Below are 207,682 nucleotides of genomic sequence, written 5' to 3' on the forward strand. Positions count from 1 at the left end.
TTCTATACATTGCGTTTTATTACAACAGTCTGCACTTAATTTCATATTCCTGGCTAAAATAAGTACCGCATTTGAAGATGACCGCCTCTGTAAAGCGCATTCACGAATTCACGCTACTTTCCTGTCAAAACGTATACCATAGCACCTGACCGATACGAGTCGCGAACGCCCGTGACGTGTCAGTACCGGTAAATAAAGAACAAAACATTCCCCTCTCACAAGGGAACCTCCCCATCGCACCCCCCTCAGATTTAGTTATAAGTTGGCACAGGGGATAGGCCTTGAAAAACTGAACACAGATCAATCGAGAAAACAGGAAGAAGTTGTGTGGAACTATAAAAAAACGGAAAATTTACAAACTGAGTAGTCCATGGGCAAGATAGGCAACATCAACGATAGTGTGAGCTCAGGAGCGCCGTGGTCCCGCGGTTAGTGTGATGAGCTGCAGAACGAGAGGTTCTTGGTTGAAGTCTTCCCTCGAGTGAAAAGTTTACTTTCTTTATTTTCGCAAAGTTATGATCTGTCCGTTCGTTCCTTGACGTCTCTGTTCACTGTAATAAGTTTAGTGTCTGTGTTTTGCGACCGCACCGCAAAACCGTGCGATTAGTAGACGAAAGGACGTGCCTCTCCAATGGGAACCCAAAACATTTGATGGCAAGGTCATAGGTCAACCGATTCTTCCACAGGAAAACACGTCTGATATATTCTATACGACACTGGTGACGGCATGTGCGTCACATGACAGGAATATGTTGTCGACCCACCTAACTTGTACACTTGGCGAATGGATAAAAAGATTCTTCTACCTTGCCCGATTTAGGTTTCCTTGTGGATGTGATAATCACTCCCAAAAAAGTGATGAAAACATAAGTGTTGTCACATAAACTGAAAATAAAAAATTAGACTTTACACTCGAGTAAAGACCACTCGTTCCGCAGCTGCTCACGCTAACCACGGGACCACGGCACTCGTGAGCTTACACTTTCCTTGATGTTGCCTATCTCGCACATGGACTACTCAGTTTGTATATTTTTCTTACTTTTTCATAGTTCCATACAACTTCTTCCTGTTTTCTCGATTGATCTGTGTTCAGTTTTTCAAGGCCTATCCACTGTGCCAACTTATATAACTAAATCTGAGGGGGGGGGAGGGGGGGGAGGGGGGTGCGATGGGGAAGTTCCCTTGTCAGATCCTCTAACTCCGCAGTGACAGCGCTACTTAACCATCCGCTGCTGAGGTAAGCGTTGAACTTTACTTAACACGTGGCTAATTCCACCAACGTCAACCAGAATTAAACAGCCGCCGGTGGGGTAAGGTGACGAAGTGGGCAAGATGACGAAGACGGCGTTTCTCTGACACATTCGTATATATAGCACCTCTGCAAGCAGTTTCTGAGACTCAGGTGATGAGTTACTAAGTTCGCTGAACGGGATTTCGGGACTGATTGTTTTGCGAGCGGTAGCAACAAAGTTGTGTTTTGTTTATGGACGTTTGTGATTTTTGGGCTTCCCAGCGTAAGGACTTACTCAGTTTGGTAAGCTGTCTGTGCTCTTCCATGAACTGTTTCAAAAATACAACTTGTAATTTAAAGGACAGTGTATGGTGTAGGTAGTCTAAGATAAACTAGGTTAATAACAATCAAGTTCAAAAGCGAAATGACGGCGGGGAGTAAGATGACGAATGGCAGCTTCGGTAAGATGCCGAGAAGTTAACTAGTTTGTCAGCTTACCCGACATATTTTGGAGAAGCAATTTTTTATCAGTAGCTTTTGTCGTTATTAAATAATTGATTTTCAAACTGAATTTTAGATGCAGTTGTTTATTAAATCCTAATGCATGGTTGTTCATCTGTTAATGTTCTAGTTTTATAAACATAATGCCAAGAAATTATACCAGGAAAAATGACAGAGTAAACTGTGATAAGAAGGCTATGGTGCTATTGATGAAGTAAAAAATAATACCGTACTTCCAAAGTAAATGTAGCAGCAAAGAAACATAATGTGCCAGAGCCAACACTAAGGAGATATAGTTGAAACAGAGATGTTGCCTCAATGGGGAAGTGGTAAGTGGGCTATTGCAGTGAAATTCTTTTAAAGAACTGCATAAAAAATAATAAGCCTTTAAATTTATGGATAAAACTTTTATTTGTTTTAGGAGCATCCTCGAAACTTAGGCAGATTTAAACACACGTTTACCGACCATCAAATAGAAGAGCTGAGACGATGTGTAATTGATTTGGACAGAAGGGCATTCGGGATACGTGCAGAAAAACTAGTATTGGGCCATCGGTTCAATAAGGATAACATTGCCGCTGGAAAATACTTCATAACGTATTTTCGAAACATGTGCACACTGACTGAGAAAGCCAGAGGCAACTTCAGTAGCTCGACTCATGGACTTCAGTCGAGTTAATGTAGGGAAATTTCATGAAACACTTATAGAATTCAGACTGAAGTATCTGTTCAGAGCCCAGAATATCTACAACATCGATGAAACGGAGTCTTACACAGTCTCAATGACTCACCCATCCAGATTAAATTTTCTTCTGTTGAAAGAGGTGTAACAATCGCCGCTTTATGCGGTATGAGGCTACTGGGTCTTACACTAAATCTTTCTTAGTTTTTCCCAGGGTAAGAATTAATCCTGATTTCTTAAATCCGGCACTCCCAGGCATCATCGGAGTGTTCTTAGAACACTTTGTCATGCTCATCCAAGCAAAACAAAATCGAATCCTAATTATAATGGACAATGACGCATCACATGTCATGCTGGAGTTCATTCACTTTTTTATGAATAATGAGATATGCCTACTAGCATTTCCAATTCATACAAGGTACAGGTTGCAGCCACTCGATGTGTCTTTCTACGATCCGCTGAAGACTGCCTAATGTCAAGGCTGCGAAGATTATCTAATGTCTAACCCGGGAGCCGTGATTGCAATCCGAGAGGTAGCCGGAATATTTGCCAGTGCATACCTCAGAGCAAGTACTATCCAGACTCCTGTGAAGTGGTTCAGAGTTACTGGCATTGAGCCTCTGGACAGCAACATTTTGACAGATGAAGACTTTCAAGCCTCATACATTGCTGATCTTGCTGTAGCTCATGTCTTCATCCCTTCCTCCAGATACCACGATGTCAGCAATCCCACCTCCACAGCCACCACTTCCTCAACTGTTCCTCCACAGCCATCAAATTCCTTGACACTTCCTCCGCAGCTCAGTTCTTTCTCCACTTTCGATAGCCAGCAAGATAACAACAAGGAAACCACGGAAGAAACTACTTCTTAGTCCGGTGAAACGGGTGCAATTATGGACGAAAATAGTTCTTTCGGTCCCCATGCCACTTTCTGTAACAGAACTCCTCCACCTACAATGAACTCTACCTTTTCGATGTCAGCTGGGTCTTTAAAGGCATCAGACAAGTTTAAAACACAGCTTTTTGAGTTGTCCATACTCCACATACCTACGTCGTCAAACATAGAGCATATGGCACCAACTCGTAATTAAAATAATACTGAACCCCGGCAAAAGCAGATGTTTCTAACAATGGTAGAGCAACAAAATACAGAGAACGAATGTACTGATCAGTGATTAGTAAATAAAAAAGAGTGAACATTGGAAGAAACCATTCAACTGAGAGTAAACAATTGATGTCGACCATTAACCATGTGATTTACATATAATTGAATAATGACGATATTTACTTATCTACAAGGCTTTTGTCACTTTCTTCGACTATTTAAAAACACAATTCGACGCTCTGTAGCTGATCTCCTAAACATGTTGGTCAAATTGGTCAGTTCTTAGCTGCTGCACGTCTTAAAGCCCGTTCCACACGCAACGATCTGTCTGCGCAGACATCAGCGCAGATGTATGTACATGCAAAAGATCGCTCGCTGCAAATGTGGTGTGTTCACACGACACAAACCCCAATCTACTACTCGCCCGCCATCTGTCGGTGTAGAAAAGAAATATCAGTGGCAAGCAACTACGCTTCCCGTAAACGTCAAAAATTTAATTCAGTTGTTTTGAAATATAGAAATGGAGGAAGTTCTGTTGTGGTCTGTGTTCGCAATTTGTGTTGCAAAAAACATTCAGACCAACCGCAGGAAACAGAGAAAGCGGTCAAAATGGAGTAGACAGTGGCTGCTAAAGCGAAAGCAGTTTTCTCACGTAAATTTACTGCGAAAGTTGCAGGGCGAACCTAACGACTGGCGAAATTAATTGCGGATGGATGTAGAAACTTATAATTATCTCTTAAAGCTTGTAACCCCTCATATTATGAAAAAAAAAATACTTGTATGAGAAGGGCAATTTCTACTCATGAACGGCTGGCGGTAACATTAAGATTCCTAGCAACAGGAAGGAGCTACAAGGATTTGAAATTTTCAACTGCAATATCGAAATAAGCGTTGAGTGAAATAATACCCAACACATGTGAAGCTATTTACGCTGTCCTGAAGGATGAGTTCATGAAGGCAAGTCAAGTAAATTAAGTCTGTCAAGTTACAGATATTTTTGGTGTTGTAGACGTGTCTGAAACACAGTAGGCCTATATTATTAGAGATTATATACCTACATAGCCAATGAGCTATGGTTTACTTTGTTTCTGGGTAGGCATTTTCAGTTCGCTACTGTGTAGAAGCAACCTGTTACAAACTTTTGTTCCAGGATACAAAACTCCACTCTGAATTCTAGACAGAGATTCGTTATCTACCTGAAAAGTTTTACTTGTAGTACTGTGGTTGTGAATACTATAGTTAATCTCTAAGTTACTATTGTATGCTGCTGTCTTTTTGTCTGTGTCGATATATTCTTTACTTTTTAATCTTCCACAAACATGGTTGGTTTCTATATATTTCAATGAATTCACTCACAAACTCTCGAGAACACTGACGAATATCAGCCATTTTAATGCCCTGTGCGCACAAATACAAACACCAGACTGAGCAAACAGCTGTTTCGCGCCAGATTTGCGGCGATCTCCTGTCCACACGCTCCAATTTGTCTGCGCAGATGTGGTTTGAACCCACAGATTTGAGAGGTTTCGCTCAAACATCCAACTCCAACTTCCAGGTTTGCACACACCTCAGGTTGGTGCAAATCTTCCGTCCACACGCAACAATCTGTCTGCGCAGATGTGATGTGCGCAGACATTTGGGCAGACAGATCGTTGCGTGTGGACGGGCCTTTATAGCGACAAAAGCCTGGTCCACACGCAACGATCTGTCTGCGCAGACATCGGCGCAGATGTCTGTACATGCAAAAGATCGCTGCAAATGTGGTGTGTTCACACGACGCAAACCCCAATCTACTACTCGCCCGCCATCTGTCGGAGCAGAAAAGAAATATCAGTGGCAAGCGACTACACTCCCCATAAACGTCACATATTTAATTCAGTTATTTTGAAATATAGAAATGGAGGAAGTTCTGTTGTGGTCTGTGTTCGCAACTTGTGTTGCAAAAAACATTCAGACCAACAGCAGGAAACAGAGAAATGGTGTAGACAGTGGCTGCTAAAGCGAAAGCAGTTTTCTCACGTAAATTTACTGCGAGAGTTGCAGGGCGAACCTAACGACTGGCGAAATTATTTGCGGATGGATGTCCAAACTTATAATTATCTCTTAAAGCTTGTAACCCCTCATATTATGAGAAAAAATACTTGTATAGAGAAGGGCAATTTCTCCTCATGAACGGTTGGCGGTAACATTAAGATTCCTAGCAACAGGAAGGAGCTACAACGATTTGGAATTTTCAACTGCATTATCGAAACAAGAGTTGAGTGAAATAATACCCGCAATTTTTCAATTAGAGCATTGTATGCTGCTGTACTTTTGTCTCGGTCACTATATTCTTTACCTTAATTTTGCACAAACATGGGTGGTTTCTATATATTTCAATGAATTCACTTACAAACTCTCGAGAACACTGACGAGTATCGGCCATTTTAATGCCCTGTGCGCACAAATACAAACACTAGACTGAGCAAACAGCTGTTTCGCGCCAGATTTGCGGCGATCTCCTGTCCACACGCTCCAATTTGTCTGCGCAGATGTGGTTTGAACCCACAGATTTGAGAGGTTTCGCTCAAACCGCCAACTCCAACTTCCAGGTTTGCACACACCTCAGGTTGGTGCAAATCTTCTGTCCAAACGCAACGATCTGTCGGCGCAGATGTGATGTGCGCAGACAGGAGCGTTTTACGAAAAGTGTGAAAAATTACCACTTTGAGGCGTAGCTTTTCTACGGGAAAATTTAATCAAATAACAAAATTTTTGTACTCAGTAGGAGCAGAATTTAACGCTCTATGGTTTTGGTGACCTTGGCTTTTTCGATTAAACGCTTAGTTTGGAAGGTGTGTGAAAAAAGGATCGAAATTTCTATGGTTTTCCTTTCGTCGCGGCTGAAGCTCCAATCAGAAATTGGGACAAACTCAGATTCTTCTTTTCAGAGGGCTACTTCAGGGGTTAAAACACTTTACCGAATTCCACTATTTTTTGGAAGGCAGAACCCTTATTTTCTTCATCTATAACTATCATTTCCCAGTATTAGTTAACAGCTGCCCTTGGCCTTAGGGCATTTTTAAACGTAACGGGGAAAATTCCAAATTTCTCGACATTTCGCAAAAATCCGCCCATTTCACGTTATTTTTCGACTTATCATTAACGTAAAGATTTCCTGGCTCTAGTTATCAAAGAGTTGCACAATCTGCTTTTTTTTTTTTTAGCACTAAGGTCAACAATGTGCCTACTTTCAAGTCTCCTTCCTCTCGCTTTCTTGTTCTTTTTTATCTTCTGTGGTCTCTCTGTACCAATGACTGGACCTTGATAAGAGGACGTGCTGCAAAGTAATCCCTCCGAATTTTTATGTGAAAACTCTTAAAACTTTTAAAGTAAAACAAACGTTATTCACATACTGGAAAAAGCTCTAGTAGTAACAATATTTATTTAGAAAGCACAATGCACAAGATAATAACAATATTTACAAACATAATCCTTTGCTGACATGACATCCACCACAGCACACCCCTGCTGTAAAAATAACCATTTGTAGGTTCATGTTAAGTAAGCTGGCTCATGCTCTGTCACATCTAGCCAAAGAAGAACTTTCAACAACCACTTGTGTCATACGCCAGTGTGTCACGCCCAATGCCATGTTATTCAATGTCATTAAATGTCAGTGCTTACTGCATGGCACACACTGACACTAAATCTATAAGGGAAAGCAGGTGGGAGTGCGGTGTGATGGAATGCATATTTTAGAAATATGCATGAGGTTAGAAATTCATCTACACAATTATTTATTTATGCACAATTAAAAACTATGTATAAAATTGTTAACAGTCTGTGGTTACTGCTGATATGCAGAGCGGTCGCGATCATCAAATAACACACCAACATACATTAGTACAACTTTAGAATGCGTGAATATTCACGTCGTCTTATACAGTCGGCAGCACAAAACAGAATGGAAAGTAATATGGCGGCGCGCTATAGGTCCACATGGGTCAGAGAGCCTGCTATGGCAGAGATATATCACTCGTAGAGTTGATAGTCACCACAGAGCCCCCCCATGCAGTGCGGAGCACGGTGGTGCGTCAAGTCCTGTGGGGTGGGACACTTGATGGTCACAAAAGCACTTGTCCATGGTGAAATCACATGCACAACACTTGGGAGTAGGTGTAGCAAGCTCGACTGAAGCTAGGACATAATCACTGAGCCAGTGGGGTGGAACCACCGGTCGTCCGGTCCGTGATGTAGGCTGCAAGGGGGGAGGAAGGAGGGGAGGGGTAGTGGGCCCATCCAAGTCATGATGGGATTCCTGGGAAGGAGGGCAGGTGTCGTGTACGTCGGGGTCACTTGCAGAGTGCTCCTGCAAGGTCCACGCATGTTTCACCCGGTGGAGTGAAGCAGTTACTGGTTTGCCGTTGTTAAGTATCGACAATGTGGAAGGGCCTCGGGACAGGACTTTAAACGGACCGGTGTAGGGACGCTGCAGGGTTGTCCGTACTGTGTTATCACGTAACATGATAAATTCACATATGGCCAGTTCCTTATGCATGAACACACGAGGCCTACACTTGGCAGAGGGCAAGGGAGGTTTGATGAGCGCGATGTGCCCTCGGAAGCTCTCGACGAGTGCTGGGAGCTCGGAAGAGCTCGGTAGCAGCATATCCTCAACAAATTCGCCTGGTAAAGCCAGAGGCTCCCCATAAAGGATCTCGGTGAGGGAGGCTTTCAAGTCCTCTTTGTATGCAGTGCAGAGGCCTGGCAAAACCCAGGGGAGAGCGTCAGACCACTGGCCGCCTTGGCACATAAGTGTGGCTTTAAGTGTGCGGTGCCAACACTCCACAAGTCCATTGGCCTGGGGGTGATAAGCGGTTGTGTGAAACTTTGTGACACCACAGTATGAACGGAGGGAGGCGAACAGCTGTGATTCAAACTGCCTACCTTGGTCGGTGGTCAGTGAGGTAGGGCTTCTGAATCGGAAAACCCAAGTGGCAACGAAGGCCCGAGCCACAGACTCAGCCGAAATATCTTCCAAAGGGACTGCCTCGACCCATCTAGTGACCCTATCAATAACGGACAGGATATATCGAAAGCCCTTGGTGGGAGGGAGGGGACCTACAATATCAATATGGGCATGTCGTAGACGCCCTTTAGATATGTCGAAAGTGCCTGGCGGAGGAAGTTCTTGGCGGCCCACTTTAGCTCTTTGACACGGTACGCAGGCGCGAGCCCACATCCTACAATTGTTTAACACCGGCCCAGACGTACCTTTCCATGACCAATATGGTGGAGGCTTTGATGCCTGGGTGAGCTAGGTTGTGGAGTGCATCAAAAACAGAGCGGCAGAGAGCTGCGGGTACGAAAGGGCGGGGGATACCAGTGGAAACATCGCACCAGACCGGTTCTGTGGTGCCGGGGAATGCACATTGTTCCAGTTGGAGGGAAGAGATTGTGTCTTGTTGCAAGGCACGAATATCGGGGTCTTCGGTTTGCCGGCGGGCCGGGTCGGTAAGGTTAAGTGGGGTAGTGATGATGTTGACGCGAGACAGGTAGTCAGCGACTACATTGTCAGCGCCTCAGATATATTGTGCATCAGTGGAACACTGGGATATGAAATCCATATGGCGGAAGTGTTGTGGGGGGAGATCGCGTGAGGGGTTACGGATTGCATCTGCCAAGGGTTTGAGATCTGTATAAATCGTGAATGGGCGACCCTCGACATCGGCTCTGAAATATTTGACCGCCTCGTACAGAGTGAGGAGTTCATGGTCGAAGGCAGACCATTTGGACTGGGATTTGGTTAATTTCTTGGAGAAGAAATGGAGGGGTTGGAGGACTGTGCCAATTGCAGTGTTGCTCGCATCAGCTGTAATAGAAATGTGTGCGTCAGGAGCAGGGTGAGCGAGTGTGACAGCTTTAGAGAGGGCGGTTTTGAGATTTTTTAATGAATTGGCCACCTCCAGTGTCCAAACGAGTTTGAGTTTGCCTTTAGTATCCTTACCAGCCAGAGCGTCGGTCAGAGGGATCTGGATAGACGCAGCATGGGGCAGGCGGCGCCTGTAGAAGTTCACCATGCCTAGAAAACGGCGAAGTTCAGTGAAGTCCTCTGGGGGAGGGAGGCTAAGTATGAGTTCAACCCGAGAGGAGGTAGGGCGGACGCCCTGGGCCGTGACTGTGTGACCTAAGAAGGTGACCTCAGGACTGCTAAGCTGAGACTTCTCGTGGTTGATCTCCACTCCATTAGCAGCAAGCAGTGCAAGCACTCTGGAGAGATGGAGAGTGTGTTCCTCAGGTGAGGGAGAGAAAATCAGTATATCATCTAAGTAGGCATAGGCGAAAGGGAGGTCTAACAACAGTGAGTTGATGAAGCGTTGCCATGTCTGTGTGGCGTTTTTGAGACCGTATGGCATGGAACAGTACTCAAAGAGGCCAAATGGAGTGATTATGACTGTCTTGGGGATGTCGTCAGAGAACATGGGAATCTGATAATATGCTTTGCTACAATCGAGAATGGAGAAGATCTGGGAACCATGCAACATCTGAGTGAAATCTTGAATGTGGGGGATAGGGTAGTTATCGATGGTAGTGCATGCGTTAAGAGCACTGTAGTCACCACAGAGGCGGAAAGTACCATCCTTCTTCGGCACGAGATGGACTGGCAATTACCAGTTACTATCAGATTGAGGAGAATGTTGGAATCCAAAAGATCTTTAACAATGTCTTTAGCACGGCGAAGTTTCTGTGCTTTTAGGCGGTGCGCCTTATGCCACACAGGGGGTCCTTCAGTCGTGTTTATTCTGTGGCACGTGCCATTGGCAATTGCACGCAAAAATGTGGGAGAAGCAGAGGGGGTAGTGGCAGGAGGGGTAGGGACAGGGGGGGGTAGTGGCAGGAGGGGTAGGGACAGGAGGGGTAGGGGAAGGGGGGTAGTGGCAGGGGGGTAGGGGTGGGAGGGGTAGGGGTAGGGGCAGAGGGGGTAGGGGCAGATGGGGGAGGGGCAGAGGCTGACCGAACCGTTAATGGGGTCACAGCTGCAGAACAATGCCCAGGCTGAGAAGGCGTGTCCACGATTGCAAGAGTGGGTGTGCAGAGTTGCAGAAGCTGCTGTTGTGTCTGCAACAGTTGTGTATAGACTTCGTCAATGCGAACACGCAGGTCAACATTCTGAGTGCGCAACGCATCGACGTCTGAACGCTCGCACAAGAAAGCTGAGAGAGCAGAAGAAAGGTTTGCAGCAAGTGACATACACTCTGAAAAGGCAGAGTGTGAACAGTCAGTAGAAACTTCAAGCTGAGAGGGGGAATGTTGTGACGCACCGGGAACACTCGAACCGGAGACGTGAGTCAGACAGCCAGGTTGCAGATTAGGGGAGAGGGCATAGTGATGAAGAAAATTGAGGCCCAGTACAGGTGCATCAACTTCCGCGACGTAAAATGTCCAGGGAAAAACGTGATCTGGGGCAAATTTCAGCAGGAGATGTGAGGAACCTAGCACCGGAATTGGGGAATTGTTAGCAGCTATCAGTGGCGGTGCGGATAAGGGATCTATGTTAGGGCGAGGGAGGGTGGGATGACACTAATGTCGGCTCCAGTGTCCACTAGAAAACGAAGTTTGGTGTTGGTGTCCTCGACAAAGAGGTGCGAAGCAGATGACAGTGCAGCAGGCGTCGGACAAGATGCTGGTAGGCGCCGTGAGGCAGCGGGGCGGGATGTGGCGCCTAGATGTGCCCGCCATAAGCATTTGGGAAAGCACAAGGGGGTTTGCAGTTGCGAGCCACGTCACCAAAGTCAGTGTGGAACCAGCAATAAGGAGAGCCAGCTTGCGGTGCAGGAGCATGGCTGGGCGGTGAGGCAGCCAGCTGCGTGACCGGAGTGTACTCAGGTGCTCGCTCGGCCGTCTCCGGTGACCTTTGGGGCGGCAACATAAAAGTAGGTAGTGCAGTCGGGTGACCACGGGGTGGTGGGGCCGCTGCTTGCGCTGACAGCGAGGCGCGTGTCTTGCCGCAGCCACGAGTAGGCTTGGCTTCTGTTACTGCATAATGCGTGGGGGCGGCGGATGCCGGACTCGAATGATGGAGGTACCGGTGTTGAATGATGCTATAGGCATGTTCGACAATGCGCAGGCGTGCTTCGAGGGGCTCAGAGACGTGGGACAATAGCTGCAGTTGTAGCTCAGAAGGAATTTTAAGTAGCCAAATTGTCCAAAGTGTGATGTCTGGTAGAAAGTCTGTGTCCACAAGGGCGCATAAGTGGCGCCACAGCTGTGACGGGGTACGGTCATCGATGTGTTCCTCATGGATAATGCGTTGGATTGACTCAGCAGGAGGACAGGATAAGCATTCAACAATACAAGCTTTAGCAAATTCATACTTATTCTGCACAGGAGGCGAAAGCAGTAGGTCACTAATAAGATCCGTGCGATCGTGCAGGTGACTAAGAAGGCACACAAATCAGGCTCTGTCACCTAGGACACCGTGAATGTCCAACATTTTATCCACTAATGCAAACCAGGTCTTAGAGTTCTCCGTTTGTAGGGCTGGCAGTTTTGGGAATCTGCTAGGTGCGAGGTACTGAGGAATGGTTGGTGCAACGAACACACTACTTGGTGGTGCAGACAGTGTAGAGTGGTGCCAAATCGGGATTGTAGTCACCAGGAGATTGGCGCACAGTAGCTGTACTAATCTGGTTATTAGGGACAAAACCACACGATTTACAAGCAGCAGGAGTGCAAGAAGAGAATTCAGTCTTGACGTGTGAGTTCAGTTGCATAGCGTAGGCAGGTACAGTTGCTGGGGCCCCGGCTGGTGGGGGCATGGTTGGGTGCGGAAGACTCTCCAGTACCATGGAAACACGTACCGGAGTTTGCCAAGTGAAAGACCCCGGTGCGGAAGTCGATGAAATGATGTGCACCGGTGCGGGTGGGGCGACTGGTGCCGCTGCGGGAGTGGGTGGTAGGCATGCGGCAGCTGGTAACACCGGGTGCGGGAGTGTAGCGGGCGTGGTTGAAACCAATGCAGCAAAGATGGATGAAACCGTCGGGAAAATGTGCAGAAGACGAACAGGACCCGGGATGGCACGCGGCACGGGAGGCGCGGCTGCATCATGTCTGCAGAGAGTTGCGTAGTCTGCGGCTGTAGAGCAGGCATCATGTGTGGGTGCAGCAGATGAGCAGGAGCGGCAGGCGCTGGCAGTGCTGGGGCATTGATAAGCAGAATGCACTCTGACGGTCATGAGGCAGCCGTAGGCGCGGGAACGTGCTGCGGCGGCCAAGCGGGACCGTTGAGGTTATCTCGGGGCCACACAGGTTAAAATATGGTTGACAGCGGAGTTCACTTTGGCGCTGAAACTGCGGCGTGATTTCCGGTATGGGTTCATTTTCCACTTTGAAAAACTGCGTCTGAGAAGTCGGATCACAGGGACTGAACGGTTGTTGAAACATTGTTCGTAGCACAATACAAATCACTGTTAATAGCACTCGCGAATTGAACTAAAACAGATCGGGGTCACCAATGTGGTTATTCCTGATACGCGGAGTGGCGGCGATCATTAAATAACACACCAACATGCATTAGTACAACTCTATTATGCGTGAATATTTACGTCTTATACAGTCGGCAGCACAAAACAGAATGGATAGCAATATGGTGGTACACAATAGGTCCGCATGGGTCAGAGAGCCTGCTATGGCAGAGATATATCACTCGTAGAGTCAATAGTCGCCACAAGTCTGTTTGTTACTGTTCATGTCCTTGGCTGCAGAGTTCTTAGTTTCTCCAGTCAGGGTACAACATTAAGTTACACACAGGTAAAGGTGTTAACCCTCAAGACTCAGATGTAAAACCTCTGTTAAATGCAAAAGGAAGGGAAGAAAGATGGCTGAAATACATCAAAAGCCTGTATGATTATGAGAAACTGTTTTCAAGTCTGAAAGAAGAGGATGATGATATTGAAGTGGAAAAATAGATGATTAGAATAGGGCTGCAAGAGTTAGTCAGAATCCTTTGGAGGGCTTCAGCAGGATACAATTTGATGTCTTTTGAACCTGAAGTCTGAATGTAGACATTACCTATGTTAATCAAGCCTACTTCAATGAGTATTCAAAAATTTGAGTGTAACAAACAGATTTATTGCAATATTTAAATATATAGATCTTTTCAACATAAAGGATCTCCAACAACTCATATCTAATATACAATTTACATTCCTTTTTTATACAACATTGTTAACATTTTTCCAAGGAAGGCCTCTGTTTGATATATTCTGTGGAGTGACATATGGCTACACATGTGCTGATGCCAAAGCATCTGTTGCTGCATCCACAACACTGCATGAAGACCAACAAATACTTCAAACAGAAATTATGACATGCAGATAGAAATGTAACCTAGTACATGTTACATAAATATTAGGTTGGTGCATAAATTCATAGCATTTTTCCATGACTTTAATAAACACAACAGATACACATAACAGAGACTTTAATTGTCAATACATTCTCCTTCACTATTTACAACAGTCTTTCAAAGTTGGGGTTACTTTTCAATTCCATGACTGTAGATATCAGATACTTTTGAGGCATAGAAAATTGGACCCTATCTGTCAATCCCTGAAATTCTGGGTAAGTACTATTGTCTCATCTTCTACTTACAATGAAGAAAAATGTTACTTCCTTGTAAGTGCCTAATATGTAGTTGAAAGCTTCAGTAGAAACTCCCTTGTCACAAATCTGAAATTATACCTGGTCACTAACTGAGTATCAGCTACACATCTGCAGCCAAAGGGAGCGCCTTGATATGAGATAGTGCATCAAAGTGATTTGTTGCTTTCCTCACAATAATGCATAGAGGCTTCATGTAACAATGTTTTGATATAAGGAACAAACTCTTCCTGTGTCCAAAATATACATTGTAAAAACAACTCACATCTGACAAGATCAAAGCTGAAGTAACTATTAATACGTGGATCATGTATAGCGGATCTCATATCCTTAAAGTTATATGATGAGGTTCCAATCTCAACTTGTACAGCAACAACATATGACGCCAGTAACAGTAACAAGTCATTAATTCCCAATTTTAATTTCTTAGTAATAAAAGAGCATAGCAATTTGTCAGTAGTGATAGCAGCCCAGTTATTTTCAGCAATAATGGACAAAGATAATAACTGAAAAAAGTAAATTCTTACTATCAGCTGTAGATTACATGTTCTCAGAAATAACAGATGATAGTAATATGGATAGAAAACTGACTTCAGAATTCCTGTGCCCTCTCACTTTCATGATCTGAGCTGAAATAAAAAGGCAAGAGTCCATGACATACCTTTGCAGTTATTGAAGTCTGTGGGAGGCACAAGAAATAAAAGATTATTTGAGTTGGTGTTAAAAATCTATGAAATAGGTGATTCAACATCCTTTCTGATCACCTTACCAAAGAAGACAAATGTGGATAAATGAACCACTTTTAAACCTTATCAAGACCTGAATGAATATTTATGAAGCTTCTTTTCAGGCAGTACTTCATTATAGATTACTGCATCATCTGCAAAAAGTCTAAAAATAGTTCAAATGGCTCTGAGCACTATGTGACTTAACATCTGAGGTCATCAGCCCCCTAGAACTTAGAACCACTTAAACCTAATGAACCTAAGGACATCACACACATCCGTGCCCGAGGCAGGATTTGAACCTGCGACCGTAGCAATCATGCGGTTCCGGACTGAAGCGCCTAGAGCCGCTTAGCCACAGTGGCCATTGCAAAAAGTCTGAAATTACTATTAATATTGTCTGTAAAGTCTTTAATATACAACATAAACAGCAAGGGTCCCAACACGCCTCCCTTGGACACCCCTGTAGCTACTTCTACATCTGACAAGGCCTCTCCATCCAAGAAAACATGCTGCATCCTCCGGCCCAAGCACATTTTATTGAGACACAAGTATGTGAAACAGTCTGGGTCACAGTAAAAGACTAGCATGCAACTATAGGAAGCAGTGGACATGTTTGCCACTCAGAATAGCACACCTACTGATCCTCACATTGAAAACAATTGGAAAAACAGACTACAAAATTTCTCAGACACAACAGAACATGTAATGGGATACACATGTAGACTATGTACACAGCAAGCTCAGCAATATATGTTTTATAATATGAATGCTTAGAAACTACATATCATACGATAATCTCAGGACCATATATTTTACTTACGCTCACTCAGAATTGAAATACGGTGTTGTATTGGGGCAACTGTGGAATCATTTAGATTACAGAAAAAGATTATTTGACTAATGGAAGGGGTAGACCAAAGATCATCATGCAAGCCACTATTTAGGATAAATAAAATACTGCCATTTCCATCCATTCAAATCCTAGAAAATGTAATAATTATGAAAGAAAAATTAAACAGATCAGTCCATGCATCACCCATAACGAATCTGTACACAGATACCACACAAGAAAAATAAGTGATGTACATGAACAACAGACAAATACACCATTATTATGGAAAAGTATACACGATTTCCGCATCAAGGTATAAAAAAGATACCCAAATCCACAAAAATAATTATGGACACAAACAATTTCACATCAACTGTGAAGGTTTACTTGGTCAAGCACTGCTTATATACAGCAACGGAACATCCAGAAAAACAGAACTGTAACACCAATTAAGGTTGCATTTGTAAATTGTATATATTGAGTAACCAACCAGTTAGCCACTGCTTTGCCTGTGTCCGTGTATGGCACATGTATTGGACACATGTCCTCTACCCTCTCTCTCTGTCCATTTCCTCCACCTCCTTCCCTCTTTCCGTTTCTTTCTTCCCCATCTCTGTCCGCCTTCTCCTTTCTCTTTCCATCTCCTTCCCCATCACTCTCTCTTTCGCCATTAGTTCCTCCCCTTCTCTCTGTCCATCTTTTCCTCCCCCTCTCCATTTCCATCTTCTCCTGCCCTCTCTCCCTTGTCCTCCTTTCCTTTTGTCCATCCCCTGCCGTCCCCACCCTGTCCATCTCCTCCTCATCATCTCTGTCTATCCCCTCATCCCCCTCTCTCTGTGCATCTACTCAGCCCCTTCTCACTGCACGTCTAATCTTCCCTCTCCCTATGTCTATCCCCTTCTGCCCCCTCTGCCTGTCCATTTCCTCTTCCTTCTTACTTCTGCCCATTCCCCCCCCCCCTCCCCCCCTCTCTCTATCCATCTGCTCCTCTACTCTCTCTCATTGTCCATATCCTTCTCCTCACATATCTATGCACCTCTTCCTCGCCCCTCTCTATGTCTTTCTCCTCCACCCCCTCTCTTTCTCCCCTCCTCCTCTTCTCCCCATTAGTTCTTCCCTCCTGCCCCCCCCCCTTTCTCTCTCTCTGTCCACCTCCTCCTTTATTCTCCTCAAACTTCCCTCGGCCGTGCCCATCTGTATGTGCTGCCATTGCAAAACATGTCAATAAGGCAAGCCAATACTATTCCCACAAAACATGCCTGTCGTACCGGGCAGCCTGCATAGCAGGGGATGAAAAAACTTTATCTCTGTCTCTGTGGTAGCTAGGAGATTATAAACTCCAGAGTGCTGATACTTGTTAAGTTTGCTGTAAGTTATCAGCCCTTCAACTTGTTTGATGTTGTCCTCTGTCTTATCCTACCTCTTGCTAATCTTTTCATCTGCATGGAACTACTACACTCAACATCCTTTATAATAACTTTTGAACATTCTAGACTCTGTCTACCCCAATTATTTTACCCTCCACTGCTCCTTGTAGAGTCATGTTTACTATTTTTAGATACTGTAGCAGTTCTACTAATCCAGAATTGGCCAACATCTGTGCTCCCGGGGCACACCATGCTCTGAAGGCACAGCCAAGTCTGATGAGCACTCCCACTTCCTCCACCTTTGGGCTGTTCTGATTCGGTGTGTGAGTGAGACAGTTATGGAAACTTACCAAGACATATTTGTGACACAATGTGACTACTTCTGAGACATGAATATTGCAGCAGGTTTTTATCAGTATTGAATTAAACTTTTTCCTTTTCCCAAAGCAATAACTTTCTTATTTCATTAAATAACTGCATCAATAGTTGTGATAGGCAAGCAGGAATACAAAAAACTTTACACAAAGGCGTTTAACATAAAGTTGTGTTGTTTATAAGTTTGTACACATTTTGATTTAGAATACGTAAATATCCGAAACTCTGACTCATAATACAGTAACACACATGCAGTTACGCAGATTAAAATCTGTTGAACCTGAACATTTGCAAGATTTTGTCAATTTCGTAAGTACATCATTTCATTTGTGGAGGTATGTACCATCTATGCAACTTATTGAAGGCAGTTTGTTTATTGTCGTATGCGTTTTGCTTCTTTTTTTTGCTGAAGCACCTTCAGAGGCCTGTAAAACATGTTTCTTTTTATATATACAAGAAATGTATTATGTGGTAGTTAACAATACATTGCCAAAAAAAGAAAACCTAGAGCAAACCAAGACCAATATAATGTAGCATTATTGCTAAACAATAAAAAAAAAAACTAAAGAAAAAAAAAATAAACGAGAGCAAACCATGACAAAATGTACGTATTGTAACTACCACATAATATATTTGTTATACGTATAAAATGAAACATGTATTACAGGCCACTGAAGGTGCTTCACAAACAAAGAAGTGAAACATGTATGGCAGTAAAGAAACTGCCTCCAATTAGTTGCATAGATGGAACATACCTCCACGAATTTTAAAGCAGTTTAAGAAAGACGGAAAACAGAAAAAATGATGACATAATTTCATCTTTGTAGCTGGTGTCGTATTGGCATAACAGGGAGCAATTTTCCAGCTCATAGTGTTGCGATGGCATATTGAGCAGATTGCACAGCCTTCAAACTATACGAATGAAAAGTAGTTCTCATTCTGCATTGAATGATGTGGCTTCTCCATTTTCCCGTTTCTGGCAAGTGCATAGATGCCACAGTATTCCTAATGCAGCATATACATATAATTTAATACAAGTGGTATTGCTAGCAAACTGCTTGTTGCATCACAAGATGACTGTCTTGCTATAGTGCTCTCTGGCTGCAGCCTTCGTTTTCCTTTCCCTCCTCGGCATTCAGCCACACTTGTCACTGTGCTTGAAGTGCTAGGTGAGAAAGCAGCCAGATTGCTCACAGAGTGCTGTTTGGTCAGAACAATACCAGCCTGTCCCTTCTTTCCGTAAGGGCCTTCCACAGACTTTACTGCTTACCTATTTTTCTTAGTACTTCTTCATTTCATATTTTATGTATCCACTAAGTTTTTAACATTCTTCAGATGCACCACATCTCAAATGGTCCCAGTTTTCTTTCTGTGGATTTCTTAAGTTCCCCATTTCACCTACATAAAATCCCATGTTCCAGACATACACTTTAGCAATATGGTCCTCATTTTTGTTTCAGTATCTGATTGCAGTAAAGCACTTGCCTGTGTTAATCTTCTTCTGAAATCTTCCTTACTCTAGCCATCTTGTATTACCTCACTCCCTAGACAGGAGAATTCTTTGACTTATTCCACTATTGTACCATTTTGGATTTTGATTTTAAGCAAGTCATTATCCTTATTTCTACTAATCTAGTCATTATCCTTATTTCTACTAATCTTCATCACCTTTATTTACCTTTAGGCCATATTTTGTGCTAAGTATACTGTCAATTGCTTTCAAGCGGTCTTCTAAGTGTTCCTTACATCAAGCCAGAAGAGACGTGGTGTCTTTGAACCTTATTATTGGTATCTGAGCTTTTTGCACTTTTATTTCTCTTTGAAAATGTTATTTTCCTTCCTTCATTGTTTCTTTCAAATGTAAGTAGAACACTAGTTTTGATACGCTGCAGCCTTGCCTTACACATTCACTAACACAAACTTGTCTTTCTTGACCTTTCATTATAACTACCCCCATTTGGGATTTGTAGATGTGGATTTTCATCTCTCTCTCTGTACATTAGCCCCAATCTTCTAAGGATGAAGAACATCTTATTCCAAACTGTCAAAGGCTTTTTCTTGGTCCACAAATGCAAGGAAGGTATCCTGAATTTTGATCGGCCTGGCTTTTGTAACCAAATGCAAAGTCAGATTTCTTTTTGTAGTACCTTTCCCTTTCCTGAAACAAAACTTATCTTTTTCTAATCTACGAGCAATTTTCATTTTTATTCTTTAATATACTGGTTTTAAATCTTCATAAATGCAAAACTGTGCACTCCACAAAATGAAAAAAACTTAGTCTCCTATGACTATAATATCAGTGAGTCACAGTTGGAATCGACAAACTCCTGTAAGTACCTTGGTGCAACACTTCGTAGGGATATGATATGGAATGATCACATAGGCTCAGTCTAGAGTAAAGCAGGTGGTGGGCTTTAATTTATTGGTAGAATACTGGGAAAATGCAATCAGTCTACAATGGAGATTGCGTACAAATCACTCATGTAACCCATTCTGGAATATTGTTCAAGTGTATGGGACCCATATCAAATAGCACTAACAGGGGATTTTTAACATATACAGAGAAGGACAGTGCAAATGGTCACGGGTTTGTTTGATCCATGGGAGAGTGTCACAGAGATTCTGAAAAACAGTACTGGCAAACCCTTGAAGATAGGCATAAACTATCCTGAGAAAGCCTACTTACTAAGTTTCAGGAAATGGCTTTAAATGATGACTTTAGGAGTATATAGCCAACCATCAACTACTTAAATAGGGATCATAAGGATAAGACTGGACTAAATACAGTTGGTAAAATAGGATGTACCCTCTGCCATGCACTTCACAGTGGTTTGCAGAGTATGGGTGCAGATGTAGATTCTCTGTTCCATTAAGAATCACATTAGTTCCCAAGAGCAAGGGTCCAGTAGTCAACAAATACCTGGTAGAGGACTTATCTTGCAATTCACAGGTGTTATTTTTATCTGGATTAGTATACAGGTTGCTGTGTTATATATTTATTCATAAGCAATGGCACTGAGTCAATGGGGTGGATATCCCTGATTAACAATCCTTTTTCTTTCAGGCTGTTTCCAGTTTACTTTGTCAAATTTAAATGCCTATGGAGAAGGCAATTTGGCCTGACGGTGTTAAAAAAAATACAGTTGTGGTTCACTGCCTGTGGCAGTGCTGAAAGACAGTTGGTGCTTTACAGTGTGGAAGACAGAGGTAATTACTATTTTTGTATGTAGCAAATATTATTTTGCAGTGAAGTCCTGGATGGAATGACAGAAGCATGAAACAAGATAGATTACTACTCACCTTATATAGCATGCACTGAACAGCAGACACAATTCAAAGTACATTTAAAAGTAGATTAAGCTATCACACAGTGCTCTTCTTCAGATACAGAAACACACACACACACACACACACACACACACACACACACACACACACACACACACACAAAAAATGGCCACACACACACACACACGCAAAATGGCCACAGTCATCTCTGGGTGGAAAGGGTCTTTGTGCCCAGATATGACATTGGCCATGTCTCTCTGTGTGTGTGTGTGTGTGTGTGTGTGTTTTCTTTCCTCCTCTTCTTCTTCTTCTTCATCTTCTTTAAAATGTATAAAACTGAAGAAGGACTCTGTCCAACAGCCTAGTCTACTTTTCAGTGAAATTTTAATAGCACCTGTCTGTTGCTCAGTGCATCCTCTATGTGGTGAGAAGCAAACATTATCTTGCCTTGAATACCTTACCTGTTTAGGCACTTCAGTTATTTATCATATACAACTGATAATTCTGTCATTTAGAGTACTGGGAGTACTTAAGTTGTTATTCAAGATGTAATTTAGAAAATTATCTGTTTATGATATACTTTTCATAAGATAATGACCACTATTTAAGAACACTCGCATAATAGCTAATGACTCCATCCAAAATGGCATCCAAATTATTCCTGCTGCTGTGCTCTGTGCTTGTAGCTGATGGTATGTCTAATATTGTTGTTATATTATGATTTATCTCCTGTGAACATAAAAAAACCTACATTCTATAGGAACATAATGTTAATACTTTCAGCTGGTTTGTTTTCCTGACTGTCTAGTTCATTCATCACTGGCTACTTTTATTTGAGTTTTTATTTATATTTAAAATTTGTATGGATTTACAATCATGTTCATATAATCTTGCCCTCTGAATCAGATTATTAGAAGAATATTCATGTATAGGATAGAAAAAGAGGACCTGTTTATTTCTGAAGGTGTAAGCATTCTAGCAAAGCCAACAAAAATTGAAACTCCATGAATCTCAATTTTACAGAACTGACAGCCAGTCCTGTGAAGGAAAGAGCAAATCAGAAGACTGAGAAAGGTTATGCAAAAGATAAAGGCCTTAGACTGATGCGAACTCACCCAAGATCCTGGGAGAAGGGGAGGGGGGAGGGGGGGGGGAAGCTGTCACTGAGCCTTTGGGTGCCAAATATTATGACCTGCAAAGTGAGATGTCTTGTAAGCAAAACTGAAACCAGTAATTATGATTTAAAATCAGTGTAGTTAATAATTTTTCTGTTTATCATTAAGATTGTATGTTCTGTTCCTAATTGCTCTAGCCAGGCATACAGGACGGCTATATGAATAATTCATTGCTGGACCAGAGCCCAGAACAATACAGAGTCAGTATGAAGATGTAGCAACAGCCTCCATCCTATAAGTAAATAAAGATCTAATAGAGAGACACAATGGCAGAACTGCTGTTCATGTTCACAAAAATATTGAATTACTGATGACTGTCTTTGGCCTGTTTTCGATGACTGTCTTTAGCCTGCTTCAACAGTGATGTTTCCGTTGACCCTTGCTCAAACCATTATTTCATTCATCAAAAATTCTTCTGTCAAATAGAAGCATTTCTTCCACAGAATCTGCTGCAGCTTTATTTTTAGAGTATCTAGCTTTATATTTAGCAATTTTCTGCCTATTACTTTACTATATTTTTTTATACCCATATAACTACTGTGGAGTATGTGCATATTCACCCCACCCCCTCCCTCCCAAAATAGTGTTTGATCCTCTGGTGGTGAATGAACCAATGAGTGTATGGAATTGTTGATTCTAATCAATATTTATTTTTTAAACAGCAGTTGATTTTCTACTTATCTGCTTTATTTATTTGTTCTGGCAATGAATCGAGTCTTGTGCCAAAAATTGTTTTGCCTTTCTTCTTTTACTGTAGCTTTTCCACCACTACTCTGAATGCTGCAGTTTCCTAAAAGCTGCTTTGTTACAATCACAGTGACAATTTCCTACAACTTTTACATTTTTGTTCTGTGTGCAATACTATATTGCATATAACACAAGTATAAATGGGTCAAATACTTATATATTAATTTAGCATTTAAATTTTAGAATATTTAGTTATTTAAATGAAATATATGCATTTCAGTGAGTGCTGTACATTGGAAGATTATCCCTGGTGGCGATGGAAAACTTTACCTCATTGATCTTGACTATGACAGCCCAGTAAAGTATGCTGTGAGTGACAGTGATGTCAGTTTCAGACTATATACTAAGTAAGTACTATTTTAATAAACAAAACATAAGACACGTTTATAAAAACAGTCAAGTGAAAATGAAAATTTTAAGCAACAGTAAGAGGGGATTGACAAATTCGGTGACTCATTGTTCAAAGTACTTGGAATCATTATAGGGACACTTGATATATACACTTATAGTTGGTGACTGAAAGTGAAATATTGTTTCAAGAGCATCCATTACCAGTAGCAGTACCAGTGCAGAACACGTATAAGTAGTTTACTTGTTCATATTCTTTACAGAACATTTATTGAATTTATTTTGTCAAAAGTTTCAGGTTTAACTGAGAACAGAACATTAATTATTATAGTAGAACCAAACTTACATTAATAGAGTACTTTAATGCTAATTTCTATGACAAAATACAAGCATTTCTAAAATTATAAACAAATTCTTCAGACAAATTGGTCACTCGCCATATCTGAGCTAATAGTAACTTTAGATGACTGCCCAGTTCATATGGAAATATGGAGGAGGTGGCAACTGCAGAGAGAGTATTCAGAGTACTCTCACAGATGTTAAAGTTCAATGTGGGTCAAATGGCTCTGAGCACTATGCGACTTAATTCTGAGGTCATCAGTCGCCTAGAACTTAGAACTAATTAACCCTAACTAACCTAAGGACATCACACACATCCATGCCCGAGGCAGGATTCGAACCTGCGACCGTAGCGGTCACGCGGTTTCAGACTGTAGCGCCTTTAACCGCACGGCCACACCGGCCGGCAGTTCAATGTGTGTAATAAGTGATGCAACACAGATGTGACAAAGTGGTAAACGGAGTTCACTGTCTACAGCAGACTGTTTCAGTTCATGTCCCAATCCAGAGACAGCCAGGTGGGCACAGCAGACTGTTTCAGCTCATGTGCCAACCCAGAGGCAGTCAGATGGGCATGGGCACAGGAAGGCAGGGGCAGATGGCAGACAGTCTTGCATGTGGACCTTAGCATACACGATCGTATTTCACTGGCCGAGTGCGCGTGGGTAGGGTTAACCAACTAGCTCACATAGGCACAGAACACATGCAACAGGGCTGTCTGCCAGGTAGCCTGCTCTCCCTGTGCCTGGCTGCAAGCGTGATGAGGAGCAGGCAGGGGTGACCTTACCTCGTAGGGAAGTGTCGGAACAGCATAATCTATAAACTTACCTGAAGCCAACCAGAGAAGTAAGCGAGCAATTTCACAGGTTTATTGCTGTATAATGTCCTTTGTGTTTACTAACAGTGGTAAAAATCCTGGTTTACAAGCAACTCACATCCAGGCTGTAACTGAAATATGGTCACAGTGTGTTAGTAAACGCAGCAGAAAGTTATGTACATTGCTCTTTGTGAGTGATGGATGGCAGGGTGTTAACTACAAAGCTCCTCGAGACATCCCACAGAACCCTTTAAAAGAGGCAGTGAATGTCGCATGATGTTCCATGGCTGTTTTAATTACAAGCAAATGGATTCATTGGTGACATGACTCTTGAAAAAGAGCAGACATTTTAAGGTGTTGAACATTCAGATTTCCTATGTTATTACTGAGGACTTAAGTATTAATACCCTAGTCTTCCAAGATGACAGTTCTTACATGTGGTTGTTGTGGTCTTCGGTCCTGAGACTGGTTTGATGCAGCTCTCCATGCTACTCTATCCTGTGCAAGCTTCTTCATCTCCCAGTACCTACTGCAACCTACATCCTTCTGAATCTGTTTAGTGTGTTCATCTCTTGGTCTCCCTCTACGATTTTTACCCTCCACGCTGCCCTCCAATACTAAATTGGTGATCCCTCGATGTCTCAGAACATGTCCTACCAACCGATCCCTTCTTCTTGTCAAGTTGTGCCACAAGCTCCTCTTCTCCCCAATTCTATTCAATACCTCCTCATTAGTTATGTGATCTACCCATCTAATCTTCAGCATTCTTCTGTAGCACCACATTTCGAAAGCTTCTATTCTCTTCTTGTCCAAACTATTTATCGTCCACATTACACTTCCATACATGGCTACACTCCATACAAATACTTTCAGAAACGACTTCCTGTCATTTAAATCTATACTCGATGTTAACAAATTTTTCTTCTTCAGAAATGCTTTCCTTGCCATTGCCAGTCTACATTTTATATCCTCTCTACTTCAACCATTATCAGTTATTTTGCTCCCCAAATACACTCCTGGAAATTGAAATAAGAACACCGTGAATTCATTATCCCTGGAAGGGGAAACTTTATTGACACATTCCTGGGGTCAGATACATCACATGATCACACTGACAGAACCACAGGCACATAGACACAGGCAACAGAGCATGCACAATGTCGGCACTAGTACAGTGTATATCCACCTTTCGCAGCAATGCAGGCTGCTATTCTCCCATGGAGACGATCGTAGAGATGCTGGATGTAGTCCTGTGGAACGGCTTGCCATGCCATTTCCACCTGGCGCCTCAGTTGGACCGGCGTTCGTGCTGGACGTGCAGACCGCGTGAGACGACGCTTCATCCAGTCCCAAACATGCTCAATGGGGGACAGATCCGGAGATCTTGCTGGTCAGGGTAGTTGACTTACACCCTCTAGAGCACGTTGGGTGGCACGGGATACATGCGGACGTGCATTGTCCTGTTGGAACAGCAAGTTCCTTGCCGGTCTAGGAATGGTAGAACGATGGGTTCGATGACGGTTTGGATGTACCGTACACTATTCAGTGTCCCCTCGACGATCACCAGTGGTGTACGGCCAGTGTAGGAGATCGCTCCCCACACCATGATGCCGGGTGTTGGGCCTGTATGCCTCAGTCGTATGCAGTCCTGATTGTGGCGCTCACCTGCATGGCGCCAAACACGCATACGACCATCATTGGCACCAAGGCAGAAGCGACTCTCATCGCTGAAGACGACATGTCTCCATTCGTCCCTCCATTCACGCCTGTCGCGACACCACTGGAGGCGGGCTGCACGATGTTGGGGCGTGAGCGGAAGACGGCCTAACGGTGTGCGGGACCGTAGCCGAGCTTCATGGAGACGGTTGCGAATGGTCCTCGCCGATACCCCAGGAGCAACAGTGTCCCTAATTTGCTGGGAAGTGGCGGTGCGGTCCCCTACGGCACTGCGTAGGATCCTACGGTCTTGGCGTGCATCCGTGCGTCGCTGCGGTCTGGTCCCAGGTCGACGGGCACGTGCACCTTCCGCCGACCACTGGCGACAACATCGATGTACTGTGGAGACCTCACGCCCCACGTGTTGAGCAATTCGGCGGTACGTCCACCCGGCCTCCCGCATGCCCACTATACGCCCTCGCTCAAAGTCCGTCAACTGCACATACGGTTCACGTCCACGCTGTCGCGGCATGCTACCAGTGTTAAAGACTGCGATGGAGCTCCGTATGCCACGGCAAACTGGCTGACACTGACGGCGGTGGTGCACAAATGCTGCGCAGCTATCGCCATTCGACGGCCAACACCGCGGTTCCTGGTGTGTCCTCTGTGCCGTGCATGTGATCATTGCTTGTACAGCCCTCTCGCAGTGTCCGGAGCAAGTATGGTGGGTCTGACACACCGGTGTCAATGTGTTCTTTTTTCCATTTCCAGGAGTGTAGCAAAACTCCTTTACTACTTTAAGTGTCTCATTTCCTAGTCTAATTTCCTCAGCATCACTAGGCTAAAATTGTGATGCCAATGTGGGCACAATACCAGTACCTCTGCAGTTCATAAGTGAATTGCTTCATATCTTCTCCATTATGCTGCAGTACTGATTTTGCTTAGCAGAATCAAAGTAGCCTCATCACTTTGCTGGTAACTTTCAACATTAGCTACTGAGATTCTTTTGCATATTATAAAAAATCTGCCCAAAGAATAAGATGAAAATTAATAACAACAGTTAATGTTACTGGCTATAATTGTCATCTGCAGAGTGATATGACAACAGAAAACAAATCAGAGAGTGTAACAAATCTCATTCTCTACTTGGTTGTTGCCATGGTAGCACTTCTATAAACAGCTAGCTTTCAATCAGTTGATACTATACCTGGGTATAAGAAGGATTCTCATGTAAGAATGGAGACTAGTAATGCAATTTGTCCAAAGTGTTTGTGTCTGGTTGCAGATATCTTTCACAGTCTTTATTTGGATAACATCCACTGAGTTCACAAAGATTCATCACAGGTAAAATAGCATATGGTTAGTTTGCTAAATGCACTACATAAAACTTATAATTTCCTTATGAATAACCATGATTCATATGTGCATTTTTCAATATGCTAAATTCTGTGTGGAAATAGCATATTGGGGATATTGCTTTTTAGCTTTGCCTACATTTTTTGTATGTGACTCATGGGAAATGCCTTCTAGCGATCAAAGAAAACAAAATCTAAGACATTATCAAATGTGCACCTCTGTTTCATTACTTCCAATGGTCTTGAAAGTGTTTAATACATAACAGCAGCATGCGGGCACTTGATACTTGCATATAATTTCTGTTTTTTTAGTCCTACTCTCATTGATTCACATCATTATAGATGACAATGCCTGCTACATTTATTTCTTATGCATTCTGATGATAATTTAGCTTAATTAGTTACATATTCTACAGGTCATTTGCACAAAAATGAGATAGTTCCAAAACTGTGGTGTTTGCTGCTGCCACTTGCATGCTAATCAGGAGCCCAAACATAACCTTACCAAACAGCTCAGGTGATTGGTGAACAGGCCTACAACTACTTCACAGCAAACAGTTTAAGTCCTGATATCAAAAAGACTCATTTTATGCAATTTCAAACAAGCAAAAATGATCTGCTAACACTATAAGTAGACACTAATTTTCATAAATTAAGTAAAGGAAGGATGATTAGTGTTTAATATCCTGCCAATAAGGAGAACACTAGAGACAGGGCACAACCTCAGTATAAGGAAAGATGGTGAAGAAAGTTGGCCAAGTCCTTATTAAAAGGGCCATCCCAACATTTGCCTTAAGCAAATAGAGAAGCCACAGGAAGATTAACCTAGATGGCCAGATGGTGAATTAAACTGCTCTCTTCCTGAGAGTGAGGCTAGCGTCTTGCTGCTATTCCACTTCATATACTATTCTTGAAGCCCTGTCTGTAAAGTTCCTTGGGGTCCAGCAGGATAACAAGACAAAATGGTGTCAACAGGTAGATAAACTAATCAAGCAGCTCAGTTCAGCAAGATTTTCTCTTAATATCATCTCTCACTCCATTGCCTTATTTTGTTCATTTTCACACCTTGTTGTCTTTTTGGACAAAGTGCCTAAAGTAAATAAAGTATTTATTTATCAGTAATGAGGAGCAAGGATATTGTGTTATGCACTCAACACGTATCTTACAGAGGTCTGTTTCAGGATCTTGGAATTCTTACAATGACTTCCCATACATTTATTCCATAATGGTATTGTTTGAACTAAAGAAACTGGTTTCAAATGAACTGGTATTTGCACAATCACAATACAAAAATGAAAAATAATTTTCATTTGCGTGTACTCTGGTACAAAGGTACTCAACCAAGAGCCACTCCTCCTAGAAATTATCCAGTTATATTGATCCAAGGTTTGAAAATTCATGTTAGATACATGGCAAGTAGCAGCGTCCACCTTAAAGCTGCACACATGCATAAATAGGCATCTATTGTTATAGAATTTTTTTGAAATATACCAGTGTAACCAAGTATTTACTAAGCTACCAACAGTGGGTAAACATCAGCTCCATAATGTAATTGAAGATGGAGCCGCTTTTTGCAAAATAGTGATCATCCTTCTAATTCACTGGGTTACATTTAGCTGTTGTAATCACAAATAGTATCAATCAGTATAGTAGTAGTTAATTATCAATATAATGTACATCCTATATTTCTACCCACATCTGTAACTGAGGTGAGTAATGCACGCTTGTGCAGTCATGCTCAACTCAGAGGTAAGCCAGTCTGAATCCTGGCAGTGAAAAATTTTACCTACCAGTATTTGGCTGGCAAGGGGAGGAAAGGTGGTTGGGTGAAGTTCCTGATCACTAGATCTTGTGCCAATGGCCTGAATTAAATTCCAGCCTTCTTTGCAGTGCCTCATGAAGTGAGGGCACATGACCTTGTTGACAGTGGTCTTCTGGAAGATCGGGGTGTTAAACTCTGTGGCTCCCTTGCTGCTATTTGAGAGGAGTGGGCTATGTGCTGGCACCAGGGTTCACCCTCTCCATTGCCTTCTCCACAACAACACAACAAAACACTACACTATATGAGCACTCATCAAAGTCACCCACACGACACAGTTGTACACTTGATACTTCGTAACAGGTCAGAGGAAGGCAATGGCAAACCACTCCCACTAGGACCTCACCTAGAATGGCAATGCAGGATTCCTGTCTCTGCTCCCTTACACTCATTCCATGAGTGCGGGACTATTTTTGATTGGTTCTGTGAGTTACTTGTCTTTCATTAAGGGGCATGTTGAATTGTTTTGCACTGCTGAAGGTTCACTGTCTTGAAGAAAATGATATATGAGGGAGTGAATGAGAATAATATATCATAAAGACATAAAAGGAGTCAGTATGCAGTCTATTTCACACTCTGTTAGTTTACTTTCAAATTCAGCTTTATTAGCTGTCAGATGTTTATACCATTAAGCAAGTAATGAAATAGTTTGCTAGCAACACTATGCATTCTTCACTGAACTCAAATTAGTTTTTATATAAATGAATGAAGGTGTTTTTTTTTCCTTTTTGCATCACCTCAATGGACATCACCATACTCTTTAAACTTGCATCAATTATTTACAGTAATTGTTATGAAAGAATGTATATAATGTAATGCTGTAGGCAAAAGATATGACTTGGTTGATCATCTGTCTACTAAAATGGTTGTGGGAGAACTCTCACTGCACACTATTTTTAAACTCCTCTTTTACCTCAGTTTCATTTTTAATCAAAATTAATAAACTATATGCTACATTACAGATCGAACCCCTCCTCTGCTCAGTATGTGACAATTGGAGATGCTTCAACACTGGGCTACTTCAGCAACAGCCGAGAAACAAGGTTTGCCATTCACGGATGGTTGTCAAATGAGGATCATCTAGTTGCACTTCGCAATGGTATGGAAATATAATTTGTAAATATGTAATGAATTAAGTTTTAGTAGATTAAAAAAGCTTCAGCAAAGTCGCTGAAAATTATGAGACATACTTTGCAACAAAACTTTCCAGTCACTAAAAAAAGCACACAAACCATTAAGAGACACAAATTCATGAGGTTTTCGAAATAATGCTTTCTTTTGAGAACCAAAATATAAAGTCAAATATCAAAACAATGGCTAGTCAAGGAATGGAAAAACTTTTGAAAAAATAAAAATTAGGAATCATTTAATGACTCATTCATTATGAATTGGAACATAAATATACAATATTGCAGTACATGCAAAAATTATTGAATTCAAAGTGAAACTATCCAAGAGATCTGATGTAGTTAATGAGCAACAATACTACAGATAAACTACCTGTATTTTTTGTAGTTTTTAGTTATCCACATCCAGAATAATAGAAAATGCTGATCAGGCCATACCAAACCATTTCTCACATTTATTTTGCCTTTGAAAAGAAATGAAAGTTAGATGAGCCAACTTGTAGACTGTCACTTGCCACAACTTATACTGCATTAACTGTTCTGGAGTGCAGCATGAGGATTCCATATTGCTATTCCATGCATGATTTCCGTAATTGAGTGCCAGCGTGTGAACTGTAGTGTACCAGATGTTGTTTTAACAGTGTAAATGAACCAAAGTCCACTGACCTGGCATCAGCAGATTTGGGAGGAATGTCATAACAGGAACTATTTCAAATTACTGTTGCCTGCAATATCCATAGTATCAGGAAAATGATCAGTTGATAATCAGTCCATGCAGAATCACATCTAATTCTTGCTATCTCCATACAAAGAAGAAATGTCAGTGAGATATATTTGGATGTTAATGGATTTCTGAAAGTATTCAGCATACATCCACTTTGTTTATGTCAACTGCATCTACCATCAATTCCCAAGTATATCCAAATATATGGACAACTATGAATTCCTGTAGAAAACCTTCTCAGCACTGGTGGGGAAAGTCTGTACACCTCTGCCAGTAGTTTAATCATACACAGTTGTGCAAATGCTACCATTATGCATAAGTCAGATTTGACGCCCAGTAATGTGACATTCATTTTGTATTTCAATTCGTTAAGTACTTATCGAACAGAAAGGAAGATGGCAGATATCTGAGAAGCATTATTTTACAGCCATAGATTTAAGACCAAATAACTGAAGAAAGAATGCTGTAAATAAAATATAAATTGAAAGGTAGTGATAAATGGATTTTATTAATACACTGGGTTTCCCAAAAAGATATTACCACTTATGTGGGATTGACTTTTTTTATATTTTACCACTTGTATAGGGTTGACCTTTATTTTGTTATTATTTTGTTTATTTTGATATAAAATACACACTGTGTACACAAGTCTAAATGTAGTTAGTACACTTCTTTGACCCATAGTCCCTGGTTCTAAATGCATGTGCAAAGTCTTCTCACCAAAAAGACCATAGCTCATTCACATATTTCCATAGGTGTAGAGTGGACATCTTCTGTTATGTATCCTTTAAGGTCATTAATGTCAGTAGGTCTTGTAGCATACTTGCATTCTTTCACCATTCCCCATAGTCACAAGTCAGATGGAGTCAAGTTGGGTGACTGTGGTGGTCAAGACAAATGCTACTCCAACATCTGCCACATCTTTCAATCAGGCAATGTTGAACCTTTAAGAAATAATGTGGTGGTGCACCATTTTGCTAGAAGTAACATGATGTTACTATACAGAGGGGAAGACAGTCAGCAGCAAAATCCTGCAACATATCTTGGTAAGAATCTCCCGTCTGATCATGAAAAAGATATGGACCCAGTACTCCAAATTTCAAAATACTGCAACATATGTTAACTTTTGGATTGGATTAAGTGTGCTATCTTAGTTCATTGACATTATCTACACTCCAAATGATGCGACTGTGAGTATTCATGTTGACACTCACATGAAATGTGGCTTGATCCAACATAAAGCACACAACATGAGGATCTATGTGCCTCATCTAATAACAATCCAGCATTTTACAGGGCCTGTATCATTTGAATGTGGTACAGTTTCATTCTCAGATTGAGGTGGGAAATTGTTACGACACTTGCTAATTTGTTCTTGTACTTGACTTCCCTGGGCTCCTAGTCATTGTGCCTTGAACATTTATGATGTTGCCTTCCATTTCAACACTTCTTGGATGTCCATTGTTTCCTTTGCAGTCATTGGTCACAGACTTGGTGCACAAAATTTCTCTGCAGTAGACAGATAGTTAACCTGTTTGGAGGATCCTTATGAAACCATTGCTGACTTTTCCCCCTTGCTGTTGAGGATGACCCAACCACTTCCATCCAAACTGCTACCTTCTGAATCTCTTCCACAGTATATTGGGTGGCCATCTCTAGCCTGCAACAAAATAAAATTTAAAATTATGTAGTATGACATGAGCGGTAACATCTTTTTGGACAACCCTGTATATAATCGAAGTGAATGTTGTAACTACTCGTGCTATTTTTTTTTTTCTTTCTTTTCTTTTCTTTTTTTTTTTTTTTTTTTTTTGAATCCTACTAAAATATTAGAATTCATGTATGATTTGTTCACAAATGCAGAATTTAAACCTTCACATATTGATTATGACCTTGTATTAACAGTGTGAATTTTTAGGAGGCTTCTTTTGGTTAACATTTTAAATCACTTCCAATAAAAAACACATTACTTTCACACATCAGTTACTACAGCTACCAGTTCTGATTATAAATACATTGTAACGCTGATACATGTGTGTAACAGACACTTCAATACTTGAAAAAGTACATATACTCAGGAGCTTAGTCTAAGTAGTCCCATAAATGCCCTGTATGCTTATTGTAAAAGTACAATTCAGACAGAGTGACTGTATGAGATTAGGGATATCCATTGTGTCACTGGAGAATGAACTTAAAATTTTTGCAGTAAAATAAAGTAACGTTTTTAAATTTTATTTTCTGTAATGTCATTATTTATTTTACTTGCTCTTAACTGTATCTACACTTTAATTGTAACAAGTACATAACCATCTTTTTAAAATTAATATTACCACATTTATCAAACAGAGAAGATTAAAACTGTCATCAAAGGCACTAAAAGTAGGGCTCTTTGTCATGAGCAACTAGCATGTATTTCTTAACTGTGACTGAAATGGATATTTCTCATATTCTAGAGAAATTAAAGCAGAACTATTACAGATAGCTGTTTTATACCTATACGTTTGTAATTTTCCTTTGTACAAATGGAAGAGTCTACTAGCCTTACTACCTTATGCTCTATTAAAAAATGAGCACAGAATCTAGGTGAAAAGACTTCAAGAGAAATGTTGAGGAACTGACACCCAAGTCAGCAATTAGTGCCAAACTTAAATTTTTGAAGTATTCCTCCATTTTTTTCACTAATTAATCCAATGTTTGGCATCCCACACAACCTGAGCAACAGTAGCAACTAAAGACAAATTCACAACAATGCTGATGGTGATGACTTTTCAAGATGAAAATTTTCACAGCAGCGTAGTTTCTGTAATTGAATACAATTGTGGGTTGTTAGAATAGAATCATGGTAACCTACCTGTATACTGTAAAACACGAAAGCTGTTTACAGTGCAAGAGAATATGCATCCAAGGTTTGTTGTTGACAGGTTCTGTGTGCCACACAAGGAAGAAGGATAAAATCTGAGATGAAGAAAAAAAGAATCATGTTATTAAGTCATAGTTGAACTTGACAGATACATGACAGCATATGAATGAATCTCTTTTTTGACAAATTATGCAATTTAAGATACCAAACAGAGCCTGTGGAATTGTGGGTCAGGATAAGAAGAGCTCAAGAATTTCATGCAAAATACAGAAGAGAGTGAGACTATGTAACATCAATAATGAGAGTTAAAAGAGACTAATATCTAAAAGGCAAAAAAATATCTTAATGCTCAGTATTTGAACAGTCCAAAGGACTGAATCACTGACAGGGGAGACACATTTGTCACTTCAAAGAAGTAGAATGAATGGATGAATGAATTGTTAAATGAATGATGATTGACTTGATTTGTAAGAACAGAGTATAAAGCTCTGACAGAGGATGGAAAAATCAAACTAATTAATAAAGAACTACAGGAAAGTAATTGTGAAAATAACTAAAGATGAAAGATGCCAACTTAGAGGGATGCACCCCTGAACTACTGATAATACAATCCTAGTCTGCTCAATCTTGGGAATGAGTGAATATTTAAAAAGGCATAACAAGATGTAATGTAACTTCACTGGCAGATATACAAGCCAAGCACCACTAGACCCCTCCAGCACATGACGTGACCACAATCTTACAGTACTATCATGAGATGGGTACGACATTATCATGTAGCAGCTAACAAGCCTGATACTGCTATGAGGTAAGCACAAAAATTATTTTATCTTATAATCGATGTGTGGGTCTCACTTGGTGTGAAAAATCAAAGATAAAGCTATTAAGAAGAAACTGAAGTACAGGAGCCGGTACTTAGAGGTCAATTATATGAGACTGAGGAAAACAGAATCAAACAATGGAAAGTCCAGGATGGAATGTAACACTATTATGGAGAGGAAAGTTGCTACTCGCCATATAGTGGAGATGTTGCAGGTGTGTGTGTGTGTGTGTGTGTGTGTGTGTGTGTGTGTGTGTGTGTGTGTGTGTTTTGAAGAAGGCCTTAACAGCCATAAGCTTTAATTGTGAGAGTCTTTTTGTTGTGCCTACCTCGAGGAAAACAGAAGACATCCCTGTCATGAATTGTGCTTTGAGATCAATGATGCAGAGCCTCAAGAGAGTTTTGTATTAAATTTCACAGCACAAGATACAGTAATGGCAGGGTGTTGTCCTATTTAAAATCACACATTTCCCAAAACAAGCATTTTGAAATTTTTAAAGTATATGGAACTACTGTTCAAGAATTGAAAGCAGTCTGAGGGTATATCAGATCCAATAAGTGAAATCGTATATTATGGAAAACAAGTTATGGAGAGTTGTGTTATTTGTTGACATGTTCTATCACAATTTATTATGTATATAATAAGTGAGCAAATAGAAAATGAAGTTCAGTACAGTGAATCATGCTGCACGTGATTCATTCTGACTTACAGGTTGGATTCAAGGAGGTGATTACAACATTATCATGGTGGACTGGCGTGGTCCTGCAAGCAATGTGCTTTATAAACCAGCAGCAGATGCTGTCCCAGAGGTGGGGGCAATTGTAGCACGCTTTATTGATTTCTTGGTGCAGCAGGGTGCTTCTGCTTCCAATATGGAAGTGGTAGGACACAGTCTGGGTGCACATGTTGCTGGTGTGGCTGGAAACAGAGCTTCTGCAACAGTTGGCAGGATAACAGGTAACATCTGAAACCAAAATTTTCTAGTTTTGCTGTTAGATGTTCTTACACTATGGAAAAATTATTGTCCCACAATTGTACTTTTTTCACCGTGCTTACAGATTATCCACATTTACATAGGTTATCATTGTTACACTAATGAAACTAAGATAAACACAAAGTCCATGATTATTAGTTATAAACTACTCCTGAAAATAGGCCTTTAAAAATGCTCATGTTACCATATTTACATGAATTTATAAGCAGGTGTGACTCTGTGAATGGGTGTAACTCCTAGTGACCAAGTTTCAATTCACAGATGATCTTACAATTTTGCTGGCAGTTAACATGATAGTCATCTCTGGCAAAGCTTTATGTTTGCATATAAAGAAAAAAAAAAAAAGTTGCATGTCATTTGGTTCCAAAAATAAACTGTGGGTGTCCATGCAACTGGCTCTGTATGCTCATCATGCTACCTTAGTAACACAGTGTCCATATTATCACCACGGCATTTAGGCCCACCTTTGTGTTAAGTTAGCTTTACTTTAATGATGACATTATACATAATCCATGCATGCAGCCTTCATATACAGTAAACTTAGGAGAAGAAATATCTAGAAAATAAGTACTTGCCTGTTAAAATGCTTATTTAAATTATTTTTATCACTGTCCCATAATTGTGGCCACAGATTATCTAAACACATGCAAGTATTCCATATTTCAGAAAATTAATGTAGTTTTTGAAGTATTGTAAACTACTATACAATATATAATCTGTCGTCAAAGGGCTATCTCGAAATTAAACTTGTGTGTCTGCAGCACTGGATCCAGCTGCTCCTCTCTTTGGAGGTAAAGATGCGGCCGACAGGGTGGATTCTTCAGATGCAAGTTTTGTTCAAGTCATACATACCTCAGTTCTTGGGTGGGTTGATTCTCTAGGACATGCTGATTTCTTCCCTAATGGTGGGCTACTCCAAGAGGGTTGTGGAGTTGATGTTGGTGGTGAGTACAAATTAAATTTGCTGTTGAAGAACTATACTGTAAAGATTTTATGAACAATGCCTAATGGTTGTAAGGACAATGACAGGAAGTGAATGATAAAGAATTAAGGTTTTGAAGAATTTATTAGCAGGCCCCCACAAACAAAAGCAAAACTTTATTCATTTACATCCTACCTCAAAATGAAATACAGCAGTCTTAATAGATTCAGTCTCTTCGCCTGTGGTCAAATGTGGCAATCTTTCTTAATATGAGACACAGATTAAAGAAACTCAAAGGTTTCAATAATATGCAAAAATTGTTGTTGTTGTGGTCTTCAGTCCTGAGACTGGTTTGATGCAGCTCTCCATGCTACTCTATCCTGTGCAAGCTTTTTCATCTCCCAGTACTTACTGCAACCTACATCCTTCTGAATCTGCTTAGTGTATTCATCTCTTGGTCTCCCTCTACGATTTTTACCCTCCACGCTGCCCTCCAATACTAAATTGGTGGTCCCTTGATGCCTCAGAATATGTCCTACCAACCGATCCCTTCTTCTGGTCAAGTTGTGCCACAAACTTCTCTTCTCCCCAATCCTATTCAATACCTCCTCATTAGTTACGTGATCTACCCACCTTATCTTCAGCATTCTTCTGTAGCACCACATTTCGAAAGCTTCTATTCTCTTCTTGTCCGAACTATTCATCGTCCACGTTTCACTTCCATACATGGCTACACTCCATACGAATACTTTCATAAATGACTTCCTGACACTTAAATCAATACTGGATGTTAACAAATTTCTCTTCTTCAGAAACGCTTTCCTTGCCATTGCCAGCCTCCATTTTATATCCTCTCTACTTCGACCATCATCAGTTATTTTGCTCCCCAAATAGCAAAACTCCTTTACTACTTTAAGTGTCTCATTTCCTAATCTAATTCCCTCAGCATCACCCGACTTAATTAGACTACATTCCATTATCCTTGTTTTGCTTTTGTTGATGTTCATCTTATATCCTCCTTTCAAGACACTGTCCATTCCATTCAACTGCTCTTCCAAGTCCTTTGCTGTCTCTGACAGAATTACAATGTCATCGGCAAACCTCAAAGTTTTTATTTCTTCTCCATGGATTTTAATACCTACTCCGAATTTTTCTTTTGTTTCCTTTACTGCTTGCTCAATATACAGATTGAACAACATCGGGGAGAGGCTACAACCCTGTCTTACTCCCTTCCCAACCACTGCTTCCCTTTCATGTCCCTCGACTCTTATAACTGCCATCTGGTTTCTGTACAAATTGTAAATAGCCTTTCGCTCCCTGTATTTTACCCCTGCCACCTTTAGAATTTGAAAGAGAGTATTCCAGTAAACATTGTCAAAAGCTTTCTCTAAGTCTACAAATGCTAGAAACGTAGGTTTGCCTTTCCTTAATCTTTCTTCTAAGATAAGTCGTAAGGTCAGTATTGCCTCACGTGTTCCAGTGTTTCTACGGAATCCAAACTGATCTTCCCCGAGGTTGGCTTCTACTAGTTTTTCCATTCGTCTGTAAAGAATACGTGTTAGTATTTTGCAGCTGTGACTTATTAAGCTGATAGTTCGGTAATTTTCACATCTGTCAACACCTGCTTTCTTTGGGATTGGAATTATTATATTCTTCTTGAAGTCTGAGGGTATTTCGCCTGTTTCATACATCTTGCTCACCAGATGGTAGAGTTTTGTCAGGACTGGCTCTCCCACGGCCGTCAGTAGTTCCAATGGAATATTGTCTACTCCGGGGGCCTTGTTTCGACTCAGGTCTTTCAGTGCTCTGTCAAACTCTTCACGCAGTATCATATCTCCCATTTTATCTTCATCTACATCCTCTTCCATTTCCATAATATTGTCCTCAAGTACATCGCCCTTGTATAGACCCTCTATATACTCCTTCCACCTTTCTGCTTTCCCTTCTTTGCTTAGAACTGGGTTTCCATCTGAGCTCTTGATATTCATACAAGTCGTTCTCTTATCTCCAAAGGTCTCTTTAATTTTCCTGTAGGTGGTATCTATCTTACCCCTAGTGAGATAGGCCTCTACATCCTTACATTTGTCCTCTAGCCATCCCTGCTTAGCCATTTTGCACTTCCTGTCGATCTCATTTTTGAGACGTTTGTATTCCTTTTTGCCTGTTTCACTTACTGCATTTTTATATTTTCTCCTTTCATCAATTAAATTCAATATTTCTTCTGTTACCCAAGGATTTCTACTAGCCCTCGTCTTTTTACCTACTTGATCCTCTGCTGCCTTCACTACTTCATCCCTCAAAGCTACCCATTCTTCTTCTACTGTATTTATTTCCCCCATTCCTGTCAATTGCTCCCTTATGCTCTCCCTGAGAACTGTAAATTTTTAAGTAATTTATGAATATCAGTCAAAACAAGCAGGAACAGAAAGTAAGAATTTAAGAAAATATATACTATGCACTGGAAAGGCAAGCAGGCTGCTTAAGAAAACTGTCACTGCTATAAAAGCAGAAATAAGTAAAGTATGTAAGAAACAATATATGTAAATGAAAGAATAATGGCAATCATAGTACCTAAAGACTGTGAAAAAATTATTATTGTTCAACAACATATTCTGTACAGGGTGTCCCTGGAGGAATGGTCCATATTCAGGGATATGACAGGAACAACCATTCAAAGCAAAAAAGTTCTTCAAACAGGGGCTCTAAAATGCATACCTTAAGAACTACGAGCACTTTGTCATCTTCAAGATGTGAAACAAATCTCTTCTAATGCATGTTCTTTGATTTCCATATTTTGAGGGGTGGTAGTATGCACCAAAACAAGAAAAAAATGTCCAGTAAACATTGGCTCTAAAGTGGATACCTTAAGAACTGTGAGCATTTGTCTTTGCTACTGTGAAACACATCTCTTCTACTGAACAAGAGCTCACAATTCTTAAAGTATTCATTTTAGAGCCAGTGTTTACTAGACAATTTGTTTCCTTGTTTTGGTCCACACTACCAAATATATGGGAAGCAAAGAGAAGCAAAGTAGAAGAGATTTGTTTCACAGTATTGAAGATGAACAAGTGTACATCTCTCTTAAGATATTCATTTTAAAGCCCATGTTTATTATACTTTTTTGCTTTGAATGAGAGAGAGAGAGAGAGAGAGAGAGAGAGAGGGTTGTCTTGCTGCTAGAAAAGGTCTAGCATGCTAACCAATGTGCCATCTCGCTCACATCACAGATTATACTTTTGTATCTCATCCAGTGATACAAAATGATTCAAAGAAAAAAATGCAAAGTAATGAATGCATTTAACTTAAGAAACTGCTTACTCACAATGCAGGTAAAGCTGGGGAAGAATATCAAAGCAAGTTACTGATGTGCAGACAGTAGCAACTGAAACCACAAGAGCAATAAACATTGCTGTTGTAGCTCTGAGCAACCGACATGTACTTAAGTTACAAAGATTAAAGTATTACCAAATAAGAGATTAATATCTCTTTAATATTTATTTAAATGCACTGTAATTGATGACAAGTTCTTGGTTAGCTAATTAATTGTGCTATCCTTTAACTTTTGCTGTATAAAGGTAACAATTTCTATAAACATTTAATAGTGTGGTAAAAACTATTTCTGTGTTCATTCAGGTACCTGCAGTCACAGTCGCTCCCATGACCTTTATGCTGAATCTATAACATCATCAGCTTTTGTCAGCTACCAGTGTGACAGCTACAACAACTATGAAAATGGAGCATGCTCAGGAAACACCAGGGTGTCTATGGGAGCGCCATGTCCTTCTAAGTGAGTATTTCCTCTAATTTCATACAACTTTTTAAATACTGCACACTAATCTTTATATCAAACATGCAATTCTAAGTATATCACATCCACAAACTATTGAAAAGTATGTGTGACCTAGTAGCGGGATAAGGAGTGTGGAGAGATAAGAGTATAAATGAGGTGCGATGTAGTGAAGATGCTCATTCAACATGTAACATCTGAAGATGATGACAAGATACACTGTCAAAATATCACGTTACTTAAATAACTGCATCTGACTGAACACCAGAAAACAATATAAACTATTGAAAAATATGTTATTTAAAGAAAGTTGCACGAATGAACCATCATTATCACCAGTTCCAATGGTTACATATCACCATCTAGTTCATAACTTAAGCAATAAGCAGAGTGTTCGGCCTTCTTTTAGAGTTACACAGGGTGCAGCAGAGGAAATGCATGTTCTCACTTCTGAATAACTGAAGCTTGGTTTTATTTTTAAAAATCTTGCTTTCAGTAATAGTACCTTAATTAGGTTCAGAAAATAATGTCAATGAGGTAATGTCCTTCTGGAAACAAATTTGGATCCTCTCCTGAAGGTGATGCATTGCTGCCTCCAACATTTCATTCAGCACAGCTTCAATTTCCTGATGAATGGAAATCTTGAGATCATCAATTGTGCAGGGCTTGTTCATGTACACTCTTGACTTCAGGTAGCCTCATAAAAAGAAGTGCTTCTAAATGCTGCGTGCCATACAGTGCTTCAATCTGAGACTGCATCTCAACATCTGACATAAACTTGTGATGAAGAAGACGTTGAACCATGACTACAGAATCATTGTTTCTAATGAACTACTCGAGCATGAGCATACGATGCTCTATGCTACGATGGTCCATAAAGTCTGAAGCTGCATTGTCTGAACTGTCTGCCAATGGTTGTTGAAGGTCAATACCCCCACTCGTCGTGGAGAACTATGGTTCAAAAACCAGGTGTATCCTCAGATTCACCATGTAGATGCAAATAAATTACGCACTAGATTGAGAGATGTTAGATTTCTCAAAAATAAATAAATAAATAAATAAATAAATAAATAAATAAAAATAATAATAATAAATGGAAAATCTAGGATAGAATAATGACAATATTTTGAATAGATTGCTTCTCACCATATAACGGAGATGCTGAGTCGCTGATAGGCACACCAAAGACCAACCAAGTAAGCTTTTGGCTAAAAAGGCCTTCATCAGAACTGGACAAAAAGGACAAAACACACATACATGCTTTTTATAGTGATCACACTGATTGTTGTTGAAATCGCTTTCTACCACAGTATTTACTTTTCAAAAGTTTCTTTGTTATACTGATATTAGATTTGACTCTCTACATTTTTGGTTCGTGTACAGATTTGTCCACATAATGAGATTCCTCACACATAACTGATACTCCACACAGACAGACCACCTCCATGCCAACCGGCATAATTTTTAATTTGTGTGTGTGTGTGTGTGTGTGTGTGTGTGTTGGCTGCTGAATATTTCATTTATGTTATGACTAGATACATTTACTACTTCCATTATTTGAAAGGTGTTTGTAACTCTCTTGAGGAATAAATACTGTATGGGATTTGCTCCAATACTCTGCAACAGAATTCAGGACAGAAAAGCTAATGTTCAATATGTGTGGAGGGATTACTGCATCATGACAGCCACATAAACCTATAAGTTTGGAGACATGTTATGGATGAGTCTCCATACAATCTAGTATGTGGAAGCCAATGGGACTATGTGAAAGAAAAGATTTTAGCTCTTGAGTAAAACTTAATTGGTACTTTGTTGGCTGCAAAAGCAATAAAATTTAGGATCTAGTTCTAGTCTGGAAAACAGTTTTACTGTGCCAAGCAGGTCAAAAAGATTCATTGGGTTTGATAAACGCTTTGGGGTGTGTACTTTTGAGTTCATAAATAGCTGCCTACACTTTCTGGCTGTTCATGAGCTACTGTAATATATCAACACTGATGTCAACATCAACATCTACATCTACATTTATACTCTGCAAAACCATGTGAGGTGCATGGTAGAGGGTACATCTCTTTGTACTAGTTATTAGGGTTTCTTTCTGTTCCATCCATGTATGGAGTGCAAGAATAATGACCGTTTGAATGCCTCTCTGTGTGTGCACAAACTATTCTAATCTTATCTTCGTGATTCCCATGAGAGCGATACATAGGGGTTGTAGTACATTCCTAGAGTAATCATTTGAAGCCGATTCTTGAAACTTTATTAATAGACTTTCTCTGGATATTTTATGTCTATCTTCAAGAGTTTTCCAGTTCAGTTCCTTCAGTATCTCTGTGAACTCTCCCACGGATTAAACAAACATTCAATACAGTCAATATCCCCTGTTAGTCCTATCTCCTAAGGAACCCACACACTTGAGCAATATTCTGGAACCAGCCGCATGAGTGATTTATAAGCAATCTCCTTTGTGGACTGATCGCACTTCCCCCGTATTCTACCAATAAACTGAAGTCTACCACCAGTCATTATCACCAAATATGACACGAGTTATTTCTGAGTATTCAGACAAAGAGTTCCTACTTTTTTACTTACTAATTCTAAATATTTTGCTGTAATATCACATGGAAATTTAAAAGATACCTTTTAATAGATGCATTTAATTTGAATAGGTAACCTATCATTATTGCTCCTTCAGAACTAGTACAAGCTAGCAGTAAAGGTGAAGTACAGCACGTAACTACCCAACACAAGTAGCCATAGTAAGATGTTTCCTCTACTGATTAATACCTTGCGTACAGAGGCTTCCAGCAGGTAATCATGCATTGTTAATGCACCGCACTGCCTTACCGGGAAAAATAAGTTATCTAGAAAACAGAAGTCCAATTTAAAAATAGCCTGTCGGCTTGAAGAGTCATTTGGTACTTTGCTTTTTGTTTGGCTGTATGCATGCTTAGTGTGCACCACTTAAGGCTATGAATCCGTTGCACAAGCAGTAAATAGTTAAGCTGGCAGCAGTAAGGTTGTATGGTATGAAGCACAATTACGTGGGAAGAACATGAAGCCCTGGTCATCAAGGAATGTGACAGGTTCCAGATATTAGAATCTCCATACTGGCAAGGTACACATTAATTTAGGTATGCAAAGGTACACTTCCTTATCAAAAATAGCTGGACACCTATTGTGGACATTAATATAGGTTGTGTTCACCCTTCTTCACCATTACGACAATTCGGAACTCTGCTGGGGATACTTCCATGAGGTGTTTGAGTGTCTGTAGAGGAATGACTGCCCATTCTTCTTCAAGAACCAAAACCATAGAAGGTAGGGATGTTGTGTGGTGGGATCTGGATTGAAGTCAACTTTCTAATCCACCTCAAAGGTGTTCCAGTGAGAATCTGGGCAGACCAGTCTATTTCAGAAATGTTATTGTCCACAAACCAATGTCTGACAGGTGCTGCTTTATTTCAGGACGCCTTGTCATGCGGATACAAACAATCATTGTCTCTGCACTGTCTCTCTACTGTATGCAGCAAACAGTGTTGTACAATGTGTCCATACACTTCAGCTTTTAGCAGTTTCTTAAGTGCAATACAGAGAAGACATCCTAACCACAAAAAACACTCCAATGCCATAACACCAGCTTCTCTGTAATTTACTACACATAAGGTAGGTTATGTTCTCCAGGCATTTGCCAAACTCAAACATTTCCATTGGATTGCCACAGGGTATAGGGTGATTCATCACTCCAAATCACTTTTCTAGTCATTAACTGTCCACTGGCATCACTCTTTACCACCTGAAGCATTGCTTAGCATTAATTAGAGAAATTTATGGCTTATGAGGAGTTTCTTGACTACTGAACCTCATTCTTTGTAACTTCTATGCACAGTCATTGCGCTAGCTAGAGTGCTGACAGCACTTTGGAACTTGCAGGTGATTACTTCCACTGATTTCATGTGAATTTTTACAACAATGCTCAACAGCCTCTGTCCACCAGTACACGAGGCATGCCTGGTCTTGGTTTAGCTGTCGTTGTTCCTTTGCATTATCAGTTTACAATCACATCACCAACGGTTGACCTAAACGGTTTTAGATATGTGGTGTCACCGCCAGACACCACACTTGCTAGGTGGTAGTTTTAAATCGGCCGCGGTCCATTAGTACATGTCGAACCCGCGTGTCGCCACTGTGTGATCGCAGACCGAGCGCCACCACAAGGCAGGTCTCGAGATACGGACTAGCACTCGCCCCAGTTGTACGGACGACTTTGCTAGCGACTACATGGACGAAGCATTGCTCATTAGCCGAGCCAATAGTTAGAATAGCCTTCAGCTAAGTCAATGGCTACGACCTAGCAAGGCACCATTAGTAACATTGCATGTATCTAAAGAGTCTCACTTGTATCGCCACAATCTCCAGATGTACCAAAAGGATGGATTAAAGTTAAGTATTCCAGAAGCTACGTACTTTTCTTTATAGCCTTCATTACGTATCCTGTTTCAGACCTCACACCATCCTGCTTTAACTTAGCGCGTGCCTTTCGGCTTCCTCTCATTGTGTCTAGGCTGTCTTGTCTAGACACAACACGATATGCTGAAATGTCCCTGATGGATCTGTTATTCAGGTGACACCCAATGACTAGTCCACTTTTGAAGTCACTGAGCTCTCCTGACCAACCCATTCTACTGTTACTGCTTCCCTACAGACAACAGACTACTGCCTGCCCCCTTTTAAGTTGGCGGGTCCGCCTATCGAGAAATCTAGTCGTTAGTTCTCTATTACATAGTGGCGTGCAGACGCTTTTGATCAGATAATGTGCTTAGACACTGTTGGTGGCATAAAGTGCTTTGTTAAAAAGTGACAGAGCCAGTTTCCCAAGTACATAATTTTTTTCAGGGAGAGGCAGAACCAGAAGCAGTGGCTCTATCTGATTTTTATCCCAGCATTATCAGTTACCAGGATGGGCACTAACTATGGTGCAGGTCAGAGACAGAGACAACTCTGGTAACATCATCACAAAGTATTCCTAATCCCTCTCCTGTCAGAACGCATTGTGCACCTGCTGTCTTACTTGCACACCACTATAGTAGATGATGAGAAACACAGAAGTAGGGCTCAATGATTCAGTAGTAAAGTTCTGTGGACTTGGCATCCGAAGGTCTTCCCAGACAGTTTGAGGACTATCTACTACTTATCACTCCTGTCAGCTCTGCCAATTTTTGTTAATGTGAATCATGCCGAGTTGCACTGTGCTTTGGGACCCACTTTAGGGTGTGTGTCCTCTTGTAATTGGCTGGATAGGTCGATTCAGAGTTTGGAGGAAGGTAACAGCACACCATCCCTAAATAACCATGCCTTGTGAAGAACTGTGGTGTTCAAACCAACCTTCAGGTTGATAACAGCTTTACTTACTTATATAGCACAAATCAAAGTAGTACCACCAGCATTGCAATGGTTTATTGGGATAATTTTGGGAAAACATTAGGAGACTGCTTGTAGGATGCTGGTGCAACCTATTCTTTAGCATTGCTTGAGTGATTTGGATCCACACCAGGTTGGATTAAAGGAAGACGTTGAAGCAACTAAGAGGTGGGCTGCTAGATTTGTTACCAGTGGGTTTAAGCAATGTGCAAGTGTTGCAGAAATGCTTTGGGAATTCAAATGGGAGACCCTGGAGGGAAGGTGACAGACTTTTTGAGGAACACTATCAAGAAAATCTGGAGAACTGGCATTTGAAGTTGACTGTAGAACAATTCTACTGCCACCACCAAACATTTTGCATAAGGACTATGAAGACAAGATTCGAGAAATTAGGGCTCATATGGAGGTATATAAACAGTCATTTTTCCCTAGCTCTGTTTGCGAGTGGAACAGGAAAGGGAATGGGTAGTAGTGGTGCAGGGTACCCTCTGCTACAAAGCGAATAGCGGCTTGCAGAGTATGTATGTAGATGTAGAGGCCTTAGATAGTAGTCATTAGCTGTTAGTAATGAATATCAGATGAACGAATGACGAAAGGAGTGCAGAGAACTAAGAGAGGTGAAAAAAATAATGAAAGGAAAACAATGTAGAGTTTGCAGAACAATAGCAGAATAAAATAGTTAAAAAATCCCACTAGGTAAGCCATACACTGTGAAAGAAGAATGGAGGAGTCTTAAGTGTACACTAGCAGAAAACGTAGAGGAGTATGTGAAAGAACTGGTAACAGAAGATACAAAGAGACACCCTGGTGAAATTTTAATGTACTAGCAAACAATAATGTGTTAAGAGTACGGCTTCAACAAAGGACATCAAAAGCAAGAGAACAATACAAAATGAGAAATGCATGAACTGTATTCGCAGTTGTAAATATGAAATAACCATCAGCTGTGTATGAGGGAATGACGACAATGAAAATTTGTCCCGAACTTCAAACCAAACCTGGATTTCCTGCTTTATACAAGTGGTTGCATTAACCGCGTCGGCTATCCATGCGTGACTCACAGCCAGACTCAAAATTCCATACACCATTATTCCTGCATCATAACCTGTATTCGTATGCACATTATGCAATTCCCATACAGGGGAGGACACTTTTAATTGAGTCACCGCATGGTATTGGCAGACAAATACAATATTGCAGTGCCTATGCTGTTAAGAAGAACGATGCTACGATCCTTTGGAGATGCATGCATGTCCGAAAGAACATTGCATCGTTCTTCTTAACAACACAAGCACTGCAATACCGTATTGTAAAGTGAGAAATGGGTAGTACAAAAAGTGATCATTGAGGAAACAAAAAAGTAGATGGAGAACAGGACTACAGTGATGAAACAGAATAACAAAGTAAATAAGCAAATACTGTATAAAATGATTGAAAACAAAAGGACAGGAATGGTGGAGAATGTAAATATGATTGATAAAGATGGGAATGAGGTGGAGGACCTCAAAGAGCTATGAAGGTCACGCATTTAAAAGAAACTGAATTAGAGATAGCACCTGTCTTAGGGAGCGATCACTCTGGTCACCACAGTGAATGGAATAACTCAATGTGTAACATGACAGATGTCGTTTGACCTACAAGGACTGCTTATTAAGTTTTTAAAAAAATTATGAAAGAAAAATGTGTTTTGGGCATAAATCATTTTCATTCATTTCATTGTTGCCCTTATGGACAGTGTTTGAACTCGAAAATCACATGATGACACAATTTTCACTTCTTTCCTTTCTTCCTCTTCTCTTCCCAAAATCTCTTCATCCTTTGGCTGTGCTCCTGTTTCCTTTGCTCTGTCCATAATGTTCCTTTCTTCTTTCTCTCCTTTACAATAAATTTTGCACTCCTAACTTTGTTTCTGAAGTATTTCCTGTCTCCTATCATTTGCCTGTTGATCCCTATCTGCCTTAAGTCTTCGTCTATTTCATGATACCAATTTGTTTTCTTGCTTGAGCTGTTTACTACATCAAAAATTTTCTTTGTAAGTCGGTTGTTGTCCATTCTCTGTATGTGCCCATAGAAAGTTAATCTGCGTTTTCTGATCGCGTCTGTTAGTCTGTCAGTGTGCTGGTACAGCTCTTTGGTAGGTCGCTTCATCCATATGCCATCTCCGTGAATTGGTCCAAATATTTTTCTGAGAATTTTGCGTTCTATTTTTTCTGTGTCTATGATGCCTGATGCTCCAATTGTGGTTGTTTCTGACGCGTACAATGCTTCTGGTAATACAACTGTTTTGTAGTGCCTAAGTTTGGCCTGCCTCGATATGCTTTTCTTATTATAATGTGACCATGTGAGTTTGTATGCCTTCTGGAGTTTCTTCGTTCGTTCCATGTTAGCCGCCTTGTTTGACCCTCCCATTTGTATGTACTCCCCTAAATACTTAAATTTTTCGACTCTTTCTACGGATCCATATACCGTATGCATGGTGTGTACATTGTTGGTCTGTCGTTCCATATATTGTGTCTTCTCGTAAGATACCTGCAGACCTGTTTTGGCAGCTATCTCATGCAAGCATTCCAGTGCTTCCTTTGCCTCCTGTGTATTATTGCTGAGTATGGCTATATCATCTGCAAATGCCAGACATTTTATGATTGTTTTGGTTTCACGTGTTCTTCCCAGCTGTATTCCTTTAATTTGTTCCTCCCACTGTTTGATAATTTTGTCTAACACCATGTTGAACAGGATTGGTGAGAGCCCGTCTCCTTGTCGGACACCTGTGTGTATGTGGAAGGGTTCCGAAATTTCTCCCATGAACTTAATCTTGGAGGTAGTGTCTGTAAGCGTCTGTTGTATAAGTGCCCTGGTTTTTCTGTTGATACCATATTCTTCCAGTACGTCAAAGAGTGTCTGTCTGTCTATGGAATCATATGCTTTTTTAAAGTCCACAAAGGTAACTACAGTGTCTCTTGCCTGTCTGACTTTCAAAAGTGTTCTCAAGTTCCAGATCTGTTCGATGCATGATCTCCCTTTTCTGAAGCCTGCCTGGTATTCCCCAATTTGCAGATCTGCTTGTGGTTCTAGTCTGTTTAATAGCACCTTAGAGAAAATTTTGTATGTAACTGGTACTAGCGAAATGCCTCTGTAATTGTTTGGATCTGACTTATCACCCTTTTTATGTAACGGATGGATCAATGCACATTTCCATTCCTCTGGCACTTTCTCTGTGATCCAAATTTCGGAGATAATCTTATGGATTTTTTTGGTGATGTTTTCATCTTGGAGTTTCCAGATCTCGGCGATAATACCATCTTCTCCGGCAGCTCTGTTATTTTTCATTTGTTTTATGATTTCCTCTATCTCTTCTATTGTGGGTGGATCAGAATCGGCATTAGATGTGGTCTCTTGGAATGTTAATTTTCCTGTAGGTTTTTTGCAATTAAGAAGTTTATCAAAGTAATGTTTGAGAATTTTACAGTTTTCTTTTGTGTTTGTTTCCAGGGATCCATCTGTTCTTCGGAAGCAGAGGCTAGGGGGTTGATAGCCCTTAATATTTTCTTTGAAAGTTCTGTAAAAATTTCTTGTGTTATTTCTTTTGAAATCTTCCTCAATTTCTTTTAGTCTGTTATTGTCATATGCTCGTTTTTCCCTTCTGATTTCCTTCGATGCTAGTTTCTGAACTTCGTGAAATTCTTTCCATGTTTCTGAATTTCTGTAGCTACTGAACTTGTCCCATGCTTGCTTTCTTCTCTCAATGGCTTCATCACACTTTGCGTTCCACCACCTATGTTTGCGTTTTCTAGGTGGTTGTCCCCAGCACATAGTCTTCTGAACTGCCTTCGCCAGATCTGTCCATGTGTCTATTGAGTGCCTATTAATTTCTTCAACGATTTTATCCCTGTTTATCTTCAAGTATTCCGGATCAGGTTTGACTATTTTGTTTTGCGCTGTCTGTTTCAGTCTTGGGATTGGCCTAATCTTAACTTGTAGCAAATAATGATCAGACTCGAAGACTCCTTTACGTGTTCTGACATTTAGAATTTCCCGCGAATTTTTCTTGGATATGGCCACATGATCAATCTGAAATTCTCCCCACACTGTGTTGGGTGCTTTCCATGTTGTAAGTTTTCGTCTTGGCTTTTGAAATTGTGTTGACATGATTTTGAGGTTAAAGTTTTGACAATATTTTATGAGGTGTTCCCCATTTCTGTTCGTGCGAATATGTGCTGAGTATGGGCCTGTTATTTCTCTGAATTTTCTCTCCTTACCAAGCTGCGCATTGAAATCACCCATTACAATTTTCACATGTCTTTCTGGTACGTTGTTAGTTACTTCCTCCATGTCTTCCCAGAAATCTTCAATTTCTTGCGGCTTCTTTGTGTTATGGTCATTTGTAGGTGCATGTGCGTTGATAATTGTGTATGCTTTATTACCTGATTTGAAGGACAGTGTCGAGATACGTTCTGATATTGAATTGAAGTCTATGATGTTATCCATGACTGATTTGTGTACTGCAAACCCTGTACCAAACAATAATGGTGTTCCTCTTCTGACAGCAGGTTTACCTTTGTAAATCCTGTAATGTTCTGTGTCGAAATGGTTTTCATCTACGAAGCGCGTCTCTTGGATGGCAAGAATTTTGATGTGAAATTTATCTAGCATGTCCGTCAGTTGTTTTAGTTTTCCAAGTTTGAACAGAGTGTTTGCATTGAGAGTGCCAAGGTAGTGCTTGCGAAGAGGTTTTGAGAAGCTCCGACTCTTCTCCTCATGATGTTCCTGGTCCCCCAGAATCCGATGACCAGGAAAGTCCAGTCCGTTGACTGGGGCCTGGGGTAGCGGATTTCTTTCCATTTGTTCCATCATGATTACTTCAAGTTGAAGTTGGTTGTGGTGGCCTTCAACAAGATCACGGTAATTGCAGACTTGATTGTTGAGATCAAGCCATATTTCACTGCCGCACCAACTAGGTAAACAGACGCAGACCACTAGTCGCTGGATACCAGAACAGACACTAATGGATTTCTTGATGTTGTGTGTTTGGTCCACAAGAGCTATTTTATTTCGCTCAAGTCCGCCGGCAAGCCGGTGAGGACCCCCCTATCCGCCACCTGGGACGCGCCACGTCGGAGTATCACCTCTCCGCCTGCTACGACACCGTAGTAGGTCATTTTATTGTATATGAAAATACTAGTTTTTAAAATTTTTATAGTGTCACATCCATTTCAACCATTTCTGGAAACACTTTTTTCCATTCTGGTGCCGGTATCTCAAAAGAATAGTTTTGGAAGGGTTCTTGAGGTGATGAAATCATTGTCCACATATTTCTTTTGTTTGACATAAGAAAAAGACAAGATCATCAGATTACCTTCCATTCAGAAGGCTGTTGCATGCAGCGACTGTTATATTGACTTGTAAATAATAGGTTTCAGCTATCAGTCGGCCTTTTTAAATTTTATTGGCAGATTTAGATTTCATCCAGAAACTAGCCATTCTCAATGCACTATCATTTTTGATCAATGCATGTCATGCCTGTTGGTTGGGCTTCATCCACAGTTCATTGAATACTCAATTTATTTGAACTGTGGATGAAGCCTGACCAACAGGCACTACATGCATTGATCAAAAATGATAGTGCATTGAGAATGACTAGTTTCTAGATGAAATCTAGATCTGCCAATAAAATTTAAAAAGGACAACTGATAGCTGAAATCTATTATTTACAAGTCAAAAAGAAAACATGTTAGGAATATAATAGAGGGAAACATTCCACGTGGGAAAAATATATCTAAAAACAAAGATGATGAGACTTACCAAACAAAAGCGCTGGCAGGTCGATAGACACACAAACAAACACAAACATACACACAAAATTCTAGCTTTCGCAACCAACGGTTGCTTCATCAGGAAAGAGGAAAGGAGAGGGAAAGACGAAAGGATGTGGGCTTTAAGGGAGAGGGTAAGGAGTCATTCCAATCCCGGGAGCGGAAAGACTTACCTTAGGGGGAAAAAAGGACGGGTATACACTCGCACACACACAGATATCCATCCGCACATACACAGACATCAAATGTGTATGTGCGGATGGATATGTGTGTGTGTGCGCGAGTGTATACCCGTCCTTTTTTCCCCCTAAGGTAAGTCTTTCTGCTCCCGGGATTGGAATGACTCCTTACCCTCTCCCTTAAAACCCACATTCTTTCGTCTTTCCCTCTTTCCTGACGAAGCAACCGTTGGTTGCGAAAGCTAGAATTTTGTGCGTATGTTTGTGTGTCTATCGACCTGCCAGCACTTTTGTTTGGTAAGTCTCATCATCTTTGTTTTTAGAAAACATGTTAGCTAATAAATGAGGTATATAGAGGCAAGGAGACATTAAATTGACTTTTTTTGTCAAGTAATAGGTAAATTGAAAAGAATAAATTGTTTGACATACTATGTGACAGCTGGCAGTCATGATGAAAAATGATGCAATGTTTTCAATGGTTTTTCCCTGATTTCACTGTCAACTTTTGGCAGGTAAATTGTTGTACACTGCTCAATATTACCTTTCTTTTGTCCTCAAACAATGGTCATGACCTGTCCAACATACCCAAAGAAAGAAGTCTTTTGGAAGTGATTCACTAGTAAACCACTTTTGTTAGTTTCAGATCACCTCACCTCAGAACACCCAAAAATTTGACTGCTGCATATTTCTTGCTTATATAGATGTGTCAAAGTTTACTTTTTCTGTCATGATGCTGTGAATGGATTTTGCATTTCCTCAGCCCAATTTTTTGAGCATTTCCTAACAACAACTAAAAATAGAATGTTTATGAACTTCACATTGTGTGGAATCCTTTGGGAACTGCTATTTAGCACAGCTAAATATCCGCATAAAACCAGTCTTTGACATGCCTAAAGTAGCCTCTAGCTCATGCTGCCATATGTCAATTCCCTTCAATCATGTTGCACACAGCATCATTTTTTTTAGTGCAACATTTTTAGGTCAATCTTCACTTAATTCATCGCTGATGCAAGCACAACCACGATGACATTCGTAAAACCAGTTGTAATCAGTCTTTTCTGAGAGGGAGGGTGACTGGTTGTTGGTGTTATTGTGGTGGTGGGCTTCAGTCCAGAGACTGGTTTGTTGCAGCTTTCCGTGTTCCTATATCCTGTGCAGGCCTCATCGTGTCCAAATAACATACTTTTGAATCTGCTTACTGCACCAGCTCTTGGAAAGTCTTTCCTTCTCATACCATCCGAAAAGTTCCCCTGACCTGGGGTTCTGAATAACTTTTCTAAACCATACCCCTTTCCCTTAATTTCTCTAGTCCTTTTCGTTCCCATTCAACTCTTCTGCCAGGCGAAGGAGCCACCGGCTCCAAAAGTTTGTAAAAGTTAAATCCTTTTGTGTGTGTCCTCCTTCCACCAGTTGGTGAGAAGATTTTTTTTTTTTTTTTTATCCATTTACATTATATTATCAAAGTTCGTAAACGGTCATATAACAATACTGCCATGGAGGATAATGGTAGTTGGTATATGGACACATTGAAGGATCAGATGATTGCCTAACTTTTCACCTTGTGCTGCGACAAGCCATGACAGTGTGAATTTGGGTGCATGTGAGATTCTGCATTTATGCTTTTACTGAAAAAGAGCAAAAGCTCAAAAGCTAGTAGTATTGTCTGATTTCTTTTTAAGTATGCCTTTGTGTCAGTCTGTCTTATATCTGCAGATGGCTGGTTAGTTGCCCTCAATTGTGTATGTTGTTTCCATCCGGGGATTTTTTTATTGCAATACAAATAATTACTTGCTATGTATCTGTTGCAGCACACGTGGAAATTTCTACCTGAAGACTGCTGGATCATCTCCCTATGCTCTTGGTTGATCTTCACAACTTTATTGTGTTCATTATCACTGTATCAAATGGGAATACTGCTCTGCAGATAGAGATTAGTATTTCAATAAAACAATGCAATACCAGTGTGTTTCATTTTTACTATTTGTTTTAGACTGTCTTTTCTGTAGACCTACAGAAAAAAACCAAATGTAATTTACTGCAAATCCTAGTTAACCTTTACAGAATTTTAGTATTCCACTAAAGATATAAAACCTGTGTTCAGCAACTTGTTAATGGTTATATCAATAGCCATTTGGATGCTTGTAGCAAAGTTAATGAAGGGAACACACTAAAAGTGTGTTGTTGCACCTGATCTTGATCATTGCTCCCTGATAAGAAGCTATTCTTGAAGCTACTACAATCTGCCAATGTGTGTAAAACTTCATACCTAATAATTTTTATGTTATGAGGACAAATTGACATTACTACAACTTTCAGAGGTCTAGAATGGCCAAAAATGGCTCAGTACAGTTCGCAGTTTTGGGGACAGACTTTTGGCTCTGTCTCTGGTGTAAGCAGTCCCTCCTCCTCCTTGTGTTTCTACATAATAATCTTTGTTTGCCCATAATAACTTATCAGCCTTGGACACCACTGTCCGTTGTATGTCAAAAATATAATAAGTAAATTCTGTGTTTATATGCACAAATCTCAATATCTGACAACTGTAATACATTTGCAAACATATCATTTGATATCCCAACACATTTTTTTTCTTTTTCTGATCATTCACACTCTTTATTTTGGTATTTGAACTTCCTACATATCAATTGAGAGAAATAGGAGGTACTGGGGCTAGTAGTGTTTTGCATTATTGTCAGGTTGAGCTGTCATACTTTGTGCAGTACCATCTTAAAAGCTATTACAAATGCTGTTTTGTATCTTCCAATATATAATTTTTTAGAAACAGTAAAGCTTTTTTTTTTTTTACCAGCCTCCAGCATGCTGAAGGTGAAGTAGAACTGCTACTTTTGCTTTGTTGGAATAAATGGTTGGAATTCCATTAGAAGTTGCATTAAGACATATCCCTTGTTATTGGTGATGACTAGTTTCAAACACTGTGTCCATCCTCAAACAATCTGTCTTCAATATATTCAAGGATACTTTTTAACGCATCTTACGATGGAATTCCAACCATTTATTTTAATCAAAGGTAAAGCTGTATCAAAAATGTAGGAAAAGATAGATTGTTACTTTCCGTAAAGATAACGTGCTACGTTGCAGACAGGCGTAATTAAAAGACATTTTACACATAAGCTTTCGGCCACAGACTTTGCCAGAAAAAGACACATACACACATCAGTCATTCACACAAGCAAGTACACCTCACACACACGATTATCAACTGTGGCAGTGGTCATGTGTGTTATCTTTACAGTAAGTTGCAATCTGTCTTTTTCTACATTGTGACATCCCTACCTGAGTTCCCATTGTTTGGAAGGTAAGGCTGTCATTAACCCAAGAGATGGTTTGAACACACTGCTTTTCCAGGCATGGCATTATCTTCCTGCTACCTTCAATCTGCCTTTTTTACATATAATTGTTTTGGTTTTCAGTGTGTAAGGTGATTCAGTTACAACTGAAATGACAAAAAGTATTTAAACACTCATCTACTGTGATATCAGTTTCACCTGTTTCTTTCACACTACATCTCCCCCCACTGCAGCCAATAAGTGGGATGGGACCTGGTTTCTACCCTACCCACATCATACTCCAAAATTGGCCAAGTTAACAAGGAGACAAATTAGAAAGCTCATTATTTTAAGATCCATACTAAATTAGGATTCACTGTCACCCCTTCCCCTGACCTAACTACAATATTTTAAATCAACCATTAGTTTTATCTACATACTACGTTACTTTTACCAATTCATTATGCTAAAAATAGCCAAGTGCAAACACCGAAAAGAACAGAGTGCCATGATTCTGGTCACTTTGTAAGCTTTCAGTATGTGGACGATTCACAGAGATATTTAACCAATTATTTCTGGTGAATAAAGTGATTATTAAACTACACTGAAGAGCTGTTGAGCTGCATGACATAAGGCTGGAAACTTTCTGCAAATATTAACTGGAAATTTAATGAAAGGGATGCTTCATTGTCTCAGTAGGTAACAAAAGTTATGAACACCAACAATTAAAAAATAACCGTTAACTTTGCTGTCACCTGTTGATGTTATTGGTTTCAATATCTTGAAGGAGTTATGAAATATTTGGGTTGTTCACCATACTTATGATACCCAGTTTGGGAAAAAAAAGGGGGGAGGGGAGAGGGGGGGGGGGGGTGGAGAGAGAGAGAGAGAGAGAGAGAGAGAGAGAGAGAGAGAGAGAGAGAGAGAGAGAGAGAGAGTTCAAGTACACGATGTAGAAGGAAGATTAAAGAAGTATAAGGTGCGAGGAACATTCCTAGTTACAGGGCCTACATTAAATCCAAGTTCACTTCCTACTGTGTACGAAGGTAAAATGACTTTTTGCTGTCTATATGACAAGCAAGATTTAAATGGAAGAGGGTTTTTCTTTCCCCCCATTTTCAGCTTTTTTGAGTCCCTTTTTCTATAAGTAGCTCAACTGTCACTTCTTAATTTACTTTTTTTTATTTTTCCCCCTTATTTTTCAAACCCTCACTCACTTTCTTCCATGGATAACATGTTTCCCGATCCTCGTTCTTCGAATAGCATTATCTTATTGACAACTGTTTTTTTGCAGTACGTCAGTATGACTTGAATCAATAGTTGAATGGTCTTTACTTTTCCATTTTAATTTATATATCTTACATTTACCAGTTTTCTATTATATTTTTGTTATTTCCTTCCAACAAATGCAGTATTTTTGGAGTTTCAAATGAGCTCAATACCTTACATCTCTTTATGGTCATTCATCAAGTGGTTCAATATTTGACACTTCCCGGCATATTAAAACTGTGTGCGGGGCCGAGACTCTGAACTTGGGACCTTTGCCTTTCTTGGACAGGAGAGCTTCTGTGAAGTTTGGAACGTAGAAGATGAGGTACTGGTGGAATTAACTTGTGGGGACGAGTTGTAAGTCGTGTTTTGGTATCTCAGATGGTGAAGCACTTGCCTGCAAGAGGCAAAGGTCCTGATGCTGAGTGAAAATTTCATTCAGGTTCAGTGTTCGTTACATAGTTGCTACTGGCTCTCATATTGTTGAACAGTTCATTTTGGTTATAACAACAGTCTGTTGTTGTTGATACATGACGGCTAGGTGTCTAAACCATGTCGTATTTTGAGCTTTAGTGCTATGTATACACACTGTGCCGCAAGATAATTTGATCCTAAAATTCACAAATAGTCTAAATGCTTGACCAGGGTGTATACGCGAACAAGGAAAAAAAAAAATTTCTGGATTTCCCGGTTAAAATAACACTTTCTCCCGGGTGAAAACACACTTTTTGCATGTTAAGTGACAGTATATTTTCCCTTGGAACTGCAGAACTTATCAATCCTTTGAATGATTATGGTTTTGTACATGGGCATACAATTTCCCGGCACTTTAGAAAACGAAACTCAGGGAAAAAGACACGTTTTGGAAATATCTTTGATGTGCAGCAACTGTATGCTGTGTATTTTCGTATTACAATAGTACACACTGGAATTCCATCAAACACCGCATGTTACTTTCTGAGTCATTGAAATTGAAATTGCGATGCACTTTTGTAAGCTAGTCATAGCTCATGTCATGTGATCTCGCCAGCCGATGACAGCGAATATCAGAGCATAAGACATGTGATGTAGTCAGCCAACAGGAACATCACTGTTAAGTAGCATGAACACATAAACAGGGAAAGTTAATAGTTTAAATTAATATACACAGTGTCGCTACAAGAAAAGCAAAGCTTTCACATATAATGTTGGTCTCTAAGGTAAACAAGCTGCAAGAGAAGCTAAGCTTTCGCATATAATGTTGATCTCTTTTGGGCGTGTTACACTTTAAGACATATCACAAAAATGTGCAAGTAAAATTTTTAATAATGACATAAATGTCTGATCTTCAGGGTTCCAAATTCTTCTAAGTGGCTCGTCATCAAAGAGTTGATTTTTAAATGAGAGTCAAACGCTCTGTGATTTAAGAAATTCATGGTACATTCTCGCACATAGTTCAACTTACGTAAAAGGATATTTACTTTGAAAGTAACACTTTTCAAACCACCATTTGTAATATTTTCCCCGCGACCTGTTAGAAATAGGTTTGTTTCATCAGTTGCGAGAGAGCGCAGATAACAGGCGACACCATGCTTGCGCAGCTACCATAATGTAGGAAGCCCATATGTTTGTATGTGTAAAACATTAAGAGATCTTACATTATGTCATAAAAGAAGCAAAACATTAGAGGATACTCCAAGAGCATTGGAATTTCGTGAACCATACTAATATGCATAATTTGGCTTAAAGTACACAGTCATATGTCCAGATTCCCAATGAAGTTTACCTCGACCTGATATTAAGCTTTTCAGGGTGGTTTTCGGGATGTAAATTTTCATGGAGCGCCAGTATTGTATTATATCATGTTTGGTCCTTTGTTGTTGTGGTCTTCAGTCCTGAGACTGGTTTGGTGCAGCTCTCCATGCTACTCTATCCTGTGCAAGCTTCATCATCTCCCAGTACCTACTGCAGCCTACATCCTTCTGAATCTGTTTAGTGTATTCACCTCTTGGTCTCCCTCTACAATTTTTACCCTCCACTCTGTCCTCCAATGCTAAATTTGTGATCCCCTGATGCCTCAGAACATGTCCTATCAACCGGTCATTTCTTCTTGTCAAGTTGTGCCACAAACTCCTCTTCTCCCCAATTCTATTCAATACCTCCTCATTAGTTATGTGATCTACCCATCTAATTTTCAACATTCTTCTGTAGCACCACATGTCGAAAGCTTCTATTCTCTTCTTGTCCAAACTATTTATCGTCCATGTTTCACTTCCATACATGGCTACACTCCATACAAATACTTTCTGAAACGACTTCCTGACACTTAAACCTATACTCGATGTTAACAAATTTCTCTTCTTCAGATATGCTTTCCTTGCCATTGCCAGTCTACATTTTATATCCTCTCTACTTTGACCATCATCAGTTATTTTGCTCCCCAAATAGCAAAACTCCTTTACTACTTTAAGTGTCTCATTTCCTAATCTAATTCCCTCGGCATCACCCGACTTGATTCGACTACATTCCTTGCTTTTGTTGATGTTCATCTTATACCCTCCTTTCAAGACACTCTCCATTCCGTTCAACTGCTCTTCCAAGTCCTTTGCTGTCTCTGATAGAATTACAATTTCATCGGCGAACCTCAAAAGTTTTTATTTCTTCTCCATGGATTTTAATACTTACTCCGAACTTTTCATTTGTTTCCTTTACTGCTTGCTCAATATACAGATTGAATAGCATCGGGGAGAGGCTACAACCCTGTGTCACTCCCTTCCCAATTACTGCTTCCCTTTCATGCCCATTGACTCTTATAGCTGCCATCTGGTTTCTGTACAAATTGGAAATAGACTTTCGTCCCTGTATTTTACCCCTGCCACCTTTGGAATTTGAAAGAGAGTATTCCAGTCAACATTGTCAAAAGCTTTCTCTAAGTTTACAAATGCTAGAAACGTAGGTTTGCCTTTCCTTAATCTTTCTTCTAAGGTAAGTCGTAAGGTCAGTATTGCCTCATGTGTTCCAACATTTCCATGGAATCCAAACTGATCTTCCCCAAGGTTGGCCTCTCCAAGTTTTTCTATTCGTCTGTAAAGAATTTGCGTTAATATTTTGCAGGTGTGACTTATTAAACTGATAGTTCGGTAATTTTCACATCTGTCAACACCTGCTTTCTTTGGCATTGGAATTATTATATTCTTCTTGAAGTCAGGGGTTTTTCGCCTGTCTCACACATCTTGCTCACCAGATGGTAGAGTTTTGTCAGGACTGGCTCTCCCACGGCTGTCAGTAGTTCTAATGGAATGTTCTCTACTCCCGGGGCCTTGTTTCGACTCAGGTCCTTCAGTGCTCTGTCAAACTCTTCACGCAGTATCGTATCTCCCATTTCGTCTTCATCTACATCCTCTTCCATTTCCATAATATTGTCCTCAAGTACATTGCCCTTGTATATACCCTCTATATACTCCTTCCACCTTTCTGCTTTCCCTTCTTTTTACCTACTTGATCCTCTGGTGCCTTCACTACTTCATCCCTCAGAGCTACCCAGTCTTCTTCTACTATATTTCTTTCCCCCATTCCTGTCAATTGTTTCCTTATGCTCTCCCTGAAACTCTGTACAGCCTCTGGTTTAGTCAGTTTATCCAGGTCCCATCTCCGTAAATTCCCACCTTTTTGCAGTTTCTTCAGTTTTAATCTACAGTTCATAACCAATAGATTGTGTTCAGAGTACACATCTGCCCCTGGAAATGTCTTACAATTTAAAACCTGGTTCCTAAATCTCTGTCTTACCATTATATAATCTATCTGATACCTTATAGTACCTCCAGGATTCTTCCATGTATACAACCTTCTTTTATGATTCTTGATTCAAGTGTTAGCTATGATTAAGTTATGCTCTGTGCAAAATTCTACCAGACGGCTTCCTCTTTAATTTTTTATCCCCAATCCATATTCACCTACTATGTTTCCTTCTCTCCCTTTTCCTACTCTCGAATTCCAGTCACCCATGACTATTAAAGTTTCGTCTCCCTTCACTACCTGAATAATTTATTTTACCTCATCATACATTTCATCAATTTCTTCATAATCTGCAGAGCTAGTTGGCATATAAACTTGTACTACTGTAGTAGGCATGGGCTTCGTGTCTATCTTGGCTACAATAATGCATTCACTATGCTGTTTGTAGTAGCTTACTCGCATTCCTATTTTTTATTCATTATTAAACCTACTCCTGCATTACCCCTATTTAATTTTGTATTTATAGCCCTGTATTCGCCTGACCAAAAGTCTTGTTCCTCCTGCCACCGAACTTCACTAATTCCCACTATATCTAACTTTAACCTATCCATTTCCCTTTTTAAATTTTCTAACCTACCTGCTCGATTAAGGGATCTGACATTCCATGTTCCGATCCGTAGAACGCCAGTTTTCTTTCTCCTGATAACAATGTCCTCTTGAGTAGTCCCCGCCCGGAGATCCGAATGGGGGGCTATTTTACCTCCAGAATATTTTACCCAAGAGGACGCCATCATCATTTAACCATACAGTAAAGCTGCACGCCCTCGGGAAAAATTACGGCTGTAGTTTCCCCTTGCTTTCAGCCATTCGCAATACCAGCACAGCAAGGCCGTTTTGGTTAGTGTTACAAGGCCAGACCAGTCCGTCATCCAGACTGTTGCCCCTGCAACTACTGAAAAGGCTGCTGCCCCTCTTCAGGAACCACACGTTTGTGTGGCCTCTCAACAGATACCCCTCCATTGTGGTTGCACCTACAGTATGGCCATCTGTATAGCTGAGGCACACAAGCCTCCCCACCAACAGCAAGGTCCACAGTTCTTTATTATGGCATAATGCCATATGTGCTAGAAGATGAAAATGTGCACTTAAAATGCAAAGAAGAGTTGAAGCTAGTCACTAGTGCGGAATTAAACACTTTGTTTTAAATACATTGACTGCCTCTGCAGAAAAGGTTAATAAAAGTAGAATTTCTTTAGCAGACAGACAAAGATAACCTCATTGTTCTGCAGGGTGATTAATGCTTGACTGTAAGAAAGGTGGAAATCAAATAAAATCTTAAACTAATAACATATTTTAGTCTTCCATAGATATGTGAATGTATTTTAATTCACTTGATAACTCTTGACCACAGATATCTGTTTTGTTTTCATTTGATGTGAGAGTAAACGAAGGGGAAACAGCAAAATCACTAAATGTGAACACGGGTCACATGGAGACTATCCACTATAACTCAGACTGCTCTGCGCATCAGCCCCGGATCTACGATGTTTGCGAACCGGGTCAATACTACAAAAACGTGTTTTCAAAAATATGTTGATTTTGTGCAATCTTTCTGAAAAGTCTGAAACATAAAAAACATGTGTTCGAGGAAACGTAAGACATGTTATTTGGTCTTAAGTGTGCCAAAGTGCAGTGCCATGTCTCTTCATACAGCATTCTTCTATAGCAAGTCACTGTATTTCGCTCTGTGGAATTGAAACATGTATATTTTGTAATGGATGCCATCAAACTATATTCAGGACAGTGGAAATTGAAATGTCCTATGGTGCCTCTCCTGCTCCCAGTTGGTCGGTTTGACAGCCTGCCTGCCTCCCCCCCCCCCTTTTTAAACCTTGCAATTAATAGCGGATGGGATTATTTGTAATCTGGAAAACAATAACTCTTCAGAAAATTTGCACTGTTTATTGAATATTAGCTAATAACTTGCTGTTTTGTGTGACAATATTAAATATAGGATACATAAAATCAATAAAGACAAGAGACAAGCAAGAAAGTACACATTTCTTCAATCCTTAGCTCCTAGCATTTTTTTCTCTCTAATCTTGCTACTGCTTTACATGGCGTGCTTTTCTTTCTGCAAAAGACTATTATACCTCATCAAACTTCGTCAAACGTTTTGCTACACGAAAAATCGAAATGTCGTTATCTAATACTGAAAAAGCTGTTAATACAAATAAAACCCAAGACTGGTGTGGTTTCTTGATCTGATTACGTCTATTTTGTCACTGTCTGCTAGATAAAACAAAATGGGCCTTTCTACATTTTTATAACACGACAGAATATAATTCACAAAGTACCAATATCAAATGCCTATTAGGCCTACTGCAAGCAAAAAGCTTTATGTTAGGAAATAGTTACACATTTCATTCATACACACCAGTTTCTCAAGCAAGAGATCAAAAAGTAGTATTACAAAATTTTTATATAAATTTGGAATCGTCTTATTCTTTGATAATTTGTGTGATGTCCATGTTTCTTCTCCTTCCTCATTCTAACAAACAATCTTGTCATCACCTATTCTGTAGCTGTTCTTGCCATTGTCAAAATTTGTTTGCTGATTAACTTCACTAACCATGCCAGAATCACCGGTTTAGTTATCCTGCAATTATTATCTGTTTAGGAGTTGTCACGTGTTTATACAACACGTTTTCCGCATTACTTCCAGAATAGAACTTAAGCGGCTGCTAGCCGGAGACTGTACAACTGGTCCTTAACTAGTGTAGTGATTTGACCAAAAATTTTCTGTCAAAATTTCATTTTCTTGGGTACACTGAGAAGATAATATGTAATCTTTCTCACCTGTTATTCCTGTTAGTCATTTATTTCCATTCTGGTAGTCTGAATCTATGGATTTCACTCAAAATAACAACGCTGATCATTCGCAGACCCAATTCATCCAGAAATCAACTTAAAATATGTTCAAAATTTTTCAAAAGCCAACAGGGATGCATTTCAAGAATCATATGAATAATCGATAGACCAATGTGTGCTGGATCCTAGGTGCTTTGTGAAACACGTTTTTTTTCCTCCTGCAACTGCTTGCACTGTTAACAGTCACATTCATGTAGCCAGAAGCAGGAGAATCTACTACTCAAACGCGACTCGACTGTGCATGCACATGAGCCCGTTCGTAAATGCTAAAACGAATCTAATGTAAACAATTGTGACTTTGCACTCATTGGAGGCAATTTGTTGATTTGTTGTTATGAAGCATTGCATAGTCTTCCTAAAGCCTTTGACACATTTTGCTGTTAGCAGACACTTGCATGAGCACTGTTGTCGTTGTTGTATATGGCTCATTTCCTTTGCAATTTAAGTTATTTTCGTTTTTTTCTCTTGATCATGTTTTATTGTTGAAGTATTATTCTGCAGTAGTGGGATACATTAATATTCTTTGTTAGAGTAATGGTTCTTACCAGTCAAAATTCCAAAAATTTAATTGAAAATTAAAACAATGAAAAATTCACAGAACTCTAAAAAATTCCAGGGTTTTTCCTGGTTTTCTCCCACATGAAAAAATTCCCGAGTTTTTCCTGGATATCTCGGTTGTCACGGGTCGTATACTCCCAGTTGACATATACACAAATGGCTCACTGCCCACTAGGGCGTTTTGATTGGCTACTGTATACCATTTCTTCAAGCTACCTTAAAATCTACTGCTGAGGGTGTAAGACTTTCATATGCAGAACACGAGATAAGGTGCACACATCAAATCTCCATGTAAAACCTGTACTGAAAGAACATTCTTATTCTGCATGGAAGAATTTCTTAAAATGAATCCCTCTTACTTTAAGTGCCAAATATTTCTACTAACAATGGAAGTAACCAGCAGCAAATAGGGGCTTCATATCATTTAGTTAAGTCAATGTTACAAGAAATAGTATTTATACTTTGCTAAGAGTGTGTTCAACAACTATTTACAGCTCTGGCTCAAAAATGGCTCTGAGCACTATGGGACTTAACATCTGTGGTCATCAGTCCCCTAGAACTTAGAACTACTTAAACCTAACTAACCTAAGGACATCACACACATCCACGCCCGAGGCAGGATTTGAACCTGCGGCCGTAGCAGTCGCGTGGTTCCGGACTGAGCGCCTAGAACCACTAGACCACCGCGGCCGGCTTTACAGCTCTGCATTTCAGTAATATTGTCCTACTGTAATGCTGATTTTATAACATTAAATGCACTGTCAGTCTACTTCATTCCAGCAACTGAATTGCCTACAAAAACCTAACCTGTATCAATTTCTGCAAAATATTGCACTATGAAAAATTTCAGGAGATATGTACCAGAAGTATTACAATTTACTAACTACATTTATTGCGAAAGAAAAACTGCATAGCCATCAAAAAATCACAAATATTCCATGATAAAAAAATTCTTTCATCCAAATTTTCTCTATCAATGGAAAGATAATTTCAATAGGCTTTCATACGAGGACTTCACTGGTGTCCCTGTTGTTGCATGCAAAGCTGGAATCCTGTGCCTTGTAGGCCCTTTCATAATTTTGATTGTATATGTTATTGGGGGATAATATCCCACTGTTCTAACTGGAATTTCACTGGCAGGAAGGCAACTATATCACAAAGAACTGGGTCAGTCAGGATGTTGGGGACAGTGGCAATATTATTCTTATGGCAATAGGTCCCTCACTGTTCTTCTACCTTCCACGGCACTTATCCTCAGTCTTATAAATATGTCACAATATACTTCCTATTACAGTCTGACCTATAGGAGAAAGTTAATACCAGGAACAACAAAAATAAAACTATTAGCAATGACTTAATTTTGATGCCAGTTTGTTGCGCATTGTTTGTTGAGTAGAATGTCATTTTCCATTCCAAACATTACTGACTTGCCTCAGAGTTACAACCATGTGCTTTTGATTAAGAATTGACTACATCTATTGAACATGAAGCTCAAATTTTTTTGGAACTGCTGATTACACACACCTAAACATGACAGATCTACTGATAAAAAGGAAGACAATGAGATTATTAGAGATGGAGCACAAGTTTGTATTAAAGTATGGGGAATGAAATATGCCATCTTTTAGAAAGGAACCATTTAAGCATTTGTCTTAATCGATTTAGGGAAACCATGGAATATCTACATCTGGATGGCTGGGTGTCCATACTGTTGAATGCGACTGCAGAGTCTTCCCACTGTGCCTCCGAGACAGTTAACTGAGATTTTCAGCTATTCTCAGAACAAAGATAAGCACAATCAGCAATTAATAATCAAGTATTAATAATGAGCATGGACTGAACTGGCAGGGCTATAATTTATGGCATTAATGACAAATTATTGAACAAAGGATATACAGGTTTTAATAATTTTAAAGACTATGGTGATAAATATATTAAAAGCATAAATACAAGACACAATTACAATTGACAGTAATATTGACTCCCTTCTTACAAAGCCAAGTTTGTATCTATAGTGTACGAAACACTCAATTTGCCCACACACAAGGAAAGAGAACAAGACATTTCGAAGCAAATTTCTCAATTTGGAATGTCACACTGACATAGGAGTCGTTATTTTTGTTTACTTAATTATACCTCAGACTGTAAAGACTAAAAATGTAAAGGTGTTCTAAACCTGAAGATTCATTATCCACCACTGGGTGGAGTCCTTACTGGAAGTGCTATGCTCTTACCTGTTCCCAACCAGATCACACAGTTTTTCAATTAGTTACAGAAGGACCTGTAGTTTAACATGAGATCCAAATGATGGAGCAACTTCATTATTTTATGTATACACTAATTACAAAGAAATTACAAATGGTGAATATTTATTTCACTAGTGATCTTTTCTTTTTACAACTTAGTAATCAGAAAAAGCATACAAGTGTTGTGAAATTGACAGAAAATACACAACACAGAATACTAAATTAATTTGAATCTGACATTTACATGGAAAACATTTTCTTACTGAGGAAAATGATAAGCTCACGTTACAATTATATCACAAATTATTGGAACACAAATGGACTTTTCAAAAATATACTCCAGAACATATAATGGCATAGATTAAAACACAGAAGAAAGGCTCCCATCATTCCAACAAAGTCTCTTCCACGAGTCCAACATATACATTACACAGTGATTAACATAGGCACAAACGTAGTTCCTATATTAACTCTTTGGTGCACCATATGCATCTGGCATCCTCTCAATGGTAAACCTACAACAGAAATAGGGACCATTTACTAAAGAAATTACTTTTTAACATACACTAGCAAAATCTGGTGATTAGAAACCTTGCTTCTGAGACAAGAGCGGAACATCTGCTCACCAACTCCTCCTGCAGGTGTGACAAACAAAAATAACAGATGAGGCATTGAAATTTCAGATTTTGGACGTACATGATATATATACGTCAAAAGATAGACAGATTAGAGGGGGGGGGGGGGGGCAAGGCTGGAAATTTACTGAACTATACCATACAAGGACACACAAGTAGCAGGAAATAAAGGACTACAACTGTATTTCAGATTCACAAACAAATTTCCATTTTCAACTCTGTCTCAAATAGCAAAGGGTATGTTTGTACATCTTGTTCTTCGTAGGTGATCAGTTAGTGGTGGCCAGTAAAGATGACATCTGCTTTATACCAAAAAAATTATTAGAAGAATATGAGAAGAGGGGACTGAAAGCAAATTTTCAAAAGACAGAATACCTATGCAATAGAGAAATTGTAGGAAACATAACCGTAGAGGACCAGCAAACCAAGGAAAGTAAAAAAATTAAATATTTGGGTGGCATCCTGTCGGAAGATGGAACAAGTAATTGGGAAATATAGCAATGAGTAGCCTACGAGAAAGCAAGAATCCAGAGAGCTAAGCCCTCCGTTATGGTCTTCTAAGACAAGTTGGAAAGTAAAGAAGATGCTCTACAGTAGTATCAATATTATGAAAAGGAAAGTTGCTACTCACCATGTAGTGGAGATGCTGCACAACAAAAAGACTGTCCCCCCCCCCCTACACACACACACACACACACACACACACACACACACACACACACACGCAAGCAAATGCAACTCTCACACACAACTCATGAAAAGCTTTCTTTGGAACAGTCTTTCTGTTGTGCCTCTCTATGACTCAGCATCTCAGCTATATTCTGAGTAGCAACTTTACGTTTCATGATATTGTTACATTCCAACCTGGATTTTCCACTGTTACATTCCAACATGGATTTTCCACTGTTTGGTTTTTGCTTTACAGTAGTACTGTAGAGGCTGTAACGACCTATGAATGTGAGTGGCGGGAGATTACTGGAACTAAATAAAAACAAATCACAGTTGGAGTAATGAGCTATCTCAGAAGATCATGTAGTATATCTCAGTGAGCTTTATGAGAAACTCGGTGATTAGGAAAATGACCCGTGGTCAAGGAGTCAAGGATACAGCGCAGATAAAATAGCAGAAATGCAGCTCGCCTGGTATGGACTTGCTATACCATCCTTAGGAAAGTAGCAGAGAAAGATCGAAGGCTGCCTTGTTACATGGCATAAAGGAGGTTATGAGAAGAAGAGAACTACAGCTGTTTGCAATTAAGACGGCAGGTAGTGAGATGATGGACACTGTCAAGGGACAGTGTACCGTGTGACACTCCAGCCAATAGCGTCATTCTGCCACTTCACTCTGTTTCATGCATTGTTATGTGTGCTTTAAACATGTAATAGTGATTTCTTTTGCAGTGTACGTGTGTGGATGATTATATTGTTTGTGAAGTTCATTAAGCCTGACAGATCAGAAAAGCACCAAGTGACACGTGAGCATAAGCTATAGAATTCCTAGTGTACAACTTCTTCAAAAGAGAAGACAAAGCAGATGACTCAATGCCATGTGTTTCTCACCCCCAATGTTGGCAACAGCCAGGCGAGAACAGCTGACATGTGCAGTGTGGGACTGAACTGACAGCATGTCTCCAGCGAAGCGAATGTGTCTGTCAGAGCCAGTGGGTCAGCTCCTTTTAAACTGCCAGGGAGGCGGTGAAATCATAAAAAGGAACTAGGCAAGCTGGGAGATTTCACAAAGAATGCTTTGTTGTACAATACTTGGTACATATTTGAGAGGCGAATACCCGTCTGCAGACAATTTAGTTTCCCAAATGAAAGGGAAATCGGATTTTAACAGCAGGTGATGGACAATGCTACGGATATTAAAGAAAATGGGTTTTTTACATTGTAATATTGATGACTGGAGAAAATTCCTTATGGAAAAAAGTGATATTGTAACCACAAGGAGAGTATTTTTAAGAAGAATGCAGGAGATTCGAGACAGTGGGACTCTCACATTTATTATATCGATGAAACCTATGTGAACCAAAATGATGCAAGGTCAGTGTACTAGAAAATGAGAGACAGATTTGGTGGTCTTAAGGTCACAGTAGGTAAAGCTAATTGACTTACTATCATACATGCAGGATCAATGGACACAGGCTTTATTTCTGGGAGTAAACTAATAATTAAGGCTTCATAGTCAAAGAGCTCGGAGGTTTACCATAGTGAGATAACATACAGTTTATTTAAACAATGGTTTACAAAATGATTATTGCCATACCTCCACCAAAATTCAGTTATTGTGGTGGACAACACCAGCGTCCACTCAGTGCAGCTCAACGAAGTCCTTGCTACCCATACCAGAAAGTCAGATATTATCGCTTGATTATCGAGTAATAACATTCCTCACAGTCCATCATGAACCATAGTGGAACTGGTGCTGCTTGTCAACGCAAATAAGCCAGCTTATCATGCCTGTGAGAGTGATGACATCGTTAAACAACATGGGCACCAAGTAATTAGATTACCACTGTCATTACAAACCCATCAAGACGATATGGGCACAGTTGCAAGCTTGCGTCACAGAAAAGAACAATAACTTTAAATTTGCAAATGTTGAGAGTCTTACAGTTGCAGCAATCGAGAGCATCACAATTTCTGCATGGGTGGAGTGTGTAAGGTATGGAGAAAAATTACAGCCTGACTATCAACAAGAAATCAGTATGAACTGTATTACGGAGCCTTTTGTAATAAACCTCAGCGAGTCAGACTCGTTGCAGTCTGACAGCAAAGAAGATGGTGTCAATTTATTGGTTTGAAGTTGTTAAGGATTAAATTCATTGCCCTGTCAATGTGGCAGTTTGATCTGTGGCAGCATTTGAAACTATGATTATGCAGTTTTATATTTTATATGTGTAGAGACAAATAGTGATCGCCATTAGCTATCGTACGTGTACATGGAAATAATTTCTTACATTTCACAAAATTGGTTGTTTTTTATCTTGTTATGATTTGACAAATGGGCAGTTACAAGATTAGTTACACAAATAGTTCATTCGGTTGACCTGAATATATAAAGCACAAGTTTATGATCAACAGTTAACAATATTTCAAAATAATTAATGTCACTGTTGAGTAACATATAGCACATTGTTCATAATTTCAATCAGACATATTTCAGCCTTATTACACACTGATCAAAAGGCTTCTCTTATTTAGTTCCACATATCTTCTCACATGACTGCCTGTCTTGGCTGGTCCAGGTATACTTTGCTAAAATGTGTCATCTTTAATTTCTGTAGCACCAAGTTGCTACTGAAATTCATTCTCATTGCTGTCATTTCTGCTTGAGCACATTATTTTCACTTCCACAGTTAGAGTCATTTCTACATTTACATCTATAGTCTGCAAACCATCGTGAGATGCGTGGCAGAGGGTACATCCCACCGAACCAGTTATTAGGGCTTCTTCCTGTTCCATTCACATATGGAGTGTGGAAAGAATGATTGTTTTAATGCTCTGTGTGTGCAGTAATTATTCTAATCTTATCCTCACAATCCCTATGTGGTACATTTGTAGAGAATCATTTACAACTGGTTCTTGCAAATTTGTAAATAGACTTTCTCGAGATAGACATGAACTATCTTCATGAGTCTTCCAGTTCAGTTCCTTCAATACCTCTGTGACACTCGCCCACAGATTAAACACACCTGTGAACATTCGTGCTACTCTTCCCTGTATACATTCAATATCCCCTGTTAGTACTATCTGGTAAGAGTCCCACACACTTGAGCAATATTCTAGAACTGGTTGCACTAGTGATTTGTAAGCAATCTCCTTCGTAGAATGGTTACACTTCCCCAGTACTCTACCAAAACACCAAAGTATATCACCTGCTTTACCCACAACTGAACCTATGTGATCATTCCACTTCATGCCCAACATTGTGTTAACCCAAGGTCATCGGTGCCATTGGATCATGGAAGGATGTAGAAGGAAGTCGGCCGTGCCTTTTCAAAGGAACCATCCCGGCATTTGCCTGAAGTGATTTAGGGAAATAATGGAAAAGCTAAATCAGAATAGCCAGACACGGGTTTCAAACCATCGTCCTCCCAAATGCAAGTCCATTGTGCTAACCACTGTACCAATTTGTTCGTACTCGTTGATACTATACCCATAGTATATTACGTTTTTTTGAAGAGCAACATCTCACATTTCTGAACATTTAAAGCAACTTGCCAATCTCTGTACCACTCTTAAATCTTATCAAGGACTGACCGAATACTTATGCAGCTTCTTTCAGATCGTACTTCATTATAGATAACTGCATCGTCTGCAAAAAGCATGATTTTACTATTATTATTGTCTGCAAGGTCATTAATACACAACATGAACAGCGAGGGTCCCAACACACTTCTCTGGGGCACACACAAAGTTACTTGTACATCTGAGAATGACTCTCCATCCAGGATAACACGCTGTGTCGTCCCTACCAAGAAGTCCTCAATCCAGTCACAAATTTCACTTGATATCCCATATGATCATACTTTTCACAATAAGCGTAGGTGTGGTACTGAGTCAAATGCTTTTCTGAAATTGAAATACAGCATCTACCTGACTGCCTCAATCCAAACTTCCACGTACGTCACATGAGAGGAGTGTGAGTTGCGTTTCACATGATCGATGTTTTCGAAATCCACGCTGGTTTGCATTCTGTTCAAGATACCACACTATGTTTGAGCTCGGAATATGTTCTAAGATTCTACAATGAATTGATGTCAAGGATACTGGACAGTAGTTTTGTGGATCAATCCTACTATCCTTCTTGCAGATGGGTGTGACCTGTGCCTTTTTCAAGAGCTGTGCAAGGTTTTTTGTTCAAGGAATCTACAATATATTATAGCTTGATGAGCAGCTAACTTAGCCATAAATTCAGTATAGAATCTGACGGATTCCACATATGATAAGAATGCCAGATCATTGGTGGCCAAAGAAGGTTTATGAATGGAAATGACCCGGCAGACATAAGCATGGAAGACCACGACGTTCTGAGACAGACAACATAAATGAAGTAATGGGACATCGCAGCATCGACAAGGAAGATGCGCTGGATCAAGAGGCTTGGCGGAGGATAATAGGAATAAAACAAGATGATGTTATTAATTAGTCTTTGTGCTGATTAATCCTGTAAATATATATAATCTGATGGATTCCATTGGGCCCTGGAGCTTTGTTTAATTTTAAAAAAAATTTCACCCATTTATCGACACTACTGAAACTAATACTTCTTTGATTCATCTTTTCAGAGGTATGATGATTAAATTGGGACAGTTCTCCCATCTTTTCCTTTGTAAAGGAACATTCGAAACTGTAGTTAAGCTTTTAGCTTTTGCTTTGCTACCCTAAATTTCAGTTCCTGTCTCATTCACTACGGCCTAGACACTATCTTTGGTGCCACTACCAGCCTTTACATACGACCAGAATTTCTTTGGGTTCTGTGAAAAATATTCTGCTACGGTAGCCATTGAAGGCATCATGCATTTCTCTCTTGATAGCCATACACGTATCATTAACCATTTCTCTCTCTATAACCCTACACTGTTTTACATCCATTATACAGTAATCTCTATTTATTTAGAAGTTTCTTTCCACTGACTGTACTGCGCGGAGGCTCCCTCCCATTATGAACTGTTCTACTAGGTGCATGGTATCTATCCTTTTAAACTTGAGCCAGAGTTCCTCCACGTGCTCCTGCCCTGTCCCGAATGTTTCAAGTTCCTCATTGAGATATGACACTACTGATTTTTTATGTATGTTGCTGAGCATATATACTTTTCTGCTTGTTTTAGTTGTACTTTGGTAATCATTGTTGCCACAACCATGTCATGGTCACTGATACTAGTTTCAAAGTGGCCAAAGAGGTCCGGTCTATTTGTTGCCATTAGATCCTATATATTTCCATCGTGAGTGGGGGTTCCTAAATACTTGTTCCAGGTTGTTTTCAGAGAAGGCATTTAGTAGTTTCACAGGATGAATTCCCACATCCACCACTAACAAAACTGTAATTTTCCCAATTAACTGTTGGACAGTCTCCATCACTGATTAGAGTATGATCAGGGAACTTACATACAAACGAACCAAGGTTTTCTCTAAAGTTTTCGGTTACATCCGGAGACGAGTCTGGTGAGCGACAGAAGGATGCAGTTTTCATTTCATGCCCACCCCTGATACTGAAACAATCTTACATGCAGCTTCAGTTTCTACCTTAGTGGATTTGAGTTTTTGCTTACTGTGACAAATTCATCACCTCCACTTTCCATTTGCCTATCCTTTTGATATACAAGGGCTATTCAGAAAGTAAGAAACATTTTGGCATTAAAAAACAACTAAATGCCAGAAATACATTTTACTACATACATCTAAAAGAGGAACTGACATACTACTTTTCCACATAATCACCAAACACATTGAGGCACTTATCATAGCGGTGGACAAGCTTTGAAAGACCGTCGTCGTAAAATTCTGCCGCTTGAGACTTAAGCCAGTGAGTCACACCCGCTTGGAGTTCCGCATCATCATGAAAGCGCTGTGTTGCAAACCAGTTCTTCATCTTGGGAAACAAGTGGAAGTAGCTTGGTGCAAGATCAGGGCTGTAGGGTGGACGAGGGAAAATTTCCCATTTGAATGAATTTAGGGGTTCTTTAGTGCAGTTTGCCATGTGAGGTTGTTCAAAAACAAAATTTTGGACATCAGCTTTCCTTGGCGTTTGTTTTGAACTGCTCTTCTAACTAAGGTTGTGCAAAGTTTGACAGTAACGGGCAGAATTTATGGTTGCTCCACGTTCAAGAAAGTCAATAAGCAGCACACCTTGCCTATCCCAAAACACTGTCGCCATCAAATTCCTTGCTGACAAGGTTTGGAAACATTTTTTTGGTTTTTGTGGGGACCTTGTGTGCCCCCACTCCACGGACTGTAATTTTGTCTCACAATTGACGTGTTTCACTCAAGTCTCGTCACCGGTTATGATTCGATCCAGTAATGAATCACCATGTTTGTGGTAGGCCTCCAGAAATGTCAACGTTGCCCACATTCGCTGTTCTTTACGGTGCTCTGTGAGCATTTTGGGCACCCATCACACACAAAATTTGTGGTAGCCTAGCTTTTGAGTGACAATTTAAAACAACAAAGTCCACAAAACTTGTGGAAAAGAAAGCAAAAGCTCCGTTATTGTGAAGTGATGGTTTTCAAGAATTGTTTCATCAACTTTAGTGACAAGATCGTCAGTCACAATGCTCGAGCGTCCACTCTTCTCTTCATCATGAATGTCGGTTCGGCCATTTTTACACAGCATGCACCATTTCTGGATGGAACATTCACTTATTACATTGTTTCTGTATACTTTGAACAGTTAACGATAAATTTCTATAGGTTTTTAGGTTTTTTTGCCAACAAAAACCTTATCACAGACCGCACTTCACAACTGGCAGGATTTTTGACTGCAGCACACATTTCAAATTTGAATATCGAAAAAACCAGACACACAGAGGGGCTGTCACGGATGGATGCCGAGTGAGCTGCCGAGCATGCACATACCAAAATATACACGATCGGGGTGCGCCTAGTGGCGTCAGACGGAAACATTCCCTAGTTTCTGAACAGCCCTCGTACATTTAAATTTTTCCCAAAAATGCTTGTCCATTTTCTTGCTGCCTGTGGTCATTCTGAAATAGTGGTTGACAATTGAATTGGCTACAAAATCAATAGTATACTATTCACTTACATGGCCTATGACGTTGTTTGTTACATACATTAATCTGTGCAACAACTGCATGTTCATGGCAATATAAATGAAAAATTTAAGGATATCTTGTCAACCATTGCCAATTGACCTCAGTCAGATGAAGCGAGTGCTTCTTCACTTGAGAAGTATCATCAATGCCATCATTTCACCTCAATAAAAAGAATCATATATAACAATAAAAAATCCATCACTTTGGCAGTTATATAGACTGTATCAAAATCAGTAGAACAGAAACAAATTGAAATCCATTGCTAGGTGCATGACAGCATAGTGGCCCTCTCAGCTGACACCTGACAGTGCCAACAGCACTGAAACGAGACTCTGGCCATATTGCAAGCATTCTCCCTCTCTCTTTGCGCAGAACACTTTGCTCAGCAGGTGTCTTACTTGCACCCCACTATTAAAGAAGATGAGGAAGCATAGGAAGATAGAAAATGAGGGCAAAAGATATGCGGGATGTGGTGATAGTTGTAGGAACCCCACGAGAGAGGGACCGGATGGTGGGGGATTTGACTTCACAACATAACTGTTGAAAGATAAAAAGATACAATTCTGGACATCATCTAAGCACCAAGAAATGTCACTGCCTAAGAACTGATAGCAGCAACATTCACAACAGCCTGTTTACCGTGAGATGAACGTCAAATTGGAAACCACAAAGAATTTATACCTTATACACTTCACAGTGATATAGAGATACATAATATGCCACACCTAAATACTGGTTTGGCAACCAAACATTTTAAGTGCAGCTCAGGGTGTTTAGAAGATGTCCTTTAGCAAATATTTACACTCTGAGAAGCACCAAGTAATCCTGATTCTGAGTTTATTAATGTAAAAGTGCCTTTGTTATTAAACAATATTACCCTGGCAGGTTAGCAACACATTTTGAGACAGTGGGAGAAGTAGGACAACCTCTCGTTTTATTAATGTAGGTATCAATTTCCATTTCATAGTTATCTTCGTTGGTTAATACTAAACTTCTTCTATCCGGTGGTTTCGTTCCAATTTTCTTTGGATTCTGACTGTTTCTGGGTGCACCTTTGATTGTTGTGCTGCAAACTGTTTGCATAAGGTTAAACTGTACTGTGCATCTAGCTCTGACTGAAGGCTATCTTTACAGTTTGGTAGCGACCTCTGCTGAAACTGGTTTAGAAGTGGCTGAAGGTTTAATAGCATGGGTATTGTTGAATATACATTTACATGAACATGTTCTAATTCTTATATCTGTTGTTGAGAGTGGTGACTATGATTATACCGAGCAAAAGAAGTTGAGAAAAAGAGGGGATTACAGCAGGGCCTTATATTCTTTTTTTCTTGTCTCAGTATATGAGGTTTCCTTAGCCACTTTAATTTCCTGAGTTTTCTTTTCTTCTAAAAACACTGGGCAATTTCTGTTCCAGCTAGGTTAACTACATAAGCATGTAATGGTACACCTTCCTTTAACTCCACCTTCTTTAATATAAATAATCGCTACCAGGATTAATATCAAATCTTGTATATGTGAACATTATCTCGGCTGTTTCACTAAAAGAATTTCTTATGATTTTGTGTACAATGTACTATACTTAATGTATAAAAAGAATTTAATTTGCTACAATCAATATGCACTTAGGTTAAAATTACTCTTCTTTTAGACATTTTTGAAATTATGAAGTTTCTGGCATACTTAAAATTCATATTATTAATTGCACAATCAAATGCAAATAATTAAATTTCTTTCTGGATTTATTTATAAATTAGTGATCAAACACTGGAAAATCCAAGATGGAATATAACAATATTATGAGAAGGAAATTTGACACTCACCATACAGCGGAGATGCTTAGTCGCAAATAGGCACAAACAAAAAGATTTTCACATTTAAAGCATTCGGCCAATGGCCTTTGTCACCAATAGACCCTAGACCCACAACCCACATGCGCGCGCGCGCGCACACACACACACACACACACACACACACACACACACACACACACAACTGCAGTCTCAGGCAACTGAAACCACACTGCGAGCAGCAGCACCAGTGCATGATGGGAGTGGCGACTGGGTGGGGGAAAGGAGGAGTTTGGGGCAGGGAAGGATAGTATGGTGGGATGGCCGACAGTGCAGTGCTGCAGGTTGGGCAGCGGGCAAATATAATTCGTGAAACACTAACTGGTACAATACATAAAATCAAATTTATGGGAGAAGTATCTCAGCCATTTGAAATAAAAACTGGTGTTAGACAAGGTGATGGTTATCACCTTTACTGTTTAATTGCATTCTAGAAAAAATTGTAAGGATCTGGAATTCAGAGCTAAGAAGACACAAAACTGAACCAATAACTCTTGGAAGAAAAAAAATGAAATTACGGTAAACTGCTTGGCTTTTGCGGATGATTTTGCAATACTTTCAGAAAACCTGACAGAAGCAGTTATGCAGTAAACCTTCTGCAAAAAACAGCAAACAGAACTGGTCTCAAAATTTCAGCTGAAAAAACAAAATGCATGACAAATATAAAAAATGCGCCAAAATTCATTGAAACAAAAATAAGTAAAATAGAGTGAGAAAATAAATTTAAGTATCTTGAAGAAACCATACAACAGAATGGAATATAAAAATCTGCAATAGATGTAAGAATTAACAAAATGGAAAGAGCACATGGTTTGTCCAAAAATATTTACAACAATAAATGTATATCCAGAAAAACAAAACTGAAACGCTACACCATAGTGGTATAGCCAGAATGTTTACATGGATCTGAATGTGTAACGATGAACTGTAAAACGAACAAACTAGATGTACTGGAAAGAAGGATTATTAGAAAAATAATGGGTGCAATAAAAATTGCAGATGATTGGAAAATAAGAAGTAATGAGATCTACAAAAATATAGAAAAAATACCTGAAGTAATGGCCAAACGAAGATTAACCTTTTCCAGACACCTCTACTGAATGGATGGAAATAGACTTACAAAACAAATACACCAATATTTCTGGAAGAAGAAATCGACAATAGCATGGATTACAGGAGTAAGGAAAGATTTAGAAAGAAGCAAAATCAAAGAATCAGAAATAACAGAAAGAAGCTGTTTTAAAAATAAAATACTAAATTTGGAAAGCTTTCAAAGCAGAAGAAATAAAAAATCGGGAACAACACGGACAGATAAAAGGAAGAGACTTCATGGGGAGAAAATGAGGGAATACTGGAAAAATAGGAAACAACAACAAAGGAAGAAGAGGAATTAAAGCTGTTAACGTGATACTAGTTGGTCAATACAATTGTAATAAATAAGCAGCAGAAAAAAATAAATAAATAAATAAATAAATAAATATGGATGTGGTGGTGGAATTGCGGCTGTGTAGTGCTGGAATGGGAGCAGGGAAGGGGTTGGATGGGTGAGGACAGTGACTAACGAAAGTTGAGGCCAGTTTGTGTGTGTGTGTGTGTGTGTGTGTGTGTGTGTGTGTGTGTGTGGTTTTAGGGCGCACAACTACAGTGGTCATTAGCGCCCAGACTAAGTTATGAATGCACTGCGAGGCACACGGTTAAAACAGCAACTAAAAAGGACAACACTATAGAAGGCACATTAACAGGCAAGGGATTAAAAGAAAACAGCATAACCAAATGTCCTTAGACAGGTTTGTCAAGTGGATAAAACGAAGAACGCGAGCAGCTGCTCCTGGGTCATCCGCTAAAATGGCATCCAGAGTACATGGCAGGCCAAGACCAATGCGCAGTGTATTAAAATTCGAACAAAACGTTAAAATGTGGCGTACCGTCAGCAATTGCCCACATGGGCAGAACGGCGCCGGTGCAGCCGTCACCAGATGGCGATGGCTGAACCGGCAGTGTCCAATTCGTAACCGGGCCAAAACAACCTCCTCCCGCCGAGAAGGAGGTCGTCCAAGCTGTGGGGAGAGGTTTCAAGGCCCAAAGCTTGTTTTCAGTAAGTGTAGCCCAATCGGCATGCCACAGTGATAAAATGCACTGACAAATGACACTGCTAAAATCAGATGAAGGCACACAAAAAGAAGCTGTCCGAGGCTGGAGGACTGCAGCCTTGGCCGCGGTATCTGCAGCTTCATTCCCAGGGATACCGACATGGCCAGGAACCCACATAAAGATAACCGGAGAACCATCATCCGCCAACTGCTGAAGAGAGTGTTGGATCCAGTGCACAAACGGGTGAACCGGATACGGATCACTGAGGCTCTGGATGGCGCTCAGGGAATCAGAGCAGATGACATAAGCAGAATGTCGGTGGCGGCGGATGTAAAGAACAACGTGATAAGAGGGCAAATAGCTCAGCTGTGAAGACTGAACAATGGCCATGGAGCCGGTATTTGAAACTGTGTGCCCCAACAATAAAAGAACACCCGACACCGCCATTGGTCTTTGAGCCATCTGTATAAATGAAGATCGTATTAGTGAACTTCGAATGAAGTTCGACAAACCGGCAGCGGTATACCGAAGCAGGGGTAATCTCCTTTGGGAGCGAGCTGAGGTCAAGGTGAACGCGAACCTGAGGCTGGAGCCAAGGTGGCGTTTGGCTCTCGCCCACTCGAAAGGTTGCGGGGAGTGAAAAATCAAGGTGCTGAAGGAAGCGATGAAAGCGAACTCCAGGGGGTAGCAGGGCAGATACATACAATCTGTATTGATGGTCAAGACAGTCGTCAAAAAAGGAACGATAAGACGGGTGGTCGGGCATTGACAATAGCCGACAGGCATACCGACAAAGCATTATATCGCGCTGGTAGGTTACTGGCGATTCACCGGCTTCAGCATGAAGACTCTTGCGGGATTAGTATAGAATGCTCCAATCGCAAGACTTAACCCCCGATGTTGTATAGAGTTGAGGCGGCGTAAGATAGAAGGCCGTGCAGAGGAGTATACAAAGCTCCCATAATCCAGCTTTGAGTGGATGATTGACCGATATAGGCGAAGTAGGACGCTGCAATAGATGGTAAAATTGTCCACAAAAAGGGAGCCTGATACATCAGCTGGGAGGCAATCCATTATTGGATTGATCGCTATGGCGAAGAGAGCGGCGCTCAAAACTGAGCCCTGTGCCACCCCATTCTCATAGCGAAAGGCGTCGGACAGGACGGAACCCACACGTACCCTGCACTGTCGATCCATTAAAAAGGCACAAATAAAAAGAGGGAGGTGACCAGTAAAGGCCCCATGTATGCATGGTGCGGAGAATGCCCGCCCTCCAACAGGTGTCATAAGCCTTCTCCAAAATCAAAGAACACAGCCACGGTCTGGTGCTTCCGCAAGAAGTTATTCATAATGGAGGTCGACAAGGTAACCAGATGGTCAACAGCAGCTCGGCGCCTACGAAATCCACATTGTACACTGGTAAGTAGGCGTTGAGATTCGAGCAGCCAAACCAAACGAGAGTTAACCATTCATTCCATCACCTTACAGACACAGCTTGTAAGGGAAATGGGTCGATAACTGGAAGGCAAGTGCTTGTCCTTCCCCGGCTTAGGAACCGGGACAACAATAGATACGCGCCAGCAAGTGAGAACATGACCCTCAACTCAGATGCGATTATAAGTATGAAGAAGAAAACCTTTACCCGCAGGAGAAAGGTTCAACATCTGAATATGAATAGAATCAGGCCCCGGAGCGGAGGACCGTGACCGGGCAAGTGCATTTTCATTTTCGAGTTCCCACATGGTGAATGGGGCATTATAACTTTCATGATTCGAGGAGCGGAAGTCAGGTGGCCTTGCCTCCTCTGCCTGTTTTCGGGGGAGGAAGGCTGGGTGATAATGAGCGGAGCTCGAAACCTCTGTAAAAAATCGGCCGAAGGCATTGGAGACATCTTCAGGGGCCACAAGGACGTCACTCATGACTGTCAAGCCAGAAACTGGTGAGTGGACCCTAGTGCCAGATAGCCGGCACAGGCTACCCCAGACAACAGAAGAAGGAGTAAAACTGTTGAAGGTACTTGTGAAAGCAGCCCAGCTGGCTTTCTAGCTTTCTTTAATAACACGACGACACTGCACACGTAATCGTTTATAATTAATACAATTCACCATCGTAGGGTGGCATTTAAAGGTGCGTAAAGCACATCGACGAACACGTAAAGAGTCTCTAAATGCTGCAGTCCACCAGGGCACCAGTACGCATTGTGGAGAAGAAGTAGTATGAGGAATGGAATATTCAGCAGCAGTGAGAATGACTTCCGTGAGGTGTGCGACCTGACTATCGCAGCTTGCGAAGGTTTGATCCTGAAAAGTTGCCCTGGAAGAGAAGAGCCCCCAGTCTGCTTTGGAGATGTTCCAACTAGTTGAGCATGGAGATGGGGTATGATGCAGGAGATGGATAACAAAAGGGAAGTGGTCGCTCGAATACGTATCAGAAAGGGCGTACCACTCAAACCGGCATGTAAGTTGGGTAGTACATATAGAGAGGTCTAATTGGGAATAGGTGTGAGTTGTGTCCGAAAGAAAAGTAAGGGCGCCAGTACTGAGGCAGACAAGATTGAGGTGGTTGAAAAGGTCTGCTAACAGGGAGCCTCTCGGGCAGGATACTGGAGAGCCCCAAAGGGGATGGTGGGCATTGAAGCCACCAGTCAACAAAAATGGTGCAGGTAGCTGAGCAATAATTCGCATCATGTCTGCCCTAGTAACAGCAGACGACAATGGAGTGTAAACGATACAAATGGAAAATGTAAAAGTCGGGAGAGTAATTTGGATGGCAACTGCCTGCAGGTCGGTGTGCTATGTGATGGGATCGTAGTAGATATCATCCCGGACCAGCAACATAACCCCTCCATGAGCTGGAATACCTGCCACAGGGGGTAGGGCAAAATGCACAGAGGCATAGCGTGCCAAGTCAATTTGATCGCATGGGCGTAGCTTCGTTTCCTGGAGAGCTACGACGAGCGGACAGTGCAAGTGTAGCAGCAACTTTAAGTCCTCTCGGTTGGAGCGAATGCCGCGAATATTCCAATGAAGAAGTGCCATCGTGAGAAGAAAAAGGAGAAGCAAAAAAGGGTTACCTCGAAGGCCGCTGAGGGCCTGGCTTCGAGCGAGCACTGCTGCCGCTATCAATAGGTGGAGAGTCATCGTCCATTTGTTCAATAGGTTCGTCGGCCATCTTGTTAAGATGGCCGGGAGGGGGAGCTTCCTCCACTGGTGAAAGGCCAGATGTTTGGCTACCAGCGGTACGGCCAGGCGAAACGGATGACGGCCTGGGTCGGCAACCTCTGGGTGGCGCAGGAGAAGAAACGCGCCGTGGCGGAGAAGGAGAACTTTGCTTCCTATGAGCCTTCTTGGAAGGTCGTTTAATCGAAGTACTGGTCGATGGCTGGGAGTTCGGGGTACATAGGAAGTCTTCACTGGACGGCTCCTTCTTGAAGGCCCGTGCATCTGACTTCTGGGTCTTAGTCTTGGCAGAAGCTGTTGAAGGTGCTTGTGTCTTATGGGTTACGAGAGGAAGAGGAGACGTTGACCGGGCGATCTTAGTACTGGCCGAACGGATGAGCATAGCGCAAAGGTCATATCGCATGTCTGCGTCGACACCTCCCTGGTAGTCCGAGGAGAGACGAGGACAGTACTGATTTCCCTGCTGGGAGCAGTGTGGGCTTCCTACTAGCAAATAGCTTGCGAGCAGCCGAGGTGGACACATTCTCTTTGACCCGAATTTCCTGTATACAGCGTTCATCCTTGTAGATGGGACAGTCGCGGGAGGACGCTGCATGGTCACCCTGACACTTCACGCAATGAGGAGACGGAGGTGGACAGTCACCCTCATGAGCGTCCCTGCCACAAGTGACGCAATTAGCCGCATTAGAACAAGACTGGCGGGTGTGATTAAAACACTGGCACTGGTAGCAGCGCATAGGTGTTGGGACTTAGGGGCAAACAGAGATAACCTCATAGCCCGCTTTGATGCGCGATGGCAGCTGAACACTATCGAAGGTCAAAAAAAGTGTCCGGGTCAGTACAAGGTGATTGTCGACCTTTTTCATGACCCTATGGACAGCTGTCACGCCCTGCTCAGCGAGGAAAGACTGAATCACCTCGTCAGTCAATCCGTCGAGTGATCTAGTATATACCACATCACATGATGAATTCAAAGTGCGGTGAGCCTGCACCCAGACAGGGAGCGTGTACATGAGTGTGGCCCGAAGGAGATTTTGTGCTTGAAAGGCGCTCTCAGTTTCCAACATCAAGGTACCTTTACACATCCTGGTACAAGACTTGACAGGTCCGGCTATGGCATCTACGCCCTTCTGAATAACAAAAGGGTTGACAGATGAAAAATCCTTTCCATTCTCAGATCTAGAAACTACTAGGAACTTTGGGGCAGGCGGTAGTACTTTTGTCACTGGTGGCTGGTCAAGTTTCAGTTTTTGGGCAGAGGTCGAGAGAGGAGGAGGAGAGAAATCCATTGTGGATGAATTCCCCATGATTTCCAGCGTCTCCAATGGCGCGCTCCTTCCTTGTGGGGACCCTCTCAGAGAGCGCTCCCGCCTTAGGTGAATGTTTACACCTCAGGTCACACCTCCCGAAAAAAGGACGGAGGGACCAATCGGCATGGTCGCAAGGTGTCAGCTCAGGCAATCACCCCTCCCTGGGCCTGGCCTTTACCAGGGGGTACGTGTGTGCCTTACTTGTCTACCCAGGGCAGGGAATTACGTGTTACCCTGTCATCGGCTACGCATGCGAACACATGGGTCGGCCTTCAGGCACGCACAGGGAGGAAAGGAGAATAGGGAAAAAAAGGGAGAGAAAGGACAGACTGTCTCAAACGCCGAGGTGGAGACCGGAGGGTGGGCAAGAATGCAAGGAGAAGAAGGCAAGGTAAAAAGTAAGGAAGACAGTAAGAGAGGGAGAAGGACAAACAAAGGAAACAAACAAAGGAAGGGAGAAACCAGAAGAAGTGAAAAACCAAAATGATCACAAATGTAAGTCGTTAAACCGTCCGTCTCCGGACACAGACGCAAACAACCCCCTTGAGGGGGAGGGACTCCTTTTAGTCGCCTCTTATGACAGGCAGGAATACCTCGGGCCTATTCTTACGCCGGACCCACAGGGGAGGGTTGAGGCCAGAAGGGTTATGGGAATGTAGGATGTATTGCAGGGAAAGTTCCCACATGCCCAAATCAGAAAAGCTCATGTTGGCGGGAAAGATCCATATGGCACAGGCTGTGAAGTAGTCATTGAAATGAAGGATATCATGTTTGGCAGCATGTTCAGCCCCTTCCCTGCTCCCATTCCAGCATTACACAGCCACCATTCCACCACCATATCCGGTCCTTTTTTTCTTTATTTTTTATTTGTCTCTATTCCTCTCCTATTCCGCTACTTCCCTCCCCCCTCTCCCTTGCCCGCTGCCCAACCTGCAGGAGAAGAACCATCCTCATCATACTATCCCTCCCTGCCCCAGCCTCCTGCTTTTCCCCACCCAGTCACCACTCCCATCATGCACTGGTGCTGCTCTCGCAGTGTTGTTTCAGTTGCTTGAGATTGCAGTCGTGTGTGTGCGTGTCTACTGGTGACAAAGGACACTGGCCGAAAGCTGTAAATGTGAAATCTTTTTGTTCTACCTATTTGCGACTCGGCATCTCTGCTATATGCTGAGTCACAACTTTCCTTCTCATAATATTATAAAGTAGTGATGTCTTTTGGCAAGGATTTTCCTTTTGTCACGTAAGTTTGTAATTTCTTTTGCTTTGTAAAATTTTTGGAATATTGTGAGTACCACAGAATATAAGTAGTAGTGGGTATGCCTCTGACGGAGGCAGACATTTTTTTTATGATCAACGCTAATAATGTAATTTGGAATATTAAGTGGAAATTGCAAAGACGGAGTTATACGTAATAATGTGACAAAGAATAAAATTCCAGAAATATACAGGCACATCTTCATCAGTTATTTAGTCATCATTATTTAAATCAAAATTTCAGCCACAAGAATGTACCCCTACAAAGCAAGACTTGGAGCCAACAACAAGAGAAAATGGATACAAGTAAAAAGTTTTCCCTTCACATATCTTACGCCTCTCTAAGCTTTTGAAACTAATGAAGACACTAAGTGAATTTTAACAGAGATGTGTGGGAGGGTAAGAGTACAAGCACTTTACGCAGATGTCAGGTGTACAATACAATGGTTCTGTTTCACAGGTGTCTTTGCACTATTTGCTGCATTTTGTCTTGACATTACACCCTACAATGGTGCGATCACATCTTTTGACCTTTATAGTGTCACTTTGGATCAGATGATGTCCCAGTCTTCTGTAGATCACCATCTACTCTCTTCTTCATGTTATCAACTTCTGTTATGCCTTCCATTTCCCATTCTGTTTGCAGTTTAACGGTGTCCATGTCTATTACATCTCTGCGACATCTACAACTTTACCAAAATTGAGATTGGTGTGTTTTCCTACTGCTTCAGCATTAGGACCAAAATATTTGAAGAGCCTGAAAGTGTGCTTGTTTGGTGAGACTTAACAGTTTCAACCAAAAGTCTTCCATAGCAAATTCATCCGATTTACTTTACTGTTCCAGCAATACTTTACAACAGTCTATTGACATAAAAGGGTCATCTCAGAAGCCCCTCTTCTCTCTTTCTCACAATAAAAAGATTGCTAAACAAGTAAGCTTTTAGTCTAAAAGCCTGGAGGAGGCTGAGGGGCAGGAGCTAGACGAAGGGTGTCCCACAACGGCCCACTGGTCGTTTTCATCTAGCCTGTCCTTACCCTGTCCTTTTTCTGCCATCTCAAATTATAATAAAGGGTAGGGGGGACTCTTAGGTGTAGGGAAGCCAGCTGCCATAGGGGAGTAAACCCTTAAAAGAAAATCGGGCAAGTCTGGAGGCTGTTAGGTGGCAGCCCCACCACCAGACTAGGGGGCTGTGGGCCAATGACACTCCCAAAAACAAATGATTAAAGAAACAGCAGAAAACAACAGCCAGACGGACTCAAATATGACGACCTTTGGCATGAAATGAACAACGAAAATAGGTTTCTAGAATATTAGAACATTGAGAGAAGCCAGCCGACTGAAAGAGGTTACAAAGGAGATGACGAGTTACAGGTTGGACATTCTCGGACTTAGTGAGGTGAGATGGCTAGAGTTTGGAGAAATCCAAACACAAGATGGACACACCTTTTTATACTCTGGACCTGCTGGAGAGGATGCAGAGCACAGAAATGGAGTTGGACTTTTGTTAACCAAAGGAGTGGAAAAGAGCTTTATGGAATGGAAACAAGTTTTAGAAAGACTACTGACAGCATGTTTTAAAGAAACATTCAAAATGTCACAGTTATCCAATGCTATGCTCCTACAGAAAACTCAGATTACTGAACAGGATAAAGAGTTTTATCTCTCCTTAAGTGACACCATAAACATACCAGTAAGAGGGACATCTTTATTATTATGGGAGACCTAAATGCAAAAGTTTGAAAGAACACTGAAGGCCTAGAGCATGTAAAGGGAGTCCATGGTATCACAGAAATGAATGAAAATGGAGATATGTTTACAAATTTCTGTGCTAGTCACGATTTGGTGATTGGAGGTACATTATTCCCACACAAGATTTGTCATAGGTTACATGGGTATCACAGAACAGAAAACCAAATTGATCATATAGTGCGAAGCAAAAAATTTAGAAGGTCGCTGATGAACGTGAGAAATAAATGTGGAGCTGATGTTAGCAATGATCAGCACCTTATTGTTGCAAATTTTAGACTAAAAACCATAGCTACAAATAGGAACTTTGAACAATGGAACAAAAAATATGATGTGGGAAAACTTAGAATAACAGCAAAACAAGAAGCTTTCTGTATTGAGCTAAGGAGTGCTACAAGGCACTCCAAGAAGCACAGGAAAATGATGAAAATAGTGTTGATGATACATGGACTCAGATTAAGGACTTCTATTGCAATGTGAGCAAACAGATCCTTGGCTTTAAAAACCATTTCAAGAAAGATTGGATGTCTGAGCGTTCATGGAATTTGAACAGCTGTACGAAGGAGATTAAGGAAAAATTAAATATGAGTAAAACAAGACAGCAGAAAACTCGAATGCAAGTTGAGTATGCACCTATTGACTCTCAAATCAAGAGAAGTGTGAGGAATGACAGGAGAAAGGGGATGGATGAGCAAGCTCAGAGCAGAGACAGCCGCAGCAAGGGGTGATGCAAAAGAACTGTACCGCATCACTACAGTGTTGTCCAACATGAACAGACCTGTGAAAAGCAAGCAGGGTCGACTGTTGACGACAACTTAAAAGATGGAAAGAACATTTTTTTGAAGTCTTAAACAGAGAGTAACCTGAAGAGAGGGAGAGGCATTGGAATTTTTCAGATGCCAGTGACAGAATCAATGTAAACACACCAACTAAGACTGGAATTAAAATAGCTCTCAAACAGATAAGGAACGGGCAGGCTCCAGGAATGGATAATATTGCATCTGAGGTGCTAAAAGCAGACACTGACACCACCATAAGTCTAGTGCATCTATTGTTTGAGAAGATGTGGTCAGAAGAGAGAGGATCGGAAAGAAGGGCTGATTATTAAGTTGCCAAAGAAAGGGGATACTACCAACTGCAATAACTAGCGAGGCATCACCCTCGTATCTGTACCAAGTAAAGTACTCAGTTGACTGATGCTAAATTGTTTGAAGGACTCAGTCGAGACACGACTGAGAAAAAAGCAAGCTGGGTTTAGAGCGCACAAAAGCTGTGTCGATCTCATCAACACACTGTGTATAATACTTGAACAGAGTGCAGACTGGCAGAACACACTCTACCTTACATTTATTGATTTTGAAAAGGCATTTGACTCTCTTAATAGGAGAGTTATGTGGCATACCTTGGAAGAATATGGAATACCATCAAAGATAATTAATATTATTAAAGCCATGTATGATGGATATGAATGTAGGGTGCTACACAATGGGAAACTTACTGAAACTATCCAAACAAATGCTAGGGTGAGGCAGGGATGTATTCTGTCACCTACCTTGTTCTTGTATGTACTGTAAGCGTAATGAAAAGAGTTGTTGATGGTAGGAGAAGAGGTATTCAGTGGGGAATTTTAAGACAGGCTTGAAGACCTTGACTTTGCTGACAATATCTGTCTGCTCTAGCAAAGATTGTGTGACATGGATGAAAAGTTGGAAAGACTGAAAGAGGAAGCAGAAATTGCAGGACATAATATAAATGTTCAGAAAAGTAAGGAAATGAAAACGCGATCTGAAAAACAAGTGAAGCTAACAATATGTGGTAGACTCATTTGTATATCTAGAAAGTACCACCTGTAAAGATGGAGGGGCCGAGGAGGATGTAGAGTCTGATACGAAAGGTAAATGGAGCCTTTGTACAACTGTACCCTGTCTTGTGGAAAAAAACATCTCGAGACTAACCAAGCTGTGTTTGTTCAATAGCAATGTGACATCAGCCCTCCTGTATAGTTGCGAAACATGGAAGGTAACAAACATGACTGTAAACCAGCTGCAAGTCTTCATAAACCGGTATCTTTGGCAAATTATAAATGTGAGGTGGGCAGATGTTATATCAAATGACGAATTGTGGGAGATGACAAACCAGCAACCAATCCATGAACAAATAAAGGAAAGAAAATGGAGGTGGATTGGTCACACAATACGCAAACAAAGAGCTGTTGAAAAGGTAACACTGGACTGGAACTCACAATGGAAATGTAGACGTGGCCACCCGAAAAAGACATGGAAAAGAACAGTGGAAGAAGACGCTCTGAAAGCTGGTAAAACATGGAGTGAAGTGAAATGTTTGGCTGCCAACAGAATCAGATGCTGCCCTACGGTCCAAAAAGGAAATAAGTCACTAAGTCAAGAAAGTTACTGCTAATGCTATACTGAAACAATATAAGCAGTTCCTTTCACCTTGTAAGCTTACGTTATTTATTTATGATTAAATATAGTGTTCATCACTTTTATCACCCAGCCCTGACACATCAATAAGTGCTTTCACCTTTAGTAAAATTATACAAACATGTTAGTATTTCATTATCATCCTGGCTAAATACATGTATAAAAATTACCTTCATTAAAAACTAAACTTCTCCAACTTATTTTTATCTGTCACTCTATCACCTGTTACTTCAGCACTATAAATCAGAAATGAAATATTGCATCCACAGAAATAAAAACTGTAAGTAATTCAGTGATTATATTTATTGTAGGAGGAGGCCAGTAACAAAGCATTAGGCCTGGTGTGAAGCATAAAACTTTAAATTTCTGCCTGCTGTCATCACATTAGGTAAGAGATACAAAACAATTATTACAGAGAGCAGTTAGCTTTGACAAAAATTTCATTTAAGCAAGAGGTAAGAACAGAAACAAAATATGAAGGCACAATGACAATTATATTATTATCAGTTGCAAATAAATTTTATAATGCTTTACCAGTTTTGACAAATTAGTTTGTTATCTTTTCGGAAGCTGACAAAATTAGGGATATTATAAATCTTTACACCTTGTATATAAAAAGTGAACTTTTTAGAAGAATTTTAAATATATAAACATTGAGGCTGATCTCACTGGGAGTAAGATAGATACTGCCTACAGGAAAATTAAAGAGGCCTTTGGAGAAAAGAGAACCACTTGTATGAAAATCAAGAGCTCAGATGGAAACCCAGTTCTAAGCAAAGAAGGGAAAGCAGAAAGGTGGGAGGAGTATATAGAGGGTCTATACAGGGGCAATGTACTTGAGGACAATATTATGGAAATGGAAGAGGACGTAGATGAAGATGAAATGGGAGATACGATACTGCATGAAGAGTTTGACAGAGCACTGAAAGACCTAAGTCGAAACAAGGCCACGGGAGTAGACAACATTCCCTTAGAACTACTGACAGCCTTTGGAGAGCCAGTCCTGACAAAACTCTACCATCTGGTCAGCAAGATGTATGAGACAGGCAAAACACCCTCAGACTTAAGGAGAATATAATAATTAGAATCCCAAAGAGAGCAGGTGTTGACAGATGTGAAAATTACCGAACAATCAGTCTAATAAGTCACGGATGCAAAATACTAACGTGAATTATTTACAGACAAATGAAAAAACTGGTAGAAGTCGACCTTTGGGAAGATCAGTTTGGATTCCGTAGAAATATTGGAACATGTGAGGCAATACTGACTCTACGACTTATCTTAGGAGCTAGATTAAGGAAAGGCAAACCTATGTTTCTAGCATTTGTAGACTTAGAGAAAGCTTTTGATAATGTTGAGTGGAATACTCTTTCAAATTCTGAAGGTGGCAGGGGTAAAATACAGGGAGCGAAAGGCTATTTACAATTTGTACAGAAACCAGACGGCAGTTGTAAGAGTTGAGGGACTTGAAAGGGAAGCAGTGGTTGGGAAGGGAGTGAGACGGGGTTGTAGCCTCTCCCCAGTGTCATTCAATCTGCATATTGAGCAAGCAGTGAAGGAAACAAAAGAAAAATTCAAAGTAGGAATAAAAATCCATGGAGAAGAAATAAAAACTTTGAGGTTCGCCAGTGACATTGTAATTTTGTCATAGACAGCAAAGGACTTGGAAGAGCAGTTGAACAGAATGAATAGTGTCTTGAAGGGAGGATATAAGATGAACATCAACAAAAGCAAACCAAGGATAATGGAACGTAGTCGAATCAAGTCGGGTGATGCTGAGGGAATTAGATTAGGAAATGAGACACTTAAAGTAGTAAATGAGTTTTGCTATTTCGGGAGCAAAATAACTGATGATGGTCGAAGTAGAGACGATATAAAATGTAGACTGGCAATGGCAAGGAAAGCGTTTCTGAAGAAGAGGAATTTGTTAACATTGAGTATAGATTTAAGTGTCAGGAAGTAGTTTCTGAAAGTATTTGTATGGAGCGTAGCCATGTATGGAAGTGAAACATCGATGATAAATAGTTTAGACAAGAAGAGAATAGAAGCTTTCGAAATGTGGTGCTACAGAAGAATGCTGAAGATTAGATGGGTAGATCACATAACTAATGAGGAGGTATTGAATGGAATTGGAGAAAAGCGAAATTTGTGGCACAACTTGACTAGAAAAAGGGATCGGTTGGTAAGACATGTTCTGAGGCATCACCAATTTAGTATTGGAGGGCAGCATGGAGGGTAAAAATTGTAGAGGGAGACCAAGAGATGAATACACCAAGCAGATTCAGAAGGATGTAGGCTGCAGTAGGTACTGGGAGATGAAGAAGCTTGCACAGGATAGAGTAGCATGGAGAGCTGCATCAAACCAGTCTAAGGACTGAAGATCACAACAACAACAACAAACATTGTCACCTAAATTCAAAAGATTTGGTGAATGACCAGTTAGCATTACAAAACATACACTATTTTGATTGCATGTCTTCTCTTATAAAATGTGAAAATTAGCCTATTCCTTTCATAAGTTATTAATTATTTAGGAATAAACGAGACGACTCACCGACAGACAGGAGGAGGAGATTAATGTTTAACATCCTGTCGACAATGAGGTCATTAGAGACGGAGCACTAGCTCGGATTAGGGAAGGAAATCAGCCATGCCCCTTCAAAGGAACCATCCTGGCATTTGCCTGAAACGAATTTAAGGAAATCACATAAAACCTAAATCAGGATGGCCGAAGGTGGGTTTGAACCGTAGTACTCCCGAATGTGAGTCCAGTGTGTTAACCACTGCACCACCTCGCTTGGTGACAGGCAGAAACACTGTATTGTCGATAGGTATACTAACAAAAGGTACAGAGGTTGAGTAGCTTTCAGAATGGACTTCTTTCTTCAAGCTTGAGGAAAAACGAGTGCAGTGTGACACATGTCTCACTACAGTGTGCTCAGTTAACCTGCTCAGTTAACCACCAGCTCTTTACTGGACTGTGGTGAGTAACTGGGGTGAGGTGGGACTGGGTGGGATAAGCGATGGAGAGAGGCGGAAGGCAGGAAGGGGGTTGGGGGGAAGCTTCTAGTGGCTTGGAGGGAAGGGGGAAGCCTTCTGTGGGCTAGCTAGTGGTGCAGGTGGCAGATGGTTGGGCATGTGATTTCATAGACTAGGACATGAGATAACAGCAACCACCTAGCTGATGTGGGGACACAGAGATGCTAGAAGTGCATTCCGAAAGCTAGCCAATCTCTCAACCTTTTGTTTGTGTACCTATCTATGATGTAGCGATCTGCCTTTCGGTGAGTCGTCTCCTTTATTCCTAAATAATTCGTAATTCTCAACTGAACTTTCCATACCTAGCGTATTGGCTTTCTTCCATCCAAACCTAATGTTATCTGTAGTTCCTACCCCCTCCTTGCCTCCCACCTCTCTCACCCCTCAGCCCCCACCCCACCGTGGGCCAGGAAAGGGAAAAGGGCTGGCAGTGGAATGAGCACAATGTAGGGAGACAGGTAGGTGTGTGTGTGTGTGTGTGTGTGTGTGTGTGTGTAGGCGGGGAGGGGGGGGGGGGGGGGCACCCGCCGGTTGCTTGAGGAGGAATTTCATTCCAGAAGCTAGCCAAGCAAAGCTCTTTACCTTTTGCTTGTGTATCTGTCGGCAATCTGTGCTTCTGCCTTTCAGTGAGTCGTCTCTTTATACCTCAATACAATACTTCGATATTGCCTCCTTTATTTAACTCGCCTCCATTGTTTGTTTGTTTCTCTCTTATATTTCTTCCCTCTCGCCTTTATGACGCACTCCATAATAGCTGTCCCAACTTTGTTACACTCTGTAGTACCGGTAGTACCGGCCACGTCCGTTACGAAAGTCGCGCACACAACTCCACGGACCAAGTGACTCCTGATAACAGCATAACACTTCTCGCTCACTGTGGGTCAGGAAAGAGCCGGTAGTTGACTGAGCACAATGTAGAGAGACAGAGTGTGTGTGTGTGTGTGTGTGTGTGTGTGTGTGTGTGTGTGTGCGCGCGCGCACGTTTTTTCTACAAGCTTGAAAAAGAAGTGCATTCTGAAATCCAGTCAATCTCTGTACCTTTTGTTTGTGTATCTATTGATGACACAGCACTTCTGCCTTTTGAGGAGTAGTCTCCTTTATTCCTAAATTACTCTTAATTCTCAACCAGAACTTTCCTTTCACATGTTAGAATTGTGTGTCACGTTTTTCCAAATGTACTACATTATACTTCTTTATATACCTTGGTTATATTTTTGTTTTTACATGCTTTTATGTATGTTCCTTGCTGTTAGTACTACAGATACAAAGATGTGATTCAGTTACTGTAAATTGCAAATCAGTGTTTAAAATAAACACTTACAATACATTCATTTCTGGACATATCATGGTATTTTTATTCTCGGAAGAAGATATTGACGTCTGCTAAACCAATACTAAGTAAGTAAGTAAGTAAGTAAGTCTTATACTCCACATAAATGTATAGCCAAGGTCTAAAGGTTTATAATATCCCAAATTTTGTAGGCTTCTGAAGAAGACAAATTAATCTGTCGAAAGTGGTAAAGCATGGTAAGATTTGCAACTGACGTTTGAATTTTATCCTGAAGGAAAAAACTGATAATTTTATAATAAATATATTAGCATTCCAGAAGAAATCTACATGAGATGACAAGATAAAATGAACTGTCAAAATTATACAGGAACTCCTGCAAGAAATATCTGTAGCAAGCAGAATGTCTCAGACCCGTGTGGTTTTATTTTAAATTCATATTCTCTGACTCATCTAATAGTCTTAATCAAAATAAACAATCAACAATAACCGAAAGACATCTGATCTTTGGAAGCACGATTCTCTTGGCTGCCAAAGTTATGTATTACTGAGAAATGTGAACTATTATTTCAGCACAATTATGAAACTACAATACACTCACCTGTGCTGGGCGACATACATAATGGGAATGCCAGGAATCTTTCGTATCCTCTTTTTCAAGTCCCGATCACACGTTGCCACTATGTAACATTTATGCTGAAACAAAAGACTTCACTGAAACATTTTAACTTCCTCTTCCTCTCTCTACCATGCATGCACCACGTACTCCCCCCCCCCCCCTTTCCCACAACACTCGGTAAGCTTATCAGTCATAAACGAATGTAAACAAATACTTTTCCCACCCCTTCCATCTCTTTTTGTCATTCTCAACTAGATGATAAAAAATACATAACCTAAGTTCATAATTTTGTGGAACATGTACAGCTGGCAAATATATGAAAATATAATGGTTTACATGACAATTTTGAAACTGTTCAGAATGAATTCCTCAGCATTATGTTGCAAATAATTGCTTCCCAGTATATTTTTTAAGGCTATGAATTATTGGTAATTTCCTTCAACTTGGCCTGTCAACCAATTTACTAACACTATTTAATAAAAATTTATATCCGCCTCTGAATTTTTTATTGACAGTTAGTGTTAATTTAGTTCTTTCCATTATGCACATGATTCACTTAGAAAGCTACTGAGAAACATTTTTAGGGGGAATTTTTGCAATCTCTCACAGAATTAGTTTCTAATGACATACATTTCAAAGATATACTAGCTCTAGAAAATGGCATTTGAAACTTTTTGGTGGGGGAAAAGAGGGGATTATACATAGCAAAATTTTATCAACTATCAGTACAAAGCAATATATGTTCAATTGATGTACTTTGCTTTTTCCTTCATAAAACTTCCAGCTCAGTATACACGTCAGGCCTTAATTTGTCAGCAGCTCATTGTAAACAGTCCGAGAGCAGTGGGCAGACAATGTTTTTCATAGCAATGAGAAGAGGCAATCGTATAACATCTGGGTGTCCAGATAAGGACAAAACGTACAGTTCATTCAAAAAGACAGTAGTTGTAACTACGAAAGCTAAGAAAGTAAAATTTTAAGAAGCCTTTAAGTAACCTGTGAATAACATTTAAATTTTGACCCCCAAAATACATTGCCGCTCATTCTACGCTTAAAAGTATCCTAATCTGCAAGCCACCGTGTACGATGTGTGGTGCAGGGTACCCTATACCACTACTTGTCGTTTCTCTTTCTGTTCCACTTGCAAATATAGCGAGAGAAAAATGACTGTCTATATGCCTCCGTATGAGCCCCAATTTTTCATATCTTATCTTCATGGTCCTTATGCGCAACGTACATTGGCGGCAGTAGAACCGTTCGGTAGTCACCTCTAAATGCCAGTTTTCTAAATTTTCTCAATAGTGTGTATAGTAGTGAAGGCAGCAGAGGATTAAGTAGGTAAAAAGACGAGGGCTAGTAGAAATCCTGGGGTAACAGAAGAAATACTGAATTTAATTGATGAAAGGAGAAAATATAAAAATGCAGTAAATGAAGCAGGCAAAAAGGAATATAAACGTCTCAAAAATGGAATCGATAGGAAGTGAAAAATAACTAAGCAGGGATGGCTAGAGGACAAATGTAAGAATGTAGAGGCTTATATCACTATGGGTAAGATAGATACTGCCTACAGGAAAATTAAAGAGACCTTTGGAGAAAAGAGAACCACTTGTACGAATATCAAGAGCTCAGATAGAAACCCAGTTCTAAGCAAAGAAGGGAAAGCAGAAAGGTGGAGGGAGTATATAGAGGGTCTATACAAGGGCGACGTACTTGAGGACAATATATGGAAATGGAAGAGGATGTAGAAGAAGATGAAATGGGAGATACGATACTGCATGAAGAGTTTGACAGAGCACTGAAAGACCTAAGTCGAAACAAGGCCCTGGGAGTAGACAACATTCCATTAGAACTACTGACGGCCTTGGGAGAGCCAGTCCTGACAAAACTCTACCATCTGGTCAGCAAGATGTATGAGACAGGCAAAACACCCTCAGACTTAAGGAGAATATAATAATTAGAATCCCAAAGAGAGCAGGTGTTGACAGATGTGAAAATTATCGAACAATCAGTTTAATAAGTCACGGATGCAAAATACTAACGCGAATTATTTACAGACAAATGAAAAAACTGGTAGAAGTCGACCTTTGGGAAGATCAGTTTGGATTCCGTAGAAATATTGGAACATGTGAGGCAATACTGACTCTACGACTTATCTTAGGAGCTAGATTAAGGAAAGGCAAACCTATGTTTCCAGCATTTGTAGACTTAGAGAAAGCTTTTGATAATGTTGAGTGGAATACTCTTTCAAATTCTGAAGGTGGCAGGGGTAAAATACAGGGAGCAAAAGGCTATTTACAATTTGTACAGAAACCAGACGGCAGTTGTAAGAGTTGAGGGACTTGAAAGGGAAGCAGTGGTTGGGAAGGGAGTGAGACGGGGTTGTAGCCTCTCCCCAGTGTCATTCAATCTGCATATTGAGCAAGCAGTGAAGGAAACAAAAGAAAAATTCAAAGTAGGAATAAAAATCCATGGAGAAGAAATAAAAACTTTGAGGTTCGCCAGTGACATTGTAATTTTGTCATAGACAGCAAAGGACTTGGAAGAGCAGTTGAACAGAATGAATAGTGTCTTGAAGGGAGGATATAAGATGAACATCAACAAAAGCAAACCAAGGATAATGGAACGTAGTCGAATCAAGTCGGGTGATGCTGAGGGAATTAGATTAGGAAATGAGACACTTAAAGTAGTAAATGAGTTTTGCTATTTGGGGAGCAAAATAATTGATGATGGTCGAAGTAGAGACGATATAAAATGTAGACTGGCAATGGCAAGGAAAGCGTTTCTGAAGAAGAGGAATTTGTTAACATTGAGTATAGATTTAAGTGTCAAGAAGTAGTTTATGAAAGTATTTGTATGGAGCGTAGCCATGTATGGAAGTGAAACATGGACGATAACTAATTTGGACAAGAAGAGAATAGAAACTTTCAAAATGTGGTGCTACAGAAGAATGCTGAAGATTAGATGGGTAGATCATATAACTAATGAGCAGGTATTCAATAGGATTGGGGAGAAGTGAAGTTTGTGGCACAACTTGACTAGAAGAAGGGATCTGTTGGTAGGACATGTTCTGAGGCATCAAGGGATCACAAATTTAGTATTGGAGGCAAGCACAGATGGTAAAAACCATAGAGGGAGACCAAGATATGAATACACTAAACAGATTCAGAAGGATGTAGGTTGCAGTAGGTACTGGGAGATGAAGAAGCTTGCACAGGATAGAGTAGCATGGAGAGCTACATCAAACCAGTCTCAGGACTGAAGATCACAACAACAGTGTGTATAGGAAAGAACATCCCCTTCCCTCCAGAGATTGCCATGTGAGTTTCCGAAGCATCTCCACAACACTTATGTGTTGTTCGAACTTACCCATAACAAATCTGACGGCCCACCTCTGAACTGGTTCGATGTCTTCCTTCAATCCAACCTGGTACGTATCCCAAGCACTTGAGAAGTACTCAAGAATAGGTCGCACCAGCGTCCCACATGCAGACACTTTTACAGGTGAACCACTCTCCCCTAAGAAATTCTCCCAATAAACCTTCTCTATCACAGTTCAAACACATACTCATTCCACCTCATATCGCTTTGCAATATTATGTCCAGATGTTTGAACAACTTTACTCTCCCCACTCCGCCCTTTGGCTACATGGAACTAACCCATGTGCCACATGGGAAAACTGCACTGGCTGCCATGAAACAGAATGTAATTAATTTTTGTCATAGTCTGGTGTGGCATTCGTCCAGTTTCGTAAACTGCCCATTGCTATATGTAATTTACCAAGGATAAAATTTTTCTGGTCAACCAAAGTGTCCAATACCACCCGCCTGCTTTGACCCATGACATATATGTGTTGTGGGACATCACGATGGTGCAGATTTTTTTAGAAGGGTCATGTTTGTAGATGGCATGTTGTAATAAGGTAATTGGTGGTGCACCCTTGTGTTAGGTATCTCTGTTTCAAAGTTGTCTGTTACATATGTTAATGAGTCTTTAGACATTGTTAGCTCACTGCGAGACATTTCACTGAAACATTGTGTGCCCATTCCATAGTGAGTTACTTTGATTCTGTGTATTGGGGGTTATGCATTCGTGTTTATGTTAGGTATTATTAGTGCCACGAGCTTATTAACGCCGGAAACTTAATAGTGGTCTTTTTTTGTTTTTTGTTTTAATTAGCAGAGGAGATGATGGAAAAGTTCATGGATCATTCATTGGTGGTTGGAGTGGGGGATGATATGTTGTGCACAGTCGTTTTTGCAGCTTTTTGCTTTGATTGCAAAATATGTTTGTTCCCATGTTGTCATCAATATATGTTCACCAAAACTTCCCACTTCTTGGACCAGGGACCTTTATATGTGGTGATCCATATGTAGCGGTACATAGTTTGAAAATTCTAAGTTGCAGCAGAGAGACTGTTCCAGTTATTTATTAGTTTTGTTGCCAGTCTTCCATTGATTTCTGTGCACATACGACTGGAGCAAGTGATCACTGTGTGGTTTTCATTTTGCAGAGAAGTGTGCTGTGAAATCATTAAGTAATAGTGGTCAGTTGAGGGGGGTAAGGGAGAGGAGAGAGCAGTGGTAGTGGAAATCAACAGGTCTCAGTTTCATAAAAACAAGTTAAGAGGGGTGGTTCTAGTATAGGTTTGATGGGATTTGGGGGGGGGGGGGGGGGAGAGGGGAATGATCATGTTGGTGTGTATTCAGGTAACATTTGTCAGGTGATCAAGAATAAAACTAAGTGGGTATTAGTGCATTTGATGGAGGAATACAATAAGGAGTATAGGACTGTTATTTCGGCTCTGCTACAGACCGCACACACTTTAATACTGAGCTCATGAAGGTAAGTAGTTAATTCTTTAAAAAATGTCAACTATGTTAATATTACACCTTAAGGAAATTAATTAGAGCCTATTCCGTCATCTACTTGAGATTTCACCTGTTTCGATATATTTCTTGGGGGGAAAAGATAAATTAATAAATATCCTAGGAGCCGGTTTCCAAGTGCTTTAGACGTAGGTTTTCATACAAATTTAAGATGTTTGTTTATGTATTAAGCAAATAATTCAGGTTGTTTTCTTTACACATACTCTTAGTAGTGCAGTATCTGCTCGGGAAATTAAAAAGTTTTACGTTCTACCTTTCATTTCTTTTCAAAATCCTGTATTGCGGATACGTGATCTTAGGCCTAATTTTTTGGGCATATGAGTTTTGAGTTTTAACATCATTTTAAAAGCATTATGATACGATACACATATATTAGTGTTTCACATAACCTTAGTGACTCTTGTGATTTGTAGTTAACAGAATATTACTATTATTGTCTAGGTAAATTTTATAAAGAGATTGTAAACAACCATTAGCGAGAAGTGCTTAAGGTGCTGTAGGAATGTTAGTTCTGGGGTTCTATGTTGTTGCTGTGATAGATGGTTATGGGGGGACGGGGGGTGATACCTTTGTGAGTATATTTGAAAACAGTTTCCCCAAGGAAACAGTGAAATATAATGTGCATTATGCCTGAGAGTAGCATCTCTGATAACAAAACTAAAACAATTTGGAATAGTGTTAAAAGCGAAACAGGCCACCTGAGAGCACAGGAAGACTTTTCTATCAAACTCAATGAAAAGTTGGTTAACAAAAAGTCAGGAGTAGAAAATATTTTTAATAATCATTTTTTTAACTGTTGCAGAGACAATACAGTCCAGATACTCATTAGAAAATGCAATGCTTTATATGGAAGAGGCAATACCTTTGCAGTTAGATAAAACTGAAATTCACTCAAAAGTAAAAGCTCGCATCGAATTGATGGACTTTCCAATAGAGTACTAGAAACTTGTTCCCAACGGATAAGTAGGACTGTCAGCCACATATGTTGTAGCTCACTGAAACATGAAAGTTTTCCGGACAGAGTCAAATCTGCTATTGTTGCATAAATAAGGGGATAGGTCTGATGCTAATCAACTACCGCTCAATGTCACTTCCGACAGCTTTATCGAAAATTCTTGAAAAAGTAAAAATCGAATAATGGAAAATCCAGAATGGACTGTAACAATATTATGAGAAGGAAAGGTGTAAGGGTCAATTCAAATGAAGTGGTCCAATAAAAATTAAGTTAGTTGCTTGACCATTTTTAAATATTTTTTTATATATTTTTGTTTAATTTTATCTTTCACCTTTACTGAATGGCGGCCATTTTCGTTTGTAAGCGGGCGACGATGTTTCAGTTTAGAGACGTCAGCAAAAAATATGAATATCTCTGCACTGTGTTAAGTTACAACATTGCAATTGACATGATTGTTTTTGGAAAAGTGTCCTCTACAACATTGTCCATTACACAAAATACCCTAAATTCAAAATAACCAGTCAAAATGATCTCTAAAGTTTGGTATCCAAATTTTCAAAAATCGTTTTTTAAGTCCATAAATAACAAACAAGGAGTGATTTATGAGAGTCTATTTTTTCCTGTAGTTAGATATCATATACTATTAGCCTCATATAGAGCAAGAACACTTACAAATGTTTCCTTAACTTTTTATAAATTTTTGAAATTTAAAAATTTTCATTTTTTGTAAAGTTTGGGGTTAATTATCTACGGTGGGACTGATTATAAAAATATGATTTTTGCACAGTTTGTACACCTATATGAGGGCAATGTACTGTAAAAATTTCAACACTGATATCTGACTGTGAACAAAGATATGAATTTTTGAAAATGAGGAGATAATTCACATTACTCGACAACTGATCTTATAGCTGTTGCCTATTCATGTGTGATATTGGCGGGATATACTCAAAAATGGTTCAAATGGCTCTGAGCACTATGAGACTTAACATCTGAGGTCATCAGTCCCCTAGAACTTAGAACTACTTAAACCTAACTAACCTAAGGACATCACACACATCCATGCCCGAGGCAGGATTCGAACCTGCGGCCGTAGCGGTCGCTCGGCTCCAGACTGTAGCGCCTAGAACCGCACGGCCACTCCAGCTGGCGGGATATACTCAATTTATTATTGAAGTAAGGTACTGGATTATCCACAAAAAGTGGAAACATCACTGAAATGAACATTTATATAATTTGGACATACTTAAAATAAATAAATAGTTTCAATTAACATCCTTCGAGATTCGACTGTTGTTAAACATGGTGGTGAATGTTAACAACACTTATTTCTTCAGACAGCTTCTGTGATATAGAGTAAGACCTCCCAGTTGCTGTGGTAAGTTCAAGCACTGAAAGTTTCCTTAAAACATTTTTCATTGGTATCAAACTTTGTCACTAGTAGATTTCTTGAATGATGTTCTTGGGGCAGCAGGGTGGTAAAAATGCACAAAAACATCATTGTATTCCAAACTTATTCTTTCAACCTCAGCAAGCCACATCATACACATATGCCACTCTGAATACGGAGTGCTATGCTACAGTGGCCATCCCTCTGAAGGACAAAAATCACGGATTCACAGATGAATCAACCACAAAATACCAGGTCAGTGATACAATACATCAGCAGGACAAAAGGGACGTTTTTTTTTTTAGGACAATAAAACTTTCCACCAGTGCAACACCAGATGCAAGTGTGTGTGATCCACATATGCCTCAAGCAGACCTCAGTTCAAACGAGTGCAATTTATCGTTTCTACATTATAACGTACAGGGTTTAGGAAACAAAATAGATGCGTTTGAATCATTCATCACAGAGAAGTGATGTAGTAATAGTCACAGACAGTAGTAATAGTCACAGACCACCAAAAAACAGTAGACAACATTCATCATTTCAAATTAGAAGACTATAACCTAGCAACATTCTACTGTAGAACACAAAATAAAGGAGGTGGTGTCGCCATTTACGTGAGAAAATGTAAGTTAATAACAGCCACAGAAAAAGTGTCATGGACAAAAAAATTCAATGCTGACAAAGATTTCGAAATTACAGCTCTTAAACTCACATTTTGTACTGTTTCGTTCATTGTTATAGGTGTATATATAGATCCCCGAGTGGAAACTTTTAACGCTTTCCTGGAATCACTTGACGGAGTTCTAAGTAAATCAATGTGAGGTTGCAGAAATGTAAATGTTATCATACTTGGAGATCTTAACATAAACACCTTACTCGACAACCAGGAAAGCAAGCGTTTTGCAGATTGTATCCTCTCCTATGGGGCTAAAGACATTCTTGGACTAGTACCCACTAGAATGACTAACACACCCATATCAACTTATCATATCATTACAAATTATGACCATATCATCTCAGCAGACATCATAAATGGTCACCTTTCAGATCATTTAGGCCAAACACTAGTACTAAAATGTAATACCAAGTTTAAACCAAGAAAAATGTATGAGCACAAGCGAATACTATCTGCAAACAACATTGCCAAGCTAAGACTTAGTTTAAGTCAGGAATAATGGGAATCAGTTGTTACTACCAATGGGGTAAACAATAAATGGAACGAATTTATAGAAATCCTGACTGGGCACCTAAGTAGGACCATGCCAATAACAAAAGTAAATATGCACAAAAACCAACCTTTAACATCAAAACCTGTGCCATTAGACCGTAAAACAAAAGATCTAAAAGACAAAATGGGAAATCTGTATCGCTTACACAGACTAACTGACTCAGAGGTACATAAAGAAACCTACAAGCAGTGCAAATACAAGTACCGCAAAGAAGTCAGAAAATTAAAAGCAGAAAGAATCAGCCAAGAGATACGAACCTCAGATAATGTCTCAAAGTCTTGCTGGTCACTTGTAAATAAAATAAGAAATAAGGAAACAGACACTAAAATTAATAATGTACAATTAACTGCGAACAATAATGTCATTTCCGATCCCTTTCTCTGGTCAGCAATACTTTCAATAATTGCTTCATAGACATTGTCGAAAATGATGTGTGTATGAAACAGGATAAACAGCACATATTCACGACTAGTGACAAACAGAACTGCAGTAGTACATTACCCACAGTAATGTGCTTATGGTATTTTGCAGCACATTGATAGCCTCAAAAACAAAAAATCAGAAGGAATAGATGAAATTTCTCCATATATAATGAAGAAATGCAAACATGAACTGTTGAAACCACTACTTCATCTTATAAACTGTACACTCAAAGAAGGTGTGTTCCCAGACAGGTTGAAACTTGCTGTAATTAAACCATTGCACAAAAAAGGGGAAAGAAAGCATGTACGGAACTACAGGCCCATAGCCCTCATCTCAACATTCAGCAAACTGATAGAAAAAATAATATTAAAAAGAATCCTGGAACACTACAATAACGCTGACTTACTAGGGGATTTCCAACATGGCTTCAGGAAGGGTCGAAGTACCATGTCAGCAGCTGTACAATTTGTTCACCACGTACTTGAAAACATAAATTCTAGGACCTCTCAAAAGCTTTTGAGAGTACATCATGATGTACTCTTGTCAAAAATTGCGAAGAGTGGTTTCATTGGAAAACTCATGCAATTGCTTGAAGCATATTTAAAAGGCAGGCAACAGTGCACAGAAACCCTATATTAAAACGGAGAAATACTAGAGCAGAAAAGGTCAAGTATAAGAAAAATACATTTTGGGGTTCCCCAGGGCTCCATTTTAGGTTCAGTCCTATTCATATGTTACGTAAACGATTTCACAAGTTCTCTGGGCAGTAAGCAATTGGTCACTATGTATGCCGATGATACTTCTGGTGTCTGTTGTGCAGACAGTGGAACCGGCCTAGTCGAAGAAATTCGTAGCTTTATCGAAAAGGCAAGAGCACACTTTGAAAAAGACAACTTGAAAGTAAACATGAAAAAAACAAATATCATTCATTTTAAACCCAGTGGTATAAACAGGCACAACACTGAGACTAAGGAAACTCTGTCAAATAGCCGTTCAGATTGTAAATTCTTGGGACTATACATAGACGACAGACTCTCTTAGAAGCAGCAAGTTGACCATGTCTGCAAAAAAATAACATCCAGTCTATATGTACTAAGAAGATTATCACCGTATCTCAATTCGGAAACTCTAAGGACTGCATATTATGGGTTAGTATGCCCCTTCTTGTCATATGGGGTAGTACTGTGGGGCAGCAAATGCCAAACAAATATGAAAAGAATCTTCATACTGCAAAAGCGAGCTTTAAGGATTGTAGCAAAAGTAAAACAAAGAACGTCTTGTAAAACACTGTTCACTAGACACAATATTCTCACATTTTATGCCATGTATGTACTAGAAACCATACGGCTAGTGAAAGAAGACACTTAAGATCACAAAAAGAAATATGGACAACCACCACTATGAAACAAGGCATAAAAAAGACTTTCATATGGTTACCAGAAGATTAACTCTAACAGCAAAAGTCCTTATATCCACAGAGCTGTCTTCCACAATTCATTATCGGATGAAATCAAAACAGTCCATACTTTTAAAAAGTTCATCAAGCAGTGCCTTATTAAAAATGCCCGTATAATATGGACCTAAATGAATTATGATGTAATAAGAAATAATGTAAAAAGAAAATTCTAATTGAAAAAATTAATTTTTATTCTTTTATATACTTTACATACATTTATAATGTAATAAGAAATAATGTAAAATGAAAACTCTAATTGTAAAAATTTCACTTTTATTCTTTATATACTTTGTTAAAAAAAGGCACATGCATGTAAAAATTACGTGTTACAAGCAAATTAAATAAATGTCATTCAACCTCAAAGACAGCGATGTAATTTTACTGACACAATGATCCCCATAAATTTCTGTGTCTGATGTTACATAGCATCGAACTAAGTTTTCTGCAATGCCAAGAAATTTGTGGAAATGCCTTGTTACTTTTAATGCTAAACAGTTTTCAATTCTGGTCTGAAGTGTTGTATTCATATGCAGAACCACTTCTTTCTTGATCAGAAAATAGGTAATGCCTTGCAAAAGACATACATGTCATGTACTGTGAGAATTTGGTCTGTGGTTGGTGTTTGTAAGCTGGCTTTCCTTACTTCATGTTTTGTTGTACCTCCTACTCCATCACATGCATTTTTACCATGGCAAGATGCAAAAAAGTGCAAATCAGCCTCCAACCCAAAGTCTACTTTGTCGTTGCACAGATTTGAAAAATTCCTTTTGTTTTTATACTGACTACCACTTCCATCTGAAAAGTCTATCAGCTTCTCAACCTTGGGAAAATTTTCTTTCATGTCATTAATTACATACTTTTGAAACACATGTACAGCCAAAGTTTTGTGCTCCAAGTAGTCACTTAGAATGCAAATTGAAGAACTGCAAACTTCATCTTTCTCATTTTTAAAGTAGAGAATAACTGGATGCACTGTTGCCTGGTCACTGACCCAGTGGTACCCTTGTATTGCATCTTGAATCACAAATGTAAAACTTTCTGCAAAATCAGCTGGCACTATGCACTCAGTTTCATGAAGTTGTGCTTTTTTGACCTTCAAAAACTTATTTTGGATTTTAGAAACATAGCGGTGACTTTTGAGTTTTTGTAAGTTACCAATTAAAGATTCCAAGTACTCTTCCTGAGACTTAACCACTGATATCATTTCTGCCCTGTCAGTTGTAATCCACTGTTTGAAGGTAATACTGTTTGGCATTTCCTAATCATAATCGTGAAACAATTCAATAATGGTTTCCTTACCAGGGCATTTATTACACAAACTTATCATGCAGTCATAACTGTTAGTGTCACATACCGTTAACTCAAGTAACTCTTTTTAGTTACGTTCACTGAGTTTTGCACCCACAATCATCAGTTTGACATTTTGATGATATAAACAAACACATCCGCCCCCGGTAGCTGAGTGGTCAGTGTGACAGAATGTCAATCCTAAGGGCCCGGGTTTGACTCCCAGCTGAGTGAGAGATTTTCTCTGCTCAGAAACTGTGTGTTGCATTGTCCTGATCATCATCATTTCATCCCCATCGACGTGCAAGTTGCTGAAATGGCATCAAATCGAAAGACTTGCACTCAGTGAACATTCTAGCAAATGGGAGACCCTAGTCACACGACATTTATTTAACAAACACACACAGTGTGTGTCCCTGACGATCCAGCCAAAATACACCACTTAGGGCAGAGGTCACAAAATTTTGACCTTCCAATTTTGCATTCAGGATGAGAATTTTTGAAAGCTACATAAAGTTCATTTGAATTTGACAGCACTAGTAGTTTCTGCTTTGTTACTTTAACTCCATTTATAACAACTCTTTTGCTATCTTTGAAATCTGGGCATATTCTACTGTTTTCATCAAGTTCAAAAATCTGCTGGATATTTTTAATTGTTTCTTCACTTATACCTACTCCTTTGTTCTTTCCTAAAACTGGAAAAATGCCTTGCTCTTTCACTAATTTTCAGATTAGTTTCACCAAACGATGAGAAACGTTGAATTCATGAACTATTTTTTCTCTTGACCATGAGTCAAGGAGCAAACTTATAATTTTAACTTTTTCCTCTTTAGATGTCAATGAACATTTAATTTTTAATTTCTCTATGAACCTCAAATATTCAGTGTCAGATGATGCATGTGGTAGGTTTTCTTCTTCTTTAGAAATAATGTTGGTATCTGTATTATTAAAGCATGATTCCAAGTCTCTTCTAATTTTGTCTGAAATTTGTTGTACCTTATTTTCAATAGCTGCTTTTCTATTTCTGCTACTTAATTTTATTATTTTCGCAGCAGGAGATACGTCTAACTTAGAACAAGCAAAATCCAATATGCTAACAGCTTCCTCATTAGGAATATAAATGTCATTAACAAGGTTACATGATTCTGTTTCTGGATTCACAACACATATTTTTGAGTAACAATTTGGGCAAAGGGAATATCCAGGACTCTCATTAAGTTTCACTTGGGAAGCCGTCTCACTCTCACATAACAAGGACAAATGTTCAAGTTTTATTTCCCTCAATCCTTTAGTAATAGGCTTTCTATGAACATTAAGTGGATCACAGGACTTTCTTCCAAAAATGTGGTTGTACTTCAGATTTTCAAGTTTTCTGAAACTGAACTGTAAACTGTTTTGTGACACACTTCACTTGCCATCTGTCCCACAGAACACTGTTCATCCATGTTATTGCATTCCAGTTAATCTCTCAAAATTAAGTACAAATTACACACAGAACAAAGTACATAACACATTCTACACTCCCAATGAAGTATTTACATCCACTCTAACAGAGGTTTCAGAACAGACTGACTACAACAATGCCACACCTAGCAATAATGTCTTCTTTTTTGACAATAAACCTAACCGTAAATGGGCATTTTTATTACCATAGAACAAAAGCAAAAGCTCATATTGTTTAATATTGCATTATTAAAAATAAACTAAATGAATATTGGGTTGTTAAATAAATATGACACAATTAAATTTTATTACAATGAAACAATAACCATTTAAATAGGCAACAGGCGAGATCAGTTGTAGAGTAATGTGAATTACCTCCTAATTTTCAAAAATTCGTATCTTTGTTCACAGTCAGATATCAATGTTGAAATTATCACAATACATTGCTCTCATATACGTGTAAAAATCATACTTTTATATTCAGTCCCACCTGGGATAACTAACCCCAAACTTTACAAAAAATGAAATTTTCAAATTTCAAAAATTCATAAAAAATTAAGGAGGCTTTTGTAAGCATTCTTGCTCTGTATGAGGCTAGTAGTGTATTACAACAACTATATGAAAAAAATAGACACTCACAAATCACTCCTTGTGTGTTATTTATGGGCCTAAAAACTGGATTTTTGAAAATTTGAATATCAAACTTTAGAGGTCATTTTGACTGGTTATTTTTAAATTTAGGGTATTTTGTGAATAGACAATGGTGTAGACGACACTTTTCTAACAACAATCATGTCAATTGGAATGTTGTAACTTAACCCAGTGCAGAGATATTCATATTTTGCTAACGTCTCTAAACTGAAACATCGTCAGACGCTTACAAACGAAAATGGTCACCAATCAGTAAAGGAGAAAGGTAAAAAAGCAAACTGTTTTGAACTTCTCAATTATAGGGTAATCACATATAAAAAAATATTTAAAAAAGGCCAAGCAACCACCACTCTGGACCACTTCATACGGATTGACCCGCTACTCACCATATAGCAGAGATGCTGAGCCACAGACAAGCACAACAGACAGACTCTCACAATAAAAGCTTTCGGCCATTAAGGTCTTGGTCAACACACACACACACACACACACACACACACACACACACTGCGAGCAGCAGTGGGAGTGGTGACTGGGTGGGGTTAAAGAGGAGGCTGGGGCAGGGAGGGATAGTATGAGGGGGGTGGCGGACAGTGAAGTGCTGCAAGTTAGCCTGAGGACAGGGGAGGTGTGGTGGAGAGTAGCGGAAAAGGAGAGAAATAAAAAGACCGAGTGTGGTGGTGAAATGACAGCTGTGTAGTGCTGAAATGGGAGCAGGGAAGGGGCTGTATGGGTGAAGATAGTGGCTACCAAAGGTTGAGGCCAGGAAGGTTAGGGAACATAGGACATATTGCAGGTTCCAACCTGTGCAATTCAGGAAAGCTGGTGTTGGTGGGAAGGATACATATGGCACAGGCTGTGTCACTGTCCACACCCATCCAGCCCCTTCCCTATTTCCATTCCAGCACTACACAGCCGTCATTCCACCAAAACACTCAGTCTTTTTATTTCTCTCCTTTTCCGCTACTTCTCCGACCCCTCCTCACCTCTCTCCTGCCCTCCATCTGACCTGCAGCACTTCACTTCACTGCCCCCCCCCCCCCCAGCACATCATCCCTCCCCTTCCCCGCTCCCTCCCCACCCTCACCCAGTCACCACTCCCATCATCATGCACTGGTGCTGCTGCTCGCAGTGTGGTTTCAGTTGCCTGAGACTGCAGTTGTGTGTGTGTGTGTGTGTGTGTGTGTGTGTGTGTGTGTGTGTGTGTGTGTTGTTGACAAAGGCCTTAATGGCAGAAAGCTTTAATTGTGAGTCTTTTTGTTGTGCCTATCTGCAACTCAGCATCTCCACTATATGGTGAGCAGCAACTTTACTTTTCATAATATTGTTACATTCTTGAAAAAGTAATGTATACAAGAGTAGCTTCACATATTTATAAAAATTAAGTACTAACAAAATGCCAATTTGGTTTTCAGGAAGGTTTTTCCAACAGAAAATTCTATGTATGCTTTCACTGACCAAATATTAAATGCTGTGAATAGCCGAGCATCACCCACCGGGATATTTTGCGATCTCTCTAAGGCTTTTGACTCTGTGAATCATGATATTCTCCTAGACAAGCTTAAGTATTGTTGTATGAGTGTAACAATGCACAAATGGTTTAATTCATATTTAACTGGAAGAATGCAGAAGGTTGAAATTAAAACAGGGTACGTACCAAGAATTGTCCTCCACAGGGTTTAATCTTGGTTCCCCCATTGTTCTTAAAACATATTGCCCCTCTATATCCATGAATATGCAAAGCCAGGCTACTCAGAAAATCAAACAAACATTAACAAAATCAAACCAATTAATTCTCACAACCCAATGGCACTTCTGTGTTCACCTTAATATGCATACTAACCTGTGTCACTCTCTGCACTATGCAGTCGTCAGCATATGTACCCTTGTGCATACAATGTATACGTTCAAATCGTGGGTCTTTGATTATTCTCAATGCAATTCTGTACTTCTGGCCAAGTTTTTCCAACTCTCCGACAACACAATCAGTTACATACGGGATACCTGAAATTGGAATGGCACACAATTTTTTTTTTACAAGAGAAAGTGTATACAAACATCTTTAATAATTACAAAAAAATAGCAAAGCTGAACAAACACTTAAGGAAAAGGGAGTAAGAAATTTTGATGGAAGTTTAGTATGTAATCTGGAAAATATAATTATTTTGTTGATGTTTGTTCTTCAAATATTGCATTAAGGATTGCTACTTGGAAATACAGTGTTTACAGTTCTGAGGGTCATTGTGAAATTTCTGGGCAATTATAGCATTCCAATATTTATGGAATGAGAAAACCATGACCCTCTATGGTGCTTACTAGTTATCTTTCTCTGTTAGGTCAGTGGCTTGCTGACACTCGTATTTGTTACTGCATGGGTATTTATCATTTGATAAAGAAATTGAAGTAAGGCATTGAAATAATGAATGAAATTTTCTTAATTGAAACAAAACAGTTATATTTATTCATCCAGAATGAGATACAGTGCACCAGTGGCTGTGAATCAAAGTAAGTAAGAAGGAATGAAGGCTGCAGCATGGCATCTTTATCCTCTGTTATTTTAACTATCAAGTCACCTTTCACCTAACCCATGCTAAGCCCCAGGTTACACTTCTTGTTCACATTATAAGCTGCTCATAGACTAAGGCAGTGATAATGCACCAGGCTCACATTTGGGTGGAGCAGGGTTCGTATTCCATCTGCCTATCCTGACTTAGGTTTTTCCAAGTTGCTAAGGTGAAAGCTAGCACAGTTCTTTTGATAACGGCATGGCTGACTTCCTGTCCTATCCTACTTGGGGTGTTATTGTACTGAATATTAAAGGTCAAATCAATAAAAATGTCCATATTTCACCACAACTAAGACTTTATATTCACGTTTGTTGGTTTTGCGTCATTGTTCTGTTCTGTTCTCTTCCTGTTTGTGCATGTATGATGTCATATGCCACATCATTGCATCATGTCACAGGATGAAGCCGATGTCCAGCATTTGTAGGTTCAGCTGAACCTAATATCTATCCCATAGGATACTGACGGATTTGCCCTGGGTTCAATTTCAGAACTCTCTGCAGTTTCTCATGGAACTCTGTTGGGTTGATCTGTCTACCGGAAGACAACATTGAGCTAAGTGGCTATAAATTAAGTGCCTGTAAGACAATCATAAAGGACAGTTAAGTCAAGACAGACAGGACGCATAGGCAATTCTGCTTTCAGCCAGCAGATCTGTCAACTAAAACGTGGTGTCGAGTTACTTATAATAAAAACAGTGATACTCTGCGATTGGGCGAACATCTTACGCAATAATAAATTTATGCATGAACAGAGAATTAGCACATTTGTATCAATAAAAACTGCAAGTACAGGTACTGCATCAACATCATTCCTCAAATAATTTTCTAGAACCTTCTGTAATTCATTCTTCATTCAGTTGTTTAAACATAAAAATATATTCAAGTTCAGACCTTTTTATACCACTTCTTGCTTTTTACATTACTGAACTAATATTCATACTATGAGCAATGTAGAACAAATCACAGTATTATTTCCATCCATACACAATACACTCAAACACTATACAAGAGCAGAGTCCTAACTTTTACTCACATTTTGCATACAAGCAGTCCATCATACTCTGAATTATGTCCAATTTGAATTTGATTGAATGATTTATAAAATTGGTGTCAACAAGAATATGATAGGGTGGTCCCAACTGTGTGTTGTACTGGAAGAACAAAGCCGACGATACCTGAGGGCTGAAAATCATGCAAACAACACATGTAATTACATGAAAATCTGTACAGATTATATATCTTAAATAAGGAAATTTTTCCTAATACTCACACTTCGCGGACTTTTATCTGATGTGGATCTTCAGGTTTTTTTTTCCTAGACGGCAAACGATCTTTTTCCTTTCTGAAAAAGAGAACGCAAACGTAAGATTTCAACATGAACACAAAGTAAGACGTTAATAAGTTATGAATGACAGTACTTACATTCTTGAGTCGCTTAAGCTTATCATTTTCTTCATTTGTGCAAATCTCTGTTGAACAATTTTTCGCGTCTTTTTCGTTTTACCCTGCACATAAGAATAAATTTGCTTCACAAAACTTACACACACGATCGCTGACGAGTTATAAACAATTTCAGTCATCGTCTTCAAAAATTAAACCATAGTGCCTGTGCAGTTCAGTCACTGAAACACCTTTTAAATTCGCCAAGCTACCGAGAACAACTTGAGTTGCATCTTTTACGTCATTATACAAATGTAAAAGATCCATACGTATTTTAAGTTCAGAGTCATCAACAGCATGTTCTGACAATATTTTCAATTCTCTATCCAATTCTAATTCTCGATTTCTCAACTTTATTATCCTTTCCACAAGATCGCTTTTGTAGTTTTCCGAAGTGTTAGAGTTCTTGGCTGGTTGTGACTGCATTATACAACAAATAATCACTGTTTCGAATAAATCCTATGTGTGAAATATTTAACAGTTGTGCTGCAAATAAAAAGAGTGCGATTCAGGTCTGCAGCCTACCTGAAAATCATCTCTGGATGTAATGACAATTACTCACCATGTTAAACGCAACTGACCTCTCGCAACAAACACGAATACACAACCTAACTTTCTCAACAACAAACAAGCACCCAAACCTCGTGTTCACCACAGCTGAACAAATCCTTTCAATTCAGACGCTACTACCAAAGATATGAGTATGTATGCAGCGCTTCGACCAACTTTCGCCCAAGCTTCGACCGTATGCAGTGCATGCACCAACACCCATCACCAACGACTCAAAGTTAATATATTTCTGGATATTCACCAAATTTTATATTCATAACAAACTAAGATAATAATTACAACAAAACGTTTGCTTCACGATTAATTTTTTTTGTTTAGTGGAACGTAGAACATAAAACTCTCACTCAAATCAGCTGTACGAGGTAACAGGACGTTCCACTTAATGCATCGCTGGTAAGTCCTCAAATTACTGTTTACGTTGGCTCGACACGTCGGTACTGGTATGTCAAGAGGGAGCGCTTGAATGACAGTTTGGGGAAATTGATTGTGCGCTTGGGTAAATTGCATTTATGTTGTAGGATTAAGCGTTTCTGTTTGCGCGCATTCTTTATTTTCAATGACTTTTTATTACAATGCCTTCAAGTTGATAGCACGCTTCTGTGAGTCTTTGTACATGTTCCAACAATTGTTTATTGTTGAACGTCTTACGGTCGTAGTTTATTCCTATTGCAGCATGCCAAAAGGACAGTATTACACCATCTTAATACATTATGAGAATTGTGCAGTTGCGGAAGAGCCGTGTGTTGCGAATTGTCGTTGTGGTGCTACTTTTCGTACCATTACTTTACCTGCTATTCGAACAGGCAGGTGGGCGACGAGATGGGACTCTCAATTTTTCCGGAATGGCAAGTGCTATGCGGAAAATCCGGTCTGATAAGGCTGTAAGTAACGCTTTCAGTTTCAGTAATCAGATAAAGTTCAGTATAATAATTATTTTGCTATTAGTTTACTTGCCCATGTTGTATAAAAGTAGTGTATTGTTCTTTTTAAGATACACAAGACATAGTTATATTCCAGAGAACAGTGTACTGCATAAGTCTGTTTAAAGCGCCACACTCTTACTATTATGCCAATGGTACGACATTCACATTGTAGACATCAATAATTTTTATTGTTTCCTTATCAGTTTCTCATCTTTCAGGCTTAACTATTGTCTTGTAGTTGCTGGAAATGGTTAAGATACTAATAATACAGGCACATAAAAATCTATTTGTAGACATTTTAATAGTTTGAAACTGGTTTTTAATATGGTAGATTAGGTTGTAAGGCCCCATTCTTTGTTTTATTAATTTCGTATGGAGAAATAGCAGAATTCATTGGGCAATTACAGCCATTTTATTCCCTGATGACAGGCAGACAAACTGCATGGTTTAATGATGATAGCGTCCTTTGGGGTAAAATAATCCAGAAGTAAAGTAGTCTCGCATTTGCTTCTCTAAGTAGGGACTACTCAGAAAAATATCGGAAGAAAACTCATACCTGCTGTTCTAAGGGTCAGATTGTGGATTATTGGATCCTGTAATCATGTTGACTGGTTATAGAATCTGGGAAAAAAAATCTGTGGCTTGAAGTCACATGAAGTGCAGTGGCAAGAACAACAGGATTTCAGGTCTGGTGGGTACAGTGTTTACAACTGAAATCAAATAGATGTGATACAAGTAAGCTTCTACGAATACAATGTGACCAGACTGATCTTCAGTGTGAAGACTGATTCAATGTAGCTCTCCGTATAAGTCTACCCTGTGCAAGTCTCTTCATCTCTGTATAACCAGTGCAACTTCAACCCATTTTGATTACTGTAATGAAGCATTGAGCTCCCTCTACAATTTTTACAGCCCCCTCCCACAGCGACTGATTGAGAGTTAACACAGGGTAAACCTACTTAATGGTAGATTGTTAACTTAGCAAATATAGGAGAGATCAGCAGACAGGCTCATTGAAATGGTACAAAAGCTCTTGATTTTTGAACAAAGTTCTCTCTCTCTCTCTCTCTCTCTCTCTCTCCCTCCCTCCCTCCCTCCCTCCCTCCCTCCCTCCCTCCCTCCCTCCCCCTCAGACACACACACACACACACACACACACACACACACACACAAAGAGCTACACATGACGCATTAAAGGCAAAGAAACACACTACAGTAGAAGACAAATTGATAGTTTGAGAGTTGAAATAGTGAGGGCAGCAGAGAAACAAACAAGCAAAAAGTCAATGCCGAGTAGAATTCCTTGAATGACACTGGAAATATTAAATTTGGTGAAGTAAATATCGTTGACATGGGAGGCTAGATGGTGGGCAGTTGGTTGAAGGTGTTGGTCAATGAGGGCCAAAATTGTATCGGCGGGGGCACAATAACTTGCCAGCCACAAAGGGACATCCAGGATTGTTGGGTTTGTGGAGTCTGGGGAGCATGTGGAAAGTGGATGTGCAAGATGTTGTAGGGGTGAGGATTTAAATGGATTTAGGGAAGAGGTCCTGGAGATGGCCTAAGCCTTTAAGCAGTGACTGAAAGTTACATTGGACTTCCGAGATGGAATCACTCGTGCGGAGTTTATAAGTGGAGGAATCAGATAATAGGCAGACACTTTTTGCCAGATAGTCACTGTGACTAATAACAAAGGTGGAACCTTCGTTTGCAGGTAGGATGATTTGTTTTGACGTTGTGTGTGGCTGTCCTTTCTTGTGCTATAAGTCTGATGTTCTGAGGAAGGGACCTGGGGAAGGATGGTGAGGCCAAGTTGAACGTAAGGAATTTGTTGAATGTGACCAGCAGGTGGTTAGGTGGGGGGGGTTCACAGCTGGATGGTGGTATGAACTGTGAGAGTCAGGGTTCAATATTGGGACTAGGTTGGTTTTGGTTGAAGAGATTTGTTGCAAAGAAGTGTTTTCATTGCAGAAACAGTGCAACTAAAAGTGAGGAGGCCTTTGGATGGGACTGCAGTTTCTGTGGGGCTGAAGGTTTTGGTCGAACGTTAACAATAGTGTCACAGGTATGTTTCGTTTCTGGGTTTGGTGGTGTCCTGGCAGGAGTTTTTGAAGATGTGGCAAGTTGAAAAGTAAGATGGTTGAATCTGGGTGCTATGTAGGGTTGACAAGGAGAAACACTATGGTAGCATAAATGGAGGTGGTGTCTAGAATGCTCCTCCAGGTGCTGGAGAGCAAGGGATTCAGTTTCAGAAATGTGATGTATGTAGCAGGGATTGCACAGTAGGGAGCAGAGGTGGTTCAAGGATGTCCGTGCCATTGAGGTGGGTTTTTGCAATACAAGGCTTGCGAGGGCCAGGGACTGGTGGAATCTGAAAAGGTGAAGGTCACTGTGAAAGGAGGGGTGGGACCCAGAGAAAGCAATTTTTTTGGTTAGGTCATTGGGAGGGAGGTGGGGGTGGGGCAGTCAATGGTTTATGCGACATTTAAGAAACAGGATATGGGACTGGGTTGTTAGTTAAGGGAAGGGGTACTTTTCTGAACTGGTGCAGAAAGATGGAGCAGGAGTCCATTGTGGCAGGGTTGGCATATGGGAAACTAGGATGAACAGACATTTAAAAATATGTAAAATCATAACAAATATGTATAAAAATGCACAAATACATAATACACAAAAACGTGCAAACCCATGTAAAAATACGCTCAAATATGTTAAAATGTACAGAAACATGGAAGAAAAGGAATGGATGATATATGGGAGTATTTTTGTGTTGGGATAAGGGAAGAAAACAAAGGGGTGTCGTTAGGTGGACAATCACAGGATCATGTGGCATGGGGAGGAAGTGGGATCAATAGGAACAAATTTCATTATTGATGGGAAGAATTTGGGGCATTAAATGCTGCATCAACAATCCAGGCAGTAATGTATCCGTGTACTGTACACTGACAAGATCGATATGAAACATTGTTGCGGGGGGAAGTGTGTGCAGTTTGGATGGTTAATACACACAGGAAAAAAGAGAGAGAGTAGACACTGGGAAGAATAATGTTGTAGAGAATAATGGCAAAGGAAAACATCACATGGCTGTGAGATGGAAGAAAAGCTGTTTGGCAAAATCAAACATTGGAAATTCCATGGCAGCATATCAGTAATATTACGAAAGAGATGGATTGATACTTACCATAAAGGTGACTCATTAAGTTGCGGGCAGTCACAATGAAAATAAACTAATACAGTAGCTTTTGGCCAAAGCTTTCATTGAACAAGGAACCACTCGTGCACTTGCAGGTGTCCCTGTGTGCCCCATGCCCTCCCCCCCTCCTCCGGTTCTCCCCCCTCCCCACACACACACACACACACACACACACACACACACACACACATACACACACAAAAGAAAGCAAGCACACCTTATGCACACATGACTGCCATCTTCAGCAGCTTGGACCAGAATACAACTGTCACATGAATGAAAGGCACAATTTGAAGGGGAAGGGGAAGGCTACAGGTGGGGGAGAGAAGACTGCCGTCTATCGGAACAGGCTAGGAGTAGACTGCCAACAAGCAGATTGTTTGAAGAGGGAGGAAGGGGAATGAGGAGGGGAAAAAGGAGAGGAGTGGGAAGAGGAAAGAGAAAGATGGGTTGATGTGTTGGGGCAGAGTAGATACATGAAGAAGGTGAGGGTATGAGGAGGTGATAGGAAGGGGAGGTGGAGTGGAAACTGTTGAGGGGAGGGTGTGGGGATAGTGGGTTACTGTAGGTTGAAGACAGAGATAATTTTGGGAGCTAAGAAAGTGTTGTAAGTACAACTCCCATCTGCGCAGTTCAGAAAAGCTAGGGAGGGAGAATCAAGATGGCTCTGATAGTGAAACAGCCATTGAAATCAAACATGTTATGTTCAGCTGCACGTTGTGCTGCAGAGTGGTCTATTTTGCTCTTGGCGACAGTTTGTCAGTGGCTGTTCATGCTGGTGGACGGCTGGTTGGTAGTCACAGCAATATAAACAGCTGTGCAGTGATTGCAACAGAGATGGTATATGATATGACTGCTTTCATGGGTGACCCAGCCTCTGATTGGTTAGGATAAGCCTGTGACAGGACCGCAATAGAAAGTGCAGCATGGGTGGAGAAATTTGAGGAGTTAATATTTAAATTCTTAAATTCATCACCTTGGGTTAGACAGCTCTTCTGTGGTGGCCTTAACATTAATTGGTAACACTTCTAATTTTTTTAATGTTTCTGATAAACAGCCTTCTTTGCTGAGGATAGTAAACAGCATGCAGTATAGACAACAATATATGCACTTGATAACACTTAAATAACTTCACTACGTTTTGGAATCACTGTACAAAACCAGTGAAATGTGTTTTTTTACAACTCTTCACAGAATAAATTACTTAGCGTAAAAAAAAATAAAAAAGCTCACGCCATTGTTATTTACAGCTCACCTAATCAGGCATACAGCTAACTGCACTGCACTTCCAACACGTGATCCATGAGCTAAGTGACATATTGATGAGCTGCTGTGTAGTTGCGTAGCCAACTACCTGGCCCCTGCACTGCAGAGCAGGACTGTGCTGTTGTCGTGCTGGTCAGCTGCTGCAGAGATCTCATTGGAGATCGCTGCTACTATTGTAGTCTCGGAATCACAACATGGACTTAGTTTGTGTTGTCGATGAAATTCTTCTCTACTCATGTGCCGAAGGTTACTTAAGGATGGGAATAACTTTTACTGTTGACCTCATTGCTATGGTCAAAACTCGTCTTAGCTTAACCAAATTACATATTGAATATTCAAATTAATTGAGGCAAGACCACTGTGGGCACCTGCTTATACAGTCTGTTATGAACTGGGGTTTCTCTGGGCAACATTGTATCTTCGTTTTTTATTTTCATTGAAATTATTGAAAACTCTTTTTGTTAGTATGAAAGCTCCCTTCTTTCAGCACCTCAATTTCGTGCCTTACATTAGGATGCCAAATGGAGTGCGACAGGTTGTGTCTGCAGAGGTATGTTTTGAGAGCTTCAAGCTACTAAAGCGATATAATCACTTTTACAATAACTCTTCTCTATTGTAAGCACTACATGGTCACTGTACAACTTAATTTACAATTGTGGGGGAAACAAATCTCTCTTAACTTGTAGCTCAAAATAGATCACGACATTAATTTTTTAATGATTTCACATTTTAAGTTGACAGCTCTCTAGTATAATTTTCAATTATTCTGTCATTGAGATTGCCATCAGCACCCATTTCTTCGTGACTTCAAAGGGGCCGATAAGTTACGACGCCAAATCGTAAGTGGCACTCCTCAGCAGGTGGACACACTTGCTGTAGTGCCTTGTCGATGTTCTGAACCACCTGTTACACCCACCTGCTCATATGGCAAATTGGAACACATGCTGTGGGATGTCCTTCATTTAACTACTACCACAACAACATTTCTGGTTTGAACGTACATCTTTCGCCAGCTTGAGGGATTGCTAGTGGAACATGTTATTCTGCAGAATTGATGTATTACAACGTATTTTGCTGTAAAGATTCATGTTGTTATCATCTTTTCTACTTTTTTGTGTACCGTGACATTGTATGATGTTTGATTTCACAGAGATATTGCCTGATTTGGAGCTTTCGATGTCCAGGAGTTCAACTGTTACTCAAGTCATTCATTGTTGAATGAAATCATCCATTTTAATTTACATTAATAAATTTAACAAACTTGGAACTTGGCGAACTGCATATAGGTAAGAATGTAAATCAGGATCCATACATTACTTACGTGTTTTCCAGAGCAATTTCAGCAGTACATGCTGTGATGTGTGGTGGGTGTCAGGCACAGTTGCAAGTACCCATTGAGACAGCAACACACATGTTTTTCACAGGATTGAAGTACACTCCCTGAATAAGAGTGAAAAACCCAGAAGACACGATTGGTCTGCAGTTGTGTAATGATTAGTGTGTTCCAAATCTCTGTGACCAGTAGAACAGCCACCAGAGTGTTTTAGTCTTGTTTGTGTTCGGTGTTGTTACCAGGTCTGCTGTTATATGTATGTAGCGTGAGCAGCATCAGATGTTGAGTGATAACCGTGAAGGACACGAAGATGCCGTATACTCGTGCGAGACAGCGTTATCGGCACCTGACAGAGTTTGAAAGGGGCCTCATTGTGGGTCTCCATTTGACCAGTTGGTTGACTCGTGCAGTACCTGGGTGTGACAGTGACCTGATATTGGACTCCATGGAAATGTGACGTCAAGTACACTGTGTGTTAAAGTTTTGGTCGACCACTTCTGATCGTCTTAAGGATGGGAGGATTGTCGCATTGTGCACCGTTCACATTGCTGCACCTCTCATTCGAGAACAAGTAATGGACCCCCTGCTGCTTTCTTTGTCATCCCACACCCTCAGTGGGAGACTAGCAGCAGCCGGACTGGGGAAATCACTGTGCCACCCGTAAACTGCTGCATTTGGATTGGTGCAGTTATCAGGAAGCATGGACATCTTACGTCCTCTTGTGTTATATTCATGCAGCAGTATTGTGATGCTGTTTTTCAAGAGGTCAGTGCTCATCCACACATGGTATGTGTATCTGTGAACTGTCCCCTTGGCCAGCAAGATCCCTTCATCTGTCTCCACTGGAATATTTGGGACCAGCTTGGATGTCAAATCCATCCCAGTGCCAGTATCCAGAATATCGAGAACCAGTTGTGGGCCAGCTTGCTTCAGGAGAGGATACAGCTGCTCTGACATCCTTCCCAACCAAATCAGTGGTTGCAATAGGTTAGGTGGACTCCATCATACTCGTAACTGGGTTCATAACTGCCAAGTTCTTTGTAAATGTGACTACTTGGTTTTGTGATGACTGGAATATCACCTGTGGAATTTAATTCCATTTCCTCCACCCCTTCTGGGTGCTTCACTTTTTTTTGTCACGCAGTATAATTGTGCCAGATCCTAGCACAAATTTAACAATAGATTGCTTAATGTATTTGGAAACGAGATATCACAATTGCAAAAATTTGCAGTGTATTTCTTTTAACAAAATTAATAATTATTTGGCCCACGATATACAGTCAGAATCTTAACTTGAGCAGTTTCGTAACAGTACTTGAGCTTTTTCTTAGACATCACTCTCACTTTCAAATGTATCCTAGAGCTGTGGCTGTGCTACACGTCAGCCTGTCGACGCAAGTCACGCGTTTTGATGTTCCTCCGTAACGTAATCGGATCAGACTGTGTAGTGGGAAGTTGAGCACTATTCTTGAAAGTCTTGAAATCATTTGAGGCATCACAGTTGTATTCCACATTAGAATGGACCAATGATCTTGTATAAAGGTAGGTAGCACAATGTTGAGAGATTGGATTTTATTCAGTAGGAGCAAAGTTTAAATATCTATCCATTGGTCAGATTTCCTATATACATTATTTCCCAACATTGCATGTGATGTGGTGCATTAATAAAGGGCGTAACCGACATCTGCCTACATCCTCGTCCTACTAAATTGGAATAAAAATGGTATTTACAGGATACTAACCACATTGCAGCCGATCAGAGAAAGCACTTGCTTGAGCTCTGTGTTTTTTCCAGAATTTGTGCTTCAAATGCTTGCTTCCATATTAGTTACAGGCAGCACTTGCAGCTGATAACCAAATTGTTGCAACTTGTTTTTATTGTTTCAATATGTGGCTTGCTTATTTATGCAATAGAATGCTTGAAACCAGCAGAGAATGTGTATGGAAAACTGATAAGTCTGTTATGGTTGGGAAAGCAAAGTCAGCAATGTAGAGTCACAGGGGAACACGGGAATGTATCCATAATAGAACCACATAAGTGTAACCGCCACATCCATATTCTGCACATGGATAACAGATACCACCCTGTTCAATGCTCAACTTTCTACGAGTTTATTACTCTGATATCTGGGTATAGTGGCACTGTATCTAATGACCTCGATCTGCACAAGATTTTAGATGGAACCTCCCTGTTGTTACCCGAGGTTAGTGCTGTAGTTTTGAGTACGCAGTGGTGTTCGGGCTTTTCTGCATGTGGCTTGACTTGTAGTTGATGGACTACAACTTTCTTATGTTGCAATAATGGTAACTCTAATTTACTCAGAGTTACAAGAATCATAATAATAAAAGCCTATATGGTGTCAGCCTTCTGGCATCTAGATAAAAGTGTTGACATCCACGTGTAATGTTTTGTTCGCATTTTTCAGGTCCCAACTCTAAGGGAGGAGAGACAGGGGCGTGGTAATTTTGAACCTGCTCCTGAATTGCCACGTGAAGGTGCAGGAGAGGGAGGTCATCCTCATTTTGTGCGGGACGATCGACAGAACGATGCACAGCAATCACTTTCGGAGTATGGAATGAATATGGCTTGTTCCGATGAAATCTCTCTTGATCGCACCATCCCTGACACCAGGTTACCAGAGTGAGTGTTTATAACCTTCCACTTTTGTTTTTGTCTTAAGTACAGTTTCTTGTCTGAAGTTACACAGCATTGGGTACTTATTTTTTTGTAGGGTTATCCCAATGAACAGTGTCCTACACTAAAAGATGTTGCCAGTCATTACAAATTTAGTGCTTGCGATTCAAGAGGTAGTCTTACTATTCTCACATGGATCTGTTTTGGAGATGGAATGACTGTCCAGTACTCACCAGTACCTTCAGAAAACAAAATTTAAAATACTGATTATAGATATATATAGATAAAGATTTTTTCTTTTTTTTTTTTTTTTTTTAAAAAAAATTTAGAATGGTTAGGTTTTTCCTCAGGGAAGAAAAAGGGGAAGTTGGAGAGGCAGATCACTCAAACCCTTGAAAGAAATTCACCTATTATGATAAGGGGAAACAAAACTGTAGGAGAGGTGTTTTGGGGGGGGGGGGGGGGGTGGAGACAGTGTGTTAACATAATTCAACTGGACAGGGATAGATCCCACTGCTCCCGAATATGAATCCTGTGTCTTACTCCCAGTCCCCCTTCGTGTATTGTTATAAAAGATCACTAATGATGGTCTTGTCACATCGTCAAGCATCCTGGAATCAAAATCCATGTACCAAGACAATAATTTTAAATGTTTGTGTATGTGAACAGTTCTTGTTGTGTAGCCTTTCATTAGTGCTTTTACAGGTGGATCCAGTCGCTTGATAAAATTACAGCTTGTCAACATAGATTTTGTTTGTGTAGATTTGGTGAGGTACACATAATTAAAAATTGTCTTGTTAAACGCCCACCAAAATGCCCACAATGGTAAAAGTTTAGATCAGTGCTAACGCTGTACTTGGATGTTTTGTGTGGTAATGTTGTGTGCGCTCACCGTGTGGTCTGACGGGAAGGAAAGAGGGTGTGTGTGCTGCTGGGTCTACGCAGCCAGTGAGACAGCAGTGGGCAGACAATGTGTTTCAAAGGAATATTATCACAATCTCCAAAATCGTGACACATTCAGAAGAAGTGGGCAAAAATTTTGACAGGCAAGATATATTAATTTAATTTAAAACATGTGATTAGGTCCCAGCCTAACCACAACCTCGTAATTCCTGACATATTTGGTGAAAAACAGTCAAATGATTGTAGCAACAGTGAAAAAGAGATTGGTTTCTGTTTCAGTGATAGAAATTCATTCTCTCTTTTCTCACCTCTCATGGGTTACATGGAAGTATCAACCCATTGACTACACATAACTGACACATTTCCAGCCTATGTGCAATAAAGAAACAGCACCCTAAGTGCCGCTCATACTGACCTAGACTTTAACCGCCCAAAACTAGTATACATTTTCATGTTATGATTCACTGGATTGCTTTTTTAGTGGCCTTTATGTTCATATGTATTTTTTTTATTTCAGATGTAAAAGGTGGGACTATCCAGAGGATCTTCCTCGCACTAGTGTAATTATAGTCTTCCACAATGAGGGATGGTCCACTCTGATGCGAACAGTTCACAGTGTTATCAATCGAACGCCTCCGCAATTTCTTGAGGAAATCCTGCTAGTTGATGATTTTAGTGATAAAGGTAATTAGATGCATTTAATGGGCTGCCTGCTAAAGAAAGTACAGTGTGTGCCAAAAGTGATTGAATTAATTAGGAAATACATCAATTTTTTGTGAGAGTTATATCCCTCTGCATTCTTAATGACTTAATGCCAGTTCATTGATGACTGAATAGATCTTTTAAACCATTTTGTTAAAAATCATTTTGAGGTTTGTATTTGAAGAAGAATGCAAGGAATGAAGGCATGATGTTTTGGCCCTGAGTCCAGGTGATGAAGATATCAATTAATCTGAACCAGACTGGTTGTTTGGCATTCTGGGAGACTATGAAGGTCTCCTCGAGATGACCTGTAAACAGGTTGGCACAGGAGTCTTCTATGTGGGTGCCCATAGCTGTACTGCGGATTATATACTCTCCACTCAAATGAGAAGTAATTGTGGGTTGGGATAAAGTTAATAATGTATATGAGGAATGAGGTAGTGGGTTTGGAGTCTGAAGGACATTGGGAAAGGTAATGTTCAGTAATGGTGAGACCATGGGCATGAGGGATGTTTGTGTAGTGGGAGGTGGCATCAACAGTTATGAGTAGGGATCCAGGTGGTAAAGGGGTGGGACGGAGGAGAGTCGGTGAAGTAAGCGGTTGGAATCTTTGACTTGGGATTCTAGATTAAGGGCAATTTGTTGCAGTTCTCTCTGCCAATTATCTGACTACAACACCTATAATCTCTGCCAGAGTGATCCAGTCCCATTACACCTAAATAACCTCCGATCCCGGCTTAAAGCCGTAGGCTCTTCACACAACTGCCCCCCTGAATCCATTTCCCTCCTTTTCCTATGACACCCCATACACCCACCTTATACATACTCCACAGAATCCACTAACCCAATAATTCTAGATGCGGAATTGTGGCTGATCATTGTGCCATCAATGAAAGAATTTTGGTCCACATTGACCAATGCCTCCGACCAATTGCCTGTAATCTTGCCTGCCCCATCAAAGGTACCAACCACTTCCTGCACTGACTCTCAACCATCCCCACCTCTTTACACAAACATCGCTCACACCCATGATCTTACCGCTATCAATGAAAGAATTTCAGCCCACATAGACCAACGCCTCCAACCAATTACCCATAATCTAGCCTGCCCCATCAAAGGTACCAACCACTTTCTACACTGACTCTCCACCATCACCACCTCTTTACACAATCATCCCTCACGCCCATGGCCTTACCGCTATTGAACATTACCTTTCCCAGCTTTCTTCAGACTCCTGTTTGTCATCATACACTCTACTAACTTTATCCTAACTCACAACTATAACACCTTTTTAAGGAAAGGTACACAAAAAAATCCATGGTACCCTCCTGTTTATGGGCCATCTACAGGAGACCTTCCCACCCTCCCAAATCACTAAACCCCAAGCCTTCTTCAGTTTCATCGATGATATCTCCATGATCTGAACTTGGGGCCAAGACGCTCTCTCTTCAGTTTCATCGATGATATCTCTATGATCTGAACTCAGCACCAAGACGCTCTCTCTTCATTTCTTCACAACCTCGACACCTTCTCTCCTATCCACTTCATGTGGTCCTCCTCAACACACCACACCACCTTCCTGAATCTTGACTACCTCATCTCTGATGGCTCCGTCCACACCTCTCTCCACATCAAACCCACCAGCCACCAACATTATCCGCATTTTGACAGCTGTCATTGCTTCCACGCGAAGAAATTACTTCCATACAGCCTGGCCACCAGGGGATGACGATCCACAGTGACAAGAACTCCCTTGCCCAGCACGCTGAGGGTCTCACAAAGGATCATATCCCTGTGGAAGACCCAGATGCAAGACCTGCTCAGTCCACCCACCTAGCACTTCTTATTCCAGTCCTGTCACAGGCATTACTCCATCAGAGGCTGGACCACCTGTGAAATCAGCCATGTCATATACCAGCTAAAGCAGCCATGTCATATACCAGCTCTGCTGTAATCAATGCACAGCTTTTTATATTGGTATGACTACCAACCAGCTGGCCACCAGGATGAGCGGTCACCACCGAACTGTGGTGAGGAGCAAAGTAGAATACAATATAACACAACATGCAGCTGAACATAACAAGCTTGGTTTCAGCGACTGCTTCAATACCCAAGCCACTTGGATGCTTCCTTCCATCACCACGTGGGTATTATCCTTACCACACATTCTTCACTCTTGAAATTCTTTTGGTCTCAAGCTGTGGTAACGTACTGTCCCCCGTGTCCCCATGCCCGACAGCTTCCTGTTGCCGTGCCTGGTAGCAGTCTAGTCCCTGCAACCCCCCCCCCCCCCCACGCCCCCTCCCCCCCTGCCATCCTCCTCTTCAGTCATACACTGCTATTCTTCCCCTTCCTTGCTGCTTCCAGATTTCCGTTTCCATTCCAGTTGCATTCCAGTCTGAGTTGCCAGAGATGGCAGTCATGTGGATTAGATGTGTCTGCTTGTGTGAATGAATATGCATATGTTTATGTGTGTTTCTTTTTCTGGTGAAGGCTTTGACCGAAAGCTAAGTTGTAAGTGTGTTTTAGTTGTGCCTCTCTGTGACGTAACTTGTCATCTTTCTGGTAAGTAGCAGTGTCTCTCTCTCTCTCTCTCTCTCTCTCTCTCTCTCTCTCTCTCTCTCTCTCTCTCTCTTCTCTCTTTCTCTTTCAATCTATTACTTTCATTTGGTTGTCAGGAATTAAGGAGGCCAGCTAGTTTGCCAAATACCAGATATCGTGCTAATTACAAAATTTAAGTCATTTCAGATTTCATGGTCATTGTTTGTTTATTAATATGAACCTGATTACTAACTTCCTGATGGAGTTGATGAAAAAGGCATGTAAATAACTATAGCTTTTATACAGCTAATGATGAAAATATACAGCTAATGACGAAAATGTGGTAAAACATTTGCACTCATTTAGTTTAAAAGCAATTGGCTTCTTTAATTAAAACATTACTGGAATAGAATCCCATATTTAGGCAAACTAACCAGTGTAATTCAATAGAAACTATTTTTTTATCTAAGAGTCCACACTCAAATGAATCTGGTTGTACTATTCAATTACTCAGAAATGTAAATACTCAGTTGTAATTTATGAAAATCTAGAAAATAAAAATAGGTAACCTTTGTTGTATTTATTGTAATTGTACAAAAGAGGCTGGTCCAAAGCCGTTTTAAGTCAGTCTGCGCAACATTATGAAATTAACAAGATCTGTGTCCAAAGATAAAGGATCATGTATGGCAGACAGTTTGGAACTGTTTACAAGTTGGTAATCTATATAAATTTCATGCCTAAGAATTCACTCCATCATTCAGTGGCTGTTTTTTAATAATTGACTATGAATTTTCATTGACAGTGTTAAAATTCAGTAATAGCTAATTCAATCTGTGACAATAGGTTGAATTGTGAACATGGGACAATAGTATTGAATTGTGAATAGCACTTTTTTTCTTTCTTAATAATTATTACTGTGCACGTTGTGTTCGTACTTATTTGACCGTTAGAACTGAAAGACAATATGTTAAGAGTACAATTCTGTGGCTGTTGTAATTATCTGTTTTTCACACAGGAACTTTTGTTTGTCACTTCAGTGTTAGATTACTGCTCTAGAACAGTCACCATATTCGATGTCAACCGAGTGTAGTATGTGGCTAACTGTGTACCTGTGCAGAATTTAAATGGTGAGATACATGATCTGGCCACAAACAGCGTGTATATCAATATCAAAGTGCAGTTAAAATCTATAAACTGTAAACTTGGTGTGTACCACATCATTTTAAAATAACGTGCTTTCAAAAACCATTTTTCAGCCAGACTTGACGGAAGCACAGCCACTGAAGGCATATGTGTACAGGTAGAAACAATTATGCTGCAAGTGTTTCCAGAATCTTTGTGGGTTGGCATGGAAGTCACTCTTTTGGTGAGATACTTCATGACATTTGAGCACAGGTTATATTCCTTAGATCGTACATCATATGGATGTAACTGATACTAGACAGTAATTTTGAGGATGAGTTGTACCTTGCACTTCCCAGTTGGTCTTCAGAGTTTAGATGTAAATGCAGATCAATTCTGCTACTTTTCTTGTAGACATGTGTGACCTTTGCTTTCTTCCAAGTACTGGGCATAGTTTTTCATTTGAGGGATCTAAAGGGTCCTGTCATCATCTACAGTTTACAGCCTCTGAAAGGGCCTGCTTAGGACATAAGCCTCTCCATCTTTTCGTGCCCTCCCACTATAATTCTTTCTCCACTCTGTCGCAGTCTTGTCCCCCATCCATCACTCATTTCTTCATTCAGGTGATCCATCAGTTTCTCGGTCCACCTCTCAGTTGCTTGCCTCATGTTGTCATTTCGTGGTCTTATCTCAGTATCTTGCGAACTCCCATTCTTTTCTAACTTGCTGATATAGTGTATTTTGGTTAATTGAGGAGCGAACCCAGCTTCAAATTCTGTGTAGAATGTGAAAGGGGGGCCTTGTTCAGCGTCAGCAATTTCAGCAGTTTCTCAAAATTGCTGACGCTAATGCCTACAAGATTCATATTTGTAGTGGTGTGAGAATACAACTGGAGCAGTAGTCTCACATTATTCTTTGTAAAGGAACATTTTAAGATGGAACCAAGTTCCTGTTCCATTTTTGGGTGTATGGAAACTAACTTTGCTTTCATTGACAGCCTTTATGTATTAACCAAACTTGTTTGAGTTTTGCGTGTGGTCTATCGATAAGATTTTGATGCAGTACTTGTTTGAAGGCTGCGTGCATACACCATCAGTACCCAAATACATTTCATTTTACATTTCAACAATGGAAAATCCAGGATGGAATGTAACAATAGTATGAAAAGGATAGTTGCTACTCACCATGTAGCGGAGATGGTGAGTCGCAGAAAGGCCTATCTGCGACTCACCATCTCTGCTGTATGGTGAGTAGCAACTGTCCTTTTCACAGTATCATTTTACGTTTCTTTGTCTGTAGTCCTACACTGTGTTTCACACCTATCATGCAATGTTGTTGTTGTTGGTGGTGGTGGTGGTGGTGGTGGTGGTGGTCTTCAGTCCTGAGACTGGTTTGATGCAGCTCTCCATGCTACTCTATCCTGTGCAAGACTCTTCATCTCCAAATAACTACTGCAACCTACATCCTTCTGAATCTGCTTAGTGTATTCATCTCTTGGTCTCCCTCTACTATTTTTACCCTCCACGCTGCCCTCCAATGCTAAATTTGTGACCCCCTGATGCCTCAGAACATGTCCTACCAACTGGTCCCTTCTTCTTGTCAAGTTGTGCCACAAACTCCTCTTCTCCCCAACTCTATTCAATACCTCCTCGTTAGTTATGTGATCTACCCATCTAATCTTCAGCATTCTTCTGTAGCACCACGTTTCGAAACCTTCTATTTTCTTCTTGTCCAAACTAGTTATCGTCCATGTTTCACTTCCATACATGGCTACACTCCATATAAATACGTTCAGAAATGACTTCCTGACACTTAAATCTATACTCGATGTTAACAAATTTCTCTTCTTCAGAAACGCTTTCCTTGCCATTGCCAGTCTGCATTTTATATCCTCTCTACTTTGACCATCATCAGTTATTTTGCTCCCCAAATGGCAAAACTCCTTTACTATGTTAAGTGCTTTATTTCCTAATCTAATTCCCTCAGCATCATCCGACTTAATTCGACTACATTCCATTATCCTTGTTTTGCTATTGTTGATGTTCATCTTATTCCTCCTTTCAAGACAGTATCCATTCCATTCAACTGCTCTTCCAAGTCCTTTGCTGTCTCTGACAGAATTACAATGTCATCGGCAAACCTCGAAAGTTTTTATTTCTTCTCCATGGATTTTAATACCTACTCCAAATTTTTCTTTTGTTTCCTTTACTGCTTGCTCAATATACAGATTGAATAACATCGGGAAGAGGCTACAACCCTGTCTCACTCCCTTCCCAACCACTGCTTCCCTTTCATGCCCCTCGACTCTTATAACTGTGATCTGGTTTCTGTACAAATTGTAAATAGCCCTTCGCTCCCTGTATTTTACCCCTGCCACCTTCAGAATTTGATAGAGAGTATTCCAGTCAACATTGTCAAAAGCTTTCTCTTAGTCTACAAATGCTAGGGACGTATGTTTGCCTTTCCTTAATCTTTCTTCTAAGATAAGTCGTAGCTTCAGTATTGCCTTACGTGTTCCAACATTTCTACGGAATCCAATCTGATTTTCCCCGAGGTCGGCTTCGACCACTTTTTCCAGTCGTCTGCAAAGATTTTGCGTTGGTATTTTGCAGCTGTGACTTATTAAACTGATAGTTCGGTAATTTTCACATCTTTCAACACCTGCTTTCTTTGGAATTGGAATTATTATATTCTTCTTGAAGTCTGAGGGTATTTCACCTGTCTCGTACATCTTGCTCACCAGATGGTAAAATTTTGTAAGGACTGGCTCTCCCAAGGCCGTCAGTAGTTCTAATGGAATGTTGTCTACCCCCTGGGCCTTGCTCGACTCAGGTCTTTCAGTGCTCTGTCAAACTCTTCACGCAGTATCGTATCTCCCATTTCATCTTCATCCACATCCTCTTCCATTTCCACAATATTTTCCTCAAGTACATCGCCCTTGTATAGACCCTCTATATACTCCTTCCACCTTTCTGCTTTCCCTTCTTTGCTTAGAACTGTTTTTCCATCTGAGCTCTTGATATTCATGCCAGTGGTCCTTTTTTTCTCCAAAGGTCTCTTTAATTATCCTGTAGGCAGTATCTATCTTTCCCCTCGTGAGATAAGCCTCTACATCCTTACATTTCTCCTCTAGCCAACCCTGCTTTGCCATTTTGCACTTCCTGTTGATCTCATTTTTGAGACGTTTGTATTCCTTTGTGCCTGCTTCATTTACTGTATTTTTATATTTTCTCCTTTCATCAATTAAAATCAATATCTCTTCTGTTACCCAAGGATTTCTATTAGCCCTCGCCTTTTTACCTACTTGATACTCTGCTGCTTTCACTATTTAATATCTCAAAGCTACCCATTCTTCTTCTACTGTATTTGTTTCCCCCATTCTTGTCAATTGTTCCCTAGTGCTCTCCCTGAAGCTCTCTACAACCTCTGGTTCTTTCAGTTTATACAGGTCCCATCACCTCAAATTCCCACCTTCTTGCAGTTTCTTCAGTTTTAATCTACAGTTCACAACCAGTAGATTATGGTCAGACTCCACATCTGCCCCTGGAAATGTCTTGTCAAACAATCATGCAATAGTCACTGCTTTAAAGAAGTTTATTAACAGTGACGGTATACCATGAAGAGTTCTCCCAGTCATGAACTGTTCTGCTAAGTACATATTTATCCAGTGCTTGGTCAAGTGTTTTTCCTAACGAGACTCAGTTCTTCAACGTGCTCCTGCCAAGAGCTTAATGTTTCAAGTTCCTCTTTGAGATTTTAAAGTAAATCTTTCTACTTGTTCAAGTAACTCTTTGTACTCATGGTCACTGATACCATTTACAATGAAGTAATCCTGAAAGAGTCCAGGTCGTGTCTGTTGCCGTTAGATCTAATATATTTTTGTCATTGTATGTTGGCTTCCAAACCATCTGTGGTAAGAAGTTTTCAGGGAAAGCATGCATTGTTTTTTGCAGCGTATCTTGTCATGCTTCCCACTTATGAAACTGTAAGGTGTAAGGCCTGAAGATGACAGCCAGGACTGTTGAAACTAGTTGTCTCGAATAAAAAATATTTTATCCGATCTTGACTTTTGAATGGTTTTTAACAAGTGTGTTTCACCTAATAGCATTAGGCATTTCCCAGGGTTCTGCAAAGAAATAAAGAGGTAATTTTAACTTTAAGTATTTGAAATATGTAGTGTTTCTCACAAGAGAATATATTTAGTTATACAAAAAATTATCTCTCATATTTCATTGCAAATCACTGCAGATGCATATTACAATAATACTATTAGATGAAATATGTTTGACAAAAGGAATAATAAAAATCTGTTGCAAAAAAGACAGACAATACCATATCAACAAGGTAAACAACACTGAAATAGCAGTTGAGGGAGATTAGATGCAAGTATTTACAATAAGAAGTGCTGCGGGAGATGACTGTGAAATAAATCATCTTAAGTCCACTCTGATATGCCCTGTAAAGATAAACAAACAGAAAATAAGGCCAAAATTAAAAACAGGATACCTTCATTGCCCACAACTTACAGGTGCGCAGCGATATGTAATTTCTTTTCATGAGTGTAACTACAAAAGGGGTTTAAGGCTTTGTGATTCATCTTTCCTAGCAGATTTTGTAGACAGTCGATAGATTCCGTCTCCCTTACCCTAAAAAAACTGTTACTTAATTGTGTGTTTCATTACAGAGCAAACATTTTTGTTGTCCTATGATGTGTTTTATTTATACCATTGCACAAATCTGAAAACATCACAGGTGGGCGATGAAAATTTGTGGCTTTTCATAATATTTTGCGCTCCTCTGCAAGGATACTTCATTTGCAAAATCCAGCTTGGAATGTAACAATATTATGAAATTATTATTATTTTTTTTTATATATATATAGTTGCTACTCACCGTATAGCGGAGATGCAATCGCAGATAGGAACAACAAGAAGCCTGTCACAAAATGAGCTTTTGACCAACAAGGCCTTTGTCGAAAACACACACACACACACACACACACACACACACACACACACACACACACACACACACGACCACAATCTCTGGCAGCTGAAGCCAGAACTCAACTGCCAGAGACTTTGGTCATGTGTGTACGAGTTGTGTGTGTGTATTGTCTTTTTGCAACAAAGGCCATGTTGTCCAAAAGCTTATTTTGTGACAGTCTTGTTTTTGTTGTGCATATCTGCGACAGCATCTCCGCTGTTTGGTGAGTAGCAACTACCCTTTTCATAATATTGTGACGCTCCATTTGCGTTTTCTGAGCATCTCATTTCCAACTCAGCTCATTGTGTTTGTACTAAGAGAAAAATACTTTACGTTGCATCTTGTGCAATAAAAGAAAGATTAAAAATATGAAATGATCTCTTCATTTTACCTGTATGCTCAGTCTTTCTGTGAAAGTAAGCAATAACTTTAATTTTTTTATGTAGAGGATCTGAAGACTAAACTGGAAGAGTACATAACAAAATTTGATGGGAAAGTTCGCCTTGTTCGCAACAAAGAGCGTGAAGGACTTATTAGAACACGGTCATTTGGAGCCCAGGAGGCACGCGGTGAAGTCATTCTCTTCTTGGATGCACACTGTGAAGTCAACACCAACTGGCTACCACCCCTACTTGCACCAATATACAGGGACAGGTAAGTTGGTAATCTGTCAGACAGTATGAAAGTAAGATACAGAATAGAATAGTTTGAAATAGTTGACAGCAATACATGCAGGGGAATCTTTCCGCAGCTAATGTGTACTTTGTAGTCTGCTGATGGTCTCATGGCTTAGAACACAGCTAATTTCAAGGTTTCAGGATTTCATCGTGTCATTACTTGTGATAATAAGAGCAACTATTAAGTGCTGGATTAAATGTGAAAAGTTGGTCATTTGGATTCTAGTTTAATCAACCAGACTTAATTGTGTGAGCAATTTTCATAATTTACCGTATTTACTCGAATCTAAGCCGCACTTTTTTTCTGGTTTTTGTAATCCAAAAAACCGCCTGCGGCTTAGAATCAAGTGCAAAGTAAGTGGAAGTTCTGAAATATGTTGGTAGGTATCACCACAACTAACCCCAGCCGTCGAATATCTGTAGCGCTACACAGGCATGCTTTGCAGGCACAAAGGTAAATACTGGCGCCAAAACCTCTGCGCCAGAAAATAAATTTAAAAAAAAGTTGTAAGACGAGCTTTTTTCTCCGTCCCGAATTTCGACCACTGCATTTTCATACATTACCCAACGAACAACGAAGTAAATACAAATTCCGTATTGTTCATCTTCGAATGTAGCAGCTTTTCAATGTACTACTAAAATCCGACTGGCAAGACTGTTTGCGATGTTTGTCAATATGGCCAATTCTACGTTCTGAATTTTTTCCTACCTATGAGAAGAGAGAGTTGCTAATGGGAACTTTTATGAATTGTGAATCACATGCAGTATTCTCTTCACCATAAGAATAATACGAATATAAACATTTTGCCATGTATTCTTTCATGTTTGCTGCTATATCATATAAATCCAGTCTGCCTAATAAACTGCGGAACTAGAGTAAGACAACAGCAAACGCGGAAGAATACACATATCATGTCATGTTTATATTCGTATTATTCTTATGCCTAATAGTGGTAGTCGGAAATGAAGCACGGCAATTGACTAGATTTTTAAATCTAAGATGACTCTAATTTCTGTGCAGAAAGTAATGTACTAAAGAGGCGTCTGCAAAGATTTTCAAACGGAGAAAATTTTTCGCTAAACTCTCGTTCAGAACATCTTCTATCATACACAGTTTATTATTTGGTTCTTGTTGATCATTATCAAAGAAAGCAGCAGTGTAAATAACAACAAATAGCAGTCTCTTGTCATTGTTTCACTAATGAGACAATTCCCCCCCCCCCCCCCCCTCTCTCTCTCTCTCTCTCTCTCTCTCTCTCTCTCTCTCTCTCTCTCTCTCTCTCTAAGCGGCGGCAGCGCGCACAAAAGCAAGCCATGCCGCGAGCAGCGACGGGTCGTGACCACTCATTATCAGAACGTGACAAACAATGCATAACGCAGTACAGTAATGCATTTTCAGCTTAGAGTGACGTAAACACCTATAACAAAGAGAACGACACTTATCAGATCAAAGAAAAATAAGCAATCAATTCAAACCAGACGAAGCACGTGAAAGACGAAGTGACGGAGCGCCTGACGCATAGCAATGGCTACCTTGTAAAGCTTAACTGCTAAGCTTACGACTCGAACCAAACTACTGTAGCTGTATCGTCATTCATTCAACCTAAATTGTGTCTCATATTACAATGGACCAACTTTGTTTCGATTTGGAGATGCGGCTTATAACTTTTCTCTCCCCTTGAATTTAGAGTCTCAAATTTCAGGTGCGGCTTAGATTCAGGAAATTTATTTTTCCTTGATTTCGAGTCTCATTTTTCAGGAGCGGCTTAGATTCGAGTGCAGCGTAGATTAGAGTAAATACGGCAGGTGAAAGCCCTCATTGTCAGTATGTGCCTCAAGACAGTGATAGGGTTTTGTGCAAAGCACTTTTTTCTGCTCAGTGTAGGATCACCACCATTGTATTCTTCACGGATGACAGACAAACCACATAGCATTTGGTATGGGCAAAAGTAGCGTTATAATAATTTTTGTGATAGCCAGACCTCTCGTATAGGTGTAAAAATCCATTCTAGGTCAGGAGAGTTGTGGCTCTCAGGTTGATGTTTGGCATCATAACATGCACAGTTCTTATCCTAGGCATCCGAGATCCATAAGCTGTTTGGTGTTATTGCCTTGATCATCTTGAGTTTAATCAGGTTGAAACTGAAATAAAGTCAATGTGAAACCTCTTGGTTTTGTTGTATGTGGAAGTCATGCCAGGCTGTATCATATCCTAGATGTTAGCATATGCCAAACGCAGATTTATTTGTCCGTTTATCTATTTATTTATCCATCCAGGGATCATCGTACAATAATCTTGAAATTGTCATCATAATACAATGAAAATAAATAGCATGAGAGTGTGTACAACCCCCCCCCCCCCCCTACACACACACACACACACACACACACACACACACACACACACACACACTGGGTGTCCACAATAGGTGAGTTAGGTGAGTTGGGGCATATCATAAGTATTGAGAATTGCATAACAACCTATGGCTGCAGACGTATGCTGCTGTAATGAGAATGCTGGAGGGGAACGCCAATAAGTGGTGCTCCACATGAGAGTACTGGAGGGCAATGTGAGGAATTCCTCATTCGAGCACTAGCCAGCATATGAGGAGCACAGAACTGTGTTTGAACAGTGGGCTTACAGACATGCACTTACTGTATGGAATAGCTGAATGAAATGGACAAGCCGCTAGATGTATTTATCGAAAACGCACCCCAGCCTGACCGCAGTCACAATGCAGTTTGTCTGCACATCTGGATCGAATTGTGTTGAATACGGTCATTAACAAGTGCCTGGACTAATGAGGACAGGATATGTTCAGCAGATTCGATCATTAGGGAAGAAAGTATGTTGGATGCTATGTAGACTAATTGGAGTACCAGTGTACATGCCATTGCCTCGCACTTAAAGAATGTCTCGGAGCAGTGTCTAGCGTATTTTGAGTGCCGAGTCTTACATGCTTTTCATCTCCAAAGGCTGCAGTTGCTACAGCCCGATGACCATGTGTAAGTCTCACTCCGAGAGTTCTGCAACAAAATGGCCAAGAATTGCATTTCCCAGCTTATGTGTTGTTCTGTGATGAGGCAATATTCACCAAGTATGGCGTATTTGGTCACCACAATGAGCATTTGTGGGCACCAGGAAACCCACCACGGTGTGCAGCACTATGCAGCCCATCATCGCCTCATAGTTAATGCGTAGAGACAGGTTTGGTCAGCGATTGCTTAGTCAGGCTGTACCTTTCACCATCCTGCTTGACTGCCACATATTACCATCTCTTTCTGGAACAGTCTCCTCCCAACTTGCTTGAAGATGTACACCAAACGTGAAGTGCACCGTGATGGGGTGCCTCCTCATTTTAGACTGCCCTTTTGTAGGCATTTGAACTGGCCATTCCTGCATCAATGGATTGACCATGGTGGACCAGTTCCTTCCTACCTACACTCACCAGATTTATCGAGCTGTGATTTATTTCTATGGGGAGACACGAAATCTCTATGTATCACGATCCTGTGGATCTGAAATGGATCTGGTCGCAAAAATGATCTGCCGAGCTGCTGCAATCAAAGCAACTCAAAGTGCGTCTGGCAGTCAGTGCACCGTCTGTGTCAAGCAACAGGGTTGTAGCCTATCCCCAATGTTATTCAATCTGTATATTGAGCAAGCAGTAAAGGAAACAAAAGAAAATTTTGGAATAGGAATTAAAATCCATGGAGGAGAAGAAATAAAAACTTTGAGGTTCGATATGACAATGTAATTCTGTCAGAGGCAGCAAAGGACCTGTAAGAGCAGTTGAATGGAATGGACAGTGTCTTGAAAGGAGGATATAAGATGAACATCAACAAAAGCAAAACGAGGATAATGGAATGTAGTCGAATTAAATCGGGTGATGCTGAGGTAATTAGATTAGGAAATGAGACACTTAAAGTAGTAGATGAGTTTTGCTATTTGGGTAGCAAAATAACTGATGATGGTCAAAGTAGAGAGGATATAAAATGTAGTCTGGCAATGGCAAGGAAAGCGTTTCTGAAGAAGAGAAATGTGTTAATATTGAGTATAGATTTAAGTGTCGGGAAGTCATTTCTGAAAGTATTTGTATGGAGTGTAGCCGTGTATGGAAGTGAAACATGGACGATAAATAGTTTAGGCAAGAAGAGAATAGAAGCTTTCGAAATGTTGTGCTACAGAGGAATGCTGAAGATGAGATGGGTCGATCACGTAACTAATGAGGAGATACTGAATAGATTTGGGGAGAAGAGAAATTTGTGGCAAACTTGACTAGAAGAAGGGATTGGTTGGTAGAACATGTTCTGAGGCATCAAGGGATCACCAATTTAGTATTGGAGGGCAGCATGGAGGGTAAAAATCGTAGAGGGAGACAAAGAGATGAATACACTAAGCAGATTCAGAAGGATGTATGTTGCAGTAGGTACTGAGAGATGAAGAAGATTGCACAGGATAGAGCAGCGTGGAGAGCTGCAGCAAACCAGTCTCTGGACTGAAGACCACAACAACGAGACTAATCTAATGTAATGGTGAAACTTACCTTTTGATGGTGATGTAGAAAATTTAACTCAAAGTTGCTGAAGTCAATGCAATCCAGAAAAGATTTTTTTTGCATCTCATTTGGCTCATTTATTTGAAACCCTAATGCAGATAATAGTGCTAGTTCAGACATATATAAATCAAAAATTTCTTTTCAATTTCAGGAAATCTCGATTGCAGTAAAGCTGCTTAGGATTTGCTTACATGTTTACAACACAAAATTCCTGCTCCAAGAAAAGAAGCAAAAACAATTTCAAACTCAAATATTGTAGCAAGCCACTCAGGTGATGGAAATGTTATCCCACCATTCAAAAGTACACTGATAAAGCCTTATTTTGCTGGTAACCTTACACTGACTTGACATTTTTCTTTTGTATCTCCTAATTGTCTCGGGTTTTGCAGTTGACTGTGATGATCCTCCTCGTTATATTAAAGCATTGTATCATCTTCACTGAATCTCAACGAATCATCGAAATCGCAGTTGCAAACCAAGTGGTCATCATTTGTAGTATTGTGACATGAAACATTAGTTACATCGCTGCACAAATTGCTCAAAATAAAATTTTTGAATTCTTTCATAGTTTTTTCTGCATAGTTTTCTGAGTCCGAATGTTGATCTCTATCCTGTGCAACTGAAGCATCAAGAAACAAGAGGTGTATCTTTTTATTGCCGGACAGCATTAGTATGTAAATTTCGTACTTCATTTTGAATTGAGTATAATTATTATGAAATACACAAAGAGAATAAAAACTAAAAAACAAATGCTCAAGGCAAATTTTATCAGACTGACAGTCAGGATGTACACTGATAAGCCTAAACATTATTATCACTGCCCACCGCGACGTTGGATGCCGCCTGGTGGTGTTGCGGGCACATGGCGCAGTTACAGAAGTATGTAAGTGCATGCAAGGGATCACCCTAGTTAAGATATGGGCTGCAAATAGTAAATCCATTGAGATGAGTGATTTTGACAAAGGGTAGATTGTTATTATGCAGAGCCTTTGAGGGAGTATTTTGAAAATGGCGAAGCTGGTCGAATGTTCACGTGCTGCATCTACAAAAATACTTAGGACAGTGAAAGTACCACTAGGTGCTAAATGGTTTGACATCCATGGATCTTCACAGAATATGGCGTTTGGAGGCTGGTCTGCCCTGTTAAGTAGGATAGATAGTGATCTGATGCATTTCTGCCAAAAGAGCACAATGCTGGTGCATGCAAAAGTGTTGAACATGGAGATACATGGCAGAACACTTCTACCTATTTACATGCTGATTCAATGACATTATCAATTAAGATTGCAGTGGACATGGGATCATTGGGGTCATCTCCACAGACACCGTGATTAAGACGAATGGTGGCTCAAAACGTGCAGCATGCCACAGACTTAGGCTGGTGGGAGCATTATTATGCTGTGGGAGACATTCTCCTGTGCTTACATGGGGCCATTGGTAGCAATCGAAGACAGCTGGAGCCATCTGCATCCCTTCATGCTTGATGTCTTACGTGACAGTGATGTCACCTTTCAACAGTGTAATTGTCTGTGTTCTGGAGACAAAACTGTGCTACAATGATGTGAGGAACATTGTAGTGAACTCGTGTTGATGTCTCAGTGACAAAATTCACCTGATGTAAACCCTATGGACTCCATCTGTGTCACTATTGGGCACCATCACTGCATATGCAAATCAGTGGCCCGTTATTTACACGAATTACATGACCTATGCATAGACATCTAATCCCACATGCCTCCACAAACCTACCAACAAACTGTCGGATCCCTAATATGCAGAACCAGTGATGTATTTCATTCCGGAAAGGGACAAACAAGCTATTAAGCAGATGGTTGTAATATTTTGGCTTGTCAGTGTAGGTTTGACCTGGCGCTTATCAGACCTGTAAAAGTCCAAAAATGAGTTTACCAAGTAAGAAAGGTTTTCTGAAACTGGAGGAGACAGTTTCTTCTCCATATTCACATATTCGTATAACTTCCAAAAATCTTTCAATAGAATTTTCTTGACTACTGAAGGTGCATACTCAATCACGTACAAGAGATGCTTTCTGGTACCTCAGATTTAACACGGATGAAGCTTCTATCACAATCTTTATGCAGAACGTATCTCACAGCGTGGCCAGTGCTACGAGGAAATGCTGTGCAGCTATTCAAACATTCTGGTGTGCATGACACTGACAGTGTTGTGAACTTTTGACATGTAATAAAAAGCTCACTTATCTGGTGCTGCAGAATATCTTCCTTTACAATCTTCATAAATATTGTAATGTCATGCCAGATGATTTCAGCAAATGCGGTATGTTTGGGTGAGGGGGATATACAGGATGTCCCAGGAGGAATGAGCAGTACTCATGGATATAATAGAAACACTCATTTGAACAAAAAATCTTTATGCGGGCTTATGTTCTATTCTGATTGGTTTTTGAGTTAGAACACATTAATGTATACGTAATTTTGGGCTAGTGGCTCCTGTGTGTGTGTGTGTGTGTGTGTGTGTGTGTGTGTGTGTGTGTGTGTGTCTTGCACAACCAACTAACCTTGTTGCTTTCAACTACCTTGTTCAGTATGTCTTTCTGCCATGAAAATAGCCCATTGTACGTTCAGCTGTCCGTGATGTGTTGTTAGTGAAGTAGTGGGTGGGACTGAAAGTGTATCAGAGAGAAGCAGTGGTTAACTGTGTTCGTAAATGCACTGAAATGGCACATATCTATGCTAATGAAGAATATGGAGATATGATGTATGTTCATGGACTCTGTGATGGTAGTGCTGCTGCTGCTGCTGCTGCTGCTGCTACTACTGAAGAATACTGTCTGTGCTTTCCAAAATGTCGAATTCCTTATCGTAGAATATTTACCAGAGTCTTCAGCAAATTGTGTTTATTCAGGGTGTATACGACCTGGGACAACCAGGAGATCCGGGAAAAACCCGGGAATTTTTTCATCTGGGAGAAAACCGGGAAATACCCAGGAATTTTTTAGAATTCTGGGATTTTTTTGTTTGTTTTAGTTTTCAGTTAAATTTTTGTCATTTTAACTGGTAACAAATAATATTCAAACAAAGGATATTACTGTATCCCGCTACTGTAGAATAATACTGCAGCAATAAACCATGAACAAGAGAAAAAAAACTAAAATAAAACCTAAGTTGCAAAGGAAATGTGTCATGTACCACAACAAAACACAGTGCTCATACAAGCATCTGCCAGCAGCAAAATGTGTCAGAGGCTTTAGAAAGACTATGCAATGCTTCATAACAACAAATTAACAAATTGCCCCCCCCCCCCCCACCCCCCCGATGAGCGTGATGTCGCAACTGTTTACATTAGATTCGTGTGAGCAGTTGCGTGCGGGCCCATGCGCATGTGCAGTTGTCGCGTGTATGTAGTACCTTCTCCCGCTTCTGGCTACTGAAGTGTGTCTGTTACCTATATATAATAGCAGCAAGATGCTATTCAGAAAAATTTTACTGTCGTGCGCAAGCTGCCATATTCACTAGGAGCGAACCGGGGTATCTGCCCTGGGCGGCAATTTCAGTCAAGTATTAATCGCCTTGCAGAACAATGAAGTTATTTTTGTCTGTTTGCTAAAGAAAAGTGGTTTTTATTAATCTTTTCCGCTGAGGCAGTCAATTTATTTGTAACGAAATGCTTAATTCCACACTATTGGCTAGTTTCAACTGTTCCCTGCATTTCAAAAGACCATGTTTACATTAAGCCATAATAAAGAACCAAAACTGAAATACTACAGTACTGGTATGCCAAGAAAATTTACAACTGAATCTGGACGTACGAATGTGCACTTTAAACCGAATTATGCACGTTATTATAGTTCACGAAATTCCGATGCTCTTGGAATATTCTCTGATGTCTTGTTCCTTTTATGACTTAAAGTAAGATCTTTTAATGTTTTACACGTACGAACATATGGGCTTCTTGCGTCATTGTAGCTGCACAAGCGGTGTGACGCCTGTAATTGGCGCTCTCTGGCAACTGCTGAAACGAACCTCTTTCTAACGGGTCACAGGTAAATATTGCGAATGATTGAGAAAAGCGTTACTTTCAAAGTAAATTTCCTTTTACCCAATATGAACTATGTGCGATGAATTTCTTTAATCACAAAGCATTTTACTCTCATTTAAAAATCAACTCTTTGAGGATGACCATTTAGAAAAATTTCGAGCCCAGAAGATCATACATTCATGTTGTTATTAAAAATTTTACTGGCACATTTGTGTGATGTATCTTAAAGTGTAACACGCGCAAAGAAGATCAACGTTATACGTGAAAGTTAAGCTTCTCTTGCAGCTTATTAATCGTTGATACCAATATTGTATGTGAAAGCTTTGCTTTTCTTGTAGCAGCACTATGTATATTAATTTAAACCTTTAACTTTTCCTATTTGTGTGTACGCGCTACTTAACAGTGATAATGCTATTGGCTGACGACATGACGTGTCCTTTGCTTTGAATATCCGCTGTATCGGCTGGCGAGACCACGTGACTTGAACTACGACTGGGTTACAAAAGCGCGTTGCAATCTCTATAAACTGATAAAGTTTTACAGTTCCGAGGAAAAGTGTACTGTCACTTAACACGGAAAAGTGTATTTTCATCCGGGAGAAAGTGTATTTTTAACCGGGAAATCCGGGAGAAATCCGCGAATTTTTTTTTCTTGTCCACGTATACACCCTGTTATTATTCCAAGTTCCCATTTTTCTTCTAGACATATAATTCAGCTAGCTATGGAGGAACAGTGACACATTGACATAGTGCAGAGTAGTCCTACTGCAGCACACACCAACTTTCTGCACTTATCAGTGTCCGATGAACATGTGTATAGCAAACATTACGTGTGGAAAACTTGTATCCATTTCACATATAGTGTGTCCACGATGTTCACATTGGAAACAGCGCCACATGACTTGAATTTTATCACCGGTTAAATGACAGTTGTCATTTGCTTCCACTAATAACACAGTATTAACTAATGAAGCCATATTTACACAGAATGGAATTGACAACACACTTAATAATCGTTGATGGTCACAGGAAAATCCACAAGCTACGGTGGAAACAAATTTCCAAGTATGTTTTCCAGTCAGTGTTTTATGTGGCAGGAACTCTGTTGGAGTGCCAGGGAAAACTCTTGGCGGACATAATCTGCATTGTGAACAGTCTGCTTTTCAGTGCCTGGTCACTACTTGGAGATGTTGTTTTCTTCCATTTGTGCAGAGAATTGGCAAACCTTCAGCATTGGTTCATATTCGGTTAAGAACTGAAGAGATCTTGAATGTTGAAACCCAGGTGACTTGAATGATAAGCTTGGCATCTTATGATTTTTTGTCATAGCGTAAATGTGCCATGTGTGTGTCCAACAGTCGTTAGTATTAAAGCTGTTGCCAACTCGCATATCTGTAGTTTCCAAGGGGCAATGAGAGCGAAGCCTTCCTCTACTTGTGATTGAAATGTTTGTGTGAACAAGGAGGTGAATATTTTTCCGTAGTTTTTAATACTCCATACAATTGCACTCACCCACCGCAGAGATGTTGGTAAGCATGGGTAGCCAGAAAGTGAGTGTAGATCTAATTGTAACTTGGTGTAGTTCAGCCAAGTGTCAGCACGTACTGTGTGAGTACTGCTTATTCAAGCTTGGGAGCAATATTCCTTAACAGGATAAACCAGTGCCTGACCTGAAGTACAGAGTTTAGATGCAGAGGGTCCCCCTGACTTGCCTCAGAGTTTCACAAGAATGTTGTTTAGGATTTTGATTTTTGTAGCTTAATAGATGTTGACTGTAACTGAGTGTTCTATCAGGCATGATCCCTGGACATTTCGAATTTCTATTGTATATGAGTAGCCTTCCTTCAAAGTAGACTGAGCTCTTTTTGGCCAGCTTCTTGTCTGAGTGAACTGTTTGCGTCTTCTGACTCAGTGACACCTGGCTGCAACCTTCCTTTGTGGAAATATACAATAATAATTGATAAACCTAAATCAATATGGACTCAAAACTTTTGAGATCTGTATGCCTCACTTCAAGTGCCCAGTTGTCAGCATACCCAAACTTTCTTGATGTGGTTTGAGGCATATCTGATATGTACAAACTGAGCAGGAGAGGGGCCAGGATAGATCATTGTGGCAGCCAATATTCAGCTTCATTTGTGAACTCCTCTTGTTGCTGATCAGTGCTTGGAAACAAATGTGACGAGATATTTTAAACACCTGCATAAAATTTTTGAATTTATGGTATGATAATTTTCTTATAACACTGTTGAAAATCTTCAGGAGAAGAAAAATTGGGCTGTAATTTCCTAGCTATTTCTTTGAGTCTGTCATAAATAATAGCTTTACTTATGGATATTTTAGAGACTCTGAAAGGCTTCTTTGGTCAACCTTTTGTAAGTCAATATTCTTTGTGACAAAAGACCAAAACAGATCTCTCTTCTGACATAAAGTCTAAGAGATCTCCAGTTTATGGCTCCTGGTTGATCTGTACGTACATATTTCACAGACAACAGTGTCTCAACGGTGTCCCACCTTAACATCACTGTTGTTCTTGCATTGACTTTGTGTCTGGTTACCACTGTTCATTATGGTGTCAGAGCATTTTACTATAAGTGCGACGTCATCTGTATACAGAGGAGGAAATGAAGGGAGTGATTCATTTTCTGTACTGTGATAGAACTGAAACTGCTGAGATTATTCTGTAGGATGCAGTTGCAATAGTTATCTTAGTGAATTAAATATTTAAGAGTGGATAGATTGCTTTGTAGGTGGATGTGTATGTGATAAAAAGGGTTTGGATAAACATTACGAAAACAGGCAGGAATTTAGAGACAGCTGAGTGAATGATTCATGATTGTCATTATGCCAGATTTGACGATACCGTGCACAAGTTGAACTTTAAGCCACTGTTCAGCATGTGCAACTATCTATGAATGTCTTAAACTATAATAAAGTGTGTGATTTTCCTTGAGGATAATACCTGCAATCATACCACTGGAAAACAACACAGTGCAAGCAAAATCTTGGCTTTTAGCTACCTTGAGCACCCACTGTGTATTGTGACATAGCTCAAAGTAATTTTTGTTGTTTTGTCTTGCTGAAGGAGCACATACATGAAGCCTAGCTTTTATTTGGTTTGTGAAGTTGGAGTTGGGCAATAGTGAATGTGCATGATGCCACAAAAATTCTTCCAGGACAGAATAAGGAACCTTGTCAAGAAATGTACCAAGTACATAGAGGTAGAGGGAGATTATTTAGAGGGATGTTGCTTGCAGTGTTGTTTTCCCAGTAAAAAACTTATTTTGTTAAAAATTGTCTTTTTCTTTTTACTTTCCCTTGTATGTTCAAATGCCTTAAAATATTCTCTTTGTTCTGATAATCGCTTTAATTATACCATGTCATAGAATTTTTTTGTTTCATTTGTGTCATTCAATTATGCACATAGGACCGTGATGACAGTACCTGTGATTGATGGGATTGACCACAAAACATTTGAGTACAGGCCTGTTTATCAAGATGGCCACCATTATCGTGGAATCTTTGAATGGGGTATGCTCTACAAGGAGAACGAGTTGCCAACACGGGAAGCTTCTCGCCGTAAATACAATTCGGAGCCCTACAAGTATGTATCCACTTATTTTAGAAATGGTGGTTACTTATTAACACAGCATTTAGTATACGTTCTTCTCACCAAAACTTCACATGCAATATTTGTTTGTTTATAATAAGTTTTTAAGTAGTCAAAGAAAATCTCTCTCTCTCTCTCTCTCTCTCTCTCTCTCTCTCTCTCTCTCTCTCTCTCTTTTCCGTCTCAGTGTAACGTCATGTTTTCAGACCAATATACTCATTTACAGCTACACGAAGATGCTAAGTTGGGAGTATGTACATATCTCCATCTCCCCTTTAAAAATAAAAAAAAAAGAATTGGCAAAAATTTCCGTTTACTTAGTCTATTTTAGTTACTTGTTAACCACTCTGCACTTGTGTCTGTATGCCTTTCAAGTTGTTTGTTCCTTACAATGTTATGGTAATGTGACATACACTAGATGGTTGTTAACCTGGCAATTCTTTGTTCATATGGGTGCTGGATTAGCGGAACTACAAAGTCTTAAATATAGTGTAAACACATAGGTATTGTATTTTATTAAATCCAGATATGTTCATTTTCATAGAAAACGTAGTCATGGATTGTATACATGTGCAGAAACTCGCTGTGAAACATGTCGTAAATTTTTAGTTGTCGCAGTGATGATATGCTACCACAACATGCTTTATCGCACAGTGGGTTTATTACGGGGTGTATATGCTCCGGGACAACTGAGAAATCTGGGGAAAACCCAGGAATTTGTTCATCTGGGGAAAACTCGGGAATTTTTTTCTGTTTTAATTTTCAGTTAAGTTTTTGTAGTTTTGACTGGTAAGAACTGATACTCTAACAAAGAATTTTACTTCAGATCTTTACTGCATTATAATACTGCAGCAATAAAACATAAATGGGGGGGGGGGGGGGGGACTTAAGTTTCAAAGGAAATGTGTCAAAGGCTTTAAGACAAAGACTATGCAATACTTCATAATGACAAACTGCTTCTGTTGGACATGACATCACAATCATTAACATTAGGTTCGTTTGAGCAGTCGCATCGGGCTTATGTGCATGTGCAGTAGCGTCAAGTATGAGCAGTACCTTCTCCTGCTTCTGGCTACTTGAAGTGCAGCTGGGCTTGGGGCCTACTTCTTTGTGAATCTGGACATATGAATGTGCTCGTTAAGTCGTATTATGCATTTTAGTATGGTTTATGAAATTCTGATGCTCTTGGAGTGTCCTCCAATAACCTGATTCGTTTATGGCATAATGTAAGATCTCTTAATGCCATGTACGTATGAACACACGGGCTACCTACATCATCATAGCTGCGCAGGTACAGTAATGCCTTTTGTGGCACTCTCTGACAACTGCTAAAACAAATTCTAACAGGTCTTGTGAAAAATATTACAATTGGTTGTTTGAAAAGCTTACTTTCAAAGCATATTTTATTTTATCCAATGTGAGCTTTGTTATGTGTGCAAACATGCTTTGAATTTATTAAATCACAAAGCGTTTGATTTTCATTTAAAGCTTAATACTTTGAGGGCCAGCCACTTAGAAGAATTTTGATCCCAGAAGACCAGACATTTACGTCATTACTTAAAATTTTATTAGCCCGTTTGTGTGATGTATTGAAGTGTAACACATGCAAAAAGACAAATATTATATGTGAAAGCTTAGCTTTTCTTGTAGCTACTCTATATTCATTAAGTTAAGCCATTAACTTTTCCTATTTGTGTGTTCGCGATACTTAAGTGATGTTGCTATGAGCTGACTACCTCATGTATCCTATGCTCTGAATCATTAAGTTTACATGCAACACATCTTCCGAAAGATGAAAACCAAACTTCGGAGACTGTTTTTCGCTGTTGTGTTTACATGTCAAGGTCTGAAGCGGATTTGCTAGCCCAGTTAACTATGGCGCCTGGAAAACAGCAGATATAGTTTGATTTAGTCAGCACAGTTGCTATTTCTCTTCAATTAGATGAGGTGTAAACAGCTTCAGTCTAATATTTCTACTTATCCTTCACAAAAAGCAACTCTGTCAGTATTAGCCAAAGTTTTTAAAAACAGGATTAAACCTGACAGCCCAAGCACTTTTAAAATCTGTTGCTTTTACATGAGAGCGAAAATAAATAGCAGAATTGGAAAACGCAACCAGAAGCGGATTTCCAGAATCAATTTTGAAGTGTTTATGTGACCAGGCAGAAGCGGTACTGGGAGATCAGTTTACGAAATCTGGTTTCGGGAGCCCCATATAAATGCGGTGAGTATCTGCTATCATCGGCTGGTGACATCACGTGACATGAGCTATGATTGGCTTACAAAAGCGAATCGCGGTCTTGATTTCAATGCTTTGGAAACTAACGTTCCCCCCCAGGGGGTCCACAACTCTTTCGTGGATACGTGCGTGGCGAGCACGGGGCCCCGAGCCATTGCAGCCTTCTTTCTCTCCCGGGCTGCATTTCCTTTCCCTTCCTCTCCTTTCCCCTCCATACCCCTTTCCCCTCGCCCTCTCCTCTCCCTCTATTGGTGTCCTTGCTTATGTTGGCCCCCGCTATCCTCCTGGTTCTGTTGGTTTTACACTCTGGCTTTGTTGCGTAATCATCTCCTCCTTTTGGCATTCCTTGGTCCCCCTCTGGGGTTTGACCTCCATTCCAAAATTTCTCTTTCCGTAGTGTGAGCCATTTGGGGAAGAGCACCTTACCTAGTGTCTCCGACGTGTGCCCTCCTAGTATATTCCACCTTTTCTTCTACGTCGTTGTCTGATGCTAGGGTGCATAGCCAGCACGGTAGCCAGCCCGTGTGGTGGGGTCGCTATGTACCCTTTTGGTTGAGCCCCCTGAACACACAGGGATCACACTTCTGATACCTGAGCTGTGACCTCCTCATGCATGCCTTGGAGTGGTTGCTCGTCATCCTGGAGCATCGGAACTCCCGGCAATGGCCGCCGTGCCAGACGGCCCTTGCTGTGGCTGGGTGGCGCCCGTGAGGAGAGCCCCTGATCGGAGTGGGTGGTATCAGGGCGGACGCTATGCAGATGAAACGCATAAGGGTCCAAACCTCTGGCCGCTCTTCTGCGGCCGTCTCTCTGCGTGGTACTGATTCCTCAAGTGCTGCTTCTCTTGCCCCTTCGGCCTTCCCTTCCGTGGCTACCCCCTGGGAGGAGGGTCAGGCCCGTCGTCTAGGGGCAAAACCTTTCCCCCGTTATCTAGTTTGCACCAGGACTGATGGAGATACTTCCACCGGTGTCAAACCTTTATTCTTTGTGGAACACATTGAAGACAAGTTCGGCGAAGTGGACTCCCTGAGCAAGATGCGGTCGGGTTCATTACTGATAAAAACTGCTTCGGCTGCCCAATCTGCGGCCCTTCGTGCCTGTACCCATCTTGGCACTATCCCCGTGTCCATTACCCCTCACCAGTCTCTAAATATGGTACAAGGTGTAATTTTTCACAGAGACCTCATCCTTCAAACTGATGAGGAACTTCGGGACAATCTCGGACGGCGGGGTGTTCACTTTGTTCGGCGTGTTCAGAAGGGTCCTAAAGATAATCGTATTGATACTGGTGCCTTTATCCTGGCCTTTGAAGGGGATACCCTTCCTGAGAAAGTTAAGATTATGGTCTATCGCTGTGATGTGAAGCCGTACATCCCACCTCCTATGCGGTGTTTTAAGTGCTTGCGTTTTGGCCACATGTCTTCTCGCTGTATCCAGGACCCTCTCTGTGGTGACTGTGGACGTCCACTCCATGAGGGGAGTCCCTGTGTTCCCCCTCCTGTATGTGTAAATTGTCATGGTAGTCATTCTCCACGTTCAGCAGATTGCCCAGTCTATAAGAAAGAAAAAAAGATACAGGAGTATAAGTCTCTTGATCGTTTAAGCTACACAGAGGCCCGTAAGAAATATGCACGATTGCACCCTGTGTCCATGACATCTAGTTACGCCTTGGTTACATCTTCATCCCTTCCTCCCCCTTCCTTACCCCCCTCCCGGACCCCTCTCCTTCCCCCCTCCCCTGCGGCTCCCGCACCTTCTCCTCTGGGCGCCGCTCCCCCTCCCCAGCCGGAGAAGTGTCCCACTCCTTCGGCGTCTGCCGGTCAAGGGCGCCTCTCCCGGGATGCCCCTTCCCGGCACCTTCCAGGTCAAAGGTCTGCTGCAGCGCGGCGACCGCGAGAGCCGCGGTCTATCGGCCCCCAGGTCGCGCGGTCTCTTTCTGTTCCTGATCTTGCTGCAGCTGGCTCCATTATGCCACACAGCCCTCCTCGATCTCAGCCTGAAAAGAAGAAGAAACATAAGTCCCGGGACAAAGAGCCTCTGGTGTCACCGGAGGTCCCTTCCCCGGCTTCACAACCGGATTCTGACCTGTCGTTTATGGATGTCGCCCCCTCCTTGTCGGTGACGGGTGGGGACCCGGCGGTATGACTGGATTTAGCGTGTTCAGCCCTCATTTAAACCATCGTTCTGTGGTTCTCCAATGGAATTGTAATGGCTACTATCGTCACCTTCCGGAATTGAAATCCCTTCTTTCGTCCTACTCAGCAGCTTGTGTGGTTCTCCAGGAATCTCATTTTACTGATGCTCACTCACCGACCCTCCGTGGGTTCCGTGTTTTCTGTCGAAATCGGGTCGGACCCTTGCGGGCTTCTGGTGGCGTTTGTACGTTGGTCCGTACAGACATTGCTAGCACGTGGATTCCTCTCCAAACTACATTGGAAGCAGTTGCTGTTAGGGTCCACTTAGACTCTGCAGTCACAGTATGCAATCTTTATCTCCCTCCTGACAGGACTCTTACACCTGCTGCCTTAACCACCCTTCTTCAGCAACTTCCTCCTCCCTTCCTCCTCCTTGGGGATTTTAATGCTCATCATCCTTTGTGGGGCAGTGCCTTTCCATCTAGACGAGGTCTTCTTATCGACCAATTTATTGCAAACCACGACCTGTGCCTTCTTAATGATGGCTCCCCTACTCATTTCAGTGCTGGTCATGGTACTTTCTCTGCCATTGATCTTTCTCTTTCTTCTCCCTCTCTCCTCCCTTCATTACACTGGTCGCCACATGACAACCTTTGTGATAGTGACCATTTCCCGTTGATTATCACGCTCCCTTCCCGCTCCCCGATGGAGAGGTTACCTCGTTGGTCTTTCCACCGCGCCGATTGGCCTCTATATACTGCACAGGTCGAGTTTTCTCCCTCTTTGTCGGGTTGTATTGATGACGTCCTACGTGACGTGTCTGACGCGATTGTTCGCGCTGCTAACCTTGCTGTCCCGCGCTCATCTGGACAATTTCGTCGTCGGCAAGTCCCGTGGTGGAGTACGGCCATTGCCATTGCCATCCGTGATCGCCGTCGAGCTTTGCAACAGTTTAAGAGGCACCCATCTGTAGCCAGCCTTTCTACCTTTAAGCGCCTTCGCGCTAAAGCCCGTTATTTAATCAAACAGAGCAAGCGGATATGTTGGGAACGATTCGTTTCTTCCCTTGGTTCCACTGTCCCTCTGTCACGGGTATGGGCTACACTTCGCTCTCTCCAAGGTTGCCATCGGCAGTCCACCCTCCCAGGCCTTCACCTCCCAGATGGCATTTGTACGGACCCATTAGTTCTCGCAGAACATCTTGCGACCCATTTTGCAGTGGCATCAGCGTCGGCCTCCTATCCAGCTGCTTTCCTTCATCAAAAACAGCAGGCTGAAGCTGTCACCTTATGTTTCACCACTTGTGAGTCAGAATCTTACAACGAACCTTTCACTGAATGGGAATTTCTTTCTGCTCTATCTGCTTCTCATGATACAGCTCCTGGCCCAGATTCCATTCATAACCAGCTGCTTCAACATCTCAGTGCTCCACAACGGCACCATCTTCTTCGGGTGTTTAACCGTATCTGGCTCCAGGGTGACTTCCCTTCTCAGTGGAGGGATAGCATTGTGGTTCCTGTCCTTAAGCCTGGTCAGAACCCCCTATCTGTTGACAGCTATCGGCCAATTAGTTTGACCAATGTTGGTTGTAAGTTACTTGAACGGCTGGTAGCCCGTCGGCTCACTTGGGTCCTCGAATCTCGGGATCTATTGTCCCCTTACCAGTGTGGCTTTCGAGAGGGACGATCTCCAATCGATCATTTGCTTCGCTTGGAATCCGCAGTTCGGCAGGCTTTTTCCCAGCGCCGCCATTTGGTTGCAGTGTTTTTTGACCTTCGCAAGGCCTATGACACGGCCTGGCGCCATCACATCTTACTAACCCTTCATCAGTGGGGTCTTCGGGGCCCACTCCCGATTTTTATCCGCCAGTTCCTGATCCATCGGTCATTCAGAGTTCGAGTTGGTACTGCTTTTAGTTCTCCACGGACCCAGGAGACAGGCATCCCACAGGGTTCTGTCTTGAGTGTCCTTCTTTTCCTCATTGCTATCGATGGACTTGTGGCCTCTGTCGGTCCCTTGGTCGCCCCTGCCCTGTATGTGGATGATTTCTGCATTTGGGTTAGTTCCTCCTCGATGCCATCTGCAGAACGGCAGCTCCAGGTGGCTATACGGCGTGCCTCTGCATGGACCCTCTCCCACGGGTTTCAATTCTCTCCTTTAAAATCGCGGGTGGTCCACTTCTGTCGCCGTACTACGGTCCACCCTGATCCAGAGCTCTATCTCGCTGCACAAAGATTGCCTGTGGTTCCACAGTTTCGTTTCCTAGGTCTTCTTTTCGACAACAAGCTCACTTGGCTGCCCCATATCAGACTCCTGAAGGTAGGATGTTTCCGTAAACTCAATGTCCTTCGCTTCCTTGCCCACTCCTCCTGGGGTGCGGACCGTTCCCTCCTCCTCCGTCTTTATCGTGCTCTAGTTCTGTCACGTTTGGACTATGGTTGTCAAGTTTATGGTTCAGCTGCTCCTTCCACGCTGCACGTGCTGGATCCAGTCCACCATCGTGGTATCCGTTTGGCCACCGGTGCCTTCCCTACTAGCCCTGTTGATAGTCTCCTGGTTGAAGCTGGGATCCCCCCTCTTTCTGTTCGGCGGTCCCAGCTTCTGGTGTCTTATGCCCTTACTATCCGTTCTTCTCCCGCTCATCCTTCCTATTCTATCCTATTCCCAGACCATGGACGTCGCCCGCCTGACTCCCGCCCTCGGGCGGGTTTACCGGTTGGGCTGCGCCTTGCGTCTCTTACCCGTGATTTTCGGCTTCCTTCTTTGTCCTGTCTTCCTCGCTCCCTCCCCTCCACCCCTCCTTGGTTAGTTCCTCGGCCTCGAATTCGGATGGATCTCCGCCGCGGTCCGAAAGATTCCATCCCCCCGGTGGTGTTCCGTTCCTTTTTCCGCCAAATTTTATGGGAGTTTCGGGATGCTGTTGTTTTTTACACTGATGGCTCTAAATCTGCTGATCATGTTGGGTATGCCTTCACGTCCTTTGTTGGAACGGAAAATCATCTACTGCCACCCTCATGTGGGGTGTTTACTGCAGAATTGATGGCAATTTCCCGGGCCCTTACCTTTATTAAACAATCCCAACACAACCGCGTTTTGTTATGTACGGACTCGATGAGTGGCCTTCTTGCTATTGACCGGTGTTTTTCGCGCCATCCCTTGGTCTCTGCCATCCATGACCATCTCGCTGATCTTCACCGTGCTGCTTGTTCCATTGACTTCCTATGGGTCCCGGGCCATGTGGGTATCCCGGGTAATGAGCTCGCTGATCGTTTGGCTGGGGGAGCAGTTACTTACCCCCCGTTTTCTGTAACCCCTCCTGCAGCGGATTTACGGCTTCACATCAAATCCCACTTTGCACAGTCATGGGCCAATTCTTGGGAGGCTACTCCGCTGTCTAATAAACTTCGTGCCATTAAGGTGAATACAGGCCCATGGCGTTCTTCCTTTAGCCTCTCCCGCAAGGACTCGACCACACTGTGTCGTCTCCGCATTGGCCATACCAGGCTGACCCATGGTTTCCTTTTGCGTGATGAGCCACCCCCGCTATGTGGTTGTGGAGCCTTCCAGTCAGTGGCCCACATTTTGGTTGAATGCCCCCTTCTTTTGGCTCTGCGTGCTAAGTACAGACTCCCCCACACTTTACCTTTGATGTTGGCTGACGATTCCCGGATGGTCTCTCTGGTTCTAGGTTTCCTCCGGGAGAGTGGTTTTTATTCTCAGTTTTAAAGTTTTTAATCTCCCTCTGGTGTTGGGGCAGGGCGGTGAGTGTTTGGGTGTCTCCCACTGTAGGCAGTGTTCAGAGATTCCCGATTCACCTCCCTGACCAGAATCCTCTTTTCTTTCCCTTTTACTCTGTTTTTACCCCTTCTTTTTAAGGCTTGGTTAGTTTTTCTATTCCCATACGTACTTTCTGCATTATAGCAGTTGTACCTTTTAAGTTGCAGGTGGTCTTGCCTATGCTGTTTCAGCATAGTGTTGGGTTCGTTCTCTTGCCAACTTCCCTCATTTGTTTTTACTAATGACAACGTGACTGCCCTTTTACGTTTCCCCTTTATCCGTTTTATTTTTTCTGACTATACTGAGATGTCCCGTTAGCAGAATGGAGTCTATTTGAAACAAGGGACTGATGACCTTGCTATTTGGTCCCTTTAACCTCAAACAACCAACCAACCAAACTAACGTTCTGTGTTTGGTGGAATTCGATTATATACTTTTGTAATACAAAGATGTGTAGAGTACATGTTGCTGCAAATCAAAGACCTCTCCAAAACTTTTTTTTTTGGGGGGGCTGCTTCGTTTCCTAAAGTGTTGGGAGGCTCTGTGCCGTTGTATAAAACCTTAACCATTCAAAGGATGGATAAGTTTTATGATCCTGAGAGAAAGTCTATTGTCACTTAGCACAGAAAAAGCATATTTTCACTTGGGAGAAACTGTATTTTTTAACTGGGAAATCCAGGAAATTTCTTATTCTCAACTAATGTATTCCACAAAGATGTCTACAGCTTCAGCACCAGCACAGAGAGGTATAACCATGTTCTCTCCTCCTATGTCCTCACCTTCTCCACTTTCATCATAACTTTCCTGTAGACTTTGGATTATCTGTTCATCTGTTAAAATTGGATCATAAATAGTTGCTCGTCCAGCAACGGCTTTCTGCATAGAATTTCAGTTCAACTTCTGTCTTATTTCCAGTTTTTGCTTAAGGTAATTGTTTCTATTTATAGTACTTGATTCCATAACAGTTTCATTGAGAAATGAGAGAATGTAAATCACAAAGCCATCTTAACCGTAGAAGCAGTCAGTATACATTGTAGGACTAGTTAATTTTGCGGTAGAAAATGCATGAGGCTGCTGAACCACTGATGGGGTTTCAACTTGTACATAATCCTTATAAATTCAAAAGAAATTAAAAAAAAATCCTAATTATCCACTCTTCCTGTGACTGAATATGTAAATAAAAATATTTCATATTCCTCTTGGCCACATGACAAGTTACAATGTTAATTTTAATCTGACCTCGTATCATGTGGAATGTAGCTAACTGTTGTTCTTTTATAAATAACAGTGTAATCACATAGATATTAAACTAAAAATATGATATTATGAGGCAAGGGGCAAGTTGTGGTGCCCTGAAAATATTCTAAGTTCGGAGTTGGCATGGCCGCTCGGCAAGCCGGGGCTCTTCAGCAACCATGTGGTGCCAAACATTAGCCGGAGCAAGAAGGGTAGCCCCTGTGTGTGGTCCATGCCGACTGCATGGCTGGGAATTCCATATTGACTCTGTGTTGAGGAATGGGCTTTGTGTTGATGAAGGAGATTTGTATGCCGGGAGTGCCAAAGACAGCGAACTTTGTGAAATCATAATGGCAGACATTTCACAGTTCATGTAGAAATTAATAATAGCCAGAGGAATTGTGATACCTTACAAAGAAATATGTACATTACCATTATTTGCGTGGCGATTCTGATGGTGTAATCAGATTTTCAATATCTTAATTAGCTTGAAGTTTATTACCTGGCTGTAAATTATACAAGTAACACCCAGCAATGAATTTCCAAAATCTAAACGGTTAATCAGATTTTGTTGATGAACGTGTCTTTAGAAAGCTATTAGTGTAAAGCTAAATTGATGTGAATTAGAGGCATGTAACTTGACTAGTATATGAATTATTGGAGGTCAAAGTGGTCGATTACTATTGATCGCATCAGGCCATAAGTACTCCACAGTTACACAAAAAAAACGGTAGCCGCATGCTTATAAATATAGTTCTTTGTCTTTGTTTATATCCGATATATATACTATTCGTGAAGAAATTGGTCAAATATTTACTGTGCTTTAGGAAGCACAGAGGCACTAGGCTGCTGACCTACTTTTGTTTCTATTCCTTTGATATATGTTTATTAAATCTGTTTATGTATTTAATAATGTGTGTTTATGGTCCAGCGATAGGAATATTTATTTAATTTCTAGTTATTTAAATGTAAACCCAGTATTTCGTATGTGCTTCAATATGTTTGTGAGTGTGCGTTGGCTGGGAGAGATGGTGGGAGCGCTGTAGCCAATCACAGCGCTCGTTACTACAGTAGGTGACTATTGAAGGCAGTGGAGAGACTGTATGGAAGTGGGGGAGGAGCATCGGGTTGTACAGGACACCGGTGAGTGCTGGACGGGAAGGCGCGGCAGACAGTCTCAGGAAATACTTGGAGAGTGTTGAGCAGTTTGCACGTGGTTACGGGAGATCGAAATATTTCGTGGTGCCGACTCGTGCACTTGGGAGATTTCCGTGGCTTGTGCAGTGAAGACGTAGTATGCGTTTAGAAGTGAATATGTCGCGAGCTATGTTGTTGCTCGTAACTAATTACATGAAGTAGGAATCTATTGTTTCCCTGTTATTCAACGTATATTTTATTCGATTGCTGGACCATCGACACCAATAAGTGTTTTGCGGAAATAAATGGCATTCTTAAAAGTGTTTCTGCTATCATGCTCATCATTTAAAGTCGTTAAAATATTATCTGCAGATTTTATTTAATTGTAATCTTTCATTTATAAATTTCTATGTTACATTCAAAATTCGCAATTGCCGAGTGATAGGAAACTTCGACCATTCGATTCATGTGTGATTCATGCTGTAGACTCAGCAGTATTTGGCATGTAATGTGGCAACTGCGTATCCTACCCCCCTAGACAACAAAACCAGCCAAAACTTTTAATATTTCAACTCTGAGTCTATTTCATATAACAGAGGAAGCAACCACTCTCTTCAAACTAGCACCATTAGTGCCAGTTATACTCTGTCAAATTTAGCCTGAGCAAGCACAAATAGCTTACAGGAGTTTAACAACAGTTCAGTTATTAATGCTTTTTCTTCCATATACTCTTGTTCGTTGACATAATGTTAGTTTTATCACATACTTGAAGGTTCTTCTTCACGGTGGAGCCTCCAGAACATGATGAGTGAATAAATAAATAAATAAATAAATAAATTACAAAAAGGATAGGATTCAAAAACTGTACAGCAATAATAGTAGAATTTTTAGCACAGAGAGATCACTGTTAGAAATTTTGTATTGCTGTTGTTTTGGACATGTTTGTGCTTTCATGAAGTAAAGCTGTCCTCAACATGAAAATTGATTTGAATACCACAGTGCTTTACTAGGCATGGTCCTGTTGGAGATGGTAGTCTGTTGCCTTTCCCCAACCTATGAAGTGATTTCCCTAGTCAGCTACAGGGGACCTACAATTTAACAGGGGCTCCAAACTATAGTGCAGCTGGAAATTTTTATATCTGCAAACATTACCAGAGGTGAAAGAAATGATTAGTGACAGATAAAATTTCTAGAATTGATCTGGGATTGAACCCAAAAGCTTTGGACTCAGTCTCTTTACCACTGAGCCCCACTATATATTCATAGCCAGTGTAATTAGCCAACGCACCTTGTAGATGTAGTGCCTACTTTTGCCCTGATTTTGGTTAAGTACATTGATTCAGTGAAAAATAAGAAGCATTGGGGAGCCACTCACATACATGATGTTCAACTGCCGTTCACAATTCACTGAGGTTGGTTGGAGCTGGGCCAGTGGTGAACGTGTCCACATTCTGTGCTGCGCTGGATGTGCCCAATGGTATTGAGCTCATTTAACATCAAAGGTGTTTAAAGCTTCCTCAAGTAGTTATAACTCAGTTTGCGAATTACACACTGAGGGGACAAAAGTCACAGGATACCAACTAATGTCGGATTTCCTTTTGCCCAGCATAATACAGGTACTCGACTTGGCATGGACTTAACAAGTCACTGGAAGTCCCCTGCAGAAGTAATGAGCCATGGTGGCAATATAGCTGTCCATAATTGTAAAAGTGTTGACAGTGCGGGTTTTTGCAGTTATATCCCGTGATTGAAGGGCCTCACGTCAGCCAATCTGGGTGGCCAAATTATTTGCTTGAATCATCCAGAATGTTCTTCAAACCAGTTGTGAACAATTGTGGCCCAGTGACATAGCGTATTGTTACCCATAAAAAATTATATCATTGTTTGGGATATTAAGTCTATGAATGGCTGCATATGGTCTCAAAGTAGCCAAACATAACTATTTCCAGTCAATGATTGGTTCAGTTGGACCAGAGGACCCAGTCCATTCTGCGTAAACACAGCCCACAGTATTATGGAGCTACCACTAGCTTGCACAGTGCCTTGTTGACAATTTGGATCCATGGCTTGGCAGGGTCCATTCCACACTCCAGCCCTACCATCAACTCTTACCACCTGAGGTTTGGTCTCATCTGATCAGGCCATGGTCATGTGGGGTCCAACCGATACAGTCACAAGCCCAGGGGAGGCACTGCAGGTGATGTCATGCTCTTAGCAAAGGCACTCATGTTGGTCCTCTGCTGCCATAACTCATAAACACCAAATTTTACCATGCTTTCCTAATGGATATATTCGTCGTATGTCCCACATTAGTTTCTGTGGTTACTTCAGTGTTACTTGTCTGTTAACACTAGCAACACGATGCGTATGCCACTGCTCTAGGTTGTTAAGTGAAGGCTGTCGGCAACTGTGTTGTCCACAGCGAGAGGTAATGCCTGAAATTTGATATTCTCAGCACACTGTGGATCTTGGAAAATTGAATTCCCTAATGATTTCTAAAATGGAAAATCCCATTCGTCTTGCTCCAACTACCATTCCACACTCAGAGTCCGTTAATTCCTGTCCTGCAGCCATAATCACATTAGAAACTTTTTCACATGAATCACCCAAGTACAAATGGTAGCTGTGCCAATGCGCTGCCCTTTATACCTTGCGTAAGCAATAGTACCGCCATCTGTAGATATGCATATTGCTGTCCAATGACTTTTGTCACAGCAGTGTAAAGTGTTGAATTGATTGCTGAAAGTAGTAGGTAGCTGATGTAAATGAACAAATGGGTGCACATGGTCAGACAGTAAGAACTTTTATTGTTCTCCAGTGTGAGATGATTTTGAGATGTACACTGTTTGATCAAAAGTATGTGGACACCCTACATAAAGTCGAATTGATCACTAGATGCAATGAGAGGCAGACTTGCAGTATAAAAGGGGTGGGGGAGTATTTTGTTGTCAGTAGAGAAGCAGCAACAGCAGAAGGGATTAGCCAGAAGAGCTCAGGGACTTCAAACAGTACTAATCATAGGCTGTCACATGAGTAACGTATCCATCGGGGACATTTCAGCCCTTCTGAAGCTGCCCAAGTCAACTATTTATGATTTGATTGTGATTTGGAAACACAAAGGAACAACCACAGCTAAACAAAGACAGGCAGACGCCATGTACTGACAGGCAGGGACCATCAGGCGTTACAGAGGGAAATTGTAAAAAATCACATGAAATCGTGAATAACTGGTGAATGCTACCGGCGATCCAGTTAACACAGTGAGAGTGCCAAGGAGTTAAAAGAATGGGATACAGTGGTTGAAAAGCTCCTCATAGCCACAAATTTCTGTAGTCAATGCTAAGTGGGCAAATGCCTGGAGAAAGTAATCTGCCATCAAGTGGCAGGAGTAAAGTAGGAAGGAGATGGTATTACGGTGTAGTGGGGTGGGTTTTCAGAGTTAAAGCATGGTCCCCTTATTGCACTTAAGAAAATGCTAAATATGGAAGGATATGAGAACATTGTACATTGTGCACAGTAGAGAAACAGTTTGGAGATGATCGTATCAGCATGACAACGCACCCTTTCATAATGCAACATCTTCAAGGCAGTGATTTGTGGACGATGAGAGTCCCAACCTGAACCCAATGGAATACCTTCGGGATGAGTTAGAACATTGACTTTGCTGCAGACTCCAGCATCTAGCATCACTACCTTTGCTAGTTTCTTCTCTTGAGAAAGAATGGGCTGCCATTCTTCCACAGACGTAGACACCTCATTGAAAATATCCCTAACAGAGTTCCAGCCATTATAAAGATGAAGGGTGGACACATCCCACGTTAATGTCCACTAATAAGTGCGTGGATACGTTTGATCAGATACTGTATTAGAAGCCTCTTGTCCTCCAGTGTGAACCTCCTGCACCATTTGTGTGCCTGGTGGCATCCCGATGCATCACACCATATGGTTTTCAACATGCTTGTACATTGGCATGTACCAGGTCAACTTTCTCCATGCTTTTGATATCTGTTGAAGTGTTCCTGCAACTACTTCTATGTCTTATGGGGAGGGGGGGGTGGGGAATTGCTGTGGACGGAGCTTGTGTAGTACGCATTTCTGCCACTAGGCGTTTATAGTGCAGCTCATTGTCAGTTCAGTGCCGCCTGTGTTGTTGACCTGGTTTGTTCCGTTAATCAGCAGTGATTTTGCTAAGATTGTTGTTTTGTTCTTGTTACATTTTTTATGGTGGAAAGTTTAAGTGAACAATGTGCAGCTGTAAAATTTTGTTTTTTGTTCAGTAAAAATGATGCTGAACCTGTTTCTAATATTGAAAACAACTTACCAAGATGACGCTATAGGAAAAACTCAAATGTACAAGTGGTTTGCTAGATAGTTTGATGACAAACCTCATTCTGAATGTCCATCAACTGCCCGAATCGGCGAAAATATTGAAAAAATTCGTTCAGAGTTTGTTTCCCTATGTCAGACCATTAATCAGACTATTTATGTGGTAGTTTTAAGAAGAGTGCACAACAGTATTTGTCAAAAAAAGGCCCGATTAGTTCCAGACAGGAGACTGGTTCTCCCACTACAAAACACTTGCCCACACAGCCATCTCTGTTAGACAGTTTTTGGCTAAAAATGGTATGGTTCCACTGCCCAAAGCACCTCACTCTCTTGAACTGGTTATGTTCGACTTTTTCTTATTTGCCCACATGAAAAGGGCCGTGAAAGGACTCCGATTTGACAATATTGAGGAAGTCGTGGAAACAAACGAGGGAGAACTGTCAGCCATTTCTAAAGATGGCTACAAAAAAATGTTTCGAACAGTGGAAGCACCAGTGGAACAAATGTATTAGTTGTAATGGAGAGTATTTTGAAGGAGACAAGGTTGTTTAGTAAACAGTTTGAAAATACATAGCTTTTAAAAAAATAACTCCGGTTTTTTTTAAATACCCCCTCTTAACAAGGAAGTGTTTTGGATGGTGTTGGTGGTTCATTAGTTTTTGTTGACCAGCATTGAACTACTGAATGATTTTCTGCACTGTTGTACATCCATCAGCTATTGCAATCAACCATACTGGATGGTGACTAATGTCATCACCCCATTGTAACCCAAACCCGTTGTCACTAGTGGGAGTGTTTTTCAATGATGGACTGCAATCAGACGTGCTGATGTTGTGCGTATTGCTTTTCCAGCTCACAAGTGTTACAATTGTGACACACTGAATTAGTCAGTTTGCTATGGTGACAAAGGCAGTCTGTCTCCATCATAGTAGCTGTCTATAATTCACATATTCACTAATTGCTTTAGGAAAATTTGGTCAGGTATTAACATACATCCATTAAAAAATACCAGGTGTGAAACTACACAACAAAAATGTCTTAACTTTATTAGGAATTCTAAGAATGGAATGAGATACGATAAATAAGAGACTGTGACAAAAGAAGGAATAATCAATAGTACGATGGTGCAGTGAACTCTGGATTGTATTATTGTATTATATTGTGCTGCTCCGGTTGTTTACAAAAGCAGCTCATGCATAAGACATTGCACATGTAAGTTAATGAGTTTGAAGGTGAAAATAATTTCTGTGAAATTACTCAACTTAAAACCAGAATGTTGGTGGAGCCAGTTATAGCAGTTAACTCCAAAAAGATAAACAGAGTTATATGTATCACAATTAAAATGTGTGTGAGAAAACTACAAAATTACTAAAAGACAGAATGCCTGCCCAGTACTTACCTGTGGGGAAGCAAAATTGCAGTACTACTGACACACACATTCAGAAGTGAAGGGGAAAAAAATTATAGCTTTTGGAACTATTAGTTCCCTCCTTGGGGAGGAAAGAGGGATCATTTGGAGGAAATTAGAAATGAAAGGCAAGTCACTCAGACTCCAGGGTGAAAGGGACCTACTTGTTGTGAAGATGAGAGAGAGGATTGGACATCCCTTCAACCTCACACCCTTGATCTTGAGTGACTGCACTTTTTTGCCTCATCCAACCTATCCGTCTTTCCTACCTTGGAAAAGAAAAGAACTAATAGTTTCAGGAGGGAGGGAGACAGAGAGAAAGAGAGAGAGTGTTTTTGTTTGTTTGTGTGTGTGGGGGGGGGGGGGGGGGGCACTTGGGAGGAATAGATCACTTTACTACATTTGTATTTTCTGTTGTTCTCTTAGGCTTCTCGTGTACAAAATCAATGTGAAATATTTAGTGTACCTAAGATGTTAGAAAATGATACTCTAGTTCATCCCAAATATTTACCATTGGGTTTAAGTTGTGGCTTGTGCACATATGTCTGCCAAATCCATCTGATTCTCTGCAAACCATGATGTAATTGATATTGCATTGCAAAGAAATTCATTATCGTGCTGATCAAGAAAAGGTCCAATACATCAGTTGTTCATATAGTTACGCAAGCAAGCAGTTGTTGGAGATCTTTATAAACATTTGCCTTCATTTTGCCATCACCTAAAATGAATGGTCAGAGTTCAAAGTAGGAGTAACCACCCCAGACCGCCATCACTAAGGAACACTTTTGTAAATACTATTTGCAGGGCACTCCCTTCACATGCCCATCAGGGGCCATATCGTGTAGCATGCTGCATCACTATGTGAAACTTTTTTTCTCATAGACGTGATGGCATTGCTTATACCCCTGTGACATATATAGTTCTTTTGATCACTGGTTGCTGAACTACAGCACAATGAAAGAAGAATACTTTTATCTTTTGGAAAAAGGTCTGCCAGTGAATCCTCCTCCCAACCCTGGTCAGCTGAAATGCATTCATCTACAGCAGTTGATTAAGATTACTGTACTGATGTTTGTGTGGCACAGTGTGCTTTAAACTTTGGAATTTGTTATCTATTAATTAAGTTGTACTTCCAAATGATACTGGAGTTCAGTGCTTTCCTGAAGTTTCTGCTTCACCACGTTGTTAACATGCATGCATTGCATTGCATGTACAGATGCGGGAAAGAAGGAAGGGAGATTGCACTTATTCTGGAAGAAGAGCAGAAGCTGGTACATTTATCTGATTTTTTTGTGAATATTATTTAATTGGATAGATAATAATTCTGATCACCAATTGGCAGCAGAACACACACATAAAAAATGGTAGTAATTGCCAATTACAGCTGTCTTTTATGTGCGTTTTGTGCTGCCACGTGGTGAGTAGCTATTTTATTCATCCAATTAAATAATTTTGTCAATAGCTGATTATTGTCTGTGAATATGTGTCACAGGACATTCGTCTGCATGTGAGCACTTGCAACTCAGATATTGTTCCATTGTATTTGCTTTTATGTAAAATGAAATGCATAGCCTGATGTTTCAGCATGTCATTAGTATTAGTGAGTGTCCATGGGTTTCCTAATTGTGTGTATAATTCACTTTTTGTAACAGTTTCAACTGATTTGCTTCCATGCTCCTGTATATCAACATTTCATAGTTATAGTTTTGTGATTCCATTTCAGGCAGATACAGAATACTTTGACATTTAATAATAAGAGAAAAAAGTGTAGTCTGATATGTTTTTCTTTTCATAAAGTTGTCAGTGTATTATATGTTATAGGTCCCCAACACATGCTGGTGGTCTGTTCGCAATAAATCGGAAATATTTTCTGGAACTGGGTGCGTATGATCCAGGACTGCTTGTTTGGGGTGGTGAAAACTTTGAACTTTCTTTCAAGGCAAGTTGTAAAACTAAAATCACCTACATATCGTCATCTAACAAATTGTTGTAATGATAATCTTCATTTGAGAGATTTAAGTAGGCAGAGCAATTGAAATCGCCTGTTAATATTTGTACCACAATATTACATATTTTATAGAGACTGATCCACCAGATTTTCCACAAGAGGGATCCTGTAATATTGTACTCGTGAAAAAGGCACAACAAATTGGTAATTAAGTATTTGAAAGACCCAGAAACCTAGATATTAATTTCTGGATTTAAAAAGTGTTCATACACAAGAAACCTTTTACAGTATTAAAATTTTGACCACTGCTCAACTAGGAAAGGTGTGATAGAAACACACACATCTGATATTGAAAAGCAATTTAAACTCATTGATGTGATGTGGTCAGAATGAAGTGGTAGATACAATTTGCATAATATTTTTCTTAATTGTTATTGTATTTACTTATTTTAGAGAATTTATGGATACTTAAACGAAGTAATCTACTACAGAAATGCTTAATCTGGACCCCTTGATGTATTATGGTCTTCAGTGAGACATGCTGCTCCCATTAGATTCCTGTCTTGTTCTTTTCTTCTCTCTTGAAATTGTCACCAACTTCTTTTGTTCATTGAACATGTATTCACCTGGTTACATGTTATGCCTATTTGCATTCCATTTTCATTACAGCTGCAACTACTGTGTGTCCTGCTCCAGTCTGTTCTACAGTCAATTTATTTATTTGTTTGTTTTTAATTCTCCTAGTGATTCCCAATGTGTTTCTCTATAGCTAGCTGAGCAGCCCTCAATTTGTGAACTATTTATGCATTGAAATTGTGTGTCCACACAAAAGGCATTACTTGATCTCGCAAACAAACAACATTCAAATGTGATTTCTGGATGAGAAACTTGGTACATATCTTTCCATATACATAGAATGTAGACTGCATTGCCCCTACCTCTTGTGACAGAGAATATTGGAAATAATGAATCATCGCAATTGGAAGCCCTCATCCCAGTTATCAGTAGACCTGCCCTTTGATGATTTCTACTGCTTCCATGACAGTAGGATCCCAAAGGTATGAGGTTATGTCCAGCATCCGAATCTTGTCATAATTAATGGAATGGCCTGTGGAAATGCACCATAGGTTTGTTTGAATGTTCCAAGTGGTCTGCCATTGGTGTTTAATGAGCTGTTGTGTTTGTATGCTTTGTCCTATGTAGCAATTACAACACACTGACATGAAATTTTATGGATTTCTGCTTTTTGTAAAATCACTCTCTCTCTCGTATGTAAAACAGTTGCAGTCTTGTAAGGTGGACTCGAGCACTTTCCATGTTCTTCTCGAAAATTGCCAGAATCGCAAACAAACGTGTGCCACACATGGAAGAAAATCCATAGATATTGCAAACTCTCTTACCACTTCCTGTGATTAGTCTGAAGTTTTAGATTTCTTAATGTAACGTAAACATCAGTGTTTCTCAAATTCAGCCAGCAGATGTATCTGATTTCCTGGAGGTTGTCAGCATCATAGCCTACATGGGCTCTGAAAATTCTAAGAGCACTTGCTCATAATGTACTAAGTGTAAACATAGCTGAATGCCCCGCAAGTATAAATCCGTGTTGATGGGTTTACTGTACACTGAATACCATAGAGAAACAACCTTTATCTATCAAACCAACACATTCAAAAAATGGTAAACAGCCAGTCTTCTCTCATTTCATGGTTACCTTGAAATTCCTGTGAATGGTGCTGCACTATGAATGTATCGTCAACACATCTACAGAACATCATTGGTTTGAAAACTGCAGAATAAGCACTTCCACTTAGTAATCTAACTTAAATTTATCACCAGAAGTGATAAGAGAGTTGCAAATGGTGTCTCCCTTACATTTAAAAAAAAATACTACTTAACAAATATAAAGTGGATAGTGTATGCTTAAGTAATGGTTTTGTGTTTGACTCAAACTTGCTGCCAATTAGTTATGAGTCTAAGTTAATAAACTGGCTCACCTTTCATGGTCAGTCAGTGACAGTGGCTGGAAGATTCCCAGATAAAAATTACAAAAGGAAGCGGTCAGTCAGTGACAGTGGCTTGAAGATTCTCAGATCAAAATTACAAAAGGAAGCATCATTCCATTTCATTGGGCATGATTTATTTAATCAAGATTTAATATTGTTTCTTCTTACTTTTAGCCACTCACCCATGGTCTTGTGTAAGGCTACAACAGACCTAATTTCCACACTACTTAGTTGTCGCTGTAAGGAAACTCCCTCGAATAATATACCCATGTATTTCTGTATTTATAATGCTTATTTTTCCATAAACATATACAATTTCAGCTGGATAACATCAAGCTTCTGTCAAAACATAGTGTCTGATTATAAACCTTTACGTAGAAGTCTGTCCAAAGGCTGAATGACATTTTATTAACATTTCATTTCTCTGCCCGGGGACTGGGTGTTTGTGTTGCCCTCATCATTTCATCATCATCATTATTCATGACAGTGGCTAGATTGGACTGTGAAAAAAAAATTGGACTGAGTTAAAATTGGGCCTTTGTATGGGTGCTGATGACCACGCAGTCGAGCTCCCCACAAACCAAACATCGTCATCAACATTTCATTTGCCTGATCGACATCATAACTATTGTGAAAATCATTTATATTGTCCAAAGACTTGGTCCTTCTCTGAAGTAGGTTGCAATTCTAGGAACTTCTATATTTGCGCCTATGAAGGTACTTTCTCTTATGAAGTTATTGCAATTGTGGTCCCATCTTGAAGACACGGCATGATTCGGCACTGCAAGTAAAATAACATATCCACACAATTGTATAAGAACACACAGTGATACACATCATCCCTTTGGAGTTGTATATAACAGTACAAGAAAAAGCAGTTATGTCCCAGATATTTGCCCAAAAGATCATGAAATATTTTATCTGCTCGGAAAACTTCAGGTATCAAATTAGCTTTTGGTTTAGTTCTATCAAGAACTTCGTTTGCTAGATCTTAATGGTTTTCACTGTGGAAAATCCTTTATGAAAATCAAACTGAAAGGCATTTAAGAGTGAAAAAAAAAAGTCGTTTTACTGTAGATCCATCCCCTTAAAAATGAATAGCCTGTAATTGGAGATGATTTACTTATCTCTGTTATCTACAATTCGTCATTTGCAAAAATGACCACATTGTTCACTCTCTCCATGGCACATGTGAAGGAGGAGAAAATCGGTGCTTTTCTTAGGGAAAGATTTTTTTTATCGATGTGCCAATCAGAACAGCTTTATCTTTTGAAAGGAAACATGATTTACTTATAAGAGTAGTAGCTTCCTTAAACAGTATGCAAAAACAAAACTGTTCCCATTTAGACTTGTGCATGGCACCAAAGAAGAGAGCTAAACTGACCTGAATAATACCGAGCATTCAGTTTTCCAGATATGATTGACCCTTGCACTACACAGTAGGCATAAATTTTTGTTTCTATTGGAATCCACTGACAATTTAAGGTACTGCTTGGTTTATTCTTGATCCTGCCACACGGGTTTTAATGTATTAAATCATGAAACTCAAAATCTCACCATGTATTAGAGCACTTTCAGAAGAATGTTGTTTATCCCAACCTAGCGGCCATCAGTAATTTAAATACTATTGTCAAGAAGATGCAAACTTGAAGCACTACAAATGTGGAGCCACATAGCTATCTCTAACACTGAATGATTGCTTTGCATCAGCTGCAGGAATTCTTCACTGATGCTGGAGCTGCCCTTGGTGTAATACATCATAATAGAACATCAGATTAGTATGGTAGCTACCATGTATCCATTGTAGGGATTAGCTCCAAAATATTTGTATCTGCCAAGTAGTTTTTCTATTGAGCACTCGGACACAGACTTCAAATGGGTGCCAGTCACAACACCCTTTTCCCTAAAATTCAGAAGGCCCCTACTTATAACCTTCTTTAAGTGATGAGCAGTTACTGTTAATAAATTTTCTTTACAAGTGCCCAGAGAACTTAATAAAGTTCATTTATGTCCTTTGTAATGTCTCATCCTCTCCAACTCTCCAAAGAGTTCTTGTGAAATATAGAAAAAGCTGCAGATTTCTTTGTGTGTTCCTCTATCCCATCCCCTCTCCCACTCAGATAAATGAACATTCTTATTCTCCCAGTGAAGGGGTGTCCTTGCTGGGAAGCTGCATTGTGAACTAAGGATTCTGCTGTTATACAGGGTGTATCAAAAAGAATCATCAGATTTTTAAAAAATCATAACTATTATGTTATTTGGGATACGTGTGTGAACAACACACTGTTGGAAAGATCAAACCCTCGAGTTTTACGTGGCTTCTGGTAGCTAGCAGTAGTGTGCGCCCACTTCAGTTCTAGTAAAAATGGTGTTGGGACAACAGAAAGCATTTTGTTTTCTACATTTCGCGCAGTGCGGGCCAGTAATAACTCTTCAGCGTGACTAGATATGGTGTGGATCCTCCTGCAGCACAGAGCAGTAGATGATGGCATGAACATGGTTCAGCCATCATTAATGGATCTGATTATGTGATTATTTCTTGTGGGGGTTTATAAAAGACTCTTTATGTGCATCTGTTACCAACAACAATGAATGAACTTAGACATAGCATAACAGCTGCTGTGGAAGCCATAACTCAAGACATGCTGCAGTGTGCGAACAGTTTGAATACCGCATTGGCTTATGCCGTGCATCTTAATGGAGCATATTGAACACCTATGAAAAGTTATGAAATTTTTTTTTTTAAGTTTCCTGTTCATCAGAAAACAAAATCCATTGTATATATTTATTAGTTTCAGAAATATAGACGTGCCAAATCAGATGAGTTTTTTTATTATATTAATGCCACAATGTTCTGGAAACTTAAGAGATTCAAATCTCAACCTTTAATGTCAATCAGAGGCCACGCCATTTATACCTTTCAAGGGAGAAGTTGTAAAGTCGTTCATATTGGGTCTCAGTGTTCTTTTTTCACACACACTCTCATCTGGCACCTAACTTGAGCTCACAGTAGCTCTTAAAATCCATTATATACACAGTATTATTCAGTAAATATTTCCTCCCTTGCTGTCTTTTACATCTGTAATTAGTTTTTGTTAGTAAATTAATTATTCAGTAATTATTATCAAGGTGGAATGAGGCGGATTGGAGCATAGACTGCAACTCAGTGCTGTGCTACGCTGTGAATAACTCTGGCATGCTGCAGTTTCTGTTTTTCTTTTACTTGCTGCTTGCTATTTTGACACCTTTGTAATTAATAATAATAAATACATAAATACTGATTTAGGTAGTCATATTTATACCAAACAGTGTACATTAACAAAAGTTTACATGTGATTCTGTTTTGAGTTCATAATATGTTTAGCTGTGTTTGATTTGTAACGCAGATTTGGCAATGTGGAGGTAGTATCGAATGGGTTCCTTGCTCACGTGTGGGGCATGTTTATCGTGGATTTATGCCATACAACTTTGGAAAACTTGCTCAACGGAAGAAAGGACCTCTCATCACCATCGTAAGTATTTTTTATTACTTTATATTGCTTAATATCACAACTGTAATGAAACCAGGAAACTAAGAATGGATCTATTAAACTATGCTTAAATTATTTCAGGCAACCACTGCCAATCATGTTTGTGTATTAAATAATAATAATGAATCAGTGTAGAAATCTCAGTGTATCACTAATCTAGATATGTCACTGAAAATATTAAAACAGGAAAACACAATAAGTGTTTTTTTCTTTTTGCTTCTACTCTTCACATCAACAAGAAAATCCACATTTGAACCAAAATCCAATGTTTCCTTTCCTTTTTCACATCCAGTTGAATCAGATCACTAAACCATTGTGAGTTGGGAGAAGGGACATTTACAGGAATCAATTAAGAACTATACTGTGGCATACATCCAGATTTAATTGTTGCATTTCCTTCCTTTTTAAAACTTGTTGAGTTGTTGGGAAATACAATTGTCTGTTTATTTATTTAGTTATCCATTCATTCATTCATCCAAGGATCATCTTAAAATAATAAGGGGTTTGTCATCATAATACAATAAAAATAAATAGCTCAAAAATTTACATACATACAGATTATTAAGTAAGTAGGACAGGTTGTCGGCCATGGATGTTTGCCTGAAATGATTTAGGAAAACCACATATAACCTAAAACAGGATAGCCGGACAGAGCAACTCCATCATCCCGAATATGAGATCAGTGTCGTAACAACTGCGCTGCCTCATTTAGTTGGTCCCTATTGTGCACTGTTCGTGATATACACACACTTTGCTCCAGATAACTTATAATGTAAAACATGGTTTTGCTTGTCATCACTCTATACGGTCATGCTGCTATGCCCCTTCCACAAAATCCAGTCTGTTTGGAAAACAATCCAAGCCTGTAAACATGTCACTGTGCCCCAAGCACATCTTCATGTCCTTCCCTCACCCCACCTCAAAAAACTGAGTCAGCATCCCCCCATGAAGAGTGAGATGTTGAATTAAGGAAAATGACAAGGCAATACTGTCATGCACTGGAGATCTTAGCACATGATTTTCTTGTAAAACATTAAAAGATTTTCATGAATCATAGTTATTGCCTTTTGTTAACCACTACCCTGCATTCTCTAATTAATCTTTGATTTTGTAATATGCATTACATATGAAGAATTATTTTAGCTGACTTTTCAAATAAGTGTTTTTTTACTTCCTTGGGCACTTTAGTATGCAGTGTTATTCCCTGGTAGATGGTGTCCCCCCCCCCCTCCCTCCCCTCCCTTAAAGTCCAAATTTCCTCTTGTCCTACGATTTTCATATAGAACTATTAGTGAAATATATCATAACATTTTTCCCAGTATGCACAACAGATAATAGATGTACTCACTTGGTATAATAAGGGTAGCCACCTTTTGTTTTCTTCCTAATAGTTCATTGTAGTGAGCCCAACTACTGCTTCTCTTTCTGCAGTTCAAAAATTATGTTAATTTTGTGGTTTTGATCCCCAGGAAAGAATCTCATAGTTAAGAATTGAATGTACATAAGAATAGTATGTCACCACAAGACATTGGCTGATTATTGAACCCTAAGAGCAAAACATGCTGTTGACATTGTTTTTGCCAATATCTTTGTGTGTCCATTCCATCTTATTTGATAAACAGACCATCCTTAAAAACTGCGTTTGTTACACAGACTGTAGATTCATCATTTATCCTTAATATGACAGAATTGATTTTCCTTTTTATGCTGAAGTGCAAACTGTTCGTTTTCTTTTTTGGTCAATGTTAATTTATTACATATTCCCCAATTGTAAACATCATTGGAGGTCTCATTTGCCTTCTTGAATAGGATTTATGGGGTTGACTATAGTGTTGGTGTTATCAACAAAAAGAACTTTTTCTTCACGTCTTATACTGTCTGTTAAGTCATTGATACATAGCAGAGACTCAATTCTCCAGGCGTCAGTTACTCAGATTCCTGATTATCTGGATTGTTGACCACAAGCAAATAGCTTTGTAATCTAGACCCCGTGTGTGCGGACGTGTCACACTGGGACTACCCGCCCACACCCTATGCAATCTCTGCCCTGCATATTTCTTTACTGTTTCAATTAGACGGCGAATGTGTCATTATTGTTTGAGTTGGATAGTTGTCAAATGCTGCACTGGGTTGCAAGCTACACTTGCAAGGTTCAAAATGTGAGAGAGTGCTATTATCGCTTTAAGCTAAAATAAACATTACTGATTCATTAAGAAAAAGGAGAAACTGGTTGTAAGTTACGTAGTAAGTACGGTGTAGTTATTTCTGCAATAAGAAGAAGAATAGTGGTTCAATTTTGAAATACACCACAAATTTTTTTTTTCCAGAAAAAAATAGGTTAACAGGGCAACTGATATCTTGTCCTTTGCTCTGTAAAAAGGCATTACACTTAAACAAAAATATAGGTGCTGACTCTAGGTAGGAATGAATTGTTTGTGGCAAGTAATGGATGGTCGTGCAGACTTAAATCTCATCATGGAATTCATGAATTGGAAATGCAAGATGGAGCAAATTCTTTTAAAGATGGTTTTAAAAAAAGAATTGGAAGAAAAAGACAATGACTTGGACTTTGCTTACAACACTGATAAAATTGGATTAAATTGGAGACCATTATCATCAAAACCTTTAGCATCTCAGTGAGAGTTCAGCTCTAGGATAAAACTAGTAAAGACTGAGTAACAATATTAGTTGGAGCAAAACGTTACTGGGACCCATACAATGCCTTTTCCCCTCATTGGAAAATCAAAAAACCCCATATGCTTCAAAAATATCAGGGTTTCCTTAATTTATACAAACCAAAAAAGTGCATGGATGAACACAGAACATTCATTGACTGATATGACAACACTTATCAGATAAGGAGCCAAGCCATCCTGTTAGAGAGAGAAAATTGCATATTTGCAGTAGAAATTTTTGCGTTCTAACGTGAAGTCCTTACTACATCCATGGAACAAAGAGTTACTGACACATTAAAATGACTTGGAAACAACAGGTTTTTACCTGTGATGAAGATAATATAGAAATTTTTTGTCATTTATCTAGCAAATGAATTTAAGTGTGTTGTTACATGGTGTAGATGCGTGGAATTTCATTGAAAGGGAGGCTTTAAACAGTGCTTGGAATAGACTACCAAAGGAAATATATTTTGGAAGATACACGTGAGCTAATGATAAACATAAAAATATGCCGGGAATGTGATGCCAATGATATAAAATGGGTGCTCACTTGAGACAGTAATGATAAGGTTTTCAGGTCATGTAGGACGATGAAATTGTTGAAAACATATTGCAGGCAAACAAACAATAACAGAAAACAGAAGAAAACATTGGTGCAGAAAATGATGCAGGACCGTCTCATGCACAAGCATTTCAAGCCCTGCAAACAGTTCTCAAATGGTTCCAAAAACAAACCGTGTGTGATACCATGAGTTTACTACACTGAATTCATGATGTAACACCAATGAAGAGAATAATTTTTTATGTCAGGTGACAATTGCCAAGTATTTTAAACAAAATTAAACTACAGCGACTGTCCTTTGTTACTTTTTTATGTATTTCACAATTAAGGTTGCAGTATTTTAATAATTTTAAGGAAGTATGTATGACAATGTCTCTTACCTCTTAATAAACATTGATTTCTGTTGATAATAATAACTTTGTGGTTTTTTTTAATAAACACTTAACATAAAACCTAGAAAGATAAAAGTACGCCAATGTATATGAAAGTTAACCATACGTGGGCAAAGTAGGTTATATTTCTTGAGATAATACAAAAATTGCTTTTGTTCATACATACATTTATCCAGATTTTCAATTATGCAAATGACTTATGACAAAAATTAGTCCAGTTAAATGAGGCTCTACTGTTCATTAATAAGAAGATTGAACCTGATACACTAACTGAGGAATACCTGTGTTTACATATCTCTTGTCTGGCAGTTGTTTCAATAAAACATACCATTTACACACTAGTGAACTCTCTCTAACTTTTAGACCTTGTTTTCCATTTAAGACTGAACCACTCATTTGCATTTTCTCGTACACATAGTGATTTTGGCTTGTGTAGTAGTTTGATTCTTGCAGAGAAGATAACAGCAACCGCCACATTTTATAATGCTATTTATTTGTATAAATGGTGCCATTACTGGTTTCAGACCGACAGATTCATCATCGGACAGCATGATAATGTTGAGATACATTTTTGTTACATATAGTTTTCATTTTTTATTCTCCCATACGATGAAACTTCCGTGCGATAGCAGTTCCCTGCAACCAAAACGTGGTGGGATACAATGTCTGTTTAGAAGTAATTGTGCCTCACAGTGATTTTAGACAATGTAAAAAAGTTATTAAAGGGAAGGTCAGTTCTTGACAAAATAGCATTGTGTAGTAGTATTTTACCGTCATCAGTGTCAAAAGCATTGGATTAGTCTAAGAGTATGCCTCTTAACACAAAACATCCTTGTTAGAAGCTGCAAGTAGCAGTTCTGCAAACACTGTAACGATCAGTATTGTATTATTCCCAGGTCGGGAACTGATCTGTGTTTTGTTAAAATGTTGTACTTATTCATGTAACTCATTAGTTTAGTTTTCATGATTGCTTCAGTTATTCAGAGAATGTGAACAGTGAGTGAAACTGGTCTGTAGTTTTAGATACTCTCTGCATTGCCTTTCTTGAGTAATTGCACAACTCGTGAGTGCTTTAGGTACTCTGGAAAAATACCTGGTGTAAAGTACTATCACAGTAAAGTATGTTTAGTTTGAATTGATCTGATTTGTTTGTGACATACTCCTAATTTATTAGATGCTCCAAGGATGCCAGTTTACAGTTGTCATTAATATATTTTCAGAACTACAAACGTGTTATTGAGACGTGGTTTGATGACAGATACAAAGAATTTTTTTATACAAGAGAACCGCTGGCTCGGTTCTTGGACATGGGTGATATCACTGAACAGCTTGCACTGAAGAAAAAGCTTAATTGCAAATCATTCAGCTGGTTCATGGAGAATGTTGCCTATGATGTGTTGGACAAGTATCCTGAATTGCCCCCTAATTTATATTGGGGAGAGGTAAGCAACACATAAGACTTTCTGTACTCCTCTTTCATTTCATAAGTTGTGTTTTATAAATTTATCTTATTCTTCTGTTGTGTGTTACATTTTTGTGAAGATAAAGATGGTATGATGATAAATGCACATAAATTTTTTTCCACACAAACGTTTCTCCCTATATGGACAGTGTAAAACAGATGAACTGGTTTGGATTAGTGTGGTTTGTGGACAATTTCAACGAGTAAAGAGAAAATTTAAGAATATAGGAGTAACATAATACTTGTCATAGTTGATGGTACAGTATGAATGTGATGTTCGTGAAGCGCTGTACTGCTCATAATATCTTTTACTTCAAAAGAAATGTTAGATATAGTGTTTCTATTGATTAGATATAGTGCTTCTATCGAAAGTAACAGCAAGGAAAGGTGTACTCTTATGTGGTCGAGAGTTTTGCTTTGATAATGATAAATTTGATTTTCACTTGTTTGGCAGTCTTTTTGTTGTACTTGTCTATGACCTACCATCTCCATTACATGGTGAGTAGAAATTTATCCTTTTCTTCATAATATTGTTGTTATTCCATACTGGATTTTCCATTGTTTGATTTTCATTTCAGATATTTCAAAGCCCTCAAGTTTACCCTTTCTTTGATATATTCAGTTTTCTTTGCATCAGCTGTCTGATACGTACCCAAGGTATATATCGTTTTTATCACCCTCCTCCTCTCTTCTTCTTCATGTTCATATTTTCTCTTTCTCCCTTCTTATTCTTCATTCTCACATCTTTTATATTTGAAGCCATATTTGGATAGTACTGAGTGTCACAAAAGGAAGTTTATATTTGAAGAAATCTCTGCACATGTACAACAAATCGGAGGAGAGTGGGGGTTATTTTCATTGCTTGCTTAGCCTTTAGGAATTCTGTAGATATGGAGCATTTCTCAAAAGCAGACCACACATTCTTTGCGTGAGAATTTGACAGAAACAGTGATTTTGGTGACTAGCATGGAGAAAATTTTGCAGTGATTGTGGACTGCATAATGTAATGTAAGGGATGCTCAAAATGTTCCCTGTATTTGGAAATGGATCAAAATATTTGAGACCGTTTCAACACTGGCCGAACTGAAATCTGGACAATGGTAGCCATCAAGAATGGTCAAATCCGTGGAGAGTGTAAATTGGTCTGTTCGTGACAATTGTAACCTCTCGATTCATGTGTGTGCAAATTCTTTAAATGTGCATAGATCATCGCTGGAACCTTACAAAATCCATTTGGTGCAGGGTGCCAGACATAGGCTGCAGTTCATTAATGATAAGACTTGAATGCCCTTCATTTATCATCATCATGTTTTCACCTGAACAGTCAATTCAGTAAGCAAAATTGTAACTACTGGAGTGCAACAAATCATAAACAGAAGCATGACAAACCCCTTTATTCACTAAAAGTTGCTGTATGGACTGGGATGTCAGCTTGAGGAATAATGGGCCCTTACTTTTTCAAGGACGAGCAGTTATAGTGCATTCGGAATGTTATGTGACAATGTTAAAAGACCTTTTGGTGCCTGAATTGCAAAAATTTCCAGCTTGTAACCAAAGAACATTGTTTCAACAAGATAGAACCCAGCACGTACGTCCAATGTGGCTATACTTAGAGTTTGTGAAATTTTCCCTAACAAGACATAAATTGGCACCCACACAGTCCATATTTGAACCCCATCAATTTTTTCTTATGGGGAAATGTCAAATCTAAACTGTATGTCAATAATCAGACTTTTCTGAACCAGTTGAAAGAAAACATCTGTAGCAAAGTGGCAGCCATCCCAGTGTCTACATGCCAGGCCGCCATGCAAAATTTTGTTTATTGTTTAAATGAGAGCTGTAGGTGTGTTGGATTCCATTTAAATTACACAATTTTTAAGAAATAAGTTCCTAAACGTCATTTTTCTATAATAAATATTGAATTTGTTGACAGACTTCAAACTCTGTTTTATTTTGACACATCAAATATAAACTTTCTTTTGAGACACCCTGTACAAGAAATGCATGGAACTGTGTTCCATAAGTTGTACCAGATGATAAAAATTGAGGTTCTTAAATCTGACATCCCACAGTGATTAAGATTCAAGCGCAGTTTTTTACATTTCGCTCAGAATCACTCAGTACTCATCCTGATATGCAGTTTTCCTAATTTAATCTATTCTACTTTGTTCTTATTTGGTAACTTGGTAATAAAAAATTTCAATTCCATTTTGCACTATGTCATGGACGTACCAGTAGAAGAAAAAGTTGAACTTAGTAATGTGTAACTTGCTGTTGAAACTAGTCTGGTGTGTATAAAATGTGTGTGTAACAAGAGTTCTAGTGAATGTTTGATAAGTTAGTGAATTTGATCATGGTCTAGGCTTATAAATTCTCATTTTCGCTCATATAGTTTTGTAAACCTTATAACTTATAATTTACTTTTGCATTCGGTGTGTTCATAATGAAAGCAATGTTATCATTATTCAAACCATAACATAGACTCCACAGTGCTTCACAGTTGGATGGAGTTATCCTGTATTGCATGATTTTTGTAGTGTGCTCCTGTAAAGATGATTTTGCAGTCTGGAACAATGTAAAAATAGGTATATTGGACCACGTTACGTATACCCTGTGTCCAAAAGTTGAGAAACTGATTTTAGTCGTAGTGTCGTAAGTGACGTCAGTGTAATAACTACAGTAGCAGCTTGAACTTAGAACAGTAAGCAATGTATGTAAATTCGACCAGTCAGTTGTGAGCATGCATTATTAAGTAGTGGATGTGTGGGTGTAGTGTGTTATTACCACAAATCACGATAGAGCAACAGGCCAATGATTTCATTTCACTTTTTACTCACTGAAATGGCTAGACCCATTTGAGGCCATGAGAAAGGATTACAGTGATAATTGTTTAAGTCTTGCTTGAGCGTTTGAGTGGTTCAAACTTTTTACAGGAGGACTGGTATCTCTTGAGGTGGGGGTGTCCCACCTGAAGTTCATCCAACAGAATCACTGAGAAAATTCATTAGCTTTCAAAAACTGACTGTCCTCTCTTATACAGAGATATTGCTGATGAAATGAACATCTCTAAACCAAGTGGTCAGTAAATTCTAAAGAATGTTTTTAAGAATAGAAACATGTGTACAAAGATTGCCCCACACACCGTGACTCGCGAACAAAAATTATGATGCGGGGACTTCTGCCATGACTTGATCGAAATTGAAAAATTCAGACAATTCTTTTTTGGAAAAATTCAACATGGATGATAAGGCTTAGTGTTGTCAGTATAAACCTATCACAAAACAGCAAAGTGCAGAATGGATCTCTGGTTTTTCACCATGACCGAAGAACGTGTGAATGACAAAATCAAAATTGAAGATCGTGCTCATCACCTTTTTTTACGCTCATGGCATTGTCCACAGGAATTTATTCTCATCGGCACCAGTGTAAATACTCAGTATTTGGGTGTCATGGATCAGCAATGCAAGTGGTTTCGGATGATTCGTTCACAACCATGGAAGGAGAGGGATTTCTTCTTGCTGCAGAGCTGTGTGCCTGCTCACATGGCTTCAGTTGTAGCAGAGTTTCAATAGGAGGGGGGGGGGGGGAGGGGGTTGATTAGTGCAGGTTCTCTCTCTCTCTCTCTCTCTCTCTCTCTCTCTCTCTCTCTCTCTCTCTCTCTCGCAGTTTGGTGTCTGGTGACCATTTTTAAACCCCAACTTCAATGACATAGCCGGTAGTCTAGCCAATGTGATGGGTAAGATGAACAAATGTCGCAAAGAAGGATGCATTGTGCCAAAATTGCCACCTATAATTTCATGTAACTAGCCCTGTTAGCAGACACAACCCAGCCCCAATAAGAGAAGAAATTGAAGGGAAAAAAACCTAAATAGTCTTAAGAATAATGATTTATAATGTATTTATAATGAATGCAGTGGTAATTCTTACTACACAGAAATTCAAGTTCTGGGGAACTGCAAATGTATGAATATTGACAGATACAGTATGAATTTTGTCAGATACAGGCAGCAGTCTATTTTCTTACTTCAGCAACACCCTTCGATAATATAAACAGTGTATTTGTTACAAAACTATGTTCGTAAACTTTCAACTTTAGAACAGAAATAAACCAGTCCTTCGTAATTTCTGTACTTTAAAATAGATAACTCTCTTACATCCTTTCAAACGCAAACTATAGCCCTAATTAAAATGATCTTGAAGTAAAAATTCTTTAACTCGTAAATACTGTGGATTACCAATCTTGTGTTCATTTGTCATTTAAGAATCTCCGACTTTGACAGCTCTCTTCTACTTGTTATTATTCCACAGTTTAAGATCTCACTTGTTTCTGTCATAAAGAATGATTCCTCTCAAATAGTAATTATTTAGTAACTTCAGGCTAAATGAGAACGCAGGGAGTAGGTTTTGACTTTTAAACAAAATAAGTTTGTTTCCTTCCCTGTACTATCTGCGTACAGAGACAAATGTTCACGAATAATCAAGTGAGAAACAAAATTGAATCCCCCAAACAAAATGAAGCAATAAAAAAGAAAATCCTAGATGCTGCCACTACTTATTAACTCAGTTTGAAACACAAATTGCAAAGTTCTCAGCCACTGCAGGTGTTAGAGCGATCAGCGATCCCACTAACAAAACCTCAATTGAAAATGTCAATTGTCACCGTTGACTACAGGAATAATGCAGTGGAATTTTGCTTAAATCTGGTTACTATCACAACTGTGAAAGAAGTAAACTTCATAAAAAAAACACACAGTCTGGGTGTTCAGATAATCATCTTGAAATCCTTACACTTAATCATAGCACCACACTTATAGGTGTGGTACAAATACACCATAACCTATACATCAACTCAGATAGCTTCAGTCTAATCGCTGAAATCAAACAATACTACTTAGATTCACAGTTCACAATCCTCAGAAAACTCTTAACCTCGTTAAAAGTACAGAACTTAAACCCCCACTCAGCTAATTGTAGAATAAGCACATCAATAGTTCTAATTTAAATTGTGGAATGCAGAAAACTTAAATTATTTCCGGTCTTTAATATCCAGCCCTACACCCATTGCTGCAATCTTTCACCAAAATACACACATTTTGTCATACTTCTAAAATTGTGGAAACTTCCCACCTGCACCATAAATTGATACAACTGTCTGATTAATTAATATCAATAGCTAACCACATCAGCTCAAATTAGCAAAAAAACTGCAACTATATATCTGGTCCGTCCAACCCTCTACACACAAATTTAGTTCCTCTTTAACTGCCTTTCCTCGGGCATAAAACCATAACTGAACCATTTTGTTGATAAAAGTATGGCTCCGCCATTATTCCATTCCTTAAGATTTGTCAAAGAACGACATATAGCTGTCAGTTGTTCTTCTAGCGGTCAGCTGGTGCATGGTGGTCTCTGGACCCAGCACTCTGCGGTTCTCTCGGGGCTGACAGATGATCTTTACCACCATCTCCCGAACATGCTGTAAAAGTACTAGACTATCTGCTCACATAAATAAGATACACATTACATACAGAAAGTTACAAATTTTTACATTTACTGTTCCTGTATTTTAATTGCCTTGTGCTGTTTCAATAGATTGAAATGAACCTTAAACAAACTACATTGCTGAAACGTGTGAAACCTTTCTGTTACGGCGCAAGAACTTTGACAGTTTCACAAATGTTGTGCACTGTACTCAATTGGGGAGAGGCTATGTAGAAAATCTGAAGTGTTAAAAAAATTCTCTGTTCTTAATTTTGTTTATTAATCCAGTGTCAAAATTTTTTGGATTGACCAGTGTACATACAGTCATCAATATTGTAGTTTTTGCAATAACTCTCCTGCGAAGCCTCATTTTTGTATGCACCTAGAAGAGATTTCACATTGGCAGTTGTATGTATTAATAAACCATCCAGTTCACATCACATTGCTTTTGTCAACACCATTCTTTTGATGCGTTTTAAGCTCAGAAATAATTTTTGTGGCATTTTACACACACTAGATGAAAAATATAATATTCAAAACAAAGATGAGGTGACTTACCGAACAAAAGCGCTGGCAGGTCGATAGACACACAAACAAACACAAACATACACACAAAATTCAAGCTTTCGCAACAAACTGTTGCCTCATCAGGAAAGAGGGGAAGACGAAAGGAAGTGGGTTTTAAGGGAGAGGGTAAGGAGTCATTCCAATCCCGGGAGCGGAAAGACTTACCTTAGGGGGAAAAAAGGACAGGTATACACTCGCACACACGCACATATCCATCCACACATACAGACAGAAGCAGGTCTGCTTCTGTCTGTATGTGTGGATGGATATGTGCGTGTGTGCGAGTGTATACCTGTCCTTTTTTCCCCCTAAGGTAAGTCTTTCCGCTCCCGGGATTGGAATGACTCCTTACCCTCTCCCTTAAAACCCACTTCCTTTCGTCTTCCCCTCTTTCCTGATGAGGCAACAGTTTGTTGCGAAAGCTTGAATTTTGTGTGTATGTTTGTGTTTGTTTGTTTGTGTGTCTATCGACCTGCCAGCGCTTTCGTTCGGTAAGTCACCTCATCTTTGTTTTTATATATAATATTCAAAACATTAAAGACTCCTTTCATAACGAAAGACTAAGCACTTCAGTTTTTCAGGCTTTTATTTCAAATTCTTCTGAGTCCGACTTCTGAAAATAGCGTGAAACATAAATGCATAACTTACAGAAGAATCTGGGAGCCCTGTCAAGTTGATACATGTATGCAGGTGCACCCTTACAACATTACAGCATACTCATTACTTCAAGTACAAGGCAAATAAATGTAAATAATGGGTTTAGTTATTGCCTTACAGGTTCAGTCTGTGGTAGCCAGACATGCAGAATGCTCAGCTGCAGAAGGGAACTTGTATGATAGGACGTATCAGATATTGTCACTTTATTTCATTTATGCAATGTTACTCCTTCTGTTGAAAACTGTGTTCATCATCCAACTCCATTTTTGCAAGCCTGTTAAGTCAGGAATGCTTTCTCATTGCCAATTGATTGTGATCTATTGATTGTTTATGAAGCCATCCTCTTAGCCTGCTTTCCTCTACAACTAGGTTGGGTCTGTGTTGACTTCCATTCTGAGTAACCTGTCTTTTTCCTGCAATGCCTCCAATGTTTATTCTTTTATGTACTGAATAGGGAAAGTGTGGTGTGTGTGTGTGTGTGTGTGTGTGTGTGTGTGTGTGTGTGTGTGTGTGTGTGAGAGAGAGAGAGAGAGAGAGAGAGAGAGAGAGAGAGAGAGAGTGTTTTGTCTCATAAAGTTAAGTAGTGATCAACCTAGCTGTCTCTCTATGAATTTAAACTAATCATAATGTGTTACTTAATTTTCCAGATGCGCAATGTGGCAACACAACAGTGTCTGGACACCATGGGACATGGACCTCCTAGTCTTATGGGTGTATCACCTTGTCATGGTTATGGGACAAATCAGGTAATTTGCTGACTAGTTCAGTAACGATCGTCGTACATTCTTTTAGGTTAATATGTACAAAGTTAAGTTGGAGTCTAAATAGCAATAAAATTACGGCATTGCTTTTTATGGGACACTGATGTAACCCGAGCTTCTAAAAATCTAATGTTTTTCCCTGATAACTAACTTAGAATCTTAGTTAGGTCGAGGTGCTAGTAGTGCAGCAGCTTATACACTAAGAGGAGAAATAGTATCAAATTGGTACCCAACCAGTGCATTGCAGACCGTATTGTCAGCTACCACTGACTTTGTGTGGATAACACCTACAGTTGTATCAGTATTACATTAAAGTAAAATGGAGCAGTCTCTAGATTTCATGTACAGTACTTAAACTGTAGCCAAATGATTAATTACCTCATATTCCAGTAGTAGGTGTTAAAAATTGATGGCGGCTCTCTACACTCATCTGAAACGGTTGCTATTTTACAGAGTTACAAATGTGATAAGGCGTTCACAACTCAAAATAACACAACCTGATGCAGTTTTTTAACTGCATAGTTAATAGAGTAACACTTTCTTCAAAGACTGCTTTCATTCATGGCCGCCTCCCAGGGGGCTCGCCACTCTTTGGCGGTTTCATGCTTGGCTACCATGAGGCCCCAGCCTTTGCAGCATTTTCCTCTTCCGTGCTTCATGTCTATACTCTTGTTATTCTTTTTCTCCTCCCTTGGGGAACTTTTCTGGGAAATTCTTGGGAATGTTCTGCATTCTGTTGCTGTCGTACGGACAATCTCACTTTTGTTTTTGGTTTCCTTTTACTTTCCTTTTTTCCCTTCTCCTCTCGTTCCTCTGCTTTCGCGTTTGAGGATCCTCTATTTTTTCTTCTTCCTCCCTGTGCGCTCCTGAAGGCCGGCCCGTGCATCTCACACATAACAGGTGACTGGGTAACACGTAATTCCCAGCCCCGGGTCGACAGGTAGGGTTCCCACGTACCCCCCGGTACAGGCCAGGCCCAGGAAGAGCTGATTGCCTGAGCTGCAACCTTCCCAAATTGCCGATTGGTCCCTCTGTCAGATGTTCGGGAGGTGCGACCTGAGGTGCGAGCAATCACCTAAGGTGTGTGCGCCCCATTGTGAAGGGACCCCCCCATTTGGAAGGAGCGCGTCATCGGAGACGCTGGCAATCGGGGGAGGGGGGGGGGGGGGGATTTTCTCGCAATGAGTCAATCGTCTCCCCGTTAGACGTCTACCCTTCCTGCTGCACCATAGTTGCTTGTGGTCTCACCTACTGAAGACGGTCAGTCCTTCGCCATGGTCAAACTGTTTATTATTCAGAAAGGTGTTGATGCAATTGCTGGACCTGTGAAATCCTGCTCTCGTTTACGGAATGGCACTTTACTTTGGGGGACAGCTTCTGATCCCCACACGCTGCCTCACTTCTCCACGGCTACCCTGTTTGTATCGAGGCCCATCGTACTTTGAAAGCTTCTGATCCCCACACGCTGCCTCGCTTCTCCACGGCTACCCTGTTTGTATCGAGGCCCATCGTACTTTGAATTCTTCCTGTGGTGTAATTTAGACCGGGCTGCTCTACGGTCTAACTTGAAGCCGAAATACAATCTTACGTCTCCGATCAGGGTGTCATTGCCGTCCATTGTGTATTGGAAAGGTAGATTCTTCCTTAGTGCTCACCCGCACTCTTTTCCTCGCCTTTGATAGAGTGGTGCTGCTGTCCAAGATTAAAGCAGGCTACGAAATCATCACAGTCTGGCCGTTCATTCTGAACCTGATGCACGCTACCAGTGTCATTAGTTCAATCACACTAGAACGTCTTGTCGACACCCAGCCAAATGTGTAACCTGTGACAGGGATGTACACGAGAGCGATTTTCCGCCGCCTACTCCTCCTCCTCCTCCTTGCTGTATCAACTGCAATGGCGGTCACACCACCCCCTCTCGGGATTGTCCTGTGTACCTAGATGAGCGGGCTGTCCAAGAGATTTGGGTAAAGGAAAAGGTGCCTTACCTAGAGCTCCTAAACCCTGTGTTCTTCCGTCTGGCACGTATAGTTCTGTTCTGGTTACCAACCGTTTTGCAGCATTGGACTCCACGGACCGATCGCACAAGCAAGCCGATGCTTCTGTGGACCCCATGGAGCAGAATCCTCCTGCCTCTTTGCCCTGTGGTAGCAACTCCATACCGGCTGTCACTCAGCGGCTACCGAGTTGACACCCCCTACATCTCTTCCTCCTCGTGATTGTCCTCTGATGGAACGTTCGCGGCCTTCGGTTCCACAAAGAGGTTTACAGCTGCATTTAGCATCCCCTTGTACTCTGCCTTCAGGAAACAAAATTGCGCCCTCAAGACCGCTTTGAGCTTCCAAATTATTTACTGATTGGTTTTGACCTTCCCCCAGAGGTCAGCATTCCATCTCGTGGGGGCGTCTGTTGCTCATACGGGATGACCTTCATAGTCAGCCCATTTCCCTGACTACCCGTCTTCAAACTGTTGCAGTTCGCCTTTTCCGAGCCTGCTTTTTTCCCTTTGTACCATTTATGTACCTCCATTATTCGATGTCACCAAGGCAGACTTCCTTCAGCTTATTGGGCAGCTGCCTCCCCCATTTTTGCTACTCGGTGACTTTAATGCGCATAATCCCCTTTTGGGTTCTCCCAGGACCTGTCAGGTGCCCTCTTGGCTGACCTCCTTAACCAACTTGCCTCTTCCGCCTTAACACTGGAGCACCCACTTTCCTTTCTGACTTCTCACACACCTATTCCCATTTGGACCTATGCTTTTGCACTGCCCAGCTTACCCATCGTCTTTGAGTCTTTAATGACCATTTCCTGTGTGCTATTCGTTTGTTGACTCCTACCCCACCTTCGTGCATGCCCAAATGGCAGCTTACTAAGGCTGACTGGCAGCTTTATTCCTCCCTGTTGACCTTTGAAGAACAAGATTTCCCCAGGTGGACTATCTCATCAACATTATCCTTACTGCTGTAGAACGTTCCATTCCTTGCACTTCCTCTTTACCACGTCGTATCCCAGTCCCTTGGTGGAGTGAGGCATGCTGCGATGCCACTGGCGCATGTCGACGAGCTCTCCGCGTTTTTAACGGCAACCCTACGCTGGCGAACTGCATTCGTTATAAACAGAAGTGTGCGAAGTGTCATCGTGTTCTTCAGGATAGCAAAAGAGCTAGCTGGCTTTCATTCACTAGTTCTTTTAACAGTTCCACACCTTCCTCTGTCGTGTGGGCCAATCTCCGATGGCTCTCTGGCACCATGATCCATTCCCCAGTTTCTGGTCTGACAGTCAATGACGATGTCATCTTGGATCCTCTTGCTACCTCCAGTACCTTGGGCCACCATTTTGCAGAAGTTTCGAGCTCTTCCCACTATCACTCTGCCTTCCTCCATCAGAAACGAGTGGAGGAGTCTCGGGCGATGTCCTTCTATTCTTTGCATTATGAGTGTTACAATGCCACCTTTACTATGAGGGAGCTAGATCATGCTCTCAGTTCATCCCAATCCTCTGCCCCAGGGCCAGATGCCATCCACATTCAGGTGTTGCAGCACCTTTTTCTTGCGGGCAAGCCCTTTCTGCTTAACACGTACAACTGCATCTGGGCGGAGGGCATATTTCCTGGATGCTGCCGTGAAGCCACCGTCATACACATACCTAAGCCCGGTAGGGACAAAAACCTTCCTTCTAGCTACTGGCCCATCTCTCTTAACAGCTGCGTTTGCGAGGTGATGGAACGTACGATTTGTGTCAGGCTGGTGTGGTGGCTCGAGTCTTGCCATTTACTAACAAATGCGTGGCGTTCTGCAGCTGACCATCTCATTACTTTGTCCACCGATGTCATGAATGGTTTTCTGTGGAAATCCCAGACTGTGGCTGTGTTTTTTTGATTTGGAGAAGGCCTACGACAGCTGCTGGAGAACTGGTATCCTCCATACTCTTTACACGTAGGGCTTCCATGGGCGCCTGCCGTGTCTTATTCGGGCATTTTTACAAGGCCGAGTTTTCAGGATGCGTGTGGGTTCTGCCTTGTTGGACACCTTTATCCAGGAAAATGGTGTGCCTCAGGGTTCTGTCCTGAGCGCCATACTTTTTCCTATCGCCATTAGCCCTATAATGGCCTGTCTCCCACTGGGCATCTGCGGCTCTCTTTTTGTTAACAATTTTGCCATCTATTGCAGTTCTCCACAGACCTGTCTCACTGAGCAGCGTTTTCAGCACTGTCTCGATCATCTTTACTCTTGGAGCATCGACAGTGGCTTTTGCTTTTCCACTGACAAAACTGTATGAATTTCTGGCAGTGCCCAAATGGTTTCTCGCATCATCTCTACGTCTTGGGCCTGCTGCCCTTCCATTCATTGACTTTTCTGAGGCTCCTACTTGATAGGAAACACTCTTGGTCCTCCCATGTGTCTTACCTGGCAGCCCACTGTATGCGGTCCCTCAATCTCATACGTGTCCTCACTGGTACTTCCTGGGGTGCCGATTGAACCACCCTGCTCCATTTGTACCAGTCCCTTGTCCATTCAAAACTCGACTATGGGTGCTTTGTTTATGCGTCTGCATACACTTTTTCAACACTATCCACCATCATGGCATCCGTTTGGCCTCGGGCGCCTTTTACCCCAGCCCGGTTGAGAATTTGTATGCTGAAGCTGCTGAACTATCACTGTCCCACCGCCATACCTTCTTTGGTGATTCCTTTGATCGCCGATATGATGCTCGGCCCTCTTCTCTGTTACCTCCTGGAATTCGCTTTCTCCACTTACTATGGTGGCTTAACTTCACACTACCTGCAACTTTCCCAGTGGGTGTGAACCCTTCACTGCCTTGGCTTTGTGAAATGGCCCATGTTAACCTTGGCCTTCATTCACTTCCTGAGGACACTACTCCAGCCTCGGTCTATCGCCTCCAGTTTCACGACCTTTGCATGGAACTTCGCGATAGTACCTTTGTATACACTGATGGCTCTCTGACTGACCATGGGGTCGATGTGCCTTTGTCGTTGGCACCTGTGTCTTTCGATATCGGCTTCCAGCACACTCCTCAGTATTTACACCCGAGCTCTTCACCTTGTATCAGGCCACGGAGTATGTCCAGCGACACAGCCTTTCCAATCAGACTCACTCAGTGCCCTTGACAGTCTATGTGCGCTGTACACCACCTATCCCTTATTGCAGTGGGTCCAGGAGACCTCTCACTTGCTCACTGTTGGTGGAGCCAGTGTCATGTTTCTGTGGGTCCCTGGTCATGTCGGTCTGCCAGGAAATGAGGCTGCAATTCTCGTACCTCAGCCCACGAGTACCTGTATTCCCTCCAATGATATCTGCATTGCCATCTGTCACATTGTGGTCTCTCTTTGGCATTGCCAATGGTCCTCCTTTAGTGGGAATAAGCTTAAGCTTATTAAGCCTCTCCCAGCACCTTGGACAACCTCCTCTCGGCCCTCCCACCGAGAGGAGATTAATTTAACTCTGCTGCGTATTGAGCACTGCCTTTTTAGCCATCGTCATTTGCTCAGTGGCGCTACCCCACCACTTTGTTCACATTGCCCAGAAATTTTAACTGTCCACCACTTCCTGCTGGTGTGCCCTATTTTTAACTGTTTATTATCAAGCTTGGGTTTGCTGCCTGATTTATCAGCCATTTTAGTGAATGACGCGCGGGCTGTCGACCGCGTTTTACTTTTTATCCGCCACAACAATACGGTGAAGGCCATTTAATTTTTAGTTTTGGACCTCCATTACTGTATGGTGTTTCTTTAGCGCTCTTTCCAAGTGCCTGTTTTTCGCTGTCTCCTATTCTGTCAATAGGAACAGACGCATAATCATTTAACTCCACTCTTTGTTCGTGTTCTCTAGTTTTGACTCGGGCGCGTATGACCCCATTTGTTTTTTGCACCCTAAAGCAAAACAAAACAAAACAATTCATGGACACCACATATAGACAACTCATAACACAAGCACACACTGTTTTGAACAACTTGGTTAATCATATGGTTTCTTCCAAGAATGTGCTTTCAATCAGTGACACCAGACATAGATATTATTTAGAAGAGGCAGGACTTAATCATTGCATCCCAAGTGTGTTTTTGCAAGATGTTTTCTGTGCCAGTCATTGGTAATTGTGCTTGTATGTAATCACTAAATACATTTCTTCAACAATTGCATTAGAGATAGCTGCTGTGTTTTGGAGCGGGTGTGCATCTGTTGCCACAGTGAAAGTCACAGTAGAGTGCGGAATGAACAAACACACAGTACCAATTTATTTGATGGTAGTCAAGTTGTAGGTTTGTGACACTTGACACACTCTATTTGGAGGTGGCTTTTAACATGCCACCATGTCTGTGGTGCACTTTGAGCCCTATCAGTTTGCAAGAAACTGGATGTCAGTATCAATTATTGTGGACAACACTGTCAGTAGTGCCCATTGACTCAGATTGTAACAACCTGTAGACAGGTCACATTTGCAGTTAATAATTCACCAGTTCAATGCTGGACAACAACAAATGGTGACCAGATACATTGACCATAACTACTACCTCATTACTGGGATGGAGAAGCACCTGCCCCATACATTTCTCTCTCTTTACCAAATGTCACGCATCATAAAAATTAGCATTGATTCTGGAACACCACCATTGGATGATGGAGCATGAAAAACAGACCTGTGCTAGTGAGTCATGGTACACATTGGCAGTGATAGGATAGAAATCTTATAAAAACCCTTTGAAGCAATGTGTCCCACTAGTCAGCAGGGCACTGTTCAGGCCAATGATATTCTTGTGTTGGAGTTGTTTGCATTAAATGAAATGTAGCCCCTGACAGGTCTGCCTTTGTTTGTTGCCATAGATGAATGCATTCATGTGTATCCAGCAGTGCAGTTAGAGCAAGGAGCAATGAAAGGGATTATTTTTCAGAGTGAAGATTCTTGGCATGTGGTATGGCATATCAATAGAACTGAATAATCTTGGGAAATCGGTGGTGAACTGTTACTTTCATCCTTTGGAGCATTTAAAGGATATTTTCTCTAATTGCTAGCTACTAAGCAATTAGCAACTTACAAAATGAACATACATAAATGTGACATTCATCTTGTGCAGTCTGATGACCCGCTGTCATGGCATCATAAAGGAATGTGCTGTCTTATTAACTTTAAGTTAACTATCTTGTTAACTTTAACTTAAATGCAAGAAACAGTTTTGTGTGTGTGTGTGTGTGTGTGTGTGTGTGTGTGTGTGTGTGTGTGTGTGTGCAAAATAGCTTTAAGTTATCTGTCTTCTTTCTCTTGCAGTTAATGAGGCTGAACACCAAAGGCCAGCTGGGTGTGGGAGAACGTTGCATAGAGGCAGATTCACAAGGCCTTAAACTTGTCTTCTGTCGATTAGGCACTGTGGACGGTCCATGGCAGTATGACAGAGTAAGTATATACACTTAAATGAGGTTTCTTGACACAGTGATTTCCTCGGTGCCAACCAGCATGGATTCCCAAAACACTGATCATATGAAATCCAACTCGCTCTTTTCTTGGGTATAAATACTGGAATTTGGATCAAGGCAGTCGGGTAAATGCAGTGGATCAAGGCAGTCGGGTAAATGCAGTATTTCAGAAAAGCATTTGACTCTGTACGACACCTACTCTTATTGTCAAAAATATGATCATAAGGGTAACAAGTGAAATTTGTAACTGGATTGAGGACTTTGGTAAGGAGGGTGCAGCATGTTAGCTAGGATGGAGAGTCATCTTAAGATGTAGAAATAACTTTGGGGGTGTCCCAGGGTAGCGTCTTGGTACCCTTGCTGTTCATGTTTTCAAGATGTATATTAATGACCTTGCACACAACATTAATGGTAACCTCAGACGGTTTGCAGATGATGCAGTTATCTGTAATGAACCACTGTCTGAAAGGGGCTGCATAAATATTTAGTCAGATCTTGATAAGATTTCAAAGTGGTACAAAGATTGACATTTCTGAACATTTAAAGCAAGTTGCCAAATTGTGCACTTTATCAGTGAGTCACACTTTGAATGGGCCAACTCTTATAAGATACCTGGGTGTAACACTTTGTATGGATACGAAACGGAATGATCACATAGGCTAAGTTTTGGGTAAAGCAGGAGGTAGACTTCTGTTTATTGGTAGAACACTGGGGAAGTGCAGTCAGTCTACAAGGGAGATTGCTTACAAATCACTAGCAGCGACCGGTTGTAGAATATTGCTCAATTGTGTGGGACCTGTACCGAGTAGAACTGACAGGTGACATTGAAGTATACACACAAGGCAGCAAGAATGGTCACATATTTGTTTGATCTGTGGGAGGGAGTCACAGAGTGAAGGAACTGAACAGGAAGACTCTTGAAAATATGTGTAAGCTATCCCCAAAAAAGTCTGTTAACAAAGTTTCAAGAACCGGCTTTAAATGATGGCTCTAGAAACATACAGCCTCCTATGTATCACTCGTATAGGGATCATGAGGATAAAATTAGAATAATTACTGCAGACAAAGGCAATCAATGAAACAGTCATTCTTCCCGTGCACCATACGTGAATGGTACGGGAAGAAAGCCTAATAACAGGTACAATGGGATGTGCCCTATGCCGTGCACCTCATAGTGGTTTTCAGAATGTAGATGTAGAAATATGTGATGTGTTCTGTGCTATTGACAGTTGGCAGCCTTGTGTGCACAGAGATTTTAATAGGGGTTGGGTTGTTTGGGGAAGGAGACCAGACAGCGAGGTCATCGGATTAGGAAAGGACGGGGAAGGAAGTCGGCTGTGCCCTTTCAAAGGAACCATCCCAGCATTTGCCTGGAGCGATTTAGGGAAATCACGGAAAACCTAAATCAAGATGGCCGGACGCAGGATTGAACCGCCATCCTCCCGAATGCGAGTCCAGTGTGCTAGCCACTGCGCCAACTCGCTCGGCTTTTTATACAGTGATAAATAATCCAGGTATGGAATGTAAATAGTGTGTGTGCCCTATAATGTGGCAGTTGTCCGTGATCCAAAACAATCACCTAAGGGAGTGGAGCAGTGCTTGGGGGGGGGGGGAGGACCAATTTCTGCCTCTATCTCGCAGGGCTGGCAGTCTTCACCTGTATTCCATATTCCTGCAAAAGCAGTACACATGGTCATAGATATTGCTGAACCCTTCTGGTTCCTGAGGAGGAGTGAGATTAGTTTCTTCACTCATTTCACAATAAGAAAACAAAACAACAATAAGAAGTGCAGAACCGAAAGCAAGTCAGAATATACAATGCATTTGGTAATGGCTTATCTGCATATGCTCGAGGTCCATCTTCTGCTGTCACATTGAAGTGTCTGTATAATATTCCACTCGGCATTTTGTTGCTAGTTTCAGCATTGAGTGGCCATTATCTCTCCTCCCTCCTTTCCAGTTGATGGAGTAACAGCTAGGTTGTAGACAAGGTAACAATTATGTACACATGAGGATCAGTTTCTATACATCTATATTTAAGGAAATAGTTAGATAAATATTAAACAGTCGAAAATCCAGGATGGAATGTAACAATATTATGAAAAGGAAAGTTGCTACTCGCCATATAGAGAAGATGCTGAGTGCAAATAGGCACAACAAAACGACTATCACAAAGTGTTATGCGCGAGCGTGCACATGCGCGCGCGCGCGCGCGCGCGCGCGCGCGCGCGCGCGCGCGCGCGCGCACACACACACACACACACACACACACACACACACACACACACACACACACACATGCGTGCGCGCGTGCAGACTCGGGCAACTGAAACCTCAGTAGTTTCAGTTGCCTGAGACTGCAATTTTGCGTGTGCGTGTGCATTTGTGATTAGCAACTTTCCTTTTCATAATATTGTTAGATAAATATTACTGTCTTAAGTTACATCAGTTGCCGAGAGAGACAGCCATTTCATTTTCTGGTGCTGCATATGCATAATTGAAGCAAAACTACATTAATTACAAAGTGCATGTGGCAGATACAGGGTTTGGAGAAAAATATGGAAGCACAATGAGAAATGCACACTTAAACATAAATGCAGGTGCTAGACGAGCCTGCAGGTTGCGCTGTTTTATTTGATAATGAGTGGCACCTGTGTAGTGTCCTCAACATGTTGCAGTGTCAGTTGTGGTCAGAACTGTGTTCTGTGTGGTTGTGAGTGCATTATGTCAGAGCTAAGTGAATTTGAATGTGGGAAAATTGTCTGTGTTCGTATGGTGGACACTTCTGTAATCAAGGGAGCTCAAGTGTTTGGTGTCTCAAGAGGCACCATATTGAAGATTTATACTGAATACAGTAAGTCATTTGGTCAGACGAGTCGTGTTTCACACTATTTCCAATTTCTGTCCAATTTTATTCCCCGAGAGTGAAACACAGTGGGAGTTTGGTGATGACTCTGGCAGCCATGTCATTGCATTCCATGAGCCCCGTGGCTACTCTGCAATTCACGCAGCTTGCATCATTCAGACTGGTTTTGTGAGCACAAGGATGAATTACTGAACCACCTCTGGCTGCCAGCCACCAGACCTCAGTATTATTGAGCCTTTGTGGTCTCTTTGCTTGATCGTTATCCACCTCTATCATCAGTACCTGAACTTGCCAGTTGCTGTTGCTAGACACCAGCAACAGCAAATGCTTCTTCCCCAGGCTGTATACAATGGAGGTTGGGGGAGGCATTAGCCCTCAATACATTTTATCATAGACTCTCGCACATTCGTGAGTCAGAAATTTTAAATACCTGGATATAAATGATGGGAATGGCTTTACCAAGTTTAAATGGAATCTTTCACATTTTGACTCTTCAGCACCTGGAGATGCAAATTTAATTTGCAAAACCGGTCGTGTTCTCTGATAAAGAATTCTAACAGTCGCAACAGTCTTGTGTATTCAAATCGTGGAATATTTCAGCTGTGGTCCCCCTACATATAAAGTAGTGTGTCCAACTATGAAAAATGATGAAGAGAGTGCAAGTTCATTATTAAGCTACTTTGTGAGACCTAAAGACAAAGAATTTTTATATATTTTTGTTATCACTAGGTAGTTTTCCTAAACCTGTGTGCAGAAGATTATATACTCAACAGCAGGTTTGTTAATCCCTGAGGGGGGGGGGGGGGGGGAAAAAAAAAAACCTGCAGACACATACACTTCAGCAGGAACTTTCATATTTACTGTAGATTTTCTTTCACTGCAGTGGCTGCCCCAGCAAACCTGCCATTGTATTGCAAACACGATTTAATAATGGGAACTGAGCAGCGCAGTTTATCTTTTGTGGTTTGAGGCCACAATCTTTGCTGCTGGAACACTTTCCATCTGCTGGGGCTTCAATTACCCTCCATAATTACTCCAGTCTTGGAATCCGTTTATATTATATTTGATTCACGCACTTGATCTGAAACTAGCAATGAGAATCCACGATATGACCCAATTTCCGTTAAATCGCAGATCTGGTATGTTCATGATCCAGCTTCCTGGGATATGCGTGTGTTTTTCGTAGACTATATGACATTGTTTAAAGCAAGGATAAAGAAAATTACTCATATGTTGTAGGCCAACCACTGCTGTTTTACGTATTATGATTTTCTGTAATACAAAGTACTGTTCTGAGCCATCATTTGGAATATAAATGAAATTGAAAATGGTCGTACTTATTTGGACAGCGTCCTCCTTTAAGAGTTAACTTGTACAGAAAACACACACACACACACACACACACACACACACACACACACACAACAGTGCAGCTCCTCCATGTACTCATCACAACCTTTCTCCCCTCACTCACTCCACTGACACCTCCCTCACCTTACTCATTCTACAATGCTGGTACAATGTGGTTGGCCACGGCACATAGCCGTTTGTAAGTGGGGTTATCCCCCTCGCAGTGTTGTTTACGTGCCTATTGTTCGTGCATGTCCTCAGCAGTACTTTGAAATGTTTCCTTGACTCCTTCTGTTTTCTTTTCTTTTCCACCTTTGCCTTTCCATTGTCACATTTTTTTTTAATTTCATTCAAGGCATGGAAGTATATGTAACTAGTTACGTTTGTTTCAGGAAACACGAACACTGTTGCATCGAGTACATAAAAAGTGTGCAGCTCTTCACCCACAGACTGGGCACTTGACTCTTCTGCCTTGTGACCCTAACAACACTTACCAGCAATGGGCTTTTAAAGCGATCAGCCCAAAATGGTAGCACCTGATGTTTTTAATACATGTGGCATTCTTTGTACAGGTTTGTACAGTAAAATGTTTGTCTTATATTGAATGGAGACTGTCCAGTTGCATAGTAAACTTTGTTAAAAGTGTGTTCGCAGTTGCTGGAAATAATGTGTATTTATCTCGTGATGCACAGAGAACTGTCAAGAATTTGTGCTGCTACTTAAGAGTCAGACCATCAGTACATCTCGCATTGGTGATAGAATTTTTAACGTACAGATCGTCCTCAAATCTAATTCCAAACTTTTGTGAAATGCATCAGAATTGCATTCGTGCTGTTAGTCATTGTTTTGTAATTATCATTTCTTCTAAAGAGCATTAGACATCACTCATCATTGATTAATAAGTTATTTTACTAACAGTAATGTGAGGTACTTTAAAATTATTAATTGCTTGTTACTAATTACAACCAGGAGAATAACAGGTGACAAAAATACTAGACCACAACTACAAATTGCACCTCTTTCGTTTTTGTATGTTTTTCTTTTTTCCAACGTATTCCCCACTACATCTTTGTCCTCATTTCCTGAGCTTAAAATTGTGATAATAAGGAATGCCAGAACACTTACTTTTTATCCATAAGATGAAATAATTTGTACTAAGCAAGTGAAATCTCTGTGCAGTTTCAGATTTCTCAAGTTGTGTGTGCGTGCGCCTGCGTGTGCTTGTATAGAAGGGAGTCAGTCTATATTTCTTGACTTGTATGTTTGAGGTTTGGGGAGGAATGTTAATCTGGGAGAGCCATTTGTTACTTACAGAGTACATCATCTGCCACTGTCTCATTCCTACAAATTGTTCGTAAAATGTAGACTAAAATCAAAAAATATGTACCTAAATAATAAGCAGCAAGGGAGTGTGAAGCAGCAAGGGAGTGTTTAGCAGTAGAATTTTGATATTCTACTGAAAGTAAAATATGATGATAGTGACAACAGTGACAATGTGCATGTGTATGAGTTAGGAGGATCTTGAGTGCCTTATGCAAGTTGTAGGTCATGAACTTTCATTAAAGCTGTATTTAGAAACACACAGTATTGTATTAGGTTGTGAAACAAGTTTAACATTCCATGTGTGTAACTATTCTGATAATGATAAAATTTGAAGACACTTTCCTGGCCATAATTTTCAGTGAGAAAACATGGTGCTAATCACTGTAGAATCCCATACATTTGTAATTGTACTGTATCTTATACAGTTTATTTCTGCAAATATTATAAATGGAAAATTTATTTCGTATACTCTAAAACTGAAAATACACACATTTATCCTCTTTTGACATTTACCGTGAAATGTGAGACTAATGCATAAAAATGTACATTTGGTCTTCCTTTGAGGAATTAGGAGCATTCTTTACCATTAGTATTGTTGAAATGAATAGAGGTTTTACAGAGAATATTACTTACCATATAATGCATTTGACAATCATATCAATTTATGTACTTTGTCTTGTTTCTATTGTTTGTACTGTTGTTTTTGTAATACTAGAAATTTTTACCACATACAGAGAAATATTTTATATTGTTAGCCTTTTATTTCTTGTAATGACCATAGCCCTTGATAACATTAGATTGTAAGTCAGCATACCACTTGTACAAACTAACAGATGATGTTTCCACAAAGATTATGGGTCACTACAGAGCATATAATAGGTGATGGAGGAGTACACATAGCGTCTGAATTACCAAATAAACAATACTGGACATTGGTAATGGTCTTCGTCTAGAATAAATTTAAAAACCTCCGTAAGAGAGGAAGTAAGGATATTTCCACTTGAAAAGTAGAATATCTTGCCACATCAGAAATCTCTTTTTCTTATTAAAAATATTTATACATTGTCAAATGATAGAACATTAGAGATTGCTATTTTAAAAGGGCATCATACTTAACAGTTAGTTGTGTGTGTTCCATTAGATAAATATTATGACATGAAATGTCAACTGAACAAACATAAAATGCCTATTTGAAATAAATATCAAGCCTATGGGCTTGTCATTTGCAGATTTATTTCTGTTCTAGAATTCTCTATTAAATATTTTAGTATTACTGTTACGAATAACTTAAAATGGAATGATCACATAGATAATGTTGTGGGGAAAGCAAACCAAAGACTGTGATTTATTGGCAACACACTTATAAAATGCAACAAGTCTATTAAAGAGGCTGCTTGCACTGCTTGTTCGTCCTCTTCTGGAATGTTGCTGTGTGATGTGGGAGCTGCACAGATAGGATTGACGGAGGACATCAAAAAAGTGCAAAGAGGGGCAGCTCGTTTTGTATTATTGGGAATTGGGAGAGAATGCCATGGATATGGTATGCAAATTTGGGTGGCAGACATTGAAACAAGGGCATTCTTCATTGCTGCAGTATCTTCTCATAAAATTACAATCACCAACTTTCTCCCTATAGTATGAAAACATTTTGTTGTTGCCCAACATGGAGAAAAGATCATAATAATAAAAAACAGAAATAAGAGGTCACACAGGAAGATTTAAATGTTCATTTTTCCCACACACTGTCAGTGTGTGGAACAGTAGAGAAATAGTCGAAGGTGGTTCGATGACTCCTCTGCCAGGCACTTCATTGTGAATTGCAGAGTCATCATGTAAATGTAGGTAGTAAGTAATCAGTAAACCCTGATTCTTTAAAGATTGAACTCCCCTGTATAAAATAGCTTCAAGCTTCTGGTTATTTTACAAATCAGTTAATGTGTTAAATGAGTCGTGTTAAGCATGTAAGTGAGAGAAAGTTTTGTGAAGGTTGAAATTCAAGAAACTGTAGCAGTTCTACATACATCAGTTTTTTTTTTTTTTTTTTTTTTTAATTTCATCAGTATGCTCACATAAGAGCTTAGAACTTTCTACCCTGTATATTATTTACTGCTATACTAAATTAATAGGGGGTGAGGGGGATATATTTGATGGAATGAAAGAGGGTGAGGAGCTGATTCTGCCTGCACCTTAAGTAACAATCTGGCCATGTGCAAGTAGGACTTGCACACTGAGCCTCCTTTACAACATATTTAAGTGTGTAGACAGTTCATCCATTCCGGGAAATGAGGATCTTGATGCTTTTTTGCCTATTATCAACGTTTATACTAGGATATTGGCAAAATATCGGTTCCAGGGATTCAAAGACTTTTGAGTATGTTTTAATTTAAAGCTTGAAGTCAATTAACAAATGACAAATTATTTTTCCATGTAGTTAATTATAATTTAATGTTTTTTAATTTTTTTCCTTTATGTTTACTGTGAGACTCTTTTCGCCAAATTTCGTGACTCTACATCAAAAGGTTTTAATGAATGAGTTTCTGAGTATCAAAATGTGTGGTGTAAATGGCCGTATCTTTTGGCCGCATTGATTACACTGCTAAGTGACTATAGACCATAGTATGTGACATAAATTTCAACCTGATACGTTTACTCGCTACTGAGAAAAAGGATTAGACAAACATTCTGACGAAAAATTGTCATATAACTACGGATTAACAATGTAAGGAAATGATAGGGTAGGGAGGGTTGAGGGGGAGGGGGAGAAAAGGGAGAGGAATGGGGAAAGATGGGTGGGCGCATTGGCAAAGGATGGCACACAAAGAGGGTGATTGGATAAGAGTAGGGAAGGGGATAGGACAGAGGGCGTGGAAACTGTCGGGTGGAGTTATGGGGATAGTATGGTGCCACATGTTTGGGACTGGATAATTTTGGGAACAGAGAATGCATTGTAAGGATAACGCCCATCTGCGCAGTTCAGAAAAGCTGATGTTAGAGGGGAGGGTCCAGATGGCTTGGATATCGAAGTAGCTAATGAAATTAAGCATGTTCTGTTCAGCTGCATGTTGTGTTATATTATATTGTGGTTTACGTTGTTCTTGGTGACAGTGGCCATTTGTCCTGATGTACAGCTGATATAAAAAATTGTGCATGATTGCAGCAGAGCTGGTATATGACATGACTGCTTAAATAGGTGGCCCAGCCTCTGATGGGATAAGATAAGCCTGTGACAGGACTGGAATAGGGACTACTGGGTGGGTAGTTTGGGCAGGTCTTGTACCTCTGTCTTCCAAGGCACTATGGTCCTTGGATTGGGAGGGGGATAGAGATGGACTAGGATGTTGTGGAGGTTGGGTAGTCAAAGGGACACCACTTTAGGAGGTATGGGAATCATCTTGTGTAGGATATCCCTCATTTCAGGGCATGATGGTAGGTTATCAAAGCCCATTACTTGGTGACAAAAGGGCATTCTATTATGGCTGGTTATTGGGGATGGTGGGACGATTCAGGGTGAGAGGAGGTCTGAGGGATATTGACTGTCTGTGAAGACCTGGGTGAGATCCTCAGCATACTGGCCAAGGGAATTCTTGTTATTGCATATACATCGTCACCGGGTAGCCAGGCTGTATGGAACAGGTTTTTGGTGTGGAAGGAATGACAGCTGTCAAAATGCAGGTACTGTTACTGGTTGATGGGTTTAATGTGGACAGAAGTGTGGATCGAACCATCAGAGAGGAAGAGGACAATGTCCAGGATGGTGGCACACTAGGTTTAGGCAACCAGGTGAAGCGGATTGGGAGGAAGGAATGAGGATAGGCTGTATTGGTCCTTAGTTCAGATCATGAAGCTATTATGAATGAAACTGAACCAGGTTTGGCATTTTGGGAGGCTAGAAAAGTCTCCTGTAAATGGCACATAATCAGACTGGCGTTAAGAGTGCCATGCAGAAGCCCATTATTTTATACTTTCCCTTCAAAGGAGTGGTAGTTGTGTTAGGATAAAGTTAATATGATGTATGAGAAACAAGGTAGTGGGTTTGTAATATGAAGGATGTTGGGAGAGGTAGTGTTCAATAACAGTAAGACCATGAGCATGAAGGATGTTTGTGTACAGGGAGGTGGCATCAACTGTGACAGTTAGGGATGCAAGAGGTAAAGGGATGGTGGAGAGTCAGTGAAGTGAGTGGTTGATATCTTTGATGTGAGAGGCTAGGTTATTGGCAGGTGGTTGGAGTTGTTAGGCAATGAGGGCTGAAATTCTTTTAATGGGGAACACAATAAACAGCCACAATAGGGCGTCCAGGATTGTTAGGTTTGTTGATTTTAGGGATCGTATAGAAGGTAGGTGTGCGGGGTGTCACAGGGGTGAGGAGGGAAATGGATTTAGGGGAGAGGTTCTGGGAAGGCCTAAGGCTTTAAGCAGGGCTTGGAGGTTATGTTAGAATGGTGGGATGGGTTCAATCTATCAGTGTTTATAGGCGGAGTAGTCGGATGATTGGCAGAGGGCTTCCGCCAGGTAGTCACTAAGATTCATTACAACAGTGGTGGAACCTTTGTCTACAGGTTGGATGATTTGTTTGATTGTAAGCATAGCTGTTCTTTCTTCTGATGTAAGGAGAAGTTATGAGTTAGGATAAAGTCACTAAGGTGTATGAGGAGCCGGCCGCGGTGGTCTAGCGGTTCTGGCGCTGCAGTCCGGAACCGCGGGACTGCTACGGTCGCAGGTTCGAATCCTGCCTCGGGCATGGGTGTGTGTGTGATGTCCTTAGGTTAGTTAGGTTTAAGTAGTTCTAAGTTCTAGGGGACTTATGACCTAAGATGTTGAGTCCCATAGTGCTCAGAGCCATCTGTGTATGAGGAATGAGATAATGGGTTTGTAGTCTGAAGGAAAATTCTTTTGGTGGGGGGACAATAACTAGCCAGCCACAATGGGGCATCCAGGATTGTTGGGTTTGTGGATTTTGGGGAGAATGTAGGAAGTGGATGTGCTGGGTGTTGTAGGGATGAGGATGGAAATCGATTTAGGGGAGAAGTTCTGGGAGGGGCCTAAGGCTTTAAGCAGGGACTGAAAGGTATATTGAACTTCTGAGATGGAATCGCTCCTGCAGAGTTTATAAGTGGAGTAGTCAGATAATAGGCACACACTTTTCGCCAGATAATAATAAAGGTTGAACCTTCGTGTGTAGGTAGGATGATTTGTTTTGAGGGTGTGTATGGCTGTCCTTTCTTGTGCTATAAGTTTGGTGTTTTGAGGAAGGGGCCTCAGGAAGGATGGTGAGGCCAAGTTAGAGGTAAGGAATTCCTGGAAGGTGACCAGTGTGTGGTTAGGTTGGAGGGTAGGTCAGATCATGGTTGGATGGTAGTATGAACTGGGAGAGGCAGGATTCAATGTTGGGATTAGGTTGGTTTTGGTTGGAGGGATTCGTGGCAAAGAAGTGTTTCCATTCCATTGCAGGGACTGGGAGCAGGAGAGTAAGTCTTTGCCAAGTCCAGCATAGGCCTTTGGGTGTAGGACAAAAGATGAGACTTTGTATAGAACTAAAACTTCTGTGGGGCTGAAGGTTTTGGTGGAAACAATAACAACAGTCTTACAGTAATGATTTGGCTCATGATTTGGGGGAGTGCTGGTAGGGAGTTTTCGTGCAGTTTTGCAGGGTTTGGGTGCTGTGAGGAGTTGATGAGGAGGAACACTTGTGGTTAATATAGGGATTGGATAGTGGTGCCTTGAGGGACAGTAAGATGTCAACAGGCTGGAGAACTTATGGAGTGGTGTCTGAAATGCTCCTCCAGGTGGGTGGATGATGGACAGTGGACTGTACTTTTTCAGTTTGTATATTCCCTACATGGGTTCACTTAATAAGTTTCTTCCCATGTTGCTCAATAGTACCGAGGATATTTCACATCTGTGTATAGTTTTCTCAACCAACACTCATTTTGTCTTGAGATAGATTCTGTTAATACAAATTTTGTAAGAGCTTCTTGAAACATAACAGTGTATTTTTGTCACCAATATCTGGCTCAAAGGACTGAGCACATCAATGTCACAACTGTTGAATGTAAGGGTAGTCCATGTACAATGTTAGTGCTGTACCTGACATTGCAGGCTCCGATCACTGTTGATGCAGTGGCCTCCTCCTAAAACAACAGTAGAAGCCATATCGGTTTTATCTGAGCTAGACAACTCAGGAGCAACCTTGAAATGAAGTCCAAGAAAACATTTGTGCCACACAGCAGTCCTTATTAGTATTTCGGTAGCATCTACTCGTAGAGCTATGCAAAAATGCAAACTGAAGCCCTACAAAGTAACAGTAGTGCATCAACAGATAATTCAGGTACTATTACCAACATCAGTATTGCAATTGACTGCTTATCAGCAGCTATTTAACATTTTATTGTGAAAGATAAATTTTGTCTCCAAACAGTTATTTTTATTTGTTATTTCTAAGATTCAAGGCTTTATCTTCAGGCACCTACATATATGCAACAAAATAAGTTAGTCATAAACATAACCATTAAGGTATGGTCAACAGAAACACTGCATATATTTATTTGCCTTTATGTATTCAAGAGTCTAAGATACAGTAAAAATGGAATATGTAATAGAATGCATTAATGTCCCCAACATAGATTAATGGTGATGAGTAATATCTGTAAAAGTAGGTAGGGAAAGAATAAGAAGAAATCACAATGCAGCACCACCATCAGTCAGTTACACCAAACCAAAGGACAGAATATGAATACCTACTGCAAGTTTCACCAAACTGGCACTGCAAGTACTGTACACAAGAGGTAACTGTGATACTGTTTTAGTTATCTAACCATTAATTAGGATAGCCACTATAGTACATCTTAAGCATTGAAACAAAGCAGTATCTCCATTTGTAGGTTTTCACCTAATCGGGGGCCATATGGTATATTGGCTAAAGTGTTAACCAGTCAGATGATAGTATGCAGTAGCCAGTGAGACTCACTGAAACTAATGATTTCTTCTGGTGGAATATGTCAATTGAATTGTCTTTGATATTGAGAGCAGGAAGAAAAGATGATGTGCTGACAGATGACCTGTAGCATAGCCCAAAACGTATGTAACGTTGAAATGTGACAATTTGGTTGCGAGTTGGTGAAGCCAATGAAGCTCAGCACGAAATTAAGGTTGCCCATCATAGACTGAAGTGTGGCATGCCAAAATTTCTGATGACGTGGTTAAATTCTAATCTAATAAAACAAAATACCAGTTAACTTTATTTACAAACCATAGGAAATTGTAAATAAGCATTCTGATTGGTAACCAACAGCTGACTCACAATTTGACATGTTCAGTTCTTGCCATTCATCGCACCAACAGTTAACTAATGCCAGCATGCAACAGAAAAGCCACAGTACAATGGAAATGCACTTTTATCAGCACATTTATAAGTAATAAAGTAAACACTGCCACAGAATATCACGCTAACTCTGTAGCATTAACCAATGCAGAGGGGCCTAAACGTGTAATACATTAATTAACCAATGATGGCATTAATTCTGAATGGAGCTTATAATACATCCTGTACAAAATACATCAAGTTTATGAAAACTGACTACACTTAAATCATGAAATGAAGCCTGATATATTACTGCGTTACATCTAGACTACTCACTGCCTAAGATATACCAGACATGAACTTCTATTAGTTGCACTTAACAGAACAGCATATAACACATTGGCATCAGTGTTGCCAGTCACAGAATTAACGTAAGGGAAACTGACTATGCTTGTCACAGAAAGAAAATATCTGTCAGTAGGTTGTTGTACTAATACTTTGCAACCATTAGACCCAGGCTACACTTGATCTGATCACTTAAGTTAAAAAAATTTACTTCAGCTTGGTAATTGATTTTTTATAATCCCACAAGTACATCAGATTATTGTAATCTAACTGAGGAATAAACAAAGTCAAAACTCTGAATAGGACTTTGGTGAACACATTGGTATGCCTTAAGTCACAAATACAAAACTATGTTGTGTCTGCTCTATAACTAGAGTTAATCTAAAATGCTGAAGGTATCACTCAAAAGCCTAGGGCAACATCAGACAGCTGCTGCCAACATATGGGTCGCCTGTGTTTGGTATATCTGTCATGAGTTGTGCAATCCAAATTTATATAATGTAAGGGCAGACATGTAAATTGGGTTGGAGCACTAGTTAAGAAGTCAATAGAAATATGGAATGGAGGAGAGGTATCGGATATAATGTCTACGATAATACCAAAGACAAACTACACATACGACTAATTAACAGGAGATGAATAACAATCTATTAATAATACACAAGTGCTATATTATATTGACACCTTTTTATGATGTATTAGTGTACTTAGTACTACAACAAGCAGTGTAATGTAGACGGTACTGTCTTATCATGACAAAAAAATGCAACAATGAAATGTAAACCTGAAGAATGGTGACCCTATACAGAAACTCTGCTCATAGTTGAATTGAATTTTGTGATGGACACTATTAAATGCAGTCAGCATTGTTTTGCAATTGTTTTACACATTCTCATAAGAGATCCAATCTGTTATCCTGTATCTATAGCAGTATACTAGATATTATGGTATCTGCCTCACAGCAGGTTGATTATAGAATTTCTCTTGGAAACTGAAATAAGATCAAGCAGAGAAATACAGTCAGAATTTCATTCCCAGTCACTCCACCATATTTAATCTCACAAGCTTTAGTGTTTGTTTTTTACATTCCATCCTGGATTTTCCATTGTTTGATTTAAGCTTTAGTGTTTCATGGATTTGTATATGTCTACACAAATTAGTACTATCAATTGAATCCCATATGGAATTAAAAGGGATGGTTATGTCTTTAAATTTATATTGATATTGGAATACGTATTTCTTCTTTAAAAACTCTTAATTTGACGCTTAAGTTATATGCAGGCATACCGTATTTACTTGAATCTAAGCTGCGCCTGAAAAATGAGACTTGAAATCAAGGGAAAAAAATTTCCCGAATCTTAAGCTGCACCTGAAATTTGAAACTCGAAATTCAAGGGGAGAGAAAAGTTCTAGGCTGCACCTCCAAATCGAAACAAAGCTGGTCCATTGTAATATGAGGCACACAACTTAGGTCGAATGAATGACGATACAGCTACAGTAGTTTGGTTCGAGTCATAAGCTTAGCAGCTTAGCTTTACCAGGTAGCCATTGCTATGTGTCAGGCGCTCCGTCTGTATTTATACGGGTACCCTTCCTTTTTCACGTGCTTCGTCTGGTTTGAATTGATTGCTTATTTTTCTTTGATCTGATTAGTGCCGTTCTCTTTGCTATAGGTGTTTGTCACTCGAAGCTGAAAATACATTATTGTACTGTGTCAGGCATTGTTCGTCACATTCTGATAATGAGTGTTTACAGCCTGTCGCCACTTGCGGCATGGCTTGCTTTTGTGCGTGCTACAGCCATTTACAGTTTTTTTTTTAATATATATATATATATATATATATATATATATATATATATATATATATATAGAGAGAGAGAGAGAGAGAGAGAGAGAGAGAGAGAGAGGGAAACATTCCACGTGGGAAAAATTATATATAAACACAAAGATGAGGTGACTTACCGAACGAAAGCGCTGGCAGGTCGATAGACACACAAACATACACACAAAATTCAAGCTTTCGCAACAAACTGTTGCCTCATCAGGAAAGAGGGAAGGAGAGGGGAAGACGAAAGGAAGTGGGTTTTAAGGAAGAGGGTAAGGAGTCATTCCAATCCCAGGAGCGGAAAGACTTACCTTAGGGGGAAAAAAGGACAGGTATACACTCGCACTCACGCACATATCCATCCACACATACAGACACAAGCAGACATATTTAAAAGACAAAGAGTTTGGGCAGAGATGTCAGTCGAGGCAGAAGTGTAGAGGCAAAGAAGTTGTTGAAAGACAGGTGAGGTATGAGTGGCGGCAACTTGAAATTAGCGGAGATTGAGGCCTGGCGGATGACGAGAAGAGAGGATATACTGAAGGGCAAGTTCCCATCTCCGGAGTTCGGATAGGTTGGTGTTGGTGGGAAGTATCCAGATAACCCGGACGGTGTAACACTGTGCCAAGATGTGCTGGCTGTGCACCAAGGCATGTTTAGCCACAGGGTGATCCTCATTACCAACAAACACTGTCTGCCTGTGTCCATTCATGCGAATGGACGGTTTGTTGGCGGTCATTCCCACATAGAATGCATCACAGTGTAGGCAGGTCAGTTGGTAAATCACGTGGGTGCTTTCACACGTGGCTCTGCCTTTGATCGTGTACACCTTCCGGGTTACAGGACTGGAGTAGGTGGTGGTGGGAGGGTGCATGGGACAGGTTTTGCATCGGGGGCGGTTACAAGGATAGGAGCCAAAGGGTAGGGAAGGTGGTTTGGGGATTTCATAGGGATGAACTAGCAGGTTACGAAGGTTAGGTGGGCGGCGGAAAGACACTCTTGGCGGAGTGGGGAGGATTTCATGAAGGATGGATCTCATTTCAGGGCAGGATTTGAGGAAGTCGTATCCCTGCTGGAGAGCCACATTCAGAGTCTGGTCCAGTCCGGGAAAGTATCCTGTCACAAGTGGGCCACTTTTGTGGTTCTTCTGTGGGGGATTCTGGGTTTGAGGGGATGAGGAAATGGCTCTGGTTATTTGCTTCTGTACCAGGTCGCGAGGGTAGTTGCGGGATGCGAAAGCTGTTGTCAGGTTGTTGGTGTAATGATTCAGGGATTCCGGACTGGAGCAGATTCGTTTGCCACGAAGACCTAGGCTGTAGGGAAGGGACCGTTTGATGTGGAATGGGTGGCAGCTGTCATAATGGAGGTACTGTTGCTTGTTGGTGGGTTTGATGTGGACGGACGTGTGAAGTTGGCCATTGGACAGGTGGAGGTCAACGTCAAGGAAAGTGGCATGGGATTTGGAGTAGGACCAGGTGAATCTGATGGAACCAAAGGAGTTGAGGTTGGAGAGGAAATTCTGGAGTTCTTCTTCACTGTGAGTCCAGATCATGAAGATGTCTTCAATAAATCTGTACCACACTTTGGGTTGGCAGACTTGGGTAACCAAGAAGGCTTCCTCTAAGCGACCCATGAATAGGTTGGCGTACGAGGGGGCCATCCTGGTACCCATGGCTGTTCCCTTTAATTGTTGGTATGTCTGGCCTTCAAAAGTGAAGAAGTTGTGAGTCAGGATGAAGCTGGCTAAGGTAATGAGGAAAGAGGTTTTAGGTAGGGTGGCAGGTGATCGGCGTGAAAGGAAATGCTCCATCGCAGCGAGGCCCTGGACGTGCGGAATATTTGTGTATAAGGACGTGGCATCAATGGTTACAAGGATGGTTTCCGGGGGTAACAGATTGGGTAAGGATTCCAGGCGTTCAAGGAAGTGGTTGGTGTCTTTGATGAAGGATGGGAGACTGCATGTAATGGGTTGAAGGTGTTGATCTACGTAGGCAGAGATAAGTTCTGTGGGGGCTTGGTAACCAGCTACAATGGGGTGGCCGGGATGATTTGGTTTGTGGATTTTAGGAAGAAGGTAGAAGGTAGGGGTGCGGGGTGTCGGTGGGGTCAGGAGGTTGATGGAGTCAGGTGAAAGGTTTTGCAGGGGGCCTAAGGTTCTGAGGATTCCTTGAAGCTCCGCCTGGACATCGGGGATGGGGTTACCTTGGCAAACTTTGTATGTGGTGTTGTCTGAAAGCTGACTCAGTCCCTCAGCCACATACTCCCGACGATCAAGTACCACGGTCGTGGAACCCTTGTCCGCCGGAAGAATGACGATGGATCGGTCAGCCTTCAGATCACGGATAGCCTGGGCTTCAGCAGTGGTGATGTTGGGTGTAGGATTAAGGTTTTTTAAGAAGGATTGAGATGCAAGGCTGGAAGTCAGAAATTCCTGGAAGGTTTGGAGAGGGTGATTTTGAGGAAGAGGAGGTGGGTCCCGCTGTGACGGAGGACGGAACTGTTCCAGGCAGGGTTCAATTTGGATGGTGTCTTGGGGAGTCGGATCATTAGGAGTAGGATTAGGATCATTTTTCTTCGTGGCAAAGTGATATTTCCAGCAGAGAGTACGGGTGTAGGACAGTAAATCTTTGACGAGGGCTGTCTGGTTGAATCTGGGAGTGGGGCTGAAGGTGAGGCCTTTGGATAGGACAGAGGTTTCGGATTGGGAGAGAGGTTTGGAGGAAAGGTTAACTACTGAATTAGGGTGTTGTGGTTCCAGATTGTGTTGATCGGAATTTTGAGGTTTTGGAGGGAGTGGAGCTGGAAGTGGGAGATTGAGTAGATGGGAGAGACTGGGTTTGTGTGCAATGAGAGGAGATTGAGGTTTGCTGGAAAGGTTGTGAAGGGTGAGTGAGTTGCCTTTCCGGAGGTGGGATAGTTTTTTGAGGTGGAGGGTGGCATGCTGTTCTAATTTACGGTTGGCCTGTAGGAGGATGCTCTGAACAGCCGGTGTGGATGTGGGAGAGGAAAGATTAAGGACTTTTATCAAGGATAGGAGTTGACGGGTGTGTTCATTGGGTGAGTTGATGTGTAGGTGAAGGATTAGGTGGGTGAGGGCAATGGATTGTTCAGTTTGGAACTGGTATAGGGACTGATGGAAGGAAGGGTTGCAGCCAGAGATGGGAACTTTAAGTGTGAGGCCTTTGGGGGTGATGCCAAATGTCAGACAAGCCTGAGAAAATAGAATATGGGAGCGTAATCTGGCTAGGGCGAAGGCATGTTTGTGCTCCCATATTCTCATCAGGAAAGAGGGAAGGAGAGGGGAAGACGAAAGGAAGTGGGGTTTATGGGAGAGGGTAAGGAGTCGTTCCAATCTCGGGAGCGGAAAGACTTACCTTGGGGGGGGGGGGGGGGGGGGGGGGACACAGGTATACACACACACACACACACACACACACACACACACACACACACACACACACATATACATACATACATATATATATATATATAAAATAGAGGGAAACATTCCACGTAGGAAAAATATATCTGAAACAAAGATGATGTGACTTACCAAATGAAAGTGCTGGCAGGTCGACATACACACAAAATTCAAGCTTTCGCAACAAACTGTTGCCTCATCAGGAAAGAAGGAAGGAGGGGGAAGATGAAAGGATGTGGGTTTTAAGGGAGAGGGTAAGGAGTCATTCCAATCCCGGGAGCGGAAAGACTTCCCTTAGAGGGAAAAAAGGATGGGTATACACTCACGCGCACACACACACATATCCATCCACACATATACAGACACAAGCAGACATATTTAAAGACAAAGAGTTTGGGCAGAGATGTCCTTCCTTCTTTCCTGATGAGGCAACAGTTTGTTACCAAAGCTTGAATTTTGTGTGTATGTTTGTGTGTCTGTCGACCTGCCAGCACTTTCATTTGGTATATATATATAAAGAGGAATCGTCTCATTAGCAAACAATGACAAGAGACTGCTATTTGTTGTTACTTACACTGCTGCTTTCTTTGATAATGATCAACAAGAACCAAATAATAGACTGCGTATGATAGAAGATGTTCTGAACGAGAGTTTAGCGAAAATGATTCTCAGTTTGAAAATCTAGTAAATTGCCATGCTTCATTTCTGAGTGTATCACTATTAGGCATAAGAACAATACGAATATAAACATGGCATGATATGTATATTCTTCCGCATTTGCTGTTGTCTCACACTAGTTACGTAGTTTATTAGGCAGACAGGATTTAAACGAGATAGCAGCAAACACGAAAGAATACATGGCAAAATATTCATATTATTCTTATAGTGAAGAGAATACTGCATGTGATTCACAATTCATAAAAGTTCCTATTAGCAACCATCTCTTCTCACAAGTAGGAAAAATTCAGAACATAGAGTTGGCCATATTGACAAACATCCCAAACAGTCTTGCCAGTCGGATGTTCGTAGTACATTGAAATACTGCTACATTCGAATATGAACAATACGGAATTTGTACTTACTTCGTTAGATAATGTATGAACATGAACATGCTGTGGTCGAAACTCGGGCGAAGAAAAAAAGCTCATCTTCCATCTTTTTTTATAAATTTATTTACTGACGCAGACGTTTTGGCACCGGTATTTATCTTTGTGCCTGCAAAGCATGCCTGTGTAGCGCTACATATATTCGACGGCAGAAGTTAGTTGTGGCGGCACCTACCAACATTTTTCAGAACTTTCGCTTACTTTGCACTCGATTCTAAGCCGCAGGTGGTTTTTTGGATTACAAAAACCGGAAAAAATGTGTGGCTTAGATTCGAGTAAATACGGTATTCACATAACTGATTATGGGCCTCACTGTGGCATCATCTCTGGGGATACTAGGTTCAGAAAGTAATTGTGAGGCCCTTTGGTTCATGACGAGCTCTTTACATTCTTCATTATTAAGTATAAAGACCCGATTAAGTATAAAGGTCCAATAAAAGCCTTTTTGTAAATCGAGGTCAGAAAGTTTCCTGCAACTGCACTTCCTTTTACACTTGTATTCCATGGGGTCACAAACTGTTCCCACACTAACCACTTCCTGTAGCAGTTTGATTTTGTGCTTGATGTTTCCTGTATTAAGGTAAATTATCTCCTGGAAAATGGAACATTGTCCAAAGCGCTGTAATGACCCCTTTTTCTTCTGCATTTAAATAATTCGCATGAATATCCTCTTTCAGTGTACTTACTGACGCTGTGATCTGTGGATTGATCTTACTGATGTGGCAAACGCCATGTTATTTTGTTTTTGAATGATATCATCTCTAATTCATTTCACA

The 207,682-nt window shown here is 40.5% G+C and overlaps 3 protein-coding genes across 4 annotated transcripts; 2 read left to right on the plus strand and 1 right to left on the minus strand.

The window, feature by feature from the left end:
- Nucleotides 1-21,328: 21,328 nt before the first annotated feature.
- On the plus strand, nt 21,329-53,612 carry LOC124619609 (lipase member H-like). The gene is made up of 7 exons (XM_047146112.1): nt 21,329-21,445; nt 22,896-23,022; nt 29,972-30,108; nt 35,253-35,498; nt 36,297-36,479; nt 40,091-40,244; nt 53,460-53,612. The coding sequence occupies exons 1-7, from the start codon at nt 21,382-21,384 to the stop codon at nt 53,515-53,517; spliced, it is 969 nt and encodes a 322-aa protein (XP_047002068.1). The 5' UTR covers nt 21,329-21,381; the 3' UTR covers nt 53,518-53,612.
- A 12,150-nt stretch (nt 53,613-65,762) lies between these two features.
- On the minus strand, nt 65,763-111,315 carry LOC124620385 (rRNA-processing protein FCF1 homolog). 2 transcript variants are annotated; one of them, XM_047147062.1, is made up of 7 exons: nt 111,173-111,315; nt 110,593-110,675; nt 110,441-110,512; nt 110,204-110,352; nt 108,448-108,608; nt 92,863-92,957; nt 65,763-66,171 (listed from the first exon to the last, which is right to left on the minus strand). In XM_047147062.1, exons 1-7 carry the CDS (start codon nt 111,173-111,175, stop codon nt 66,123-66,125), a joined length of 612 nt encoding a protein of 203 aa, XP_047003018.1. In that variant the 5' UTR covers nt 111,176-111,315; the 3' UTR covers nt 65,763-66,122. The 2 variants fall into 2 exon arrangements, with proteins under 2 accessions (XP_047003018.1, XP_047003017.1); XM_047147061.1 differs by lacking the exon at nt 111,173-111,315 and having other exon boundaries at nt 110,593-110,900.
- Nucleotides 111,316-111,570: 255 nt separating this feature from the next.
- LOC124620383 (N-acetylgalactosaminyltransferase 7) lies at nt 111,571-193,656 on the plus strand. Its single transcript, XM_047147057.1, has 12 exons — nt 111,571-111,676; nt 111,853-112,061; nt 120,322-120,536; nt 121,951-122,117; nt 131,231-131,438; nt 143,464-143,640; nt 161,726-161,843; nt 167,242-167,367; nt 172,235-172,456; nt 179,829-179,927; nt 187,224-187,349; nt 191,978-193,656. The coding sequence occupies exons 2-12, from the start codon at nt 111,891-111,893 to the stop codon at nt 192,116-192,118; spliced, it is 1,770 nt and encodes a 589-aa protein (XP_047003013.1). The 5' UTR covers nt 111,571-111,676; nt 111,853-111,890; the 3' UTR covers nt 192,119-193,656.
- The last annotated feature ends 14,026 nt before the right edge of the window (nt 193,657-207,682 follow it).

Source organism: Schistocerca americana, chromosome 6 (genome assembly GCF_021461395.2).
Source record: "Schistocerca americana isolate TAMUIC-IGC-003095 chromosome 6, iqSchAmer2.1, whole genome shotgun sequence".
Taxonomy (NCBI): Eukaryota; Metazoa; Arthropoda; class Insecta; order Orthoptera; family Acrididae; genus Schistocerca; species Schistocerca americana.

What these genes read in the sequence shown, in the direction of transcription:
- LOC124619609 (XM_047146112.1), top strand. Translation starts at nt 21,382, where the DNA reads ATGACTCCATCCAAAATGGCATCCAAATTATTCCTGCTGCTGTGCTCT. An exon ending in AGTTTCAGACTATATACTAA is followed by an intron (nt 23,023 to 29,971) that starts GTAAGTACTATT and finishes GCTACATTACAG; the next exon opens with ATCGAACCCCTCCTCTGCTC. An exon ending in GGAGCGCCATGTCCTTCTAA is followed by an intron (nt 40,245 to 53,459) that starts GTGAGTATTTCC and finishes TATCTGTTGCAG; the next exon opens with CACACGTGGAAATTTCTACC.
- LOC124620385 (XM_047147061.1), bottom strand. Translation starts at nt 110,750, where the DNA reads ATGACTGAAATTGTTTATAACTCGTCAGCGATCGTGTGTGTAAGTTTT. An exon ending in AGCTTAAGCGACTCAAGAAT is followed by an intron (nt 110,513 to 110,592) that starts GTAAGTACTGTC and finishes TCTCTTTTTCAG; the next exon opens with AAAGGAAAAAGATCGTTTGC. An exon ending in GGACTGCTTGTATGCAAAAT is followed by an intron (nt 108,609 to 110,203) that starts GTGAGTAAAAGT and finishes TTCCAATTTCAG; the next exon opens with GTATCCCGTATGTAACTGAT.
- LOC124620383 (XM_047147057.1), top strand. Translation starts at nt 111,891, where the DNA reads ATGAGAATTGTGCAGTTGCGGAAGAGCCGTGTGTTGCGAATTGTCGTT. An exon ending in TGATGATTTTAGTGATAAAG is followed by an intron (nt 122,118 to 131,230) that starts GTAATTAGATGC and finishes TTTTTTATGTAG; the next exon opens with AGGATCTGAAGACTAAACTG. An exon ending in ATGGTTATGGGACAAATCAG is followed by an intron (nt 179,928 to 187,223) that starts GTAATTTGCTGA and finishes TTTCTCTTGCAG; the next exon opens with TTAATGAGGCTGAACACCAA.